The 288,358-nt window shown below is 41.9% G+C and overlaps 4 long non-coding RNA genes and 1 pseudogene across 4 annotated transcripts in view; 4 read left to right on the top strand and 1 right to left on the bottom strand.

The window, feature by feature from the left end:
* LOC129835581 (uncharacterized) overlaps positions 1 to 1,514 on the top strand; it is a 10,834-nt gene extending 9,320 nt beyond the window's left edge. Inside the window, exons 1-3 of the long non-coding RNA XR_008756462.1 lie at positions 1 to 315; positions 597 to 708; positions 803 to 1,514. The exon at positions 1 to 315 is cut by the window's left edge and continues 9,320 nt beyond it. This is a non-coding gene — a long non-coding RNA (uncharacterized LOC129835581). The remainder of the gene's footprint in view (positions 316 to 596; positions 709 to 802) is intronic.
* Positions 1,515 to 4,866: 3,352 nt separating this feature from the next.
* Positions 4,867 to 7,944, top strand: LOC129835580 (uncharacterized). Its single transcript, XR_008756460.1, has 3 exons — positions 4,867 to 6,745; positions 7,027 to 7,138; positions 7,233 to 7,944. It is a non-coding gene; the product is annotated as an uncharacterized LOC129835580 (long non-coding RNA).
* A 3,665-nt stretch (positions 7,945 to 11,609) lies between these two features.
* LOC129835579 (uncharacterized) lies at positions 11,610 to 14,382 on the top strand. The gene is made up of 3 exons (XR_008756459.1): positions 11,610 to 13,183; positions 13,465 to 13,576; positions 13,671 to 14,382. It is a non-coding gene; the product is annotated as an uncharacterized LOC129835579 (long non-coding RNA).
* A 10,085-nt stretch (positions 14,383 to 24,467) lies between these two features.
* LOC129835809 (uncharacterized) lies at positions 24,468 to 27,717 on the bottom strand. The gene is made up of 4 exons (XR_008756539.1): positions 27,275 to 27,717; positions 26,813 to 26,925; positions 25,230 to 25,342; positions 24,468 to 24,741 (listed from the first exon to the last, which is right to left on the bottom strand). It is a non-coding gene; the product is annotated as an uncharacterized LOC129835809 (long non-coding RNA).
* A 27,273-nt stretch (positions 27,718 to 54,990) lies between these two features.
* Positions 54,991 to 247,117, top strand: LOC129835656 (phospholipase D1-like; annotated as a pseudogene).
* The last annotated feature ends 41,241 nt before the right edge of the window (positions 247,118 to 288,358 follow it).

Below are 288,358 nucleotides of genomic sequence, written 5' to 3'. Positions count from 1 at the left end.
CAAACCTCTTCAGATGACAGTCCTATAGCATCATATTACACAATACATATAGAGTTTGTTCGAAAATGTGCATATTTAGCGGCACAAATCGTGGTTATACAATGAGAATAGTAGCCAAGCTGACAACAAAATGTTGGGAGAAATCTTGGGAGGCACCTAATCTAATCATTAACTAATCATAAACTTGACAAAAAAATACAGGTTGGACAGCAAATGAAAGATACATTAGTTCTTAATGCAACCGCTGTGTTACCTTTTTTAAATTAACGTTACTACGACATACAGCGTGAAAAGAGGAGTTCTATAGGATTGCAGGTAAGAGGATCTACAAATTACAGGACAACTGTTAACACATAGTAGGATACTCATTACTTTGTGTGACAGGTTTCCCCAATGTCATTGGTGCAGTGGACTGCACACACATAAGGTTAAAAGCCCCCTCAGGTGCCCATGAGGCCGATTTTGTGAATAGGAAATCCTTTCACAGCATTAATGTTCAGGTGAACATAACTTTTTGATATTGTCCATTGACGAACACTCTGCATTGCCAGTGATGTGCATTGATTGGTGTAATATTCCTCATCTTATGATTTCAGATGGTCTGCAATGCTGACTGTGTGATCAGCAATGTTGTGGCAAAATGGCCTGGCTCAGTCCATGACTCCAGAATCTTTCGGGCCTCTGAAATCTATCAGTGCCTATCACAAGGTAAGCCACACAACCCCTATTTATAACCATCATGGCTGTGTCAAGAATATCACTGTGTTTATGAGGTAGTAATGATGAGATTTTGTGTTGACAGGTGAATTCTCTGGTATGTTGCTGGGAGACAGGGGGTATGGCTGCCAGCCTTTTCTCCTGACAACTTTCACAGACCCCCAGGAAGCACAGCAGGCCTACAACCATGCCCATGCCAGGACCAGGGCCAGAGTTTAAATGACCTTTGGCCTCCTGAAGGCACGCTTTCACTGCCTTCACAAATTAAGGGTCAGCCCTGTTAGGGCATGTGATATTACTGTGGCTTGTGCTGTCCTCCACAATGTGGCCTGCCTGAGGAAGGAGAGGGCCCCCAGAGTGCCACCAGCCATGGACTGGGACAATCCGGCAATCTTCCCTGATGACGACAGTGGTCGGCTGCTGAGGGACCAATATGTGTTGAATTATTTTAGTTAGTATGTGTGCTTTCAATTTTGGTTAAATATGTCCTGCGGTGGCAGAGGAATTTGGTTTTTTTTGGGTTCGTTTTTTTACGAATTTGGCCTCTTATGATGTTTGTGCGGTATACTGTGTGTAATACAAGGCTGCAGGGAGGCTACTGCATCCATTCATTTGTCTGTTCAGTTGATGTGTATGGATTTGTCCTGCATTTATTTTAGTGTGCAGACATGCAGGGTGTGTTATATACAGACCTTTGAATGTGTATGTATCATTTTGTATAATATGCTTGGATTCTGTGCTTTCCATCTTGTAGAGTCACTGTGTCTTCAGTTTCGAAAGGAGCTGATGGTTTACCTGCTTTGTTTTGTCCTTATTCAATAAAGGAACATAATGTTACACATTGTGTTTTTATATTCACATGGAATGTGTATTTGTTTATATGACAGAGTACTAGGGCCACACTGAAGAAAAAGGATAAAGTCATAAATTTATGAGGCTGGTTCTTTCTGCAGAAAAGCTACATATTGTTTTTACAGTTTTGATACTTATGACAATGTGATACTTAATATTCTGGCACATCAGCATGTCTTTGTTTATGAAACCATACTGAAGTACAATTTCACGAAATGCCCCACATCTGTCATTTTAACAAATGTCCTCCTTTAAAACAACTGGTTACAATATTATTACTTGTGTTTTTTTCCCCTCTGTGGCCCTAATATTCTATCATTTTATATATAGCCTTATAGTCTATGGGAAACTGTAAATTATCTAATGTTAGCAACATATAAAAATTATATAGTTATATGTGATAACAATGTATAGTGAGCAGTGAAATAACTATTGGTTTCCATTTGTGGTGACTGCTGACTAACATTAGGGATGAGATTAAATAGATCCTGGAATTTAGCCTGGTCTGGAGCAGGCTAGCTCCACAGAATAAATCTCCATGGTAATTTATACCATAACATATCCTCCTGCCCCCTATCCATCTTTAGTGCAACCGGATTACGGATCAATTGAGCCAGGATCACCAAGATATCCTGGCTTAATCCCTTATCCTAGTTTTGTGCAACAGGCCCCTAGACGACGAACTTACATAACACAAGAAGAACGCACGAATAGGAAACATAGGCTACACAAACCGAACAAACCGTAAACAGTCCCGTATGGTGCAAACATATACACAGACATGGAAGACAATCACCCACAACGAACACTGTGAAAACGCCTACCTAAATATGACTCTTAATTAGAGGAACGCCAAACACCTGCCTCTAATTAAGAGCCATACCAGGCAACCCATAAACCAACATAGAAACAGAAAACATAGAATGCCCACCCAACCTCACGTCCTGACCAACTAACACACATAACAAACTAACAGAAATAGGTCAGGAACGTGACACTTATAAATGAGCTTAGTTCAACTGTCGTACCCATTCAGAACCCATCATATTGGCTTGTTCTACTCCATTGTTTGTAAACAATGTAAATGTAAACAAACACTGTACAGTCTCAAAACATAGCCTAGTTGTAGTCTCTGTTCAGCTATTACATTCCACAATGTGCCAGTCATGTCATTTGCCAAAGAGTTCTTCAAATATTAGCAGTCTATCATTAATGATCTGGAGGAGATCAGAGGATTTGATTCTGACTCAATAACCCTCACCCAATTGGGCAAGGAGGTCAAGTCTATCCTACATTGGTTCAAGAAACAAAATGAATTTAACCAGTGTGCTCCAAGTGGGACAGCTATCATCCAATCAAAATGTTTATGCAAATCAGACTGTTAGGAAAACTAAGTGAATTCATACATTTGATATGAAACATTCTAACATTGGGGAGTCTCATGTAATACATTTTATTATAAAAAGAAAAATATGGCGCTGGAAGAACAGAGGATTCCCGTTCATTTGTATTTTTACCACCAGCCATAGTGATCACATCACACCAGAAAAGCTCTCGCCCTTCAAACGTCCCTGCAAGTTCATTGTGAACACGGCAGTCTATTTTATTTCCAGCAAGCAAGAGCAAGGTGCTTCTTTCCTCGAATATGTCTTTTTTATTATTACTCAAAACAAGTGACCAAGCTATACTGCTACTTCTGGGACACACATAGGGCTAGGCTATTGGTTCAAGAGCTATACGAGGAATGGAGAGAGGCCAGCGAAGATGCTAGTGAAGATGCATGAATTGCGCAAGATTGCACATGAACGGCGTGTATTACATGTAGTGCACGAATTATACAAAGAGGTGTAAATTAGAAGTTCCGTCATAGGCTGAGCTATTAACCCATCATCCGTATAACAGCCTGTATTTTAGGCCTTGCCTACTACAGTGAATTTGGGCAACCACCTGTGCTGTGCAAGCCAGAGACAAAAAACATATTTTGGGTGACGCACATTAACAAATGTGTCAGTTTAATTAAAAGTGCAATAAAAAAGTATAGAGCCTTGGCCTATGTAATGAAACCTTGTCGGCAACAGATCACAAATCAGGGAATCCCCAATTCCCCACTGAGGTCCTTCTTGGAAATGGCAAGTTCACTTTCTCATCAATACATTTATATCAAGTGCAAGTGTGCTATCCAGCAGCTCACATCAACAGGATGGGGGGCCTTTTCATTAGACGTCTAATGTGGATGGCTAAAATACACTGCTCAAAAAAATAAAGGGAACACTTAAACAACACAATGTAACTCCAAGTCAATCACACTTCTGTGAAATCAAACTGTCCACTTAGGAAGCAACACTGATTGACAATACATTTCACATGCTCTTGTGCAAATGGAATAGACAAAAGGTGGAAATTATAGGCAATTAGCAAGACACCCTCAATAAAGGAGTGTTTCTGCAGGTGGTGACCACAGATCACTTCTCAGTTCCTATGCTTCCTGGCTGATGTTTTGGTCACTTTTGAATGCTGGCGGTGCTTTCACTCTAGTGGTAGCATGAGACGGAGTCTACAACCCACACAAGTTGCTCAGGTAGTGCAGCTCATCCAGGATGGCACATCAATGCGAGCTGTGGCAAGAAGGTTTGCTGTGTCTGTCAGCGTAGTGTCCAGAGCATGGAGGCGCTACCAGGAGACAAGCCAGTACATCAGGAGACGTGGAGGAGGCCGTAGGAGGGCAACAACCCAGCAGCAGGACCGCTACCTCCGCCTTTGTGCAAGGAGGAGCACTGCCAGAGCCCTGCAAAATGACCTGCAGCAGGCCACAAATGTGCATGTGTCAGCATATGGTCTCACAAGGGGACAAAAATGTAATGATGATCAGCATTCCGTTCCTTCAGAAAGTCCTTTAGACACACCCCTTTACTTTTTCCTATTCTGTTGTGTTACAAAGAGGGATTCAAATGTATTAAATGGTAATTTGTTGTCATCGATCTACACAAAATATTCTGTAATATCAAAGTTGACAAAAATGTGAATATTTGTACGAATAAATATGAAAAATTAAACACGAAAATATCTTCATTAGAAAAATAATTCACATCACTTGACTTGTTCCATATTTTGTTGTGGTAGTCTCAATTTAAAATTAATTAAACTGATATTTTGTGTCACTGGCCTACACACAATACCTCATGATGTCAAAGTGGAATTATGTTTTTTTTGTTTTTGTTTTTTTTATTAATAAAAAATGAAATGTTAAAATGTATTGTGTTCAAAGAGTATTCAACCCCTTTGCTACGGCATGCCTTCAGGAGTAAACATTTGCTTAACAACTCACATTATAGGTTGCATGGACTTCTGTCTGTGTGCAATAATAGTGTTTAACATGATTGTTGAACGACTACCTCATCTCTATAGCCCACACATATGATTACCTGGAAGGTTCCTCAATCGAGCAGTGAATTTCAAACACAGAATCAACCACAAAGACCAGGGAGATTTTGCAATGCCTCTCAAAGAAGGGAACCATTTAGTAGACTCAAGGTTTAGAATAGTTACGTAATTAAAATATATTACTCTTTAACTTCTACTTCATCCCAATCCCGGATCCGGGAGCACCCCCATCAGTAAAAAAGCTGACTAGCATAGCCTAGCATAGCGTCACAAGTAAATACTAGCATCTAAATATCATTAAATCACAAGTCCAAGACACCAGATGAAAGATACACATCTTGTGAATCCAGCCATCATTTCTGATTTTTAAAATGTTTTACCGGGAAGACACGATATGTATTTCTATTAGCTAACCACGATAGCAAAAGACACAACTTTTTTTCCCACCATTTTTTTTCCTGCATAGGTAGCTATCACAATTTCGACCAAATAAAGATAGAAATAGTCACTAACCAAGAAACAACTTCATCAGATGACAGTCTGATAACATATTTGTTGTATAGCATATGTTTTGTTAGAAAAATGTGCATATTTCAGGTTTAAATCATAGTTTTACATTGCAGCCACCATCACAACTCTCACCAAGGTAACTAGAATAACTACAGAGACCAACGTGAATTACCTAAATACTCATCATAAAACATTTATGAAAAATACACAGCGTACAGCAAATGAAAGACAAAGATCTTGTCACGAATCCCGCTTCCTGAGTCTGTTTTTGCCTGTGTTCTGTCCTGGAATGTTTTTTCCGGTGTCCTGGAACACACCCTGTCTGGTTGCCGGGCGACGTAGCTAGTTGGAGGATCTCTGAGTACCCGCACCTGTATCCCATCAGCTATCTGCACACCTGGTCCTGATCATCACCCCTCCACTTCATAAGCGCTGACCTGACATCCATTCCCTGCCGGATCGTTAGCCACGAACAGTATGTTGTGCCAGCGTATCAGCCTCCAGTTTGATAGAGTTTGTTTTGTTGTTTTGTACGTCTTGCTTGCCTTGAACTCACCTCCGTTTTTTCTGTCTACAGTCATTCACCCGGAACACTCATCCCATCCCTACCTGGTCGTCGGTGACTTCAGTTACTTCCTTGGATCTGCCAATTCAATCCCATCAACTCACCTCCGCGGCCCGTACCGCCACTTGGATTTTTCTATCACTACATTTAAACTTGTAAATAAATACTCACCTTCGTCTTACTCTCCTTGTCCTGGTCTGCTTCTGGGTTCTACTTTGGAAACCCGTGACAGATCTTGTGAATCAAGCCAATATTTCTGATTTTTTAAGTGTTTTACAGCGAAAACACAATATAGCATTATATTAGCTTACTACAATAGCCAACCACACAGCAGCATTGATTCAAGCCAACAATAGCGATAACGAATAAACCAGCAAAAGATATAAATTTTTTCACTAACCTTCTCAAACCTCTTCAGATGACAGTCCTATAGCATCATATTACACAATACATATAGAGTTTGTTCGAAAATGTGCATATTTAGCGGCACAAATCGTGGTTATACAATGAGAATAGTAGCCAAGCTGACAACAAAATGTTGGGAGAAATCTTGGGAGGCACCTAATCTAATCATTAACTAATCATAAACTTGACAAAAAAATACAGGTTGGACAGCAAATGAAAGATACATTAGTTCTTAATGCAACCGCTGTGTTACCTTTTTTAAATTAACGTTACTACGACATACAGCGTGAAAAGAGGAGTTCTATAGGATTGCAGGTAAGAGGATCTACAAATTACAGGACAACTGTTAACACATAGTAGGATACTCATTACTTTGTGTGACAGGTTTCCCCAATGTCATTGGTGCAGTGGACTGCACACACATAAGGTTAAAAGCCCCCTCAGGTGCCCATGAGGCCGATTTTGTGAATAGGAAATCCTTTCACAGCATTAATGTTCAGGTGAACATAACTTTTTGATATTGTCCATTGACGAACACTCTGCATTGCCAGTGATGTGCATTGATTGGTGTAATATTCCTCATCTTATGATTTCAGATGGTCTGCAATGCTGACTGTGTGATCAGCAATGTTGTGGCAAAATGGCCTGGCTCAGTCCATGACTCCAGAATCTTTCGGGCCTCTGAAATCTATCAGTGCCTATCACAAGGTAAGCCACACAACCCCTATTTATAACCATCATGGCTGTGTCAAGAATATCACTGTGTTTATGAGGTAGTAATGATGAGATTTTGTGTTGACAGGTGAATTCTCTGGTATGTTGCTGGGAGACAGGGGGTATGGCTGCCAGCCTTTTCTCCTGACAACTTTCACAGACCCCCAGGAAGCACAGCAGGCCTACAACCATGCCCATGCCAGGACCAGGGCCAGAGTTTAAATGACCTTTGGCCTCCTGAAGGCACGCTTTCACTGCCTTCACAAATTAAGGGTCAGCCCTGTTAGGGCATGTGATATTACTGTGGCTTGTGCTGTCCTCCACAATGTGGCCTGCCTGAGGAAGGAGAGGGCCCCCAGAGTGCCACCAGCCATGGACTGGGACAATCCGGCAATCTTCCCTGATGACGACAGTGGTCGGCTGCTGAGGGACCAATATGTGTTGAATTATTTTAGTTAGTATGTGTGCTTTCAATTTTGGTTAAATATGTCCTGCGGTGGCAGAGGAATTTGGTTTTTTTTGGGTTCGTTTTTTTACGAATTTGGCCTCTTATGATGTTTGTGCGGTATACTGTGTGTAATACAAGGCTGCAGGGAGGCTACTGCATCCATTCATTTGTCTGTTCAGTTGATGTGTATGGATTTGTCCTGCATTTATTTTAGTGTGCAGACATGCAGGGTGTGTTATATACAGACCTTTGAATGTGTATGTATCATTTTGTATAATATGCTTGGATTCTGTGCTTTCCATCTTGTAGAGTCACTGTGTCTTCAGTTTCGAAAGGAGCTGATGGTTTACCTGCTTTGTTTTGTCCTTATTCAATAAAGGAACATAATGTTACACATTGTGTTTTTATATTCACATGGAATGTGTATTTGTTTATATGACAGAGTACTAGGGCCACACTGAAGAAAAAGGATAAAGTCATAAATTTATGAGGCTGGTTCTTTCTGCAGAAAAGCTACATATTGTTTTTACAGTTTTGATACTTATGACAATGTGATACTTAATATTCTGGCACATCAGCATGTCTTTGTTTATGAAACCATACTGAAGTACAATTTCACGAAATGCCCCACATCTGTCATTTTAACAAATGTCCTCCTTTAAAACAACTGGTTACAATATTATTACTTGTGTTTTTTTCCCCTCTGTGGCCCTAATATTCTATCATTTTATATATAGCCTTATAGTCTATGGGAAACTGTAAATTATCTAATGTTAGCAACATATAAAAATTATATAGTTATATGTGATAACAATGTATAGTGAGCAGTGAAATAACTATTGGTTTCCATTTGTGGTGACTGCTGACTAACATTAGGGATGAGATTAAATAGATCCTGGAATTTAGCCTGGTCTGGAGCAGGCTAGCTCCACAGAATAAATCTCCATGGTAATTTATACCATAACATATCCTCCTGCCCCCTATCCATCTTTAGTGCAACCGGATTACGGATCAATTGAGCCAGGATCACCAAGATATCCTGGCTTAATCCCTTATCCTAGTTTTGTGCAACAGGCCCCTAGACGACGAACTTACATAACACAAGAAGAACGCACGAATAGGAAACATAGGCTACACAAACCGAACAAACCGTAAACAGTCCCGTATGGTGCAAACATATACACAGACACGGAAGACAATCACCCACAACGAACACTGTGAAAACGCCTACCTAAATATGACTCTTAATTAGAGGAACGCCAAACACCTGCCTCTAATTAAGAGCCATACCAGGCAACCCATAAACCAACATAGAAACAGAAAACATAGAATGCCCACCCAACCTCACGTCCTGACCAACTAACACACATAACAAACTAACAGAAATAGGTCAGGAACGTGACACTTATAAATGAGCTTAGTTCAACTGTCGTACCCATTCAGAACCCATCATATTGGCTTGTTCTACTCCATTGTTTGTAAACAATGTAAATGTAAACAAACACTGTACAGTCTCAAAACATAGCCTAGTTGTAGTCTCTGTTCAGCTATTACATTCCACAATGTGCCAGTCATGTCATTTGCCAAAGAGTTCTTCAAATATTAGCAGTCTATCATTAATGATCTGGAGGAGATCAGAGGATTTGATTCTGACTCAATAACCCTCACCCAATTGGGCAAGGAGGTCAAGTCTATCCTACATTGGTTCAAGAAACAAAATGAATTTAACCAGTGTGCTCCAAGTGGGACAGCTATCATCCAATCAAAATGTTTATGCAAATCAGACTGTTAGGAAAACTAAGTGAATTCATACATTTGATATGAAACATTCTAACATTGGGGAGTCTCATGTAATACATTTTATTATAAAAAGAAAAATATGGCGCTGGAAGAACAGAGGATTCCCGTTCATTTGTATTTTTACCACCAGCCATAGTGATCACATCACACCAGAAAAGCTCTCGCCCTTCAAACGTCCCTGCAAGTTCATTGTGAACACGGCAGTCTATTTTATTTCCAGCAAGCAAGAGCAAGGTGCTTCTTTCCTCGAATATGTCTTTTTTATTATTACTCAAAACAAGTGACCAAGCTATACTGCTACTTCTGGGACACACATAGGGCTAGGCTATTGGTTCAAGAGCTATACGAGGAATGGAGAGAGGCCAGCGAAGATGCTAGTGAAGATGCATGAATTGCGCAAGATTGCACATGAACGGCGTGTATTACATGTAGTGCACGAATTATACAAAGAGGTGTAAATTAGAAGTTCCGTCATAGGCTGAGCTATTAACCCATCATCCGTATAACAGCCTGTATTTTAGGCCTTGCCTACTACAGTGAATTTGGGCAACCACCTGTGCTGTGCAAGCCAGAGACAAAAAACATATTTTGGGTGACGCACATTAACAAATGTGTCAGTTTAATTAAAAGTGCAATAAAAAAGTATAGAGCCTTGGCCTATGTAATGAAACCTTGTCGGCAACAGATCACAAATCAGGGAATCCCCAATTCCCCACTGAGGTCCTTCTTGGAAATGGCAAGTTCACTTTCTCATCAATACATTTATATCAAGTGCAAGTGTGCTATCCAGCAGCTCACATCAACAGGATGGGGGGCCTTTTCATTAGACGTCTAATGTGGATGGCTAAAATACACTGCTCAAAAAAATAAAGGGAACACTTAAACAACACAATGTAACTCCAAGTCAATCACACTTCTGTGAAATCCAACTGTCCACTTAGGAAGCAACACTGATTGACAATACATTTCACATGCTCTTGTGCAAATGGAATAGACAAAAGGTGGAAATTATAGGCAATTAGCAAGACACCCTCAATAAAGGAGTGTTTCTGCAGGTGGTGACCACAGATCACTTCTCAGTTCCTAGTTCCTATGCTTCCTGGCTGATGTTTTGGTCACTTTTGAATGCTGGCGGTGCTTTCACTCTAGTGGTAGCATGAGACGGAGTCTACAACCCACACAAGTTGCTCAGGTAGTGCAGCTCATCCAGGATGGCACATCAATGCGAGCTGTGGCAAGAAGGTTTGCTGTGTCTGTCAGCGTAGTGTCCAGAGCATGGAGGCGCTACCAGGAGACAGGCCAGTACATCAGGAGACGTGGAGGAGGCCGTAGGAGGGCAACAACCCAGCAGCAGGACCGCTACCTCCGCCTTTGTGCAAGGAGGAGCACTGCCAGAGCCCTGCAAAATGACCTGCAGCAGGCCACAAATGTGCATGTGTCAGTATATGGTCTCACAAGGGGACAAAAATGTAATGATGATCAGCATTCCGTTCCTTCAGAAAGTCCTTTAGACACACCCCTTTACTTTTTCCTATTCTGTTGTGTTACAAAGAGGGATTCAAATGTATTAAATGGTAATTTGTTGTCATCGATCTACACAAAATATTCTGTAATATCAAAGTTGACAAAAATGTGAATATTTGTACGAATAAATATGAAAAATTAAACACGAAAATATCTTCATTAGAAAAATAATTCACATCACTTGACTTGTTCCATATTTTGTTGTGGTAGTCTCAATTTAAAATTAATTAAACTGATATTTTGTGTCACTGGCCTACACACAATACCTCATGATGTCAAAGTGGAATTATGTTTTTTTTGTTTTTGTTTTTTTTTATTAATAAAAAATGAAATGTAAAAATGTATTGTGTTCAAAGAGTATTCAACCCCTTTGCTACGGCATGCCTTCAGGAGTAAACATTTGCTTAACAACTCACATTATAGGTTGCATGGACTTCTGTCTGTGTGCAATAATAGTGTTTAACATGATTGTTGAACGACTACCTCATCTCTATAGCCCACACATATGATTACCTGGAAGGTTCCTCAATCGAGCAGTGAATTTCAAACACAGAATCAACCACAAAGACCAGGGAGATTTTGCAATGCCTCTCAAAGAAGGGAACCATTTAGTAGACTCAAGGTTTAGAATAGTTACGTAATTAAAATATATTACTCTTTAACTTCTACTTCATCCCAATCCCGGATCCGGGAGCACACCCATCAGTAAAAAAGCTGACTAGCATAGCCTAGCATAGCGTCACAAGTAAATACTAGCATCTAAATATCATTAAATCACAAGTCCAAGACACCAGATGAAAGATACACATCTTGTGAATCCAGCCATCATTTCTGATTTTTAAAATGTTTTACCGGGAAGACACGATATGTATTTCTATTAGCTAACCACGATAGCAAAAGACACAACTTTTTTTCCCACCATTTTTTTTCCTGCATAGGTAGCTATCACAATTTCGACCAAATAAAGATATAAATAGTCACTAACCAAGAAACAACTTCATCAGATGACAGTCTGATAACATATTTGTTGTATAGCATATGTTTTGTTAGAAAAATGTGCATATTTCAGGTTTAAATCATAGTTTTACATTGCAGCCACCATCACAACTCTCACCAAGGTAACTAGAATAACTACAGAGACCAACGTGAATTACCTAAATACTCATCATAAAACATTTATGAAAAATACACAGCGTACAGCAAATGAAAGACAAAGATCTTGTCACGAATCCCGCTTCCTGAGTCTGTTTTTGCCTGTGTTCTGTCCTGGAATGTTTTTTCCGGTGTCCTGGAACACACCCTGTCTGGTTGCCGGGCGACGTAGCTAGTTGGAGGATCTCTGAGTACCCGCACCTGTATCCCATCAGCTATCTGCACACCTGGTCCTGATCATCACCCCTCCACTTCATAAGCGCTGACCTGACATCCATTCCCTGCCGGATCGTTAGCCACGAACAGTATGTTGTGCCAGCGTATCAGCCTCCAGTTTGATAGAGTTTGTTTTGTTGTTTTGTACGTCTTGCTTGCCTTGAACTCACCTCCGTTTTTTCTGTCTACAGTCATTCACCCGGAACACTCATCCCATCCCTACCTGGTCGTCGGTGACTTCAGTTACTTCCTTGGATCTGCCAATTCAATCCCATCAACTCACCTCCGCGGCCCGTACCGCCACTTGGATTTTTCTATCACTACATTTAAACTTGTAAATAAATACTCACCTTCGTCTTACTCTCCTTGTCCTGGTCTGCTTCTGGGTTCTACTTTGGAAACCCGTGACAGATCTTGTGAATCAAGCCAATATTTCTGATTTTTTAAGTGTTTTACAGCGAAAACACAATATAGCATTATATTAGCTTACTACAATAGCCAACCACACAGCAGCATTGATTCAAGCCAACAATAGCGATAACGAATAAACCAGCAAAAGATATAAATTTTTTCACTAACCTTCTCAAACCTCTTCAGATGACAGTCCTATAGCATCATATTACACAATACATATAGAGTTTGTTCGAAAATGTGCATATTTAGCGGCACAAATCGTGGTTATACAATGAGAATAGTAGCCAAGCTGACAACAAAATGTTGGGAGAAATCTTGGGAGGCACCTAATCTAATCATTAACTAATCATAAACTTGACAAAAAAATACAGGTTGGACAGCAAATGAAAGATACATTAGTTCTTAATGCAACCGCTGTGTTACCTTTTTTAAATTAACGTTACTACGACATACAGCGTGAAAAGAGGAGTTCTATAGGATTGCAGGTAAGAGGATCTACAAATTACAGGACAACTGTTAACACATAGTAGGATACTCATTACTTTGTGTGACAGGTTTCCCCAATGTCATTGGTGCAGTGGACTGCACACACATAAGGTTAAAAGCCCCCTCAGGTGCCCATGAGGCCGATTTTGTGAATAGGAAATCCTTTCACAGCATTAATGTTCAGGTGAACATAACTTTTTGATATTGTCCATTGACGAACACTCTGCATTGCCAGTGATGTGCATTGATTGGTGTAATATTCCTCATCTTATGATTTCAGATGGTCTGCAATGCTGACTGTGTGATCAGCAATGTTGTGGCAAAATGGCCTGGCTCAGTCCATGACTCCAGAATCTTTCGGGCCTCTGAAATCTATCAGTGCCTATCACAAGGTAAGCCACATAACCCCTATTTATAACCATCATGGCTGTGTCAAGAATATCACTGTGTTTATGAGGTAGTAATGATGAGATTTTGTGTTGACAGGTGAATTCTCTGGTATGTTGCTGGGAGACAGGGGGTATGGCTGCCAGCCTTTTCTCCTGACAACTTTCACAGACCCCCAGGAAGCACAGCAGGCCTACAACCATGCCCATGCCAGGACCAGGGCCAGAGTTTAAATGACCTTTGGCCTCCTGAAGGCACGCTTTCACTGCCTTCACAAATTAAGGGTCAGCCCTGTTAGGGCATGTGATATTACTGTGGCTTGTGCTGTCCTCCACAATGTGGCCTGCCTGAGGAAGGAGAGGGCCCCCAGAGTGCCACCAGCCATGGACTGGGACAATCCGGCAATCTTCCCTGATGACGACAGTGGTCGGCTGCTGAGGGACCAATATGTGTTGAATTATTTTAGTTAGTATGTGTGCTTTCAATTTTGGTTAAATATGTCCTGCGGTGGCAGAGGAATTTGGTTTTTTTTGGGTTCGTTTTTTTACGAATTTGGCCTCTTATGATGTTTGTGCGGTATACTGTGTGTAATACAAGGCTGCAGGGAGGCTACTGCATCCATTCATTTGTCTGTTCAGTTGATGTGTATGGATTTGTCCTGCATTTATTTTAGTGTGCAGACATGCAGGGTGTGTTATATACAGACCTTTGAATGTGTATGTATCATTTTGTATAATATGCTTGGATTCTGTGCTTTCCATCTTGTAGAGTCACTGTGTCTTCAGTTTCGAAAGGAGCTGATGGTTTACCTGCTTTGTTTTGTCCTTATTCAATAAAGGAACATAATGTTACACATTGTGTTTTTATATTCACATGGAATGTGTATTTGTTTATATGACAGAGTACTAGGGCCACACTGAAGAAAAAGGATAAAGTCATAAATTTATGAGGCTGGTTCTTTCTGCAGAAAAGCTACATATTGTTTTTACAGTTTTGATACTTATGACAATGTGATACTTAATATTCTGGCACATCAGCATGTCTTTGTTTATGAAACCATACTGAAGTACAATTTCACGAAATGCCCCACATCTGTCATTTTAACAAATGTCCTCCTTTAAAACAACTGGTTACAATATTATTACTTGTGTTTTTTTCCCCTCTGTGGCCCTAATATTCTATCATTTTATATATAGCCTTATAGTCTATGGGAAACTGTAAATTATCTAATGTTAGCAACATATAAAAATTATATAGTTATATGTGATAACAATGTATAGTGAGCAGTGAAATAACTATTGGTTTCCATTTGTGGTGACTGCTGACTAACATTAGGGATGAGATTAAATAGATCCTGGAATTTAGCCTGGTCTGGAGCAGGCTAGCTCCACAGAATAAATCTCCATGGTAATTTATACCATAACATATCCTCCTGCCCCCTATCCATCTTTAGTGCAACCGGATTACGGATCAATTGAGCCAGGATCACCAAGATATCCTGGCTTAATCCCTTATCCTAGTTTTGTGCAACAGGCCCCTAGACGACGAACTTACATAACACAAGAAGAACGCACGAATAGGAAACATAGGCTACACAAACCGAACAAACCGTAAACAGTCCCGTATGGTGCAAACATATACACAGACACGGAAGACAATCACCCACAACGAACACTGTGAAAACGCCTACCTAAATATGACTCTTAATTAGAGGAACGCCAAACACCTGCCTCTAATTAAGAGCCATACCAGGCAACCCATAAACCAACATAGAAACAGAAAACATAGAATGCCCACCCAACCTCACGTCCTGACCAACTAACACACATAACAAACTAACAGAAATAGGTCAGGAACGTGACACTTATAAATGAGCTTAGTTCAACTGTCGTACCCATTCAGAACCCATCATATTGGCTTGTTCTACTCCATTGTTTGTAAACAATGTAAATGTAAACAAACACTGTACAGTCTCAAAACATAGCCTAGTTGTAGTCTCTGTTCAGCTATTACATTCCACAATGTGCCAGTCATGTCATTTGCCAAAGAGTTCTTCAAATATTAGCAGTCTATCATTAATGATCTGGAGGAGATCAGAGGATTTGATTCTGACTCAATAACCCTCACCCAATTGGGCAAGGAGGTCAAGTCTATCCTACATTGGTTCAAGAAACAAAATGAATTTAACCAGTGTGCTCCAAGTGGGACAGCTATCATCCAATCAAAATGTTTATGCAAATCAGACTGTTAGGAAAACTAAGTGAATTCATACATTTGATATGAAACATTCTAACATTGGGGAGTCTCATGTAATACATTTTATTATAAAAAGAAAAATATGGCGCTGGAAGAACAGAGGATTCCCGTTCATTTGTATTTTTACCACCAGCCATAGTGATCACATCACACCAGAAAAGCTCTCGCCCTTCAAACGTCCCTGCAAGTTCATTGTGAACACGGCAGTCTATTTTATTTCCAGCAAGCAAGAGCAAGGTGCTTCTTTCCTCGAATATGTCTTTTTTATTATTACTCAAAACAAGTGACCAAGCTATACTGCTACTTCTGGGACACACATAGGGCTAGGCTATTGGTTCAAGAGCTATACGAGGAATGGAGAGAGGCCAGCGAAGATGCTAGTGAAGATGCATGAATTGCGCAAGATTGCACATGAACGGCGTGTATTACATGTAGTGCACGAATTATACAAAGAGGTGTAAATTAGAAGTTCCGTCATAGGCTGAGCTATTAACCCATCATCCGTATAACAGCCTGTATTTTAGGCCTTGCCTACTACAGTGAATTTGGGCAACCACCTGTGCTGTGCAAGCCAGAGACAAAAAACATATTTTGGGTGACGCACATTAACAAATGTGTCAGTTTAATTAAAAGTGCAATAAAAAAGTATAGAGCCTTGGCCTATGTAATGAAACCTTGTCGGCAACAGATCACAAATCAGGGAATCCCCAATTCCCCACTGAGGTCCTTCTTGGAAATGGCAAGTTCACTTTCTCATCAATACATTTATATCAAGTGCAAGTGTGCTATCCAGCAGCTCACATCAACAGGATGGGGGGCCTTTTCATTAGACGTCTAATGTGGATGGCTAAAATACACTGCTCAAAAAAATAAAGGGAACACTTAAACAACACAATGTAACTCCAAGTCAATCACACTTCTGTGAAATCAAACTGTCCACTTAGGAAGCAACACTGATTGACAATACATTTCACATGCTCTTGTGCAAATGGAATAGACAAAAGGTGGAAATTATAGGCAATTAGCAAGACACCCTCAATAAAGGAGTGTTTCTGCAGGTGGTGACCACAGATCACTTCTCAGTTCCTATGCTTCCTGGCTGATGTTTTGGTCACTTTTGAATGCTGGCGGTGCTTTCACTCTAGTGGTAGCATGAGACGGAGTCTACAACCCACACAAGTTGCTCAGGTAGTGCAGCTCATCCAGGATGGCACATCAATGCGAGCTGTAGCAAGAAGGTTTGCTGTGTCTGTCAGCGTAGTGTCCAGAGCATGGAGGCGCTACCAGGAGACAAGCCAGTACATCAGGAGACGTGGAGGAGGCCGTAGGAGGGCAACAACCCAGCAGCAGGACCGCTACCTCCGCCTTTGTGCAAGGAGGAGCACTGCCAGAGCCCTGCAAAATGACCTGCAGCAGGCCACAAATGTGCATGTGTCAGCATATGGTCTCACAAGGGGACAAAAATGTAATGATGATCAGCATTCCGTTCCTTCAGAAAGTCCTTTAGACACACCCCTTTACTTTTTCCTATTCTGTTGTGTTACAAAGAGGGATTCAAATGTATTAAATGGTAATTTGTTGTCATCGATCTACACAAAATATTCTGTAATATCAAAGTTGACAAAAATGTGAATATTTGTACGAATAAATATGAAAAATTAAACACGAAAATATCTTCATTAGAAAAATAATTCACATCACTTGACTTGTTCCATATTTTGTTGTGGTAGTCTCAATTTAAAATTAATTAAACTGATATTTTGTGTCACTGGCCTACACACAATACCTCATGATGTCAAAGTGGAATTATGTTTTTTTTGTTTTTGTTTTTTTTATTAATAAAAAATGAAATGTTAAAATGTATTGTGTTCAAAGAGTATTCAACCCCTTTGCTACGGCATGCCTTCAGGAGTAAACATTTGCTTAACAACTCACATTATAGGTTGCATGGACTTCTGTCTGTGTGCAATAATAGTGTTTAACATGATTGTTGAACGACTACCTCATCTCTATAGCCCACACATATGATTACCTGGAAGGTTCCTCAATCGAGCAGTGAATTTCAAATACAGAATCAACCACAAAGACCAGGGAGATTTTGCAATGCCTCTCAAAGGGAACCATTTAGTAGACTCAAGGTTTAGAATAGTTACGTAATTAAAATATATTACTCTTTAACTTCTACTTCATCCCAATCCCGGATCCGGGAGCACCCCCATCAGTAAAAAAGCTGACTAGCATAGCCTAGCATAGCGTCACAAGTAAATACTAGCATCTAAATATCATTAAATCACAAGTCCAAGACACCAGATGAAAGATACACATCTTGTGAATCCAGCCATCATTTCTGATTTTTAAAATGTTTTACAGGGAAGACACGATATGTATTTCTATTAGCTAACCACGATAGCAAAAGACACAACTTTTTTTCCCACCATTTTTTTTCCTGCATAGGTAGCTATCACAATTTCGACCAAATAAAGATATAAATAGTCACTAACCAAGAAACAACTTCATCAGATGACAGTCTGATAACATATTTGTTGTATAGCATATGTTTTGTTAGAAAAATGTGCATATTTCAGGTATAAATCATAGTTTTACATTGCAGCCACCATCACAACTCTCACCAAGGTAACTAGAATAACTACAGAGACCAACGTGAATTACCTAAATACTCATCATAAAACATTTATGAAAAATACACAGCGTACAGCAAATGAAAGACAAAGATCTTGTCACGAATCCCGCTTCCTGAGTCTGTTTTTGCCTGTGTTCTGTCCTGGAGTGTTTTTTCCGGTGTCCTGGAACACACCCTGTCTGGTTGCCGGGCGACGTAGCTAGTTGGAGGATCTCTGAGTACCCGCACCTGTATCCCATCAGCTATCTGCACACCTGGTCCTGATCATCACCCCTCCACTTCATAAGCGCTGACCTGACATCCATTCCCTGCCGGATCGTTAGCCACGAACAGTATGTTGTGCCAGCGTATCAGCCTCCAGTTTGATAGAGTTTGTTTTGTTGTTTTGTACGTCTTGCTTGCCTTGAACTCACCTCTGTTTTTTCTGTCTACAGTCATTCACCCGGAACACTCATCCCATCCCTACCTGGTCGTCGGTGACTTCAGTTACTTCCTTGGATCTGCCAATTCAATCCCATCAACTCACCTCCGCGGCCCGCTCCGCCACTTGGATTTTTCTATCACTACATTTAAACTTGTAAATAAATACTCACCTTCGTCTTACTCTCCTTGTCCTGGTCTGCTTCTGGGTTCTACTTTAGAAACCCGTGACAGATCTTGTGAATCAAGCCAATATTTCAGATTTTTTAAGTGTTTTACAGCGAAAACACAATATAGCATTATATTAGCTTACTACAATAGCCAACCACACAGCAGCATTGATTCAAGCCAACAATAGCGATAACGAATAAACCAGCAAAAGATATAAATTTTTTCACTAACCTTCTCAAACCTCTTCAGATGACAGTCCTATAGCATCATATTACACAATACATATAGAGTTTGTTCGAAAATGTGCATATTTAGCGGCACAAATCGTGGTTATACAATGAGAATAGTAGCCAAGCTGACAACAAAATGTTGGGAGAAATCTTGGGAGGCACCTAATCTAATCATTAACTAATCATAAACTTGACAAAAAAATACAGGTTGGACAGCAAATGAAAGATACATTAGTTCTTAATGCAACCGCTGTGTTACATTTTTTAAATTAACGTTACTACGACATACAGCGTGCGTTAAAGCGACCGCACCGAAATTATTGGCGGAATAGGAGTTTTACATTTTTCAACAGAACAACGAATTAACATCATAAATACTTCTTATTTTTTGATGAGCTCCCATCAGAATCTTGGGCAAGTTGTCCAGAGGAATCGTTGCTCGGTTGTAGATTGTCGCCTTCAACTTTGGAATTAGCAGTAAACATTAGCCATGTGGCGAAGACGTGTCCAACTCACTATAACGCAGCACTAAGAAATATCCGAAAATCGCAATATACTGATATAAACTGATATAACTCGGTTTAAAATAACAACATTATGATGTCTTTAACACCTATATCGAATAAAATCAGCCGGATATATCTAAGGCCTATAACGGGAGCTTTCCAGAACGCAATCCTGAGGTCTGTCTTGCGTCATGGGGAATGTTGAAAAGACTGCACCTCACGTTCCAAGCCCATTTATATGGCCTCAGATCTGCCTAGCAACTCAATTCCAATTCTCACTATTTGCTGACATCTAGGGGAAGGCGTATGCAGTACATCTCGACCAGTAGAAGACATGCAAATTAATAAACTGACCCCAGAACAGCCTGCCTGATTTCAGATTTCTCACTTCCTCACAGGAAAATTGCTCCAACTTGAGTTCTGTTTTACTCACAGATATAATTCAAACTGTTTTAGAAACTAGAGAGTGTTGTCTATCCAATAGTAAGAATTTGGGAACGAAATGTTTACAAAGTGAAAACAGCACCCTCTATTGAGAAAAGGTTAACCTGTTGAGGACAGAGGGCGCTGTTTTCAATTTGGGGGAAAATCGTGCCCAATTTAAACGGCCTCGTACTCAATTCTTGCTCGTACAATATGCATATTATTATTACTGTTGGATAGAAAACACTCTCTAGTTTCTAAAACCGTCTGAATTATATCTGTGAGTAAAACAGAACTCATTTTGCAGCAAACTTCCTGACAGGAAGTGGAAAATCTGAAATCAATGCTCTGTTCTAGGGCCTGCCTATAAATGTCCTTGATATTTATTAGTATACATGCACTTCATACGTCTTCCACTAGATGTCGACAGGCAGTGAGAGAAGAAATGGAGTGTATAACTTGATCTGGGGTCGAATAAAATCTCTTGGCATGACGTCTCACCAGTTTCCTGTTTTCTGGAGCGCGTGCGAGAAGGGATCTGGTTTTGCCTTCTGAAAAGCTGTCGTTATAGACGACTAATATCTCCGGCTTTGATTATATTTGATACATGTGACAATATCATCGTAAAGTATGTTTTTTCAATATAGTTTTATTAGATTATTGACATTTATTTGGGACGTTAGGCGTGTTGCGTTGTGTGCCCTTTGTTCAGAATGGAGAGCTTCGCGCCACTTGGCCAGTGTGCTTGCTAATTCAGGAGGGAAAACCGATGTTCTAAATCCAAACAACGACTGTTCTGGACAAAGGACCCCTTGTCCAACATTCTGATGGAAGATCACCAAAAGTAGGACCCATTTTGTGATACTATTTCATATATCTGTCGAACTGTGTACTAGTAGTTTTGCGCCCAGGTTTTGGCCACTCTCTCGCTATAACATAAGCCTTATGTCGTAATGAAGATATTTTTAGAATTCTAACACTGCGATTGCATTAAGAACAAGTGTATCTATCATTTCCTATACAACATGTATTTTTTTGTAATGTTTATGAATAGCTATTTGGTCAGAATAGGTGAGATTCTAATAGAAAAATCCGCACATTCTGGGAAAAATAAGCTACGTTAGCATAATGGATAAACACTGATTTCAGCTCTAAATATGCACATTTTCGAACAAAACATAAGTGTATGTATAACCTGATGTTATAGGACTGTCATCTGAGGAAGGTTTATGAAGGAAGGTGAAAATTAATATCTTTTGCTGGTTTATTCGCTAACGCTAACGTGCCTATTGCTATCGCTAACGTGCCTTGATGAATGAATGCGGTAGTGTGGTAGTCTATTGTAGTAAGCTAATATAATGCTAAATTGTGTTTTCGCTGAAAAACACTTAAAAAAATCAGAAATATTGGCTGGATTCACAAGATGCTTGTCTTTCATTTGCTGTACACGATGCATTTCTCAGAAATGTTTTATGATGAGTATTTAGGTAATACACGTTGGTCTCTATAATTATTCTGGCTGCTTCGGTGCTATTTTTGACGGTAGCTGTGATGGTAGCTGCAATGTAAAACTGATTTATACCTCAAATATGCAAATTTTTCGAACAAAACATAGATTTATTGTGTAACATGTTATAAGACTGTCATCTGATGAAGTTGTTTGTTGGTTAGTGTGGTTGGTTCTTGGTTAGTTAGGTTGGCTTTGTGCATGCTACCTGTGCTGTGAAAAATGTCTGTCCTTTTTTGTATTTGGTGGTGAGCTAACATAAATGTACGTGCTGTTTTCGCTGTAAAACATTTAAAAAATCGGACATGTTGGCTGGATTCACAAGATGTGTACCTTTCATTTTATGATGAGTATTTAGGTATTTGACGTTGGTGTCTGTAATTACTCTGGCTGCTTCGGTGCTATTTCTGACAGTAGCTGTGATGGTAGCTGCAATGTAAAACTGATTTATACCTCAAATATGCACATTTTTTGAACAAAACATAGATTTATTGTATAACATGTTATAAGACTGTCATCTGATGAAGTTGTTTCTTGGTTAGTTTGGTTGGTTCTTGGTTAGTTAGGTTGGCTTTGTGCATGCTATCTGTGCTGTGAAAAATGTCTGTCCTTTTTTGTATTTGGTGGTGAGCTAACATAAATATATGTGGTGTTTTCGCAGTAAAACATTTAAAAAATCGGACATGTTGACTGGATTCACAAGATGTGTAGCTTTCATTTGCTGTATTGGACTTGTTAATGTGTTAAAGTTAAATATTTCTCAAAAATATTATTTGAATTTCGCGCTCTGCCTTTTCAGTGTAATGTGGGAGGAGTTCCGCTAGCGGAACCCCGGTGCCAGACAGGTTAATGCTCAAAGGGATATTCATGCTCAAAGGGATATTCATTTTCTGTGTTTGTTATTTGCCCTCATCTACGAATAGGTGCTCTTCTTTGCGAAGCATTGAAAAACCTCCCTGGTTTTTGTGGTTAAATCTGTTTTTGAAATTCACTGCTTACAGATAAGACCTTACAGATAATTGTATGTGTGGGGTACAGAGATGAGGTAGTCATTCAAAATTCATGTTAAACACTATTATTGCACACAGAGTGAGTCCATGCAACTTATTATGTGACTTGTTAAGCACATTTTACCTCAGCTTATTTAGGCTTGCAATAACAAAGATGTTGAATACATATTGAGTCAAGACATTTCAGCTTTCATTTGTAATACATTTGGAAAAATTTTGAAAAATATAATTCGACTGTGACATTATGAGGTATTGTGTGTAGTTCAGTGACAAAAAAACAGGATGTAACACATTGAAATGTGGAAAAAGTCAAGAGGTGTGAATACTTTCTGAAGGCACTGTATGTGCGAGGACTGATGGACTGGCACCAGTGTTGCATTTCTTTCCTCTCATTAATGGGATGCAATTGAAGCAAACATAGCTTGTTTGATTCCTGTAGGTTAATATTTTCCATATAATAATTATTTCTCTCTCTCATTAGGCACTAATCTATGCATTTCACATGACTGGCAGTACAGAAAACCAGTCAGTATCTGGTGTGACCACCATTTGCCTCATGCAGCGCGACACATCTCCTTCGCATAGAGTTGATCAGGCTGTTGATTGTGGCCTGTGCTATGTTGTCCCACTCCTCTTCAACGGCTGTGCAAAGTAGCTGGCTTTTGGCGGTAAGTGGAACATGCTGTCGTGCACGTCAATCCAGAACATCCCAAACATGCTCAATGGTGACATGTCTGGTAAGTATGCAGGCCATGGAAGAACAGGGACATTTTCAGCTGACATAAAATATTTTCCATACGCACAAAAAGCTTATTTATCTGAAATGTCCTGAGTGCAGGGCTGAAATTAATTGAATGTTAATTTCTCTACCATAAGCCACCGCCAACATCATTTTAGAGAATTTGGCAGTACGTCCAACCAGCCTCACAACCGCAGACAACGTATAACCACGTCAGACCAGGACCTCCTCATCTGGCTTCTTCATCTGCATGATCGTCTGAGACCAGCCACCCGATGAAACTGTGGGTTTGCACAACCGAAGTGTTTCTGCACAAACTGTCCGAAACCCTCTCAAGGAAGCTCATCTGCGAGCTTGTCGTCTTCACCAGGGTCTTGACCTGACTGCAGTTCGGATTCATAACCAACATCAGTGGGCAAACGCTCATATTTGATGGCCACTGGCACGCTGGAGAAGTGTGCTTATTCCCAGTTTCAACTCTACCGGGCAGATAGTAGACAGTGTATATTGCGTCATGTGGGTGAGTGGTTTGCAGACTCCACCCCATGGTGGAGGTGGGGTATGGTATGAGCAGGCATACGCTATAGACCCGCAATTGAATTTGATCAATGGCAATTTGAATGCACAGTGATATTGTGATGAGATCCTGAAGCTTTTTGTTTTGTTATTCATCTGCCGCCATCACCTCATGTTTCAGCATGATAATGTACAGCCCCATGTCACAAGGATCTATACACAATTCCTGGAAGCTCATGAAACACGGGACCAACACTTTTCATGTTGCTTTTATATTCTTGTTCAGTGTATATTGAGCCAAATTTGCAAGTAGCCCATGTTTCATAACGTTGTCATGGAAAATATGATCGACTGGCACCGAGAGTACTCATAACATAGTTAAAACTGTTCTTTTTATATAATGGATGGTCAGTCCTTGCATTCTTACCGCTGTCTAGGAATTTCTTCATGCCCACCCCTCAGCTTTTTACCAACACCACTGTGATTTTTTTTTTTTTAAACGTTTATTTTGACAGGGATAGCAAAAATTAGACTGGAAGTTTCAAGCATGATTCAAAGATCTGTGTGTGTGTGTGTAGGTGGCATGCAGTCAGTAGTTGAGTGGCACAGGGTGGTTTGGCAATGTAAAGCTGGTCCAGTTTGCATTGCAGCATGTTGTCCTGGGTACCCGGGGCCTCTGGGTCCAGCATCAGAGACAGTCCATAGTGCTTTTTTGCCAGCTCCATCTTACTCCAGTGATGGGACAGCACCGCTGATATGGAGCAGAGAGAGAGGAGAGGTGCAAAGACTTGTTATCGTGAAGCCGAAGACACATATTTTAGCAGGACATGTTGTAGAACACTCAGATAGAAATGTATTATGTAGAACAAACATGCCTTTAACATTAAGAATAATGAATTTCAATTCACGTTAGCCTGTATTCCTTACATTAATATCTACAACGTTCCACCTTATGCACACTTACGGCTAGGAGTTTGGTATATTTTTAGGGTTAGTGATTTGGGGTTAATGTTAGGTTAGATTTAGGGAAAATTGGATTTTGGATGGTAATCAATTCTTTAGTCCCCACAAAAATAGCAATACAAAACGTGTGTGTGTGCACGCATTTTTTTTATACAGTCGGTAAAAAAATGATATCCCATTGACTTCAATGCTGGACATCACACATGCACTTATCTGAAGTTCGGATTGGATAAGAGGTAAATTAATTGTAAGCAATTTCTCACAGTGCTGACTGACCTCATGCTTCTGTAGTTTGCCCAGAACGTTAGCCAATGAGAGCATTATGGTGTGGTCGTTAGGGAGGAGCTTCAGGGCATCTCGGCCAATCACCTCCGCCTTGGACAGGTTGCCTAGACAACAGGAAAGAGAAGGGATAGACATGAGAAGGACAGACTGATAGAGGAAATCCAAGTCATGAGGAGAACGCATTTTAAAACTGACACCCTACACAAGCCTGCTTACAAGTTATCTTTATTGGAAGTCAATGGATTAACAGAGTAGAAATGGCAACTGCTTGTAAGAATGCATGAAGCTTTAAAGCAAATGCATACCTTCATAGCATGGATAAAATTATATAATTATGAATCCTAAATACACTGAGTGCCAAGTGTGTTTGTGTTGTCAGTGGTGTGTAGAGCAGAGTTTTTCCTCGCCACACATGGAAGACTGCTTTAACCTCCTAATTAGGAGTTGAACACAAGGACCACTGGCTTGTGTTCAGTAGCTCTGTTCTGCTTATTGATCTATGTCAGAGACCTGTCTGTCAGTCTGACCAGGGAGGGAAGGTGGGAGGGAGAGAGACCGAGGGGGAGAGAGGGAGGGAGAGAGAGTGTTGGGGGTGAAGAGTGAGGGCCTGAATCATGCTCTGTGCCCCATCATACATGTGTGTGTGTGTGTGTGTGTATGTGTGTGTGTGTGTGTGTGTGTGTGTGTGTGTGTGTATGTGTGTGTGTGTGTGTGTGTGTGTGTGTGTGTGTTAGCTCAGCTTTATCTCTGTGCAATATAAGAGAGAAGAAAGAACCCAGCAGCAAAAAAAACTTACACCCCAGTTAATTTGAGTTTTTTGGTGAGATGTACCCTTGGCAGATTTGGGGAACAAATGATGTGGAGGGGGGGTTAGGAAGGGGGATACTGAATTCTGAGGAGGCACTTCTCTGATTGTGTCTGCTTTGCGTTTGATCATGGCCTCGCTAGCTGGTGATTGGACGGTTCATTGGCCCTCTTGGGAGACTCCGCCCCCTCGGGAGAGGCTTCTGACAAAAAGGGCGCCAGCATCTGGAAATCAGCGCATTCTCCACATTGCAGGGAAGAGTGCCTTTAGAAAACTCCACACACAAAGCTTTAATACATACATTTCAAGCATTGCCGGTTCCTGCTCTTCCGGTCTAATCACATTGAGCGCTGAGAACAAATGTTTCCACCAAAAAATGAAAAGTTGTCTCTGTCTTTACTGCTGTTAACGCTCGGAAACAATCTTTGAAAAATTGTGCATATGGATGAATGTGTAGAAATATGGGGCATTTGTCTAATCAATGGAAATTCATCCATAACTGGATTTTGAATATCCAAAATAGTTTTGGCACAAAACACAACAAGTGATGGGCATTGTCACTTATAATATCTCCCATTAGATATCAACTGTGGTGTGTGTGTGTGTGTGTGTGTGTGTGTGTGTGTGTGTGTGTGTGTGTGTGTGTGTGTGTGTGTGTGTGTGTGTGTGTGTGTGTGTGTGTGTGTGTGTGTGTGTGTGTGTGTGTGTGTGTGTGTGTGTGTAAGTGGTGTGTGTATGTAGGGGTGTGTGCCTGCGTGTGTGTGCTTACCAGTGTTGTCCAGCACTGACCAAATTGTTCCAGGCAAGACTGTGGTCAGACTTCAGTACTGAAGCGTTCCTCCACGCATTCAGAGCATCTAGGTGTCTGTTCAGGTCTACATACTGGAGAGGGTAGGGGAGGAGATTACTTTACGATTCTAGCAAATCACATCACCTTCATCCATTGATGTATTAGTAACGTCACTTGATGTAATGTGAAGCATTCAAGCTATAACCTGGAGTCTGTATTTCAGGCTAACAGCAGACCTGCTACTTAGTTAGAAACATTTCCTTACTTTGTTGAGAAATGTAACCTCTAAAATTCAGACAGACTTATGGACTTGAGATTGTCATGATAGTTTTAGACATGGGGCTATAGAAGTCAATCAGAGGGTATATCCTTTACTAAAATGACCATTGCACATTATGAAATCTTCCAGAATGTGGCTTTAAGCCCAACCTATGTATTCACCAGGAGTCCCAGGTTGTAGTAACTGTCTGGGTATTTCTTCGGGAATCTGATGGCAATCCAGTAGCTCTGTTCTGCACTATTCCCAGATTCATCCATGCTGCTGTAAAGTCTGGCCTGGGACAAACACATGGAATACGTTTTTCAGAAGACCACCACAGTTGCATTTCATGTCAGGGAATGTTTCTTAAGTCTGAAGACAAAAGCCAATAAAGTTTTTGTTCCGTGATTTTTTCTGTTTGTGTGCGCATGCTTATGTTTGTGCGTGTGTGTGTGTGTGTGTGTGTGTGTGTGTGTGTGTGTATTGTAAACTTAAACTGTATCTAAAATTGGAAAAACAATTGAGTAAACTGAAGAAAAAATAATTAAGAAAAACTGTTGAAAAACTAACACTATACCGAAACTATTATCTTTGACTGCAAAGCTAAATTAAATTAAATAAAAAACATACATTCTTGAGTTTTAGGATATTTGTTTTTTTACTTTAGGCAAAACTCTAATGGGGTTTTCAAGTTTTTTCCTAACGGTGATTTGGAGCTTATGAATCGGGCAGGTAAATGATGCCAGTAGATGACAATGTTTCAAATTGGCCTAGCTTGTGCATTACTATCACCTGCTATCAGCAGCTATCACGGATACAAAATCTGAGGGTGAGCACAGAGCGTAGGCTTGAACAATGGTGGCAGCAAACCAAACACCAGCAGTGGTCAGTCGCAAAAGGTAAAGCCCCATATGGGATTATTTAGAGTTACAATGCTGGAAAGGACAAAATAAAATGTATTGTAGTGTCAGAAGATAACAACACGTGTCGAACAGAGATTAAAGGGAAAAACCCAACCATTCTAAAAATGTATCTGAACCTGTGTCATAAAGCATGATCAAATGAATTAGCCAGCGACACATTCATTTGAGAAACATTGTAAAATGTTTCGGTCAAATTAACCAGTTATCTAACTTTGATAAGCAGCTAGCTACCTATAGAACGCTGTTAGCTTGCTAGCTAGTTAGCTCCCATGTCAATTTCAAGCCTATCTAAACGAATATCTGACTAACTCGGAAATATAAAGTTATTTGAGAAGGAAAGTTAACTGGCTAGCGCATAATGCTTTGTGACATTACGTTAGCTAACCCTAGTTTGATCATGTATTTTCACTTATTGCATCTGCATGCTTGTTGCGTTCTCCCTGGTGCACTCATTAGTTCACAAACTGGCTGCTCATTCTAACTAGTATAATCTAATCTGTTCTTAACAGTGGCAGCGTATGCAGCAGTGGTAGTATGGATTTTGACATACATTCCACTTTGTCATTATGGGGTATTGTGTGTAGCTGGGTGAGATTATTATTGTTATTTTTTAATACATTTTAAATTCAGGATGTAACACAAGAAAACGTGGAATAAGTCAAGGGGTACACTACCATTCAAAAGTTTGAGGTCACTTAGAAATGTCCTTGTTTTTGAAAGAAAAGCACATTGTTTTATCCATTAAAAAAACATCAAATGATCAGAAATACAGTGTAGACATTGTTAATGTTGTAAATGACTACTGTAGCTGGAAACGGCTGATATTTTATTGAATATCTACATAGGCGTACAGAGGCCCATTATTAGCTAGCATCACTCCTGTGTTCCAATGGCACGTTGTGTTAGCTAATCCAAGTATTGAGGGTACTATTTAATGAAGCTGCCAGTTGAGGACTTGTGAGGTGTCTGATTCTCAAACTAAACACTCTATGGTACTTGTCATCTTGCTCAGTTGTGCACCGGGGCCTCCCACTCCTCTTTCTATTCCGGTTAGAGACAGTTTGCGCTGTTCTGTGAAGGGAGTAGTACACAGCATTGTACGAGCTCTTCAGTTTCTTGGCAATTTCTCAAATGGAATAGCCTTCACTTCTCAGAACAAGAATAGACTGACAAGTTTCAGAAGAAAGTTCTTTGTTTTTGGCCATTTTGAGCCTGTAATCGAACGCACAAATGCTGATACTCCAGATACTCAACTAGTCTAAAGGAGGCCAGTTGTATTGTATCTTTAATCAGAACAACAGTTTTCTGCTGTGCTAACATGATTTCAAAAGGGTTTTCTAATGATCAATTTGCCTTTTAAAAATGATAAACTTGGATTAGCTAACACAACGTGCCATTTTAACACAGGAGTGATGGTTGCTGATAATGGGCCTCTGTACGCCTACGTAGATATTCCATTAACTTCTCTGCGCTACGGATCCCTTTTACGGGATCATTTTCCTAAACAACCGCTGAATTGCAGGGTGCAAAATATTACAAAAAATATTTATAATCATGCAATCACAAGTGAAAAATACCAAAACACAGCTTAGCATGTTGTTAATCCACCTATCATGTTGTTAATCCACCTATCGTGTCAGATTTTGAAAATATGCTTTACAGCGAAAGAAATCCAAGCTTTTGTGAGTGTATAAATCAATGCTAGAACAGCTAGCCCCAAATTAGCTAGGTCACGAAAGTCAGAAAAGCAATAAAATGAATTGCTTACCTTTGATAATCTTCGGATGTTTGCACTCACGAGACTCCCAGTTACACAACAAATGTTCTTTTCGTTCGATAAATATTACTTTTATAACAAAAATTTGGGATTGCGCGTTATGTTCAGAAAACCAAAGCCTCGTTCCGTTCAACGAAAATTCCAAAATGTATCCGTAATGGTCGTAGAAACATGTCACCCCCCCCCACCCCCACTGAAAAGGCAGAGGCGCGAAATTCAAAAAAAATATTTTTTTTAAATATTTAACTTTCACACATTAAAGTCCAATACAGCTAATGAAAGACACAGATCGTGTGAATCCAGCCAACATGTCCGATTATTTAAATGTTTTACAGGGAAGACACAATATGTAAAGATGTAAATCTATTAGCTAAACACATTAGCATAAGACACCATCTTTTATTTGTCCACCAACACCAGTAGCTATCACCAATTCGGCTAAACTAAGATATTGATAGACACTAACCAAGAAAAAACCTCATCAGATGACAGTCTGATAACATATTTATGGTATAGGATAGGTTTTGTTAGAAAAATGTGCATATTTCAGGTAGATGTCATAGTTCACAATTGCACCCACCGTCACAAATGGACTAGAATAAACACATAGAGCAACGTGTTTACCTAATTACTAATCATCAAACATTTCGTAAAAATACACAGCATACACTAATCGAAAGACACAGATCCTGTGAATACAGACAATATTTCAGATTTTCTAAGTGTCTTACAGCGAAAACACAATAAATCGTTATATTAGCATACCACATATGCAAACGTTACCAGAGCATTGATTCTAGCCAAAGAGAGCGATAACGTAAACATCGCCAAAATATATTAATTTTTTCACTAACCTTCTCAGAATTCTTCAGATGACACTCCTGTAACATCACATTACAACATACATATACAGTTTGTTCGAAAATGTGCATATTTAGCCACCAAAATCATGGTTAGACAATGACAAAAGTTGCCCAGCTGGTCAGACAATGTCGTGCGCCATATTAGACAGTGATCTAGTCGTATACATAAATACTCATAAACGTGACTAAAAAATATAGGGTGGACAGGGATTGATAGACAATTTAATTCTTAATACAATCGCGGATTTACATTTTTTAAATTATCCTTACTTTTCAATACAGTTTGCGCCAAGTGAAGCTACGTCAAACAAAATGGCGTCATAAACGATTAACATTTCTCGACAGAAACACGATTTATCATAATAAATTGTTCCTACTTTGAGCTGTTCTTCCATCAGAATCTTGGGCAAAGAATCCTTTCTTGGGTCTAATCGTCTTTTGGTCGAAAGCTGTCCTCTTGCCATGTAGAAATGCCCATTGCGTTCGGCATGAACTGGAACCGTGCCCAGAGATTCACAGTGTCTCAGAAATAAATGTCCCAAAATCGCACTAAACGGATACAAATTGCTATAAAACGGTTTAAATTAACTACCTTATGATGTTTTTAACTCCTATAACGAGTAGAAAGATGACCGGAGAAATATAACTGGCTACACTAATGCTTGGAAAAAAAGCAGCTCGGTGTCCTCTGCGCGCCTGACGCAGCAGGAAAAGAGTTCCTACCTACACGTGTTTTTGTTTTATAGGGTCTGTGATTGCGCAATCGATACCATTCAAAGCGTCATCACGTAAAGGCATCCAGGGGAAGACGTAAGCAGTGTCTGTATACTCATAGCAATAACAGTGGCCTTTAAACTGACTCCAGATCAGGGGCCAAAATGTGTGAAATCTGAATCCATGTCAGGGAAATTGCTGTAGAATGAGTTCTGTTCCACTCAGAGACAAAATTTCAACGGCTAAAGAAACTAGAGACTGTTTTCTATCCAATAATAATAATAATATGCATATTGTACGATCAAGAATTTAGTAGGAAGCCGTTTAAAAATTACACGATTTCCATAAATAATGACAACAGCACCCCCTAGCCTCAACAGGTTTTTTAACAAACAAAATCGATAATGTTTCAACCGGACCGAAACCTATTCAATAAGAGAGAAAAAGTAAATGGAGAGCTACCTCTCGCGCGCAGGAACTAATCAGAGGACACCTGACTAGTTTTGAAAAATCTCGCAAATTTTTCATAATAAAAGCCTGAAACAATGTCTAAAGCCTGGTCACAGCCTGAGGAAGCCATTGGAAATGAATCTGGTTGATACCCCTTTAAATGGAAGAAAGACGGGCCAGGAAACACAGGAACATTATTTAAAAAATAAATAACAAATCTGACCCGTAGCGTCAAGAGGTTAAAAACCAGCCAATTCCAGCAACAATAGTCATTTACAACATTAACAATGTCTACACTGTATTTTTGATCAATTTGATGTTATTTTAATGGACAGAAAATATGCTCTTCTTTCAAAAACAAGTTCATTTCTCAGTGACCCCAAACTTTTGAATGGTAGTGAATATATAAGGCTCTGCATCTCAGTGCAAGAGGCATCACTACAGTCCCTGGTTTGAGTCCAGGCTGTATCACATCCGGCCGTGATTGAGAGTCCCATAGGGCGGCGCACAATTGGCCAAGCATCATCTGGGTTTTGCTGGGGTAGGCAGTCATTATAAATATGAATTTGTTCTTAACCTGTTAGTGTGTAGGGGGCGCTATTTTCACTTTGGGAAAAAATTGTGCCCAATTTAAACGGCCTCGTACTCTATTCTAGATCGTACAATATGCATATTATTATTACTTTTGGATAGAAAACACTCAAAACAGAACTCATTTTGCAGCAAACTTCCTGACAGGAAGTGAAAAATCTGAAATCGAGGCTCTGTTCCAGGGCCATCCTATTCAATTGCTTGAAATCTATGGATATACATGCACTTTATACGCCATCCACTAGATGTCAACAGGCAGTGGAAGGTGGAATGGGGTGTCTAGCTTGATCTGAGGTCGAACAAGAGCTCTTGGAATGACGTGACCACAATTTCCTTTGCCTGCCAAGGCGCGGGAAGGAACCCCAGATTACCTTCTGAAAAGCTTTCGGTATAGACGGCTAATATCTCCGGCTTTGATTTTATTTGATACATGTGATAATATCATCGTAAAGTATGTTTTTTCAATATAGTTTTATCAGATTATTCAACGTTTATCGGGAGTTTTGGTGAACTAGTGTATCTTTCATTTGCTGTACAACATGTATTTTTTAGTAAAGTTTATGATGAGTTCTTTGATTAGATTAGGTGACTGTCCAAAATATCTCCGGATAATTTTGTGCAGTTTGGCTACGTATTCACATTGTAAAACCACGATTTGTACCGCTAAATATGCACATTCTCTAACAAAACATATATGTATTGTGTAACATGATGTTATAGGACTGTCATCTGATGAAGTTTGTCAAGGTTAGTGAATAATTTAATATCTTTTGCTGGTTTTTGCAATCGCTCCATTTTGCTGCTGATAAATGTGTTTGTGTGGTTGGCTATTGTGGTAAGCTAATATAATGCTATATTGTGTTTTCGTGGTAAAACACTTAAAAATCTGAAATATTGGCTGGATTCACAAGATGTTTATCTTTCATTTGCTGTACACCATGTATTTTTCATAAATGTTTTATGATGAGTGTTTAGGTATTTCACGTTGCTCTCTGTAATTATTCTTGCTGCTTCGATGCTATTTGTGATTGTAGCTGCAATGTAAAACTATGATTTTATACCTCAAATATGCAAATTCTTTGAACAAAACATAAATGTATTGTGTAACATGTTATAAGACTGTCATCTGATGAAGTTGTTTCTTGGTTAGTGACTAATTATATCTATATTTTGTCGTTTTTTTGAAAGCTACCTATGCGGTGGATAAATAGCATTGTGTGTTTAGCTATTGTGGTGAGCTAACATAAATATATATTGTGTTTTCGCTGTAAAACATTAAAAAAATTGGACATGTTGGCTGGATTCACAAGATGTTTATCTTTCATTTGCTGTGTTGGACTTGTTAATGTGTGGAAGTAATATAAGAAGTAAAATATTTTTTGAATTTCGCGCTCTGCGAAGGAAGCGGAATGTTGTGGGTGTTCCGCTAGCGGAACCCCGGGGCGAGAAAGGTTAACTGACTTGAATAGTTTAAAAAAGGTTAAGTAAATTAAAAATATATAATATGTCTTACAAAGCCTTTCCATAAGTTCACTCAAGTTTCTTCAACTGTCTTCTGACTGTGATTAGAGTGATGTTGATGTTGGGCCGTGATGCCAGCAGACTACAGACTGCATTTGCCGATCTTCCATCATCTTCAATCATCAGTGAGTCAATGGCTTGAAAATGTAATGAAAAGCACTATGCAAAGTAAAAGTGTTATTTATTATGGTCTGACATGTCTGCAGAAATGTTGCGATTTTGTAATGTGTTTTGTTTGGTACATTGTTTTGTAAATATAAATTCACATTTGTGCTGCCACTAAATAAACACTGATTTTATTTAATCAATAGTTTCAATGTGAAGAACCCCTAAATAATACTCCAGGAATCTTTTCTTTTTAGAGTGTAGGAGTAAATGTCAGTTGGATTTTCATAGCCAAGCATTCAGAGGTCAAGACAGCAAGTGCGTGAGAGTGAGAGAAAATATTGAAACACACACAGTAACGCGACGCCGGTACACCTATGACAACATCCCCCTACCCCCCCCACACTGATTAGCATCGCTAGCATAGCGTCACAATTAAATAGTAGCATCTAAATATCATTAAATCCCAAGTCCAAGACACCAAATGAAAGATACAGATATTGTGAATAAAGCCACCATTTCAGATTTTTAAAATGTTTTACAGGGAAGACAAAATATGTAAATCTATTAGCTAACCATGTTAGCAAAAGACACCATTTTTCTTTGTCCACCATTTTTTCTCTCCACCAGTAGCTATCACCAATTCGGCTAAACTAAGATATTGATAGCCACTAACCAAGAAAAAACCTCATCAGATGACAGTCTGATAACATATTTATTGTATAGGATAGGTTTTGTTAGAAAAATGTGCATATTTCAGGTATAAATCATAGTTTACAATTGCACCCACCATCACAACTCGACTAGAATAAATACACAGAGCAACGTGTATTACCAATTTACTCATCATAAAACATTTCTTAAAAATACACAGCACATAGCAATGGAAAGACACAGATCTTGTGAATTCAGACAATATTTCAGATGTTCTAAGTGTTTTACAGCGAAAACACAATAAATCGTTATATTAGCATATCACATATGCAAACATTACCCCACCATTGATTCAAGCCAAAGAGAGCGATATCGTTATCATCGCCAAAATATATTCATTTTTTCACTAACCTTCTCAGAATTCTTCCGATGACACTCCTGTAACATCATATTACAACATACATATAGAGTTTGTTCGAAAATGTGCATATTTAGCCACAAAAACCGTGGTTGTACAATGACAATACTAGCAAAACTAGCCTGAAAATGTCGGTCGCCATCTTTCACAGTGATCTTGTCTCATGGATATCTATTCATAAACTTGACTAAAAAAATATAAGTTGGACAGCTATCGAAATACAAATTAGTTCTTAAAACCTGTTGGGGATGGGGGCGCTGTTTAGACTATTTATGCTAATGTGGCTAATTTTTTAAACGGCTTCCCACAAAATCCTTGATCGTACAATATGCATATTATTATTATTATTGGATAGAAAACAGTCTATAGTTTCTATAGGAGTTGAAATTTTGTCTCTAAGTGGAACAGAGCCCATTCTACAGCAATTTCCCTGACATGGAGTCAGATTTGAGAAACGTTGGCCACTTTTCTGAAGTCATTTAAACGGGCACTGTCGTTGCTATGACTATACGGACACTTCTTACGTCTTCCCCTGGATGCCTTTACGTGATGACGATTCCAACGGGCTCGATTGCTCGTTCACAGGCCCTACAAATGAAAAAAACCTTTAGCTAGCAAGTCTTTTCTTGCTGCGTAACGCGCGTGGAAGACACCGACCCTCTCCTGTTCCAAGCGTTAGTTTAGCCTGTTATATTTCTCCGGTCATCTTTTCACTCGTTATAGGAGTTACAAACATCACAAAGTAGTTAATTTAAAGCGTTTTATAGCAATTTATATCCGTTTAGTGCGATTTTGGGACATTTATTTTTGCAACGATGTGAAAAGTTGGGCACGCTTTTCAGTTCATCCCGAACGTAGTTGACATTTCCACATGGCAAGAGGACAGCTTTCCACCAAAAGACGATTTCTCCCAAGAAAGGATCCTTTGCCCAAGATACTGATGGAAGAACAGCTCAAGGTAGGACATTTTTATTATGATAAATCGTGTTTCTGTCGAAACATTTTAGTGGCTTAGGACGCCATGTTTTTTGACGTAGCTTCGCTTGGCGCAAACTGTATTGAAAAGTAAGGATAAATTAAAAAATGTAATAACGCAATTGTATTAAGAATTAACCTGTTGGGGATGGGGGCGCTGTTTAGACTATTTATGCTAATGTGGCTAATTTTTTAAACGGCTTCCCACAAAATCCTTGATCGTACAATATGCATATTATTATTATTATTGGATAGAAAACAGTCTATAGTTTCTATAGGAGTTGAAATTTTGTCTCTAAGTGGAACAGAGCCCATTCTACAGCAATTTCCCTGACATGGAGTCAGATTTGAGAAACGTTGGCCACTTTTCTGAAGTCATTTAAACGGGCACTGTCGTTGCTATGACTATACGGACACTTCTTACGTCTTCCCCTGGATGCCTTTACGTGATGACGATTCCAACGGGCTCGATTGCTCGTTCACAGGCCCTACAAATGAAAAAAACCTTTAGCTAGCAAGTCTTTTCTTGCTGCGTAACGCGCGTGGAAGACACCGACCCTCTCCTGTTCCAAGCGTTAGTTTAGCCTGTTATATTTCTCCGGTCATCTTTTCACTCGTTATAGGAGTTACAAACATCACAAAGTAGTTAATTTAAAGCGTTTTATAGCAATTTATATCCGTTTAGTGCGATTTTGGGACATTTATTTTTGCAACGATGTGAAAAGTTGGGAACGCTTTTCAGTTCATCCCGAACGTAGTTGACATTTCCACATGGCAAGAGGACAGCTTTCCACCAAAAGACGATTTCTCCCAAGAAAGGATCCTTTGCCCAAGATACTGATGGAAGAACAGCTCAAGGTAGGACATTTTTATTATGATAAATCGTGTTTCTGTCGAAACATTTTAGTGGCTTAGGACGCCATGTTTTTTGACGTAGCTTCGCTTGGCGCAAACTGTATTGAAAAGTAAGGATAAATTAAAAAATGTAATAACGCAATTGTATTAAGAATTAAATTGTCTATCAATCCCTGTCCACCCTATATTTTTTAGTCACGTTTATGAGTATTTATGTATAAGAGTAGATCACTGTCTAAGTGGCGCAAGGACAAATTCTGACCAGCTGAGTTACATTTCACATTGTCTAACCATGATTTTGGTGGCTAAATATAAACATTTTCGATCAAACTGTATATGCATGTTGTAATGTGATGTTACAGGAGTGTCATCGGAAGAATTCTGAGAAGGTTAGTGAAAAAATTAATATCTTTTGGCGATGTTGACTTTTATCGCTCACTTTGGCTAGAATCAATGCTGGGCTGCTAATTGCTATGTGCTAAGCTAATATAACGATTTATTGTGTTTTCGCTGTAAGACACTTAGAAAATCTGAAATATTGTCTGTATTCACAGGATCTGTGTCTTTCGATTCGTGTATGCTGTGTATTTTTACGAAATGTTTGATGATTAGTAGTTAGGTAAACACGTTGCTCATTGTAATTATTCTAGTCCATTTGTGATGGTGGGTGCAATTGTAAACTATGCCATATACCTGAAATATGCACTTTTTTCTAACAAAACCTATCCCATACCATAAATATGTTATCAGACTGTCATCTAATGAGTTTTTTTGTTGGTTAGGGGCTATAAATATCTTAGTTTAGCCGAATTGGTGATGGCTACTGGTGTTGGTGGACAAATAAAAGATGGTGGATTATGCTAATGTGTTTTTAGGTAATAGATGTACATCTTTACATATTGTGTCTTCCCTGTAAAACATTTTAAAAATCGGAAATGTTGACTGGATTCATAAGATCTGTGTCTTTCATTAGCTGTATTGGACTTTAATGTGTGAAAGTTAAATATTTTAAAAAAATATTTTTTTTGAATTTCGCGGCACTGGTTTTTCAGTGGGGAGGGGGGGGGTGTGCCGCTAGCGCCACGCTGATCCTAGACAGGTTAAATTGTCTATCAATCCCTGTCCACCCTATATTTTTTAGTCACGTTTATGAGTATTTATGTATAAGAGTAGATCACTGTCTAAGTGGCGCAAGGACGTTTTCTTTACCAGCTTGTCTACATTTCACATTGTCTAACCATGATTTTGGTGGCTAAATATAAACATTTTCGATCAAACTGTATATGCATGTTGTAATGTGATGTTACAGGAGTGTCATCGGAAGAATTCTGAGAAGGTTAGTGAAAAAATTAATATCTTTTGGCGATGTTGACTTTTATCGCTCACTTTGGCTAGAATCAATGCTGGGCTGCTAATTGCTATGTGCTAAGCTAATATAACGATTTATTGTGTTTTCGCTGTAAGACACTTAGAAAATCTGAAATATTGTCTGTATTCACAGGATCTGTGTCTTTCGATTCGTGTATGCTGTGTATTTTTACGAAATGTTTGATGATTAGTAGTTAGGTAAACACGTTGCTCATTGTAATTATTCTAGTCCATTTGTGATGGTGGGTGCAATTGTAAACTATGCCATATACCTGAAATATGCACTTTTTTCTAACAAAACCTATCCCATACCATAAATATGTTATCAGACTGTCATCTAATGAGTTTTTTTGTTGGTTAGGGGCTATAAATATCTTAGTTTAGCCGAATTGGTGATGGCTACTGGTGTTGGTGGACAAATAAAAGATGGTGGATTATGCTAATGTGTTTTTAGGTAATAGATGTACATCTTTACATATTGTGTCTTCCCTGTAAAACATTTTAAAAATCGGAAATGTTGACTGGATTCATAAGATCTGTGTCTTTCATTAGCTGTATTGGACTTTAATGTGTGAAAGTTAAATATTTTAAAAAAATATTTGTTTTGAATTTCGCGGCACTGGTTTTTCAGTGGGGGGGGGGGGGGGGGGGTGTGCCGCTAGCGCCACGCTGATCCTAGACAGGTTAATGCAATCGCTGAATTACATTTCTAAAATTATCCTTACTGTGTAATACAGGGTTCGCCAAGCGAAGCTATACCAAACAAAATGGCGGAATATGCGTTTAAAATTTTTCGACAGAACAACGATTTATCATCTTAAATATTTCTTACTATGATGTGATCTTCCATCAGAATCTTGGGCAATGTATCCTTTCTTGGGTCTAATCTTCTTTTGGTCGAAAGATGCCCTCTTTCCGTCAAAATGCCCACTAACGTTCGACCGGGACCCCGAAACGTGCCCAGCGCTTCAAAGAGTATCACATAGAAATGCCTCAAAATCGCACTAAACGGATATAAATTGCTATAAAACGGTTTAAATTAACTACCTTATGATGCTTTTAACCTGTCTAGGATCAGCGTGGCGCTAGCGGCACACCCCCCCCCCCCCCCCCCCACTGAAAAACCAGTGCCGCGAAATTCAAAAAAAATATTTTTTTTAAATATTTAACTTTCACACATTAAAGTCCAATACAGCTAATGAAAGACACAGATCTTGTGAATCCAGTCAACATTTCCGATTTTTAGAATGTTTTACAGGGAAGACACAATATGTAAAGATGTACATCTATTACCTAAAAACACATTAGCATAATCCACCATCTTTTATTTGTCCACCAACACCAGTAGCCATCACCAATTCGGCTAAACTAAGATATTTATAGCCCCTAACCAACAAAAAAACTCATCAGATGACAGTCTGATAACATATTTATGGTATGGGATAGGTTTTGTTAGAAAAAAGTGCATATTTCAGGTAGATGGCATAGGTTACAATTGCACCCACCGTCACAAATGGAATAGAAAAACTACTTAGAGCAACGTGTTTACCTACTTACTAATCATCAAACATTTCGTAAAAATACACAGCATACACGAATCGAAAGACACAGATCCTGTGAATACAGACAATATTTCAGATTTTCTAAGTGTCTTACAGCGAAAACACAATAAATCGTTATATTAGCGTAGCACATAGCACATAGCAGCCCAGCATTGATTCTAGCCAAAGTGAGCGATAAAAGTCAACATCGCCAAAAGATATTAATCTTTTCACTAACCTTCTCAGAATTCTTCCGATGACACTCCTGTAACATCATATTACACATTCCATATAGAGTTTGATCGCAAATGTGTATATTTAGCCACCAAAATCATGGTTAGACAATGTGAAATGTAGACAAGCTGGTAAAGAAAAAGTCCTTGCGCCACTTAGACAGTGATCTACTCTTATACATAAATACTCATAAACGTGACTAAAAAATATAGGGTGGACAGGGATTGATAGACAATTTAATTCTTAATACAATTGCGTTATTACATTTTTTAATTTATCCTTACTTTTCAATACAGTTTGCGCCAAGCGAAGCTACGTCAAAAAACATGGCGTCCTAAGCCACTAAAATGTTTCGACAGAAACACGATTTATCATAATAAAAATGTCCTACCTTGAGCTGTTCTTCCATCAGTATCTTGGGCAAAGGATCCTTTCTTGGGAGGAATCGTCTTTTGGTGGAAAGCTGTCCTCTTGCCATGTGAAAATGCCAACTGCGTTCGGGATGAACTGAAAGCGTGCCCACCTATTCACAGCGTTAAAGAAATAAATGTCCCAAAATCGCACTAAACGGATATAAATTGCTATAAAACGCTTTAAATTAACTACCTTATGATGTTTTTAACTCCTATAACGAGTGAAAAGATGACCGGAGAAATATAACAGGCTAAACTAACGCTTGGAACAGGAGCGGGTCGGTGTCCAGCACGCGCGTTACGCACCAAGAAAAGACTTGCTAGCTACAGGGTTTTTTGATTTATAGGGCCTGTGAACGCGCAATCGACCCCATTGGAATCGTCATCACGTAAAGGCATCCAGGGGAAGACGTAAGAAGTGTCCGTATAGTCATAGCAAAATCAGTGCCGTTTTAACTGACTTCAGAACAGTGGCCAACATTTCTGAAATCTGAATCCATGTCAGGGAAATTGCTGTAGAATGGGCTCTGTTCCACTTAGAGACAAAATTTCAACTCCTATAGAAACTATAGACTGTTTTCTATCCAATAATAATAATAATATGCATATTGTACGATCAAGGATTTTGTGGGAAGCCGTTTCAAAAATTAGCCAAATTAGCATAAATAGTCTAAACAGCGCCCCCATCCCCAACAGGTTAACACCTATTACGAGTAATAACATGACCGGCGCTATATTACTGGCTAAACCAAGGCTTGGAAAAAGGTCAGTCCGACTTGCGTTGAGCGCAGAGTCCAAAAGAACGCTACTTCCGGTATTTGGTGATTTATAGAGGCCATGATTGCGCAATCGACTCCATTCAAATTGTCACCACTTACTGACATCTAGAAGAAGGCGTGGGCAGTGTTTGTATCCTCATAGGATTTACAGCGGCTTTAAAACTGATCTGGCCAAGATTTCTGAAAACTCACTCACTGGGAGGAAAAGTGCTGTAGAATGAGTTCTGTTTCACTCAGAGACATAATTCAAACGGCTATAGAAACTAGAGAGTGTTTTCTATCCAATAATAAGTATAATATGCATATTGTACGAGCAAGAATTGAGTACGAGGCCGTTTGAAATGGGCACGATTTAACTGGCTACTCAATACGCCCCCTGCAGCCCAAACAGGTTGATTCTCTTGAGAGGAATTTAGCTTTTCACTATCACAATATTAAATACTTTCAAATGCGTTCATGAATGAAATAGTTTTAGCCTACATGTTGCGGTTCATCTGATGAAAAATGTACTCAATCTATAAGCCCAGGACTATAGTAACACGGGAAATAAGATACACTACAAGAAAGGGACCAGATATATAACTTTAGAAAACGGTTGCAGGTCCTAGGGCCATCTAACAAGTGCAGATCTGAGGGCCATCAAGCCAAACAGACCAATGAAGCACGGGTAAACGGCAGGACTATCTATGACTCTCTGAGGACTGGGTAGGGTAGGGAGCCCATGCCCTCCGCTTCTCCCATCCCTCCACATGGGGTTCTGGGCCGGTGAAGACACACAAAACAGAAAACAACTACCCACAAACACAGGTGGGAACAGGCTACCTAAGTATGGTTCTCAATCAGAGACAACGATAGACAGCTGCCACTGATTGAGAACCACACCCGGCCAAACACATAGAAAAGGACAACATAGAACAAAACATAGAATGCCCACCCCAACTCACGCCCTGACCGAACCAAAATAGAGACATAAAAAAGGAACTAAGGTCAGGGCGTGACACACACCTCCAGTGTTGTGTAGCTCTTTAGTCTCCATCCAGTCTCCATCCATCCCCTGCAACCCATGGCTCAGTTAGACAGACTGATATTTAAAGAGCTGAGATCTGTTGGGACTGATGATCAGAGAGGCTGGAGAAGACAGCTGTTCTACCCAGAGAAACTGAGATTTGCTGAACTCTATCTAATAGACAGCGTTTCCTCTTTCACTTGAACATCGATATTCACCTGTCTGATTCAGTCCAACAGGGCTGAGAGAGTAGGAACCTCCAGCCCCACGATTACTGTCATAGCAGCTGTGCAGAGGAATACTGGTTATGGTTCCAAATTTTCAACCCCCCAACTAAGATTCACTGAGTCTACAACATTCGGTTACCATGATGCAGGAGGCACACTTCAGGACAGCTTTGAGAACAGCCTTAGGTTCTTGAGTCAGTCCTGTGTATTTAGATGTGTGCACTCATTAAAAGTAGCATTTAGAGCAGGGCTGCCCAAATCCGGTCCTGGATGGCCGAAATACTTCCATTTTTTGTTTGTACCTGGTAGTAAATTGCACTCACCTGGTGTCCCAGGTTCTGAATTAGTGCCTGATTAGAAGAAGAGGAAAAGACAAGAAAACCAAGACCGGAATTGGGCAGCCATGATATAGAGTGAAGGGTGTGCCATCATGCCCTGCCAGTGAATGTTAGCTCTTCACTCCAGAGTGTGTTATATAGTACAGTAGTTTCCCTAAGTTCCAGTGCGCAGACACAATGATGTGTAGACACACTGAATGAACACCACTTACAAAGTACATAGAGTCATTACTGAGAAAAGTCTAACAGTTGTGTTAATCAATTCTTTAAGACATTTGAGCTGTCTGCTCCAATTCATACCTTCTATTATTATATTGTATGAACAGATCTGCAGTAAACAGGCAGTAAAGAAGAAAGTTTCTATGAACTGATCAAATATTTGATACTACAGTACATTATAACCACTCTTCATAATCAAGAGCATGGCCTTGTAACCAAACGTGTGTGTGTGTCAGCTGTGCACTCTCGCCTACCTCCTCCTCTAGCTGTCCTGTGAGCATAAGGCTTGCAGGAAGCACCAGAGCAGCAGCAGCCAGACCGTCCTCCAAACAGCCAGCAGGGACACAGCAGCAGCCAGGCATTCAGTGAGTAGTAATAATTATAGTTGACTGTCTGCCACTCACACAGAACAGGATGGGGGACAAGGGGAGAGAGCGAGAAGCAAGGAGGGATGGAGAGAGAGAGAGAGAGGGGGAGGCATGGAGAGAGGGCAGAGAGATATGGCAGAAAACGAGGTAGAGGGAGAGGGCAAGAGAGAGGGCAGAGAGAGAAAGTAAAAAAAATAAAAAGCAGTCAATGGATTGATAAGATTAACCTTGGTGCACTAGACTTAAGGGGATACTTCGATGTTAAAACGGTTACGGGTAAGTGCTAAAAATACTTTAGTGTTCTGACACAAAACTCTTCCAACAATGCTTCCAAAAAGATGAGCGAGGTAACAAATTGAATCGTTATCTAGCCTACATACCTTAATATACACTGCTCAAAAAAATAAAGGGAACACTTAAACAACACAATGTAACTCCAAATCAATCACACTTCTGTGAAATTAAACTGTCCACTTAGGAAGCAACACTGATTGACAATAAATTTCACATGCTGTTGTGCAAATGGAATAGACAAAAGGTGGAAATTATAGGCAATTAGCAAGACACCCCCAATAAAGGAGTGATCCTGCAGGTGGTGACACAGACCACTTCTCAGTTCCTATGCTTCCTGGCTGATGTTTTGGTCACTTTTGAATGCTGGCGGTGCTCTCACTCTAGTGGTAGCATGAGACGGAGTCTACAACCCACACAAGTGGCTCAGGTAGTGCAGCTCATGCAGGATGGCACATCAATGCGAGCTGTGGCAAGAAGGTTTGCTGTGTCTGTCAGCATAGTGTCCAGAGCATGGAGGCGCTACCAGGAGACAGGCCAGTACATCAGGAGACGTGGAGGAGGCCGTAGGAGGGCAAAAACCCAGCAGCAGGACCGCTACCTCCGCCTTTGAGCAGGAGGAGCACTGCCAGAGCCTTGCAAAATGACCTCCAGCAGGCCACAAATGTGCATGTGTCTGCTCAAACGGTCAGAAACAGACTCCATGAGGGTGGTATGAGGGCCCGACATCCACAGGTGGGGGTTGTGCTTACAGCCCAACACCGTGCAGGACGTTTGGCATTTGCCAGAGAACACCACGATTGGCAAATTCGCCACTGGCGCCCTGTGCTCTTCACAGATGAAAGCAGGTTCACACTGAGCACATGTGACAGACGTGACAGAGTCTGGAGACGCCGTGGAGAACGTTCTGCTGCCTGCAACATCCTCCAGCATGACCGGTTTGGCGGTGGGTCAGTCATGGTGTGGGGTGGCATTTCTTTGTGGGGCCGCACAGCCCTCCATGTGCTCGCCAGAGGTAGCCTGACTGCCATTAGGTACCGAGATGAGATCCTCAGACCCCTTGTGAGACCATATGCTGACACATGCACATTTGTGGCCTGCTGGAGGTCATTTTGCAGGGCTCTGGCAGTGCTCCTCCTGCTCAAAGGCGGAGGTAGCGGTCCTGCTGCTGGGTTGTTGCCCTCCTACGGCCTCCTCCACGTCTCCTGATGTACTGTCCTGTCTCCTGGTAGCGCCTCCATGCTCTGGACACTACGCTGACAGACACAGCAAACCTTCCTGCCACAGCTCGCATTGATGTGCCATCCTGGATGAGCTGCACTACCTAAGCAACTTGTGTGGGTTGTAGACTCCATCTCATGCTACCACTAGAGTGAGAGCACCGCCAGCATTCAAAGTGACCAAAACATCAGCCAGGAAGCATAGGAACTGAAAAGTGGTCTGTGGTCACCACCTGCAGAATCACTCCTTTTTTGGGGGTGTCTTGCTAATTGCCTATAATTTCCACCTTTTGTGTATTCCATTTGCACAACAGCATGTGAAATTTATTGTCAATCAGTGTTGCTTCCTAAGTGGACAGTTTGATTTCACAGAAGTGTGATTGACTTGGAGTTACATTGTGTTGTTTAAGTGTTCCCTTTATTTTTTTGAGCAGTGTAGTATCTAAGGCTGGGCGATATGGCCAAAATATCATGTTATAATATTCAGCAAATTTTTGAAGGTATAATAGTATTTTATGTTTTTAAATAATAAAACTTCTAAATATGCTAGATGAGTGGTTCATGACCCTAGGGTGGTGATTTCAATTATAAGTAATGGGGCTTTGAATTGGGCTTACTCCATCCAGATTGTTTTATACTGTTCAATCCAACTTCAAACATTTTTGTTTTGAGCATTTCTTGCACTTTTGATATAATTTCCACCCTGTACCACGCAGGGCTGCATGATATGGGCCTAGTTAATATGTAAACTGTTGGAATCATGGAAATAAAATTATTATTCTAATTCTATAGTTGGAATATAGCGGGCAGCACCTTGAATATATTGTTGTTTGACATGACAACGAATGAATAAGCCAGGGAGTAATTATTGACAGGGTAGGAACCAGACAATTCAGTGTTTCCAGTGGACCCATATTATATGGTACATTACATGTTTTCTTACCTCATGTAGCTAACTAGCTAGCGTACATATTCATACTTTGCCTATTCCTCTCATTTAGAAGATACCGTTGCACAAACATGCGTATCTAGACTTAAACCAGGCTGCATTACCTAGCTACGTTTGCTATGATTCTTAGTACATTTAGCAAGCTAGCTAGCCAGCTAACTAGCGATTAGCATTAGCGGCTAATCCAATTTATTTCAGCCACAATTTGCTAAGAAAAGACAAACTAGCAGACAGTAGTTTGCAGAGAGTAAGATACACAAACTAATAGTGTAATTATATAGCTATTGGAAAGAAGCATCGTTGTCACCAACATCTTTTTGCAGCTAGCTACCCCTATTACTAGTCTGTTCAACCTCTCTTTCTTATTGCCCGAGATTCCTAAAGACTGGAAAGCTGTTGCAGTCATTCCCCTCTTCAAAGGGGGAGACACTCTAGACCCAAACTGTTACAGACCTATATCCATCCTGCCCTGCCTTTCTAAAGTTTTCAAAAGCCAAGTTAACAAACAGATCACTCTGTTCTGTTAACAAACAGAACAAACAGATCACACTTCGAATCCCACCGTACCTTCTCCGGTGTGCAATCTGGTTTCCGAGCTGGTGACAGGTGCACCTCAGCCACGCTCAAGGTACTAAACGAAATCAGAACCGCCATCAATGAAAGACAGTACTTTGCAGCCGTCTTCATCGACCTGGCCAAGGCTTTCGACTCTGTCAATCACTGTATTCTTATAAACAGACTCAACAGCCTTGGATTCTCAAATGACTGACTCACCTGGTTCACCAACTACTTCTCAGATAGAGGTCAGTGTGTCAAATCGGAGGGCCTGTTGTCCAGACCTCTGGCAGTCTCTATGGGGGTACCACAGGGTTCGATTCTCGGGCAGACTCTTTTCTCTGTATATATCAATGGTGTCGCTCTTGCTGCGGGTGATTCCTTGATCCACCTCTACGCAGACGACACCATTCTGTATACATCTGGCCCTTCTTTGGACACTGTGTTAGCAAACCTCCAATTGAGCTTCAATGCCATACAACACTCCTTCCGTGGCCTCCAACGGCTCTTAACTTCTCTAGGGTAGGGGGCAGCATTCGGAATTTTGGATGAAATGCATCCCCAAATTAAACTGCCTGCATCTCGGGCCAAGAATATATGATATGCATATAACTGGTAGATTTGGATAAAAAACACTCTAAAGGCCGCCTTTGGCCGCCTTTTCTTCCAGCTCTCTGCTGCCAATGACTGGAACGAATTGCAAAAATTGCTGAAGTTGGAGATTTATATCTCCCTCACTAACTTTAACCTCTACTTCCTCACAAACCCCCATCAGTAAAAAAAGCTGACTAGCATAGGCTAGCATAGCGTCACAAGTAAATAGTAGCATCTAAATATCATTGAATCACAAGTCCAAGACACCAGATGAAAGATACGCATCATTTGAATCCAGCCATCATTTCTGATTTTTAAAATGTTTTACAGGGAAGACACAATATGCAAATCTATTAGCTAACCATGTTAGCAAAAGACAACACTTTTTTTACTCCACCCTTTTCTTACTGCATCAGTAGCTAACACAAATTTGACCAAATAAAGATATAAATAGCCACTAACCAAGAAACACTTTCATCAGATGACAGTCTGATAACATATGCTATACAATAAATATGTTTTGCATATTTCAGGTATAAATCATAGTTTACCATTGCAGCCACATCACAACTCTCACCAAAGCAACTAGAATAACTACAGAGACCATCGTGTATTAGCTAATTACTCATCATAAAACATTTTTAAAAATACACAGCGTACAGCAAATGAAAGACACAGATCTTGTGAATCTAGCCAATATTTCAGATTTTCTAAGTGTTTACAGCGAAAACACAATATAGCGTTATATTAGCTTACCACAATAGCAAACATCACAACAGCATTGATTCAAGTCAAAAATAGCGATAACGTATAAACTACCAAAATATATTAATTTTTTCACTAACCTTCTCAGAATTCTTCAGATGACAGTCCTATAACATCATATTACACAATGCATATAGAGTTTGTTCGAAAATGTGCATATTTAGCGGCACAAATCGTTGTTATACAATGTGATTAGTGTCCAAAACTTCAAGCAATCTGTCCGGCGCCATCTTGGAGAGGCACCTATTCTAATCGAAAACTATTCATAAACTTGACTAAAAAAATACAGGTTTGACAGCAATTGAAAGACAAATTAGTTCTTAAACAACACAATGTAACTCCAAGTCAATCACACTTCTGTGAAATCAAACTGTCCACTTAGGAAGCAACACTGATTGACAATAAATTTCACATGCTGTTGTGCAAATGGAATAGACAAAAGGTGGAAATTATAGGCAATTAGCAAGACACCCCCAAAAAAGGAGTGATTCTGCAGGTGGTGACCACAGACCACTTCTCAGTTCCTATGCTTCCTGGCTGATGTTTTGGTCACTTTTGAATGCTGGCGGTGCTCTCACTCTAGTGGTAGCATGAGACGGAGTCTACAACCCACACAAGTGGCTCAGGTAGTGCAGTTCATCCAGGATGGCACATCAATGCGAGCTGTGGCAAAAAGGTTTGCTTTTGGTCTACAGATTGTACATTTAAGATAAACATTTTTGCTAAAAGTATGGTTGTATTATTGATCGATTGACTATGATTTTTCAAATCACCCTGTAATGCTATCTGCAGCATTAGCTCCAGGTAAGTGTTGCAATTATTCAGCCATTCCTTGACCTGTGACCAAAAACAAGCTACATAATGGGCAGTACCAAAATAAATTATCTAATGACTGTCTCTTCGCAGAAAAATCTGCAGAGCTGGGAAGGTTGTATCCCCCATATACATAGCATTCTATTGGCTGCAATAATTTTGTATAATAATTGAAATGTTAAAATTCAAAGTTTTGAATCTGGTGTTGTTTTACGTATCAGTTCATAAACCATGTGCCATGGAATCGGTACATCGGAAATCTCTTCCCAACTATTTTGCAATCTATATGGCAGAGCTGTCAAATGCTTGGTCCTAAAATGAAACTGCTATATATTTGTATGTTTTCTTTAACCAATTTTGGTTTTTAATGCAGGGTTGGAAGGGTTCCCCCTTCCACCTTCCTCTTCCATTTTTGCGTTAATGCTGCAATTAGTTGGTTGTAATTTTGGGTAGAGCAAACATTTCCATATATGTTTGTTAGTTGCACCCGCTTTGCCAATAGAACAGCCTCAATTTGTCGGGGCATGGACTCTACAAGGTGTCGAAAAGCGTTCTACAGTTGTTGTAAGTTGGCTGGATGTCCTTTGGGTGGTGGACCATTCTTGATACACACGGGAAACTGTTTAGCATGAAAACCCAGCAGCATTGCAGTTCTTGACACACTCAACCCGGTGTGCCCAGCACCCATTCAAAGGCACTTAAATATTTTGTCTTGCCCATTCACCTTCTGAATGGTACACATACACAATCCATGTCTCAATTATCTCAAAGCTTAAAATCATTCTTTAACTTCTTTGGGACTGGGGGACAGTATTGAGTAGCTTGGATGAATAAGGTGCCCATAGTAAACTGCCTGCTACTCAGGCCCAGAAGCTAGAATATGCATATATTAGTAGATTTGGGGGGTAAACCGTCTGAAGTTTCTAAAACTGTTTGAATGATGTCTGTGAATATAACAGAACTCATATGGCAGGCAAAAACCTGAGAAAAAAATCCAACAAGGAAGTGGGAAATCTAAGGTTTGTAGTTTTTCAAATCATTGCCTATCCAATATACAGTTTCTGTGGGGTAAAATTGCACTTCCTAAGGCTTCCACTAGATTTCAACAGTCTTTAACCTTGGATAGGTTAACACATCTTTAACCTTTAACCCTAACCTTGTTTCAGGCTTCTTACTGGGAAGGGGAGAGAATAAGAGCTGTTTGAGTCAGGGGTCTGGCAGAATGCCATGACCTCAGTCAGGCGCGCGGCCGTGAGAGATAGCTGCATTCCTTTTCATTTCTAAAGACAATGGAATTGTCCGGTTGAAACATTATTGAAGATTTATGCTAAAAAAATCCTAAAGATTGATTCTATACATCGTTTGACATGATTCTACGAACTGTAATATCACTTTTTTGACTTTTTGTCTGAACTAAGTGATCGCACATTGAGTATTTGGATTACTGGGCTGAACGCGCGAAAAAAATAAGGTATCTGGACATAAATGATGGACTTTATCGAACAAAACAAACATTTATTGTGGAACTGGGATTCCTGGGAGTGCATTACAATGAAGATCATGAAAAGTAAGTGAATATTTATAACGCTATTTATGAGTTTTGTGACACCTCTCTTTCTTTGGAAAATGGCTGTGTGTTTTTCTGTGACCTGACGCTGACCTAACATAATCGCAAGGTGTGCTTTCGCCGTAAAGCCTTTTTGAAATCTGACACAGCGGTTGCATTAATTCCGTCGATATATATCCAAAATGTCCATTTATTTGGCTTGTTTGATCCAGAAAAACACCGGTTCCAACTCGCTCAACGTGACTACAAAATATCTCAAAAGTTACCTGTAAGCGTTATCCAAACATTTCAAACTACTTTTGTAATACAACTATCGTTTTTTTTAACGTAAATAATTTATACAATTGAAGACGGGATGATCTGTGTTCAATACCGGAGGAAAACAATGTGTAGCATGCTTTCTGGTCACGCGCCTCTAACAAACAGTACACTTCACTGGAGCCTCTTTCTGAACATGGCTACTTCTTCATTTCTCAAAGGAAAAACCTCAACCAATTTCTAAATACTGTTGACATCCAGGGTAAGCGATAGGATCTGCAGGAATTTCCCTTAGAAATCTGGATTCCCAATGAATGCCATTGAAAAGAGAGTGACCTCAATTTTTTTTATGTGAATGGGTTTGTCCTCTGGGTTTTGCACGGCAAATAGGTTATGTTATAGTCACAGACATGATGCAAACAGTTTTAGAAACTTCAGAGTGTTTTCTATCCAATACTAATAATAATATGCATATGTTAACATCTTGGACTGAGTAGGAGGCTGTTTACTCTGGGCATGCTTTTTATCCAAACGTGAACATTCTGCCCCCTATCCTAGAGAAGTTAAGGAGAAGTTTATCTATAATTCCATGCATAACACTTGTATCTTTTATCAATGTTTATTATGAGTATTTCTGTAATTTGATGTGGCTCTCTGCACTTTCACCGGATGTTTGTTTGAGACAATGCATTTCTGAACATAACACACCAATTTCAAATGAGGTTTTTGGACATAAAGATAAACACACATTTATTGTCTAACATGGATTCCTGGGAAAGCCATCCGGTGAAGATCATCAAAGGTTAGTGTCTCATTTTAACGCTATTTCTGAGTTTGTGACACCTCTCCATCTTTGGAAAATGGCTGTATGTTTTTATGTGACTTGGCGCTGACCTAACATAATTGCAAAGTGTGCTTTCGCCGTAAAGCCATTTTTAAATCAGACCCTGTGGCTGGATTAACGAGAAGTTTATCTTTAATATGGTGTAAAATACTTGTATGTTTGAGGAATTTTAATTATGAGATTTCTGTTGTTTTGAATGTGGCGCCCAGCAATTTCACTGGCTGTTGGTTAGGTCCCAGAGACCTGTCTCCTCCCCTTCATCTACACTGATTGAAGTGGATTTAACAAGTGACATCAATAAGTGATCATAGCTCTCCCCTGGATTCACCTGGTCAGTCTATGTCATGGAAAGAGCAGATGTTTCTAATGTTGTGTACACTCAGTGTATATCCGTGAACTATATGAAACTATCTGACCCGCCAATTTAGTTACATGACCCTCTTATTTTTCCTTGCACTGCACAATTCATTGCAAATTGATAAATACAAACACTGACACAGCCATTGGTCTTCTTGGTTGGTAGGTAGTCCCGCATTGCCATACCTCCAAAATCACGATTGTTGTCAAGCCGCCTGGTTCGTGACGAGGCCAGTAGGTAGCTTTAGGCTTATTCTTCCATTGCATGGGGACAGCTGTCTTTCATCCATATTGCAGGCCATACATGTAGGACAATGGTTCTACAACAGGGTAACTGTTATGTCATAGCAAAGTTAATATGTCAAAATATTCTGGATTCTTATTTACATTGATATGCCATAAGCCTACATCCGAATGCCACTGTTAGACATATGCTATTTGATGTAGATTGATTGAAGGCGCTATCAATTGTTCATAAACTCCAAGGCAATGATATTTCAATAAATACTTAATTTGTAAAATATCTATGGCATCGATAAATGTATCTAAGCTCTATCTAAATGCATAAATAGCTACATTTCCACGTTGCCCTTATGTTGTTACAATGTAATGCATTTAATATCACATGACATCCACTTTCTTTCATTATCATCCCAACTGATTCCATGCGCCAGCCAACAAGGAAGTACAGTATGTTGACGTTGGTGTCTATGTCAGACCTTAAGGAATTTTTCAAGGATGAGCATAAGAGCATAAAAATGGGAGAAGACCATTAGAAGTGTGGTCATGTGGAGAAGTGCAGCTATAGTGAGGGGTAACTTAACAGTTTGGTCAGGGCCAGCATGAGGGATAAAGTTTATCCTGTGTCGGTGAGTATGTTACGGCTAGACGTGCCGCTAGCGGGACACCTCGACAACATCCGGTGAAATTGCAGAGCGCGAAATTCAAACTACAGAATTATAAATAATTTACTTTCATAAAACAACAAGTGTAATACATCAAAATAAAGCTTAACTTCGTGTTAATCCATCCCCTGTGTCAGATTTCAAAAAGGCTTTACGGCGAAAGCACACCATGCGATTATTTGATGACAGCGCCCCGCTTACAAAACCATGAAAAACATATTTCAACCAGCAGGTGTGACACGAAAGGCAGAAATAACGATATAATAAATGCCTTACCTTTGATCTTCTTCTGTTGGCACTCCAAAAGGTCCCAGTTACATCACAAATGGTCCTTTTGCTCGATAATGTCCTTCTTTATATCCATAAAAACTCAGTTTAGCTGGCGCGCTTCAGTCAATAATCCACCCAGTTTCCCTCCATCAAAATGCATACAAAATGAATCCCAAACGTTACTAATAAACTTTTCCAAATAGGTCAAACAACATTTATAATCAAACTTTAGGTACCCTAATACGTAAATAAACAATCAAATTTAAGAAGGAGAATCGTTAATGTCTTTACCGGAGAAAAATTCCAAAGAACGCGCTCTCATCCACGCGCTTGGAAACACTACAGCCAAAATGGGAGCCACCTAGAAAAACTACAATTTCTGGCTAATTTTTCCAAAAACCAGCCTGAAACTCTTTCTAAAGACTGTTGACATCTAGTGGAAGCCCTAGGAACTGCGATCTGGGAGGATTTCACCTTATAATAAAAGTGACAGCCATTGAAAACAGTGGTAGGCTGAACATTTTCTTTTTTGGGATGGTTTGTCCTCGGTGTTTCGCCTGCCATATCAGTTCTGTAATACTCACAAACATGTTTTTAACAGTTTTGGAAACTGTAGAGTGTTTTCTATCCAAATCTACAAGTTATATGAATATCATGTCTTCTGGGCCCGAGAAGCAGGCAGTTTAATTTGGGCATGCTTTTCATCCAAAATTCCAAATGCTGCCCCCTACCCTAAGTTAACAAAGATTCCATAACCCGACCGTTCATCACTGTGTGTACCTAGCAGACCGACTATGGTCAGGAGAGTGTTGGCGGTTTTTGGGAAGATTAGGGACTCTGAGCTGCATCATAGTCTTGGTAGTCTTTCTGATACATCCAGATCCACAACCTTCCGATACTAATTATATGACTCCATTGTCATTGATATGAAGTGAAAGACAAACAATATATACTACTGACCATCAAGGACGAGTAACTTACAGAATAGGAGTCAAAGAAGGTCAAGATCTAGGATCTAAGGTAAACATTAAACAACAGGGCTCTAACTCCTCTAGCTCCACAATGAAATAGGGTGCAGGCCAGGCAGCAGGCTGTTAGCCAGCCTGCCAGCTTAGTGGAGTCTGCCACTAGCACAGTCAGTGTAGTCAGCTCAGCTATACCCATTGAGACCGTGTCTGTGCCTCGACCTAGGTTGGGCAAAACTAAACATGGCGGTGTTCGCCTTAGCAATCTCACTAGGATAAAGACCTCCTCCATTCCTGCCATTATTGAAAGAGATCGTGATACCTCACATCTCAAAATAGGGCTACTTAATGTTAGATCCCTCACTTCAAAGGCAGTTATAGTCAATGAACTTATCACTGATCATAATCTTGATGTGATTGGCCTGACTGAAACATGGCTTAAGCCTGATGAATTTACTGTGTCAAATGAGGCCTCACCTCCTGGTTACACTAGTGCCCATATCCCCCGTGCATCCCGCAAAGGTGGAGGTGTTGCTAACATTTACGATAGCAAATTTCAATTTACCCCCCAAAAATGACGTTTTCCTCTTTTTGAGCTTCTAGTCATGAAATCTATGCAGCCTACTCAATCTATTTTTATAGCTACTGTTTACTACTGACCAATTCCCGAGGTTTGTAAGACCCTGGGTTCATTAATAATTAGGCAAAGACTTAGCTTACGCAAAAGGTATGGTCCTTTATTCACGAGAACATTCTAAAAATCATAATAATGCGCACAGCCTTTTCTATAACTCCTACAAGCGCCTACAAGTGCATCTGTTCCTCCCTGGGTGGAGGAACTTAATCTCCTGTCCTTGGTCTCACAGTACCAAAACATGGCGGTTGTCAGTTCCTCTTTATCACACACAAACACAATGTTCCCACTGTCTCACAATATTCTAGTAGTATGTCTAAACACATTGTCTAAGCTTCTGTAACTATTAGGGTGAAATACTTTAGTCATTACTCTTAATGTCATTCATATTCTCTTATTATTACTTTAAACATATAAATTCCCTTATCAACCACTTAACATCCTTCCTCTTGGCAGGTCTCTATAGGTAACTAGGGATTCTCTCTATCACATGTGGATGCCTCCATGGAGCTCATAACTTTAGCCATGCAGCCTTTTTCGGCAGTTCACAACATTGGCCGTATGGATGTGAAATGCAAGTGCAGTCAGTGCAGGACCTCTGTCTCAAGAGCCCACAGAGGAGGATCTTCAGTGGCCAAGTAACCGTCTCCGGGGCAGGTTCAGTGGGATGAGTTGATCAAGCTATTGATTGTGGCCTGTGGAATGTTGTCCCACTCCTCTTCAATGGCTGTGTGAAGTTGCTGGATTTTGGCGGGAACTGGAACCCAATGTCATGCACGTCAATCCAGAGCATCCCAAACATGCTCAATGGATGAGATGTCTGGTGAGTATTCAGGCCATGGAAGAACTGTGAAATGTTCAGCTTCCAGGAATTGTTTACAGATCATTGAGATATTGGACTGTGCCTAACCATGCTGAAACATGAGGTGATGGCGGCGGATGGATGGCACGACAATGGACTTTAGGATCTCGTCACGGTATTTATGTGCATTCAAATTGCCGTTGACAAAATTTAATTGTGTTCGTTGTCTGTAGTTCATGCCTGCCCATACCATAACCCCATCGCCACCATGGGGCACTCTGGTCACACCGTTGACATCAGCAAACCGCTCGCCCACACAACTGAGGTTGTGAGGCCGATTGGCCGTACTGCCAAATTCTTTAAAACTACATTGGAAGCGTCTTTTGGTAGAGAAATTAACATGAAATTCTCTGGCACTAGCTCTGATGGACATTCCTGCAGTCAATGTCGAATTGCACGCTCCCTCAAAACTTGAGACATCTGTGGCATTGTGTTGTGTGACAAAACTGCACATTTTAGAGTGGCTTTTTATTGCCCCCAGCACAAGGTGCACCTGTGTAATGATCATGCTGTTTAATTAGCTCCTCAAATCTGCTCTTGCATTCATCCCTGTCATCAGCAACAGATCATTGCATGTCTGATATCAATGTGCGTGAAATTAGAATTATACTTGATTATGGTAATTCTTTTTTTTTTTTACAAAAAAATACTGTTGACATACTGTTGGCTATGGTGTAATGGAATGTTTTGCCTTGTGTGGTAGGTTATGTGGGTCTTGACACTCTTATGTAAGTGTCATAACCAACCATAAAATAACTACCGTGGTAGTTTTTGTGGCTTTTTACACCTTTTTATGTAGGTGTCATAACCAGCCATAAAATAACTACCGTGGTAGCTATGTGGCTTTTTACACCTTTTTATGTAGATGTCATTACCAGCCAGCGATGTACTGGGCCGTATGCACTACCCTCTGTAGTACCTTGCGATCGGAGACCGAGCAGTTGCAAGGCAGTGATGCAACCCGCCAGGATGCTCTCGATAGTGAAGCTGTAAAACGTTTTGAGGATCTGAGGACCCTTGCCAAATCTTTTCAGTCTCCTGAAGGGGAGCAGGTTTTGTTGTGTCCTCTTCAGGACTGTCCTGGTGTGCTTGGGCCATGTTATTTTGTTGATGATGTGGACACCAAGGAACTTGAAGCTCTCAACCTACTCCACTACAGCTCCGTCGATGAGAATGGGGGCGAGCTCGGTCCTCCTTTTCCTGTAGTCCAAAATCATCTCCTTTGTCTTGATCACGTTGAGGGAGAGGTTGTTGTCCTTGCACCACACGGTCAGGTCTCTGACCTCCTCCCTATGGGCTGTCTCATCGTTGTCGGTGATCACTGTTGTGTCATCTGGAAACTTAATGATGGTGTTGGAGTTGTGCCTGGCCGTGCAGTCATGAGTGAACAGGGAGTACATAAAGTGAAAATATGAGGCCCGCACCTGACCCTAACTCGCAAATATAGAGAATGTGCTGTAGGCTACAGAGACGGCGGAATGATTTGTTGACGGGATGCAGCATATTTTTGGGCCTAATTTAGATATGTCTCTGCTTATAATTTTTGGTAGGCTTGTCTTTAATTAACTACATGCAGCTTCTCTTCTGTCATTATATGTTGCCCTAGAAGACTAAATAAACCCTCTCTCACCAAAATAATATCATCAATTATCAAATGAATGCTTCAATCTAGTTGACATCAATAATGTTCTCTGTTATCTCTGCTTCTTTCACAGAGCAAAGACGTTTTGGGACAGGAGAGAAAGTGCAATAAAAAAGAAAAATCTGTGCTAAATTTCCAAATCAATCAATCAATCAATTTTATTTTATATAGCCCTTCGTACATCATAATATCTCGAAGTGCTGTACAGAAACCCAGCCTAAAACCCCAAACAGCTAGTAATGCAGGTGTAAGGCAGAAGAGTTGAAACTGGAATAGCAGCAAGGCCAGGCGGACTGGGGACAGCAAGGAGTCACCACGGCCGGTAGTCCCGACGTATGGTCCTAGGTCTCAGGTCCTCCGAGAGAAAGAAAGAGAGAAGGAGAAAATTAGAGAGAGCCAAGATTTTCAAAATGTTCATAAATGACAAGCATGGTCAAATAATAATCAGGAATAAATCTCAGTTGGCTTTTCATAGCCGATCATTAAGAGTTGAAAACAGCAGGTCTGGGACAGGTAGGGGTTTCGTAACCGCAGGCAGAACAGTTGAAACTGGAATAGCAGCAAGGCCGGGCGGACTGGGGACAGCAAGGTGTCAGCATGCCCGGTAGTCCTGACGTATGGTCCTAGGGCTCAGGTTCTCAGAGAGAAAGAGAGAACGAGAGAATTAGAGAGAGCATACTTAAATTCACACAGGACACTGGATAAGACAGGAGAAGTACTCCAGGTATAACCAACTGACCCTAGCCCCCCGACACATAAACTACTGCAGCATAAATACTGGAGGCTGAGACAGGAGCGGTCAGGAGACACTGTGGCCCCATTCGAAGAAACCCCCGGACAGGGCCAAACAGGAAGGATATAACCCCACTCACTCTGCCAAAGCACAGCCCCCACACCACTAGAGGGATATCCTCAACCACCAACTGACAATCCTGAGACAAGGCCGAGTATAGCCCACAAAGGTCTCCACCACATCACAACCAAGGGGGGGCGCCAACCCAGACAGGAAGTTCACGTCAGTAACTCAACCCACTCAAGTGACGCACCCCTCCTAGGGACGGCATGAAAGAGCACCAGCAAGCCAGTGACTCAGCCCCAGTAACAGGGTTAGAGGCAGAGAATCCCAGTGGAGAGAGGGGAACCGGCCCGGCAGAGACAGCAAGGGCGGTTCGTTGCTCCAGAGCCTTTCCGTTCACCTTCACACTCCTGGGCCAGACTACACTCAATCATATGACCTACTGAAGAGATAAGTCTTCAGTAAAGACTTAAAGGTTGAGACCGAGTCTGCGTCTCTCACATGGGTAGGCAGACTGTTCCATAAAAATGGAGATCTATAGGAGAAAGCCCTGCCTCTCCTGTTTGCTTAGAAATTTTAGGGACAATTAGAAGGCCTGCGTCTTGTGACCGTAGCGTAAGTATTGGTATGTACGGCAGGACCAACTCGGAAAGATAGGTAGGAGCAAGCCCATGTAACGCTTTATAGGTTAACCTGTTGGGGATGGGGGCGCTGTTTAGACTATTTATGCTAATTTGGCAAATTTTTTAAACGGCTTCCCACAAAATCCTTGATCGTACAATATGCATATTATTATTATTATTGGATAGAAAACAGTCTATAGTTTCTATAGGAGTTGAAATTTTGTCTCTAAGTGGAACAGAGCCCATTCTACAGCAATTTCCCTGACATGGAGTCAGATTTGAGAAATGTTGGCCACTTTTCTGAAGTCAGTTAAAAGGGCACTGTCGTTGCTATGACTATACGGACACTTCTTACGTCTTCCCCTGGATGCCTTTACGTGATGACGATTCCAACGGGGTCGATTGCGCGTTCACAGGCCCTACAAATGAAAAAAACCTTTAGCTAGCAAGTCTTTTCTTGCTGCGTAACGCGCGTGGAAGACACCGACCCTCTCCTGTTCCAAGCGTTAGTTTAGCCTGTTATATTTCTCCGGTCATCTTTTCACTCGTTATAGGAGTTACAAACATCATAAAGTAGTTAATTTAAAGCGTTTTATAGCAATTTATATCCGTTTAGTGCGATTTTGGGACATTTATTTTTGCAACGATGTGAAAAGTTGGGCACGCTTTTCAGTTCATCCCGAACGCAGTTGACATTTCCACATGGCAAGAGGACAGCTTTCCACCAAAAGACGATTTCTCCCAAGAAAGGATCCTTTGCCCAAGATACTGATGGAAGAACAGCTCAAGGTAGGACATTTTTATTATGATAAATCGTGTTTCTGTCGAAACATTTTAGTGGCTTAGGACGCCATGTTTTTTGACGTAGCTTCGCTTGGCGCAAACTGTATTGAAAAGTAAGGATAAATTAAAAAATGTAATAACGCAATTGTATTAAGAATTAAATTGTCTATCAATCCCTGTCCACCCTATATTTTTTAGTCACGTTTATGAGTATTTATGTATAAGAGTAGATCACTGTCTAAGTGGCGCAAGGACAAATTCTGACCAGCTGAGTTACATTTCACATTGTCTAACCATGATTTTGGTGGCTAAATATAAACATTTTCGATCAAACTGTATATACATGTTGTAATGTGATGTTACAGGAGTGTCATCGGAAGAATTCTGAGAAGGTTAGTGAAAAAATTAATATCTTTTGGCGATGTTGACTTTTATCGCTCACTTTGGCTAGAATCAATGCTGGGCTGCTAATTGCTATGTGCTAAGCTAATATAACGATTTATTGTGTTTTCGCTGTAAGACACTTAGAAATCTGAAATATTGTCTGTATTCACAGGATCTGTGTCTTTCGATTCGTGTATGCTGTGTATTTTTACGAAATGTTTGATGATTAGTAGTTAGGTAAACACGTTGCTCATTGTAATTATTCTAGTCCATTTGTGATGGTGGGTGCAATTGTAAACTATGCCATCTACCTGAAATATGCACTTTTTTCTAACAAAACCTATCCCATACCATAAATATGTTATCAGACTGTCATCTAATGAGTTTTTTTGTTGGTTAGGGGCTATAAATATCTTAGTTTAGCCGAATTGGTGATGGCTACTGGTGTTGGTGGACAAATAAAAGATGGTGGATTATGCTAATGTGTTTTTAGGTAATAGATGTACATCTTTACATATTGTGTCTTCCCTGTAAAACATTTAAAAAATCGGAAATGTTGACTGGATTCACAAGATCTGTGTCTTTCATTAGCTGTATTGGACTTTAATGTGTGAAAGTTAAATATTTTAAAAAAATATTTTTTTTGAATTTCGCGGCACTGGTTTTTCAGTGGGGGGGGGGGGGGGGGGGTGCCGCTAGCGCCACGCTGATCCTAGACAGGTTAACAGTAAAACCTTGAAATCAGCCCTTGCCTTAACAGGAAGCCAGTGTAGGGAAGCTAGCACTGGAGTAATATGATCAAATTTCTTGGTTCTAGTCAGGATTCTAGCAGCCGTATTTAGCACTAACTGAAGTTTATTTAGTGCTTTATCCGGGTAGCCGGAAAGTAGAGCATTGCAGTAGTCTAACCTAGAAGTAACAAATGCATGGATTAATTTTTCAGCATCATTTTTGGACAGAAAATGTCTGATTTTTGCAATGTTACGTAGATGGAAAAAAGCTGTCCTTGAAACAGTCTTGATATGTTCGTCAAAAGAGAGATCAGGGTCAAGAGTAACGCCGAGGTCCTTCACAGTTTTATTTGAGACGACTTTACAACCATCAAGATGAATTGTCAGATTTAACAGAAGATCTCTTTGTTTCTTGGGACCTAGAACAAGCATCTCTGTTTTGTCCGAGTTTAAAAGTAGAAAGTTTTCAGCCATCCACTTCCTTATGTCTGAAACACAGGCTTCTAGCGAGGGCAATTTTGGGGCTTCACCATGTTTCATTGAAATGTACAGCTGTGTGTCATCCGCATAGCAGTGAAAGTTAACATTATGTTTTCGAATAACATCCCCAAGAGGTAAAATATATAGTGAAAACAATAGTGGTCCTAAAACGGAACCTTGAGGAACACCGAAATGTACAGTTGATTTGTCAGAGGACAGACCATTCACAGAGACAAACTGATATCTTTCCGACAGGTAAGATCTAAACCAGGCCAGAACTTGTCCGTGTAGACCAATTTGGGTTTCCAGTCTCTCCAAAAGAATGTGGTGATCGATGGTGTCAAAGGCAGCAGTAAGGTCTAGTAGCACGAGGACAGATGCAGAGCCTCGGTCTGACGCCATTATAAGGTCATTTACCACCTTCACAAGTGCAGTCTCAGTGCTATGATGGGGTCTAAAACCAGACTGAAGCATTTCGTATACATTGTTTGTCTTCAGAAAGGCAGTGAGTTGCTGCGCAACAGCTTTTTCTAAAAATTTTGAGAGGAATGGAAGATTCGATATAGGCCGATAGTTTTTTATATTTTCCGGGTCAAGGTTTGGCTTTTTCAAGAGAGGCTTTATCACTGCCACTTTTAGTGAGTTTGGTACACATCCGGTGGATAGAGAGCTGTTTATTATGTTCAACATAGGAGGGCCAAGCACAGGAAGCAGCTCCTTCAGCAGTTTAGTAGGAATAGGATCCAGTATGCAGCTTGAAGGTTTAGAGGCCATGATTATTTTCATCATTGTGTCAAGAGATATAGTACTAAAACACTTAAGTGTCTCTCCCGATCCCAGGCCCTCGCAGAGCTGTGCAGATCCAGGACAGCTAAGCCCTGGAGGAATACGCAGATTCAAAGAGGAGTCCGTAATTGGCTTTCTAATGGTCATGATCTTTTCCTCAAAGAAGTTCATGAATTTATTACTGCTGAAGTGAAAGCCATCCTCTCTTGGGGAATGCTGCTTTTTAGTTAGCTTTGCAACAGTATCAAAAAGAAATTTTGGATTGTTCTTATTTTCCTCGATTAAGTTGGAAAAGTAGGATGATCGAGCAGCAGTGAGGGCTCTTCGGTACTGCACGGTACTGTCTTTCCAAGCTAGTCGGAAGACTTCCAGTTTGGTGTGGCGCCATTTCCGTTCCAATTTCCTGGAAGCTTGCTTCAAAGCTCGGGTATTTTCTGTATACCAGGGAGCTAGTTTCTTATGACAAATGTTTTTCGTTTTTAGGGGTGCAACTGCATCTAGGGTATTGCGCAAGGTTAAATTGAGTTCCTCAGTTAAGTGGTTAACTGATTTTTGTCCTCTGACGTCCTTGGGTAGGCAGAAGGAGTCTGGAAGGGCATCAAGGAATTTTTGTGTTGTCTGAGAATTTATAGCACGACTTTTGATGCTCCTTGGTTGGGGTCTGAGCAGATTATTTGTTGCGATTGCAAACGTAATAAAATGGTGGTCCGATAGTCCAGGATTATGTGGAAAAACATTAAGATCTACAACATTTATTCCATGGGACAAAACTAGGTCCAGAGTATGACTGTGGCAGTGAGTAGGTCCAGAGACATGTTGGACAAAACCCACTGAGTCGATGATGGCTCCGAATTACTTTTGGAGTGGGTCTGTGGACTTCTCCATGTGAATATTAAAATCACCAAAAATTAGAATATGATCTGCTATGACTACAAGGTCTGATAGGAATTCAGGAAACTCAGAGAGGAACGCTGTATATGGCCCAGGAGGCCTGTAAACAGTAGCTGTAAAAAGTGATTGAGTAGGCTGCATAGATTTCATGACTAGAATCTCAAAAGACGAAAACGCAATTTTTGTTTTTGTAAATTGAAATTTGCTATCGTAAATGTTAGCAACACCTCCGCCTTTGCGGGATGCACGGGGGATATGGTCACTAGTGTAACCAGGAGGTGAGGCCTCATTTAACACAGTAAATTCATCAGGCTTAAGCCATGTTTCAGTCAGGCCAATCACATCAAGATTATGATCAGTGATTAGTTCATTGACTATGACTGCCTTTGAAGTGAGGGATCTAACATTAAGTAACCCTATTTTGAGATGTGAGGTATCACGATCTCTTTCAATAATGGCAGGAATGGAGGAGGTCTTTATCCTAATAAGATTGCTAAGGCGAACACCGCCATGTTTAGTTTTGCCCAACCTAGGTCGAGGCAGAGACACAGTCTCAATGGGTATGGCTGAGCTGACTACACTGACTGTGCTATTGGCAGACTCCACTAAGCTGGCAGGTTGGCTAACAGCCTGCTGCCTGGCCTGCACCCTATTTCATTGTGGGGCTAAAGGAGTTAGAGCCCTATCTATGTTGGTAGATAAGATGAGAGCACCCCTCCAGGTAGGATGGAGTCCGTCACTCCTCAGCAGGTCAGGCTTGGTCCTGTTTGTGGGTGAGTCCCAGAAAGAGGGCCAATTATCTACAAATTCTATCTTTTGGGAGGGGCAGAAAACAGTTTTCAACCAGCGATTGAGTGCTGAGACTCTGCTGTAGAGCTCGTCACTCCCCCTAACTGGGAGGGGGCCAGAGACAATTACTCGATGCCGACACATCTTTCTAGCTGATTTACACGCTGAAGCTATGTTGCACTTGGTGACCTCTGACTGTTTCATCCTAACATCGTTGGTGCCGACGTGGATAACAATATCTCTATACTCTCTACACTCGCCAGATTTAGCTTTAGCCAGCACCATCTTTAGATTAGCCTTAACGTCGGTAGCCCTGCCCCCTGGTAAACAGTGTATGATCGCTGGGTGATTCGTTTTAAGTCTAATACTGCGGGTAATGGAGTCGCCAATGACTAGGGTTTTCAATTTGTCAGAGCTAATGTTGGGAGCCTTCGGCGTCTCAGACCCCGTAACGGGAGGAGTAGAGACAAGAGAAGACTCAGACTCAGACTCCGACTCGCTACATAATGGGGAAAACCGGTTGAAAGTTTCTGTCGGCTGAATGAGCGACACCGGTTGAGCATTCCAACAGCATTTCCCTCCAGAAGCCATGAGAAAGTTGTCCGGCTGCGGGGACTGTGCGGGGGGGATTTATACTAACGTTACTATCTGTACTTACTGGTGGCACAGACGCTGTTTCTTCCTTTCCTACACTGAAATTACCCTTGCCTAACGATTGCGTCTGAAGCTGGGCTTGCAGCACAGCTATTTTCGCCGTAAGGCGATCATTCTCCTGTATATTATGAGTACAGCGACTGCAATTAGAAGACATCATGTTAATGTTACTACTTAGCTTCGGCTGTTGAAGGTGTTGACGAACCATGTCCAGATAAAGCGTCCGGAGTGAAAAAGTTGAATGAGGGAAAAAAGTTGCGATGGAAAAACTAAAAATATAAACGATAATTAAAAACAAAAACAAAACAAAAAACGTAAAGTTGTCAGCTAGCAAAGTAAAGTAAAGTTGTCAGCAAAACGCACAGCAACAAAACGCACAGCAACACCTCTGCAGATTCAACAACAAATGACATCAGTTTGACCGGTCTTAAGGAAGGTTAGGTTAGGTTTACACACTAATGCAATGTAGCCCAACATTTTGTAAGAAAGCCTCAACGTAGCCAAAAAAAATGAAAGAAAAGCCTCAATGTAGCCCAAAAAATGAAAGAAAAGCCTCAACGTAGCAACATTTTTTTATGAAAAGCCTCAACGTAGCCCAAAAAATGAAAGAAAAGCCTCAATGTAGCCCAAAAAAATTAAGAAAAGCCTCAACGTAGCCCAAAAAATGAATGAAAAGCCTCAACGTAGCACTAAAAATGAAAGAAAAGCCTCAATGTAGCCCAAAAAATGAAAGAAAAGCATCAACGTAGCCCAAAAAAATTTAAGAAAAGCCTCAATGTAGCCTATACATTTTACAAGAATGATACATTTATGCTTTTTTATGTATTGTTTTCTCTTTATTCAATCCGACACAATATTACATGACCCTAAACCTGCCGGAGGATATAACCTGATTAAACCGTGGACTGCAGGTTATGAGTCAACCTGTATACTCATGTCATATTACAAGTCATACGTAAACACATCAATGTGTGTGTTTCTAAGGGCTCGAACACACCAATAGCGTTTGCCTGCCTAGAGTACTTGCAAACTGAGTGCAAACATATTTTACTTGTATAATCCAGCACAAATGTCAGCAGTCAGATGTCAACAGCACTCTGAACGGTAGAGGAACGTGATTTCCACAATAGTCCCCAGCCATGTGTCACATCTCTTTTTTGATGTGTCTCTCTTCCAGGACCTGAACCCAGCCACCCCCCTCAACAGCATCTGGAGAAATTACTTCTGGGGTAGTAACCTGAGCAGCAACAACAGCCACACAACCTACAGGTCACTCATTGTCCTCACCTTTAGGTAGGATACACATGCATATGACGTATGGTACACACATATACACACGCACACACAAATAAACACACACACTCACACAAGACTGTCTGCATGATTGGGTAGCTCTGTCAGTGTACAGATAGACAGACAGAAAAGTTGGCTCATAACTGCTTCAATTTGTTCTAACAACTGTCAAGAACATAATGCCAAGATGACCTTGGAATGTATTAATGGATAATTGTTGAAAACACAATTTGATTCTCTGTGGGGATTGGTCAGAGGTGGGGCCCAAGTCCTATTCTACTCTGTAGAATCGTAATTGATAGGCGATTAATATGTATATTACTTTGACTTGTTACAGGATCTTAAAATTCCCTTTCATTTTCCCCCTCACATATAAGGGAAAGCAATTAGAGAGATGGGTTGTGTGTCAGTCCTGGTGTGTTTGCAGAATCTATGATAGAACTGTAGGTCCTACTTTAAATTACGTTCAGCTTATAAAGGCTTCAAAAACCCTTCATAATGCCTTCATAAGCACTACATAAATGTGTTAGAAAGCATTAATAACCGTGGCATAACTGTGTGACATAACCCACTATGTTGAATATAATATAAACATGTGTTTTATAAAGGGTGACATGTTGTGCTTAAGGATGGCATACACTCTAAAGTGATGTCATGTTAGTCACATTACACCTAATCTAATTTCCAGACACTTCCGCCCAAATGCGCTGATAGTCTGGTGGACCAACACATTAAACTTGGCCTTCATTAATTAGGGTTAGGTTTCAAATCACATTTTAAGAAGATACATTTTGAAAATGGTTAGTGGCTATCTATAATTATGACTTTTTCACTGTGTTAAGTAGTGATGATGACAAATACTTTACTCTGTAAGGTCCCTCCTATAGAACTATATGGTTACTCCCACTAAGGCCAACTTTGACTGGTTTATATCCCAGGCTTGTATGTGCTGTGTGTGCAAAAGCCTGGGGACGACCTTACACCATGTTCCTTAGCACACTAACAACAAAAACGAGCCTTACTGGGCCCAGTCAGGTCTTTGACACATTCAACCACTCCCCCGCTGAAAGACGAGCCACAAAATGTTGGCACTATTGTAACAGGTTGTAATCAAGCCCTGGTCTCCTGCATTGGAACAGAAGAGGAATACCTGGTGCGGACCTACTCCAAATCATCTTGGTTCTGACACACACACACACACACACACACACACACAAACGCAAGCTTTGCAGGTCCATCAACTTATTTAAATTCCTCTCACACCCTACAGTATCCTGTGGATCATGAGAGAACCTTAATTTCTTGAGAATACATGGGGTGCTGTTTTCGCATTAGCATAATTTCCTCTACAGATTAAACTGCCTCTTATTCAATTATTGCTCTTACTATATGCATATAATTAATACCATTGGATAGAAAATAATCTATAGTTTCTAAAACCGTTTCAATTTTGTCTCTGAGTGAAACAGAAGTCATTTGACATGCACTTTCCCTGACCAAGAAGAAGAATGCAAGATGTGTATGCTCGCTTCAACGCTCTGCCTATATATGGTCACGCCACCTATGACCCGAAACACACTTCATTCGTCTTCCTCTGGGTGTCAAGAGGACGTCAGAGGAGAAATTTTTTGTTTATCTTGTACTGACGTGAAATAAGACCTATTTCTTTGGCGTGACCGACAACTTCCGGTTCTCTGAATCGCGCGATTTGGAGGTGCGATTGTCTACTGTTTTGCTGCCGTTACGGATGAAAACTATCTCCGTCTCGAAGTTTGTTTGATACATGTGACCATATCATCTTAATGTATGTTTTTTCAATATAGTTTAATCAGATTATTTGAATTTTTTCGGGAGTTTTGCCGTGTTCCGTTCTGTGACTTTTTTTACTTTGGCCAGTCGACCAGTACATATGCTAAATGAAGAGGGAAAGTTGCCATTATGAATGGATTGAACGACTCATCAGGACTAAGGACACCTTGATCAACATTCTGATGAAAGATCAGCAATAGTAAGACCCAATTTACGATGTTATTTCATATATCTGTCGTGCATGTGAACTGGTCGTGGGCGCCCAGCTGGTTCTGGCTGGCGTGGCTATGCTAATTTAGCGCTACATTTTGTTTTCGCTATAAAACATTTAATAAATCAGAAATATTGTTTGGATTCACCAGATGTTGGGCTTTCAATATCTGTACGCTGTGTATTTTTTCTGAAATGTTTTAAGATAAGTAATTAGTTATATGACGTTGGTCTCTGTAATTGTTCTGGCTGCGTCGGCACTATTTCAGATTGCAGCTGCAATGTAGAACTGTGATTTATACCTGAAAAATGCACATTTTTCCCAAAAAAACTATCCTATACCATAAATATGTTATCAGACTGTCATCTGATTAGGTTGTTTCTTGGTTAATGGCTATCAATATCTTAGTTTAGCCGAATTGGTGATAGCACCTGATGGAGTAAGGAACTGATGGAGTTAGAAAAGTGATGTCTTTTGCTAACGTGGTTAGCTAATAGATTTCAGTGTGGGGGGAGGGGTGGGGGGTGCTCCCGGACCCGGGGTAGGTGCTCGTTAGAGGTTAATACATCAGCAGAATATTAACCTATTTATTGACACATTATGCAGTGTCCTGTAATACTTAGTTTTAAGTGAGACACATTCGGTCATTCATAACACATCCATAAAGACTCTATCGCATGATGCAAAACTTAATTTCAGTGGCGATTTCAGCATCTTGGTGGTGCAAAACATATATATACATTGGTGATGCATGCCAGCAACGCCACTACACAACATAACATAACACAATACTAAACAATACATTAATTGCACTATAACGGTGACAAGCTGTGCCCACAAACTGTTAGAGCATTACAAATGCTACACCTGGCTATCAGCGAAGCCTTGCCTGGTAGTGAAACAGTTAATTCAGCCTCATTTACTGCCTTTTAAAAAAACATAGCTTTTACCCCTGACTTGCTTAAACAAATGTAGTTTCTACCTGCAATTGAAATGTACAATTTATGGCATAAGGGAACGACAAGTGGATAAGAGGCAATCTGTAATTCCGATTAAGACATTAACCTGTCTAGGATGAGGGTGCCGCTAGCGGCACTCCCCCCCCACCCCCACTGAAAAGGCAGAGCCGCGAAATTCAAAAAAAATATATTTTTTAAATATTTAACTTTCACACATTAAAGTCCAATACAGCTAATGAAAGACACAGATCTTGTGAATCCAGCCAACATGTCCGATTTTTAAAATGTTTTACAGGGAAGACACAATATGTAAAGATGTAAATCTATTACCTAAAAACACATTAGGATAATCCACCATCTTTTATTTGTCCACCAACACCAGTAGCTATCACCAATTCGGCTAAACTAAGATATTTATAGCCCCTAACCAAGAAAAAAACTCATCAGATGACAGTCTGATAACATATTTATGGTATGGGATAGGTTTTGTTAGAAAAATGTGCATATTTCAGGTAGATGGCATAGGTTACAATTGCACCCACCGTCACAAATGGAATAGAAAAACTACATAGAGCAACGTGTTTACCTACTTACTAATCATCAAACATTTCGTAAAAATACACAGCATACACTAATCGAAAGACACAGATCCTGTGAATACAGACAATATTTCAGATTTTCTAAGTGTCTTACAGCGAAAACACAATAAATCGTTATATTAGCATAGCACATAGCACATAGCAGCCCAGCATTGATTCTAGCCAAAGTGAGCGATAACGTCAACATCGCCAAAATATATTATTTTTTTCACTAACCTTCTCAGAATTCTTCAGATGACACTCCTGTAACATCATATTACACAATCCATATAGAGTTTGATCGAAAATGTTTATATTTAGCCACCAAAATCATGGTTAGACAATGTGAAATGTAGCCCAGCTGGTGAGAAAATGTCCGTGCGCCACTTAGACAGTGATCTACTCTTATACATAAATACTCATAAACGTGACTAAAAAATATAGGGTGGACAGGGATTGATAGACAATTTAATTCTTAATACAATCGCGGAATTACATTTTTTAAATTATCCTTACTTTTCAATACAGTTTGCGCCAAGCGAAGCTACGTCAAAAAACATGGCGTCCTAAGCCACTAACATTTTTCGACAGAAACACGATTTATCATAATAAAAATGTCCTACTTTGAGCTGTTCTTCCATCAGTATCTTGGGCAAAGGATCCTTTCTTGGGTCTAATCGTCTTTTGGTGGAAAGCTGTCCTCTTGCCATGTGGAAATGCCAACTGCGTTCGGGATGAACTGGAAGCGTGCCCAGCCATTCACAGCGTTTCAGAAATAAATGTCCCAAAATCGCACTAAACGGATATAAATTGCTATAAAACGCTTTAAATTAACTACTTATGATGTTTTTAACTCCTATAACGAGTAGAAACATGACCAGAGTAATATTACTCCCTCCACTAATGCTTGGAACAGGTGCGGGTCGGTGTCCTCCAGGCGCATGACGCAGCTCCAAAAGAGTGACTAGCCTCAGGGTTTTTTAATTTGTAGTGCCTGTGAACGCGCAATCGACCCCATTCAAATCGTCATCACGTAAAGGCATCCAGGGGAAGACGTAAGCAGTGTCCGTATACTCATAGCAATAACTGTGGCCTTTTAACTGACTCCAGATCAGGGGCCAACATTTCTGAAATCTGACTCCATGTCAGGGAAATTGCTGTAGAATGGGTTCTGTTCCACTTAGAGACAAAATTTCAACTCCTATAGAAACTATAGACTGTTTTCTATCCAATAATAATAATAATATGCATATTGTACGATCAAGAAGTTTGTGGGAAGCCGTTTCAAAAATTACACGATTAGCATAAATAGTGACAACAGCGCCCCCAGCCTCAACAGGTTAATAAGTGAGCTATAACTATTTGTTCAGCACTTTTTAAATGTACAGCAACAGAATTCAGAACATGAGCTGTTCTTACAGTGTTCTCCATATACACCAAGTCAGAACCGTAGGATAAATAAAGGGGTCATATAAGCAGAAAATGAAAGCTCATACAATATTCAATGATTCAATTTCTTAAAAACAGGTTATAGGCTACATGTGCACCACCAAGTCAGAACAGCAGGCAAAATTAAGAGGTAAAAATAGACCAAACGATTAGGGTGAGACACATGGGTTACTTACAGCTTACTACACAACATACACTTAGTATTACTTTCTTTGCTACAATATACATATCTGCCTGGCATATTACATCATTTTTGCAGCAGCATACAATACATTTTTGGACTCTCCTTGTCGTGCTGTGCTCACTTGAACAGGAAGGTGGCGCGGCGGTCCTTCGTGGGCAAACGTTGTCATCAAAGTCTGTCATTCTCTGGATATATGGTGCTTTCAAAACAACTGGGAACTCTGAAAAAAAGGGTTGAATCATGATGAGCATCGATACGTTTTATCTATCATTTCTCTTCAAAGGATTTTCCAGTAGATTGTCGACTTGATTCATGATGACCGCTAGCTAAGATTTTGAAAGTATGATGTTGACATGATCGGACAGTCCAATAAAGTCCAATAAAGCTACTGTAGATATAACGTGATTTAACGTCATTTTATCTGTGGTTAACCTCTACTGCCTCAGAAACCCGGATCCGGGAGCACCCCCCACCCCCCACACACTGTTTAGCATAGCTAGCATAGCTTCACAAGTAGATAGTAGCATCTAAATATCATTAAATCACAAGTCCAAGACACCAGATGAAAGATACAGATCTTGTGAATAAAGCCACCATTTCAGATTTTTAAAATGTTTTACAGGGAAGACACAATATGTAAAGATGTAAATCTATTAGCTAAAAACACATTAGCATAATCCACCATCTTTTATTTGTCCACCAACACCAGTAGCTATCACCAATTCGGCTAAACTAAGATATTTATAGCCCCTAACCAAGAAAAAAACTCATCAGATGACAGTCTGATAACATATTTATGGTATGGGATAGGTTTTGTTAGAAAAATGTGCATATTTCAGGTAGCTGCCATAGGTTACAATTGCACCCACCGTCACAAATGGACTAGAATAATTACAATGAGCAACGTGTTTACCTAACTACTAATCATCAAACATTTCGTAAAAATACACAGCATACACTAATCGAAAGACACAGATCCTGTGAATACAGACAATATTTCAGATTTTCTAAGTGTCTTACAGCGAAAACACAATAAATCGTTATATTAGCATAGCACATAGCACATAGCAGCCCAGCATTGATTCTAGCCAAAGTGAGCGATAAAAGTCAACATCGCCAAAAGATATTAATTTTTTCACTAACCTTCTCAGAATTCTTCCGATGACACTCCTGTAACATCATTTTACAATATACATATACAGTTTGTTCGAAAAGGTGCATATTTAGCCATACAAAACCGTGGTTACACAATGAAAATAGTAGCAAAACAAGCCTGAAAATGTCGGTCGCCATCTTTCAGAGTGATCTAGTTTAATTAATAGCTAATCATATACTTGACTAAAAAATACAGGGTTTACAGGAATCGAAAGACAAATTAGTTCTTAATGCAACCGCTGATTTACATTTTTAAAATTATCCTTACTTTTCAATACAGGGTTCGCCAAGTGAAGCTATACCAAACAAAATGGCGAAATATGCGTTTAAAATATTTCGACAGAAACACGATTTATCATATTAAATATTGCTTACTTTGAGCTGTTCTTCCATCAGATTCTTGGGCAATGTATCCTTTCTATGTTATAAACGTCTTTTGGTCGATAGATGTCCTCTGTCCTTCGAAATGTCCACCACCAACGACCGACACCCCAAAACGTGTCCAAAGTTTCAGAGTGCACAACAAATAAATTCCTCAAAATCGCACTAAACGGATATAAATTGCTATAAAACGGTTCAAATTAACTACATTATGATGTTTTTAACACCTAAAACGAGTAAAAACATGACCGGAGAAATATTGCTGGTTAGAAAACGATTTGGAACGAGGCAGGTCCGATGCCCTTCACGCTTCAGGCGCACGACGAGAAAGGGCGGTCTCTATACATTTTGGTCTTTTATACTGGCTGTGAATATCCCATCGATTCCATTGAAAGCGTGATGACGTACAGACACCCAGAGGAAGACGTAGGCAGTGTCGGTTTCTTCATAGCATTCACTGTCGCCTTAAAAACAGACCCCAGATCAGAGGTAAAAAAAATTGAAATCTGAACCCTGTCATGAAAAGTGCTGTAGAAATTGTTCTGTACCACTCAGAGACAAAATTTCAACTTCTATAGAAACTAGAAGGTGTTTTCTATCCAATAATAACAATAATATGCATATTGTACGATCAAGAATTTAGCACGAGGCAGTTTAATTTGGAGACACAAATATGCTAATGCGGAACAGCACCCCCTATAGTTCCAAGAAGTTAATGACCTTGAGCCTTCTTGGATGGGCACTTCTAATGTAACTCTGTGGCAGCACCCAAGGTACTTGAATTTTCTAGCTCTACCCTTAGATGTGGCATTGACGTCGTGTCCCCACGAGCGACAGAACACTGAGCCAATCACAGCGCAACAAGAGAACATTACCAACCCTTCTTCTCTGTATTTTCTGCTGGCTGCCCCACCTCAATCAATCAATCAAGTTTATTTTATATAGCCCTTCGTACATCAGCTAATATCTCGAAGTGCTGTACAGAAACCCAGCCTAAAACCCCAAACAGCTAGTAATGCAGTTGTAGAAGCACGGTGGCTAGGAAAAACTCCCTAGAAAGGCCAAAACCTAGGAAGAAACCTAGAGAGGAACCAGGCTATGAGGGGTGGCCAGTCCTCTTCTGGCTGTGCCGGGTGGAGATTATAACAGAACTATGCCAAGATGTTCAAAAATTTTCATAAGTGACAAGCATGGTCAAATAATAATCATGAATAATTTTCAGTTGGCTTTTCATAGCCGATCATTAAGAGTTGAAAAACAACAGGTCTGGGACAGGTGGCGGTTCCATAACCGCAGGCAGAACAGCTGAAACTGGAATAGCAGCAAGGCCAGGCGGACTGGGGACAGCAAGGAGTCACCACGCCCGGTAGTCCCGAAGTATGGTCTTAGGGCTCAGGTCCTCCGAGAGAAAGAAAGAGAGAAGGAGAAAATTAGAGAGAGCCAAGATTGTCAAAATGTTCATAAATGACAAGCATGGTCAAATAATAATCAGGAATAAATGTCAGTTGGCTTTTCATAGCCGATCATTAAGAGTTGAAAACAGCAGGTCTGGGACAGGTAGGGGTTCCGTAACCGCAGGCAGAACAGTTGAAACTGGAATAGCAGCAAGGCCAGGCGGACTGGGGACAGCAAGGAGTCATCATGCCCGGTAGTCCTGGCGTATGGTCCTAGGGCTCAGGTTCTCAGAGAGAGAGAAAGAAAGAGAGAACGAGAGAATTAGAGAGAGCATACTTAAATTCACACAGGACACTGGATAAGACAGGAGAAGTACTCCAGGTATAACCAACTGACCCTAGCCCCCCGACACATAAACTACTGCAGCATAAATACTGGAGGCTGAGACAGGAGCGGTCAGGAGACACTGTGGCCCCATCCGAAGATACCCCCGGACAGGGCCAAACAGGAAGGATATAACCCCACCCACTTTGCCAAAGCACAGCCCCCGCACCACTAGAGGGAAATCTTCAACCACCAACTGACAATCCTGAGACAAGGCCGAGCATAGCCCACAAAGATCTCCACCACAGCACAAACTAAGGGGGGGCGCCAACCCAGACAGGAAGATCACGTCAGTAACTCAACCCACTCAAGTGACGCACACCTCCTAGGGACAGCATGAAAGAGCACCAGTAAGTCAGTGACTCAGCCCCTGTAATAGGGTTAGAGGCAGAGAATCCCAGTGGAGAGAGGGGAACCGGCCCGGCAGAGACAGCAAGGGCGGTTCGTTGCTCCAGAGCCTTTCCGTTCACCTTCACACTCCTGGGCCAGACTACACTCAATCATATGACCTACTGAAGAGATAGGTCTTCAGTAAAGACTTAAAGGTTGAGACCGAGTCTGCGTCTCTCACATGGGTAGGCAGACTGTTCCATAAAAATGGAGATCTATAGGAGAAAGCCCTGCCTCTCCTGTTTGCTTAGAAATTCTAGGGACAATTAGGAGGCCTGCGTCTTGTGACCGTAGCGTACGTATAGGTATGTACGGCAGGACCAACTCGGAAAGATAGGTAGGAGCAAGCCCATGTAACGCTTTATAGGTTAACAGTAAAACCTTGAAATCAGCCCTTGCCTTAACAGGAAGCCAGTGTAGGGAAGCTAGCACTGGAGTAATATGATCAAATTTCTTGGTTTTAGTCAGGATTCTAGCAGCCGTATTTAGCACTAACTGAAGTTTATTTAGTGCTTTATCCGGGTAGCCGGAAAGTAGAGCATTGCAGTAGTCTAACCTAGAAGTAACAAATGCATGGATTAATTTTTCTGCATCATTTTTGGACAGAAAATTTCTGATTTTTGCAATGTTACGTAGATGGAAAAAAGCTGTCCTTGATATGTCTTGATATGTTCGTCAAAAGAGAGATCAGGGTCAAGAGTAACGCCGAGGTCCTTCACAGTTTTATTTGAGACGACTTTACAACCATCAAGATGAATTGTCAGATTTAACAGAAGATCTCTTTGTTTCTTGGGACCTAGAACAAGCATCTCTGTTTTGTCCGAGTTTAAAAGTAGAAAGTTTTCAGCCATCCACTTCCTTATGTCTGAAACACAGGCTTCTAGCGAGGGCAATTTTGGGGCTTCACCATGTTTCATTGAAATGTACAGCTGTGTGTTAAAGTTAACATTATGTTTTCGAATAACATCCCCAAGAGGTAAAATATATAGTGAAAACAATAGTGGTCCTAAAACGGAACCTCCACAGAAAGCACAGACGAAGAAATATGGGTGATCAAAATGTAGGCCTATTTCTAGCCAATGTAGTAAACTATTGGCCTATTTAGGAAGTACATTACCTTGGAAAGATATCTGCGCCGTGCTTCTCCGCCCATGTACTGTATACATACTCTATTTAATTGAGACCACACTCACACCTGATCTTGCAGGTATGGCTACTGAACTGGAAGCAGCAAGAATGATGAAAGAATGATGCTACGTTTTGCATTGTCCTACAGGTGTCATGCCCTGACCTTAGAGAGCCTTTTTATTTCTCTATTTGGTAAGGTCAGGGTGTGATTTGGCTTGGCATTCTATGTTTTCTGTTTCTTTGTTTTTGGCCGAGTGTGGTTCCCAATCAGAGGCAGCTGTCTATCGTTGTCTCTGATTGGGTATCATACTTAGGCAGCCCTTTTTCCCACCATTAGGTGTTGGGATCTTGTTTCCTGTTTCGTGTCTGTACCTGACAGAACTGTGCGCTTTCATTTTCACGTTTGTTATTTTGTTTGAGTGTTTTTGAAATAAAGGAATCATGAACACTTACCACACACTTACCACCTTGGTCCACTCTTCATACCACCTGCGAGAGCCGCTACAATAGGATATAGTATAACTTTTAGGGGGACCATTTGCAAGCAGAGACAGATAAATGGGTAATCCATACTTATTGAAAATGAAAAGGCGCAACGCTTGCTTACCATAGTAGCCCAACCTATGTATGCATTGTGACTGCAATTTTTTGATTGCACTTCGACTCACGTTGGTTGAGAGCCCTCCACTTATTTGTATTATCAATATTTATTTACAGACACTGTAGAAAACTACAGTCTAATCATATTTAAGTACATTTCTTATTCAAGTTAACTGCTACGTGATTCTCCGCCCAAGTACACAGCGTACTTTATTTCAATGAGACCACGCATACTAGGCGCACTTGAACTCTCACGCCCAACTACGAGAGGTAGGCTACTGAGTTGAAGCAGCAAATTGTGAGTGTGTGAAAAATGCATACAAAACAGAAAGAGGACCGTTTCAAAAATAATCTGTGGGACAGCAAACATATTTTCATCCCAAAGTCATCTGTCTGACCTCCCGCTCCCGCCTGCAGCATGAAAAATGCTGACCGCTCCGCAATTATCTATGTTGGGACCCGCAGGCACCCGCGGGAATGCAGTCATCTAGTGCACAGTCAGTACACAACACTATGCCCATCATGTCTTAACAGGATCAGATGGTGACAGGTGTCCCAGCAGGGTCAGACAGCCAGGGAAGACCAGTCTACAGAGCTCAGGTGAATTTTTCATTATATTAAAAATATCAGTGAATGATGCAAAGTTCCATCTTGAGTTGATGGGTAGACCTACAGTATAGCAGCTTAAATGTTTTAATATTTTTTATTTGACCTTTGTTTAACTAGGCACGTCAGTTAAGAAATAATTGTTTTTTACAATGACGGCTTACTTATTGAGCTTAAAGCTACAGTCTGGGATCTGGGAATAATGGTCATTTCAATTATTCAATAAAAAAAGAAGATCAAAAGGAAGTTGTGTTGGGGAGAGAGTTGAGTTATTGAATAGACTGGTGGGGTGTAAGCGGCTCGGGTTGACTGGGCAGTCTGGCTGAAATTTGATATTGAAGATGTCTAGGGTACGTGAGATGTTAGCGTCCCACTTCTTCAACAGCCAGTGAAACTGCTGGGCGCCAAATTCAAATACAGAAATACTCATTATAAAAATTCAGAAAACAAAACATATTTTACATAGGTTTAAAGACTAACTTCTTGTGAATCCAACCACGGTGTCAGATTTAAAAAATGCTTTACGGCGAAAGCATACCTTACGATTATTTGAGAACATAGCCCACAAGACAAATCATTACAAACATTAACCAGCCAAGTAGAACAGTTACACAAGTCAGAAATAGAGATACAATTAATCCCTTACATTTGATGATCTTCATATGGTTGCACTCAGCATACATTCATTTACTCAATAAATGTTCCTTTTGTTCGATAAAGTCTCTTTATATCCAAAAACCTCAGTTTTGTTCGCGTGTTTTCTTTAGTCATCCACAGGCTCAAACGCAGTCAAAACAGGAAGACAAAAAAATCCAAATTGTATCCGTAAAGTTCATAGACACATGTCAAACGATGTTTATAGTCCTAAATAATCGATAATATTTCAACCGGACAATAACGTCGTCAATTTAAAAGGTAAACAAGAAACGCACTCTCTCGGTCTCGCGCATGAAAAAGCACTGTGACACGGCAGGGTCCACTAGTTCAGACTGCTCTTACTTCCTAATTTTTCAGAATACAAGCCTGAAACAAGCCTGAAACAATCTAGTGGAAAGCATAGAAACTGCAATTTGAGTCCTAAGTCAATGGATACTGTAAAGGCATTGAATAGAAAACTACAAAACCCCCCCAAAAACTTTTTTCTCAGGTTTTCGCCTGCCAAATCAGTTCTGTTTATACTAATTTTATCAGTTTTGGAAACTTTAGAGTGTTTTCTATCCAAATCTACCAATTATATGCATATCATATCTTCTGGGCCCGAGAGCAGGCAGTTTAATTTGAGCATGCATTTCATCCAGGGATCTAGTTCAGTCTTATCAATCACTTAAACATATTTAATAATCTCTTACCTAGCTTGATGACTGTGGGAATGTTTGCCAACTTTTAGTTGTTCCAAATAGAGATGGCTAGAAACACCATGGGCCATATTAGAATGTGTAGAAATGCAGGACATGTGCTTTAGATTTCCCCAAAATTTGAGGACCCCTAGATCACTGTTAAGTTATGTCCCCCTCTGTAAATAGCACTGCTGGCTGATTTAAACAGTCAAATCGATCAACAATAATAACTTAGCAAAAAGTATAATCTATGAGAATAGAAAGGTTCAGCACATTTGTGAAACAGTACAGTTGAAAAATATATGGCAAACAGAAATCAAAACTGGATGGTGTTCAGAGATAGATGGGAGGGGTTGAGCGGAGCTGAAGGATGGGACTAAAAACAAACAAAATATAACTATTGTAATATATACATGTACATATATATATGTCCGTGAAATGTATATAATATGTATAAGCTGGAAGTAGAAGCCTAAGTGTTGTTGTCCATTAGTTTACTCCAATTAGGGGAGGGATGGTAGGGTTAGGGGAAAATAATAAAGGAAAATATATTTAAAAAATATATACATTACCAGTCAAGAGTTTGGACACACCTGCTGTGACGACCCTCCCACTCTGTCTGCCGGGCGGAGCTGGGAGGGTCATCACTGACATGGGACACACCTGGGCCCGGGTGTGTCCCAGGATAAATGCACCACTTCCCCATTCATTGAGGAGACTCTCTCCATGAGACACTGATAGATTTTGGTTGTGTCACCACCCTAACAACCAAACAATAAACAGGTGAAATCAATTAGTCAAAACCAAACGAAAAGGAAAAAGGGATCGGTGGCAGCTAGTAGACCGGCGACGACGACCGCCTAGCGCCACTCGAACAGGAAGGGAAGCCACCTTCAGTAATACTCGTTACATTTATTTTTTACTATTTTCTACATTGTAGAATAATAGTGAAGCCATCCAAACTAGGAGAGAACAGATATGGAATCATGTAGTAACCAAAAAACTGTTAAACAAATCTAAATATGTTTGAGATTCTTCAAAGCAGCCACCCTTTGCCTTGATGTCAGCTTTGCACATTCTCTCAACCATACTCTCACACACTGACAAAGAGAGAGTGAGAGTGAGAGAGAGAGAGAGATACAAGCCAGGAATGAGAGAGTTTCCTGAGCTGGATGTTAATTGGCTGCTGGCAGTAAGGCGGTTATATATATATAGTTCAGGAGCAGATAGAGAAAAATGGCATGCACTGTTGTGTTATATTTTACCCAGTAGGTTGACTGAGACCCTGTTCTCATTGACAGCAACAACCTGGGAATAGTTACAGGGGAGATGAATGAGCCAATTGGAAGCTGGGGATGATTAGGTGGCCGTGATGGTATGAGGGCCAGATATAAAATCTTGGCAGGACACCGGGTTAACACCCCTACTCTTACAATACGTGCCATGGGATCTTTAGCGACTACAGAGAGTCAGGAGAAACATTTAACTTCCATCCAAAAGACAGCACCCTACACAATCAATGCCGTGAGACATAATTCTTTTAGACCAGAGGAAAGGGTGCCTCCTACTGGCCTTCCAACACCACTTCCTGCAACATATGGTCTGTCATCCAGGGAGTGACCAGGACCAACCCTGCTTAATTTCAGATGCAAGCCAGCAGTGGGGTGCAGAGTGGTATTCTGCTGGTTATGAGCAGTTTGTTAAAAAATGCATTTAGACTATATGTAGCGCTGTTGACTGCCTCAGTTGTCTTCAGCTGATTCTTTCAGAGGTACCACAAGTGTCCAAGGGCAGATTAAAACATTCACTATTTTAGGCTATCTGGTATTATTTGAAAAAGTTAGTCAATCCACAGAGGAAAAAATGACATTTTTTCAATTAGACAAAAGCTGCGAATGGAGAAAATAAGGGAGGGACAGAAAAGTAATGTTTGGAAAATATTTTTTAAGTAGTTTTGAATATATGAAATGGAAAACAAACAATTGTTACAGGAAAATCGTTTTTAAATAAGGTTAATCGGTATTCAGCAAGGTTCTCATCTCTCGTTTCATGACGGGCATGGACACGTGTAGCATACATCATGGAAGGGTGTTTTACGCACGTCCAACACGGGAGCCGCATGGCTAAAATAATGTAGGCCTGCCTAAAATAATTATATTAAAATGGAATGTCAGTTCACTGTTTTGCTCCTCTCAAACGTCATCTTTTAATAAAGCTTTGGTGATTAAGATTGATTTCCAAGCGGTCTCACGCGCCAAACCCTTTATCGACAGACTTGCCTACTTGGCAACTGCATAGGGCAGGAAAAAAAACAAGCCTTCATTGACTATGTTCGGTTTTTAATAAATTAAAACTAAATGGGTAAAAAAATATGTTTTTTTATGTTTCTAAATGCGAAATATACAGGCACCAAAAGCAAATTACTCTTGTTCCATGTGCATATGGGCATTGTGCGTCACGGCTGGATAGGCTGCGTTTCCTCTGTAAAAATTCATGCAATGGCCAACGGCAATACCACTAAAACCAGCTTTTGTTTGTTCTTGAAATTAACACTTTGGATTATGTTTTACAGGACACACTTAAAAAATGTCCACCCCTACCATCTGATTGAAAACGATCTGATATATGACAGGTAAAGTACCAATCCTTGGGCAACAGTTTGAAAATAGCAGAGCTAGTAGTCAAGCCAGTAGTTAACCTGTTTAGGCTGCAGGGGCAGTATTGAGTAGCCAGATAAAAGGTGCCCATTTCAAACGGCCTCGTACTCAATTCTTGCTCGTACAATATGCATATTATTATTACTATTGGATAGAAAACACTCTCTAGTTTCTAAAACCGTTTGAATTATATCTGTGAGTGAAACAGAACTGGACTTAGAGCCATTTTCCTATGTGTATGTGAGAATGCCAAATTTTCCAAGCTGCTCTGAGACCTGTGTATAAATCTGCCTGTCTTCTATTGGTTGAGATGCACTGCATATGCCTTCCCCTGGATGTTAGCGAATAGGGAGACTTGAAATGGAGTCTCTACGTAGATCTCAAAGGTTATAAATCACTTGGCAAAGACTTGTATGTTCTTTTCCCCCTTCGCTCTGACGCACTGAGGACCTTGGCATATTGTACTAGAACCATCGGTTATAGATCTTAGACATTTCCGGCTGTGTTTTTATTCGATATAGGCTTTAAAGACATCATAATCTTGTTATTTTAAACCAAATTATATCAGTTTATGTCAGTATATTGCGATTTTCGGGTATTTATTTTCGTGGCGTTCTAGGAAGTTGGGTTTCCCTGGCTCAAATGCTAATGTTTACTGCTAATTGCAACGTTGAAGAGGACGTTAAACAACCTAGCAACGATTCTTTTGGACAAAGGACACCTATCCCAAGATTCTGATGAGAGTTCATCAAAAAGTAAGAACTATTTATGCTGATAATTCGTTGTTCTGTTGAAAAATGTCAAATGCATAAGACGCCATTAATTGCAGTGCAGCCTCGCTTTATCGCACACTGTATTTTGAAGTAACGTTCATTTTAAAAATGTAACCCAGCGATTGCATTAACCTGTCTAGGATCAGCGTGCCGCTAGCGGCACTCCCCCCCCCCCCCCCACTGAAAAACCAGTGCCGCGAAATTCAAAAAAAATATTTTTTTAAAATATTTAACTTTCACACATTAAAGTCCAATACAGCTAATGAAAGACACAGATCTTATGAATCCAGTCAACATTTCCGATTTTTAAAATGTTTTACAGGGAAGACACAATATGTAAAGATGTACATCTATTACCTAAAAACACATTAGCATATTCCACCATCTTTTATTTGTCCACCAACACCAGTAGCCATCACCAATTCGGCTAAACTAAGATATTTATAGCCTCTAACCAACAAAAAAACTCATTAGATGACAGTCTGATAACATATTTATGGTATGGGATAGGTTTTGTTAGAAAAAAGTGCATATTTCAGGTAGATGGCATAGTTTACAATTGCACCCACCATCACAAATGGACTAGAATAATTACAATGAGCAACGTGTTTACCTAACTACTAATCATCAAACATTTCGTAAAAATACACAGCATACACGAATCGAAAGACACAGATCCTGTGAATACAGACAATATTTCAGATTTTCTAAGTGTCTTACAGCGAAAACACAATAAATCGTTATATTAGCTTAGCACATAGCAATTAGCAGCCCAGCATTGATTCTAGCCAAAGTGAGCGATAAAAGTCAACATCGCCAAAAGATATTAATTTTTTCACTAACCTTCTCAGAATTCTTCCGATGACACTCCTGTAACATCACATTACAACATGCATATACAGTTTGATCGAAAATGTTTATATTTAGCCACCAAAATCATGGTTAGACAATGTGAAATGTAGCTCAGCTGGTCAGAAAATGTCCTTGCGCCACTTAGACAGTGATCTACTCTTATACATAAATACTCATAAACGTGACTAAAAAATATAGGGTGGACAGGGATTGATAGACAATTTAATTCTTAATACAATTGCGTTATTACATTTTTTAATTTATCCTTACTTTTCAATACAGTTTGCGCCAAGCGAAGCTACGTCAAAAAACATGGCGTCCTAAGCCACTAAAATGTTTCGACAGAAACACGATTTATCATAATAAAAATGTCCTACCTTGAGCTGTTCTTCCATCAGTATCTTGGGCAAAGGATCCTTTCTTGGGAGAAATCGTCTTTTGGTGGAAAGCTGTCCTCTTGCCATGTGGAAATGTCAACTACGTTCGGGATGAACTGAAAAGCGTGACCAACTTTTCACATCGTTGCAAAAATAAATGTCCCAAAATCGCACTAAACGGATATAAATTGCTATAAAACGCTTTAAATTAACTACTTTGTGATGTTTGTAACTCCTATAACGAGTGAAAAGATGACCGGAGAAATATAACAGGCTAAACTAACGCTTGGAACAGGAGAGGGTCGGTGTCTTCCACGCGCGTTACGCAGCAAGAAAAGACTTGCTAGCTAAAGGTTTTTTTCATTTGTAGGGCCTGTGAACGAGCAATCGAGCCCGTTGGAATCGTCATCACGTAAAGGCATCCAGGGGAAGACGTAAGAAGTGTCCGTATAGTCATAGCAACGACAGTGCCCGTTTAAATGACTTCAGAAAAGTGGCCAACGTTTCTCAAATCTGACTCCATGTCAGGGAAATTGCTGTAGAATGGGCTCTGTTCCACTTAGAGACAAAATTTCAACTCCTATAGAAACTATAGACTGTTTTCTATCCAATAATAATAATAATATGCATATTGTACGATCAAGGATTTTGTGGGAAGCCGTTTAAAAAATTAGCCACATTAGCATAAATAGTCTAAACAGCGCCCCCATCCCCAACAGGTTAACCTCTCTGGGATAGATGGGACGCTTGCGTCCCAACAGCCATGTCAAAATGTAGAGCGCCAAATTCAAAAAAATTATATAAAATTAAACTTGATTAAATCACACATATAAGATATCAAATTAAAGCTACACTCGTTGTGAATCCAGCCAACATGTCAGATTTCAAAAAGGCTTTTCGGCGAAAGCATAAGATGCTATTATCTGATGATAGCCCAATGTAAACAAGAGAGTGTAGCCTATTTCAACCATGCTAGCGCTACTCAAAACGCTAATATAAAATAGAAAACATGCATTACCTTTGACGAGATTCTTTTGTTGGCACTCCAATATGTCCCATAAACATCACAAATGGTCCTTTTGTTCGATTAATTCCATCCATATATATCCAAATTGTCCATTTATTTGGCGCCGTTGTACCAGGAAAAACAGCGTTCAATTTGAACAAAATCACGACACAATATCTAAAAAAAAATACCTCTAAACTTTGCCAAAACATTTCAAAGTACTTTTGTAATACAGCTTAAGGTATTTGTAAACGTTAATAATCGATCAAATTGAAGACAGGTCAATCTGTTTTCAATACAGGATATCAACAAACTCACGGAACATTTCACGTCTTGCCCAAATCTCAAACATAAACAAACGACGTCCCTCCACTTCCGGGTCAATATCTTGTTCACCTCACTAAGAAAAAACCTTAACCATTTTCCATACAATGGCGACATCCAGTAGAAGCAGTAGAAACTGCGCATTTACTGATTAGAATTCTGGTTTGCCCAAAACAATCCATTGAACATAGAGGAACTTAACAATAAAAAAGTTAGTCCTCAGGGTTTTGACTGCTATATAAGTTCTGTTATACTTACAGATATGATTCAAACAGTTTTAGAAACTTCAGAGTGTTTTCTATCCAAATCTACTAATTATATGCATATCTTATATTCTGGGGATGAGTAGCACGAAGTTGAAATTGCGCACGCTATTTTTCCCTAAGTGAAAATTCTGCACCCTATCATCAAGAAGTTAACCTGTTGAGGATGGGGGCGCTGTTGAGACTATTTATGCTAATTGGGTAATTTTTGAAACGGCTTCCCACCAAATCCTTGATCGTACAATATGCATATTATTATTATTATTGGATAGAAAACAGTCTATAGTTTCTATAGGAGTTGAAATTTTGTCTCTAAGTGGAACAGAGCCCATTCTACAGCAATTTCCCTGACATGGAGTCAGATTTCAGAAATGTTGGCCACTGTTCTGAAGTCAGTTAAAAGGGCACTGTCATTGCTATGACTATACGGACACTTCTTACGTCTTCCCCTGGATGCCTTTACGTGATGACGATTCCAATGGGGTCGATTGCGCGTTCACAGGCACTACAAATGAAAAAACCCTGTAGCTAGCAAGTCTTTTCTTGGTGCGTAACGCGCGTGGAGGACACCGACCGCTCCTGTTCCAAGCGTTAGTTTAGCCTGTTATATTTCTCCGGTCATCTTTTCACTCGTTATAGGAGTTAAAAACATCATAAGGTAGTTAATTTAAAGCGTTTCATAGCAATTTATATCCGTTTAGTGTGATTTTGGGACATTTATTTTTGAAACGATGTGAATAGCTGGGCACGCTTTTCAGTTCATCCCGAACGCAGTTGGCATTTCCACATGGCAAGAGGACAGCTTTCCACCAAAAGACGATTACTCCCAAGAAAGGATCCTTTGCCCAAGATACTGATGGAAGAACAGCTCAAAGTAGGACATTTTTATTATGATAAATCGTGTTTCTGTCGAAACATTTTAGTGGCTTAGGACGCCATGTTTTTTGACGTAGCTTCGCTTGGCGCAAACTGTATTGAAAAGTAAGAATAAATTAAAAAATGTAATTCCGCAATTGTATTAAGAATTAAATTGTCTATCAATCCCTGTCCACCCTATATTTTTTAGTCACGTTTATGAGTATTTATGTATAAGAGTAGATCACTGTCTAAGTGGCGCAAGGACATTTTCTGACCAGCTGAGCTACATTTCACATTGTCTAACCATGATTTTGGTGGCTAAATATAAACCTTTTCGATCAAACTCTATATGGATTGTGTAATATGATGTTACAGGAGTGTCATCGGAAGAATTCTGAGAAGGTTAGTGAAAAAATTAATATATTTTTTGGCGATGTTGACGTTATCGCTCACTTTGGCTAGAATCAATGCTGGGCTGCTATGTGCTATGTGCTATGCTAATATAACGATTTATTGTGTTTTCGCTGTAAGACACTTAGAAAATCTGAAATATTGTCTGTATTCACAGGATCTGTGTCTTTCGATTCGTGTATGCTGTGTATTTTTACGAAATGTTTGATGATTAGTAAGTAGGTAAACACGTTGCTCTAAGTAGTTTTTCTATTCCATTTGTGACGGTGGGTGCAATTGTAACCTATGCCATCTACCTGAAATATGCACTTTTTTCTAACAAAACCTATCCCATACCATAAATATGTTATCAGACTGTCATCTGATGAGTTTTTTTGTTGGTTAGGGGCTATAAATATCTTAGTTTAGCCGAATTGGTGATGGCTACTGGTGTTGGTGGACAAATAAAAGATGGTGGATTATGCTAATGTGTTTTTAGGTAATAGATGTACATCTTTACATATTGTGTCTTCCCTGTAAAACATTTTAAAAATCGGACATGTTGACTGGATTCACAAGATCTGTGTCTTTCATTAGCTGTATTGGACTTTAATGTGTGAAAGTTAAATATTTAAAAAAAATATTTTTTTTGAATTTTGCGGCACTGGTTTTTCAGTGGGGGGGGGGGGGGGGGTGCCGCTAGCGGCACGCTGATCCTAGACAGGTTAACCTGTTGAGGATGGGGGCGCTGTTGTCACTATTTATGGTAATCTTGTAATTTTTTAAACGGCTTCCTACAAAACTCTTGATCGTACAATATGCATATTATTATTATTATTGGATAGAAAACAGTCTATAGTTTCTATAGGAGTTTAAATTTTGTCTCTAAGTGGAACAGAAGTCATTCTACAGCAATTTCCCTGACATGGAGTCAGATTTCAGAAATTTTGGCCCCTGATCTGGAGTCAGTTAAAAGGGCACAGTTATTGCTATGAGTATACGGACACTGCTTACGTCTTCCCCTGGATGCCTTTACGTGATGACGATTTGAATGGTGTCGATTGCGCGTTCACAGGCACTACAAATTAAAAAAACCTGTAGCTAGGAACTCTTTTCTTGCTGCTTAATGCGCCTGGAGGACATCGACCCGCACTTGTTCCAAGCATTAGTGGAGGGAGTAATATTACTCTGGTCATGTTTCTACTCGTTATGGGAGTTAAAAACATCATAAGGTAGTTAATTTAAAGCGTTTTATAGCAATTTATATCCGTTTAGTGCGATTTTGGGACATTTATTTCTGAAACGCTGTGAATTGCTGGGCACGCTTCCAGTTCATCCCGAACGCAGTTGGCATTTCCACATGGCAAGAGGACAGCTTTCCACCAAAAGACGATTACTCCCAAGAAAGGATCCTTTGCCCAAGATACTGATGGAAGAACAGCTCAAAGTAGGACATTTTTATTATGATAAATCGTGTTTCTGTCGAAAAATGTTAGTGGCTTAGGACGCCATGTTTTTTGACGTAGCTTCGCTTGGCGCAAACTGTATTGAAAAGTAAGGATAATTTAAAAAATGTAATTCCGCGATTGTATTAAGAATTAAATTGTCTGTCAATCCCTGTCCACCCTATATTTTTTAGTCACGTTTATGAGTATTTATGTATAAGAGTAGATCACTGTCTAAGTGGCGCACGGACATTTTCTCACCAGCTGGGCTACATTTCACATTGTCTAACCATGATTTTGGTGGCTAAATATAAACATTTTCGATCAAACTCTATATGGATTGTGTAATATGATGTTACAGGAGTGTCATCTGAAGAATTCTGAGAAGGTTAGTGAAAAAATTAATTTATTTTGGCGATGTTGACGTTATCGCTCTCACTTTGGCTAGAATCAATGCTGGGCTGCTATGTGCTATGTGCTATGCTAATATAACGATTTATTGTGTTTTCGCTGTAAGACATTTAGAAAATCTGAAATATTGTCTGTATTCACAGGATCTGTGTCTTTCGATTAGTGTATGCTGTGTATTTTTACGAAATGTTTGATGATTAGTAAGTAGGTAAACACGTTGCTCTATGTAGTTTTTCTAGTCCATTTGTGACGGTGGGTGCAATTGTAACCTATGCCATCTACCTGAAATATGCACTTTTTTCGAACAAAACCTATCCCATACCATAAATATGTTATCAGACTGTCATCTGATGAGTTTTTTTCTTGGTTAGGGGCTATAAATATCTTAGTTTAGCCGAATTGGTGATAGCTACTGGTGTTGGTGGACAAATAAAAGATGGTGGATTATGCTAATGTGTTTTTAGGTAATAGATGTACATCTTTACATATTGTGTCTTCCCTGTAAAACATTTTAAAAATCGGACATGTTGGCTGGATTCACAAGATCTGTGTCTTTCATTAGCTGTATTGGACTTTAAAACTCCTTTTTCAACCACTTCACAAATTTCTTGTTAACAAACTATAGTTTTGGCAAGTCGGATAGGACATCTACTTTGTGCATAACACAAGTAATTTTTCCAACAGTTGTTTACAGACAGATTATTTCACTTATAATTCACTGTATCACAATTCCAGTGGGTCAGAAGTTTACATACACTAAGCTGACTGGGCCTTTAAACAGCTTGGAAAATTCCCGAAAATGATGTCATGGCTTTAGAAGCTTCTGATAGTCTAATTGACATAATTTGAGTCAATTGGAGGTATACCTGTGGATGTATTTCAAGGCCTACCTTCAAACGCAGTGCCTCTTTGCATCATGGGAAAATCAAAAGAAATCAGCCAAGACCTCAGAAAACAATTGTAACCTCCACAAGTCTGGTTCATCCTTGGGAGCAATTCCAAACGCCGGAAGGTACCATGTTCATCTGTACAAACAATAGTACACAAGTATAAACACCATGGGATCAGACAGCCGTCATACCACTCAGGAAGGAGACGTGTTCTTTCTTCTAGAGATGAACGTACTTTGGTGCAAAAAGTGCAAATCAATCTCAGAACAACAGCAAAGGACCTTGTGAAGATGCTGAAGGAAACAGGTACAAAAGTATCTATATCCACAGTAAAACCGGGTTACAGTCCGGAGCATCCGGCGAAGGTCTCCACCCCGGGGTCTCTGGCGATGATCTACAGTCCAGAGCCTTCGGTGATGAGCCACGGTTCAGCTCATCAAAGGCGGAGAGACCAGGGTAAAGATGGGAACCAGAGCCGCGTCTAGAACCAGAGCCGCCACCGAGGGTAGATGCCCACCCGGACCCTCCCCTATAAGTTCAGGTTTGCGATCGGGGGTCCGCACCTTTGGGGGGGGGGGGGTACTGTCACGCCCTGATCTTAGTTATATATGTTTTCTGTATTATTTTGGTCAGGTCAGGGTGTGACGAGGGTGGGTATGTCTGTTTTTTTCTTGTCTAGGGTTTTTGTTTATCTATGGGGATTTTGTATGTCTAGGTAATGTAGGTCTATGGTGGCCTGAATTGGTTCCCAATCAGAGGCAGCTGTTTATCTTTGTCTCTTATTGGGGATCCTATTTAGGTTGTCATTTTCCATTTAGATTTTGTGGGTTATTGTCTATGTGTAGTTGCATGTCAGCACTCGGTTTAAATAGCTTCACGTTCATTTTGTTGTTTTGTTAGTTTAGTGATCTTCGTTAATAAAAGAAGAATGTATTCAAATGACGCTGCGTCTTGGTCTCATCGTTATGACGAACGTGATAGTATACATATACATAGCTACACCCACCGTTGACAATGTGGGTATGTATGTGTATGTACAGTATATATATTTTTATATTGTACATACACATACATATCCACATTGTCAAAGGTGGGTGTAGCTGGTGCATAGAGGTTAGGTGCAGAAGAGCAGAGATGAGTGGACAAAGCACTTTACTGAGGCAATCATTATAACCGAACGCAAAACAAATGCCCAATGAACAAGTGAGGCAGCACAAAGTACCACAACAACGTACAAAGTACCGGCTGCCATAAAGCACGGGTATAAAACAGAACCCAGGCGCAAACCAGCCGGAAGCGTGCCGACCTGACAATTAACAAGTACACACACACAGACATGGGGGGAACAGAGGGTACACGAAAAGTAATGAGGGAAATGTAAACCAGGTGTGTGGGAAAACAAGACAAAACAAAATGGAAAATGAAAGGTGGATCGGCGATGGCTAGAAGACTGGTGACGTCGACCACCGAACGCCGCCCGAACAAGGAGAGGAACCGACTTCGGCGGAAGTCGTGATACACATGTACATAAACTCAGCAAAAAAAGAAACGTCCTCTCACTGTCAACTGCGTTTATTTTCAGCATTTTCAGTTTTGGAGGCAAAACATTACTGAACATAACGTGTCAATGTAAACTAAGATTTTTGGAAATAAATATGAAATTTATCAAACAAAACATACATGTATTGTGTAACAGGAAGTCCTATGAGTGTCATCTGATGAAGATCATCAAAGGTTAGTGATTAATTTTATCTCTATTTCTGCTTTTTGCGACTCCTCTCTTTGGCTGGAAAAATGGCTGTGTTTTTCTGTGACTAGGTACTGACCTAACATAATCGTTTGGTGTGCTTTCGTCGTAAAGCCTTTTTGAAATCGGACACTGTGGTGGGATTAACAACAAGTTTATCTTTAAAATAGTGTAAAATACTTGTATGTTTGAGGAGATTTCTGTTGTTTGAATTTGGCGCCCTGCACTTTCACTGGATGTTGTCATATTGATCCCGTTAGCGGGATTTCAGCCATAAGAAGATACCATGTGTAAATATGTGTATGAACATAAGGTTCAACAACTGAGACGTAAACTTGAACAAGTTCCACAGACATGTGACTAACAGAAATGGAATAATGTGTCCCTGAACAAAGGGTGTGCCAAAATCAAAAGTAACAGTCAGTATCTGGTGTGGCCACCAGCTGCATTAAGTACTGCAGTGCATCTCCTCCTCATGGACTGCACCAGATTTGCTCGTTCTTGCTGTGAGATGTTACTCCACTCTTCCACCAAGGCACTTGCAAGTTCCAGGATATTTCTGGGGGGAATGGCCTTAGCCCTCACCCTCCGATTCAACAGGTCCCAGACGTGCTCAATTGGATTGAGATCACGGACATCATGCACAGAACGAGCAGAAAGGCTGGTGGCATTGTCATGCTGGAGCATCATGTCAGGATGAGCCTGCAGGAAGGGTACCACATGAGGGAGGAGGATGTCTTCCCTGTAATGCACAGTGTTGAGATTGCCTGTAATGACAACAGGCTCAGTCCGATGATGCTGTGACACACTGCCCCAGACCATGACGGAGACTCCACCTCCAAATCGATCCCGCTCCAGAGTACAGGCCTAAGTGTAACGGTCATTCCTTCGACGATAAACAAGAATCCGACCATCACCCCTGCTGAGACAAAACCGAGACTTATCAGTGAAGAGCACTTTTTGCCAGTCCTGTCTGGTCCAGCGACGGTGGGTTTGTGCCCATAGAAACTTTGTTGTTGCTGGTGATGTCTGGTGAGGACATGCCTTACAACAGATCTACAGTCCCTCAGTCCAGCTTCTCTCAGACTATTGCGGACAGTCTGAGCACTGATGGAGGGATTGTGCATTTCTGGTGTAACTTGGTCAGTTGTTGTTGCCATCCTGTACCTGTCCTGCAGGTGTGATGTTCTGATGTACCGATCCTGTGCAGGTGTTGTTACGCGTGGTCTGCCACTGCGAGGATGATCAGATGTCCATCATGTTTCCCTGTAGTGCTGTGTACGGACATTGCAATTAATTGCACTGACCACATCTGCAGTCCTCATGCCTCCTTGCAGCATGCATAAGGCACATTCACGCAGATGAGCAGGGACCCTGGGTTTCTTTCTCTCTGTGTTTTTCAGAGTCAGTAGAAAGTCCTCTTTAGTGTCCTACATTTTCATAACTGTGACTTTAAATGATCGGCTATGAAAAGCCAACTGACCTTATTCTTGAGGTGCTGACCTGTTGCACAATCGACAACTACTGTGATTATTATTTGACCATGCTGGTAATTTATGAACACATGAACATCTTGGCCATGTTCTGTTATAATCTCCGCCCGGCACAGCCAGAAGAGGACTGGCCACCCCTCATAGCCTGGTCCCTCTCTAGGTTTCTTCCTATGTTTTTCTACATTGTAGAAAAATAGTGAAGACATCAAAACTTTCAAATAACAAATATGGAATCATGTAGTAACCAAAAAAGAAGCCACTGCTCCAAAACCACCATAAGAATTCCAGGCTACGGTTTCAACTGCACATGGGGACAAAGATTGAACTTTTTGGAGAAATGTCCTCTGGTCTGATGAAACAAAAAAAAAAATGTTTGGCCATAATGATCATCGTTACGTTTGGAGGAAAAAGGGGGAGACTTGCAAGCTGAAGAACACCATCCCAACCGTGAAGGGGGTGGCAGCGGGGGTGGCAGCATCTAGTTGTGGGGGTGCTTTGCTGCAGGAGGGACTGATGCACTTCACAAAATAGATGGCATCATGAGGGAGGAGAATTTTGTGGATATATTGAAGCAACATCTCAAGACATCAGTCAGGAAGTTAAAGATTGGTCATAAATGGGTCTTCGAATGGACAATGACCCCGAGCATACTTCCAAAGTTGTGGCAAAATGGCTTAATCTCTACCGAGCACCTACCCCGGGTCCGGGAGCACCCCCCACCCCCCCCACACTGATTAGCATCGCTAGCATAGCGTCACAATTAACCTGTCTAGGATCAGCGTGGCGCTAGCGGCACACCCCCCCCCCCCCACTGAAAAACCAGTGCCGCGAAATTCAAAAAAAATATTTTTTTAAAATATTTAACTTTCACACATTAAAGTCCAATACAGCTAATGAAAGACACAGATCTTGTGAATCCAGTCAACATTTCCGATTTTTAAAATGTTTTACAGGGAAGACACAATATGTAAAGATGTACATCTATTACCTAAAAACACATTAGCATAATCCACCATCTTTTATTTGTCCACCAACACCAGTAGCCATCACCAATTCGGCTAAACTAAGATATTTATAGCCCCTAACCAACAAAAAAACTCATTAGATGACAGTCTGATAACATATTTATGGTATGGGATAGGTTTTGTTAGAAAAAAGTGCATATTTCAGGTAGATGGCATAGTTTACAATTGCACCCACCATCACAAATGGACTAGAATAATTACAATGAGCAACGTGTTTACCTAACTACTAATCATCAAACATTTCGTAAAAATACACAGCATACACGAATCGAAAGACACAGATCCTGTGAATACAGACAATATTTCAGATTTTCTAAGTGTCTTACAGCGAAAACACAATAAATCGTTATATTAGCATAGCACATAGCACATAGCAGCCCAGCATTGATTCTAGCCAAAGTGGGCGATAACGTCAACATCGCCAAAAATATATTAATTTTTTCACTAACCTTCTCAGAATTCTTCAGATGACACTCCTGTAACATCATATTACACAATCCATATAGAGTTTGATCGAAAATGTTTATATTTAGCCACCAAAATCATGGTTAGATAATGTGAAATGTAGCTCAGCTGGTCAGAAAATGTCCTTGCGCCACTTAGACAGTGATCTACTCTTATACATAAATACTCATAAACGTGACTAAAAAATATAGGGTGGACAGGGATTGATAGACAATTTAATTCTTAATACAATTGCGTTATTACATTTTTTAATTTATCCTTACTTTTCAATACAGTTTGCGCCAAGCGAAGCTACGTCAAAAAACATGGCGTCCTAAGCCACTAAAATGTTTCGACAGAAACACGATTTATCATAATAAAAATGTCCTACCTTGAGCTGTTCTTCCATCAGTATCTTGGGCAAAGGATCCTTTCTTGGGAGAAATCGTCTTTTGGTGGAAAGCTGTCCTCTTGCCATGTGGAAATGTCAACTGCGTTCGGGATGAACTGAAAAGCGTGCCCAACTTTTCACATCGTTGCAAAAATAAATGTCCCAAAATCGCACTAAACGGATATAAATTGCTATAAAACGCCTTAAATTAACTACCTTATGATGTTTTTAACTCCTAAAACGAGTGAAAATATGACCGGAGAAATATAACAGGCTAAACTAACGCTTGGAACAGGTGCGCGCCGGTGTCCTCTAGGCTCATGACGCAGCTCCCAAAGAATGACTAGCTTCAGGGTTTTTTCATTTGTAGGGCCTGTGAACGCGCAATCGACCCCGTTGGAATCGTCATCACGTAAAGGCATCCAGGGGAAGACGTAAGAAGTGTCCGTATAGTCATAGCAACGACAGTGCCCTTTTAAATGACTTCAGAAGAGTGGCCAACATTTCTCAAATCTGACTCCATGTCAGGGAAATTGCTGTAGAATGGGCTCTGTTCCACTTAGAGACAAAATTTCAACTCCTATAGAAACTATAGACTGTTTTCTATCCAATAATAATAATAATATGCATATTGTACGATCAAGGATTTTGTGGGAAGCCGTTTAAAAAATTAGCCAAATTAGCATAAATAGTCTAAACAGCGCCCCCATCCCCAACAGGTTAAATAGTAGCATCTAAATATCATTAAATCACAAGTCCAAGACACCTAATGAAAGATACAGATCCTGTGAATAAAGCCACCATTTCAGATTTTTATAATGTTTTACAGGGAAGACACAATATGTAAATCTATTAGCTAAACAAGTTAGCAAAAGACACAATTTTTTTACTCCAACAGTTTTTTCCTGCGTCAGTAGCTATCACTAATTCGACAAAAAAAATATATATATAGCTACTAACCAAGAAACAACTTCATACGATGACAGTCTGATAACATATTTATGGTATAGCATAGTTTTTTTTTGAAAAATGTGCATTTTTCAGGTATAAATCACAGTTCTACATTGCAGCTGCAATCTGAAATAGTGCCGACGCAGCCAGAACAATTACAGAGACCAACGTCATATAACTAATTACTTATCTTAAAACATTTCAGAAAAAATACACAGCGTACAGATATTGAAAGCCCAACATCTGGTGAATCCAAACAATATTTCTGATTTATTAAATGTTTTATAGCGAAAACAAAATGTAGCGCTAAATTAGCATAGCCACGCCAGCCAGAACCAGCTGGGCGCCCACGACCAGTTCACATGCACGACAGATATATGAAATAACATCGTAAATTGGGTCTTACTATTGCTGATCTTTCATCAGAATGTTGATCAAGGTGTCCTTAGTCCTGATGAGTCGTTCAATCCATTCATAATGGCAACTTTCCCTCTTCATTTAGCATAGGTACTGGTCGACTGGCACGGATCTGTCCAAAGTAAAAAAACTCACAGAACGGAACACGGCAAAACTCCCGAAAAAATTCAAATAATCTGATTAAACTATATTGAAAAAACATATATTACGATGATATGGTCACATGTATCAAACAAACTTCGAGACGGAGATAGTTTTCATCCGTAACGGCAGCAAAACAGTAGACAATCGCACCTCCAAATCGCGCGATTCAGAGAACCGGAAGTTGTCGGTCACGCCAAAGAAATAGGTCTTATTTCACGTCAGTACAAGACAAACAAAAAATTTCTCCTCTGACGTCCTCTTGACACCCAGAGGAAGACGAATGAAGTGTGTTTCGGGTCATAGGTGGCGTGACCATATATAGGCAGAGCGTTGAAGCGAGCATACACATCTTGCATTCTTCTTCTTGGTCAGGGAAATTGCTGTCAAATGACTTCTGTTTCACCCAGAGACAAAATTGAAACGGTTTTAGAAACTATAGATTGTTTTCTATCCAATGGTATTAATTATATGCATATAATAAGAGCAATAATTGAATAAGAGGCAGTTTAATCTGTAGAGCAAATTATGCTAATGCGAAAACAGCACCCCCTGTATTCTCAAGAAGTTAATGACTCCAACCTTAGTGTATGTAAACTTCCGACTTCAACTGTATATCATTTGTATCTATTATTTTTTATTTGCAAACTTTGCCATGAAATGATCAGCAGCAGTAGGCCTGCATCACTAGACCACCGCATTAGATTGCACATTCCTCACTCGCTAGATGGACAATTGAAGGGCCAGATGCACAATTAAAGGGGAAATACACTCTAAAATCAAAATGTGTTCGTTTTCTTCTTCCAGACTCCCCAAAAAAAAGGTATTCTGATGTGATTTAGCCATTGACATGGACTCAGAACATTCATTTTCTCTGCTTCTCTATGAACAATTGTAATTTTGAGGGTGAAAAACAAGCAAAAACGTAAAACCAGCAAAAATAAAAAAACGTGAAAACGTAATTAGGGAAAATGTAAAACAGAATTTGGGGAAATAAATCACAGATTTTATACAACCCCCACTTAGAGTTGTTTGTTATCCATAATTTTTTAACAGGTATATTGACAGAAAACATACTGCACTACTTTCTCTTGTATACTAAGGACCCGGGGAAGAGTTGCAGGGGACAAGAAAAGAATGTGCCTTTGAAAGCTAGAAAAAAGTATTAGCTCGCGACATGTTTCATTTTTCTTTTGTAGCTCTCATGCTAGAAACGTTCTGACCCTGACTTTGTAACAGAAATGCCATTTAGAGCCCTGCCTTTGACCACACACACACACACACACACACACACACACACACACACACACACACACACACACACACACACACACACACACACACACACACACACACACACACACACACACATTAGTTTTCTATTTCTTTGTTGGCTGGGTATGGTTCCCAATCAGAGGCAGCTGTCTGTCGTTATCTCTGATTGGGAATCATACTTAGGCAGCCTGTTTATTCACCCTAGTTTGTGGGATGTTGTTTTTGCATAGTAGCTGTATAGCCCTGCAGAACTTTACGTTCGTTGATCTTTTGTTGTTTTTGGTGTTCATTTTAAATAAAGAAGATGTACACTTTCAACGCTTCGCTTTGGTCTCATTCCGACGACGGACGTAACAGAACATCCCACCACCAAAGGGCCAAGCAGCGTTGCCAGGAGGAGCAGGGATCCTGGGCTCGGGGGAAAAGGGAGTGGAGGACATCATGGACATGGGAGGAGATTATGGCAGGGGACAAGACCCTGCCATGGAAAGGGGCGGAGGCAGCGAAGGAGGATCAACGACGACTCCGGGAGTCGCAACCACGACAGAGTCCTGAGAGGCAGTCCCAAAAATGTTTTTGGGAGGCACACGGAGTGGTCGGCGGAGCCGAGGGGTGAACCAGAGCCAGTCAGGGAGTCGAGTGAGGAGCTCGATGCACAATTCCAGAGAGAGGTGCTGGCGTTGAGAGAGCTGCAGAGTGGGCGTGCGGAGGAGCGTGACACCAGTCTGGTGTCATGTGCACCTGTTTCACGCATCTGGCCTCCGGTGCGCCTCCTTAGTCCGGTGCGTCCTGTGTCTCCTCTGCGCACTCGCCCTGGGGTGTGTGTCACCGTTCAGGCACAATGTTATGCGGTTCTACGCACCGTGTCTCCAGTGCGCCTTCACAGCCCAGTGGGTCCTGTGCCAGCGCCCCACACTTGCCGGGCTTAAGTGGGCATCCAGCCAAGACGGGTTTTGCCAGCTCTACGGTCCTGACCTCCAGTGCGCCTCCACAGTCCAGTACGTCCCATGCCTCCTCCCCGCACTCGCCCTGAGGTGCGTGTCATCAGCCCGGTGCCACCTGTACCGGTCCCACGCATCAGGCCTCCAGTGCGCCTCCACAGTCCACTACGACCTGTGCCTCCTCCCCGCACATGCCCTGAGGTGCGTGTCATCAGCCCGGTGCCACCTGTACCGGTCCCACGCATCAGGCCTCCAGTGCACCTCCCCAGTCCAGAGCTTTCGGCGACAGTCCCCAGTCCAGAGCCTCCGGCGACAGTCCCCAGTCCAGAGCTTCCGGCGACAGTTCACAGTCCGGAACCTCCAACGACGGTCCACAGTCCAGAACCTCCAACGACGGTCCACGTTCCGGAACCTCCAGAGACGGTCCACGGTCCGGAACCTCCTGAGAAGGTTCACGGTCCGGAACCTCCTGCGACGATCTACAGTCTGGTTCCTTCGGCGGCGATCTACGGTCCGTTTCCTCTGGCAACGATCTACGGTCTTGAGCCTCCGCCTCCGGCGACGATCCACGGTCCGGTTCCACGGAAGCGGAGGGATCAGCAAGCGGAGCGGGTTCTAGGCCCCGAACCGGAGCCGCACCCGAGGCTGGATGCCCACCCGGACCCTCCCTCATATACTCAGGTTTTGCGGCCGGAGTCCGCACCTTTGGGGGGGGTACTGTCACGGCCTGACCTTAGAGAGCCTTTTTATTTCTCTATTTGGTTATATCAGGGTGTGATTTGGGTGGGCATTCTAGTTTTCTATTTCTTTGTTGGCCGGGTATGGTTCCAATCAGAGGCAGCTGTCTGTCGTTATCTCTGATTGGGAATCATTCTTAGGCAGCCTGTTTTTCCACCCTAGTTTGTGGGATGTTGTTTTTGCATAGTAGCTGTATAGCCCTGCAGAACTTTACGTTCGTTGATCTTTTGTTGTTTTTGGTGAAGATGTACACTTTCCACGCTGCGCTTTGGTCTCATTCTGACGATGGACGTAACAATGAGACCATACTCACTCTGATACACCCATCCTTGTCTCTCATCCCTTTTAATCTATTCAGCTTGTAAAGCATGTGAATGGAAGTTTTGAATGGAAGTGTTTTATTGTTTTGATATTCATCGAAGCCACTTTCTTCCCTGAAGACACCAAAACCTGAGAGGTATGACACAGCAGGACTACATGGACACTTTGACGGTGTAGCTCGGCTACCATAGCAACTGCAACTGAGACAGACGGATGAGTGGTGGGTGAATCATATACAGGAAGTTTAGGAGGAGAGAAGTGGTCTTTAATTTTCAGAAGAGCAGGAAAAAGAGGATAGGAGAGCAGAAGGAGGACTGAGCAGGAGTGGGCTGTCTGGTTTCCCCTCTGACCCCTGTAGGTCGTCAAGCGAGGTAAGTGCTCTCTTTGTCCACGAGAATGGCTTACCAAGAAAAACTTCCAAAAGGACTCATTTAAGGTAAAAAGGAGTAGGAGCACTCAACAAAAATGGCAGATTGATTTCTCTGCCTTTTTTGTTGAGTGCTCCTACTCCTTTTTACCTCAAATTAGTCCTTTTGGAAGTTTTCCTTTGTAAGCGATTCTCATGATTTTTGTCATTGTTGAGCACCCTTCCTTTCCATTGTTTGCTGAAGCTCCAAAGCCCACCTGATCTCTCTTTAACCAGTTGACCTACCCAGTGGTGAAGTTTCGGTTTGTTGTTGTGTAATAATTGAGAAATCATTATGTACATGAGGTTGTGGATGTCTCACGTTACACTGTGGTATGATGTACGTTCTCCACGCTGTCACTTTTCATCTTCTACCAATGTTTGAGAGAGTGCTTTCTCTGTATTTAAGAGATTATCAAATATGTAAACCCTTAAGAACTTGTTAGCATATTGTTCATGCCTTTGGAAAGTATTCAGACACTTTCACTCTTTCCACATTTTCTTTCGTTACAGCCTTATTCTAAAATGGATTCAATAAAACAAATCTTCAGTAATCTAAACACAATAACCCATAATGACAAAGCGAAAACAGATTTGTAGATTTTTTTGCAAATGTATTTAAAATAAAAAAACAGATATCATGTTTACATAAGTATTCAGACCCTTTGCTATGAGACTCGAAATTGAGAGCAGGCATCCTGTTTCCATTGATCATCCTTGAGCTGTTTCTACAACTTGATTGGAGTCTACCTTTGGTAAATTCAATTGATTGGACATGATTCGGAAAGTCAAACAACTGTCTATATAAGGTCCCACAGTTGACAGTGCATGTCAGAAAACCAAGCCATGAGTTCGAAGGAATAGTCCATAGAGTTCCGAGACTGGATTTTGTTGAGGGACAGATCTGGGGAAGGGTACCAAAAAATGTCTGCAGCATTGATGGTCCCCAAGAACCACCAAGGCTCTTCCTGACTGAGCAATCGGGGAGAAGGGCCTTAGTCAGGGAGCTCCAGAGTTCCTGTGTGGAGATGGGAGAACCTTCCAGAAGGACAACCATCTCTGCAGCACTCCTCCACCAATCAAGCCTTTATGATAGAGTGACCAGACGGGAGCCACTCCTCAGTAAAAGACAGATGACAGCCCACTTGGCACCTAAAGACTAAAACCATGAAAAACAAGATTCTCTGGTCTGAATGCCAAGCGTCACATCTGGAGGAAACCTGGCACCATCCCTACGGTGAAGCATTGTGGTGGCAGCACTGTGCTGTGGGGATGTTTTTCAGCTGGTGGGGACTGGGAGACTAGTCAGGATCAAGGCAAAGATGAACGGCGCAAAGTACAGAGAGATCCTTGATAAAAACCTGCTCCAGAGCTCTCAGGACCTCAGACTGGGGTGAAGGTTCCCCTTTGAACAGGACAACGACCCTAACCACACAGCTAAGACAACACAGGAGTGGCTTCGGGACAAGTCTCCGAATGTCCTTAAGTTGCCCAGCCAGATCCCGGACTTGAACCAGATCAAACATCTTTGGAGAGACCTTAAAATAGTTGTGCAGCAAAAGTCCCCATCCAACCTGACAAAGCTTGAGAGGATCTGCAGAGTAGAATGGGGAAAAACTCCCCAAATACAGGTGTTCCAAGCTTAGCGTCATACCCAAGAAGACTTGAGGCTGTAATTACTACCAAAGGTGCTTCAAAAAAGTACTGAGTAAAGGGTCTGAATACGTACTTAAAAATGATCAGTTTTTTTTTATTTTTTATAAATTAGCAAAAATTTATAAATACCTGTTTTTACTTTGTCATTATGGGGTATTGTGTGTAGACTGATGAGGGAAAAAATGATGTAATCCATTTTAGAATAAGTCTGTAACCTGACAAAATGTGGAAAAAGTCAAGGGGTTTGAAAACTTTAAGAAGGCACTGTATATTGTAGTACTGTCAATGATGCTAGTGTATATACAGTGGCTTGACACTAGATGTCTTAAAGGTTGGATGTGGAAGCTCAGACTGGTGTTTGCATTACATCATCCCAAACTAATAGATGTCTAGTCATAAAATAGGAAGGATGTTAAATAAAACATGTATTCTAGTCAGGTAACATGGTGACTCTCGTGTGATCCTGAAGTTTGATTGGCCCACATGTTTCATTTCAGGAAATGAATGGTTCATTTAAGGGATTAAGATTCACTTGAATGTTTTACAGGCCAGGCAGAATCAATTGGTAAGCTCATTTATGAAACAAAGCCTTTACAGGTGCTGTCTGCATATGTAATCAATAGTTATGGTTTGTACACTGTAGGTATTTGGACTATTCAACAAATATACACTGCTCAAAAAAATAAAGGGAACACTTAAACAACACAATGTACCTCCAAGTCAATCACACTTCTGTGAAATCAAACTGTCCACTTAGGAAGCAACACTGATTGACAATAAATGTCACATGCTGTTGTGCAAATGGAATAGACAACAGGTGGAAATTATAGGCAATTAGCAAGACACCCCCAATAAAGGAGTGGTTCTGCAGGTGGTGACCACAGACCACTTCTCAGTTCCTATGCTTCCTGGCTGATGTTTTGGTCACTTTTGAATGCTGGCGGTGCTATCACTCTAGTGGTAGCATGAGACGGAGTCTACAACCCACACAAGTGGGTTGTATAATTTTTTTGAGCAATGTATTTCAGCTTTAGGAAGCAGTTTTTTGTTACTTTCACTCTGACCCTAGAAATGACTACTTACTTTTGAAGTGGTGATTTTGGTTCCCCTATTGATTAGGAGGCCTAATATGTTAAATTATTACTATTACTGCTTTCACTCAGGATTTACAGTATTTTGCCTGTATTTTGTTTTATATGACCGCCTTACAAATAGGCAGTAGTGGTGGTAGTGGTAGTAGTGGTGTGCAGATGTGGGTGGGTGTCCATTTGAATAAATCCATTGAAGATATACACCATCAAAAATAAATCCAATATTAATTTGTTTAGGCAGGTCCTAAGAAACATTATAGGATGAATAATAGGTATTTTCAAACAGTAGAATGGCATATTTTGAGTTTACATTACTGGTCAGTGCAGCCTATATGGCTCTGGCATGCACATGAAATCAATAATTATTTTGTTAATAAAACAGACAAGACACACTTAGGCTACTATATTTTATAGTAGGCTAACATGCTGTCCGCATGTGCCATTGGGCGCATGTTGATTTTGTCCTTCCACACCAGGAGCGATCAGGACACGTAGGTTGAAATATCAAAACGAACTCTGAACAAACTATAATCACTTGGGGACAGGTCGATAAACATTAAACATTTATGGCTAGCTAATTTGCTAATTTGTCCTGGAATATAAACACGTCAAGCATCACAAATAGAACCAAGAGGCTGCACAGTATGTGTACATTTATTTTGTAACGCTCACCCATGAGAACCGGGCAATGTGGTCAGCATGTAAGAATATAATGAAATATAACAATAAAATACAAATAATATTTTTCCCATACAACTTGCGTCATGGCGATATGTAAAACCGCTGTCAAATAAAAAAAGTGATATTTTGAAACAGAGCCCAAGGTAAGCGCTTGCTTTTTTGATCCACCTTTCATCTCTTTCCTATCCTCACTCAGCATTGTCAGGGAGCAGATGTAGGTCTGACATTGAGAGTATTTTCATCATGATACGGATAGAGAATATTAGCAATCTATATTTTCAACGCATTTGAGTCTCGTGTTCATATTTCGCAACCTTTGCACGCTTTTGGAGTTGCCTATATGCAATTGAGTGAAATAATAGCCTACACTTGATTTAGGCTACATTATTGCATGCTAAATGCAATAATGATCAGTGATAGATGAGGAAACAAATAGATGAGCTATACCAACTCCACTTATTTGCCCAGCTAGAGTACAGATGGAGATTCAGTGAAACACAATCACATTGATTGATTAAGACAAGTCACTAAGCTTTTGGTCAGGAGTATGCTAGTCTTAGACTACTACGCGACTGCGAGTGAATAGCAAAATAATCCACTTAAACTTGAAAACATACTGGAAACATACTGGAAAATGTTTTTTATTAGTGCTAATAAATTAACCAACTAGACAAGATGATCACTTTTCAGGAGAAGACCCAGGTGCAGACCGTGTCGAAGTAACAAAAGTTTATTACTAGAACAGGGGGCAGGCAAAACGACAGGTCAAGGGCAGCCAGAGTTCAGTAATCTAGATCAGAGTCCATAACATACAGAACGGCAGGCAGTCTCAGGATCAGGGAAGGCAGATTGGTCAAAACCCGGGAAAACTAGAAAACTGGAACTAGAAAAAGACAGGAGCAAGGGGAAAACTGCTGGTAGGCTTGATGAACAAAACAAACTGTTAACAGACAAACAGAGAACATACACAATACACTGGGGATAATGTGGAAGATGGGCAACACCTGGAGGGGGGTTGAGACAAGCACAAAGACAGATGAAACAGATCGAGATGTGACAAAGATGATCATGAGCAGCACTCACCTCAACTTAATAATGATAATAAATTGTTGTGACGTGACTTTTATTAATGTGATGACTGTTATTTCTCAAATCAACTAACTATGTGTAATTGTACCTCAATTAAACGAATAATGTAAATGAACTCATTAGGAATATATGGGGACCATGGAAGAAGTTTATTAAGTGGGATGCATAAATGTTCAATAAAGGCAAATGGCAAGTACAAATGGCAAGTGTAAAGTTGCGGGTAGAAGCTGCTTAGAAGCCTCTTGAACCTAGACTTGGCGCTCTGGTACCGCTTGCCATGCGGTAGCAGAGAGAACAGTCCATGACTAAGGTGGCTGAAGTCTTTGACAATTTTTAGGGCCTTCCTCTGACACGCCTGGTATAGAGGTCCTGGATGGCCGGAAGCTTGGCCCCAGTGTTGTGCTGGGACATACGCACTACCCAATGTAGTGCCTTGTGGTTTGAGGCCGAGCAGTTGCCATACCAGGCAGTGATGCAACCAGTCAGGATGCTCTTGATGGTGCAGCTGTAAAATATTTTGAGGATCTGAGGAGCCATAGCAAATCTTTTCAGTCTCTTGAGGAGCAAAAGGTTTTGTCGTTCCCTCTTCACGACTGTCTTGGTGTGCTTGGGCCATGTTAGTTTGTTGGTGATGTGGATACCAAGGAATTTGAAGCTCTTAACCTGCTCCACTACAGCCCCGTCGATGAGAATGGGGGTGTGCTCGGTCCTCCTTTTCCTGAGGTCCACAATCATCTCCTTGAAGATTGCATCATCGGTGGCTCTGTTGGGGCTAGGGCTTCTGGGATAGTGGTGTTGATGTGAGCCATGACCAGCCTTTCAAAGCACTTCATGGCTACTGATGTGAGTGCTATGGATCGGTAGTCATTTAGGCAGGTTACCTTAGTGTTCTTGGGCACAGGGACTTTGGTAGTCTGCTTGAAACATGTTGGTATTACAGACTCAGGCAGGGAGAGGTTGAAAATGTTAGTGAAGACACTTGCCAGTTGGTCAGCGCATGCTTGGAGTACACATCCTGGTAATCCGTCTGGCCCTGCGGTCTTGTGAACGTTGACCTGTTTAATAACTTCTTGCGGATCAGTGGGACGCTAGCATCCCATTTAGAAAACCTCCGGTGAAATTGCAGAGCGCCAAATTCAAATTAAATACTATAAATATTAAGCTTTCATGAAATCACAAGTGAAATACATCAAAATAAAGCTTAACTTGATGTTAATCCAGCCGCCGTGTCAGATTTCAAAAAGGCTTCATGGTGAAAGCAAATCATGCGATTATCTGAGGACAGCGCCCAGCACACAAATGCTTGACAAATAATTTTCAACCAAAGAGTTGCGGCACGAAAGTCAAAAATAGCGATATAATATATGCCTTACCTTTGAAGATCTTCTTTTGTTGGCACTCCAAAAGGTCCCAGTTACATTACAAATGGTCCTTTTTTTCGATAATGTCCTTCTTTATATCCATAAAAACTCAGTTTAGCTGGCACGCTTCAGTCAATAATCCACTCGGTTTCCCTCCTTCAAAATGCATACAAAACTAATCCCAAACGTTACCAATAAACTTATCCAAACAAGTCAATCAACGTTTGTAATCAAACCTTAGGTACCCTAACATGCAAATAAATGATACAATTTAAGACGGAGAATAGTTATTGTCTTTACCGGAGAAAAATACCAAAGAAAGCGTTCTCATTCACGTGCCTTCGAAACACTACAGCCAAAATGGGAGCCACCTAGAAAAACTACAATTTCTGTCTCATTTTCCCAAAAACCAGCCTGAACCTCTTTCTAAAGACTGTTGACATCTAGTGGAAGCCCTAGGAACTGCAATCGGGCACGATTTCGCCCTATTATAAAAGTGCCAGCAATTGAAATCAGTGGTAGGATTACTTTTTTGGGGGATGATGGTTTGTCCTCGGGGTTTCGCCTGCCATTTTAGTTCTGTTATACTCACAGACATTATTTTAAAGGTCTTACTCACATCGGCTGTGGAGAGTGTGATCACAGAGTCATCTGGAACAGCTGGTGCTCTCGTGCATGTTTCAGTGTTACTTGCCTAGAGGTGAGCATAAAAGTAATTTAGCTCGTCTAGTAGGCTAGTGCCACTGGACAGCTCTCGGCTGTGCTTCCCTTTGTAGTCTGTAATAGTCTGCAAGACCTGCCACATCCAACGAGTGTTGGAGTCGGTGTAGTAAAATTCGATCTTAGTCCTGTTTTGGCGCATTGTCTCTTCGATCGTTCGTCGGAGGGCATAGCGGGATTTCTTATAACCTTCCGGGTTAGAGTCCCCCTCCCTGAAAGCGGCAGCTCTACCCTTTAGCTCAGTGCGGATGTTACCTGTAATCCATGGCTTCTGGTTGGGGTGCGTACGTACAGTCACTGTGTGGACGACGTCATCGATGCACTTATTGATGAAGCCAGTGACTGATGTGGTGTACTCCTCAATGCCATGAGAAGAATTCCGGAACTTATTCCAGTCTGTGCTAGCAAAACAGTCCTGTAGCGTAGCATCTGCTTCATCTGACCACTTTTTAATTGACTGAGTCACTTGTGCTTCCTGCTTTAATTTTTGCTTGTAAGCAGAAATCAGGAGGATATAATTATGGTCAGTTTGCCAAATGGAAGGCAAGGGAGAGCTTTGTACGGGTCTCTGTGTGTGGAGTAAAGGTGGTCTAGAGTTTTTTCCCCTCCGGTTGCACATTTAACATGCTGAAATTAGGTCAAACGGATTTAAGCTTCCCTGCATTAACTTCTTGAGAATACAGGGGGTGCTGTTTTCACATTAGCATAATTGCCTCTACAGATAAAACTGCCTCTTATTCAATTATTGCTGTTACTATATGCATATAACCATATGCCATTGGATAGAAAACAAGCTATGGTTTCTAAAACCGTTCCAATTTTGTCTCTGAGTCAAACACAGGTCATTTCACAGCACTTTCCCTGAGCCAGAAAAAGATTGCAAGATGTGTATGCTCGCTTCAAAGCTCTGCCTATATATGGTCACGCGACCTATGACCCGAAACACACTTCCTTCTTCTTCCTCTGGGTGTCTGGAAGACGTCAGAGGAGAAATTTTTTGTTTATCTTGTACTGACGTGAAATAAGACCTATTTCTTTAGCGTGACCGACAACTTCCGGTTTCCTGAGATGCGCGTTTAGAGAAGCCATTGACTTTTGTTATGCTGACGTTACGGATGAAAACTATCTCCGTGTCAAAGTTTGTTTGATACATGTGACCATATCACCGTAATGTATGTTTTTTCAATATAGTTTAATCAGATTATTAGAATTTTTTCGGGAGTTTTGCCGTGTTCCGTTCTTTGAGTTTTTTAACTTTGGACAGAGCCGTGCTAGTCGACCAGTACCCAGGCTAAATGAAGAGGGGAAGTTGCCATTGTGAATGGATTGAACGACTCATCAGGACTAAGGACACCTTGATCAACATTCTGATGAAAGACCAGCAATAGTAAGACCCAATTTACGATGTTATTTCATATATCTGTCGTGCATGTGAACTGGTCGCGCGCGTCCAGCTGGTTTTGGCTGGCCTGGTTATGCTAATTAGCTAGTTATGCTAATTTCGCTATAAAACATTTAAAAAATCTGAAATATTGTTTGGATTCACCAGATGTTGGGCTTTCAATGTCTGTACGCTGTGTATTTTTTCTGAAATGTTTTAAGACAAGTAATTAGTTATATAACGTTGGTCTCTGTAATTGTTCTAGCTGCATCAGCACTATATCAGATTGCAGCTGCAATGTAGAACTGTGATTTATACCTGAAAAATGCACATTTAAAAAAAAAAAACTATGCTATACCATAAATATGTTATCAGACTGTCATCTTAAGAATTTTTTTGTTGGTTAGTGGCTATCAATATCTTAGTTTAGCCGAATTGGTGATAGCACCTGATGGAGTAAGAAACTGTTGGAGTAAGAAAATGGTGTCATTTTGCTAACGTGTTTAGCTAATAGATTTACATATTGTGTCTTCCCTGTAAAACATTTAAAAAATCTGAAATGGTGGTTTTATTCACAAGATCTGTGTCTTTCATTGGGTGTCTTGGACTTGTGATTTAATGATATTTAGATGCTACTATTTAATTGTGACGCTATGCTAGCGATGCTAATCAGTGTGGGGGGTGTGGGGGGTGCTCCCGGATCCGGGTTAGGTACTCTGTAGAGGTTAAAGTCCCCGGCCACTAGGAGCGCCGCCTCTGGATGAGTGTTTTCTTGTTTGCTTATGGCGGTATACAGCTCATTGAGTGTGGTCAGTGCCAGCATCGGTCTGTGGTGGTATGTAGACAGATACAAAAAATACAGATGAAAACTCTCTAGGTAGTTAGTGTGGTCTACTGCTTATCATGATATACTCTACCTTAGGCGAGCAAAACCTTGAGACTTCCTTAGATATTGTGCACCAGCTGTTGTTAACTTCTTGTCAATATGGGGGCGCTGTTTCCACTTTGTAAAACATCGTGCCCAAATTAAACTGCCTCGTACTCTATTTTAGATCGTACATTATGCATATTATTATTACTATTGGATAGAAAACACTCTCAAGTTTCTAAAACCGTTTGAATTATATCTGTGAGTAAAACAGAACTCATTTTGCAGCAAACTTCCAGACAGGAAGTGAAAAATCTGAAATCGAGGCTCTGTTCCAGGGCCTTCCTATTCAATTGCTTGAAATCTATGGATATACATGCACTTCATACGCCTTCCACTAGATGTCAACAGGCAGTGGGAGGTGGAATGGGGTGTCTAGCTTGATCTGAGGTCGAACAAGAGCTCTTGGAATGACGTGACCACAATTTCCTTTGTCTACCAAGGCGCGGGAAGGACATCAGCATTGGCTTCTGAAAAGCGTTCGGTATAGATGGCTAATATCTCCGGCTTTGATTTTATTTGATACATGTGATAATATCATCGTAAAGTATGTTTTTTCAATATAGTTTTATCAGATTATTCAACGTTTATCGGGAGTTTTGGAGTTTTCCGTTCTCTGCGTTAGGTGAAGATGGACATCTTCACGCCACTTGGCTAGCTAAGGTTGCTAATTCGACAGGAGAAGAGGACATTCTAAAACCAAACAACGATTTATTCTGGACAAAGGACTCCTTGTACAAGATTCTGATGGAAGCTCAGCAAAAGTAAGAACCATTTATGATGTTATTTCGTATTTCTGTAGAAAATGTTTAGTCCTATTTTCCTTCCTTTTTGCGGGCGCTGTCTCGCTATAACGTAAGCTGTTTGTTATGGTAAAGTTATTTTTTTAAATCTAACATGGCGATTGCATTAAGAACTAATGTATCTTTCATTTGCTGTCCAACATGTATTTTTTAGTAAAGTTTATGATGAGTTCTTTGGTCAGATTAGGTGACTGTCCAAAATATCTCCGGATAATTTGGTGAATCGATGCTACATATTCACAACGTATAACCACGGTTTGCAGCTCAAAATATACACATTTTCGAACAAAACATAAGTGTATTGTGTAACATGATGTTATAAGACTGTCATCTGATGAAGTTGGTCAAGGTTAGTGATTCATTTTATATCTTTTGCTGGTTTTTGCGAATGCTATCTATGCGGTGAATAAATGCGAAGACGTATGAAGTGCATGTATATCGATAAATATAAGCCAGTTGAATAGGCTGGCCCTGACACAGAGCCCCATTTTCAGAATTTTCACTTCCTGTCTGGAAGTTTGCTGCCAAATGAGTTCTGTTTTACTCATAGATATAATTCAAACAGTTTTAGAAACTTGGGAGTGTTTTCTATCCAATAGTAATAATAATGTGCATATTGTATGATCTAGAATAGAGTACGAGGCCGTTTAAATTGGGCACGATTTTTTCCAAAGTGAAAACAGTGCCCTATTGACAAGAATGAAATGCCTTCAAGAATTCATTGTTGTTTTTTTTCAGATCTCTCTTAAATATGTATCTTATTGAAATTAGATCAACCTGGATAAAAGACGCAAAATAAAATAGCGAATGAATCTATCTTGAATAATAACTACACTAATTAATACCTGAGGTAAATTGAGCACCCTCAGCCTAGAAATGAACACTAAGGAATATAGAACATTTAATGGGCTAGAACTGTCTGTCTGTCTGTCTGTCTGTCTGTCTGTCTGTCTGTCTGTCTGTCTGTCTGTCTGTCTGTCTGTCTGTCTGTCTGTCTGTGTTTCTCTGCACAAGCAGTGCGTGTGTGTGCCCCTGTACTGTGTGTATCTGTAAGCGTACTGTGAAAGGTAAGTACATGAGAAGTGCTTACATCCAGGTTGGTGGGGGAATCTTCAGAAGTGCCTTGAACTTCAGCAGCTCCTGATGAAGCGCTTGGAAGTGTTTGAAACGCCTTTTGATTTTCAACGTGAAGTCCCCGGGGCTTAGCTCAATCGTGTAGAGGTTGGGATTCAACACCTTTGAGGTGAACGTTTCAAAAGACACAAGTTCAGGTCAACACTTGTCAATACTGCCTTACAAAGCACTTTGTAGAAGATGAGATGAGGAAAAAACAATACTGTGTCTCTTCTACAGAGCAGAGTTTTTTTGAGAGATCGTGACAGTAAGAAATGTTTTGTTTCTTTGATCTGAGTAGTGTGACACTCACACATAGTGAAAATGCTAAAAGTGTTGCAGTTGGATATTGTATGAAGAGGGTTGCTTTAGCTTTTTCACAATTCAGTACAGCACATTACATTTACACTACATCTTGAAAAATATTGCATCAGTATTACATGATAGAAAGGATATGCTGAGGGATAGCTTTCCCATAACTGAATTAAAGCAAATAGGCTAACGAGAATTTGGAGTCTAAATTAGAAACTCTAAATTGTAATGAACAAAAATATAAATGCAAAATGCATTCATTTCAAATGAAATCAATCCATTTAAATAAATGAATTAGGCCATAATCTATGGATTACAAATGACTGGGAAAACAGATATCCAAACTGGATGTAAGCACACTTAAAGAAAAGATAGGGGCTTGGATCTGAAAACCAGTCAGTATCTTGTCTGACCACCATTTGCCTCATTCAGCGTGACACGTCTCCTTCGCATATAGTCGTTCAGGTTGTTGATTGTGGCCTGTGGAATGTTGCCCCAATCCTCTTCAGTGGCTGTGTGGAGATGCTGGATATTGGCAGGAACTGGAATACACTGTCGAACACGTTGATCCAGAGCATCCCAGAACGTGCTCAATGTCTGGTGCACTCAAATTGCCATCAATAAAATGCAATTGTGTTTGTTATCTATTATGCCTGCCTGCCCATACCATAACCCCAACATCACAATGGGGCACTTTGTTCACAGCCTTGACATCAGCAAAGCGCTCCCCCACACAACCCCATACATGTGGTTTGCGGTTGTGAGTCTGGTTGGACCAACATCCAAATTCTCTAAAACAACGTTGGAGGCAATTTACGGTAGAGAAATTAGCATTAAATTATCTGGCAACAGCTCTGGTGGACATTCCTGCAGTCAGCACGCCAATTGCACGCTCCCTCAATACTTGAGACATCTGTGGCATTGTGTTGTATGACAAAACTGCAGATTTTAAAGCAGCCTTTTATTGTCCCCAGCAAAAGGTGCACCTGTGTAATGATCATGCTGTTCAATCAGCTTCTTCATATGCCACAACTGTCAGATGGATGGATTATCTTGGCAAAGGAGAAATGTTCACTAACATAAAACAGGAGAGTTTTCCAGAAACACCACACAATCAAAGGACTTGAACCGAAAAAAGTTGTAAATTGCTTGAATAGGAATGATTATAGTCTCTGAAAAATTAAGAAGGGGATTACAATTGTTACAACAAAACATACTGAATCAAGCTATACTTATATAAACTGGATGATTGTGTGTGTGTGTGTGTGTGTGTGTGTGTGTGTGTGTGTGTGTGTGTGTGTGTGTGTGTGTGTGTGTGTGTGTGTGTGTGTGTGTGTGTGTGTGTGTGTGTGTGTGTGTGTGTGTCTGCATGTGCCTGTAGGTGCTTGCTTGCTTGCTTGCTTGTGTGTGTGTGTGTGTCTGTGCATGCATGTGTGTATGTTTTCCAGGCATCTTGAGGTGACAATTGACCAGTCATTGGCCTGGTAGCTTCCTATTGCAATGGTCACCATGACAACAAAGGACAACTTCCTCGTTGGTGTCGTCCGGCAGATCGTAGCAATCCAGACTCCCAGAGAACCTGCTCATGACTGACTCCAGATGCTCCAGAGCCAGAGATTTTTGCCTGTCTCTCACTGATCCCATGCTGACTCACCCTCACCACACCTGCAAATCTATCTGACAACAGACAGCAGAGTTGGACCTGATTCAGTATGGGTTTGAACAAGTACCTGCAGACCCAGAGGATTACCTGTAGGCATACAAAAAGCATAGAGGCAGTCGAGCAATAATGATCAAATGTAGAAAGTAGAAGCTACACCCCAGTTGATGCAATTTTGCATCGGATGACCAAACTACAGTGGCGTGCGTAAGTATTCACCTCCCTTGGTATTTTTCCTATGTTGTTGCCTTACAACCTGGAAATAAAATTACTTTTTGGGAAGTTTGTATCATTTGATTTACACAACATGCCTACCACTTTGAAAATGCTAAATGCTAAATATTTATTGTGAAACAAACAAGAATCAAGACAAAAAAAATTGAAAACTTTAGCGTGCATAACTATTCACCCTCCCCCAAAGTCAATACTTTGTAGAGCCACGTTTTGCAGCAATTACAGCTGCAAGTATCTTGGGGTATGTCTCTATCAGCTTGGCACATCTAGCCACTGGGATTCTCAATTGGATTGAGGTCTGGGCTTTGACTTGGCCATTCAAAGACATGTAAATGTTTCCCCTTATTAAACTGCTCGAGTGTTGCTTCAGCAGTATGCTTAGGGTCATTGTCCTGCTGAAAGGTGAACTTCTGTCTCAGTTTCAAATCTCTGGAAGACTGAAGCAGGTTTCCCTCAAGAATGTCCCTGTATTTAGCGCCTACCATCATTCCTTCAATTCTGACCAGTTTCCCACTCCCTGCTGATGAAAAACAGCCACCACCATGCTTCCATGCTTCACTGTGGTGATGGGGTTCTCGAGGTGATGAGAGGTGTTGGGTTTGCACCTGACATAGTGTTTTCCTTCGTGGCAAAAAAGCTCAATTTTAGTCTCATCTTAGCTTCTTCCATATGCTTTGGGAGTCTCCCAAATGCATTTTGACAAACACCAAACGTGATTGCTTATTTTTGTCTTTAAACAATGGCTTTTTTCTGGCCACTCTTCTGTAAAGCCCAGCGCTGAGTCTTAAAGTGGTCCTATGGACGGATACTCCAATCTCTGCTGTGGAGCTTTGCAGCTCCTTCAGGGTTATCTTTGGTCTCTTTGTTGCCTCTCTGATTAATGCCATCCTTGCCCGGTAATCAGGACAACAGATTTCAGCTGTGCTAACATAATTGCAAATGGGTTTTCTAATAATCAATTAGCTTTTTAAAATCATAAACTTGGATTAGCTAACACAACGTGCCATTGGAACACAGGAGTAATGGTTGCTGACATTGGGCCTCTGTACGCCTATGTAGATTATTCATAAAAAATCTGCCATTTCCAGCTACAATAGTCATTTACAACATTAACAACGTTTACACTGTATTTATGATCAATTTATTGTTACTTTAACTTCTCTGGGATATGTGGGATGGTAGCGTCCCACTTGGCCAAAAGCCAGAACAAATGTAGCGCGCCAAATTCAAATATATTACTATAAAAATCAATCTTTCATGAAATCACACACGAAAGACACCAAATTAAAGCTACACATGTTGTGAATCCAGCCAACATGTCTGATTTCAAAAAGGATTTATGGCAAAAGCACACCAAACGATTATGTTAGCTCAGTACATAGCCACAGGAAAACACAGCCATTTTCCCAACCAAATATAGTAGTCACAAAAAGCAGAAATAGAGATAAAATGAATCACTAACCTTTGATGATCTTCATCAGATGACACTCATAGGACATCATGTTACACAATACATTTATGTTTTGTTCGATAATGTGCATATTTATATCAACAAATCTCGGTTTACGTTGGCGCCATGTTCAGAAATGCCTCCTAAATATCCGGAGAAATTGCAGAGAGCCACGTCAAATAACAAAAATACTCATCATAAACTTTGATGAAAGATACATGTTTTACATAGAATTAAAGATACACTTGTTCTTAATGCAACCGCTGTGTCAGATTTAAAAAAAACTTTACGGAAAATATCTGACTGTGCTCAGATATAACAACATTAGTCCGCCATGTTGGAGTCAACAGAAATATGAAATTACATCATAAATATTCCCTTACCTTTGATGATCTTCATCAAAATGCACTCCCAGGAATCCTAGTTCCACAATAAATTGTTGTTTTGTTCGATAATGTAAATTACCTATGTCTAAGTAGCTAATTTTGCTAGCATGTTTTGTGCACATGTCCAAACGCTCGTGCAGATGCAGGCGAACTCAGACGAAAACTTCAAAAAGTTATGTAACAGGTCGAATAAACTGCTCAAACTAAGTAGAGAATCAATCTTCAGGATGTTGTTATCATAACTATCCAATAACGTTCCAACCGGAGAATTCCTTTGTGTCTCTAGAAGTTATGGAAAGCAAGACAATATCATTTGGAACGCGCGTGACCAGGAACTGGCATTCTGCCAGACCAATGACTGAAACACCTGCCATCCGACTCAACATCACAGTAGAGGCTTCATTCCACATTCTACAGACTGTTGACATCTAGTGGAAGGCATAGGAAGTGCAAACAGATCCATATCTTACAGGGAATTGAATAAGCGATGAGTTGAACATTGACCAGTCTCAGAATTCTCATTTCCTGTTTGGATTTTTTCTCGGGTTTTTGCCTGCCATATGAGTTCTGTTATACTCACAGACATCATTCAAACAGTTTTAGAAACTTCAGAATGTTTCATATCCAATAGTAATAATAATATGTATATATTAGCATCTGGGACAGAGTAGGAGGCAGTTCACTATGGGTACGCAATTCATCCAAAAGTGAAAATGCTGCCCCCTATCACAAAGAAGTTAATGGACAAAAAATCAGCTTTTCTTTCATTAACAAGGACATTTCAAAGTGACCCCAAACTTTTGAATGGTAGTGTATGTTGAAGAGGGTGGGGTTTAAGCTGCATCACTGTCTCACCTCACTGCCCTTTGGGAAGAAATACATTTGTTTTTTGACAATTTTAATTGCACACTTGTTGTTTGTGTACATGGATTTTATAATGTTGTATGTTTTTACCCCAACACCACTTTCCATCAATTTGTATAGCAGACCCTCATGCCAAATTCAGTCGAAGGCATTTTTTAAATCAGCAAAGCATGAGAAGACTTTGCCTTTGTTTTGGTTTGTTTGTTTGTCAGTTAGGGTGTGCAGGGTGAATATGAGGTCTGTTATATGATAATTTGGTAAAAAGACAATTTGGCATTTGCTCAGTACATTGTTTTCACTCAGGAAATGTATGAGTCTGCTGTTAATGATAATGCAAAGGATTTTCCCAAGGTTGCTGTTGACCCAAATCCCATGGTAGTTATTGGGGTCAAATTTGTCTCCACTTTTGTGGATTGGGGAAGATGCCAGAGCTAAGGATGATTTTAAAATTAAAGAGTTTTAGTATAGCCAATAGGAATTTGTTGTCTGTATATTTTATAATTTCATTGAGGATACCATCAACACCACCGGTCTTTTTGTCCTGTAGTTCATTCAAGGTAATTGGAGATTCTAGTGGGTTCTGGTAATCTTTGTCATTTCTTTACTATGGATTAAATTATATGACATGCTATTTTGTAAAATCAATTCTCTGTGATTAATATTACCTGATTAACCTGTTGGGGATGGGGGCGCTGTTTAGACTATTTATGCTAATGTGGCTAATTTTTTAAACGGCTTCCCACAAAATCCTTGATCGTACAATATGCATATTATTATTATTATTGGATAGAAAACAGTCTATAGTTTCTATAGGAGTTGAAATTTTGTCTCTAAGTGGAACAGAGCCCATTCTACAGCAATTTCCCTGACATGGAGTCAGATTTGAGAAACGTTGGCCACTTTTCTGAAGTCATTTAAACGGGCACTGTCGTTGCTATGACTATACGGACACTTCTTACGTCTTCCCCTGGATGCCTTTACGTGATGACGATTCCAACGGGCTCGATTGCTCGTTCACAGGCCCTACAAATGAAAAAAACCTTTAGCTAGCAAGTCTTTTCTTGCTGCGTAACGCGCGTGGAAGACACCGACCCTCTCCTGTTCCAAGCGTTAGTTTAGCCTGTTATATTTCTCCGGTCATCTTTTCACTCGTTATAGGAGTTACAAACATCACAAAGTAGTTAATTTAAAGCGTTTTATAGCAATTTATATCCGTTTAGTGCGATTTTGGGACATTTATTTTTGCAACGATGTGAAAAGTTGGTCACGCTTTTCAGTTCATCCCGAACGTAGTTGACATTTCCACATGGCAAGAGGACAGCTTTCCACCAAAAGACGATTTCTCCCAAGAAAGGATCCTTTGCCCAAGATACTGATGGAAGAACAGCTCAAGGTAGGACATTTTTATTATGATAAATCGTGTTTCTGTCGAAACATTTTAGTGGCTTAGGACGCCATGTTTTTTGACGTAGCTTCGCTTGGCGCAAACTGTATTGAAAAGTAAGGATAAATTAAAAAATGTAATAACGCAATTGTATTAAGAATTAAATTGTCTATCAATCCCTGTCCACCCTATATTTTTTAGTCACGTTTATGAGTATTTATGTATAAGAGTAGATCACTGTCTAAGTGGCGCAAGGACGTTTTCTTTACCAGCTTGTCTACATTTCACATTGTCTAACCATGATTTTGGTGGCTAAATATAAACATTTTCGATCAAACTGTATATGCATGTTGTAATGTGATGTTACAGGAGTGTCATCGGAAGAATTCTGAGAAGGTTAGTGAAAAAATTAATATCTTTTGGCGATGTTGACTTTTATCGCTCACTTTGGCTAGAATCAATGCTGGGCTGCTAATTGCTATGTGCTAAGCTAATATAACGATTTATTGTGTTTTCGCTGTAAGACACTTAGAAAATCTGAAATATTGTCTGTATTCACAGGATCTGTGTCTTTCGATTCGTGTATGCTGTGTATTTTTACGAAATGTTTGATGATTAGTAGTTAGGTAAACACGTTGCTCATTGTAATTATTCTAGTCCATTTGTGATGGTGGGTGCAATTGTAAACTATGCCATCTACCTGAAATATGCACTTTTTTCTAACAAAACCTATCCCATACCATAAATATGTTATCAGACTGTCATCTAATGAGTTTTTTTGTTGGTTAGAGGCTATAAATATCTTAGTTTAGCCGAATTGGTGATGGCTACTGGTGTTGGTGGACAAATAAAAGATGGTGGAATATGCTAATGTGTTTTTAGGTAATAGATGTACATCTTTACATATTGTGTCTTCCCTGTAAAACATTTTAAAAATCGGAAATGTTGACTGGATTCATAAGATCTGTGTCTTTCATTAGCTGTATTGGACTTTAATGTGTGAAAGTTAAATATTTTAAAAAAATATTTTTTTTGAATTTCGCGGCACTGGTTTTTCAGTGGGGGGGGGGGGGGAGTGCCGCTAGCGGCACGCTGATCCTAGACAGGTTAAACTAATCATGTAAATGTAATTAACTAGGAAGTCGGGGCACCACGGAATAATATTTATGGAGCTGTTGTCTTCTGAAATAAACTCTTAATAAAGACCTGGTAATATTGTATGTCAATAGCAGTCAAATATTAATCGTCACCTTATTCAGTCTCATCTGAACATCATACAATTCTTGGTTATCTTCACAAACCTGGCTAACAAGTTGAATCAGCAATATAACATTTGGTTTAAGCATTTTCTTTGCTAAATACCTAAATAATCACACAGAATTACATATACACAGGATGGATCATACATTGATTACTAATTATGTCATAAAAGAAAACGTCCCTAGCGGACGAAACTGATATGACGGCTGGTTACACAAAGAAAGGGGGTTGGGCTTGAATGAAAGCGCGGGAAGACTGAGGAACAAAAGGATTGGGTCTCTATCAGGCCTTATGAAGATATGCTATCATAAATACAGAATCTTATGCATTCTAAATAACTGCCCATTCAGAAAAGGAAAAATCAAGAAATATATTTACTCTGAGCTGCGCTTCGATAGATTGGTCGAAGATGGAAGACTGGGTTGCCCAGCAGAGATCTCCCTTGTCCTTTGAAGAATATGGTAGAACAGATATGTTGTAGTGTGTTGTCTTGTGATAGAACAGATACGTTGTAGTACCATGTTGTCTGGTGGTAGAACGGATACAATGTAGTACCCTGTCGTTCTGAAGAGATTGTCCGTCTTTTCCGAGGCCAAGCATGTTTACAGCTGCTTCTGATAACTTGACGTCTAGGATGTATCACTTCTTACTGAATAAGAGTTCAAAGTTCATACCAAGTTGCCATACTATAAGCTCATGCTATATTCTGGCTGGTGTAGTCACATTCATCATTCCAGCGTGGCGATCGTCACCTCCACGTTGAAATTCGTCCTTCTAAACGTATGGACAGCAGTCCTCACCTCATCGGGAACACAATGTTAATTTCGCTAGGTTGTAGTCGTTCAACCATTCGCAACCAGAGATCACACTGAGGTTAGCTTAGTTCTGTAGTTGATATTAGCCCTTTTAAATGTATGGACAGCAGTCCTCACGTCATCGGGAACACAAGAGGTTGACTTTCGTCGATGGGCTTTTCTAGTGGGGGAGAGAAGGGTGTGTTTTATAGTTCACAACCAATGCCTGTTCACTTGTCTAAAGGTCTAATGTGCATTGCTCGTCTTTATTGGCCCAAGCAAGTCTCTTCTTCTTATTGGTGTCATTTAGTAGGGGATATCTTTGCATCAATTCAACCATGATGGCCTGATTCTCACAGTCTCCTCTGAACAGTTGATGTTGAGATGTGTCTTTTACTTGAACTCTGTGAAGCATATATTTGGGCTGACATTTCTGAGGCTGGTAACTCAAATGAACTTATCCTCTGCAGCAGAGGTAACTCTGGGTCTTTTTATGTGGCGGTCCTCATGAGAGCCAGTTTCATCATAGCCCTTGATGGTTTTTGTGACTGCACTTGAAGAAACTTTCAAGGTACTTGAAATTTTACGAATTGACTGACCTTCATGTCTTAAAGTAATGATGGGCTGTCATTTCTCTTTGCTTATTTGAGCTGTTCTTGCTATAACATGGACTTGGTATTTTACCAAATAAGGCTATCTTCTGTATGTCACCCTTACTTTGTCACAACACAACTGATTGGCTCAAACACATTAAGAAGGAAATCAATTCCACAAATTAACAAGGCACACCTGTTCATTGAAATGCATTCCAGGTGACTACCTCATGAAGCTGGTTGAGAGAATGCCAAGAGTGTGAAAAACTGTCATCAAGGCAAAGGGTGGCTACTTTGAAGAATCTCAAATATAAAATCTAACACTTTTTTGGTAACTACATGATTTGAGATGTGTTATATCATAGTTTTGATATCTTCACTATTATTCTACAATGTAGAAAATAGTAAAAATAAACACAAACCCTTGAATGAGTAGGTGTGTCCAAACCTTCGAGTGGTACTGTAGAAGCAAGGCAACACAAATGAGCAATCATCCTTAAAGATCTTGATTAATTCATCAAAGGATGGGTGGAAGGAATGTGGAACATACGTACATTATTTTAACTTTCATCTTTTTGGAGAGTGTAGAAAACTTTTGAAGTGTTCCTCCGCAGTTGGAATTGAATATTTATGAAAAAGTGGAGTTGTTGCTTCTGGTTTATCATAGGAATCTTTTAGGCAAATGATTATGGACCGACTGTTGACCAACCTATGTTAGAGATGCAATCTGATTTTGTTACATTACAGAAAGCCCTTGCTAATTGAAAACATGTACTTAAAGTGGGCCAAACTAAATATACAGCATGTTTTTCTCTAATTCAAGGAAAAATGACTCAGATAGGCTACAAATTCTCTCATTGGATGGTTCTGTCATTTGGATTAACATTTAAAAACATACTGATGAGCTAGTTAAAAAACTAGCATTTAAAGTGGGCTTCTTTTCTAGAAATAGATCTTGCCTCTCCATGAACAGCAGGAAGGTGATTGTACAGTCAACTTTCCTGCTAGTTCTTGACTATGGTGACACCATGAACCAGAAGTCAGCAGCCACTAGTCTTAAACCTTTGGATGCTGTCTACCATAACGCATTTTGCTTAATTACTGATGACAGTTTTACAAAGCTCTGCTTCACAAGCTTCCAACATACACTCTATATACAAAAGTATGTGGATTCCGCTATTTCAGCCACACCCATTGGTGACAGGTGTATAAAATCGAGCCATGGAATCTCCATAGACAAACATCGGCAATAGAATGGCCTTACTAAAGAGCTCAGTGACTTTTAATGTGGCACCGTTAAGCTACCTTTCCAACAAGTAAGTTTGTCAAATTTCTGCCCTGCTAGAGCTGCCCTGGTCAAATGTAAGTGCTGTTATTGTGAAGTGGAAATGTCTAGGAGCAACAACGGCTCAGCCATGAAGTGGTAGGCAACACAAGCTCACATAATGGGACTTACGAGTGCTGAAGTGTGTAGCACGTATAAATCGTCTGTCCTCGGTTGCAACGCTAACTACCAAGATCCAAACTGTTCCAAACTGTCTCTGAAAGCAACGTCAGAACAAGAACTGTTCGTCGGGAGCTTCATCAAATAGGTTTGCATTGCCGAGCAGCCACACATAAGCCTAAAATTACCATGCGCAACGCCAAGTGTCGGCTGGAGTGGTGTAAAGCTCGCTGTCATTGGACTCTGGAGCAGTGGAAACGCATTGTCTAAAATTATGAATCACACTTCACCATCTGGCAGTCCAACGGATGAATCTGGGTTTGGCGAATGCCAAGAGAACGCTACCTGCCCCGATGCATTGTGCTAACTGTAAAGTTTGGTGGAGGAGGAATAAAGGTCTGGGGCAGTTTTTTATGGTTCAGGCTCGACCCCTTAGTTCCAGTGAAGGGAAATCTAAATGCTACAGTATGAAATGACATTCTATACAATTCTGTGCTTCCAAGGTTGTGGCAACAGTTTGGGGAAGGCCCATTCCTGTTCCAGCATAACAGTGCCCCCGTGCACAAAGCGAGGTCCATACAGAAACGGTTTGACGAGATCAGTGGAAGAAATTGACTGGTCTGGACAGAGCCCTAACCTCAACCCAATCCAAGACTTTTGGGATGAATTGGAACGCCGACTGTGAGCCAAAACACCCAACATCAGTGCCCGACCTCACTAATGCTCTTGTGGCTGAATGGAAGCAAGTCCCAGCAGCAATGTCCCAACATCGCCCAGCATCGCCCCGTAGCACTCATTTCTGTCATCATGAAGTGCTTTGAGAGACTAGTCAAGGATCATATCACCTCCACCTTACCGGCCACCCTAGACCTACTTCAGTTTGCATACCACCCCAACAGGTCCACAGATAACGCAGATAACGCAAATATATATATATATATATTCTTATTCTACCCCTTTAGATTTGTGTGTATTAGATAGTTGTTGTGGAATTGTTGGATTACTTGTTAGATATTACTGCACTGTCGGTGTAACGGGTTTCCTCCTCTTCGTCTGAGGAGTAGCAAGGATCGGACCAATACGCAGCGTGGTAAGTGTCCATATTGATATTTTTAATAAATAAAACAGAACACTGAACGAAATAACAAAAGAACAAATAAACCCGAAACAGTCCCGTATGGTGAAAACACTAACACAGGAAACAACCACCCACAAAACCCAAAGGAAAACAGGCTACCTAAATATGGCTCCCAATCAGAGACAACGACTGACACCTGCCTCTGATTGGGAACCATACTAGGCCAAACACAGCAATAGACAACCTAGACATACAACATAGAATGCCCACCCACATCACACCCTGACCAAACAAATCATACAAAGCAATCTATGGTCAGGGCGTGACAGTCGGAACTATCAATCAATCAATCAATCAAATGTATTTATAAAGCCCTTCTTACATTAGCTGATGTCACAATGTGCTGTACAGAAACCCAGCCTACATCTCCAAACAGCAAGCAATGCAGTTGCACAAACTAGAAGCACAAGCATTTCGCTACACTCGCATAATATCTGCCAACCATGTGTATGTGACCAATAACATTTGATTTGATTCCTATAGATTTTCACATTTGAAATGTGATACTTAATCAAGCCAATTATGTTATATATATATATATTTTTTTTTTAACTTGTTTGGGCTGCAGGGGCAGTATTGAGTAGCCGGATAAAAGGTGCCCATTTCAAACGGCCTCGTACTCAATTCTTGCTCGTACAATATGCATATTATTATTACTATTGGATAGAAAACACTCTCTAGTTTCTAAAACCGTTTGAATTATATCTGTGAGTAAAACAGAACTCATTTTGCAGCAAACTTCCTGACAGGAAGTGGAAAATCTGAAATCGATGCTCTGTTCTAGGGCCTGCCTATAAATGTCCTTGATATATATCAGTATACATGCACTTCATACGTCTTCCACTAGATGTCGACAGGCAGTGAGAGAAGAAATGAAGTGTATAACTTGATCTGGGATCGAATAAAAGCTCTTTGCACGACGTGTTACCATTTTCCTGTTTTCTGGAGAGCGCGTGAAGGGACCTGGATTTGCCTTCTGATAAGCTGTCGTTATAGACGACTAATATCTCCGGCTTTGATTTTATTGGATACATGTGACAATATCATCGTAAAGTATGTTTTTTCAATATAGTTTTATCAGATTATTTAAATTTATTCGGGACGTTAGGCATGTTGCTTTGTCTGCGTATGTTCAGGAAGGAGAGCTTCGCGACACTTTGCTGGCTTTCCGTGCTAATTGACTGGAGAAGAGGACATTCTAAATCCAAACAACGATTGTTCTGGACAAAGGACCCCTTGTAAAACATTCTGATGGAAGATCAGCAAAAGTAGGACCCATTTTATGATGTTATTTCATATATCTGTCGTACGTGTTTGTCTTTAATTTGCTGTACACCATCGATTTTTCAGAAATGTTTTATGATGAGTATTTAGGTATTTGACGTTGGTGTCTGTAATTACTCTGGCTGCTTCGGTCCTATTTGTGACGGTAGCTGTGATGGTAGCTGCAATGTAAAACTGATTTATACCTCAAATATGCAAATTTTTCAAACAAAACATAGATTTATTGTATAACATGTTATAAGACTGTCATCTGATGAAGTTGTTTCTTGGTTAGTTTGGTTGGTTCTTGGTTATTTAGGTTGGCTTTGTGCATGCTACCTGTGCTGTGAAAAATGTCTGTCCTTTTTTGTATTTGGTGGTGAGCTAACGTAAATATATGTGGTGTTTTCGCTGTAAAACATTTTAAAAATCGGACATGTTGGCTGGATTCACAAGATGTTTATCTTTCATATGCTGTATTGGACTTGTTAATGTGTGAAAGTTAAATATTTCAAAAAAATATATTTTGAATTTCGCGCCCTGCACTTGAAGTGGCTGTTGTCATATTGTGCCCGGCTTCGGGCTTGCAGCCCAAAGAAGTTAATGACCTGTAATCAAAATCTTTTTAAATTTGCACAAACTATATTGCATTTAACATTAAACGTTTGTATGATACAATTCATCATTTTCGGCTACATTCATTGCTAAGATTTAAGGTGGCCATATTTTTTATGAGCTAGTTTTAAAGCTAAGACTTAAGGTGGCCATATTTTTTTTAGAAATAGATATTTCCTCTCCCTAAACAGCAGGAAACAGATTGTGCAGTCAACCTTACTGCCAAAAATGTATGGTGGTGTAGTAATTGTAGTTTTTGAAATGATAAGCTGTAGTTTTTATTTGTTTATCTTTTTTTTTTTTGGAATGTTGGTGCTGAATGTTGATTTGTTGTCCTCAGGGCACTTTTGAAAATGAGACCCTGATCTCAATAAGCTCCCCTGATTAAATAAAAGTTAAATAAAATAAAATGTCAGGTATCAAATACGGTAACAAAGTGAGATCAGCTGGTCTGCAAGCTTATTTTACGTTTTACATTGCAGTTAATACTACGTTAGCACAGAGGTTTTAAGAAAACCAGTACTAACACAACTGTGAGTTAAGTTATGCTTGGTTGTTGCAATTGCCTCCCCGTTTCTACTCAATACGTCTGCCAAATGTATACACTAATTACCTCCCAATGCAAAATGCATAAAGTATGGATTTCATATCTGCCTTTCTGTCTGCTATGTCAGTCAGCCAGCCAGCCAGCCATTAAGTCAGTTAGCCAGCCGATCCGCTTGCCTGCCACCCACCATTCTGTCCTTCCATGATATCAGATAGACAGACAGCCAGCCACAGAGACAGGCAGCCAGCCAGCTACACAAACAGACAGTGAGCCAGTTAGTCAGCCAGCCGATCCGCTCGCCCGCCACATACCCCTCTGTCCCTCTCTCCGTCAGATAGACAAACAGCCAGCCAGCCACACAGACAGGCAGTCAGCCAGAGATTTGCATCACTTACAGGGGGTGCTGGGCAGTGGTGGGGTTGGAGGAGTGATGGGGGGTAATTAGGGTCGGGGATGTGCCTGTATCACCCCGTAGAAGGCCTAGTGGCCCAAATGCGGTGTGACAGGCCATGCCAGAGGAGGACAGGGGGGACCTAATGTCTTGTGATCCCCCAAAGGTAGACCTACATTGATTGAGAGCAGTCTGACGGTACATGTAATGACAACAGAAAGGAAAGGTCAGGCTCAAATGGCGTGAAAGTAAGGAAATGACTGAGTACCACGCAATGTCGCAAAGACATTTCCTTTGTGCCTGATTCCATGTGTTTTTATCAATATGTTCATTTTATGAATTAATATGATAAACTTTTTACCATTAGCCTAATATGGATACAAAGTTGTAGTGTATCATACTACTTACAGTTAGTTGATAAATAAGTTTATATAACTAAACATTATTTTAAATGTATCACCATATTATGATTCTGACAATGAGATATAAGAAAGGTCTGGATATAAGACACTTGAAACAATACAATCATAACCATGTTGTGTCATTCAGGAGTCATATATTTGAAATCAATAGAGAAGGGAAGGTCATTTTGGAATGTGTTGAGAGCAACATCAAACTTTAGCTACTTCTAATCTCAGAGGCCTTTAAAACATCACAAAGTCTCCCAATAGCCTTATCCATTCCATCTCTAATTGATGAATTTGACCATTACAGTATGAATCCTGAACTGGTGTGATTCACTGTGTTTTAAATACTGTCTCTGAACTGCTGGTTAGGATGCTGTGAGGTGTTTTACAGTATACTCCAGGTGAGAGTATGCTTACCTGCTGAATGCGTGTATCTCTCTCTAGTCAAACGTAAGACCCAGTTTAGGGGTGAGAATGTGAGCGGTCACCCACTCCACACTCTCCCTCCCCGTCCACCCCCTCCCTTCCCATCCTCTATAGCCCTTAGCCCCTTGCTATGGCCATTAGGGAGAGTCCTAGTCCACCCCAAGCAATGACAGGTGAAATGGAGCACAAAATCCAACAGTCTGCGAAGGGCCTCTCTCCTCAACCACACTTCAAAGCATCTCTCTCTGTCTCTCTCTCCCTCTCTTTCTATCTATCATTATTTGTATTTTTATCTGTTTGTCGTCTCTCTCTTTTTCTATCTTCCTCTCTCTCAAACACTCTCAAACATACAATGGATACGCCTTCAAAAGCTTGTGAACACCCTTCTATCCTTGACAATAGGGGTGTTTTTCAGCACTGTCCATCTATTGCATACATATCTAACCACAGAAGGCAAGGGCAAGGTCAAAATCCCTTAGGATATAAGTCTATTGAATAAAATACAGTTAACAACATGTCCTTGCTATAGGCCACATTGTCTAGAGCTCAGCCATGCTAACCAGCTGGTGGGTGTACCAAGCAGGTTATATTCCACTTCGGACAATGAGGCACTGCACCTATATGTTACAAACCTCTCCTTACAGATGACATTCACACACACACACACACACACACACACACACACACACACACACACACACACACACACACACACACACACACACACACACACACACACACACACACACACACACACACACACACACACACACACACACACACACACACACACACACACACCATGTTCATAGAGACATGCGTACACGTGATGGAAGATGGCACCTACTGTATATGCACAGGCCTTATGTCCCCTCGCTGTTGGAGAAGCAGTTTTCTGATTCACTAGATAATAATGAGTTTGAGCTTGAGTCTCCTCCCATTCTCTTTCCATCTCTCTGTCTGTCTTACTCTCTTCCTCCCCCTCTCTCCCTCTCTGGCTCCAGAAATTCACATCGTTATGGTAACCAGTCCTGCTAACAGCTTGTTAATTCATTCAAAAAGCCCCCGCAGTCAAAGATAATGAAAATGTATTATTGTTTTTGGGCATAGGGGTATTGGAGCTAGCATTACAGTCACTACCATATGAGACAGCCTATCTGCATTAATTATGATTATCACGTTACATACTTTGGCCGACCATGGCCAGGACTGGGCCCATAATGATATCACTGCTGGTATTAGTGAACTAAGTGTGATATCAGAGATACGTCTATATGTGTCTCAATATATATTTTTCTTACGTTTTGATTTAGGTTTGATTTACTGTAAAAAAAAAAGATCTATGATGGAAATTCATATCCAATCATCGGTGTTCTGTGTTTCTTTAAGTGTCTTGTTCCCGCTGCTTTTGTTCCATTGAAATCAAAGGAAGGATGATATTTGTGATAAGTTCTGTTACAATACGTTCTCATTGGGATAATGAGAGGATTGACATTTGGAGAGAGGTTATTTAATGCCAGAGCACTAAGTGAAGAGGACATGTTTGGAGTCTGTATCAAAAGAAGAAGAACAAAAGGAGGAGTGATTATATTATAGATACAGACAAGCCTATCTGCAGAGGATGGGGGTGAAGATGAAGGGATATCATTCACATGCATTCATGTGCGCACACACACACACAATTTGTGTGGTGTCAGACGGATTACCAGGACGTGTACTCAGAGCATGCGCGGACCAACTGGCAAGTGTCTTCACTGACATTTTCAACCTCTCCCTGGCCGAGTCTGTAACACCAACATGTTTCAAGCAGACCACCGTAGTCTCTGTGCCAAAGGAAGTGAAGGTAACCTGCCTAAATGATTACCACCCCGTAGCACTAAAGTCGGTAGCCATGAAGTGCTTTGAAAGGCTGGTCATGGCTCACATCAACAGGATCCTCACAAATACCCTAGCCCCACTCCAATTTGCATCTCGCCCCAATAGATCCACAGATGTCGTGATCTCAATCGCAGTCCACAAAGCCTTTTCCCACCTGGACAAAAGGAACACCTCAATGCTGTTCATTGACGAAAGCTCAGCGTTCAACACCATAGAGCCCACAAAGCTCATCCCAAACTAAGGACCCAGGGACTAAACACCCTCCCTCTGTAACAGGATCCTGGACAAACTAACGGGCCGCCCCCAGGTGGTAAGGGTAGGCAACAACACGTCTGCCACGCTGATCCTCAACACTGGGGCCCCTCAGGAGTGGTTTTACTTAGTTCCCTCCTGTACTCCCAGTACACCCACGACTGTGTGGCCAAACACGACTCCAACACCATCATTAAGTTTGCTGACAACACAACAGTGGTAGGCCTGATCACCGACAACAATGAGACAGCCTATAGGGGTGAGGTCAGAGAACTGGCAGTGTGGTGCCAGGACAACAACCTCTCCCTCAATGTCAGAAAGACAAAGGAGCTGATCATGGACTACAGGAAAAGGCGGGCCGAACAGGCCCCCGTTGTAGTTGTAGTGAAGCGGGTCGAGAGTTTCAAGTTCCTTGGTGTCCACATCACCAACGAACTATCATGGTCCAAACACACCGAGACAGTCGTGAAGAGGGCACAACAAAACCTTTTCCCCCTCAGGAGACTGAAAAGATTTGGCATTAGTCCCCAGATCCTCAAAAAGGTCTACAGCTGCACCATTGAGAGCATCCTGACCAGTTGCATCACCGCCTGGTATGGCAACTGTTTGGCATCTGACCGTAAGGCGCTACAGAGGGTAGTGCGTACGTCCCAGTACATCACTGGGGCCAAGCTTCCTCCCATCCAGGACCTATATAATAGGTGGTGTCAGAGGAAAGCCCATAAAAGTGTCAGAGACCCCAGTCACCCAAGTCATAGACTGTTTTCTCTGCTACCGCACTGCAAGCATTACCGGAGCGTCAAGTCTAGGACCAAAAGGCCCCTTAACAGCTTCTATCCCTAAGGCATAAGACTGCTGAACAATTAATCGAATGGCCACCAGACTATTTACATTGACCCCCCTCCCCTCCATTTGTTTTGTACACTTCTGCTACTCGCTGTTTATTATCTATGCATTGTTACTTCACCCCTACCTACATGTGTTACTTTTAAAAAAATTATTTTTTTACTTGAGTTTATTTGGTAAATATTTTCTTAACTTTTCTTGAACTGCACTGTTGTCTTGGGGCTTGTAAGTAAGCATTTCACGGTAAGGTCTACACTTGTTGTATTCGGCGCATGTGCCAAATAAAGTTTGATTTGATTTGGAATTTCTGATATGTCTATTTCAAAAATACTAGCCTTTGAACTTTTACATTTGCAGTTTATAAAAGATAGATTTTGGTCAGACTGAACCTCATCATTTCAGTAGTGTGTTAAATCAAGGCCACATTGTCTACAATCACAATACACCTTTCAATCCGATACGTTTTTCCACCAAGTTTAGCATCCCGCCATCTTTTTTTCATTTTTGTATTCCCGGCGACAAAGCCTATACTTTTATATCCGCAAACCGAACTTGTCATGATTGGGGTTAAGTTCTGCCTATGGCTTATTATGAAATGTAGCCGTAATGCCGAGGCTGCATTGGCACGCACTACGCTGTTAAGCTCTTGATGGTTGCTAGGCAGTGCCCATTACTACTATCCTCCTGGAAGTTCTAAACTTTGCGAGGCATGTCACTACACCAATCTCTTCACTATTTTCTTAACCACTAGATGGAGCCATAAAAAAATTACTAAGGGAATAAATATCACTGAATGATGAAAATATTGGAATACAGCAAGCTAATGCAATTGAAGGCATCAACTTGTTGCTGACGGAAACTCCCTATGTCATCCAATTGTTATAATACATTAGATTGAAGCAATATCCTACCCGCGTGTGATCAACTATTTCAGCACTGTTTTGCGCTGCTTTGAAAAAAGCGGGGTGTCTTGATAAATTAATCAATGTTAGATTTTTTTGTTGTATTGAATCTCCATTTGGAAATTGGTTAGGCTACAATTAGGCTGTGGAAATGTTAGCTAACTATAGCCATATATAGTATCATATAGTGGTGGCAGGTAGCCTAGTGGTTAGAACTTGTAACCAAAAGGTTGAAAAATCAAATCCCTGAGCTGACAAGGTAAAAATCTGTCATTCTGCCCCTGAACAAGGCAGTTCACCCACTATTCCTAGGCATTGTCTAGTCATTGAAAATAAGAATTTGTTCTTAACTGACTTGCCTAGTTAAATAAATAAAAAGTATAAATATAGTTGACATGGTGCCTTAGTAGCAAGCCTAAACAGAGAGCTCCTGTAAATGTAACATTACACATAATTATTTGCAAGTGTTTTGAATTTTGTGTTTTTTAAATCAACTGTTTAGTTGTTCATAACATTTCGTTTTCTTGCATATTTCTGGTGGTTTTGACCCACAGATTTGCAGATGGACTGGCTGGTCAACTTTTGGTTTGGCTAGCTAGCTAGCTGTTAGGCTAATTGTTTTTGTTTGAATGATGCACCAAGTGGATGCCATACATTGTGAGGGAGGAAAAGTCCAGGAGCTTCACGACTCAGGCTGGTTCCCAGAGTAGCACCCTAAATGGTCATCAATAGACTCTTCATCAACCATCTTCCTGACCACCTTCCTCTCATCAAGCTACGAACTGTCCTCCATCTTTGGAGGATGCATGCACTCAAGGACTAACTTAGTCTCTATTGGTTGATCTAACTACAGCCAGGTTACTAATTATGATTTATTGCTTGCTTGTTTTATGCTTTTAAAGCGATTTGAGATTGTTAAGAAAAGTGCTATAGACATTTAACAAATTTGTCATGACTCTTCTGGTCGATGATCCAAGGCCTCAGATCAGATTGGTAAATGGATGACGACATGACCAGACCCCTCTCACCCACAGAAGAGGAGGAGGGGGGGGGGGGGGGGTTGGGCTGGTTTTGACATCTTAACACTCTGTCATAAATTAGGCAGGAGGGAGATCTCCCACTCCTGCTCTTCAGTATCAAGATCTCCTGCTCTTCAGTATCAAACAAAGGAATGCCTTTGTCCCCCAGAATATTTTTGCCGCCAAAACTATAACGCCCAAATAGTGAATATTGGAACAATATTTCTAAGAAAGGAATGTTAAGAATGGTCAGTGGGGATCTGAAGAATAATCATGTCGTATTGCTTTTCATTTTGCAATATTATTAAACACTGTATGAATCAAATACTGTAACAAAGGAGGGAAAACCCCTTCGGCTTTCAAGTTTCCATCCAATATGATGTTAATACAATATGAAGAATGATGAATTTGTTTTTGTTAAGATATGAATGTGATTTTAGTTTTCTAACGAAATCACAGTTTTCATGTCCTTTGCACATGAACTAAGCCACACCCCGATTGAGGTCAGAAGAGCGATGGAACTGCCCTTTTTGACCAGAGTGCTTAAAAGGACTCGCTAAGAATTAACATAGCAGAACAGCAGACATGAAGCGTGAGCTAAATGTTTGAAACGGCTGAAAATGGTTAGAACTTTGAATCTCCACATGAGGTGAAGAAGAGAAAGACTAGACCTTAACTTGGATTTGGATAGAAAACACTCTGAAGTTTCTAAAACAGTTTGAATGATGTCTGTGAGTACAACAGAACTCATATAGAAGGCAAAAACCTGAGAACAAATCCATCCAGGAAGTGGGAAATCTGAGGTTGATGGATTTTCAACTCAGCTCCTCATGAAAAGATACAGTAGGATATTGGTAATGTTGCACTTCCTAAGGCTTCCACTAGATGTCAACAGACTTTAGAACCTTGTCTGATGCTTCTACTGTGAAGTGGGGCCGAAGCAGAGAGGAATGAGTCAGAGGTCTGCCAGCAGCCACGAGCTGACCATGCTCTGACCATTTGCGTTCACATGAGAGTTTGTTCCCGTTCCATTTGCTTTTCTGAAGACAAAGGAATTCTCCGGTTGGAACATTATTGAAGAATTATATTAAAAACATCCTAAAGATTGATTCAATACATCGTTTGTCATGTTTCAACTCACTGTTACGGAACTTTTTGACATTTCGTCTGCTTTTATTAAACGCGCTTCGTGACTTTGGATTTGTTTACCAAATGCGCTAACAAAAGTAACTATTTGGACATAAATGAGGGACATTACCGAACAAAACAAACATCTCTTGTGGACGTGGGAGTCCTGGAGTGCATTCCGACGAAGATCAGCAAAGGTAAGTGAAGATTTATAATGCTATTTATGATATTTGTTGACTGCATAATATGGCGGATATATTTGTGTATTGATTGGGCTCTCAGCACCGACTCAGATTATTGCATGGTGTGCTTTTTCAGTAAAGCTTTTTTGAAATCTGACACAGCGGTTGTATTAAGGAGAAGTACATCTAAAATTCCATGCATAACAGTTGTATCTTTTAGCAATGTTTATTATGAGTATTTCTGTAAATTGGTGGCTCTCTGCAAAATCAAAGGATGTTTTGGAACTTCTGAACGTAAGGCGCCAATATAAACTCAGATTTTTGGATATAAATATGAACTTTACCGAACAAAACATACATGTATTATGTAATATGAAGTCCTATGAGTGTCATCTGATGAAGATCATCAAAGGTTAGTGATTCATTTTATCTATATTTCTGCTTTTTGTAAATCCTCTCTTTGGCTGGAAAAATGTCTGTGTTATTCTGTGAATAGGCACTCACCTAACATAATCGTTTGGTTTGCTTTCGTCGTAAAGCCTTTTTGAAATCGGACACTGTGGCTGGATTTACAACAAGTGTATCTTTAAAATGCTGTAAAATACATGTTTGTTTGAGGAATTTTAATGATGGGATTTCTGTTGTTTTGAATTTGGCGCCCTGCAGTTTCACTGGCTGTTGAAGAGGTGGGACGCTAGCGTCTCACGTACCCTAGATTAACATTGCCAGTCTGCAGCTGGGCATGTAAAAGTGGTCCTAGAACTTTGACTAAAGATACAAGGTGGGAAGGAAGAATATCCCATCTCAGACAACCATTGGTGCATCTGAAGATCTGTCCTAGTTGAACACTCCACTACAAGACCAAGACAACTAAGAAGAAGGACATTGTGACCGCTGGTGGATAACCAGAGTCTTACACCTATCGAGCCATTCCCCATAGAAAGATTGATTGGTTTCAACAGAGAGATGACGAAGAAAGACATCTACACGTAAATACATTGTGTTTCTTATCCAAACGTGTGGCGGCTCATGTGCAAGGTATTTGGTTACTGTAAGTGTAGTTTCCAAATGTACGATAAATGTCCCTTTTTCCCTATCTCTCTATTTCCCCCACCCCCTTCTCCATCTCTGTGTAATACGCCATCATATCTTGTCAGTCCACTAGGGACTTTTGTCTCATGTAAGTGTGTATGTCTATTCTTTGTTATTATTTAGTTAGTTAGTAAATAAATAATTACATAAATTTGTGTAGAACTGAATAATCAGAAAAGGCCTGGGTTCTTGCAGATTCAAGAAGTCTGTGATGTTCAGAATGAGACTGATATGAGGTAATTATTAATAAATGACTGTTATCAATATATCTTATATGTATAATCTTGAGTTTAATTCGGGAGATGATAACTCATTAACTTCTCTAGGATAGGGGGCAGCATTTTCACGTTTTGATGAAAAGCGTGCCCAGAGTAAACTGCCTCCTACTCAGTCCCAGATGCTAATATATGCATGTAATTAGTAGTATTGGATGGAAAACACTCTGAAGTTTCTAAAACTGTTTGAATCATGTCTGTGACTATCACAGAACCTATTTGGCAGGCAAAACCCTGAGGACAAACCATTCAGAATGTTTTTTTCGAGGTCACTCTCTTTTCAATGAGTTACATTGGGAATCCAGATTTCTAAAGGACTTTCCTGCAGTTCCTATCGCTTCCACTGGATGTCAACAGTCTTTAGAAATTGGTTGAGGTTTTTCCTTTGAGAAATGAAGAAGTAGCCATGTTCAGAATGAGGCTCCAGTGAAGTGTACTGTTTGTTAGTGGCGCGTGACCAGAAAGCATGCTACACATTGTTTTCCTCCGGTATTGAACACAGATCATCCCGTCTTCAATTTTATCAATTATTTACGTAAACAAATACCTAAAGGTGTATTACAAAAGTAGTTTGAAATGTTTGGACAAAGCTTACAGGTAACTTTTGTAGTCATGTAGAGCGAGTTGGAACCGGTGATTTTCTGGCTCAAACGCGCCAAATAAATTGACATTTTAGATATATATCGATGGAATTAATCGAACAAAAGGACCATTTGTGATGTTTATGGGACATATTGGAGTGCCAACAGAAGAAGCTTGCCAAAGGTACTGCATGAATTATATCTTTATTTCTGCGTTTTGTGTTGCGCCGGGAGGGTTAAAATATGATGGCCTGTGATTGTTAGCTAGGGTGCTATCCTCAGATAATGGCATTGTTTGCTTTCGCCGTAAAGCATTTTTGAAATCTGACAAGTTGGCTGGTTTCACAACAAGTGTAGCTTTAATTTGGTATATTGAATGTGTGATTTGATGAAAGTTAAATTTTTATAGTAATTTATTTGAATTTGGCGCTCTGCATTTTCACTGGATGTCGGCCAGGTGGGTCGCTACCGTCCCACATATCCCAGAGATGTTAAACAACTTCTTCCATGGTGCCCCAAATTCCTAATGAGTTAATTGTTGCATGATGAATTGAATCGAGTAACAATTAAACATAGTTAGTTTACTCGATAAATAACAGTCATCACATTAATGAAAGTCACGTCATGACATATTGGAGCCCCCGTGCAGGGAATCTAAGCAGAAATTAGGCCTTAATGTTGAATTCAGTCTATTTGAATCGTGTAGCTGATTATGTTATACACCATTGGAGCCGTAGAAAGATTTCAATTCAAATCAAAGTTTATTTGTCACATGTGCCGAATACAACAGTGAAATGCTTACTTACAGGCCCTCACCAACAGTGCGATTTTTATTAAGTAAAAAATACATATCAGATGAACAATAGATATTAAAGAAGTAAAAACAACAGTGAAAAATAACAGTAGCGAGGCTATATACAGTGTCGAGGCTATAAATATAGCGAGGCTACATACAGACACCGGTTAGTCAGGCTAATTGAGTTAGTATGTACATGAATGTAAGGTTAAAGTGACTATGCATGTATGATAAACAGCGAGTAGCAGCAGCGTACAATTTGTTGTTGGGTGTGTGTGTTTCCATTTGAACAAGATACTAGAGGTAGCCTCCGGTGTAGGGTGCATTACTGAATGGCTACGAGCCAGGACATATGGGCCGGCTGATTTAGATATTCTGAGAAATAGACTGGTTGGGCCAAAACGTAGTACTATTTCTGTCTCTTGCGCTTCAGGAGTGAGTAGACTCGGTCATTATTCATTTCTAGAGCGAGGACATATGGCCAGCAGATTATAGAAATTTGATTAGAAATATTCGCTTGACCGAAGCGGATTTATCTCTCCATCTCTCGCGTTTCAGTAGCGAAGAGTAGATGATGGTGTATTTCTTGCTAGCGAAGAAAACGGCGATGGGGTTGGAACGTGAGATGTCATTAGTAAACCTGTTCGCATATTATAGGGGCCCCTGTTGTGCTTGGAAGTGAAATTCTTGTACAAATAAGGCTAGCTTTGCATGAGATGCTAAGCTAACAAAGGGAGAGCATTTTTTCCTTTGTTCACCGGGAAATCCTGTGTCTTCGGCGACGGAAGTTCCACCTCCTTGGGACTCGCGTTTGATTAAAACTTTCTGTGATTCTGTGATCAGATCCTGATGGTGAAGAATCACCTGCATATATAATGTTTTAATTTTTTAAAGAACATTTTCAATGTGAGGGCAGAACGTGTACGTTATGATATCCAGGCAATCTCAGCTGATTGGATATTGTTGCCTCATTCAATTTAACAAGGAAGTTAAGTAGCCTAACAAACCTTGTCAGGTTGGAACAAATTCTTATTTCAATGACAGCCTAGGAACAGATAACTGCCTTGTTCAGGGGCAGAACGACAGATTTGTACCTTGTCAGCTCAGCAATGCGAACTTGCAACCTTTTGGTTACTAGTCCAATGCTCTAACCATTAGGCTACCCTGCCGATTATGTCCAAAATTATTTGTTCCAACCAATGAGACATTTTAAACTTTTCTACATTAACCTAGATACAGCAACGCTTTCAGATTAATTAAAGTTTAATTCCCGGATAGCCTAAACAGGTATGATTAATCATTAACATTGATTAATCAATTAAATTGCTTTTGCATATTCATTCACGTCCAACTCCCACATTTTTGATCCAGTATTGATGGTTCATTAATGTCTATAAATAGATGAAAATCGTTTTTGCTGCTTCCATCAACTCAAAACCCAAGCTTAAAAAAAAAAAATATAATAATAATAATGTGCAAGCTATCAGAGGGGCTGGTCCCCATTCCCCTGCTAATTAGTGAACCGTCACCCATAAAAGGATTGATCGCTGACCTCAGCAGCGATATTAACCCTAACTATGCCATTAGCGGAAAAACAGCAGAAATTGCGACAAACGCCCTCCAAAATAAATCATTGTGCGCAGACCTTGTAAAGGTTCTCTCCAGTTTAGCCCTGATGTATCACCATCAGAGATTGGCATCGATCAAGTACCGCAGTGCCCAGCAGAAGCACGAGCAAGAAACGGTTGACATGAAGGGACAGGTAGAGAGAACCAGGACACTAATGACAAAAACAGAAGAGGTAAACATTCTGCTAGCTGAGGAACTACGTCACAAAATAGTAATTGAAAAAACTGATGACGATGAACGAGCACAAACTCTTCAACAAAATAGTTTTCTCCAGGAACAAATTGATTTAACAAAACTGAATAAGATGTAGGCCATGCCAAACTAGGTTCATCTGTTGAGTTATCTACAAACAGGAGCGCGCAATTTGATAACATGCATGCAGTTTTGATGAATGTTTCTCAAAGCTTTACAATGACAGTCTTTTGTGGTAGTTCAGTGTATTACAATGAAAGTCTTTTGATGTAGTGCAGTGTTTTACAATGACAGTCTTTTGTGGTAGTTCAGTGTTTTACAATGACAGTCTTTTGTGGTAGTTCAGTGTTTTACAATGACAGTCTGTGGTAGCTCAGTGTTTTACAATGACAGTCTTTAGTGGTAGTTCAGTGTTTTACAATGACAGTCTTTAGTTGTAGTTCAGTGTTCTACAATGACAATCTGTGGCAGTTCAGTGTTTTACAATGTCAGTCTTTTGTGGTAGTTCAGTGTTTTACAATGGCAGTCTTTTGTGGTAGTTCAGTGTTTTACAATGGCAGTCTGTGGTAGTTCAGTGTTTTACAGTGACAGTCTGTGGTAGTTAAGTGTTTTACAATGACATTATTTTGTGGTAGTTCAGTCTTTTACAATGACAGTGAAAGGTGAGCATTTTTGTTATGTGAGCTCTATGTACATTGATTGATGCAATTCTCTGGCATGCTGTTTTAATGTTTTGTGTATGTATCTAAAGTGAAGGCCTGATCCTGAAGAAGTCAGGAGGAAACATGTTCCCTGTGTGTTACTGGTGTGGCTTCAACAGCGTGTGTTACTACTGGTCAAAGAGGTAAGAGGACTGTAACGGTCCTGACCTGTTTTATGTTGTTTTTGTATGTGTTTATGGTCAGGGCGTGTGTTTTGGGTGGGCAGTCTATGTTTTCTGTTTCTATGTTGGTTTTGGTTGCCTGGTATGGCTCTTAATTAGAGGCAGGTGTTTTGCGTTCTCCTCTAATTAAGAGTCATATTTAGGTAGGGTGTTCTCACTGTTTGTTTGTGGGTGATTGTCTTCCGTGTTCGTATATGTATGTACCATACGGGACTGTTTGGCTGTTCGTTTCGTTTTGATGTAGTCTGTTCCTGTCCGTGAGTTTTACGTTAGTTAAGTAAGTTCAAGTTCAGGTTTTCGTCTACGTCGTTTTCTTGTTTTGTAAATTTGTAAGTTTTGTTTTCGTGTTGCCATCGTTGTAAATAAAGAGATGGCTTATTTCCCAAATGCTGCGTATTGGTCCACTGATCCTTCTCTCCTCTCCTCATCTGAGGAAGAGGAGAGCGACAGCCCTTACAGAATCACCCACCAAACTAGGACCAAGCGGCAAGGGAGTGCTCAACAGAGCAACAAGGACTCCTGGACTTGGGAGGAGATCCTGGACGGTAGAGGAACCTGGGCTCAGCCGGGGGAATATCGCTGTCCCAAGGAGGAGTTGGAAGCAGCGAAGGCTGAGAGGCGCTGGTATGAGGAGGCAGCGTGGCGACGCGGTTGGGAGCCCGTGAGTCAGACCCAAAAATTTCTTGGGGGGGGGGGGCACACGAGGAGTGTGGCAAAGCCGGGTAGGATACCCGAGCCAACTCCCCGTGCTTACCGTGGAGGTAGAAGGCGTCGTACTGGTAAGACACTGTGTTATGCGGTAAAGCGCACGTTGTCCCCAGTACGCGTGCTTAGCCCAGTGCGGGCTATTCCACCTTGCCGCACTGGGAGGGCTAAGTTGGGCATCGAGCTGGATGTCATGAAGCCGGCCCAACGCATCTGGCCACCAGTGCGTCTCCTCGGGCCGGCATACATGGCACCAGCCTTACGAGTGGTGTCCCCGGTTTGCCAGTATAGCCCAGTGCGGGCTATTCCACCTCGCCGCACTGGCAGGGCTACGGGCACCATTCAACCTGGTAAGGTTGGGCAGGCTCGGTGCTCAAGAGCACGTGTCCTCCTTCACGGTCCGGTAGACCCGGTGCCACCTCCATGTACCAGTCCTCCGGTGGCAGCCCCCGTACCAGGCTGTCTCTCCGGGTTCTCTCTCCAGCTGTTTCCTCCTCTCCAGCGCAGCCAGTGCCTATACCACGCACCAGGCTGTCTCTCCTTCTCCTTCCTACAGAGCCGTCCTGCCATGACCAGCCAGAGCCGTCCTGCCATGACCAGCCAGAGCCGTCCTGCCATGACCAGCCAGAGCCGTCCTGCCATGACCAGCCAGAGCCGTCCTGCCATGACCTGCCAGAGCCGTCCTGCCATGACCTGCCAGAGCCGTCCAGCCGGGGCCTGCCAGAGCCGTCCAGCCGGGGCCTGCCAGAGCCGTCCAGCCGGGCCTGCCAGAGCCGTCCAGCCGGGACCTGCCAGAGCCGTCCAGCCGGGACCTGCCAGAGCCGTCCAGCCGGGACCTGCCAGAGCCGTCCAGCCGGGACCTGCCAGAGCCGTCCAGCCGGGACCTGCCAGAGCCGTCCAGCCGGGACCTGCCAGAGCCGTCCAGCCGGGACCTGCCAGAGCCGTCCAGCCGGGACCTGCCAGAGTCCCTCAGCCGGGATCTGCCAGAGTCCCTCAGCCGGGACCTGCCAGAGTCCCTCAGCCGGGACCTGCCAGAGTCCCTCAGCCGGGACCTGCCAGAGTCCCTCCGCCGGGACCTGCCAGAGTCCCTCCGCCGGGACCTGCCAGAGTCCCTCCGCCGGGACCTGCCAGAGTCCCTCCGCCGGGACCTGCCAGAGTCCCTCCGCCGGGACCTGCCAGAGTCCCTCCGCCGGGATCTGCCAGAGTCCCTCCGCCGGGATCTGCCAGAGTCCCTCCGCCGGGATCTGCCAGAGTCCCTCCGCCGGGATCTGCCAGAGTCCCTCCGCCGGGATCTGCCTGAGTATCTCAGCCGGGACCTGCCCCTTGTCCCGGTGCTGCCCCTTGTCCCGGTGCTGCCCCTTGTCCCGGTGCTGCCCCTTGTCCCGGTGCTGCCCCTTATCCCGGTGCTGCCCCTTATCCCGGTGCTGGTCCTTATCCCGGTGCTGCCCCTTATCCCGGTGCTGCCCCTTATCCCGGTGCTGCCCCTTATCCTGGTGCTGCCCCTTGTCCCGGTGCTGCCCCTTCTCCCGGTGCTGGCCGTTCATTTAGGGGATGTTAGTTTTAGGGTGGTCATTGGGAGGGGAAGACAGAAGCGGGGAGTGACTATGGTGGTGTGGGGACAGCGTCCAGAGCCTGAGCCACCACCGTGGTCAACTGCCCACCCAGACCCTCCCCTGGACTTTGTGCTGGTGCGCCCGGCGTTCGCACCTTGAGGGGGGGGGTTCTGTAACGGTCCTGACCTGTTTTATGTTGTTTTTGTATGTGTTTATGGTCAGGGCGTGTGTTTTGGGTGGGCAGTCTATGTTTTCTGTTTCTATGTTGGTTTTGGTTGCCTGGTATGGCTCTTAATTAGAGGCAGGTGTTTTGCGTTCTCCTCTAATTAAGAGTCATATTTAGGTAGGGTGTTCTCACTGTTTGTTTGTGGGTGATTGTCTTCCGTGTTCGTATATGTATGTACCATTCGGGACTGTTTGGCTGTTCGTTTCGTTTTGATGTAGTCTGTTCCTGTCCGTGAGTTTTACGTTAGTTAAGTAAGTTCAAGTTCAGGTTTTCGTCTACGTCGTTTTCTTGTTTTGTAAATTTGTAAGTTTTGTTTTCGTGTTGCCATCGTTGTAAATAAAGAGATGGCTTATTTCCCAAATGCTGCGTATTGGTCCACTGATCCTTCTCTCCTCTCCTCATCTGAGGAAGAGGAGAGCGACAGCCCTTACAAGGACGAATGTACGATTTACTGAACAGACCTTAATAGTATTGTTTTCCTTCAAATTCTTCAGCTGCACATGATTGAGGTTACCTAGTGCAATGCAACTAATGGAAAAGTCTTGTGAGTGTGTGTGTGTTTGTGTGGGCTTGTGTGTTTCCGTGTGTGTGTGTGTGTGTGTGTGTGTGTGTGTGTGTGTACGTGTACCTGCGTGTGCATGCATGTATGTTTTTGTTTGTATGTTTGTGCAAATGCATTATACTACAGATGGCTAGTGGTGAAGGACTCTTTCATCCTCTACATGCGGCCAGAGGATGGCTAAGTAGGAACGGTCATTTTGTGTGACAAGGGCTTCCACATCAAGATAGGCACCCAGGACACAGGTGTCCGACATGTATTCACCATCGAGATACTCTGCAGGCACATTCAAAAGATAAAAAAAAAATCACTCCCTAAGGCTGTGGTCAAAATTAGTGCAATTAATGGTGATTTCGGTGTGATTTGGATTTGACTTTGATATAATGTGCTGTACATCCCTTGAAGTGACTGAGCTGTCATACATTACTGCACATTCTGTCATTGATGTTGCATTTGGCAAATGCCACACGAAAAGTTTACTGATGACAAAAACATTTATACAAATTATATTGATACTATATTTGATACTATGGATGTTCATCAATTGCTGGTGTTCATTTATTAAATACATAAAATGTTTAATATTTTTTCTTTGACTTCTCTTCTTCAGGGCACTCACCATCAAGTGCTCCACATACAGGCAAGCTTGCTGGTGGAGTCACTCCATCAATGAGTTTGCTCAGAAGTATGGGATAGACTTCCTTTGGGATCCTTCGCTCCCATCAGAGAAAACACCAAAACACAATGGTGGAGAACATCCCTGATTTTCTCTCTGTGATGGCCAACTTTTTCTTGAAGGGCTTGCAATGCCTCCTGGTTTGTCAGTGAAATATCAGGCCATTAAAGTTATTTTGACATCAGACGACAGTAATTCAACATGGGCAAGCTATGTTTGTTATGTCCAATATGGTTCATTTTCTGTTTTGTGGCATGTTTATTAGTCTTTGATATTTGAGATCTTGGTATGTCAAATAGCATACCAACTTGTCTATAGTGTAACCTTCAGATGATATTGTAGATCTGCTGTTGATACCACAGAGAGATCTCTCTATCAGCTGATTGGTGCTTGTGTGTTTGACCCCAGGTCTCTTAGCCTGCTGAGATAAAGCCAAGGCATTTCATGGCTCATGCTACATGGCTCTGTAACTCTGTTACATTTGCAGGTCCGTCAACACAGTGGGCTACTTTGATGCCATCGCTGACGCCCTGGAAGGAGCCAAAGAGGAAATCTTCATCACAGCCTGGCGGGAAACAGAAAAGTTTTTTTTAGGATTGCATTTTTTGGGGCACTCAATTACTTCTGTCTGTGAATACCTTTTTTGTTGATATTGTTGATTATTGGAATCACATTCTCTTTCAGGTTTAGTCCTGAAATCTTCTTAAAAAGGCTTGTGGTTGATGGGAACACCTGGAGATTGGATTATGTTCTGAAGCGTAAAGCAGTACGTATTACTAGTGGTGAGAGGAGCATGGATTATCAATGATTTACAGTATGGTCCAAATGACTTAATTCCATTAAATGTTTTCTATTGCGATTGACTGAATTACATAGTTTAGTAAACTACTGTATATGTTTGACATTACATGTAATGTATGCTATGGGAAGCCATCTGTATGCATGGTCATGTATTATGTCCCTACAGGAGCAGAGGGTTAATATCTGTGTGGCAGTTATTCTGGGACTGAACAGAGAGTATACCAAGAGAACCCTCATGGGCCTCCACCCAAACATCCGAGTAAGAGAACCCTCATGGGCCTAGACCAATGTTCCGTCCAAAAAATTAAACACTGATCAAATTGCAGGTCTGCTGAGCGCAGACTTGAATGTTGAGAAATATCTGTGCAACTTCCATGGCATGTTTACTGTGAACACTGAGGCTGTACCTACTTTAAGTTACAGTTTCAGACAGTGATCAAGCAGGCTACCAGAGAGGCCTACCATTAAAAAAATTGAGAAATGCATAACATTTTAACATAGAAATAGCTATTCTATCATTCAGCCTATAGTAGCAGCCAATGTGTGGTGTTCAATGTAGGCCTACATTCCATGGGACTTTTGAAAGAATCATGTTTGGCTTGACATTAACCTGTTTATCCACTTGTCCTTCAGACAAGGAGGTGACTGAACATGTTGCTGTGCTGTTTATCGCAAGAAACCACTTCACAAAATAAAATGCATTATTATTCCGTTATTACAGACAATCTGTCACGTTCTGACCATAGTTCTTGTGTGTTTTACTTGTTTTAGTGTTGGTCAGGACGTGAGCTGGGTGGGCATTCTATGTTGTGTGTCTAGTTTGTCTGTTTCTATGTTTGGCCTAATATGGTTCTCAATCAGAGGCAGGTGTTTTGTGTTGTCTCTGATTGGGAATCATATTTAGGTGGCTTTGTGTTGGGGGTTGTGGGTGGTTGTTTCCTGTCTTTGTGTTCGTTTCACCAGAGAGGACTGTTTCGGTTTGCCACGTTTGTTATTTTGTATTTTGTTAAGTGTTCACAGTTTCGTTTATTAAACATGTTGAGCACTGGCTACGCTGCGTGTTGGTCCGATCCCTGCTACACCTTCTCTTCTCGTGAAGAGGAGAAAGGCTGCCGTTACACAATCAGACAAATTGCTGACTACATCTTTATCTGGGCTAATAACGCAAAACAATATGAATGCAGCTCTTGCTTTTATCTCAAAACAAGCACATCTACTCACAACTGCTCATGCAGTAAACATAGTCCAGTTCAAAGTGAATAGCACAAATCCATGTATGGCAATGGTCTATTTGCATATAGGCCTACTGCAGCTCTGATTGGTTACGCTGCACCGGTCTGTGTAAGAGTACTGGCTGAGTCGTGTGTGTCAATGCAGTAGAATCGTGCTTTGATGCCTTCTGCCTACAACAATATCTCTTGCATAGTTAATTTTGCATACTAAGTCTTGCATAGTTTATTTTGTTTCGGTAGTTGTGTTGAAAGTGGCTAATATTGCATTAATTCGATCACAATTCCCACAGTAAAGGGAAACGTTGACACTCTTAACTAAGGGGGAATTTGCTAGAAAGTTAAATCTCGTGCTTCTCTACATGGGCTGATATATCTTCTTCGTGGCAGTCCTTAGAGGGAACATTGGCCTAGACTACACCCCAACATCAGGTTGAAGGAACCATCATCAAGCTACACTTCACCAAAACATCAGAGTAAGGGACCCGTTATATGCCTACACACAAACATGAGGGTAAGAGATCCATTATAGGGCTATACTACACCCAAACATCATGGACCTAAACCAGGGTTTCCCAAATAACTGGAGTTATTTCTAGATACAATGACACACTGTATATTCAACCCACTGTGAGAACATTGTTGTACTTGATTGTGAATCATAGACACAAACTGTTCAGCTGTTTTATATGTCACACTGATTAAAATAGAAGGTCACTGAAGCAGGAATCAAACAATGATAGAAATATCTCAAATCAAGTTGTATTTGTCACATGTGCCGAATTCAACAGGTGTAGACTTTCCCGTGAAATGTTTACTTACAAGCCCTTAACTTCTTGAGAATACAGGGGGTGCTGTTTCGCATTAGCATAATTGCCTCTACAGATTAAACTGCCTCCTATTCAATTATTGCTGTTACTATATGCATATAACCATATACCAGTGGATAGAAAACAAGCTATGGTTTCTAAAACCGTTCCAATTGAGTCTCTGAGTCAAACACAGGTCATTTCACAGCACTTTCCCTGAGCCAGAAGAAGATTGCAAGATGTGTATGCTCGCTTCAACGCTCTGCCTATATATGGTCACGCCACCTATGACCCGAATCACACTTCCTTCTTCTTCCTCTGGGTGTCTGGAAGACGTCAGAGGAGAAATTTTTTGTTTATCTTGTACTGACGTGAAATAAGACCTATTTCTTTAGCGTGACCGACAACTTCCGGTTTCTGAAATGCGCGTTTTCAGAGGTGGCATTGTCTTTTGTTATGCTGACGTTACGGATGAAAACTATCTCCGTGTCGAAGTTTGTTTGATACATGTGACCATATCACCGTAATGTATGTTTTTTCAATATAGTTTAACCAACAATGCAGTTTTAAGAAATATAGTTCAGTCATTATTTAATAAATAAGCTCAAGTTAAAAAAGTAACACAACAAAATAACAGTAACGAAGCTATTTAGAACAGCAGAGAGAACAGTCTATGACTTGGGTGAATGGAGTCTTTGACAGTTTTTTGGGCCTTCCTCTGATACCGCCTAGTATAGAGGTCCTGGATGGCAGGAAGCTTGGCCCCAGTGATGTACTGGGCCATACGCACTACCTTCTGCAGCGCCTTACAGTCGGATGCCTAGCAGTTCCCATACCAGGTGGTGATGCAACCGGCCAGGATGCTCTTGATGGTGCAGCTGTAGAACTTTTTCAGAACCCATGCCAAATATTTTCAGTTACCTTAAAATCAAATCAAATTTTACTGGTCACATACACATGGTTAGCAGATGTTAATACGAGTGTAGCGAAATGCTTGTGCTTCTAGTTCCGACCATGCAGTAATATCTAACAAGTAATCTAACAATTTCAGAACAACTACCTTTTACACACAAGTGTAAAGGAATGAATAAGAATATGTACATATAAATATATGGATGAGCGATGGCCGAACTGCATAGGCAAGATGCAGTAGATGGTATAGAGTACAGTATATACATATGAGATGAGTAATGTAGGGTATGTAAACATTATATAAAGTGGCATTGTTTAAAGTGACTAGTGATACATTTATTACATCCAATTTTTTATTATTAAAGTGGCTAGAGATTTGAGTCAGTGTGTTGGCAGCAGCCACTAAATGTTAGTGATGGCTGTTTAACAATCTGATTGCCTTAAGATAGAAACTGTTGATCAGTCTCTCGGTCCCAGCTTTGATGCATCTGTACTGAACTCGCCTTCTGGATGATAGCGGGGTGAACAGGCAGTGGCTCGGGTGGTTGTTGTCCTTGATGATCTTTTTGGCCTTCCTGTGACATCGGGTGGTGTAGGTGTCCTGGAGGGCAGGTAGTTTTCCCCCGGTGATGCACTGTGCAGATCTCACTACCCTCTGGAGAGCCTTACGTTTGTGGGCGGAGCAGTTGCCGTACCAGGCGGTGATATAGCCCGACAGGATGCTCTTGATTGTACATCTGTAAAAGTTTCTGAGTGTTTTTGGTGACAAGCCAATTTCTTTAGCCTCCTGAGGTTGAAGAGGCGCTGTTGCGCCTTCTTCACCACGCTGTCTGTGTGGGAGGATCATTTCAGTTTGTCCGTGATGTGTACGCCAAGGAACTTAAAACGTTCCACCTTCTCCACTACTGTCCCGTTGATGTGGATAGGGGGGTGCTCCCTCTGCTGTTTCCCGAGGTCCAAGATCATCTCTTTTGTTTTGTTGACATTGAGTGTGAGGTTATTTTCCTGACACCACACTCTGAGGGCCCTCACCTCTTCCCTGTAGGCCATCTTGTAGTTGTTGGTAATCAAGCCTACCACTGTAGTGTTGTCAACAAACTTGATGATTGAGTTGGAGGCGTGCATGGCCACGCAGTCGTGGGTGAACAGGGAGTACAGGAGAGGGCTGAGAACGCACACTTGTGGGGCCCCAGTGTTGAGGATCAGCGGGGTGGAGATGTTGTTTCCATCTGGGAGCGTCCTGTCAGAAAGTCCAGGACCCAGTTGAACAGGGCGGGGTCGAGACCCAGGGTCTCGAGCTTATTGACGAGTTTGGAGGGTACTATGGAATTAAATGTTGAGCTGTAGTTGATGAACAGCATTCTTACATAGGTTTTCCTCTTGTCCAGATGGGTTAGGGAAATGTGCAGTTTGATTGCGATTGCGTCGTCTGTGGACCTATTGGGGCGGTAAGCAAATTGGAGTGGGTCTAGGGTGTCAGGTAGGGTGGAGGTGATATGATCCTTGACTAGTCTTTCAAAGCACTTCATGATGACGGAAGTGAATGTTACGGGGCAATAGTCATTTGTTCTCCTTAGGGAGAATAGGCGTTGTCGTGCCCTCTTTACCACTGTCTTGTTGTGTTTGGACCATGATAGTTTGTTGGTGATGTGGACACCAAGGATCTTGAAGCTCTCGATCCACTCCAGTACAGCCCTGTCGTTGTGAAAGGGGGCGTGTTCAGCCCTCCTTTTCCTGTAGTTCACGATCAGCTCCTTTGTCTTGCTCACGATGAGGGAGAGTTTGTTGTCCTGGCACCACATTGCCAGGTCGCTGACCTCCTTGCTATAGGCTGTCTCATCTTTGTTGATGATAAGGCCTAGCACCGTTGTGTCGTCAGCAAAGTAAACGAGGGTGTTGGAGTTGTGCTTGGCCACACAGTCGTGGGTGAACAGGGAGTACAAGAGGGGACTAAGAATACACCCCTGAGGGGCCCCCCTGTTGAGGATCAGCATGGCAGATATGTTGCTGCCCTCCCTTACCACCTGGGGGTGACCCATCAGGAAGTCAAGGATCCAGTTGCAGAGGGTGTTTAGTCCCAGGGTCCTTAGCTTAGTGATGAGCTTTGAGAACACTACGATGTTGATTGCTGAGCTGTAGTCAATGAACAGCATTCTCTCATAGGTATTATTTTGTCCAGGTGGGAAAAGCCTGTGTGAAGTGCAATTGAGATTGCATCATCGGTGGTTCTGTTGGGGCACTATGCGATTTGGAGTGGTTCTAGCATTTCCGGGATGATGGAGTTGATGTGAAACATGACCAGCCATTCAAAACACTTCATGGATACCAACATGAGTGCTACAGTCATTTGGTCTGTGCATGCTCTGAGTACACTCCTGGTAATCAATCTGGCCCCATTACCTTTTGAATGTTGACCTGTTTAAAATGTTTTCCTCACATTGGCTACCAAGTGTGATCACACAGTCGTCCGTAACAGCTGGTGCTCTCATGCATGCTTCAGTGTTGCTTTCCTCGAAGTCAACATAAAAGGCTTTTAGCACATCTGGTAGGCTCTGGGCAGCTCACTGGGCAGCTCACGGCTGGGTATTCCCTTTGTAGTCCATAATAGTCCATAATAGTTTCCAAGCCCTGTCACATCCAACAAGCGTCGGAGCCGGTGTAGGAGGATTCAATCTTGTAGGAGGATTCAATTCAGTCCTGTATTGAGGCTTTGCCTGTTTGATGGTTCATCTGAGGGCATAGTGGGATTTCTTATAAGCGTCCGGATTATTGTCCCGCTCCTTGAAAGCGGCAGCTCTAGCCTTTAGCTCGGTCCGAATGTTGCCTGTAATCCATGGCTTCTGGTTGGGATATGTACGTACGGTCACTGTGGGGACAACGTCATTCGATGCACTTATTGATGAAGTCGGTGACTGAGGTGGTATGCTCCTCAATGCCATTGGATGAATCCAGTCTGTGCTAGCAAAATAGTCCTTTAGCGTTGCATTCGCGTCATCTCACCACTTCCTTATTCAGCGAGTCACTGGTGCTTCCTGCTTTAGTTTTTTCTTGTAAGCAGGAATCAGGAGGATATAATTATAGTCAGATTTGCCAAATGGAGGGCGAGGGAGAGCTTTGTACTTGTCTCTGTGTGTGGAGTAAAGGTGGTCTATTTTTTTCCTCCGGTTGCACATCTGACATGCTGGTAGAATTGAGGCTAAACGGATATCAGTTTGCCTGCATTAAAGTCCCCTGCCACTAGGTGCGCCGCTTCTTGATGAGTATTTTCTTGTTTGTGGTGGTAAATAGACAGCTATGAAAAACATAGATGAAAACTAGTGTAGTCCATGGCTTATCATGAGGTAGTCTACCTCAGGCGAGCAAAACCTTGAGACTTCCTTAACATTAGACATCGCACAACAGTTGTTTTTGACAAATGGACACACACCACCACCACATCTGCATATCTTCCCAAGTGTTTTGAGAATCCTGTCCCTGGAGCACACACACACACACACAGAGACAGACACACACACACCATCAGGGTCCAGGAATACCTCTAATTCCCAGCTGGTGTGTGTCGGAGTTCCTTTGTGTGTGTGTGTGTGCGTGTGCGTGTGCGTGTGCGTTTGCCTGTGCGTGTGCGTGTGTGTGTGTGTGATACTTCCCAGCTCTCTGCCAGTGCTGTCATGAGATAATGTGACAGGGTGTCAATCATGCCAGGTCCCGGGGTGCCATGGCGACAAGAGCATTTCTCAGGCGGAATGCTTTCGAGAGCAACACCAGTGTGAAAGAAGCAGCAAGGACCAATAATACTACAATACAAACAAACCCACCACCGCCAGATTTTTTGTCAACCCCTTCCCCTTGAACCCATCCCACAAATTCCATCTGGCCAATACACACGCACCCACATAGCATTCCTTCCACATTCCGAGAGGGATACCTATCCCATTACAAATCCCAGTGGGGGGTCCGAGTCCAAACAAAGTGATCCCCCTCCATGTCCCTAAAAGAGAGCCTTCCGTGGGTATTCGTCTCTTGATGTAATTATCCATCCCCAACCCCTCCCCTCCCTTCCCTCTACCCACAGGCCTGCATGGCAGAACCTGTCAGGGCACAGCCCTCTGCCAGCCTGCGTCATGATGTATTGTGATGTTTCATTCACTCTCTCGGGGGCGTTGGGGCAGGCAGGACTCAGACACCTGTGAAGGAAGAGGATACATTTGATCTGGAGGGACAAGTCATCTCTCGAGTAGTCTATGGAACTGATGCTTTTTGGTAGGGGAGAGGGGGAGGGAGTGCTTGACACTGTGACAGACAATTCTTGGAAAAGAAGTGGAAAGAAGTATATGGGGAAAGAAGTAACAACTCAATGGCCCTGTGGTTAGTATGTCTGTCGTTAGTTTGGAAGGTTGGGGGTTTGATCACCAGTCGAATCATACCAGACTCTTAAGATGGGACCGATTGCCTCCTTGCTTAGCGTTCAGCTTAAAGAAGATGGATTGGGGGAAAGCATCCTGTCAAGGGGACCTTATTTACTTTTTACCCATTTTTCTCCTCAATTTCGTGATATCCAATTGGTAGTTACAGTCTTGTCCCATCGCTACAACTCCCGTATGGACTCGGGAGAGGCGAAGGTCGAGAGCCATGCCGCACTGCTTCTTGACACACTGTTCGCTTAACCCGGAAGCCAGCCGCACCAAAGTGCAACCGGCCCGCCATAGGAGTTGCTAGAGTGCGATGGGACAAGGACATCCCGGCCTGCCATACCCTCCCCTAACCCGGACGAAGCTGAGACAATTGTGCATCACGTCATGGGTCTCCCGGATCTGTAGTGACGCCTCAAGCACTGCAGTACCTTCGACTGCTGCGCCATCTGGGAGGCCCTAAGGGGGCATACTTGTACATCAAGCTGCCTCACGCTACACAAACAGGAGATATGCTTATTCCTTATGGGCCTTTCTGGCTCGGACAAGGCTTTCTTTATGTAAGAAAGGTTGAATATATTCCTCTTTCGAAAGCGCAGTAAATATATATTGATTAGACGATAGACGTTGTGTGCTCAGTCCTCTCCTGTACTTCTTGTTCACCCATGACTGCGTGGTCATGCACGCCTCCAAATTAATCATCAAGTTTGCAGACGACACAACAGTATCGGCAACAATGACGACACGGCCTACAGGGAGAAGGTGAGGACACTCGGAGTGTGGTGTCAGGAAAACAACCTCTCACTCAACGTCAACAAAACAAAGGAGATGATCGTGGACTTCAGGAAACAGCAGAGGGAGCATCCCCTATCGACATCGAAGGGACAGCAGTGAAGAAGGTGGAAAGTTTTAAATTCCTCGGCGTACACATCACAGACATACTGAAATGGTCCACCCACACAGATAGTGTGGTGAAGAAGGTGCAACAGTGCCTAGTCAACCTCAGGAGGCTGAAGAAATTTGGCTTGTCACCCAAAACCATGACAAACTTTTACAGATGCACAATCGAGAGCATCCTGTCGGGCTGTATCACAGCCTGGTACGGCAACTGCACCGCCCTCAACCGTAAGACTCTCCAGAGGGTGGTGCGGTCTGCACAACGCATCACCAGGGTTAAACACCTGCCATCCAGTACACATACAGCACCCGATGTCACAGGAACGGCAAAAAGATCATCAAGGACAACAATCACCCGAGCCACTGCCTGTTCACACCGCTATCATCCAGAAGGCGAGGTCAGTACAGATGCATCAAAGCTGTGACCGAGAGATTAAGAAGCAGCTTCTATCTCAAGGCCATCAGCCTGCTAAACAGTAATCCCTAACTCAGAGAGGCTGCTGCCTACATTGAGACCCAATCACTGGACACTTTAATAAATGGATGCGATAGATGATGGTAATCGTTTTGCCCTCTTGGCTAAAGAAAATTTGACACTGTCACCACCTCACGTAAAGACATCGACGCAGTAGATGCAGTCCAAAAGATACTCTGGCACTTCAGAAATTAGAATTAAATGTTTCTTAATCATTTAACCTGCTGCAACCATAATCAAGGTCAGACCTGGGTTCAAATACCATTTGTCTTCTTTCAAACACTTTTGCCTGCCTGTAGTCCAAGATGGGTGGGGTTTGCACTGTTGGTACTATTCCATTGTGGCATGGAAAGCTCAATCAGGTGTGCCTAGATCTGATTGGGGAACCTTTATTCTCTGTCTCTGTTAGGTGATTGGGCACCCTGACCATGAACCCACTACTGCCCTGTTGTGGGCGCACCACAAAAAGACTGTGGTGATTGATCAATCGCTGGCTTTCCTGGGAGGCATTTATCTGGCCTACGGGTACTGGGATGACTCCCAGCACAGACTCACTGATGTGGGCAGTGTGCGGAGGAGTCCCCAGCCCAGCCCTCTCCCCCAGCTCCACCTGAATATGTGTTACCGTTCTGGTCCTCTGTGTGGCTAGAGACTGTACTAGCCTATTGATGTTCTCAACATCAACTACTTTGTCTTCAGGTATTTGCCAAGGTTACTGCGTCAGAGTAATCCTAGTCTAGCCTAGCCTAGCTCACAGTGGCTTACAGTGGGGCACCAAAGTTTGTCCACACAGGTCTGACCACCATCTGGGGTCTGGGGCTGGAGCAGTGCTGCATGGGTGGCATCTCCACAACAGCTGGGTGTGGGGGATGACCGTCAGACTTTGCCACACGTCAAACCATAAGACACGCCTGACAGCTGACTGATGAAAACACAGTGCCGTAGCCACCAAATTTTTAACAGGGATCTAAGTGGATGGTCGCTTTTGCGAGATCTCCACACAACTCAGACTTTAGCGTAATTCATGCATTGATGTCAATGGGAGATTTGCATGCAGGTTTCATGTATGGCTCTCGAGACGTTCCATTTGTTCTTTACCAGTATATCTATTTGTTTACCGTTATTTCACCTAGTAAATCGATAGATAGTGCAAGTGAGAAGGTGTGCTAATGACTGAGTGACGAGCAGATGCATGTTTCAGTGTCAAAACTAAAACTACTTTGATTATGAATGTACGTACAGTACACTAAAATCATCCTTACACTGGAAAGAGGTTGCTGTAAATTTGACAGTAACCTAAAGGCAAGTCAGTTACTGTATTTCAGATGGCGGTACACCTTGTAATTTCAATGCAGTATCAAAGCAAGTACTATTAAATGACAAACAGTAAGACAATACAGTCAAATTGAATGTATTATACTGTAAAAAGTAAATTCTACTATAATCGTAAATCGTAATGGATGAATGAATGAATGAATTAAATTAATTGATGGGGTTTGTATTTCACAGTATTTTCCATTGGATTGGCAACTATAGTATTTCAATGAATGTTTGCACTTCTAATGCCTTCATAAAGGCTTCCAAACTGGCAGTGACTATAGGGCAAAATAGACCAAAAGAACATGGCAAAATGCTCAACCATTAAAACCTCATCAGGCCCAAGGACCCCAGCAAAAATAAGCGTTTTTTCACTACTTTCATTTATCTGCATGTGAAGTCCTTATATTTAGTATCCCAATTAAGTGTCTTGACATTTTCTTTTCAGGGCAACCAGGGCTACAAGTAGAACAAAAACTATTTGACATAAACAGTTTCATTCACGAGTTTTATTGACAAATGTCAATAAATAAATATGGTCTGCCATGCAAAAACCTGATTAAAAAGAATTTACAAGAATGCTGTCAGGACATAAATAGTTTGCTCAGTGTGAATGTATGTCCAACTAGAAAGTGACAACTGTGTGGAGTTTGGAGTTTGTGACAGCAACTATGTGAGCTTATTACAGTATTATAGACACTATGTCCTGGTATTTCCTGTGAAATTATATCTAGAAGAACCCCTTACAGTATTATAGACACTATGGCCTGGTATTTCCTGTGATCTTCTATGTAGAGTAACTGCCTACAGTATTATAGACACTATGTCCTGGTATTTCCTATGATCGTCTATGTAGAATAACTGCTTACAGAATACTAGACACTATGTCCTGGGATTTCCTATGATCTTCTATGTAGAAGAACCCCTTACAGTATTATATACACTATGTCCTGGTATTTTCTGTGATCTTCTATGTAGAAGAACCCCTTACAGTATTATATACACTATGTCCTGGTATTTTCTGTGATCTTCTATGTAGAAGAACTCCTTAACTTCTAACTACTCTTGTGTGCCTTGTGAATGTCAAAGAGCAAAACAGATTGCATGTACGTGTTTGTGAGAGTCATATTGCTCAAATAATTTGACTCTACGGATGTTTTTGTGAGAATACCCAGCCCCCGAACCCTTCGGGATCCGCCCTCGTCTCACAAAAAATGCTCTAGCTTAGCCCACGTTTATCACAGGGGTTAGAAGTCCAAAACGTGCAGGCGATACGATGGGACTCAAGGAGTTTTAAATGTTTAAGACTTACTGCCACTCCAGTCTGTCCCCTATACATTTTAAAATGATGGGGCACTATTACCACATATGTTAAATTGTTACAGCACTCACTAACGGGTGCAAAAAATACATCCTCTTACAAGGCAAGCCTCAAAATATGTTAATGCACCCGCAACAATAATACCATGCACCCACTAGTGGTCAAATGGTTTTGGGCACTCCAAATATATGGTACGGTACTGTATTCTGTGGGGTAGAATTACAGGACCATTCGAAAACACAGCAATTATTTCCCAGCCTACAACATTTTTCCACAATGTATCATAATTTGCAGTATGCTGCAGTAAAACATTTCACAGTTGCTAATACACACGTTTCTTGTATAATTTACAGTTTTCCGTTACAGTGTCTATTCTTCTGCATATGTGTATATATATATGTCAAAAGTATTTCTGCTGTGATTTGTTAGTGATTTAAATCATTTCTGGAGAGAAGTATTTTTGTTTTCCAGTTACCTAGCCACCGACAGAATCTCAGCAGTTAATTTTCCTATTATGGGGATCAATTTTGGGGCCCGTATATTCAGGTGGGTCGAGGGCTAATGTAAAATGGCAATTAGAGAGCCTCTAGGGTCCGCTTTGAAGGGCAGCTAACTCTCTCCTCTCCCTCATGTTCCCCCCTCCCTCATCTTCCTCCTCTTTCTCCCACCTCAACCCTCTCTTTCCTTGCCTGCATTAAACATAAAGACCCTGCATGGATGAGTGAGTCAACAAATTACCACAGTCACTAAATGGAGAAATTATCTGGCCCTCTATACACCACCCCTTTCTCTCTCTCTTTCTCTCTGTCTCTCTGTATCTCTCTCTCACTCTCTCTCTCTCTCGCTCTCTCTGTCTCTCACTCTCTCTCTCATGGTTGACTGCTTGTATCCATCAACTCGGGGGGCCTCCTTGCCTGTAAAATATTGGCTAATACATATGAAACTGTTACAGCTTTTGGTCTAACCTTTGCGAGTGTCTCCTCCGGATCATAGAAATATTTGCACTTAATAAAATGATGCCGTCCAGGAGAATACGGCGCTGACATTTGCAACTTGTCAAATTGAGGCGACAGTGATGTTTTATGAGCCATTAGCACTCATATGTGAGAGACAATGTCCCCCTTACCCACGTTACTCTCTCATATCAGTCACTCTGCTTATCATAGCATGGTTTATATGGACGTACGAGATCATGTATTATGTATTATATCACAGCATACTGTATATTATAATGTTATTCCACTACTGTATTTATAATGTTGTATTGCTCATACTTCTTGATTTTGCTTGACAAGCTCAGGATACTTCCTCACTAAAACTACAAAAAGTATCCCAATAAATACTATATCAAGAATTGTGTGGGAATTTGTACCCTTTACCTCTCCGTTCTTACACTGTGCTACCCTGTCAACGTTCAAAGCTTTTTAATAAACTTGAAAGATTTTATCAAGGTCTCTTTCTTCGTCTCTCCCAAGCAACCGGCTACTATTGCCAAGGAAGAGGAGGAGGAAGATGAGAGGAAGTATAGCGAGGTGGGGGATATTCTCACTGACCTGAAGAGGAGTCACAGTAGACATAGTCCTTCAGAGCATCGGGGGAGAGGGGGGGCAAGAGCTATAGGAGCCTCACCCCCCAGGGACAGAGTTATGGGAGCCTCACCCTGCCTCTGGTGATGAGTCCTGGGTATGACCACAGCACTGTTGGCAGCCCCAGTTGGCAGCCCCAGAGACCGAGTTACAGAGGCCTTGCCCAGAGAAAGACGCCTATAGATGCACAACAAAGGAATGTGGATGCCAACGCTGGCCACTCTAGTATTGACTACCAAGAGGAGAGCTATGGAAAAGCCCCCTTCCCTAGCAGGGAGCCCCAGAGTGGGTCTTTTGAAAAGGAGTGTCTTGCCCTTCCTGTAGTAACAGTGCCCGGGAATGGTGACAGTAATGTTGCCTTTCAAAGGGAGACCTATGAAAGCGCCCCCCACCCCAGGATCAGAAATCAAGTAGAGAGCAATGGAAGAGATGCCCTGCCCGGCATGAAGGAGAAGTGTGGGTGCTATGGAGGTCTTTGCCCTCGTACAGTGGAAGAGCTAGGGGAGGTCTATGGAAGACAAATCCTGCCCACTACCCACCTCCAACAGGGCAGCCTATGACTGTGTACCTCTCCAAAGCCTCTACCACCACTGCTCCGATTCAAGTGAGAGGAACCTGTATTTTTTTGGTATCTCTTTATGTGTCTCTGTCTGTCCGTCCATCCATCTGTATGTCTGCTCTACCGTTCGTCAATCTGTCTGTCTGTCAGTCAATCAGCCCGTTCACAGTATGTTTTATAAGTATCTCTCTGTGCCTCTGTACTTCTATGTGTCTCTATGTATCCTGAAGAAAAATATAAACTTAACATATAAAAATGTTAAAGGTTTTACTGAGTTACAGTTCATATCAGGAAATCAGTCCTTTAAATAAATTCATTAGGCCATAATCTATGGATTTCACATAACTGGGAATACAGATCTGCATCTGTTGGTCACAGATACCTTAAAACTTCTTAGGGATGCAATCCCGTTAACGGGATCAATATGACAACAGCCAGTGAAAGTGCAGGGCGCCAAATTCAAACAACAGACATCTCATAACTAAAATTCCTCAAGCATACAAGTATTTCACACCATTTTAAAGATACACTTCTTGTTAACCCCACCACAGTGTCCGATTTCAAAAAGGCTTTACAGCGAAAGCACAACAAAAGATTATGTTAGGTCACCGCCAAATCACAGAAAAACACAGCCATTTTTCCAGCCAAAGACAGGAGTCACAAAAAGCAGAAATAGAGATAAAATGAATCACTAACCTTTGATGATCTTCATCAGATGACACTCATATGACTTCATGTTACACAATACATATATGTTTTGTTCGATAAAGTTCATATTTATATCCAAAAACCTCAGTTTACATTGGCGCCATGTTCAGAAATGCCTCCAAAAAATCCGGAGTAATTGCAGAGAGCCATATCAAATAACAGAAATACTCATCATAAACTTTGGTGAAAGATACGTGTTTTACATAGAATTAAAGATAAACTTGTTCTTAATGCAACCACTGTGTCAGATTTCAAAAAAGCTTTACGGCAAAAGCACAATATTCAATAATCTGAGAACAGCGTTCAGCCACAAAAGCCAGCCATACAGTTACCCGCTAAATTGTGGAGCCAACAAAAGTCATAAATAGCATTATAAATCTTCACTTACCTCTGTTGATCTTCATCGGAATGCACTCCCAGGACTCCCACTTCAACAAGAAACGTTTGTTTTGTTCAGTAATGTCCATAATTTATGTCCAAATAGCTACTTTTGTTAGCGCGTTTGGTAAACAAATCCAAAGTCACGAAGCGCGATCACTAAAAGCAGATAAAATGTCAAAAAGTTTCGTAACAGTCAGTAGAAACATGTCAAACAATGTATTGAATCAATCTTTAGGATGTTTTTAACATAAATCTTCAAAAATGTTCCAACTGGAGAATTCTTTTGTCTTCAGAAGTGCGATGGAACAGAACTCGCTCTCACATGAACGCGCATGGTCAGCGCATGTACAGGTCATGATAGACCTTACTCAATCCCCTCTCCTTCGGCCCCACCTCACAGTCGAAGCATCAGACAAGGTTCTAAAGACTGTTGACATCTAGTGGAAGCCGTAGGAAGTGCAACATGACCCATATCCCACTGTGTATTCAATAAACGATGAGTTGAAAACCTACAAACCTCAGATTTCCCACTTCCTGGTTGGATTTTTCTCTCAGGTTATTGCCTGCCATATGAGTTCTGTTATACTCACAGACATCATTCAAACAGTTTTAGAAACGTCAGAGTGTTTTCTATCCAATACTAATAATAATATGCATATATTAGCAACTGGGACTGAGCAGCAGGCAGTTTACTCTGGGCACCTCTGGGCACCTTTTCATCCAAGCTACTCAATACTGCCCCTGCAGCCATAAGAAGTTTAAAAAATGTAGGGGCGTCGATCAGAAAACCAGTTAGTGTCTGGTGTGACCACAATTTGCCTCATGCAACACGACACATCTCCTTCACATAGAGTTGATCAGGCTGTTCATTGTGGTCTGTTGAATGTTGTCCCACTCCTCTTCAATGGCTGTGTGAAGTTGCTGAATACTGGCGGGAACTGGAACATGCTGTAATACGCATCAATCCAAAGCATCCCATACCTGCTCAATGGGTGACATGTCTGGTGAGTATGCATACCATAGAAGAACTGGGACATTTTCACTTTCCAGGGATTGTGTATATATCCTTGCGACATGGGGCCGTGCCTTATCATGCTGAAACATGAGGTGATGGCGGCAGATGAATGGCACGACAATGGGTCTCAGGATCTCATCACGGTGTCTGTGTATTCACATTGCCATCGATAAAATGCAATTGTGTTTCATTGTCCACAGGTTATCCCTGCCCATACGATAACCCCACCACTACCATTGACATCAGCAAACCACTCACCCACACGACGCCATACACGCTGTCTGCCATCTGCCCGGTACCTTTGAAACCGGGATTCATATGTGAAGAGCACACTTCTCCAGCGTGGCGGTGGCCATCGAAAGTGAGCATTTACCCACTGAAGCCGTTAAGACGTCGAACTGCAGTTAGGTCAAGACCCTCGAAGAGCACGCAGATGAGCTTCTGTGAGATGGTTTCTGACAGTTTGTGCAGATATTCTTCTGTTGTACAAACCCACAGTTTCATCAGCTGTCCGGATGATTGGTCTCAAACGATCCTGCAGGTGAAGAAGTGGTCTGCGGTTGTGAGGCATCCCGCACACGCTCTGTCGGGTGGATGTTGTGCCTCACGCACCAACACAGCAGCTCCCTCTTTTCACACTCCTCCAAACTCCTCAATAAATCCTTAACAGTTTCTGTATCCTTCCCACACCCTGGAATCCTGGGGCGTGGTGCCGGAACTGGTGGTACCGGGCTGGGGCGGGAAGGTGTTACAGGAGGTGTAGAACTAGGAATGCACACAGGAGGCCTGGTTCGTGGGACTGTCATTCCCAGACGGTTAGCACGCAACTCAGGACGAGCATGAAGAGCTGACTCAGGTAACATCACATCCCGCACACGCTCTGTCGGGTGGATGTTGCCTCACGCACCAACATGGCACCAACACAGCAGCTCCCTCTTTTCACTCTCCTCCAAACTCCTCAATAAATCCTTAACAGTCTCTGTATCCTTCCCATTGCTCACCTCCAGTATCTGCACAACGGGCTCTGGCTCCCTCCTTTCACGCTGCTTGGTCCTGAGTGTTCGGGTCATTCTGTCACGATCGACCATGGGAGAGAGAGAGGACCAAGGCGCAGCATGTAAAAAATACATCTTCTCTTTATTTAGGAGAAAACTAACGAAGCAAAACAACAAATAGACGACCGTGAAGCTATCACCGAACAAAATGCAAACATGCAACCTAGACCTAGACACAGACACAGACCTAGACACAGACCTAGACCTAGACACAGACACAGACCTAGACAATGACCCGACAAAAACCTGATGCCTATGGCAGCCTAAAATATGGCTCCCAATCAGAGACAAATGAAAGACATCTGTCTCTAATTGAGAACCCCTCAGGCAGCCATAGACATACCTAGAACATTCACTCAACCATAGACATACCTAGAAACACTCACTCAACACAAACCCATACTCTAAACCCAACACCCCCCTTTTCCATATAACCACCCAAAACGAGACAAAACACAAACATTTCCCATGTCACACCCTGACCTAACTAAAATAATAAAGAAAACAAAGAATACAAAGGCCAGGACGTGACATAACCCCCCCCTTAAGGTGCGAACTCCGGGCGCACCAGCACACAGTCTAGGGGAGGGTCTGGGTGAGCTTCCTTCCACAGTTTCGGCTCCGGCACTGGTCGGGGTCCCCACCCCACCATAGTCACTACCCGCCTCCGTAGCCTCCTCCCAATGGCCATCCTCCACCTTAACCCCACTGGATTAAGGGGCAGCACCGGACTAAGGGGCAGCCCCGGACTAAGGGGCAGCACCGGACTAAGGGACAGCACCGGACTAAGGGGCAGCACCGGACTAAGGGGCAGCAGCGGACTAAAGGGCAGCACCAGGATAAGGGGCAGTACCAGGATAAGGGGCAGCACCAGGACAAGGGGAAGCTCCGGACTGAGGGACGGCAGCTCCGGACTGAGGGACGGCAGCTCCGGACTGAGGGACGGCAGCTCCGGACTGAGGGACGGATCCTGGCTGGATGACTCATGGTTGGCTGGCGGATCTGACTGCTCATGGCTGACTGACGGATCCGGCTGGTCATGGCTGGCGGACGGATCCGGCTGGTCATGGCTGGCGGACGGCTCCGGCTGGTCATGGCTGGCGGACGGCTCCGGCTGGTCATGGCTGGCGGACGGCTCCGGCTGCTCATGGCTGGCTGACGGAATCGGCTGCTCATGGCTGGCTGACGGATCTGGCTGATCCGGTCTGGCGGAAGGCTCTGGCTGATCCGGGCTGGCGGAAGGCTCTGGCTGATCCGGGCTGGCGGAAGGCTCTGGCTGATCCGGGCTGGCGGAAGGCTCTGGCTGCTCATGGCTGGCGGAAGGCTCTGGCTGGTCATGGCTGGCGGACGGCTCTGGCTGGTCATGGCTGGCGGAAGGCTCTGGCTGGTCATGGCTGGCGGAAGACTCTGGCTGCTCATGGTTGGCGGGCGACTCTGGCTGCTCATGGTTGGCTGGCGACTCTGGCTGCTCATGGCTGGCGGGCGACTCTGGCTGCTCATGGCTGGCGGGCGACTCTGGCTGCTCATGGCTGGCGGGCGACTCTGGCTGGTCATGGCTGGCGGACGGCTCTGGCTGGTCATGGCTGGCGGAAGGCTCTGGCTGGTCATGGCTGGCGGACGGCTCTGGCTGGTCATGGCTGGCGGAAGGCTCTGGCTGGTCATGGCTGGCGGAAGGCTCTGGCTTATCCGGTCTGGCGGAAGACTCTGGCTGCTCCTGGTTGGCGGGCGACTCTGGCTGCTCATGGTTGGCGGGCGACTCTGGCTGCTCATGGCTGGCGGGCGACTCTGGCTGGTCATGGCTGGCGGACGGCTCTGGCTGGTCATGGCTGGCGGAAGGCTCTGGCTGGTCATGGCTGGCGGAAGGCTCTGGCTGATCCGGTCTGGCGGAAGGCTCTGGCCGATCCGGTCTGGCGGAAGGCTCTGGTTGCTCATGGCTGGCGGAAGGCTCTGGCTGCTCATGGCTGGCGGAAGGCTCTGGCTGCTCATGGCTGGCTGACGGCTCGGGCTGGTCATGGCTGGCTGACGGCTCGGGCTGGTCATGGCTGGCTGACGGCTCGGGCTGGTTATGGCTGGCTGACGGCTCGGGCTGGTCATGGCTGGCTGACGGCTCGGGCTGGTCATGGCTGGCTGACAGCTCAGATGGCGCTGGGTAGATGGATGACTCAGATGGCACTGGGTAGACGGATGACTCAGATGGCACTGGGTAGACGGATGACTCACATGGCACTGGGTAGACGGATGACTCAGATGGCACTGGGTAGACGGATGACTCAGATGGCACTGGGTAGACGGATGACTCAGATGGCACTGGGTAGACGGATGACTCAGATGGCACTGGGTAGACGGATGACTCAGATGGCACTGGGTAGACGGATGACTCAGATGGCACTGGGTAGACGGATGACTCAGATGGCACTGGGTAGACGGATGACGCAGATGGCACTGGGTAGACGGATGACTCAGATGGCAATGGGTAGACGGATGACTCAGATGGCACTGGGTAGACGGATGACTCAGATGGCACTGGGTAGACGGATGACTCAGATGGCACTGGGTAGACGGATGACTCAGATGGCACTGGGTAGACGGGCAGCTCTGGCCGGCTGAGGCGCACTATAGGCCTGGTGCGTGGTGCCGGAACTGGTGGTTCCGGGCTGGGGACACGCACCTGAAGGCTAGTGCGGGGATAAGGAACAGGGCATACTGGACCCTGGATATGCACATTAGGCTTCGTGCGTGGTGCCTGAACTGGTGGTACCGGGCTTGGGACACACATCTCAGGGCTAGTGCGGGGAGCAGCAACAGGACACACTGGGCTCTCAAAGCGCACTATAGGCCTAGTGCGTGGTACCGGCACAGGTGGTACCGGGATGAGGGCACGCACCTCAGGGCGAGTGCGGGGAGAAGGAACAATGCGAACAGGGCTCTGGAGACACCCTGGAATCCTGGGGCGTGGTGCCGGAACTGGTGGTACCGGGCTGGGACGGGAAGGTGTTACAGGAGGTGTAGGACTAGGAATGCACACAGGAGGCCTGGTTCGTGGAACTGTCATTCCCAGACGGTTAGCACGCAACTCAGGACGAGCCTGAAGAGCTGACTCAGGTAACATCACATCCCGCACACGCTCTGTCGGGTGGATGTTGTGCCTCACGCACCAACACAGCAGCTCCCTCTTTTCACACTCCTCCAAACTCCTCAATAAATCCTTAACAGTTTCTGTATCCTTCCCACACCCTGGAATCCTGGGGCGTGGTGCCGGAACTGGTGGTACCGGGCTGGGGCGGGAAGGTGTTACAGGAGGTGTAGAACTAGGAATGCACACAGGAGGCCTGGTTCGTGGGACTGTCATTCCCAGACGGTTAGCACGCAACTCAGGACGAGCATGAAGAGCTGACTCAGGTAACATCACATCCCGCACACGCTCTGTCGGGTGGATGTTGCCTCACGCACCAACATGGCACCAACACAGCAGCTCCCTCTTTTCACTCTCCTCCAAACTCCTCAATAAATCCTTAACAGTCTCTGTATCCTTCCCATTGCTCACCTCCAGTATCTGCACAACGGGCTCTGGCTCCCTCCTTTCACGCTGCTTGGTCCTGAGTGTTCGGGTCATTCTGTCACGATCGACCATGGGAGAGAGAGAGGACCAAGGCGCAGCATGTAAAAAATACATCTTCTCTTTATTTAGGAGAAAACTAACGAAGCAAAACAACAAATAGACGACCGTGAAGCTATCACCGAACAAAATGCAAACATGCAACCTAGACCTAGACACAGACACAGACCTAGACACAGACCTAGACCTAGACACAGACACAGACCTAGACAATGACCCGACAAAAACCTGATGCCTATGGCAGCCTAAAATATGGCTCCCAATCAGAGACAAATGAAAGACATCTGTCTCTAATTGAGAACCCCTCAGGCAGCCATAGACATACCTAGAACATTCACTCAACCATAGACATACCTAGAAACACTCACTCAACACAAACCCATACTCTAAACCCAACACCCCCCTTTTCCATATAACCACCCAAAACGAGACAAAACACAAACATTTCCCATGTCACACCCTGACCTAACTAAAATAATAAAGAAAACAAAGAATACAAAGGCCAGGACGTGACATAACCCCCCCCTTAAGGTGCGAACTCCGGGCGCACCAGCACACAGTCTAGGGGAGGGTCTGGGTGAGCTTCCTTCCACAGTTTCGGCTCCGGCACTGGTCGGGGTCCCCACCCCACCATAGTCACTACCCGCCTCCGTAGCCTCCTCCCAATGGCCATCCTCCACCTTAACCCCACTGGATTAAGGGGCAGCACCGGACTAAGGGGCAGCCCCGGACTAAGGGGCAGCACCGGACTAAGGGACAGCACCGGACTAAGGGGCAGCACCGGACTAAGGGGCAGCAGCGGACTAAAGGGCAGCACCAGGATAAGGGGCAGTACCAGGATAAGGGGCAGCACCAGGACAAGGGGAAGCTCCGGACTGAGGGACGGCAGCTCCGGACTGAGGGACGGCAGCTCCGGACTGAGGGACGGCAGCTCCGGACTGAGGGACGGATCCTGGCTGGATGACTCATGGTTGGCTGGCGGATCTGACTGCTCATGGCTGACTGACGGATCCGGCTGGTCATGGCTGGCGGACGGATCCGGCTGGTCATGGCTGGCGGACGGCTCCGGCTGGTCATGGCTGGCGGACGGCTCCGGCTGGTCATGGCTGGCGGACGGCTCCGGCTGCTCATGGCTGGCTGACGGAATCGGCTGCTCATGGCTGGCTGACGGATCTGGCTGATCCGGTCTGGCGGAAGGCTCTGGCTGATCCGGGCTGGCGGAAGGCTCTGGCTGATCCGGGCTGGCGGAAGGCTCTGGCTGATCCGGGCTGGCGGAAGGCTCTGGCTGCTCATGGCTGGCGGAAGGCTCTGGCTGGTCATGGCTGGCGGACGGCTCTGGCTGGTCATGGCTGGCGGAAGGCTCTGGCTGGTCATGGCTGGCGGAAGACTCTGGCTGCTCATGGTTGGCGGGCGACTCTGGCTGCTCATGGTTGGCTGGCGACTCTGGCTGCTCATGGCTGGCGGGCGACTCTGGCTGCTCATGGCTGGCGGGCGACTCTGGCTGCTCATGGCTGGCGGGCGACTCTGGCTGCTCATGGCTGGCGGGCGACTCTGGCTGGTCATGGCTGGCGGACGGCTCTGGCTGGTCATGGCTGGCGGAAGGCTCTGGCTGGTCATGGCTGGCGGACGGCTCTGGCTGGTCATGGCTGGCGGAAGGCTCTGGCTTATCCGGTCTGGCGGAAGACTCTGGCTGCTCCTGGTTGGCGGGCGACTCTGGCTGCTCATGGTTGGCGGGCGACTCTGGCTGCTCATGGCTGGCGGGCGACTCTGGCTGGTCATGGCTGGCGGACGGCTCTGGCTGGTCATGGCTGGCGGAAGGCTCTGGCTGGTCATGGCTGGCGGAAGGCTCTGGCTGATCCGGTCTGGCGGAAGGCTCTGGCCGATCCGGTCTGGCGGAAGGCTCTGGTTGCTCATGGCTGGCGGAAGGCTCTGGCTGCTCATGGCTGGCGGAAGGCTCTGGCTGCTCATGGCTGGCTGACGGCTCGGGCTGGTCATGGCTGGCTGACGGCTCGGGCTGGTCATGGCTGGCTGACGGCTCGGGCTGGTTATGGCTGGCTGACGGCTCGGGCTGGTCATGGCTGGCTGACGGCTCGGGCTGGTCATGGCTGGCTGACAGCTCAGATGGCGCTGGGTAGACGGATGACTCAGATGGCACTGGGTAGACGGATGACTCAGATGGCACTGGGTAGACGGATGACTCAGATGGCACTGGGTAGACGGATGACTCAGATGGCACTGGGTAGACGGATGACTCAGATGGCACTGGGTAGACGGATGACTCAGATGGCACTGGGTAGACGGTTGACTCAGATGGCACTGGGTAGACGGATGACTCAGATGGCACTGGGTAGACGGATGACTCAGATGGCACTGGGTAGACGGATGACTCAGATGGCACTGGGTAGACGGATGACTCAGATGGCACTGGGTAGACGGATGACGCAGATGGCACTGGGTAGACGGATGACTCAGATGGCAATGGGTAGACGGATGACTCAGATGGCACTGGGTAGACGGATGACTCAGATGGCACTGGGTAGACGGATGACTCAGATGGCACTGGGTAGACGGATGACTCAGATGGCACTGGGTAGACGGGCAGCTCTGGCCGGCTGAGGCGCACTATAGGCCTGGTGCGTGGTGCCGGAACTGGTGGTTCCGGGCTGGGGACACGCACCTGAAGGCTAGTGCGGGGATAAGGAACAGGGCATACTGGACCCTGGATATGCACATTAGGCTTCGTGCGTGGTGCCTGAACTGGTGGTACCGGGCTTGGGACACACATCTCAGGGCTAGTGCGGGGAGCAGCAACAGGACACACTGGGCTCTCAAAGCGCACTATAGGCCTAGTGCGTGGTACCGGCACAGGTGGTACCGGGATGAGGGCACGCACCTCAGGGCGAGTGCGGGGAGAAGGAACAATGCGAACAGGGCTCTGGAGACACCCTGGAATCCTGGGGCGTGGTGCCGGAACTGGTGGTACCGGGCTGGGGCGGGAAGGTGTTACAGGAGGTGTAGAACTAGGAATGCACACAGGAGGCCTGGTTCGTGGGACTGTCATTCCCAGACGGTTAGCACGCAACTCAGGACGAGCATGAAGAGCTGACTCAGGTACCAACACAGCAGCTCCCTCTTTTCACTCTCCTCCAAACTCCTCAATAAATCCTTAACAGTCTCTGTATCCTTCCCATTGCTCACCTCCAGTATCTGCACAACGGGCTCTGGCTCCCTCCTTTCACGCTGCTTGGTCCTGAGTGTTCGGGTCATTCTGTCACGATCGACCATGGGAGAGAGAGAGGACCAAGGCGCAGCATGTAAAAAATACATCTTCTCTTTATTTAGGAGAAAACTAACAAAGCAAAACAACAAATAGACGACCGTGAAGCTATCACCGAACAAAATGCAAACATGCAACCTAGACCTAGACACAGACACAGACCTAGACACAGACCTAGACCTAGACACAGACACAGACCTAGACAATGACCCGACAAAAACCTGATGCCTATGGCCGCCTAAAATATGGCTCCCAATCAGAGACAAATGAAAGACATCTGTCTCTAATTGAGAACCACTCAGGCAGCCATAGACATACCTAGAAACACTCACTCAACACAAACCCATACTCTAAACCCAACACCCCCCTTTTCCATATAACCACCCAAAACGAGACAAAACACAAACATTTCCCATGTCACACCCTGACCTAACTAAAATAATAAAGAAAACAAAGAATACAAAGGCCAGGGCGTGACATAACCCCCCCCTTAAGGTGCGAACTCCGGGCGCACCAGCACACAGTCTAGGGGAGGGTCTGGGTGAGCTTCCTTCCACGGTGGCGGCTCCGGCACTGGTCGGGGTCCCCACCCCACCATAGTCACTACCCGCCTCCGTAGCCTCCTCCCAATGGCCATCCTCCACCTTAACCCCACTGAATTAAGGGGCAGCACCGGACTAAGGGGCAGCCCCGGACTAAGGGGCAGCACCGGACTAAGGGACAGCACCGGACTAAGGGACAGCACCGGACTAAGGGGCAGCAGCGGACTAAAGAGCAGCACCAGGATAAGGGGCAGTACCAGGATAAGGGGCAGCACCAGGACAAGGGGCAGCTCCGGACTGAGGGACGGCAGCTCTGGACTGAGGGACGGATCCTGGCTGGATGACTCATGGTTGGCTGACGGATCTGACTGCTCATGGCTGACTGACGGATCCGGCTGGTCATGGCTGGCGGACGGATCCGGCTGGTCATGGCTGGCGGACGGCTCCGGCTGGTCATGGCTGGCGGACGGCTCCGGCTGGTCATGGCTGGCGGACGGCTCCGGCTGCTCATGGCTGGCTGACGGATCCGGCTGCTCATGGCTGGCTGACGGATCTGGCTGATCCGGTCTGGCGGAAGGGTCTGGCTGATCCGGGCTGGCGGAAGGCTCTGGCTGATCCGGTCTGGCGGAAGGCTCTGGCTGATCCGGTCTGGCGGAAGGATCTGGCCGATCCGGTCTGGCGGAAGGCTCTGGCCGATCCGGTCTGGCGGAAGGCTCTGGCCGATCCGGTCTGGCGGAAGGCTCTGGTTGCTCATGGCTGGCGGAAGGCTCTGGCTGCTCATGGCTGGCGGAAGGCTCTGGCTGCTCATGGCTGGCTGACGGCTCGGGCTGGTCATGGCTGGCTGACGGCTCGGGCTGGTCATGGCTGGCTGACGGCTCGGGCTGGTCATGGCTGGCTGACGGCTCGGGCTGGTCATGGCTGGCTGACGGCTCGGGCTGGTCATGGCTGGCTGACGGCTCAGATGGCGCTGGGTAGACGGATTACTCAGATGGCACTGGGTAGACGGATGACTCAGATGGCACTGGGTAGACGGATGACTCAGATGGCACTGGGTAGACGGATGACTCAGATGGCACTGGGTAGACGGATGACTCAGATGGCACTGGGTAGACGGATGACTCAGATGGCACTGGGTAGACGGATGACTCAGATGGCACTCGGTAGACGGATGACGCAGATGGCACTGGGTAGACGGATGACTCAGATGGCACTGGGTAGACGGATGACTCAGATGGCACTGGGTAGACGGATGACTCAGATGGCACTGGGTAGACGGATGACTCAGATGGCACTGGGTAGACGGATGACACAGATGGCACTCGGTAGACGGATGACGCAGATGGCACTGGGTAGACGGATGACTCAGATGGTACTGGGTAGACGGATGACTCAGATGGCACTGGGTAGACGGATGACTCAGATGGCACTGGGTAGACGGATGACTCAGATGGCACTGGGTAGACGGATGACTCAGATGGCACTGGGTAGACGGATGACTCAGATGGCACTGGGTAGACGGATGACTCAGATGGCACTGGGTAGACGGGCAGCTCTGGCCGGCTGAGGCGCACTATAGGCCTGGTGCGTGGTGCCGGAAATGGTGGTACCGGGCTGGGGACACGCACCTGAAGGCTAGTGCGGGGATAAGGAACAGGGCATACTGGACCCTGGATACGCACATTAGGCTTCGTGCGTGGTGCCGGAACTGGTGGTACCGGGCTGGGGACACACATCTCAGGGCTAGTGCGGGGAGCAGCAATAGGACACACTGGGCTCTCAAAGCGCACTATAGGCCTAGTGCGTGGTACCGGGATGAGGGCACGCACCTCAGGGCGAATGCGGGGAGAAGCAACAATGCGAACAGGGCTCTGGAGACACCCTGGAATCCTGGGGCGTGGTGCCGGAACTGGTGGTACCAGGCTGGGGCGGGAAGGTGTTACAGGAGGTGTAGAACTAGGAATGCACACAGGAGGCCTGGTTCGTGGGACTGTCATTCCCAGACGGTTAGCACGCAACTCAGGACGAGCATGAAGAGCTGACTCAGGTAACATCACATCCCGCACACGCTCTGTCGGGTGGATGTTGTGCCTCACGCACCAACACAGCAGCTCCCTCTTTTCACTCTCCTCCAAACTCCTCAATAAATCCTTAACAGTTTCTGTATCCTTCCCACACCCTGTAATCCTGGGGCGTGGTGCCGGAACTGGTGGTACCGGGCTGGGGCAGGAAGGTGTTACAGGAGGTGTAGAACTAGGAATGCACATAGGAGGCCTGGTTCGTGGGACTGTCATTCCCAGACGGTTAGCACGCAACTCAGGACGAGCATGAAGAGCTGACTCAGGTACCAACACAGCAGCTCCCTCTTTTCACTCTCATCCAAACTCCTCAATAAATCCTTAACAGTCTCTGTATCCTTCCCATTGCTCACCTCCAGTATCTGCACAACGGGCTCTGGCTCCCTCCTTTCACGCTGCTTGGTCCTGAGTGTTCGGGTCATTCTGTCACGATCGACCATGGGAGAGAGAGAGGACCAAGGCGCAGCATGTAAAAAATACATCTTCTCTTTATTTAGGAGAAAACTAACAAAGCAAAACAACAAATAGACGACCGTGAAGCTATCACCGAACAAAATGCAAACATGCAACCTAGACCTAGACACAGACACAGACCTAGACACAGACCTAGACCTAGACACAGACACAGACCTAGACAATGACCCGACAAAAACCTGATGCCTATGGCCGCCTAAAATATGGCTCCCAATCAGAGACAAATGAAAGACATCTGTCTCTAATTGAGAACCACTCAGGCAGCCATAGACATACCTAGAAACACTCACTCAACACAAACCCATACTCTAAACCCAACACCCCCCTTTTCCATATAACCACCCAAAACGAGACAAAACACAAACATTTCCCATGTCACACCCTGACCTAACTAAAATAATAAAGAAAACAAAGAATACAAAGGCCAGGGCGTGACATAACCCCCCCCCTTAAGGTGCGAACTCCGGGCGCACCAGCACACAGTCTAGGGGAGGGTCTGGGTGAGCTTCCTTCCACGGTGGCGGCTCCGGCACTGGTCGGGGTCCCCACCCCACCATAGTCACTACCCGCCTCCGTAGCCTCCTCCCAATGGCCATCCTCCACCTTAACCCCACTGAATTAAGGGGCAGCACCGGACTAAGGGGCAGCCCCGGACTAAGGGGCAGCACCGGACTAAGGGACAGCACCGGACTAAGGGACAGCACCGGACTAAGGGGCAGCAGCGGACTAAAGGGCAGCACCAGGATAAGGGGCAGTACCAGGATAAGGGGCAGCACCAGGACAAGGGGCAGCTCCGGACTGAGGGACGGCAGCTCCGGACTGAGGGACGGATCCTGGCTGGATGACTCATGGTTGGCTGACGGATCTGACTGCTCATGGCTGACTGACAGATCCGGCTGGTCATGGCTGGCGGACGGATCGGGCTGGTCATGGCTGGCGGACGGCTCCGGCTGGTCATGGCTGGCGGACGGCTCCGGCTGGTCATGGCTGGCGGACGGCTCCGGCTGCTCATGGCTGGCTGACGGATCCGGCTGCTCATGGCTGGCTGACGGATCTGGCTGATCCGGTCTGGCGGAAGGCTCTGGCTGATCCGGGCTGGCGGAAGGCTCTGGCTGATCCGGGCTGGCGGAAGGCTCTGGCTGATCCGGGCTGGCGGAAGGCTCTGGCTGCTCATGGCTGGCGGAAGGCTCTGGCTGCTCATGGCTGGCGGGCGACTCTGGCTGGTCATGGCTGGCGGACGGCTCTGGCTGGTCATGGCTGGCGGAAGGCTCTGGCTGGTCATGGCTGGCGGAAGGCTCTGGCTGATCCGGTCTGGCGGAAGACTCTGGCTGCTCATGGCTGGCAGAAGGCTCTGGCTGCTCATGGTTGGCGGGCGACTCTGGCTGCTCATGGCTGGCGGGCGACTCTGGCTGCTCATGGCTGGCGGACGGCTCTGGCTGGTCATGGCTGGCGGAAGGCTCTGGCTGATCCGGTCTGGCGGAAGGCTCTGGCCGATCCGGTCTGGCGGAAGGCTCTGGCCGATCCGGTCTGGCGGAAGGCTCTGGCCGATCCGGTCTGGCGGAAGGCTCTGGCCGATCCGGTCTGGCGGAAGGCTCTGGTTGCTCATGGCTGGCGGAAGGCTCTGGCTGCTCATGGCTGGCGGAAGGCTCTGGCTGCTCATGGCTGGCTGACGGTTCGGGCTGGTCATGGCTGGCTGACGGCTCGGGCTGGTCATGGCTGGCTGACGGCTCGGGCTGGTCATGGCAGGCTGACGGCTCGGGCTGGTCATGGCTGGCTGACTGCTCGGGCTGGTCATGGCTGGCTGACGGCTCAGATGGCGCTGGGTAGACGGATGACTCAGATGGCACTGGGTAGACGGATGACTCAGATGGCACTGGGTAGACGGATGACTCAGATGGCACTGGGTAGACGGATGACTCAGATGGCACTGGGTAGACGGATGACTCAGATGGCACTGGGTAGACGGATGACTCAGATGGCACTGGGTAGACGGATGACTCAGATGGCACTGGGTAGACGGATGACTCAGATGGCACTGGGTAGACGGATGACTCAGATGGCACTGGGTAGACGGATGACTCAGATGGCACTCGGTAGACGGATGACGCAGATGGCACTGGGTAGACGGATGACTCAGATGGCACTGGGTAGACGGATGACTCAGATGGCACTGGGTAGACGGATGACTCAGATGGCACTGGGTAGACGGATGACTCAGATGGCACTGGGTAGACGGATGACTCAGATGGCACTCGGTAGACGGATGACGCAGATGGCACTGGGTAGACGGATGACTCAGATGGCACTGGGTAGACGGATGACTCAGATGGCACTGGGTAGACGGATGACTCAGATGGCACTGGGTAGACGGATGACTCAGATGGCACTGGGTAGACGGATGACTCAGATGGCACTGGGTAGACGGATGACTCAGATGGCAATGGGTAGACGGATGACTCAGATGGCACTGGGTAGACGGGCAGCTCTGGCCAGCTGAGGCGCACTATAGGCCTGGTGCGTGGTGCCGGAACTGGTGGTACCGGGCTGGGGACACGCACCTGAAGGCTAGTGCGGGGATAAGGAACAGGGCATACTGGACCCTGGATACGCACATTAGGCTTCGTGCGTGGTGCCGGAACTGGTGGTACCGGGCTGGGGACACACATCTCAGGGCTAGTGCGGGGAGCAGCAACAGGACACACTGGGCTCTCAAAGCGCACTATAGGCCTAGTGCGTGGTACCGGCACAGGTGGTACCGGGATGAGGGCACGCACCTCAGGGCGAGTGCGGGGAGAAGCAACAATGCGAACAGGGCTCTGGAGACACCCTGGAATCCTGGGGCGTGGTCCCGGAACTGGTGGTACCAGGCTGGGGCGGGAAGGTGTTACAGGAGGTGTAGAACTAGGAATGCACACAGGAGGCCTGGTTCGTGGGACTGTCATTCCCAGACGGTTAGCACGCAACTCAGGACGAGCATGAAGAGCTGACTCAGGTAACATCACATCCCGCACACGCTCTGTCGGGTGGATGTTGTGCCTCACGCACCAACACAGCAGCTCCCTCTTTTCACTCTCCTCCAAACTCCTCAATAAATCCTTAACAGTCTCTGTATCCTTCCCATTGCTCACCTCCAGTATCTGCACAACGGGCTCTGGCTCCCTCCTTTCACGCTGCTTGGTCCTGAGTGTTCGGGTCATTCTGTCACGATCGACCATGGGAGAGAGAGAGGACCAAGGCGCAGCATGTAAAAAATACATCTTCTCTTTATTTAGGAGAAAACTAACGAAGCAAAACAACAAATAGACGACCGTGAAGCTATCACCGAACAAAATGCAAACATGCAACCTAGACCTAGACACAGACACAGACCTAGACACAGACACAGACACAGACCTAGACACAGACACAGACCTAGACAATGACCCGACAAAAACCTGATGCCTATGGCCGCCTAAAATATGGCTCCCAATCAGAGACAAATGAAAGACATCTGTCTCTAATTGAGAACCACTCAGGCAGCCATAGACATACCTAGAACATTCACTCAACCATAGACATACCTAGAAACACTCACTCAACACAAACCCATACACTAAACCCAACACCCCCCTTTTCCATATAACCACCCAAAACGAGACAAAACACAAACATTTCCCATGTCACACCCTGACCTAACTAAAATAATAAAGAAAACAAAGAATACAAAGGCCAGGGCGTGACATCTGGTGGATATCCCTGCAGTCAGCATGCCAATTGTGCGCTCCCTCAAAACTTAAGAAATCTGTGGCATTGTGTTGTGTGACAAAACTGCACATTTTAGATGTCCCCAGCATAACTCGGAGCAATTATGTAATGATCATGCTGTTTAATCAGCTCCTTGGTATGCCACACCTGTAAGGTGAATGGATTATCTTTGCAAAGGCAAAATGCTCACTAGCAGGGATGTAAACGCATTTTTGCAAAACATCTGAAAGAAATAAGCTTTTTTGTGTGTATGGAACATTTCTGGGATCTTTTATTTCAGCTCATGAATCATGGGACCAACACTTTACCTGTTGCATTTCTATTTTTGTCCAGTACACAGTATGTGCCTCTTTGAGCCTCTGTCTATTTCTATGTATCTCCAGAAATGTATTTCTATCTCTGTATCTTCTCCATCTCAGAGAACTGCAGTAGCAATGCCAGCCTCAGCTTGAGGATGCTGTTTTATAGAGAATGGCACAACAAGTCTTTCACTGCACTCCAGTGAGTCTGACTCTCTATGTATTCACTACTCCCTGCCCTTGCCTTATGGTGAGTGATACAATTACATTAGGGGAGAGTGGGGTAAGTTGAGCCAAAGGAGTAGGTTAACCTCTACTTCCTCACAAACCCGGGTCCGGGAGCACCCCCATCAGTAAAAAAAGCTGACTAGCATAGCCTAGCATAGCGTCACAAGTAAATACTAGCGTCTAAATATCATTAAATCACAAGTCCAAGACACCAGATGCAAGATACACATCTTGTGAATCCAGCCATAATTTCTGTTTGCCTTGGGGTAAGTTGAGCTACTGGCCATGGGGTAAATTGAGCCAATGGTTGAGCCAATGGCAAGTTGAGCCAAGAGACCAATTTTTTGAGTGTGGTTTTTATGCTTTTTTGTCTAAGTGGGTTTTCAAGCTTCTGAACATGGAGTGTCACATTGAGATTGACTTTGGAATTTATAGGTAGACTCAGCAACATGACGTTGCCATGAGCATCACCACTGATATTGGTCGTGTTTGAGTGGTAAGGCTAAAGCCTCCAACTGTAGATGAAAGTCGAAGAGTGAAGTCGGGGGAGGTGCATCTGTGTCAGCCGAAAGTCGGACACTAATGTCGTTTTCCAACAGCAATGCTCATATCAAAATGGTAGTGTTGCCAATGTTTATAAAATGTTTGTTGAAATGAACATGTACAGTGTCTAACCCCCATATTACACACTCACAAATGAAATCATAATATAATATTATGTGTGTACAATCAATAAGTGAGAGAGAGGCTCAAATATCACATTTATTTGTATATATCCACATGAATCTCAGCAAATTGGTTCCTGCTTCAGTCATGCCTTTGGTCAAGTTTGCATGGGTCATACAAAACACGTACTGATTGAATGACAATAGAGCCTCTCACATTGCAGGCGATGGCTGCAGGATAAAGTTGGTGAAGATCAACTGCAGAAACTAGCTGTTGACTACAGTCAAAACTTGGAGACCAACACTTTGAGATATTCCTGACCACCTCCGGAGGGAGTCAGGCACACATTGTGTCTGGATGTCTTACAAGTGTAGACTCGCTTCGAGGCAAGCTACACTGAGGCATGCATGAGAGCATCAGCTGTTCTGGACGACTGTGTGATCACGCTCTTCGTAGCCGACGTGAGTAAGACCTTTAAACAGGTCAACATACACAAGGCTGCGGGGCCAGACAGATTACCAGGACGTGTGCTCCGGGCATGTGCTGACCAACTGGCAAGTGTCTTCACTGACATTTTCAACATGTCCCTGATTGAGTCTGTAATACCAACATGTTTTAACCTGTCTAGGATCAGCGTGGCGCTAGCGGCACCCCCCCCCCCCCCCCCCACTGAAAAACCAGTGCCGCGAAATTCAAAAAAAATATTTTTTTAAAATATTTAACTTTCACACATTAAAGTCCAATACAGCTAATGAAAGACACAGATCTTGTGAATCCAGTCAACATTTCCGATTTTTAAAATGTTTTACAGGGAAGACACAATATGTAAAGATGTACATCTATTACCTAAAAACACATTAGCATAATCCACCATCTTTTATTTGTCCACCAACACCAGTAGCCATCACCAATTCGGCTAAACTAAGATATTTATAGCCCCTAACCAACAAAAAAACTCATTAGATGACAGTCTGATAACATATTTATGGTATGGGATAGGTTTTGTTAGAAAAAAGTGCATATTTCAGGTATATGGCATAGTTTACAATTGCACCCACCATCACAAATGGACTAGAATAATTACAATGAGCAACGTGTTTACCTAACTACTAATCATCAAACATTTCGTAAAAATACACAGCATACACGAATCGAAAGACACAGATCCTGTGAATACAGACAATATTTCAGATTTTCTAAGTGTCTTACAGCGAAAACACAATAAATCGTTATATTAGCATAGCACATAGCACATAGCAGCCCAGCATTGATTCTAGCCAAAGTGGGCGATAACGTCAACATCGCCAAAAATATATTAATTTTTTCACTAACCTTCTCAGAATTCTTCAGATGACACTCCTGTAACATCATATTACACAATCCATATAGAGTTTGATCGAAAATGTTTATATTTAGCCACCAAAATCATGGTTAGACAATGTGAAATTTAGCTCAGCTGGTCAGAAAATGTCCTTGCGCCACTTAGACAGTGATCTACTCTTATACATAAATACTCATAAACGTGACTAAAAAATATAGGGTGGACAGGGATTGATAGACAATTTAATTCTTAATACAATTGCGTTATTACATTTTTTAATTTATCCTTACTTTTCAATACAGTTTGCGCCAAGCGAAGCTACGTCAAAAAACATGGCGTCCTAAGCCACTAAAATGTTTCGACAGAAACACGATTTATCATAATAAAAATGTCCTACCTTGAGCTGTTCTTCCATCAGTATCTTGGGCAAAGGATCCTTTCTTGGGAGAAATCGTCTTTTGGTGGAAAGCTGTCCTCTTGCCATGTGGAAAAGTCAACTGCGTTCGGGATGAACTGAAAAGCGTGCCCAACTTTTCACATCGTTGCAAAAATAAATGTCCCAAAATCGCACTAAACGGATATAAATTGCTATAAAACGCTTTAAATTAACTACCTTATGATGTTTTTAACTCCTATAACGAGTGAAAAGATGACCGGAGAAATATAACAGGCTAAACTAACGCTTGGAACAGGTGCGCGCCGGTGTCCACTTTGCTCATGACGCAGCTCCCAAAGAATGACTAGCTTCAGGGTTTTTTCATTTGTAGGGCCTGTGAACGTGCAATCGACCCCGTTGGAATCGTCATCACGTAAAGGCATCCAGGGGAAGACGTAAGAAGTGTCCGTATAGTCATAGCAACGACAGTGCCCTTTTAAATGACTTCAGAAGAGTGGCCAACATTTCTCAAATCTGACTCCATGTCAGGGAAATTGCTGTAGAATGGGCTCTGTTCCACTTAGAGACAAAATTTCAACTCCTATAGAAACTATAGACTGTTTTCTATCCAATAATAATAATAATATGCATATTGTACGATCAAGGATTTTGTGGGAAGCCGTTTAAAAAATTAGCCACATTAGCATAAGTAGTCTAAACAGCGCCCCCATCCCCAACAGGTTAAGCAGACCACCATAGTCCCTGTGCCCAAGACCACAAAGGCAACCTGCCTAAATGACTACAGACCCGTAGCACTCACGTCCGTAGCCATGAAGTGCTTTGAAAGGCTGGTAATGGCTCACATCAATACCATTATCCCAGAAACCCTAGACCCACTCCAATTTGCATACCGCCCAAACAGATCCACAGATGATGCAATCTCTATTGCACTCCACACTGCCCTTTCCCACCTGAACAAAAGGAACACCTATGTGAGAATGCTATTCATTGACTACAGCTCAGCGTTCAACACCATAGTACCCTCAAAGCTCATCAATAAGCTAAGAAACCTGGGACTAAACACCTCCCTCTGCAACTGGATCCTGGACTTCCTGACGGGCCGCCCCCCAGGTGGTGAGGGTAGGTAGCAACACATCTGCCACGCTGATCCTCAACACTGGAGCTCCCCAGGGGTGCGTGCTCAGTCCCCTCCTGTACACCCTGTTCACCCACAACTGCATGGCCAGGCACGACTCCAACACCATCATTAAGTTTGCAGGCGACACAACAGTGGTAGGCCTGATCACCGACAACGACGAGACAGCCTATAGGGGTGAGGTCAAAGACCTGGCCAGGTGGTGCCAGAATAACAACCTATCCCTCAACGTAACCAAAACTAAGGAGATGATTGTGGACTACAGGAAAAGGAGCACCGAGCACGCCCCCATTCTCATCAACGGGGCTGTAGTGGAGCAAGTTGAGAGCTTCAAGTTCCTTGGTGTCCACATCAACAACAAACTAGAATGGTCCAACAAACCAAGACAATCGTGGAGGTCACAACAAAACCTATGGTTAAAGTCCAAACGGACTATTTGCAATGTGTGCCCCCCCCCCCCCAACCCCTCTTTTACGCTGCTGCTACTCTCTGTTTATCATCTATGCATAGTCACTTTAACTATACATTCATGTACATACTACCTCAATTAGCCCGACCAACCAGTGCTCCCGCACATTGGCTAAACGGGCTATCTGCATTGTGTCCCGCCACCCGCCACCCACCACCCGCCAACCCCTCTTTTTACGCTACTGCTACTCTCTGTTCATCATATATGCATAGTCACTTTAACCATACCTACATGTACATACTACCTCAATAAGCCTGACTAAACGGTGTCTGTATATAGTCCTGCTACTGTTATTTTCAAATGTCTTTTTACTGTTGTTTTATTTCTTTACTTATCTACACACACACACACACACACACACACACACACACACACACACACACACACACACACACACACACACACACACACACACACACACACACACACACACACACACACACACACATACATTTTTTCGCATTATTGGTTAGCAACTGTAAGTAAGCATTTCACTGTAAGGTCTACCTACACCTGTTGTATTCGGCGCACGTGACAAATAAACTTTGATTTTAATTGATTACTGTTATAATACCACTACTACTACTACCACTACTACTAGTACTACTACCACTACAACATCACTACTCCTGACCCTTACCCTATTGTACGTCATACACTACTAATACACAACTACTGATATTACACTACTGTTACTACTACTGGTACTATTCTAATACTATGATTACCACTACTATTGCTATTCTAATACTACTGCTAATACTACTACTATTATAATACCACTACTACTACCAGTACTACTACTACTGATACTACTTATACTGTACTACTATTATTATAATACTACTGCTACTATTCTAATACTACTATTACCACTACTACTGCTATTCTAATACTACTGCTAATACTACTACTATTATAATACCACTACTACTACTACTACTACTACTACTACTACCAGTACTACTACTACTGATACTACTTATACTGTACTACTATTATTATAATACTACTACTACTACTACTATTCTAATACTACTATTACCACTACTACTGCTACTATTCTAATACTACTATTACCACTACTACTGCTATTATTATACTACTACTACTATTATAATACCACTACTACTACCAGTACAACTACTACTGATACTACTTATACTGTACTACTATTATTATAATACTACTGCTACTATTCTAATACTACTATTACCACTACTACTGCTATTATTATACTACTACTACTACTACTACTACTATTATAATACCACTACTACTACCAGTACTACTACTACTGATAATACTTATATTGTACTACTATTATTCTAATACTACTACTACTACTACTATTCTATTAACACTGCTACCACCTCCACTACTACTACTGCTACTACTATTCTATTAACACTGCTACCACCACCACCACTACTACTACTACTACTACTACTACTACTACTACTACTACTACTACATTCTAATACCACTACTATTACTACTACTACTACTACTACTACTACTACTACTACTACTACTACTACTACTACTACTATTCTAATACCACTACTACTGCTACTATTGTAATACCACTACCACTACTACTACTGCTACTAGTCTAATACCACCACCACTACTACTACTACTACATTCTAATACCACTACTACTACTGCTACTACTACTGTTTCTATTCTAATACCACTATTAGTTATCAAGTATCTGCACTTACCTTATGGTGAGTCGACATCTCTACTCCTACACTACTCCTGTGCTAGTAAATACTTAATGTGTTGAGTGTTGGTCCTTTAGCCCTGTGATCCTGACCCTGTGTTAGTGTGTGATATGTGCGTGTGTGTGTTTCAGAGACAGGCTTCCTAAGGAGTCACATCAGTAACAATGAGTAGTGTGGAGAAACCAGGTTCTGGCATGGCAAAGACTACTGTAGCTTCATTTTCAAAGAATTGGTCAAGCTCAACAAGCCTTTTGACAGTACTACACCTATACTCTGCTTCAATTTAGGAAAAGGGGAAAGGGTCATTTTAGAGGTAGTAAACCTGTAGTACTAGTATGAGTGACTATAACACTAATGAGCATCAGAACATCTACAAATACTTTTTTATTTTCTTATTTACCTGAACCCTGGTGTCCATTATTTTGTTCAGTCCTGGACTGTTCGACATTCCTCCATTTCAGTTGCGGCCCGTATTCTGATATACACAGTTTGACATTCCAAATATCAAAATGTTGTTTTCTAACCTCATCCAAAAACACTGCATAGTGCTGTGCCTAGTCAAGCATAGACTAACCTGGAACATGCCACAAACCATGAAGGACATTGAGTTAGTTTTGATTTAATTTGTGTGTGTCTGTGTGTGTGTTTTTTTTTTTTACAATTGCTGAAACAGCAAAAGGTCACATTTTTAAAAAACGAACTATACGACAACTGGATTCTCTTTCATACGCTCAATCCCAAATCATCAAATGGCCCAAAGAAACAAGCAACAAAAATAACCCCTCACAAACAAAAGAAGAAACAAACCATAAAAACAAAAAATCGAAGTTGTCAGTTTGCACCTGAGTTCTCCCAAACTATCCCATTCTGCAGCCAGTGGGGGTTGCTGTCAGTTCTCTCTCCACTGCTCGCAACATGTGCATTCCAAATGGCACCCTATTCCCTATATAGTGCACTACTTTTGACCAGAGCCCTGTAGGCCCTGGTCAAAATGTGTGCACTGTATAGGGAATAGGCTGCCATTTGAGACAAAGCATACCTCTCCGTTCCCCCAGCCCTGGCATCTGTGCTTTTATAAAGCTGTGGGTCTAGGGCTCACACAGTAATAACTAGGTAAGACACAGCAGGGGGAGGGGACTGTTGGCAGATACATACATTAAAATGTTCTGCCATTTCCAGACGAAGGAAAGGGGAAACATGGGCAGGCAGGGAATGACTGAGATTAAAGCCAATCTTTGATCACCCCCCCCCCCCCCCCCCCCACATAGGACGAGGGGCCATGTTTTGTTCCTTATTGAGTTGGGGTGGGTGGTGGGGAAGGAGTGGTAGTTTTCTTCTTTTGTGTGAATGCACAATCACAATGCACCCAGGCTCAATTGTGTCTGTGTGTGTCAAATCAAAATCAGATAAAAGTTTATTGGTCGCATACACAGATTAGCAGATGTTAAAGCGGGTGCAGTGAAATGCTTATTTTACTAGCTCCTAACAATGCAGATGTAGGCATATTCCTGGTAGGCTTAACAAAGTTATGTTTTGATTTGTTCTTGTTTGTTTGTTTGTTTGCTTTTGTTGAAGACTTTATCGACAGGTTCAAAACACCCTCAAATGCCGTGGCATGATATTGGGGTGGCGGTGCAGGGCAGAGGTGCCCGAGATATCGCTAGGCATTTCATTCCGAGACGGAATTTTACAAAGGTAAGACAAAAGAACATTGTTTCTTTACATAATGTTTGTTTTTGCTTGTCATATCTTACTCTTCGCAATATCTTATGATATGGAAGTCTTGAAGTCGAAGGCAATTAAAATAAATATATATAATAATAATAACATAATATAAAACATTTATTTCATGTACAGGAAACTATCATTTCTTATGTTGTTTACAACTTTCCAAAAGCTTAAGACAATGCATTATATATGATATTAGCTCTGCAAATGCCTCATCAATTCTCATTTTCACACTTTGCACTCTCATATGCAAACACCATTTAATCCCTACAGTTTTGAAATAATAGCACGGAAATTCCACTTGAAGCATAGTCGAAAAACGTGAAATTATGAACTAAATATACCTTAAGTGCTGCAGTCGGGGACAAACATGCTATCTAAATGACCTATACGGTTGTTGATTTGTTTCCCACTTCTCTGAGTGCTCCAGTCCTTCTCCAGTCCTTCTTCAATAGAGGGATATATTTATTAGCTTGAGCTTAGCACCCCCTGCAGTTAGTCTTTGTGCCCTGCTCTCCATACCAGACTCGCTCACCCATACAACCACCACCACCATCTCTACCTCGCTCCCATTTCAGGGCAATTTGAGGCCCTTTCTACTTTGATTGTCAGGTAATTGAATTGGTTTGAGCCTGTATGGTTTCCTTTAGAATAACGCCAGTCATATTTCAGGCTTGGCTGGGGATCAGAGGAGTAGAGTTTTTTCTCGAGTAATTAAAGAAAGGGAGAAGCTAGGTGCGAATGGGAGAAAGAGAGAGAAAGAGGAGAATACAGGGGCACCACAGCCAGATGAATGGCCCTGATTATGTGTTTGATTGAAAATGAGAAATTTCTGGCTCAAAGACAAAGTGCAATTGCATTGGGTTGCCCCGGGTAGTCAATTGGGGTGGCAATTGCCTACTGCTGATCAGGGAACAAGGCCCGAAGTCATTTTCTCCATTCATTGGTCTCACAAAGAAAGCACAGTTTCAAAATGAAAATAATTTAATCAGAGATATGAAGATGAAGCCGTATCAGATGTACTGTACAGTAAATTTGTGTATAAACTGTAGGCCCTCAGTATCAGTTACTATAAAGACTTCTAGTATTTTCCCGACTGTATAATCCTCCGTTTGTGTCTCCTGGTTTGTGTCTGTTACTATAGATTAGTTGATGCCCAAAACATAATTAATGCACAATAACCATACCACTAAAAGAAACACATGTTACGCATGTTACGGTTTCTACATAAAAGATAACTTGCCATGAATCCAAATAACAGTGCTCAATAGAACAGTAGAATGATCTGAAACAACATCCAGTTTTGTTGAATTCAGGTTATCGACTAATGTGAATTCAACATTAAATAAGTGAGACGTTGATGCTTGTCGTTTCATTTTGGTTTGAAATAGGGGGATTCACCATGTGCTTAAAAAAACACATGCAACCTAATCAACCCAAAGACCCAGTTTGTTTATTGTGTTAAACTCTTCATCCCTCTCTATTGTCTCTCCATAAAACCAACTAGACCAACACTTGACTGACCTCGATAAACAAAGACTGAATTAACACAGTATCTGAAATGGTTATTTTTGTCTTTGGTAAGTCTACCTTTGTCTCTCTCTGCATCAAGGTCACCGTAGTTTGAGTAGCTGGCTCTCGGATGTGTGCCAGCAACAGTCTAGGAGGAGAAGGAGAGCGTTTCTCTCTTCATTGAGACTGAATGGATATTTAATCAACACATTATGCCAGTTGTTAATTGCCTGAGACGCCTGCTGCTAAAATAATTTGCTACTTTTTATTGTACTAGTAACCATCTGTTTAAAAACACAGGGCTGGGATTAGCCTTGGTCCTGTGGTGAATGTTGACATGAGATACAGACGGCTAATTTGCACCCCCACCACCTTACTTATCAGCCACAAATTTTTGGAGGGAGAAAAAATAAGAGATTAAATGAATGTTTTGAAAATGACGGAAGATGAGAATGCAGCTTCTGATAATGAAAGTGAAATGTTGATAAGGAAATAAGGAAACTTGGATAAAGCTGAAATCCAAGCATTGTCACTTTAAAAGGCTAGTTTAACCTCTTATAAATTCAACAATTCAACAAAGAATAGCACATACAGTACATTACATTTTGTCGTTCCTTTCTTAAAAGCAGAATTTGAGAGATGTGGCGGTTGTTTTACCAAGTAAATCTGCTTTGCACCAAACAATGCTAATCGCTCAGCCGGGCACCCAGACTAGCAGTTAGTTGCCCCCTGAAGAACAATACTGTTCTTATGAGAACACCATTTTACTGACCTCATTCATTCTCCCTTGATTTGGTCAAGCTCATCAAGAGACACCAGACACAGTAGTTAAAGAGTTGTGTCTGGTGTGGACAATAGAGATTCTAGAACATTAAGAGCACAGTTAGTGGATGAGTTTACCCTCGTACACCCAGCATTCACTGCAATCAGACCCACTGTTAAAGTAGACAGAGAAGGCCAGTGACTTCTGAACACCACACACTGATCCTCTGTCTAAGTGGATGTAAGGGCAGCATATTGGAGTCAAAGGGAACTGTGACATCACATAGCTATTCTCCTGTGTAATTAGTAGCCTTTTTCTGGGGATGATTTTCACAGTCAACGCAATGCTCTGATGTCTGGTCTTAATCAACTCTCTTTTTGTCTCTTTGTGTGTGTGTGTGTGTGTGTGTGTGTGTGTGTGTGTGTGTGTGTGTGTGTGTGTGTGTGTGTGTGTGTGTGTGTGTGTGTGTGTGTGTGTGTGTGTGTGTGTGTGTGTGTGTTTGCTTACCTGGGTGTGTGTGTGTGTGTGTGTGTGCGCTTGTAGTTGATGAGGAAGCACTCTGAATAACGTTTTAACCCTGTCTGATGCCCAAGTTTCTCTCTGCCCCCATGGAGCTGCCGCCACTCCTGGGAAAACATACACAGGGCAATGTACATGTAGGGAGAACACACACACAAAACTATACGAATATACTGTACTATCAGCATGTGTTATGAAACTGTGTGTGTGTTTTTAAGGTATGAAAAATGTATTTCTCTGCATTTAGGTATTGAGGTTGATAGGCCAGTGGTCTATAGGATCTAACATCCACAAGGAGTCTATATACATGGCCTACATCTCTGCCATCCAGAACAGCAAACACTTAATCTACATACTGTAGAGGTGACCGTCATACTTTAGCTATAAGACTGCTTACCTAGGTCAAATGAGGTTGTATGAAAACTTACTTGTCTTAAGCTGGGATTCAAACAAGTTACACTGCGCCAACATCACACTGCACTTGACTTTTAAAGGTAATTTATCCTTGAGCTGATGTCGGTGCAATGCGATGTCAAGTGCAGTGCGATGTCGGTGTGGTCTCACAATAAGAAATGTTTTGGCCCTTCATCAGTCAACCACTTTTGGTACATAACCAAAGCTTCTCTTCCAGAACCAGTTTTTCATCAGCTGTGCAGACAGAACCATTCACAACAGCATAGGAGATGCACTGACACAGAGGATCCTACGAGCGTACAGGTGTGTGTGTGTGTGTTTGCATTTGCATTTGTGTTTTTATGAGGTGTGTTTTCACATGTGGGTTTACAATGTGTGCTTATGTGTCTGTGTCCACACATGTGTTTGTAATTGGTTGTACTGTCCTTGTGAGGACCAGAAGTCCTCAAAGGATAGTAAAACAAGGAGTATTTAATTTTGCCGGTCCCCACAAGAAAAAAGGCTATTTTAGGCTTTGGTTTTGGTTTACAATTAGGGTTAGAGTTAGGAGTTAAGGGTTTCAGTTTAGGGTTAACTTCTTTGGGGTATAGAGCAGTATTTTCATGTCCGGATGAAAAGCATGTCAAGAGTAAACTGCCTGCTACTCAGACCCAGATCCTAGGATATGCATATTATTTGTATATTTGGATAGAAAACACTCTGAAACTGTTTCTAAAACTGTTTGAATGATGTCTGTGAGTATAACAGAACTCATATGGCAGGCTAAAACCTGAGGAAAAATCCAACCAGGTAGTGGGAAATCTGAGGTTTGTAGGTTTTCAACTCTTTGCTTATTCAAGATACAGTAGAAATGGGGTCATGTTGCACTTCCTAAGGCTTACACTAGATGTCAACAGTCTTTAGAACCTTGTTTGATGCTTCTACTGTGAAGTGGGGGCAAATGAGAGGGGAATGAGTAAGGTCTCTCCCAGAGTGCCACGAGCTGACCATGCGCTGACCATGCGCATTCATGTGAGAGTTAGCTGCGTTCCAAAGGAATTCTTCGGTTGGAACATTATTGAAGATTTATGTTAAAAACATCCCAAAGATTGATTCTATACATCGTTTGACATGTTTCTACGGACTGTAACGGAACTTTTTGGACTTTTCATCCATACTTTCCGCTGGAATTGCACACGTGTCGTGAGTTTAGATTGTGTACTGAACGCGCGAACAACAAGGAGGAATTTTGACATAAATGATGGACATTATCGAACAAAACAAACATTTATTGTGGAACTGGGATTCCCTGGAGTGCATTCTGATGAAGATCATCAAAGGTAAGTGAATGTTTATAATGTTATTCTGACTTCTGTTGACTGCACAACATGGCGGATATCTCTTCAGTTTATTTGTCGTCTGAGCGCCGTACTCAGATTATTGCATGGTTTTCTTTTTCCGTAAAGTTTTTTAAAAATCTGACACAGCGGTTGCATTAAGGAGAAGTGTATCTAAAATTCCATGCATAACAGTTGTATCTTTTAGTAATGTATATTATGAGTATTTCTGTAAATTGATGTGGCTCTCTGCAAAATCACCGGATGTTTTGGAACTACTGAACATAACGAGCCAATGTAAACTCAGATTTTTGGATATTAAAACTTCTTATGGCTGCAAGGCAAAGTGTTGAGTAGCCAGTGAAATCGTGCCCATTTCAAACGGCCTCCTACTCAAATCTTGCTCGTACAATATGGATATTATTATTATTTTTGGATAGAAAACACTTTCTAGTTTCTAAAACAGTTGGAATTATTTCTCTGAGTGAAACAGAAGTCCTTCTGCAGCACTTTTCCTAACCAGGAAGTGAAATGTCAGAAATCGATGCTCTTTTCAACTTGATGCCTATACATGGTCTTGACACTTAGGAGTCTACTTACACTCTATACGCCTTCCTATTGGTGTAAAGAGGGTGTGAGAGAAGAAATTTTTGTGCTCCTCTTGGTCTGTGGTGGAAAAAAAACTATTTCTTTGACGTGACCGTCCACTTGCGGTACTCTGAAGGAAGTGGGATTGACTTCTGTTTTGCTGCCGTAACGAAGGGCTAACATCTCCGGCTCGATTTTTTTTTGATACATGTGACCATATCATCGTAATGTATGTTTTTTCAATATAGTTTAATCAGATTATTGAAACTTTTTTTTGGGAGTTTTGCCGTGTTCCGTCCTCTGACTGTGTTTACGTTGGAGAAATTTGTGCCACTCGGCTAGTTCCAATGCTAATTGAAGAGGGAAATTTGCCATTCTGAATCCAAACAACGACTCATCTGGACAGAGGACACCTTCTTCAACATTCTGATGAAAGATCAGCAAAAGTAAGACCCATTTTATGATGTTATTTCATATATCTGTCGTGCATGTGAACTGGCCGTGGGCGCCCAATTATTTCTGTTTATTGTAGCTACGCTAATATAGCAATACATTTTGTTTTCGCTGTAAAACATTTAATAAATCGGAAATATTGTTTGGAATCACAAGATGCCTGTCTTTCAATTGCTGCAGACTATGTATTTTTCAGAAATGTTTTATGATGAGTAATTAGCTATTTGACGTTGGTGTCTGTAAATATTATGGCTGCTTTCGGTGCAATTTCTGATGGTGGCTGCAATGTAAACTATGGTTTATACATGAAATATGCAAATTTTTCAAACAAAACATATGCTATACAATAAATATGTTATCAGACTGTCATCTGATGAATTTGTTTCTTGGTTAGTGGCTATTTAAAATCTTTATTTGGTCGAATTTGTGAGAGCACCTGATGGAGTAAGAAACTGATGGAGTTAGAAAAGTTGTGTCTTTTGCTAACATGGTTAGCTAATAGATTTACATATTTTGTCTTCCCTGTAAAACATTTTAAAAATCGGACATGTTGGCTTGATTCTGTCACGGTTCATGAATCCACTGCCTCCCTCTCTCTCTCACTTTCTCTTTCTCGCTTTTTTTCTCTCGCTCTCTCTCTCTCTCTCTCTCTCTCTCTCTCTCTCTCTCTCTCTCTCTCTCTCTCTCTCTCTCTCTCTCTCTCTCTCTCTCTCTCTCTCTCTCTCTCTCTCTCTCTCTCTCTCTCTCTCTCTCGCTCCCGTGTTTGTGTGGGCGTGGTTCCCAATCTCGGCCTGATTGTCTGCGCCAGCTGGAATCACTTATCTTCCTTTTATATGTTCTGTAACCAGTGTTTCTTGTTGTCAGATCATTGTTACTTCCCTGAGGTTGTGTCGTGTGTCTGGGCTCTTTCTCTCGGCGCCCTTGTGTGGATTATCTTCTGGGCTCCTTCCTACCCATCCGGACACATTCCCCTGGATTTCTCAGCACGCTATCATCGGTATATGCGCCATAGTCCCTGGGTCGGATTCCGTCTGAGTACAGTCTGTCTGTCCTGTTGCTGCTGTAAACTGTATTTCATTAAACCATCGTTGCTTGCATCTTGCATCCGCCTCTGTGTTGTCACAGAATGATCTGACCCGACCATGGATGCAGCGAGTTCAACGAGTCTGACCGAATTCATTTCCCGCAGTATCACGAGAATGGATCAACAAGAGGAGAACATCTCCAGCACAGGTCGGGCAGTACAAGCCCTTGTGACGCAGGTATCCCAGCTGACCCAACAATTACAACATCTGAGGGGTCTCGCTGCGCCACCTACACCGGCAGTTCAACCCGCCCCGCCAGAGCCGGATTCCCAGCTAGAGCCACGGCTACCGACACCAGAGGGTTATTCAGGTGATCCTGACTATTGCAGAGCTTTTCTTACGAGATGTTCCATGCATTTCTCGTTGCAGCCACGGACCTTCAACCGTGAACAGTCTAAGGTAGCATTCGTACTCACACTGCTATCAGGCAAAGCGGCTCTTTGGGGAACGGCGGTGTGGGCGAACCAGGACCCATGCTGCACCTCTTTCCAGACACTCTCCGAGGAGATGAGAAGGGTCTTCGATCGGGCCGTGGCGGGTAGGGAGGCGGCCAGACTACTCGCTGACCTTCGCCAAGGAGACCGTTCAGTATCGGAATACTCCATCCAATTCCGCACTCTGGCCGCAGAGTGTCAGTGGAACGAGGAGGCGCAGTGGGACATGTTCCTGCATGGGCTGGGGGACCGGATCCAGAAGGAGATCTATGTTCTGGACCTTCCCAGGAGTTTAAATGGACTAGTGGAACTAGCCTTGAGGGTCGACGCTCGTCTGAGTCGTATTGGCCGCCGAGCATGCCCTAACAGACCGTATAACGACACGGAGGGCTGGCATGCCAGCGGCGGGAACACGGCCAGTTCAGCCTCCGCTCACGAACCCATGCAGCTGGGGAGAGCTCGCCTCTCCCGGGAAGAGAGGGAGAGGCGGAGATCCCAAGGACTCTGTCTCTACTGTGGTAGAGCGGGCCACTTTATCCACTCCTGCCCGGTAAAAGATCAGGCCCGGTAGTAAGTATGAGGCTACTATCGGGTGGTGTCACCACAGAGAAGACCTCATCATCTACTCTCCTCCCGGTAAGACTAAGATGGGCCACCCACACGCACGACACCCAAGCCTTACTGGACTCAGGAGCAGAGGGTAATTTTATGGACTTCAAGCTCGCTCACAAACTCCAGATTCCTATCACCTCACTCACGCACAAGATATCCGTCAACGCTCTCAATGGTCAAGAACTCCCCAACATTTCTCATACCACTGAACCTATCACACTCATCACTTCTGGCAATCACACTGAGACACTATCATTTCTACTCATGGACTCACCCCTTGCACCATTAGTTCTCGGCCACCCTTGGCTCACCCAACACAACCCCAGAGTTGACTGGGGTCATAACTCTATATCCATGTGGAGTAACAAGTGTCTTGAGTCCTGTTTAGTGTCTGCTTGTTCATCTGTGTCTGATTCTGTGTTTCTAGAGGAGGCAGTGGATTTGTCTAACGTGCCCGTTGAATACCTCGACCTGAAGGAGGTGTTCAGCAAGTCCCGTGCTGCTTCTCTTCCTCCGCATCGTCCCTATGACTGTGCAATAGAATTATTGCCAGGTGAGTCTCCGCCTAAAGGCAAGTTATATTCACTCTCTGTTCCTGAGAGGGAGGCTATGGAGAGATACATCTCTGATTCTCTGGCCTCTGGATTCATTCGTCCTTCCTCTTCTCCAGCGGGGGCGGGGTTCTTCTTTGTGGGGAAGAAGGACGGATCTCTGCGTCCTTGCATTGATTACCGTGGGTTGAATAACATCACAGTGAAGAATACCTATCCCTTACCGTTGATGTCCTCAGCCTTTGAAAGGTTACAGGGAGCATCCGTGTTCACTAAGTTGGATTTACGTAATGCATATCATTTGGTTCGCATAAGGAGGGGGGATGAATGGAAGACCGCGTTTAACACCCCCAAAGGGCACTTCGAATATTTGGTCATGCCTTTTGGGCTATCCAACTCCCCAGCGGTTTTCCAGGCACTCGTCAATGACGTGCTGAGAGATATGATTGATCAGTTCATATATGTTTACCTGGATGACATACTGATTTTTTCTTCTTCTCTCCAGGAACACGTTCAGCACGTCAGACGAGTGCTTCAGAGGTTGTTGGAGAATGGACTTTTTGTCAAGGCGGAGAAATGCTTTTTTCATGCACAATCCGTTCCATTCCTAGGTTACATCGTCTCGACTGAAGGTATTCACATGGATCCTGACAAGGTTAAGGCTGTGGTGGATTGGCCAAGCCCAGATTCCCGTAAGGCCCTACAGAGGTTTCTGGGATTCGCCAATTTCTACCGGCGTTTCGTTCGCAACTTTAGCCAGATAGTCGCTTCTCTTACCGCCTTAACCTCCCCCAGAGTGACGTTCAGGTGGTCCGATACAGCCGAGGCTGCATTCGCCAAACTCAAGAGCCGCTTTGTTTCGGCGCCCATCCTCATAGCTCCCGATCCCTCGCGTCAGTTCGTGGTGGAGGTGGACGCTTCAGAGGTGGGGGTAGGTGCGGTACTTTCCCAACGTTCCTCTTCTGACGACAAGATGCACCCTTGCGCGTTCCTGTCCCATCGGTTATCACCTGCGGAACGTAACTACGACATTGGCAACAGAGAGTTGTTGGCAGTGAAGTTAGCACTGGAGGAGTGGCGCCATTGGTTAGAGGGTTCGGGGGTACCTTTTATAGTTTGGACCGATCACAAGAATTTGGAATATATCAGAACCGCCAAGCGACTCAACTCCAGGCAGGCGCGGTGGGCACTCTTTTTCGGACGTTTTGACTTCTCTCTCTCGTATCGCCCGGGTTCCAAGAATGTCAAACCCGATTCCCTTTCTCGCATTTTTGACCATTCCGAACGCCCATCCACTCCCGAGTGCATCCTACCCGGGACCCTAGTGGTATCCACACTCACATGGGAGGTTGAATCGAGGGTCAAAACGGCCTTAGAAGGGGTAAAGCCTCCGCCCGGTTGCCCGCCTAATCGGTTGTTTGTGCCGGAGGGGTGTCGGTCCGATGTTATTCGGTGGGGGCATTGCTCCAACGTAGCGTGTCATCCAGGAGTCAGCCGCACTAGCTTTTTGGTTAAGCAACGCTTTTGGTGGCCACTGATGGCTCGTGACATTCACAGTTTTGTCTTGGCTTGCTCGGTTTGTGCCACTGGGAAGACTTCTAATCGACCTCCAGATGGGTTACTCCAACCGCTGTCGGTCCCTTCGAGACCCTGGTCCCACATCGCGCTAGATTTTGTTACCGCCCTCCCGCCCTCCCAGGGCAAGACGGTTGTTTTGACCGTGGTGGACCGGTTCTCGAAGGCGGCTCATTTTATTCCCTTGCCTAAATTACCATCTGCCAAGGAGACAGCGGTAACTGTCGTGGATCACGTCTTTCGCTTACATGGCCTGCCGATGGATGTAGTTTCTGACAGGGGGCCCCAATTTGTGTCCAAGTTTTGGCAAGAGTTTTGTAGGTTACTGGGAGCGAGTGTCAGTCTGTCTTCAGGGTTTCATCCCCAGAGCAACGGTCAAACGGAGAGGGCCAACCAAGATTTGGAGAGAGTGTTGCGATGTTTGGTTTCTAAGAATCCCTCTTCCTGCAGTCAACAACTCTCTATGGTTGAGTACGCTCACAATTCGTTGCCAGTGGCAGCCACGGGTCTCTCTCCGTTTGAGTGTAGTTTAGGTTACCAGCCACCTATCTTTCCCAGTACGGAGTTCGAGGTCACTGTGCCCTCCGCTCACGCTTTCATCCAGAGGTGCCGTCACGCATGGAGCAGAGCCCGGGAGACTCTTCTCCGGGTGGGGGCGCGCACCAAGGCTAAGGCCGATCGCAGCCGGTCGAAGCCTCCGGTATATGTCGTTGGCCAAGGAGTGTGGCTTTCTACTAAGAACATTCCACTCCGATCCGTTTCGAACAAGCTTGCCCCCAAATTTATCGGCCCATTCAAAGTCACCAGGATCATTAGTCCGGTGGCGGTCCGGCTCAAGCTTCCTCCGGCGTATAGGAGAATTCATCCTACCTTTCATGTGTCTAAAATAAAACCTGTGTTTCAGGCACGCATTAACCCGCCGGTCCCGGTTCCCCCGCCGCCACGACTTGTTGATGGGGAACCCACCTTTTCTGTCAATCGTATTTTGGACTCTAGAAGGAGGGGACGCGGAATCCAGTACCTGGTGGACTGGGAGGGTTACGGTCCAGAGGAGAGAAGTTGGGTACCTGCTAGGGACATTCTGGATCACTCCCTTATCGATGATTTCAATCGACAGGTAAATTCGCCTGCGAACACCAAGAGGCGTTCCTAGGGGGGGGTATTGTCACGGTTCATGAATCCACTGCCTCCCTCTCTCTCTCTATTTCTCTTTCTCTTTTTCTCTCTCTCTCTCTCTCTCTCTCTCTCTCTCTCTCTCTCCCGTGTTTGTGTGGGCGTGGTTCCCAATCTCGGCCTGATTGTCTGCGCCAGCTGGAATCACTTATCTTCCCTTTATATGTTCTGTAACCAGTGTTTCTTGTTGTCAGATCATTGTTACTTCCCTGAGGTTGTGTCGTGTGTCTGGGCTCTTTCTCTCGGCGCCCTTGTGTGGATTATCTTCTGGGCTCCTTCCTACCCATCCGGACACATTCCCCTGGATTTCTCAGCACGCTATCATCGGTATATGCGCCATAGTCCCTGGGTCGGATTCCGTCTGAGTACAGTCTGTCTGTCCTGTTGCTGCTGTAAACTGTATTTCATTAAACCATCGTTGCTTGCATCTTGCATCCGCCTCTGTGTTGTCACAGATTCACAAGATGTGCACCTTTCATCTGGTGTCTTGGACTTGTTAATGTGTGAAAGTTAAATATTTAAAAAATTATATATTTTGAATTTCACGCCCTGCACTTTGAGCTGGATGTTGTCATAAGTGTACCGGTGTCGGGCTGCCCCCCAAACAGGTTAATATGAACTTTACCGAACAAAACATACATGTATTGTGTAACATGAAGTCCTATGAGTGTCATCTGATGAAGATCATCAAAGATTAATGATTAATTTATCCATATTTCTGCTTTTTGTGACTCCTCTCTTTGGCTGGAAAAATGGCTGTTTTTCTGTGACTTGGCTCTGACCTAACATAATAATTTGGTTTGCTTTCGTCGTAAAGCCTTTTTGAAATCGGACACTGTGGCTGGATTTACAACAAGTGTATCTTTAAAATGGTGTAAAATACATGTATGTTTGATGAATTTTAATTATGGGATTTCTGTTGTTTTGAATTTGGCGCCCTGCAGTTTCACTGGCTGTTGACGAGGTGAGACGCTACCATCCCACATACCCTAGAGAGGTTAAGAGTTAGGGTTAGGGGTTTCATCTCAACTATAGTATTGCACGACTGCAAGGAGGAGGGAAGGTGCTCATTCACAGAGACTGCTGGCTCGAAATCATGAAAAGAATGGTCAATCAGGTTTGCTGATGGAATGTGTCAAGATATCGTAATATCTCCTTGGATACGATTCTGCACCAAGAGGTTTCGAAACTTATTTTTATGAAGAGATGCTGTTGACAGTTACCCCTCGTGGATGACTGCGTTGCAGCTGGCTTTAGGAGGAGACAGTGTGGTTAGTGGAGACGGCACTGGGACCAGTGACCATACTTGGTTGGTTATCCAATCCACCAGTGGGAGTAAAACGATGCACCAAGTCTGCTCCAAGTAGCAGGGGTTCAAATTCGAGGCTAGTAACATACACAGGGTGAACAAGCAATATGTCCTGGTAGTGTAGTTTCAACATGAGTCTCAATGTGAGAGGCGAGGTAGTCTGAGTGAAACCGCAAAGTGTATTGTTGCATCATTCCTTTTTTATCAATGTTTAGTTGGCTTCATATCCCTTTTGAGATCATTGAACAGCGTTTGAGAGAAGAGTGATATTGTCAAACACGAATCAATTAGCGCATGACAGGTTAAGCAGTCCTCCAGGACTGTTTTCAGGTATGTTCTCTTTGAAATGCGTGTAGCGGACATATTCCCCACAAAGTAGAGGGGTTGTTTTCAACAAAGTGATATGTCATTTCTGTTCATGGTGAAAACAGATTGACTTATCGGATTTTGAGTCCGTTTTTATCTTTTTCTTCGCAACCTTTGTATCAGAGTCTATAGACAAAGCCTGTGGGCTTGTTTCTTGGTTGAGCGGGCCCTGGATAGGGTCTCGATTGAGAGCAGGAGTAATTTGATTACTAACGTCCAATTCCGGCGGACCTGTTCCAATTCCACGTCTAGTCCTAGTCCGTCAATTCCACGTCTAGTCCTAGTGACTTTTCTAACTTTAGTTCTCCATGTAGTAGAACTTTTATATTGGTCTACGTTTTGATCATCCATGAACCCTTTGTTGCCCTTGTGCTCTGACACTTTGTGTGGGTTGGGTTCAGGAACGTAGCGATCAGGTCAATTGTAATGGTAGTTGTTTCGATGGCGACGTACTTTACAGTTATTTTGACTGCGGTGGGTATTGGTATCATGGTTTCTTGGTAGAAACCGTTGTTGTGCTTCATCTCTCAACGCTCCAATACCTGATGATGCACCCTCTAACTGGAGTGAGTGCTCTTGGTCAGTCTTTGAAACTGAGATGTCAGGGCTCTTAGCGTTGCATACTTTGATGCCTCAAAAGCTGTGCTCGCAAGCTCTCTGAGCTGTAAAATAGGCAAGCCAACGTGGGCTGTAGGGCCCAAGTAGGTAATGAAGGTGGGATACATGTTCGACAGAAACATTTGTTTGATGGGTAACAGCTCTTCCATTCCTGTTTCAGGAAAGTAAGTAAGCTGAACAAAGCCTATGATAGTAAGCTGGTGGGTGTTCATTCCGAGCTTGTTTGACGTAGTCGTTTTGTACGTGTTGCTGTTGTAGATGAACGAACCTGAAGAGAGAAGAAAAAGAGGAGAAGCCAAGCTTCGGCTTTGTTTGCGAAGAGGCACCATAATACTCTGTGCCGAATGGCCAAGAGGAGAAGACTGAGAGACACGAGGGAGGCAAAGTCTGAAACCTTCTATCATCTTACATTTACATTTACATTTAAGTCATTTAGCAGACGCTCTTATCCAGAGCGACTTACAAATTGGTGCATTCACCTTATGATATCCAGTGGAACAACCACTTTACAATAGTGCATCTAACTCTTTTAAGGGGGGGGGGAGGTTAGAAGGATTACTTTATCCTATCCTAGGTATTCCTTAAAGAGGTGGGGTTTCAGGTGTCTCCGGAAGGTGGTGATTGACTCCGCTGACCTGGCGTCGTGAGGGTGTTTGTTCCACCATTGGGGTGCCAGAGCAGCGAACAGTTTTGACTGGGCTGAGCGGGAACTGTACTTCCTCAGAGGTAGGGAGGCGAGCAGGCCAGAGGTGGATGAACGCAGTGCCCTTGTTTGGGTGTAGGGCCTGATCAGAGCCTGAAGGTACGGAGGTGCCGTTCCCCTCACAGCTCCGTAGGCAAGCACCATGGTCTTGTAGCGGATGCGAGCTTCAACTGGAAGCCAGTGGAGAGAGCGGAGGAGCGGGGTGACGTGAGAGAACTTGGGAAAGTTGAACACCAGACGGGCTGCGGCGTTCTGGATGAGTTGTAGGGGTTTAATGGCACAGGCAGGGGGCCCAGCCAACAGCGAGTTGCAGTAATCCTGACGGGAGATGACAAGTGCCTGGATTAGGACCTGCGCCGCTTCCTGCGTGAGGCAGGGTCGTACTCTGCGAATGTTGTAGAGCATGAACCTACAGGAACGGGTCACCGCCTTGATGTTAGTTGAGAACGACAGGGTGTTGTCCAGGATCACGCCAAGGTTCTTAGCACTCTGGGAGGAGGACACAATGGAGTTGTCAACCGTGATGGCGAGATCTTCACTCCTTTGAGTACCGAGCTCCGGTTGCTTGACTGGGTAGTGCTTCTACACCTGCATTACTAGCTGTTTGGGGTTTTAGGCTGGGTTTCTGTACAGCACTTCGAGATATTAGCTGATGTACGAAGGGCTATATAAAATAAAATTGATTGATTGATTGATTGATAGTCACGCTGTAGCGCATGAACGTTCTGGAATTCCTCTAGATTGTAAACTAAGGATTGTATTCTACTGCATCGCAGAGTCCATTTGGGCGCTTAGAGTACTGATTTTAGACACACGAGTGTCGCACTTGCTCCGTTCGGCCTCATACTTATCTAGAGATTCAGTGATGATATTTCCTCCGCTTACTTAGATATCAATAATTTCATCTTCAACACCTGAGTTCTCTCATCATTCATTGGGTCAGTGACTTCAATGAATTCTGCTGATTTGTCATCCAACTTAGACATTGTGTTCATTAACCTCTCTGGGATATGTGGGATGGTAGCATCCCACCTGGCCAACATCCAGTGAAAATGCAGAGCGCCAAATTCAAATAAATTACTATAAAAATTCAACTTTCATGAAATCACACATTCAATATACCAAATTAAAGCTACACTTGTTGTGATTCCAGTCAACGTGTCAGATTTCAAAAAAGCTTTACGGCGAAAGCAAGCAATGCAATTATCTGAGGATAGCACCCCAACTAACAATCACGGACCATCATATTTCAACCTTCCAGGCGCGACACAAAACGCAGAAATAAAGATATAATTCATGCCTTACCTTTGACGAGCTTCTTCTGTTGGCACTCTAATATGTCCCATAAAAATCACAAATTGTCCTTTTGTTCGAGTAATTCCGTCAACATATATCCAAAATGTCCATTTATTTGGCGCGTTTGATCCAGAAAAACACCGGTTCCAACTTGTACAACGTGACTACAAAATATCTCAAAAGTTACCTGTAAGCGTTGTCCAAACATTTCAAACTACTTTTCTAATAAAACTTTAGGTATTTTTTAACGTAAATAATCGATAAAATTGAAGACGGGATGATCTGTGTTCAATCCCGGAGGAAAATAATGTGTAGCATGCTTTCTGGTCACGCCCCTCTAACAAACAGTACACTTCACTGGAGCCTCATTCTGAACATGGCTACTTCTTCATTTCTCAAAGGAAAAACCTCAACCAATTTCTAAAGACTGTTGACATCCAGTGGAAGCGATAGGAACTGCAGAAAAGTCCCTTAGAAATCTGGATTCCCAATGAAATCGCATTGAAAAGAGAGTGACCTAAAAAAAAATAATCTGAATGGTTTGTCCTCGGGGTTTTGCCTGACAAATACGTTATGTTATAGTCACAGACATGATTCAAACAGTTTTAGAAACTTCAGAGTGTTTTCTATCCAATACTAATAATAATATGCATATATTAGCATATGGGACTGAGTAGGAGGCAGTTTACTCTGGGCACGCTTTTCATCCAAACGTGAAAATGCTGACCCCTATCCTAGAGAGGTTAACTAATCGTCTTTGGTCTGCAGCATTTAGACTAGAATATTATTGCTTAGAGTAACATTCATCAAAACTGTATGCAGGTTATCAAATTGCACACTCCTGTTTGTAGATAACTCAACAGATTCATCTAGTTTGGCATGGCCTACACTTATTTAGTTTTGTTAAATCAATTTGTTACTGTAGAAAACTATTTTGTTGAAGAGTTTGTGCTCGTACATCGTCATCATTTTTTTCAATTACTATTAAATGACGTTTTTCCTCAGCAAGCAGGATGTTTACCTCTTCTGTTTTTGTCATTGGTGTCCTGGTTCTCTCCACCTGTCTCTTCATGTCAACCGTTTCTTGCTCGTGCTTCTGCACTGCGGTACTAGACCGATGTCAATCTCTGATGGCGATACAGCAGGGCTAAACTGGCGTGAACCTTTACAATGCCTACGCCCAATGGTTGATTTTGGAGAGCGTTTTTCGCAATTTCTGCTGTTTTTCCGCAGATGGCATAGTTAAGGTTTGTATCGCTGCTGAGATCAATCCTTTTATATGTGAGGGTTTACTAATTAGCGGGGGACTGGGAACCACCCCCTCTGATTGCTTGCACATTATTGCTAAAAAGTTTTTTTTTTCAAAGTTTGGGTTTTGAGTTGTTGGAAACTGAGAAAACGTTTTAAAATCTATTTATAGACATTAATGAACCATCCAATACATTAATAATTAATCACTGTTAAGGATCAATCATACCTGTATAGGCTACCTGAGAAATAAACTTCAATTAATCTTAAAGCATTGCTCCATCTAGGTTAATGTGAAAAAGTTTTAAATATCTCATAATTTAAATGAGACACCGATATTCAATCAATTTAGATTGGATGGCTATCCTAAGTGTAACCCCTTGTTACAAATGTGAGCGTACGGTTGCTGTCACATGTAATATATATATATGTATATATACTGTATATTTTTTTCATTACTCACGATTCTTTACCACCAGGGGTCACTTATCCCACATGGGATTCACGCGAAGGTGGGACTTCCGTCAATACTGGATTAGTACTGTGGGAGATGAGCTTGCAAAAGCAAATTTAATTGAATAATCAATTGTAATGTGCTACGTGCTACCTGTCCCAGACCTGCTGTTTTCAACTCTCTAGAGACCGCAGGAGCGGTAGAGATACTCTTAATGATCGGCTATGAAAAGGCAACAGACATTTACTCCTGATTATTATTTGACCATGCTGGTCATTTATGAACATTTGAACATCTTGGCCATGTTCTGTTATAATCTCCACCCGCCCGGCACAGCCAGAAGAGGACTGGCCACCCCTCATAGCCTGGTTTCTCTCTAGGTTTCTTCCTAGGTTTTGGCCTTTCTAGGGAGTTTTCCGTGCTTCTACACCTGCATTGCTTGCTGTTTTGGGTTTTAGGCTGGTTTTCTGTACAGCACTTTGAGATATCAGCTGATGTACGAAGGGCTATATAAATAAATACATTTTTGATTTGATTTGATGGTGAAGGGAATAGACATGGATCTGGTGGCCAGCGATGGATTCAACGTTGTCGTCACCATGGATCACTCAGCTAAGGTAAGAATGATGACCTAGTAGTTTGTGTTTGTATCTGTGTTTGTTTGTCAATCCTTCTTGCCCCCTGCCTTCTTGCCCCCTGCCGGACATTTTTTTTTTTTTTTTTTTTACCGTTATTTTACCAGGTAAGTTGACTGAGAACATGTTCTCATTTGCAGCAACGACCTGGGGAATAGTTACAGGGGAGAGGAGGGGGATGAATGAGCCAATTGTAAACATTCAACAACACCAGGTCACAGTCAACACACAATACTACCCAGTCACTTTATTGGCTTTGCACACTAGTACTCTACTCATTTACTTGCTCCTCTACAGTTATTTATGTTTGGTGTGATTGTCTTGTAGTGTTGTGAAGATTGTATTGTTTTTACTTTTCCTGTATAACAAACTAATATAATCGTATCTCTCAGCAGATGAGATTGTTCTTCCTGGCCATGGAGAAGTCGGCCACTCGTTCCAAACTCAGCAAAAAAGAAACATCCTCTCACTGTCAACTGTGTTTATTTTCAGCAAACTTAACATGTGTAAATATTTGTGTACCCGCTAACTAGCTAGCCATTTCACATCCGTTACATGAACATAACAAGATTCAACAACTGAGACATAAACTGAACAAGTTCCACTGGCCATGGCAGATCTCAGTGGGCTCTTTGCTGGCCATGGCAGAACACTGACATTCCTGTCTTGCAGGAAATCACGCACAGAACAAGCAGTATGGCTTGTGGCATTGTCATGCTGGAGGGTCATGTCAGGATGAGCCTGCAGGAAGGGTACCACATGAGGGAGGAAGATGTCTTCCTTGCAACGCACAGAGGTGAGATTGCCTGCAATGACACCAAGCTCAGTCCGATGATGCTGTGACACACCACCCCAGACCATGACGAACCCTCCACCTCCAAATCTATCCCGCTCCAGAGTACAGGCCTTTGTTTAACGCTCATTCCTTCGACGATAAACGCGAATCCGCCCATCACCCCTGTTGAGACAAAACCGCGACTCGTCAGTGAAGAGCCCTTTTTGCCAGTCCTGTCTGGTCCAGCGACGGTAGGTTTGTTGCCGGTGATGTCTGGTGAGGACCTGCCTTACAACAGGCCTACAAGCCCTCAGTCCAGCCTCTCTCAGCCTATTGCGGACAGTCTGAGCACTGATGGAGGGATTGTGCGTTCCTCGTGTAACTTGGGCAGTTGCTGTTGCCATCCTGTACCTGTCCCGCAGGTGTGATGTTCGGATGTACCGATCCTGTGCAGGTGTTGTTACACGTGGTCTGCCACTGCAAGGGCAATCAGCTGTCCGTCCTGTCTCCCTGTAGCGCTGTCTTAGGCGTCTCACAGTACGGACATTTCAATTAATTGCCCTGGCCACATCTGCAGTCCTCATGCTTCCTTGCAGCATGCTTAAGGCACGTTCACGCATATGAGCAGGGACCCTAGGCATCTTTCTTTTGGTGTTTTTCAGAGTCAGTAGAAAGGCCTCTTTAGTGTCTTAAGTTATCATAACTGTGACCTTCATTGCCTACCATCTGTAAGCTGCTAATGCTTAACGACCGTTCCACAGGTACATGTTCATTAATTGTTTATGGTAGGAAACAGTGTTTAAACCCTTTACAATGAAGATCTGTGAAGTTATTTGGATTTTAATGAATTAACTTTGAAAGACAGTGTCCTGAAAAGGGGACGTTTCTTTTTTTGCTGAGTTTAGTACCCATTCCTGCAAGCTGAATTTAAATTATTATCATTATTTTTGCAGTCTTTCATGCCATCCAGTGTTGTACAGTATATAGTCAAGTGAAACACATTTTTTAAATGTTTTTCTTTTTAACGATTTGCTGTTGACAGTTCGTGTTCACGCTGAAATTTACATTATTTTGGCTCCAGTTAAACATACTGTATGTATCAATTATTGTACAGTATAATAATTTGTTCTAGTAATGATTATTTAATACAAACAATACCCGCAGTTGCTGTTTTAAAAATAATAAATATAGTGACAATATAGTGACAAAAAACCAAGCAGAGGTTCTAGCTAGTGTATCCCACTGTCCTTGGACTCTTGTCGGATGAAGTTGTTCGGTTTATCAAGTCCCAGGCTCCCATGACTGTTATGACCATTTATTTACAAGTTAATTGCAATTGGCTTTTTGCTTTAGTGCCGTCTGTACCTGATAGAGCAGATCAAGTCTCACATGCAGAAGTAAGCCATCTGGCGCGAGAGACTCATTGGGAGGAGGAGACTAGAGCACACCCAGAATTTCAGACTGAGCGGACGCACATTTGATCATCCCCAGGATGGTCCATTTACTTTGTGCTGTTATAATTTATGCTATTAAATCCTGTGATTTCATTGGGGCATTTCCCCCTCAGAGCAAATAGCTGGCAAAACAATCGAGGTGGAGCTAGCAGTCACTGAGGGACAGGGTAGTAAGTAACTGAACAGCTTGTTTTGAACAATATATTTTTCAAACAGGAAAATGTACAAATTTACTGCACTTATATGATAATCTAAAACGTTATCCATGAATTATATAATATATATATGTAATTCATATATATTATTTTTAACACAATTATTTTATTTTATTGGCCGGGCCGCCACTATAAATGAGTAGCCCTTTGGATATGGGGATTGTAAATATACATTTTTAAAAATGTAGATCTATTTTACCTTATGATTGCTGGAGAGAAATGTGAAACCAGTCATATGCCAGCAAACTGAAGCATAACAACATATGATCTTTTCCACATTGAAGGTTCTGAAATGCTGACATTATAACTTGTCATGAAAATTGGAGACCCAAGTGATATGCTTTGGTAGCCATGTACAAATGACAGTATAGCGCCAATCCCACCCAGTTGATTTATGATTTCTACAATGTTTTAATTAAATGTCCAGTCTGTTCACTGTTTTTTACAACTTGTGTCATGTTAAATATTAGCCACTATCAGTTGGCACCGTCAGTTATACCCACATCCATTTATAACTGTCACTGACTTTAGTGTCAGTTTCCTTACATTTAGCTCCATTCCATTCCATTGTTAGTTTACCTTTATTTCCTCTGTCACATTCGTGTTGTTGTTCCTGAGGATCACATTAGGCTAGCTTATTACAAGTTGTGCAATAATTTGTGACATGTAGGATATTTGAATCATTATGGAACACAGACCATAGGTAGCAGTTTAACCCTGGAGCCTGGTGCACAGTTCACGACGACTGGACCGTTGTAATAACAGTTCCATGATTAGTGAGGATTATTAGGGTAGATTTATAGGACTACTCTTGTATCTTACTACAGTATGTATCTTGCTTGTGTGTGTGTTCAGGGAGAAAAGGCGGTTCCGGGTGTACATAGTGATGCCTCTGCTACCCAGCTACGAAGGCGACATCTCCTCAGAAGGGGGCCAAGCCATCAAAGCCATCATGTACTTTAATTACAGGTAATCACTGCTCACACAATCTCACACCCTCTCACACACTCCTTCCCTAATTGCCTCAATTAAGCTCTAAATAAGCACTGGACACGCGCCTTTGCCTTAGAGACAGGCAAATTACAATGGCCATGCTAAAAACAACAGTTACCTCATCTCACGCTTAAAAGGCGATTAAGGAACACACAAAAACATCACGTCTCCCACGCAGTGCGAAAATGAGAAAAGAGAGAAAAGAAAGCTTTGATAAGCCAGTTCTGAGCTAAGTGGACAAAGAAGAAGGGATGGCCAGAGAGGAGAGAAATGGGAAAAGAAAAGAGTGATGCAAGTGGAGATGAAAAGAAAGACAAGAGGAGTGATGTTTGTTTCTTCTCTTCCCTACAGGACCATGTGCTGGGGAGATCACATCGAGAGACTGAAATGTGTGAGTAACTAGACGTCCCATTGGCTGCCAATTCATTTCACGGCCCCCTGAACACGGCCCCTCTCTCACTGCCCCCTGAACATTCATTATCGACAGTGCACACAACCTGCATATGTATAGCGTCAACTGAGCAGCACTGGCCCTTTTGTAAATAGAAATAAAGATCCCATGCCTTAAATGGGCTAATTCTCTGACTAACAACGCTCTGCATTAAGGGCTTTCATACACCTCGCTGCAGCCAGCAGTATTAATAGAACCCTAGTCAATTAGCTGAAATCGAACCCCCAAGTGTTGCCGTGTGAGGGGGTCTAGATGTTGGATGCTTTGACAGGAGAGAGCAAATAGTACAACCTGTGTGTGCATCTGTGTGTGTGTACAGTGGAAGCCTGCTGGATCAACTACATCTTGTTCTGTGGGCTGAGGACTCATGCTGACCTGGACAACAGACTAGTACCTGAGCTGATCTATGTCCACAGCAAACTGCTCATAGTGAACAATCGCACCATCATCATCGGTCAGTAAGATAATATACTGTAACAACAATACTATACAACACAACATAAAATAACATAACCACATCAAACTGCTCATAGTGAACAATCGCACCATCATCATCGGTCAGTAAAATAATATACTGTAACAACAATACTATACAACACAACATAAAATAACATAACCACAACAAACTGGTCATAGTGAACAATCGCACCATCATCATCGGTCAGTAAGATAATATAAAATCAAATCAAAACAACACAAGACAACGTGGGCATAGTGAATAGCGATATGATCATCATCATTACATTTACATTTACATTTAAGTCATTTAGCAGACGCTCTTATCCAGAGCGACTTACAAGTACATACATTTATACTTTTTTTTTTTTTGTACTGGTAAGTACAAAGTACATCAGTAAGCTGGACTGCATCTAACCCTATACACTACAAAACATCACATGACAAATAACTTCACAACACTCTCAGGAAGACAAACAAAGTACTGGTGCTGTGCAACCGTTTTTAGACTTTTGTTTGCTGTTGAAAAAGATAGAAGTACACCATTTGCCCAGTAGATGGCAGTGTCACCCAGGAAAATAGCAGAGAGCATGTTCCAGCTGCAGGCTATGCTGCAGTGTTTGGCTGCAAATGTGTTCTGGAAGCCATTAAAATAACATCTTTCACCCAGAACATCTGTCCCGTAGTTAACTAATTTCCTCATAAAAAGACACTTACCATACAGATACATGAAAAGAGATGAGGTGTACCCGTAATATGAGATGAAAGTCATTTTCTTCAACATCCAGATACCTAGTGAAAGGCACCCTAAATCCCAAATCAACACCTAGCCCCCAGAGATGTTTAAAAACTTTTCCTGTTGAAAGCGATATCCGAAGTATAAGTAGAGTAAATTTCACACATTAAAGGATACGTTTTGAGAACATTTTAGATTTTTAGATACAACTGCAAACTTCAAGGAGTAGGGTTTACCCTCCGCTTGTGCTATGTCATGACATACCTGGACCACCTATTGATAGGTAAGCAAATCAGGTGTTAAATGAGGTGCTAAGGAGACTAAAGTGGCACTCCAAGCACAATGTATAAGTTCATCCTGTGTGTCTGCTGGCAGGCTCAGCCAACATCAACGACAGAAGCATGCTGGGTAAGCGGGACAGTGAGATGGAGGTGGTGGTGGAGGACGCGGACATGGTAATGGCCGTGATGGACAGAGAGAGCTACCAGTTTGGGAGTTTTGCCCTGTCACTCAGAGAAGAGTGTTTCAGGTCATTCAAATTAATAAGAAAGAGTGGGGTAAGTTGAGTTGTTTTAACATTCAGCATCACTCCTTCAAAGGAAATATCATTTTCTTTCTAACAAAGACATATACATATTTCATGATGTTGTGTATCCCAGGAAATAATCAGAATTCATGGGAACATTACAGATTTGAAAACATAGCTTTTGAAAACAAAGTGGTCTCTTGGCACAACTAACCCCGGGTATGGAGTAAGTTGTGTTACGGGACAGGGTAAATTAAGCCGCCTACACATTTCTGCACTGAATTAAATATGTGACCGACCGGCTCGATTCGGTCTTATGTAGCAAAATTTGAAATGGATAACAGTAAAGAGTCAGAGCTAGAAAATGGTATATATTACACCGCAGTTGAGGAACAATGGGAAAGTAATTCAGATATGAAAAGTGATAAACTTGTAAACTCACTTTTGAGAAAATGGCCTTTGAATATTTTGGTACACCTACTAGAGAGCTTGTTTTGTCTACACCCATTCAGCATCGTTCACACCCTCTTAAGCCCAAGCCCCACCCATCCCTTTAAAACTTCTTAACCTGTTGGGGATGGGGGCGCTGTTTAGACTATTTATGCTAATGTGGCTAATTTTTTAAACGGCTTCCCACAAAATCCTTGATCGTACAATATGCATATTATTATTATTATTGGATAGAAAACAGTCTATAGTTTCTATAGGAGTTGAAATTTTGTCTCTAAGTGGAACAGAGCCCATTCTACAGCAATTTCCCTGACATGGAGTCAGATTTGAGAAACGTTGGCCACTTTTCTGAAGTCATTTAAACGGGCACTGTCGTTGCTATGACTATACGGACACTTCTTACGTCTTCCCCTGGATGCCTTTACGTGATGACGATTCCAACGGGCTCGATTGCTCGTTCACAGGCCCTACAAATGAAAAAAACCTTTAGCTAGCAAGTCTTTTCTTGCTGCGTAACGCGCGTGGAAGACACCGACCCTCTCCTGTTCCAAGCGTTAGTTTAGCCTGTTATATTTCTCCGGTCATCTTTTCACTCGTTATAGGAGTTACAAACATCACAAAGTAGTTAATTTAAAGCGTTTTATAGCAATTTATATCCGTTTAGTGCGATTTTGGGACATTTATTTTTGCAACGATGTGAAAAGTTGGGAACGCTTTTCAGTTCATCCCGAACGTAGTTGACATTTCCACATGGCAAGAGGACAGCTTTCCACCAAAAGACGATTTCTCCCAAGAAAGGATCCTTTGCCCAAGATACTGATGGAAGAACAGCTCAAGGTAGGACATTTTTATTATGATAAATCGTGTTTCTGTCGAAACATTTTAGTGGCTTAGGACGCCATGTTTTTTGACGTAGCTTCGCTTGGCGCAAACTGTATTGAAAAGTAAGGATAAATTAAAAAATGTAATAACGCAATTGTATTAAGAATTAAATTGTCTATCAATCCCTGTCCACCCTATATTTTTTAGTCACGTTTATGAGTATTTATGTATAAGAGTAGATCACTGTCTAAGTGGCGCAAGGACGTTTTCTTTACCAGCTTGTCTACATTTCACATTGTCTAACCATGATTTTGGTGGCTAAATATAAACATTTTCGATCAAACTGTATATGCATGTTGTAATGTGATGTTACAGGAGTGTCATCGGAAGAATTCTGAGAAGGTTAGTGAAAAAATTAATATCTTTTGGCGATGTTGACTTTTATCGCTCACTTTGGCTAGAATCAATGCTGGGCTGCTAATTGCTATGTGCTAAGCTAATATAACGATTTATTGTGTTTTCGCTGTAAGACACTTAGAAAATCTGAAATATTGTCTGTATTCACAGGATCTGTGTCTTTCGATTCGTGTATGCTGTGTATTTTTACGAAATGTTTGATGATTAGTAGTTAGGTAAACACGTTGCTCATTGTAATTATTCTAGTCCATTTGTGATGGTGGGTGCAATTGTAAACTATGCCATCTACCTGAAATATGCACTTTTTTCTAACAAAACCTATCCCATACCATAAATATGTTATCAGACTGTCATCTAATGAGTTTTTTTGTTGGTTAGAGGCTATAAATATCTTAGTTTAGCCGAATTGGTGATGGCTACTGGTGTTGGTGGACAAATAAAAGATGGTGGAATATGCTAATGTGTTTTTAGGTAATAGATGTACATCTTTACATATTGTGTCTTCCCTGTAAAACATTTTAAAAATCGGAAATGTTGACTGGATTCATAAGATCTGTGTCTTTCATTAGCTGTATTGGACTTTAATGTGTGAAAGTTAAATATTTTAAAAAAATATTTTTTTTGAATTTCGCGGCACTGGTTTTTCAGTGGGGGGGGGGGGGGAGTGCCGCTAGCGGCACGCTGATCCTAGACAGGTTAAGGCTAGTTGGGACGCTAGCGCCCCATCTCAACAACATCTGGTGAAATTGCAGAGAGTGAAATTCAAAATACAAAAATCGTAATATTGAACATTCATGAAAATACAAGTGTCATACATCATTTAAAAGCTTAACTTCTTGTTAATCCAGCCGCTTTCTCAAATTTCAAACTGGCTTTACGGCGAAAGCATACCATGCAATTATCTGAGGACAGCGCCCCGCATACAACAGCATTAAAAATATTTTCCAAACCAGCAGAAGCATCACAAAAGTCAGAAATAGCACTAAAATAAATCACTTACCTTTGAAGATCTTCCTCTGTTGTCAATCCCAAGGGTCCCAGCTACACAACAAATGGTTGTTTTGATCGCTAAAGTCCTTCTTTATATCCCAAAAAAGTCTGTTTATTTGGCGCGCTTGATTCAGTAATCCACCCGTTCCAGTCGTTCAACATGCAGACAAAGCAACCCCAAAAGTTACCAATAAACTTCATCCAAACAAGTCAAACAGCGTTTCTAACCCATCCTCAGGTACACTAATAGGTAAATAAATTATACAATTTAAGATGGAGATTAGTATGTTCAACACCGGAGAAAATTAACGAAGTGTGCGCCCTCATCCAAACGCGCCACAAGACTACAGTCCAAATGAGAGCCACCTTGAAAAACTACAAATTCTAGCAAATTTTTCCAAAAACAGGCCGTAAACCCTTTCTAAAGACTGTTGACATCTAGTGGAAGCCATAGGAACTGCAATCTGGGAGGATTTCCTTTGAATATCCCATAGACAACCATTTGAATGGGTGGTGACCTCAAAATTCCGGAAGGATTCTCCTCAGGTTTTCACCTGCCATATCAGTTCTGTTATACTCAAATACATTATTTTAACGGTTTTAGAAATTTCATAGTCTTCTATCCAATCGTACCAATTATATGCATATACTAGCTTCTATCCTAGCCTGAGTAACAGGCAGTTTACTTTGGGCACGTCAGTCATCCGAACTTCTGAATACTGCCCCCTAGCCCTAAGAAGTTGATTCACATGAGGCCATGTACTAAACAACCACAGATTTCAAGACTAAAGGCTGGTTTATACTACGGGTGTGTTTGCAAATTCAATCTGGATTGTCAGAGTGCGGTCAAAGTGCCCTCTGGGTATTCGTAAACTCACTAAGTATTGTCAGATTGTCCATTCAAAATTCAGTGTTTGATTTTGGCAAAAAAAAAATGCATATCTGTTTTGACTTTGTGATTATGGGTATTCAGTGTAGATTGATGTTTAATTGTTTAAATAATAGTGTAAAAGGTTTTATTTCATCCATTGTAGAATAAGGCTGTAACGTAACAATGTGTAAGAATGGAAGGGGTCTGAATTCTTTCCGAATGCACTGTACTACCAGTAGAAAGAGCCATTGGAGTATGATGGTGCGTGGAATAGGACTCACTAAAGTTCAAAATATCCATTCAGGACTAACCACTTACCAGAAGTGGCATTCTTTCTATGGTGAGCTTTGTTTACGACCCGCTCAGTATTCTTGCACTCCTCATTCCTTGCAAGACAGATTTTGCAAGAGCTGTGCAGGATAAAACTTGGATGGGACGATAGCATCCCTGAAGTTCTGGGTCTAAGATGGTGTAACTGGTTGATGGATCTGAACCAGCTGTCAGACTGCGAATTCAGAAGATGCATCAATCCCAGTGATTTTGGAGAACCAGTTTCAGCTCATCTCCATCACTTTGCTGATGCCAGTGAGAATGGTTATGATATTGTCACTTACCTGTTGTTGAAGAACAGAAAGAGTGAAGTTCGCTGTGATTTCATCATGGGTAAGGCCAGGGTCGCACCATTAAAACCAGTCACCGTACCACGTATGGGGCTCACAGCCACCACATTTGCTGTATGTGTAGACAAGATGATGAGAACAGAGTTACCACTCGAAGCATCAGTGTTTTGGACTGAGAGCACATCTGTGTTAAAATGTCAGAAATTAACTTCTACTTCCTCCCAAACCCGGATCCGGGAGCACCCCCATCAGTAAAAAAGCTGACTAGCATAGCCTAGCATAGCGTCACAAGTAAATACTAGCATCTAAATATCATTAAATCACAAGTCCAAGACACCAGATGAAAGATACACATCTTGTGAATCCAGCCATCATTTCTGATTTTTTAAATGTTTTACAGGGAAGACACAATATGTAAATCTATTAGCTAATCACGTTAGCAAAAGACACCACTTTTTTTACTCCACCATTTTTTTCCTGCATAGGTAGCTATCACAAATTCGACCAAATAAAGATATAAATAGCCACTAACCAAGAAACAACTTCATCAGATGACAGTCTGATAACATATTTATTGTATAGCATATGTTTTTGTCACGACTTCTTCCGAAGTCGTTGCCTCTCCTTGTTCGGGCGGTGTTCGGCGGTCGACGTCACCGGTCTTCTAGCCATCATCGATCCATTTTTCATTTTCCATTGGTTTTGTCTTGTCTTCCCACACACCTGTTTTCAATCCCATCCATTACCTATTGTGTATTTAACCCTCTGTTTTCCCTCATGTCTTTGTCAGGGCTAAACACCCTTTTCTCATCTGGACTGACCACCGCAATCTGGAGTACATCCGGCAGGCGAAGAGAATGAATCCTCGCCAGGCAAGGTGGGCCATGTTTTTCACTTGTTTTGTGTTTACTCTTACTTACAGACCAGGCTCCCAGAACGTCAAGGCAGACGCATTGTCTCGGCTGTATGACACAGAGGAGCGGTCCATGGATCGCACTCCCATACTCTCAGCTTCGTGTTTGGTGGCGCCAGTAGTGTGGGAGCTGGACGCGGACATTGAGCGGGCGTCACGTGCAGTCCTCTCCTCCTGAGTGTCCAGCTGGTCGTCTGTACGTTCCGTCTGCTGTCCGCGACCGATTGATCTATTGGGCTCACACGTCACCCTCCTCTGGTCATCCTGGGATAGGTCGGACGATGCGCTGTCTTGATGGGAGGAACTGGTGGCCCACTTTAGCTAAGGACGTGAGGATTTATGTTTCCTCCTGCTCGGTGTGCGCCCAGTGCAAGGCTCCTAGACACCTGCCTAGAGGTAAGCTTCAACCTTTACCTGTTCCTCAACGACCGTGGTCGCACCTGTCGGTGGATTTTTTGACTGATCTTCCACCTTCACAGGGTTACACCACGATCTTGGTCGTTGTGGATCGGTTTTCGAAGTCCTGTCATCTCCTCCCTTTGCCCGGTCTCCCTACGGCCTTACAAACTGCAGAGGCCCTGTTTACACACGTTTTCCGGCACGATGGGGTGCCTGAGGATATAGTGTCTGATCGGGGTCCCCAGTTCACATCAAGGGTGTGGAAGGCATTCATGGAACGTCTGGGGATCTCGGTTAGTCTTACCTCAGGTTTTCACCCCGAGAGTAATGGGCAGGTGGAGAGAGTTAACCAGGATGTGGGCAGGTTTCTGCGGTCCTATTGCCAGGACCGGCCGGGGGAGTGGGCGAAGTTCGTGCCCTGGGCAGAGATGGCCCAGAACTCGCTACGTCACTCCTCCACTAACCTTACTCCTTTTCAATGTGTATTAGGGTATCAGCCGGTTCTGGCTCCTTGGCATCAGAGTCAGACCGAGGCTCCTGCGGTGGACAATTGGTTTCGGCACACTGAGGAAACCTGGGAGGCAGCCTACGTCCACCTTCAGCGTGCCATAAGGCGCCAGAAAATTGGCGCAGACCATCGCCGCAGTGAGGCCCCGGTGTTCGAACCAGGGGACAGGGTCTGGCTCTCGACCTGAAACCTGCCCCTCCGCCTGCTCTGCCGGAAGCTGGGTCCGCGGTTTGTGGGGCCGTTTAAAGTCCTGAGGAGAGTGAACGAGGTATGTTATAGGTTACAACTGCCCACTAATTACCGTATTAACCCCTCGTTCCATGTGTCTCTCCTCAGGCCGGTGGTGGCTGGCCCGCTCCAGGAGGCTGAAGTGCGTGAAGTTCCTCCACCTCCTCTAGACATCGAGGGGGTCCCGGCGTATTCTGTTCGATCCATTTTGGATTCAAGACGTCGGGCGAGGGGCCTTCAGTACCTCGTGGACTGGGAGGGGTACGGGCCGGAGGAGAGATGCTGGGTTCCGGTGGAGGACGTTTTAGATCCTTCCATGTTAAAAGAATTCCACCGCCTCCATCCGGATCGCCCTGCACCTCACCCTCCGGGTCGTCCCCGAGGCCGGTGTCGACGCGCTGCTGGAGCCGCGCGTCAGGGGGGGGTAATGTCACGACTTCTGCCGAAGTCGTTGCCTCTCCTTGTTCGGGCGGTGTTCGGCGGTCGACGTCACCGGTCTTCTAGCCATCATCGATCCATTTTTCATTTTCCATTGGTTTTGTCTTGTCTTCCCACACACCTGTTTTCAATCCCATCCATTACCTATTGTGTATTTAACCCTCTGTTTCCCCTCATGTCTTTGTCAGAGATTGTTATTTGTCAAGTGTTATGTTTATTGTGTATAGGTGTATAAATCATAGTTTACCAGTGCAGCCACCATCACAACTCTCACCAAAGCGACTAGAATAACTACAGAGAGCAACGTGAATTACCTAAATACTCATCATAAAACATTTCTGAAAAATACACAGCGTACAGCAAATGAAATACAAAGATCTTGTGAATCCAGCCAATATTTCAGATTTTTTAAGTGTTTTACAGCGAAAACACAATATAGCATTATATTAGCTTACCACAATAGCCAGAAACACAAGCCATTTACCAGCAGTAAAGGTTAGCGATCGTAACAAACAAGCAAAATATATATAATTTTTGACTAACCTTCATAAACTTCTTCAGATGACTGTCCCGTGTGGCTCAGTTGGTAGAGCATGGCGCTTGCAACGCCAGGGTTGTGGCTTCGATTCCCACGGGGGACCAGTACAAAAAAAAAGTATGAATGTATGTACTTGTAAGTCGCTCTGGATAAGAGCGTCTGATAAATGACTTTAATGTAAAATGTAATGACAGTCCTGTAACATCATATTACACAATGCATATAGGGTTTGTTCGAAAATGTGCATATGTAGCGGCACAAATCGTGGTTATACAATGTGATTAGTAGCCAAACTTCAAGCAATCTGTCCGGCGCAATCTTGGAGAGGCACCTAGTCTAATCGATAACTAATCATAAACTTGACTAAAAAATACAAGTTGGACAGCAAATGAAAGATACATTAGTTCTTAATGCAACCGCTGTGTTAGATTTTTTAAATTAACGTTACTACTACATACAGCGTGCGCTAAAGCGAGACCGCACCGAAATTCATGGCGGAATTATTGTTTAACATTTTTCAACATAAATACGAATTAAGAGCATAAAGACTTCTTACTATTTGATGAGCTTCCATCAGAATCTTGGGCAAGGTGTCCTTTCTCCAGAACAATCGTCTTTTGGTTGAAAGATGTTCTCTTCTCCTGTAGAATTAGCAGCTAACGCTAGCCATGTGCCGGAGAGGTGTCCAACTCGCGATAGCGCGTGACAAAGAAATTCCAGAAAATCGCAATAAACTGATATAAACTGCTATAAGTTGGTTTAAATTAACTACCTTATGAAGTTTTTAAGACAAAAATCAAATTAAATCAGAGCCGGAGATAAAGAACTGCTAAAACGAAAGCTTTTCAGGACGCCATGGTGATGTCCCTCCTGCGTCAGGCCCCCCGTTGAAAAGGTCGGACCTTCCGTTCCAAGAGCTTTTATAGTGCCCCAGATGGTGCAATCCACTTCATTCGAATTCTCACCGCTTACTGACATCTAGGGGAAGGCGTATGCAGTGCATGTAGCCCCATAGCTTACATGGGAATTTGTAAACTGACACTAGAATAGAGACCTCGATTTCAGAAATCTCACTTCCTGACAGGAAGTGTGCTGCAGAATGAGTTCTGTTTCACTCAGAGATATAATTCAAACGGTTTTAGAAACTAGAGAGTGTTTTCTATCCAATAGTAATAATAATATGCATATAGTACGAGCAAGAATTGAGTACGAGGCAGTTTAATTTGGGAACTCATTTTTACAAAGTCGAAATGGCGCCCCCATAGGCTCAAGAGGTTAACAGCATAAAGACTTCTTACTTTTGATGAGCTTCCATCAGAATCTTGGACAAGGTGTCCTTTCTCCAGAACAATCGTCTTTTGGTTGAAAGATGTCCTTTTCTCCTGTAGAATTAGCAGCTAACGCTAGCCATGTGCCGGAGAGGTGTCCAACTCGCGATAGCGCGTGACAAAGAAATTCCAGAAAATCGCAATAAACTGATATAAACTGCTATAAGTCGGTTTAAATTAACTACCTTATGAAGTTTTTAACCTCTACCGAGTACCTAACCCGGATTCGGGAGCACCCCCCACCCCCCCCCCACACTCATTAGCATCGCTAGCATAGCGTCACAATTAAATAGTAGCATCTAAATATCATTAAATCACAAGTCCAAGACACCCAATGAAAGACACAGATCTTGTGAATAAAGCCACCATTTCAGATTTTTAAAATGTTTTACAGGGAAGACACAATATGTAAATCAATTTTTTTACTCCAACAGTTTTTTCCTGCGTCAGTAGCTATCACTAATTCGACTAAATGAAAATATATATAGCCACTAACCAACAAACAAATTCATAAGATGACAGTCTGATAACATATTTATGGTATAGCATAGTTTTTTTTTTTTAAATGTGCATTTTTCAGGTATAAATCACAGTTCTACATTGCAGCTGCAATCTGATATAGTGCTGATGCAGCCAGAACAATTACAGAGACCAACGTCATATAACTAATTACTTGTCTTAAAACATTTCAGAAAAAATACACAGCGTACAGATATTGAAAGCCCAACATCTGGTGAATCCAAACAATATTTCAGATTTATTAAATGTTTTATAGCGAAAACAAAATGTAGCGCTAAATTAGCATAGCCACGCCAGCCAGAACCAGCTGGGCGCGCCCGACCAGTTCACATGCACGACAGATATATGAAATAACATAGTAAATTGGGTCTTACTATTGCTGATCTTTCATCAGAATGTTGATAAAGGTGTCCTTAGTCCTGATGAGTCGTTCAATCCATTCACAATGGCAACTTTCCCTCTTCATTTGGCATAGGTACTGGTCGACTAGCACGGTTCTGTCCAAAGTTAAAAAACTCACAGAACGGAACACGGCAAAACTCCCGAAAAAATTCAAATAATCTGATTAAACTATATTGAAAAAACATACATTAAGATGATATGGTCACATGTATCAAACAAACTTCGAGACGGAGATAGTTTTCATCCGTAACTGCAGCATAACAAAAGACAATTGCACCTCTAAAACGCGCGTTTCAGAAAACCGGAAGTTGTCGGTCACGCTAAAGAAATAGGTCTTATTTCACGTCAGTACAAGATAAACAAAAAATTTCTCCTCTGACGTCTTCCTGACACCCAGAGGAAGACGAATGAAGTGTGTTTCGGGTCATAGGTGGCGTGACCATATATAGGCAGAGCGTTGAAGCGAGCATACACATCTTGCAATCTTCTTCTTGCTCAGGGAAAGTGCTGTCAAATGACTTGTGTTTCACTCAGAGACAAAATTGAAACGGTTTTAGAAACCATAGCTTGTTTTCTATCCAATGGTATATGGTTATATGCATATAGTAACAGCAATAATTGAATAAGAGGCAGTTTAATCTGTAGAGGCAATTATGCTAATGCGAAAACAGCACCCCCTGTATTCTCAAGAAGTTAAGAAACATTCCCTGACATGAAATGCAACTGTGGTGGTCTTCTGAAAAACGTATTCCATGTGTTTGTCCCAGGCCAGACTTTACAGCAGCATGGATGAATCTGGGAATAGTGCAGAACAGAGCTACTGGATTGCCATCAGATTCCCGAAGAAATACCCAGACAGTTACTACAACCTGGGACTCCTGGTGAATACATAGGTTGGGCTTAAAGCCACATTCTGGAAGATTTCATAATGTGCAATGGTCATTTTAGTAAAGGATATACCCTCTGATTGACTTCTATAGCCCCATGTCTAAAACTATCATGACAATCTCAAGTCCATAAGTCTGTCTGAATTTTAGAGGTTACATTTCTCAACAAAGTAAGGAAATGTTTCTAACTAAGTAGCAGGTCTGCTGTTAGCCTGAAATACAGACTCCAGGTTATAGCTTGAATGCTTCACATTACATCAAGTGACGTTACTAATACATCAATGGATGAAGGTGATGTGATTTGCTAGAATCGTAAAGTAATCTCCTCCCCTACCCTCTCCAGTATGTAGACCTGAACAGACACCTAGATGCTCTGAATGCGTGGAGGAACGCTTCAGTACTGAAGTCTGACCACAGTCTTCCCTGGAACAATTTGGTCAGTGCTGGACAACACTGGTAAGCACACACACGCAGGCACACACCCCTACATACACACACCACTTACACACACACACACACACACACACACACACACACACACACACACACACACTGTCACGTTCCTGACCTATTTATGTTAGTTGTTATGTGTGTTAGTTGGTCAGGACGTGAGGTTGGGTGGGCATTCTATGTTTTCTGTTTCTGTGTTGGTTTTGGGTTACCTGGTATGGCTCTTAATTAGAGGCAGGTGTTTGGCGTTCCTCTAATTAAGAGTCATATTTAGGTAGGCGTTGTCACAGTGTTCGTTGTGGGTGATTGTCTCCTGTGTTTGTGTATGTCGTTGCGCCACACGGGACTGGTTTCGGTTTGTTTGTTAAGTATCATTTATGTGTAGGCTTTTTCCCTGTTCGTGCGTTCTCGTGTGTTATGTGAGTCCGTCGTTCAGATCTGTTCTACACCGTTTATTTGTTTTGTTAGTGTATAGTCAAGTTCGTGTTTTTTCGTCTTGTCAATAAATTCATTATGTATTCAAACTCCACTGCGCCTTGGTTCAATCCCTGCTCCTCTTCGGGAGATGAAGAAGAGGAGGACAGCCGTTACAGAATCACCCACCACTCCAGAGCCAAGCAGCGGAGTCGACGGAGAAAGGGACGGGAAAACAAGGATTTCTGGACTTGGGAGCAGATAATGAATGGAGAAGGTCCCTGGGCTAAGGCAGGAGAAAATCGCCGTTCTCAGGAAGAGAGGGAGGCAGCTAAAGCCCAGGAGCGGTGGTTTGAGGAGGCAGCAAGGAGACGTGGCTGGAAGCCCGAAAAGCCATGGGAGCAGCTGGAGGCACTGGGGAGTGCAGAGGCTACCGGAGAGAGGAACCGGAGCTATGAGGGAACGCGTCTGGCACGGAAGCCCGAAAAGCCCGTAAGTAATTCCCAAAAATTTCTTGGGGGGGGCTAAGAGGTAGTGGGCCAAGGGCAGGTAGGAGACCTGCGCCCACTTCCCAGGCTTACCGTGGAGAGCGGGAGTACGGGCAGGCGCCGTGTTACGCAGTAGAGCGCACGGTGTCTCCTGTACGAGTGCATAGCCCAGTGCGGGTTATTCCACCTCCCCGCACTGGTAGGGCTAGATTGAGTATTGAGCCAGGTGTCATGAGGCCGGCTCAACGCGTCTGGTCTCCAGTGCGTCTCCTCGGGCCGGCATACATGGCACCGGCCTTACGCATGGTTTCCCCGGTTCGCCTACATAGGCCGGTGCGGGTTATTCCACCTCCCCGCACTGGTCGGGCGACCGGGAGCATTCAACCAGGTAAGGTTGGGCGGGTTCAATGCTCAAGAGTGCCAGTACGCCTCCACGGTCCGGTATTTCCGGCACCACCTCCCCGCCCCAGCCTAGTACCTACAGTGTCTACACTACGCACTAGGCTACCAGTGCGTATCCTGAGCCCTGTTCCTCCTCCACGCACTCTCCCTGTAGTGCGTGTATCTAGCCCGGTGCCTCCAGTTCCGGCCCCACGCACTAAGCTACCAGTGCGTCTCCAGAGCCCTGTACAAACTGTATCTTCTCCCCCTACTAATCCTGATGTGCTTGTCCTCAGCCCGGCGTCACCAGTGCCGGTACCACGCATCAGTTATATAGTGGGCTTTGAGAATACAGTGTGCCCTGTCCCTGCTCCCCGCACTAGTAGGAAGGTGCTTATCCTTAGCCCGGTGCCTCCAGTTCCGGCACCACGCACCAGGTCTACAGTGCACCGTATCCGGCCAGAGCCATCCGTCTCCCCAGCGCCATCTGAGCCATCCGTCTCCCCAGCGCCATCTGAGCCATCCGTCTCCCCAGCGCCATCTGAGCCATCCGTCTCCCCAGCGCCATCTGAGCCATCCGTCTCTCCAGCGCCGTCTGAGCCATCCGTCTGCCAGGAGCCTGCAAAGCCGCCCGTCTGCCATGAGCCTGCAAAGCCGCCCGTCTGCCATGAGCCTACAGAGCCGTCAGCCAGACAGGAGCCGCTAGAGCCGTCAGCCAGACAGGAGCCGCTAGAGCCGTCAGCCAGACAGGAGCCGCTAGAGCCGTCAGCCAGACAGGATCTGCCAGAGCCGCCAACCAGACAGGATCTGCCAGAGCCGCCAACCAGACAGGATCTGCCAGAGCCGCCAACCAGACAGGATCTGCCAGAGCCGCCAACCAGACAGGATCTGCCAGAGCCGCCAACCAGACAGGATCTGCCAGAGCCGCCAGCGAGCCATGAGCAGCCAGAGCCGTCAGAGAGCCATGAGCAGCCAGAGCCGTCAGAGAGCCATGAGCAGCCAGAGCCGTCAGAGAGCCATGAGCAGCCAGAGCCGTCAGAGCGCCATGAGCAGCCAGAGCCGTCAGAGCGCCATGAGCGGCCAGAGCCGTCAGAGCGCCATGAGCAGCCTGAGCCGTCAGAGCGCCATGAGCGTCGAGAGCCGTCAGCCTGCCATGAGCGTCGAGAGCCGTCAGCCTGCCATGAGCGTCGAGAGCCGTCAGCCTGCCATGAGCGTCGAGAGCCGTCAGCCTGCCATGAGCGTCGAGAGCCGTCAGCCTGCCATGAGCATCGAGAGCCGTCAGCCTGCCATGAGCGTCGAGAGCCGCCAGCCTGCCATGAGCGTCGAGAGCCGTCAGCCTGCCATGAGCGTCGAGAGCCGTCAGCCAGCCATGAGCGTCGAGATTCGTCAGTCAGCCATGAGCTGCCCTTCAGCCAGAAACGGCTATATACCCAGAACTGCCCCTCAGTCCAGAGCTATCTCTCTGTCCGGAGCTGCCTTTCAGTCCGGAGTTGCCCCTCTATCCTGATCTCCCTCTCTATCCTGAGCTACCTCTATATTCTGATCTATCCCTCTGTCTTGTGCTATCCCTCTGTCTTGATCTATCTCTCTGTCCCGGTGCTGTCCCTGTCATTGATGTTACTAAGAGGATTTTTTGGGGGTAAAATGAGGGTGGACATTCTTCGGGTTATGGTGGGGTGGGGACCTCGCCCGGAGCCTGAGCCACCACCTGGTCAGATGCCCACCCAGACCCTCCCCTAGACTTTGTGCTGGTGCGCCCGGAGTTCGCACCTTATGGGGGGGGTTTATGTCACGTTCCTGACCTATTTCTGTTAGTTTGTTATGTGTGTTAGTTGGTCAGGACGTGAGGTTGAGTGGGCATTCTATGTTTTCTGTTTCTATGTTGGTTTATGGGTTGCCTGGTATGGCTCTTAATTAGAGGCAGGTGTTTGGCGTTCCTCTAATTAAGAGTCATATTTAGGTAGGCGTTTTCACAGTGTTCGCTGTGGGTGATTGTCTTCCGTGTCTGTGTATATGTTTGCACCATACGGGACTGTTTACGGTTTGTTCGGTTTGTGTAGCCTATGTTTCCTATTCGTGCGTTCTTCTTGTGTTATGTAAGTTCGTCGTCTAGGTCTGTCTACACCGTTTGTTGTTTTGTTAGTTTAGTCAAGTTCGTGTTTTCTTTAATAAATTATGTCATTTCACTACGCTGCGCCTTGGTTCCCTCAATACTCCTCCTCTTCAGATGAAGAGGAGGAGGACTGCCGTTACAATAAGTTATGTTCTTCAATAATCAATGGGTATATATCATTAATTTAAAAGTCTAAGAATGGATTTAGCAACTAAGGATTTAAGCTTTAATGTTTATTGGATAGGATAAAAAGAGAGCGATTGTGTTAACTCCTTAACCATTGCTAGTACCCTGGTATACATTCAAGCTCCACAGATTTGATCCCATATGGCTTTGCTTAAACATCTTGTAAGAAGCTGGTGCTCTAGAAGCAAACACTAGTCACATGTCTATCTACGATTCTGTATTCCATCTGTGTGGCCTGGTTCCCGGGGCCATGTGGAACCCATCCTCTGTGAACCCTCTCCTCTTTCATCTCTGACCCCCATGTTATCTCAGCTGTGAGGAGCACCGTGCATTTGTGTATCTAGAACAGGCATTGTAAAACTGTGTTTAACTTGGCTAGCCCCCGGGAGCAGACCTGTGTTCAAAAAGTATTTAAAAACCTTTATAGAATATACATTTATTTCCCCTTGGGGTTCCCTTGAGGATCAATAAAGTTATGTTATTCTCAAATACTATTTGAGCCCAGCTCCGCTAGGGAGTGCTTTCGGTTGCCATACTGGAAGTCTACTGGTTATTGCATTCTTGCACAATACGCTGCATTATTTTACTCTGGGGGTGTATTTCAAGCACTGTTTACTGTCTGTGAGGTGCATCGGCAGATGGGGTTTGGCCATTCAAACGGTTTGTGTTGCTGTGTTTATTTTGACTGACATGTCTCTGTTCTCTTCCTAACTGGGGTGGGGTCAGGACCCTTCACCTCTCATCCATCCCTATCGTTCTTCCCTCCTCTCCTCCCATCCTCTGCAGTTTTAATATAAGAAGACTGTTTGACCACAGAACCTTTTTCATCTTACGATTTTCCCTCCAAAAAGAGGAAACCAATGTTTCAATTGAAAAGTTGCACATAATTTTATCATCCGCTTATCAACTTTTCCTCTTTTGTTATAAATATTTTTTGACACTTTCTTACATGGACAAAAATAATCACTAACCGTTACATTGTGTTTCCTTACAGAAATGTGCATATTGTGTGAGACATCAGCATTCTGCCCCCTTCTCCCAGCCTTTAATGTGAGAAAGGTGTTTGGCCAGGGAAGTTTTTCTGAAGTGTCCGCCGAGACGACGAAGGATATGCCGAGACAGGAAGTCAGTGTCGGCGGCCATCGCTGTATAAAAACAGCTCACTATTATAGCATAGAGGCTTCAAAGAGACAGAGGCAAGATGAGCTCCCCTCGCAGCTACACACACACGCAGTATCACGCATACACATTCTCATTCACTCACATACACATGCTCTGGCACACACACAGAAACACACTATCACACACACGCAGTATCACACAAACACAGTCTCTTTTTATCTCTCTCTCACACACACACACACACACGCACACGCACACGCACACACACACACACACACTTTGGCTTCTCTGAAAGGATACCATTGAAGGAAGCGTTGACCCCAACACGGAACTTGGGTTCAAAGTTCAATGCACTTTCTATTTTTTCACCTGCTTCCCTCGGCTCGTAGGAAACTTCTGAAGTGCTAGTGTGTCTCTCCTTTAAGGCCAGCAACATTTGTTTACACATACAGTACAATACACCAGTTGTGCCTGAACGCAGCCCTTTTGATGCTTTGATGATGTTACTGATACACTCGCCGGGGTGGGGAGGAGGGTGGGGGGTTTGAAAAGACAACAAATAACTTACACACACCAATGGCGTCCCATTGAAGATCAAACCCGGGTTCATCATTGGATAACATGCTAAGGTCACTGAGTTCAGTATGACCCTCTATGGATAGCCTGAAGCTAAAACGAGATGAAAAACTGGATCAGTCGGTGGTTTCATAAACCTAAAGATTTTGGAGGGCACTGAGTTTCCAATAGAGCCCCCAGAGCTGAATGGAACTAAATGAAACTGTCTGCTGTGTATAGTCTACGACTTCCTGTTCTCTCTTCGGACATAATCTGTCTCATCCTTTTTTATATCTCATCCTAGGTCTGAAGGTGGATGTTAATCCATATTGTTCTGGCTGGCAGAATATCACATACACCACACTCATTAGTAAGGAGCAAACATTCTGATTATACTGTAATCTCCTTACGTTCCAAAGACGGGTTACCTACCGGTGCTTTATGAAGACTTATTTTTTGTACCGTGGGGTTTTCACTTCACTCTTATCTGCTAAATCACCCTGACACAATGAATTCAATACTGCTATATTAACGCAACATTTAACTCGATTAGACTTGATTCAACTCAATTCATTAAAAAAGTCAATGTATTAGTCTAGAATTCTGTAGGGCTACAGTTGAAGTCGGAAGTTTACATACACCTTAGCCAAGTACATTTAAGACAAAAATCAAATTAAATCAGAGCCGGAGATAAAGAACTGCTAAAACGAAAGCTTTTCAGGACGCCATGGTGATGTCCCTCCTGCGTCAGGCCCCCCGTTGAAAAGGTCGGACCTTCCGTTCCAAGAGGTTTTATAGTGCCCCAGATGGTGCAATCCACTCCATTCGAATTCTCACCGCTTACTGACATCTAGGGGAAGGCGTATGCAGTGCATGTAGCCCCATAGCTTACATGGGAATTTATAAACTGACCCTAGAACAGAGACCTCGATTTCAGAAATCTCACTTCCTGACAGGAAGTGTGCTGCAGAATGAGTTCTGTTTCACTCAGAGATATAATTCAAACGGTTTTAGAAACTAGAGAGTGTTTTCTATCCAATAGTAATAATAATATGCATATTGTACGAGCAAGAATTGAGTACGAGGCAGTTTAATTTGGGAACGAAATTATTACAAAGTCCAAACAGCACCCCCTGTTGAGAAGAAGTTCTGCAAGATTTCACAGATGGCAAATCAAAGTCTAGCCGTTGATGATCCGGAGGTGAAAAGAGACACAGTGGTGAATGTTGTATCTGTTGAACAGAATGTCGGTGTCATCTCTCACTACTCGGTGTGGCACCGCTTCAGAAAAGCAGTTGCATGGATCCTAAAGGTTCAAAGTGCACAAACGGAAGTTAACTTTTTTTTTTACTAGGCAAGTCAGTTAAGAACAAACTCTTATTTACAATGACGGCCTACCACGGCCAATTATGCACCACCCTATGGGACTCCCAATCACAGCCAGTTGTGAAACAGCCTGGAATTGAACCTGGGTCTTTAGTGACACCTCCAGCATTGACATGCGGTGCTTTAGACTGGGAGCCTCTCGGGAGCTCTCCCAACTGTGGGAAAAAATAAATAATCTAAGGTTGGGATAAAATGATGAGGAAAACAAGAATCTGATGGAGAAACAGTTGAAGGGGTCCAAAAAAACACTGATCAGATGATCACTCTTTGTGGATGAGCTGATGGATGCAGAAGTGCAAATTGTTTGTTTTTGTCAGAAGATAATGTTTCCAGATGAAATGGTAGTTCTGAAGAAAGGCTCAGTGGTAAAATGGAACAGCCATCTTCACAAACTGTCTCCAGTGTTCCAAGATGGTGTTATGAGAGTAGGTGGCAAATGGAGCAGGTCAGCTATGCCAGCACAATCTAAGCACCAAGCTATCATGCCCAAGAGCCATCATGTGACACAACTCATCATCAGACATGTCCATGAAGATGTTGGACACAGTGGACGAAATTACACACTCTCTCGCCTCAGACAGAGATACTGGATTCCTAGTTCTATCTCAGCAAGGTAATCTCCAAATGTGTTGTTTGCAGAAAGCTGAGTGGAAGTCTGTTTCTTTATTTAAAACAAACCTGGTCTGTTTTAAATAAAGCGTGGCAAAGGAACTGTCAAGCGGTATGGAGTCATCTTTACATGCCTGAATATAAGAGCTGTACATATAGAAGTGGCACATTCACTGGACACTAACTCTTCCATAAATGCTATCAGAAGGTTTGTTGCCAGGAGAGGACAAGTGAAGGTTATAGGCTCGGATAATCGTACCAACCTTGTCAGAGCAGAACATGAGCTAAAGGAGGCCATTCAGGGCCTGGATGACGCTCATACACAGGACACCCTGCACTAAAACCCTAATGATTTGGAGCCTCTCACCCCCAACCATTTTCTTCTTCGAAACAACAAACCATCTATTCCTCCAGGAGTGTTTAAGCCAGAGGATTGTTATGACAGAAGGAGATGGCGACAGGTGCAATATATGTCAGACATGTTCTGGAAGAGGTGGACTAAAGATTATCTTCCTAATAAAGATTATCTTCCTAAATTGCAGGAGCGACAAAAATGGACAAGAAAATTAATACAATTTGTCCCTTGGGACATAGTTCTTATCGTGGATGACTCAGCCCCACGTAACTTGTGTATCATGTGGCAAGTCACACAAACCAACCCAGACTCCAGAGGGCTGGTTAGGCAAGTGCAGGTGTGGTAGCCTAGCAGTTAGGAGGGCCAGTCACTGAAAGGTTGCTGGTTTGAATCCACGAACTGACTAGGTGAAACATCTGGCTGTGTCCTTGAGCAAGACACTTAGCCCTAATTGCTCCTATAAGTAGCTCTGAATAAGAGCGTCTGCTAAAATGTAATTGTAAACCCAGACCACCACACTTTGTAGGCCCATCATCAAGCTATGTCTGCTGCTGGAAGCCCCCACTGCCCTTTCCCACCTGGACGAGAGGAACATCTATGTGAGAATGTTGATCATTGACTACAGCGCAGACTTCAACACCATTGTTCCCTCCAAGCTCATCACTAAGCTAAGGACCCTGGGACTGAACACTTCCCTCTGCAACTGGATCCTGGACTTCCTGACGTGCCAAACCCAGGTGCTGAGGGTAGGCAACAACACATCCGCCACGCTGACCCTTAACACAGGGGCCCCACAGGGGTGCTTGCTTAGTCCCCTCATTTACTCCTTGTTCACCCACGGCACAACTCCAACACCATCATTAAGTTGCCAACACCACATATTTACATTACATTTAAGTCATTTAGCAGACGCTCTTATCCAGAGCGACTTACAAATTGGTGCATTCACCTTATGATATCCAGTGGAACAACCACTTTACAATAGTGCATCTAACTCTTTTAAGGGGGGGGGGGGGTTAGAAGGATTACTTTATCCTATCCTAGGTATTCCTTAAAGAGGTGGGGTTTCAGGTGTCTCCGGAAGGTGGTGATTGACTCCGCTGACCTGGCGTCGTGAGGGAGTTTGTTCCACCATTGGGGTGCCAGAGCAGCGAACAGTTTTGACTGGGCTGAGCGGGAACTATACTTCCTCAGAGGTAGGGAGGCGAGCAGGCCAGAGGTGGATGAACGCAGTGCCCTTGTTTGGGTGTAGGGCCTGATCAGTGTGGTGCCAGGACAACAACCACTCCTTCAATGTCAGCAAGACAAACAAGTTGACCGTGGACTCAAGGTTTCCATTAGCTGACAATTGCCAACATTTGGACGATTAAAAAATATATACGAAAGCCGATAAATAAAACCGTTGACCACAAATCCCATTGCAAAATTAAGGCTTTTTATTCATTGATGGAAATACTAGTCAATGGAAATACATTTCACCATCATGCTAATCAGTATATACAGTGGCAAGAAAAAGTATGTGAAGACTTTGGAAATACCTGGATTTCTGCATAAATTGGTCATAAAATTTGATGTGAGCTTCATCGAGGTCACAACAATAGACAAACAAAGTCTGCTTAACTTCTTTGGGCTGCAAGCCCGAAGCCGGCCACAATATGACAACAGCCACTTCAAGGGCAGGGCGCGAAATTCAAAATATATTTTTTAGAAATATTTAACTTTCACACATTAAGGTAGGTGTTTTCACACTGTTTGTTGTGGGTGGTTGTCTCCTGTGTCTGTGTATGTCGTTGCGCCACACGGGACTGTTTTCGGTTTGTTTGTATGTTCGTTCTTTTATGTAGTCAGTTTCCCTGTTCATGCTTTCTTCGTGTTTCATGTAAGTTCGTCGTCCAGGTCTGTCTACGTCGTTTATTGTTTTGTAGTTTGTTAAAGTGTTGTCGTGTTTTCCGTTTTGTAAATAAATATTGTCGAATTCGAACGCTGCATTTTGGTTGACTCACTACTCCTCCCTTTCGGATGAAGAGGAGGAGGAACGCCGTTACAGTCACGTTCTTACCATAGTTCTTTTGTGTTTTCTTTGTTTTAGTGTTGGTCAGGACGTGAGCTGAGTGGGCATTCTATGTTGTGTGTCTAGTTTTCACGTTTCTATGTTTGTCCTGATATGGTTCTCAATCAGAGGCAGGTGTTAGTCATTGTCTCTGATTGGGAACCATATTTAGGTAGCCTGTTTTGTGTTGGGGTTTGTGGGTGGTTGTCTTCTGTCTTTGTGTCTATGCACCAGATAGGACTGTTTCGGTTTTTCACATTTGTTGTTTTTGTATTTTGTAGTGTTCACGTTTTTTGTCATTATTAAACATGATGAACACTAACCACTCTGCGCTTTGGAGGAGGAAAGGAAAGAGGAGGAAATCTGCCGTTACACTACTTTTGTAATACAACTTTAGCTATTTTCTAAAGTAAATAATCAATAAATTTGAAGACGGGATGATCTGTGTTCAATACAGGATTAAAACAAACTGTAGCTAGCCTTCTGGTCATGCACCTCTAAAAACAGGACACAACAAGTGACCCTGATTCAAAATGGCCGTACTTCTTAATTTCTCAAAGGAAAAACCCTCAAACAATTTCTAAAGACTGTTGACATCCAGTGGAAGTGGTAGGAACTGCAAAAAGGTCAATTAGAATCTGTATTCCCAATGAAAATCTATTGAAAAGAGAGTGACCTCAAAAAAAAAAAATCTGAATGGTTTGTCCTGGGGGTTTCGCCTGCTAAATAAGTTATGTTATACTCACAGACATGATTCAAACCGTTTTAGAAACTTCAGGGTGTTCTCTATCCAAATCTACTAACAATATGCATATCTTATCTTCTGGGGATGAGTGGCTGGCAGTTGAATTTGGGTATGCTTTTCATCCAAACGTGAAAATGCTGACCCCTATCCTAGAGAAGTTAACTCATTAGTAACTTGGGGCACCACAGGAAAACATATTTAACGAGTGGCTATCTCCCGAATTAAACTCTTATAAGATATATTCATATCTATAGATAGCAGTCACTTATTCATGTATCACACCTCATCAGTCTCATTCTGAACGTTGTTGACCTCATAAATCTGCACGAACCCTAGCCTAAATGATGATTCAGAGCAACACAAATTGGATTAATTATTTATTTACTAACTAACTAAATAATCACACAGAAACACATAAAAACACACACAGTATAGGTCATATTGATTACTAACATAATGCAATGAATGTCGCTAGTGGACTAACCCAATAGGACGGCTTGTTACACAATGAAAGTGGTGGGGAACGAGAAAGCGGGAGAGACAAAGAGAGTGGACTTATCGTACAGATATTTGGAAAATACGCTCATCGTAAATATAGATATTTAGCACCCTAACAACTGTTCATTCGGATTTAGAAATGCAACATATATTTTACGCTTAGATGTCTTTCTCTGTCGTCTCTTTGTTGAACTCGATGGTTCAATGTGGTGGTTCAATGTAAGTTTCTGGTGGTCCACCAGAGGCCACAATGTCCTTCGTAGTTGTAGGCTTCTTTTATTCTGGAGTGTTTGTTAGAATGGATACATTAGCTGTACCACACGCGGTGGGCTTTGGTCGAGTTTACTATAGTACCAGTAATTAACAGCTGCAGACTGAATGTTCGGTGTAGTCTATCTTTTTCACTCGAGAGTTTCAGGTGGTCTTACCATTTTCTGGTGCAATTTTTAACCATTTCAAACTGTGGACTTGCCCTCACGTTCTCTGGTCTCAATGGATGATTATTCAGTGTACAACTAGGACCACTTTACACATTGGCAGCAACCCAGTGTCACACTCGTCATGAAGATTGGACCAAGGCGCAATGTGATATGTTTCCATCCTTTTATTTGGAATAGAAAACTCAAAGGGGAAAAACAATAAAACGAACAAACAAAACGTGAAGCTCAAAATAGTGCTCACAGGCAACTATACCTAGACAAGATCCCATAAAGCACAAGGGGGAAATGGGCTGTAAAAATAGTTCTGTTCCACTTAGAGAAATAATTCAAACGTTTTTAGAAACTAGAGACTGTTGTCTATCCAATAGTAGTAATACTATGCATATTGTAAGAGCAAAAATTGATTAAGAGGCCGTTTGAAAATGGGCACATATTTTCCAGTTTTTCAATACAGCAGCCATAAGAAGTAAATTTTTCTGCATCATTTTTGGACAGAAAATTTCAGATTTTTGCAATGTTACGTAGATGGAAAAAAGCTGTCCTTGAAACAGTCTTGATATGTTCGTCAAAAGAGAGATCAGGGTCAAGAGTAACGCCGAGGTCCTTCACAGTTTTATTTGAGACGACTTTACAACCATCAAGATTAATTGTCAGATTTAACAGAAGATCTCTTTGTTTCTTGGGACCTAGAACAAGCATCTCTGTTTTGTCCGAGTTTAAAAGTAGAAAGTTTTCAGCCATTCACTTCCTTATGTCTGAAACACAGGCTTCTAGCGAGGGCAATTTTGGGGCTTCACCATGTTTCGTTTTTAGGGGTGCAACTGCATCTAGGGTATTGCGCAAGGTTAATGATTTTTGTCCTCCGACGTCCTTGGGTAGGCAGAAGGAGTCTGGAAGGGCATAAAGGAATTTTTGTGTTGTCTGAGAATTTATAGCACGACTTTTGATGCTCCTTGGTTGGGGTCTGAGCAGATTATTTGTTGCGATTGCAAACGTAATAAAATGGTGGTCCGATAGTCCAGGATTATGTGGAAAAACATTAAGATCTACAACATTTATTCCATGGGACAAAACTAGGTCCAGAGTATGACTGTGGCAGTGAGTAGGTCCAGAGACATGTTGGACAAAACCCACTGAGTCGATGATGGCTCCGAAAGACTTTGAGTGGGTCTGTGGACTTCTCCATATGAATATTAAAATCACCAAAAATTAGAATATGATCTGCTATGACTACAAGGTCTGATAGGAATTCAGGGAACTCAGAGAGGAACGCTATATATGGCCCAGGAGGCCTGTAAACAGTAGCTATAAAAAGTGATTGAGTAGGCTGCATAGATTTCATGACTAGAAGCTCAAAAGACGAAAACGTCATTTTTTTTTTTGTAAATTGAAATTTGCTATCGTAAATGTTAGCAACACCTCCGCCTTTGCGGGATGCACGGGGGATATGGTCACTAGTGTAACCAGGAGGTGAGGCCTCATTTAACATAGTAAATTCATCAGGCTTAAGCCATGTTTCAGTCAGGCCAATCACATCAAGATTATGATCAGTGATTAGTTCATTGACTATGACTGCCTTTGAAGTGAGGGATCTAACATTAAGTAACCCTATTTTGAGATGTGAGGTATCATGATCTCTTCCAATAATGGCAGGAATGGATGAGGTCTTTATCCTAATAAGATTGCTAAGGCGAACACCGCCATGTTTAGTTTTGCCCAACCTTGGTCGAGGCACAGACACAGTCTCAATGGGTATGGCTGAGCTGACTACACTGACTGTGCTATTGGCAGACTCCACTAAGCTGGCAGGTTGGCTAACAGCCTGCTGCCTGGCCTGCACCCTATTTCATTGTGGGGCTAAAGGAGTTAGAGCCCTATCTATGTTGGTAGATAAGATGAGAGCACCCCTCCAGCTAGGATGGAGTCCGTCACTCCTCAGCAGGTCAGGCTTGGTCCTGTTTGTGGGTGAGTCCCAGAAAGAGGGCCAATTATCTACAAATTCTATCTTTTGGGAGGGGTTGAAAACAGTTTTCAACCAGCAATTGAGTGCTGAGACTCTGCTGTAGAGCTCGTCACTCCCCCTAACTGGGAGGGGGCCAGAGACAATTACTCGATGCCGACACATCTTTCTAGCTAATTTACACGCTGAAGCTATGTTGCACTTGGTGACCTCTGACTGTTTCATCCTAACATCGTTGGTGCCGACGTGGATAACAATATCTCTATACTCTCTACACTCGCCAGATTTAGCTTTAGCCAGCACCATCTTTAGATTAGTCTTAACGTCGGTAGCCCTGCCCCCTGGTAAACAGTGTATGATCGCTGGGTGATTCGTTTTAAGTCTAATACTGCGGGTAATGGAGTCGCCAATGACTAGGGTTTTCAATTTGTCAGAGCTAATGGTTGGAGCCTTCGGCGTCTCAGACCCCGTAGCGGGAGGAGTAGAGACAAGAGAAGACTCAGACTCAGACTCCGACTCGCTACATAATGGGGAAAAAACTAATCAGAGGACACCTGAATAGTTTTGAAAAATCTCGCTCATTTTTCAAAATAAAAGCCTGAAACTATGTCTAAAGACTGGTCACAGCCTGAGGAAGCCATTGTAAAAGGAATCTGGTTGATACCCCTTTAAATGGAAGAAAGATGGGCCAGGATACACAGATAAAAAAATAAAATCACTTCCGGGTTAGATTTTCTCAGGATTTCGCCTTCGTTTTGTAATACTCACAGACAATATTTTGACCGTTTTTGAAACTTTGGAGTGTTTTCTATCCTAATCTGTAAATTGTATGCATATTCTACGATCTGGACCTGAGAAATAGTCCGTTTACCTTGGGAACGTTATTAAAAAATATATATATCTGACCCCTAGCGTCAAGAACAAATTCTTATTTTCAATGAGAGCCTAGGAACAGTGGGTTAACTGCCTTGTTCAGGTGCAGAACAACAGATTTGTCCCTTGTCAGCTCAGGGATTAGAACTTGCATCCTTTCGGTTACTAGCCCAGCGCTCTAACCACTAGGCTACCCTGCCCTTTAAGTATGTCTTACTTTACTTCAAAGTAGCCTATGGGCACAATCCAAAATGTGGAGGCAAATCTTTTTTAACCTCTTTGGGCTGCAGGGGCAGTATTGAGTAGCCTCGATAAAAGGTGCCCATTTCAAACGGCCTCGTACTCAATTCTTGCTCGTACAATATGCATATTATTATTACTATTGGATAGAAAACACTCTCTAGTTTCTAAAACCGTTTGAATTACATCTGTGAGTAAAACAGAACTCATTTTGCAGCAAACTTCCTAACAGGAAGTGGAAAATCAGAAATTGATGCTCTGTTCTAGGGCCTGCCTATAAATGTGCTTGATATGTATTAGTATACATGCACTTCATACGCCTTCCACTAGATGTCAACAGGCAGTGAGAGAAGAAATGGAGTGTATAACATGATCTGAGGTCGAATAAAAGCTCTTGGCATGACGTGACACCAATTTCCTGTTTTCTGGAACGTGCGAGAAGGGACCTGGTATTGCCTTCTGAAAAGCTGTCGTTATAGACAACTAATATCTCCGGCTTTGATTTGATTTGATAAATGTGACAATATCATCATAAAGTATGTTTTTTCAATATAGTTTTATTAGATGATTAAAAAAATTTCGGGACGTTAGGCGTGTTGCTTTGTCTGCGTTTGTTCACGAAGGAGAGCTTTGCGCCACTTTGCTAGCTTTCCGTGCTAATTGACTGGAGAAGAGGACATTCTAAAACCAAACAACGATTGTTCCCGACAAAGGACCCCTTGTACAACATTCTGATGGAAGATCAACAAAAGTAGGACCCATTTTATGATGTTATTTCATATATCTGTCGAACACGTGTACTATTAGTTTGCGCCCAGATTTTGGGCACTCTCTCGCTATAACTAACCTGGATGTCGTAATGAAGTTATTTTTAGAATTCTAACATGGCGATTGCATTAAGAACTAGTGTATCTATAATTTCCTATACAACATGTATTTTTTAGTAACGTTTATGAATAGTTATTTGGTAAGAATAGTTGAGTGTCATAAAAATATCCTTACATTCTGGGAAAAAGATGCTACGTTAGCACAATGTATAACAACTGATTTCAGCTCTAAATATGCACATTTTCGAACAAAACATAAGTGTATGTATAACCTGATGTTATAGGACTGTCATCTGATGAAGCTTATCAAGGTTAGTCAAAAATGATATATCTTTTGCTGGTTTGTTACGATCGCTAACTTTTGCTGCTGGTAAATGGCTTGTGTTTCTGGCTATTGTGGTAAGCTAATATAATGCTATATTGTGTTTTCGCTGTAAAACACTTAAGAAATCGGAAATATTGGCTGGATTCACAAGATGCTTGTCTTTCATTTGCTGTACACCATGTATTTTTCAGAAATGTTTTATGATGAGTATTTAGGTATTTCACGTTGGTGTCTGTAATTACTCTGGCTGCTTCGGTGCTATTTGTGACGGTAGCTGTGATGGTAGCTGCAATGTAAAAATGATTTATACCTCAAATGTGCACATTTTTCGAACAAAACATAGATTTATTGTATAACATGTTATAAGACTGTCATCTGATGAAGTTGTTTCTTGGTTAGTTTGGTTGGTTCTTGGTTAGTTAGGTTGGCTTTGTGCATGCTACCTGTGCTGTGAAAAATGTCTGTCCTTTTTTGTATTTGGTGGTGAGCTAACATAAATATACGTTGTGTTTTCGCTATAAAACATTTAAAAAATCGGACATGTTGGCTGGATTCACAAGATGTTTATCTTTCATTTGCTGTATTGGACTTGTTAATGTGTGAAAGTTAAATATTTCTAAAAAATATCTTTTGAATTTCGCGCCCTGCACTTGAAGTGACTGTTGTCATATTGTGCCCGGCTTCGGGCTTGCAGCCCAAAGAAGTTAACCTGTCTAGGATGAGGGTGCCGCAAGCGGCACTCCCCCCCCACCCCCACTGAAAAACCAGTGCCGCGAAATTCAAAAAAAATATTTTTTTAAAATATTTAACTTTCACACATTAAAGTCCAATACAGCTAATGAAAGACACAGATCTTGTGAATCCAGCCAACATGTCCGATTTTTAAAATGTTTTACAGGGAAGACACAATATGTAAAGATGTACATCTATTACCTAAAAACACATTAGCATAATCCACCATCTTTTATTTGTCCACCAAGACCAGTAGCTATCACCAATTCGGCTAAACTAAGATATTTATAGCCCCTAACCAAGAAAGAAACTCATCAGATGATAGTCTGATAACATATTTATGGTATGTGTTAACGCTGTCGCTCTCCTCATCCTCGGACGAGGTGAGGAGAGAAGGATCTTCAGACCAAAATGCAGTTTGCGGGAAATAAGCCATCTTTTTATTTATAAACAACGATGAAGATGGCAACACGAAAACAAACACTTTAACAAACTTACAAAATAACAAAACGACGTAGAACGAAACCTGAACATAAACTCACATCACTAAACGTAAACTCACGGACAGGAACGTTACATCAAAACACACGAACAGCCAAACAGTCCCGTATGTGAAAATACATCGACAACGACGAAGACATCACAGGAGACAATCACCCACAAACAAACAGTGAGAATGCCCTACCTAAATATGACTCTTAATTAGAGGAAAACGCAAACCACCTGCCTCTAATCAAGAGCCATACCAGGCAACCCAAAACCAACATAGAAACAGATAACATTTACATTTACATTTAAGTCATTTAGCAGACGCTCTTATCCAGAGCGACTTACAAATTGGTGCATTCACCTAATGACATCCAGTGGAACAGCCACTTTACAATAGTGCATCTACATCTTTTAAGGGGGGGGGGGGGGGCAGAAGGATTGCTTTATCCTATCCTAGGTATTCCTTGAAGAGGTGGGGTTTCAGGTGTCTCCGGAAGGTGGTGATTGACTCCGCTGTCCTGGCGTCGTGAGGGAGTTTGTTCCACCATTGGGGTGCCAGAGCAGCGAACAGTTTTGATTGGGCTGAGCGGGAACTGTACTTCCTCAGTGGTAGGGAGGCGAGCAGGCCAGAGGTGGATGAACGCAGTGCCCTTGTTTGGGTGTAGGGCCTGATCAGAGCCTGAAGGTACTGAGGTGCCGTTCCCCTCACAGCTCCGTAGGCAAGCACCATGGTCTTGTAGCGGATGCGAGCTTCAACTGGAAGCCAGTGGAGAGAGCGGAGGAGCGGGGTGACGTGAGAGAACTTGGGAAGGTTGAACACCAGACGGGCTGCGGCGTTCTGGATGAGTTGTAGGGGTTTGATGGCACAGGCAGGGAGCCCAGCCAACAGCGAGTTGCAGTAATCCAGACGGGAGATGACAAGTGCCTGGATTAGGACCTGCGCCGCTTCCTGTGTGAGGCAGGGTCGTACTCTGCGGATGTTGTAGAGCATGAACCTACAGGAACGGGCCACCGCCTTGATGTTAGTTGAGAACGACAGGGTGTTGTCCAGGATCACGCCAAGGTTCTTAGCGCTCTGGGAGGAGGACACAATGGAGTTGTCAACCGTGATGGCGAGATCATGGAACGGGCAGTCCTTCCCCGGGAGGAAGAGCAGCTCCGTCTTGCCGAGGTTCAGCTTGAGGTGGTGATCCGTCATCCACACTGATATGTCTGCCAGACATGCAGAGATGCGATTCGCCACCTGGTCATCAGAAGGGGGAAAGGAGAAGATTAGTTGTGTGTCGTCTGCATAGCAATGATAGGAGAGACCATGTGAGGTTATGACAGAGCCAAGTGACTTGGTGTATAGCGAGAATAGGAGAGGGCCTAGAACAGAGCCCTGGGGGACACCAGTGGTGAGAGCGCGTGGTGAGGAGACAGATTCTCGCCACGCCACCTGGTAGGAGCGACCTGTCAGGTAGGACGCAATCCAAGCGTGGGCCGCGCCGGAGATGCCCAACTCGGAGAGGGTGGAGAGGAGGATCTGATGGTTCACAGTATCGAAGGCAGCCGATAGGTCTAGAAGGATGAGAGCAGAGGAAAGAGAGTTAGCTTTAGCAGTGCGGAGCGCCTCCGTGATACAGAGAAGAGCAGTCTCAGTTGAGTGACTAGTCTTGAAACCTGACTGATTTGGATCAAGAAGGTCATTCTGAGAGAGATAGCAGGAGAGCTGGCCAAGGACGGCACGTTCAAGAGTTTTGGAGAGAAAAGAAAGAAGGGATACTGGTCTGTAGTTGTTGACATCGGAGGGATCGAGTGTAGGTTTTTTCAGAAGGGGTGCAACTCTCGCTCTCTTGAAGACGGAAGGGACGTAGCCAGCGGTCAGGGATGAGTTGATGAGCGAGGTGAGGTAAGGGAGAAGGTCTCCGGAAATGGTCTGGAGAAGAGAGGAGGGGATAGGGTCAAGCGGGCAGGTTGTTGGGCGGCCGGCCGTCACAAGACGCGAGATTTCATCTGGAGAGAGGGGAGAGAAAGAGGTCAAAGCACAGGGTAGGGCAGTGTGAGCAGAACCAGCGGTGTCGTTTGACTTAGCAAACGAGGATCGGATGTCGTCGACCTTCTTTTCAAAATGGTTGACGAAGTCGTCTGCAGAGAGGGAGGAGGGGGGGGGGAGGGGGAGGAGGATTCAGGAGGGAGGAGAAGGTGGCAAAGAGCTTCCTAGGGTTAGAGGCAGATGCTTGGAATTTAGAGTGGTAGAAAGTGGCTTTAGCAGCAGAGACAGAAGAGGAAAATGTAGAGAGGAGGGAGTGAAAGGATGCCAGGTCCGCAGGGAGGCGAGTTTTCCTCCATTTCCGCTCGGCTGCCCGGAGCCCTGTTCTGTGAGCTCGCAATGAGTCGTCGAGCCACGGAGCGGGAGGGGAGGACCGAGCCGGCCTGGAGGATAGGGGACATAGAGAGTCAAAGGATGCAGAAAGGGAGGAGAGGAGGGTTGAGGAGGCAGAATCAGGAGATAGGTTGGAGAAGGTTTGGGCAGAGGGAAGAGATGATAGGATGGAAGAGGAGAGAGTAGCGGGGGAGAGAGAGCGAAGGTTGGGACGGCGCGATACCATCCGAGTAGGGGCAGTGTGGGAAGTGTTGGACGAGAGCGAGAGGGAAAAGGATACAAGGTAGTGGTCGGAGACTTGGAGGGGAGTTGCAATGAGGTTAGTGGAAGAACAGCATCTAGTAAAGATGAGGTCAAGCGTATTGCCTGCCTTGTGAGTAGGGGGGGAGGGTGAGAGGGTGAGGTCAAAAGAGGAGAGGAGTGGAAAGAAGGAGGCAGAGAGGAATGAGTCAAAGGTAGACATGGGGAGGTTAAAGTCACCCAGAACTGTGAGAGGTGAGCCGTCCTCAGGAAAGGAGCTTATCAAGGCATCAAGCTCATTGATGAACTCTCCAAGGGAACCTGGAGGGCGATAAATGATAAGGATGTTAAGCTTGAAAGGGCTGGTAACTGTGACAGCATGGAATTCAAAGGAGGCGATAGACAGATGGGTAAGGGGAGAAAGAGAGAATGACCACTTGGGAGAGATGAGGATCCCGGTGCCACCACCCCGCTGACCAGAAGCTCTCGGGGTGTGCGAGAACACGTGGGCAGACGAAGAGAGAGCAGTAGGAGTAGCAGTGTTATCTGTGGTGAGCCATGTTTCCGTCAGTGCCAAGAAGTCGAGGGACTGGAGGGAGGCATAGGCTGAGATGAGCTCTGCCTTGTTGGCCGCGGATCGGCAGTTCCAGAGGCTACCGGAGACCTGGAACTCCACGTGGGTCGTGCGGGCTGGGACCACCAGGTTAGGGTGGGCGCGGCCACGCGGTGTGAGGCGTTTGTATGGTCTGTGCAGAGAGGAGAGAACAGGGATAGACAGACACATATTTGACAGGCTACAGAAGAGGCTACGCTAAAGCAAAGGAGATTAGAATGACAAGTGGGCTACACGTCTCGAATGTTCAGAAAGTTAAGCTTACGTAGCAAAAAATCAATAAAATTACAAATCTTATTGACTAAAATGATATAGTACTGCTGGCTGGTGAAGTAGCCTGGCTAGCAGTAGCTGCGTTGTTGAAAGTGAAGCTGGCTAGGTGACCTCGACAGTTTCTCTAAATTTCTCTACACTACACAATTATCATGGATACAAGGACAGCAAAGACAACTAGCTAACACTACGCTAATCAAGTCGTTCCGTTGTAATGTAAGTTTCTACAGTGCTGCTATTCGGTAGAAGTTGGCTAGCTAGCAGTGTTAGCTAGCAGTGTTGGCTAGGTAGGAGGACAGCAGCGCGGCAGGCGAAACTAGCTGGCTAGCTAACCGATAATTACTCAAAGTTACACAATTATCTTAGATACAAAGCTAGCAAAGAAAACTATGTAGCTAGCTAACACTACACAAAACAAGTCGTTCCGTTGTATTGTAATCGTTTCTACAATGCTCTTCGGTGGCAAGCTGGCTAGCTAGCAGTGATGGCTACGTTGCGTTAATTTCGAACGAAAATAGCTCGCTAGCGAACCTCAATAACGACGCAATTATGTTTGATAAAAGACGGCTATGTAGCTAGCTAAGATCAAACAAATCAAACCGTTGTACTGTAATGAAAATGAAAATCAGACCGTTGTACTATAATGAAATGTAATGAAAAGTTATACTACTATTCGGTAGACGGTGGACGTTAGCTAGCTGCTGGGCAGATAGCAGTGGACAACGAGACGACGAAATACGATAATTACGCAGTTATCTTTGATACACAGACGGCTATGTAGCTAGTTAAGAAGAAATTGCTAAGGTTGGACAAATTAAATCGTTGTACTATAATGAAATGTAATGAAAAGTTATAAAAGTTATACTACCTGCAGAGCGAATGCAGAGCGAATGCAAATGCGACCGCTCGCCCCAAACCGGATGTCAATCTGCCTGGCAGATAACATAGACTGCCCACCCAAAACTAACGCCCTGACCAATTACACATACAAAACAACATAAAACTGGTCAGGACCGTTACATAACCCCCCCCTCAGGGTGCGAACTCCGGGCGCACCAGCACAAAGTCCAGGGGAGGGTCTGGGTGGGCAGGTGACCACGGTGGTGGCTCCGGCTCTGGACGCTGTCCCCACACCACCATAGTCACTCCCCGTTTTTGTCTTCCCCTCCCAATGCCCACCCTAAAACTCACATCCCCTAAATCCAACACCAGGAGAAGGGGCAGCACCGGGACAAAGGGCAGCACCGGGACAAGGGGCAGCACCGGAACAAGGGACAGCACCGGGACAAGGGGCAGCACCGGGACAATGGGCAGTACCGGGACAAGGGGCAGCACCGGGACAAGGGGCAGCACCAGGATAAGGGGCAGCACCAGGATAAGGGGCAGCACCGGGACAAGGGGCAGCACCGGGACAAGGGGCAACACCGGGACAAGGGGCAGGTCCCGGCTGATAAACTCTGGCAGATCCTGGCTGAGGAACTCTGGCAGGTCTATGCAGGCTGACGGCTCTCGACGCTCATGGCAGGCTGACGGCTCTCGACGCTCATGGCAGGCTGACGGCTCTCGACGCTCATGGCAGGCTGACGGCTCTCGACGCTCATGGCAGGCTGACGGCTCTCGACGCTCATGGCACTCTGACGGCTCTGGCTGCTCATGGCTCGCTGGCGGCTCTGGCAGATCCTGTCTGGTTGGCGGCTCTGGCAGATCCTGTCTGGTTGGCGGCTCTGGCAGATCCTGTCTGGTTGGCGGCTCTGGCAGATCCTGTCTGGTTGGCGGCTCTGGCAGATCCTGTCTGGCTGACGGCTCTAGCGGCTCCTGTCTGGCGGACGGCTCTAGCGGCTCCTGTCTGGCGGACGGCTCTGTAGGCTCATGGCAGACGGGCGGCTTTGCAGGCTCATGGCAGACGGGCGGCTTTGCAGGCTCATGGCAGACGGATGGCTCAGACGGCGCTGGGGAGACGGATGGCTCAGATGGCGCTGGGGAGACGGATGGCTCAGATGGCGCTGGGGAGACGGATGGCTCAGATGGCGCTGGGGAGACGGATGGCTCAGGCCGGATACGGCGCACTGTAGACCTGGTGCGTGGTGCCGGAACTGGAGGCACCGGGCTAAGGATAAGCACCTTCCTACTAGTGCGGGGAGCAGGAACAGGGCACACTGTATTCTCAAAGCCCACTCTATAACTGATGCGTGGTACCGGCACTGGTGACGCCGGGCTGAGGACAAGCACATCAGGATTAGTAGGGGGAGAAGATACAGTTTGTACAGGGCTCTGGAGACGCACTGGTAGCTTAGTGCGTGGGGCCGGAACTGGAGGCACCGGGCTAGATACACGCACTACAGGGAGAGTGCGTGGAGGAGGAACAGGGCTCAGGATACGCACTGGTAGCCTAGTGCGTAGTGTAGACACCGTAGGTACTAGGCTGGGGCGGGGAGGTGGTGCCGGAAATACCGGACCGTGGAGACGTACTGGCACTCTTGAGCATTGAGCCTGCCCAACCTTACCTGGTTGAATGCTCCCGGTTGCCCGACCAGTGCGGGGAGGTGGAATAACCCGCACCGGCCTATGTAGGCGAACCGGGGAAACCATGCGTAAGGCAGGTGCCATGTATGCCGGCCCGAGGAGACGCACTGGAGACCAGACGCGTTGAGCCGGCCTCATGACACCTGGCTCAATACTCAATCTAGCCCTACCAGTGCGGGGAGGTGGAATAACCCGCACTGGGCTATGCACTCGTACAGGAGACACCGTGCGCTCTACTGCGTAACACGGCGCCTGCCCGTACTCCCGCTCTCCACGGTAAGCCTGGGAAGTGGGCGCAGGTCTCCTACCTGCCCTTGGCCCACTACCTCCTAGCCCCCCCCAAGAAATTTTTGGGAATTACTTACGGGCTTTTTTGGCTTCCGTGCCAGACGCGTTCCCTCATAGCTCCGGTTCCTCTCCCCGGTAGCCTCTGCTCTCCTCAGTGCCTCCACCTGTTCCCATGGGAGGCGATCCCTACCAGCCAGGATCTCCTCCCAAGTGTAGCAACCCTTTCCGTCCAATACATCGTCCCATGTCCATTGCTCCTTTCTCTCCTGTCCCTTACTCCGTTTAGTTTTCCCTTGCCGCTTGGTCTTAGCGTGGTGGGTGATTCTGTTAACGCTGTCGCTCTCCTCATCCTCGGACGAGGTGAGGAGAGAAGGATCTTCAGACCAAAATGCAGTTTGCGGGAAATAAGCCATCTTTTTATTTATAAACAACGATGAAGATGGCAACACGAAAACAAACACTTTAACAAACTTACAAAATAACAAAACGACGTAGAACGAAACCTGAACATAAACTCACATCACTAAACGTAAACTCACGGACAGGAACGTTACATCAAAACACACGAACAGCCAAACAGTCCCGTATGTGAAAATACATCGACAACGACGAAGACATCACAGGAGACAATCACCCACAAACAAACAGTGAGAATGCCCTACCTAAATATGACTCTTAATTAGAGGAAAACGCAAACCACCTGCCTCTAATCAAGAGCCATACCAGGCAACCCAAAACCAACATAGAAACAGATAACATAGACTGCCCACCCAAAACTAACGCCCTGACCAATTACACATACAAAACAACATAAAACTGGTCAGGACCGTTACAGTATGGGATAGGTTTTGTTAGAAAAAAGTGCATATTTCAGGTAGATGGCATAGGTTACAATTGCACCCACCGTCACAAATGGACTAGAAAAACTACATAGAGCAACGTGTTTACCTACTTACTAATCATCAAACATTTCGTAAAAATACACAGCATACACTAATCGAATGACACAGATCCTGTGAATACAGACAATATTTCAGATTTTCTAAGTGTCTTACAGCGAAAACACAATAAATCGTTATATTAGCATAGCACATAGCACATAGCAGCCCAGCATTGATTCTAGCCAAAGTGAGCGATAACGTCAACATCGCCAAAATATATTAATTTTTTCACTAACCTTCTCAGAATTCTTCAGATGACACTCCTGTAACATCATATTACAAAATCCATATAGAGTTTGATCGAAAATGTTTATATTTAGCCACCAAAATCATGGTTAGACAATGTGAAATGTAGCCCAGCTGGTGAGAAAATGTCCGTGCGCCATATTAGACAGTGATCTGCTCTTATACATAAATACTCATAAACGTGACTAAAAAATATAGGGTGAACAGGGATTGATAGACAATTTAATTCTTAATACAATCGCGGAATTACATTTTTTAAATTATCCTTACTTTTCAATACAGTTTGCGCCAAGCGAAGCTACGTCAAAAAACATGGCGTCCTAAGCCACTAACATTTTTCGACAGAAACACGATTTATCATAATAAAAATGTCCTACTTTGAGCTGTTCTTCCATCAGTATCTTGGGCAAAGGATCCTTTGTTGGGTCTAATCGTCTTTTGGTGGAAAGCTGTCCTCTTGCCATGTGGAAATGCCAACTGCGTTCGGGATGAACTGGAAGCGTGCCCAGCAATTCACAGCGTTTCAGAAATAAATGTCCCAAAATCGCACTAAACGGATATAAATTGCTATAAAACGCTTTAAATTAACTACCTTATGATGTTTTTAACTCCCATAACGAGTAGAAACATGACCAGAGTAATATTACTCCCTCCACTAATGCTTGGAACAAGTGCGGGTCGATGTCCTCCAGGCGCATTACGCAGCAAGAAAAGAGTTCCTAGCTACAGGGTTTTTTAATTTGTAGTGCCTGTGAACGCGCAATCGACCCCATTCAAATCGTCATCACGTAAAGGCATCCAGGGGAAGACGTAAGCAGTGTCCGTATACTCATAGCAATAACTGCGTCCTTTTAACTGACTCCAGATCAGGGGCCAAAATTTCTGAAATCTGACTCCATGTCAGGGAAATTGCTGTAGAATGACTTCTGTTCCACTTAGAGACAAAATTTCAACTCCTATAGAAACTATAGACTGTTTTCTATCCAATAATAATAATAATATGCATATTGTACGATCAAGAATTTTGTGGGAAGCCGTTTAAAAAATTACACGATTAGCATAAATAGTGACAACAGCGCCCCCATCCTCAACAGGTTAAAGAATTCATAGGCGGCTCGTTAGTTTCAAGTTTGGGGAACCATACAATTTATACTCCCATTTCTACCATTCTCTATGCCAGTTATGATTTTCATATGCACATTTTTGTGGAAAAGTTTCCTTTAAATAATAATGTTTTTGTTTCTCAAAATCATTGTCACATGGTTAGACATAAAAATCTGAAAAAATTGTACTCAACTAATGCGAGACTACCAGCCTCAGCCAAGTGGACACATTGATACACTGTGATCCATTGGCAGCTAAAGAAATGAGCACATGGAACTCATGGTTGAGGCCAATGTAGCAGTATGCCTAGTATGCCCAGTATTGCTCTTTCACACCGAGGATTGGTGATTATCGAGGGGGAGATTTTGGTCAAGATTTTTCAAATAGATTACTGTGAGAAGCTACAGTTTTAATATATTATCATTAGCAATGAAAATCACTTTCCAACATTTCTACACAGCAGGCAAGATACTCCTATGTGTTCTCAGGACTGCACACTCAACATTCTCAGGACAGAGAAACCAGACACATGCTCATATGGAGCGTTCCAACAAAATTTACAAATATCATACATTATGGTTATGAAAAAAATGTTTCTCACAGGTGTAGCAGCTTGTGAACTCTGCAAACAACATTTCCACTCTAAAAATGATAATTAATACATCCATTAACAGAAATTAATGTACCCAAGTGACAGGGATTAATGGTTAATTTACTACTGGTGATATAGGTAATGGAGAATTGATCAAAAAATAAATAAATCAAAGGGCAAACAATACACACAATGAAACAATGAATGCACAAGAATTGCAAGAGACAGCTGAGCAATTCTGAAAGAGATCTTCACCACAAAACCCTCCCCTTCTTTTTGTCTTAACGTTTTAAATTATTCTCAAGACACATTATCTTCACATATATTTTTTATGATTTTCACTGACAGCCGCAAGTCAATAATCAGCTAGGCATAGGCCTACGAGCTTGTGATTTGAAACAGTCCACAGCTATTTTTTAAAAGAAGCTAACGATCCTCGATTCCTCTGTGGCTAAAATCATTAAAGTATTTTGAATATTTTATTTATTTATGGTATAGACAGGAGTAATTATATCATTTAGGGAAATGCATTTCCATTTCCATTTACTTCCCTATTGGACCCAGCACTATGCCATTTCTCTCCTGTTCTATTAGTTTTCGTATCAACTTTCTATCATTGTCCAGAAGCCAAATGCACAATCCTAGTCATATTAGCAACCCATCCTAGGTGTTGCATCTGTAGATTCCTCCTATTTCTATGTTTCTAACAGAGATTTTAATCTCTGTCATATATGGGACCGCTATCAGGTATGCTGTTTACAATGGTGTAATTGTAAACAACAAAATAGCATTTTGTCAAATGTTTGAAAATTACATTTTATTGGATGCTTCGTTAAATGAGTTGAATGTTCTGCATTACCATAATCTAAATATGATGTCTGTCATTGGGTGTACGCCCTAATGGTTTATGCACCAAATGCATATGGGTCCGGTAAATTTCTCAAATGGCCGGTAAATTTAAAATCTTCCCGATCACGTTGTCCAGCGCCACATTTTCCGAATGGAAACACTGCGTGGACTACAGGAGACAGAGGGCCGAGCATGCCACCATTCACATCGATGGGGCTGTAGTGGAGCTCCAAGTTCCTCGATGTCCACATCAATAAGTATCACTGTCCACACACACCAACATAGTCATGAAGAGGGCACTAAAACACCTCTTCCCCCTCAGGAGGCTGAAAAGATTTAGCATGGGCCCTCAGATCCTCCAAAGTTATACAGCTGCACCATTGAGAGCATCTTGACTGGTTGCATCACCACTTGGTATGGTAACTGCTTAGCATCCGACCAAAAGGAGTTAGTGCGTTCGGCCTTGTAAATTACTGGTGCCAAGCTTCCTGCCATCCTTGACCTTGATACCAGATGGTGTCAGAGGAAGGCCCTAAAAATTGTCAAAGCCTCCAGAAACCCAAGTCATAGACTGTTCTCTCCGTTCCCGAATGGCAACCGGTACCGATGCTCTGGAACCAACAGGACCCTGAACAGCTTCTACCCCCAAGTCATAAGACTGCTAAATAGTTAGTCCAGGAAGCTATTTGGTTTACTATTTAACTATCTGCATCGACCCTTGTATATAGCCCATTTATTTATGGTATAGACAGGAGTAATTAGTCATTATGGAGACAGGAGTATCGTTAGTCATTATGTATTTATTATTACGTGTTTTACTTTCTATTATTTCTCTCATTTCTTTCTCTCTGCATTGTTGGGAAGGGCCCGTTATGTAAACATTTCACTGTTAGTCTAAACCAGGGTTCCCCAACTTGCGGCCCGTGGGACAGTTTTATATTCCCTCCCCAAGTTTTCTGAGCAAAACACATTTAAAGAATGTTTATTATTATTTTCATTGTTGGACATAATTGACCTGTAAATACACCAGGAAATCAGCTCCAATTGATTTTTATTTAAGAAATCTTGTGCCAAGTATTCCTACACATAATTGAGAGACACATGGTTGTATCGAAATGTAAGGAAGGTTTAAAATGATTATGTTTTAGTCGGTTTGGGCTTCTTGCAGTCCATTTGCAGTCTACAAATTATTTTAATTATGTTCCGGCCCCCGGACCATCTGCTTAAGAAAAAATAGGCCGCCACTGAATCTAGTTGATGATCCCTGGTGTACAGCTGTTGTTTACAAAGCATGTAACAAATACAATTTGATTTGATGTGACAATGGTCTTGTTAGAAAAGTCTATAGAAGGTGCTAAACAAAATGTTCCCTACTGCCCCCATCATATTTATTCTGCAGAACAAAATATACAGCAATACTTACTCTTGGACATGATTCCTATTCCCACACCTTAACAGCAAACACACGTTAATACAGTCTTCATACAGAGAGGAGTGGAAATCTGTCATAAAGTAAGCATATTAAGTGTATCAAATACTATTAACACTACCTTTTAAAGCCATGTCTATCTTTATTTCCCAAAAACATTTCAACAATATCACATTATCTGTTTTGTATTTTAATCATTTTAAACACCTAACAAACACTTTGTACTTTTTTAAACACTTTTAACATAGGCCAGGCTCTGTTGTTACATCATATTCCAGCGTTAATGTCTTGAATTCCACCTTAGGAAGATCAATTTGCTCAACTTGTCATTGGCTCAACCATTGGCTGCATTTACCCCAAGGCAAACATGTTGACTAGATTAGCCTACACACAGCTACAAGGATTAACTTTTATGCTGGGTCTAGGACCTCATATTGAAGCTGATGGAGACCCCAACTGATGTATAGAAGAAACTTAATTTGCTGTACACCATCGATTTTTCAGAAATGTTTTATGATGAGTATTTAGGTATTTGACGTTGGTGTCTGTAATTATTCTGGCTGCTTTCGGTGCAATTTCTGATTGTAGCTGCAATGTAAACTATAATTTATACCTAAAATATGCACATTTCTCGAACAAAACATAGATTTATTGAATAACATGTTATAAGACTGTCATCTGATGAAGTTGTTTGTTGGTTAGTTTGGTTGGTTCTTGGTTAGTTAGGTTGGCTTTGTGCATGCTACCTGTGCTGTGAAAAATGTTAGTGCTTTTTTGTATTTGGTGGTGAGCTAACATAAATATACGTGCTGTTTTTGCAGTAAAACATTTAAAAAATCGGACATGTTGGCTGGATTCACAAGATGTTTACCTTTCATTTGCTGTATTGGACTTGTTAATATGACTCTCAATCAGAGGAAATGAAAACCACCTGCCTCAAATTGAGAGCCATATCAGGTCACCCTTTAAACCAACATAGAAACAGAAAACATAGACTGCCCATCCAAACTCACGTCCTGACCAACTAACACATACAAAAACTAACAGAAAACAGGTCAGGAACGTGACATAACCCCCCTTAAGGTGCGAACTCCGGGCGCACCAGCACAAAGTTTAGGGGAGGGTCTGGGTGGGCACCTGACCACGGTGGTGGCTCAGGCTCTGGGCGAGGTCCCCACCCCACCATAGTCAATCCCAGCTTACGTTTCCCCCTACGACTGACCACCCTCCTATTCCACCCACTTAATTTTTTGGGTAACATCGAGACAAGGGGCAGCACCGGGACAAGGGACAGCACCGGGATAGAGAGATAGCTCGAAACAAAGAGGTAGGTCAGGATAGAGAGGTAGCTCAGGATAGAGGGGCAACTCCGGACTGAAGGGCAGCTCCGGACAGAGAGACAGCTCTGGACTGAGGGGCAGTTCTGGATAAATAGCCGCTCTGGGCTGAGGGACAGCTCATGACTGGCTGACGGCTCTGGACGCTCATGGCTGGCTGACGGCTCTGGACGCTCATGGCTGGCTGACGGCTCTGGACGCTCATGGCTGGCTGACGGCTCTGGACGCTCATGGCTGGCTGACGGCTCTGGACGCTCATGGCTGGCTGGCGGCTCTGGACGCTCATGGCTGGCTGGCGGCTCTGGACGCTCATGGCTGACTGGCGGCTCTGGCAGATCCTGTCTGGTTGGCGGCTCTGGCAGATCCTGTCTGGTTGGCGGCTCTGGCAGATCCTGTCTGGTTGGCGGCTCTGGCAGATCCTGTCTGGTTGGCGGCTCTGGCAGATCCTGTCTGGTTGGCGGCTCAGGCAGATCCTGTCTGGTTGGCGACTCTGGCAGATCCTGACTGACGAATGGCTCTAGCGGCTCCTGACTGACTAACGGCTCTGACGGCTCGGGACAGACGGGCGGCTCTAATGGCTCGGGACAGACGGATGGCTCAGACGGCACTGGGCAGACGGATGGCTCAGACGGCACTAGGCAGACGGATGGCTCAGACGGCACTTGGCAGACGGATAGCTCAGACGGCGCTGGTGAGACGGATGGCTCTGGCCGGATGAGACGCACTGTAGGCCTGGTGCGTGGTACCGGAACTGGAGGTACCGGGCTAAGGACACACACCTTCAGGCTAGTGCGGGGAACAACAACAGGGCACACTGGACTCTCAATGCGCACTATAGGCCTGGTGCGTGGTACCAGAACTGGAGGTACCGGGCTGAGGGCACACACATCAGGGCGAGTGCGGGGAGAAGGAACAGTGAGTACAGGGCTCTGGAGACGCACAGGTGGCTTAGTGCGTGGTGCCGGAACTGGAGGCACTGGGCTGGAGACACGCACCATAGGGAGAGTGCGTGGAGGAGGAACAGGGCTCTGGAAACGCACTGGAAGCCTGGTGCGTGGTGTAGGCACTGGTGGTACTGGGCTGGGGCGGGAAGATGGCGCCGGAAATACCGGACCGTGCAGGCGTATTGGCTCCCTTGAGCACTGAGCCTGCCCAACCTTACCTGGCTGAATGCTCCCCGTCGCCCGACCAGTGCGGGGAGGTGGAATAACCCGCACCGGGCTATGTAGGCGAACCGGGGACACCATGCGTAAGGCTGGTGCCATGTAAGCCGGCCCAAGGAGACGTTCTGGCCAGATATGTAGAGCCGGCTTCATGGCACTTGGCTCAATGCTCAATCTAGCACTACCAGTGCGGGGAGGTGGAATAACCCGCACCGGGCTATGCACACGTACAGGAGACACCGTGCGCTCTACTGCGTAACACGGTGTCTGCCCGTACTCCCGCTCTCCACGGTTAGCCTGGGAAGTGGGCGCAGGTCTCCTACCTGCCCTTGGCCCACTACCTCTTAGCCCCCCCCCAATACGTTTTTGGGGTTTCTTATCGGGCTTCCTCGCTAGCTGCATACCTTCATATCTCCGGTTCCCTTTTCCGGTTGCCTCTGCTCTCCTCAGTGCCTCCAGCAGTTCACATGGGAGGCGATCCCTTCCAGCCAGGATCTCCTCCCATGTGTAGCAACCCTTGCCGTTTAATACGTCCTCCCATTTCCATTCCTGTTTCGTGTTCCACTGCTCGAACTTATGCTGCTTGGTTCTGGATTGGTGGGTGGTTCTGTAACGGCGTTCCTCCTCCTCTTCATCCGAAAGGGAGGAGTAGTGAGTCGACCAAAATGCAGCGTTCGAATTCGACATAATATTTATTTACAAAACGGAAAACACGACAACACTTTAACAAACTACAAAACAATAAACGACGTAGACAGACCTGGACGACGAACTTACATGAAAAACGAAGAACGCATGAACAGGGAAACTGACTACATGAAAGAACGAACATACAAACAAACCGAAAACAGTCCTGTGTGGCGCAACGACATACACAAACACAGGAGACAACCATCCACAACAAACAGTGTGAAAACACCTACCTTAATATGACTCTCAATCAGAGGAAATGAAAACCACCTGCCTCTAATTGAGAGCCATATCAGGTCACCCTTTAAACCAACATAGAAACAGAAAACATAGACTGCCCACCCAAACTCACGTCCTGACCAACTAACACATACAAAAACTAACAGAAAACAGGTCAGGAACGTGACAGTGACAAGAGGTTTGAAATGTTTTGGCAAAGTTTACAGGTAACTTTTGAGATATTTTGTAGTCAAGTTTCACAAGTTGGAACCAGTGTTTTTCTCTATCAAACGTGCCAAATAAATGGACATTTTGGAAATATATCGACGGCATTAATCGAACAAAAGGACCATTTGTGATGTTTATTAGACATATTGGAGTGCCAACAACAGAAGCTCGTCAAAGGTAAGGCAATAATTATATTTTTATTTCTGCGTTTTGTGTCGCGTCTGCAGGGTTGAAATATGCTTCTCTTTCTTTGTTTACTATGATACTAACTCAGATAATAGCATAGTTTGCTTTCGCCGAAAAGCCTATTTGAATTCTGACATGTTGGCTGGATTCACAACCAGTGTAGCTTTAATTTGGTATCTTTCATGTGTGATTTAATGAAAGTTTGATTTTTATAGCAATTTATTTGAATATGGCGCTCTGCATTTTCTCTGGCTTTTGGCCTTGTGAGACAGTAGCGTCCCGCCTAAACTCAGATTGTTGGTTATAGAATTGAACTTTACCGAACAAAACATACATGTATTGAGTAACATGAAGTCCTATGAGTGTCATCTGATGAAGATCATCAAAGGTTAGTGATTAATGTTATCTCTTTCTGCTTTTTGTTACTCCTCTCTTTGGTTGGAAAAATGGCTGTGTTTTTCTGTGGCTATGTACTGACCTAACATAATCTTTTGGTGTGCTTTCGCCGTAAATCCTTTTTGAAATCAAACATGTTGGCTGGATTCACAACAAGTGTAGCTTTAATTTGGTGTCTTTCATGTGTGATTTCATGAAAGTTAGATTTTTATAGTAATTTTTTTGAATTTGGCGCTCTGCATTTTTACTGCCTTTTGGCCAGGTGGGACGCTACCGTCCCACATATCCCAGAGAAGTTAATTGTTAATCACATAATAATTAAATATAGTTAATTGATTTCATTGAACAGTCATCACATTAATGATAGTCACATCACGATAACCCCAAATAAAGCTTTTTGGGGCCGCGACCCCATGTCGCCTGATATGAAAATAGGGTCGCGGGAGAATTTCACAAAAATAAAAAATAATATGAAAATGTACATATTGTCTTTGGCTCTCAAAGTCATTGTAATGTGGTTAACCTTAAAGATCTAAATTAAAATTATTGAAATCCAACAGATACAATTCAACCAGAGTGCCCTTAGATCATGGGAAAAGGCTGCATTTCACTGTTGCGTTTGAATCGGAATGATTGAAGTGCAACAGTCAAGTGCCCTCTTTCAAGCTGTCATGTGACCAAATGCTGCAGACAAAGCATTCACGGGTCATTACAGAGGAGTTTTGGTTCCTGACTCAAGGGAATAAACTGCCCTCTCCCTCAGAGCATTAAAACTCATGGTACCCTTCTTCAGCTCATATCTGTGTGAAGCTGGATTCAGCAGTGCTCTCGTCTGCATTAAAACCAAATATCGATCCACGTTGGATTTACATTTACATTTTAGCCATTTAGCAGACGCTCTTATCCAGAGCGACTTACAGTAGAGTGCATACATTTTATTACATTTTACATACAGAGACAAGGATATCCCTACCGGCCAAACCCTCCCTAACCCGGACGACACTATGCCAATTGTGCGTCGCCCCACAGACCTCCCGGCTGCGGCCAGCTGCGAAAGAGCCTGGGCGCGAACCCAGCCCAGCCTGGGCGCGAACCCAGAGACTCTGGTGGCGCAGCTAGCACTGCGATGCAGTGCCCTAGACCACTGCGCCACCCGGGAGGTCATAACATAATTGGATGTGATAACAGAGATGAGGTGAGTACTGTTGACCACTCCCCATGAGTTTCAGAAGCTCCGAAGCACACCCATCTCATCAGTGGTGGTGAGATAAGAGTTATTATGTCAGACTAATTTGCAATTGACTGTCATAGCCCCACATTAAAAGTATGCGATCGTGAGTTATTAAGAAGACAATCAGGAATACTGTTAGAATGTTTTGCAAAACGACTGCATAGCCCAAAATAATAAAGTAAACATTGTCTGTCAATTACATAATTATTTTCAAATGGTTGGGTCGAGAGAAGTTTCAGATATCAAAATGGGGTGGTGGACGAAAAAAGTTTGGGAACCCCAGGTTCACAGGTCCAAGTGTGTGTGTGTGTGTGTGTATTATCTTTTCATCTGGGTGTATATTTTGTTATTCCCTGTGAAGGTGTCCAGGTATGTATTGTGTGATTACCTGTATAAGTATTTTCTATTTCTCTGTGCAGGTGTTCAGGTGTTCAGGTGTGTGCCCACAGATGCAGTGTTGAACTACAAAATCCTGAGGGACTACATGTCCCTCCCCTATCCGGCCCAAGAAGACACCTCATTGTTAACTACTTCTTTGTATTTAGTTTATTACAAGATTGCAGACACTGTGCTTGTTGCAAATAAAAAAATTAAGCTTACTCTAGATTAATAAATGTATGTTTTTAAATACCTGTATGTATTTGTGATTTTATTGACTGATATCAATATTTATTTGTTTTTTTTACCTTGAGTACACAAAGTTTCCACTATCCCTTTTGGCTGAACCAACAGTCTTTAAAAAAACTACCTGTATTAAATTTTGCAATACTGTACAAACAACCCAACATTTATATACTGTAGTTTATTAAATATAGCTGATATTTTACTCAACACATGAATACAATTCAACACATGAATACATTTTAACTAAAAGAACTTTCACAATCATCTACCAACATATTTCCTTTCACAGTTTATAAATATCTTAATTTTGCTTGTTCCACTATGGAACAAGAAACCTGGATTTGCAAATAATTAAGTGATTATAAGCAAATTGACAGTTTAAGTATACAATGAAACACTGGAGACTGGGAGAGACATTGGCACAATAAACAAAGACAACAGCAGAATCCCACTGACATATGGCTATAAAGTTCAAGCACTTCAATCATCATATTTCATTATAAAAGTTGATGCAACATATTTTAATAAATATGTATCAATTGTTTTGTATTGTATTGTTATATTGTAATTAAAGCAGCCAGGTTGTCGTCGAAATTGGACATCTATCCATGTCCTGAGAATGCCTTAAAAACAGGCCACTAGGGGCAATAGTGAGCGCTATTTCCATCAAGTAGGCTTGGGTTTTGCTAGGGTGTTGTGGACGGCAATGGTGTATGAACGTAGTCCGATGAATGGATCAGAAGGTTGAATTGAGTGTTCGATCACAGTCATGGACACAGATTTTTTTTATATTTGGTTTTAACCCTATCCCAAACCTTAACCCTTGCCTTAACCATATGGAATGAGTGCCTAATATTAATGCTTTAACCATATGTGACCCGATTCAGGAAACTAGGCGTATGTCGCAAGTCATGACTTCACAGGAGAGCTGTTTGAAGGAGAGCTATTTTTTTTATCAAAATATGTTTTTGGCAGAAATGCCTTTTCGAACATGTGAACTTTCATGTGCCTTATATCAAACGTGTATGCCATCTGTAAATACAAAAGAATGTAAAGTTACGAGCCCAGTTGGTTTAGCCACAGAAAAAGCGAGCAACATTCCCACTAGCCATGATTGGCTGAGATAATGAGTGGGCTGGACATGCCGAGCGATGAGTTTGAAATGGTCTGCCATATAACATGCGTCTGGCTATTGGAGCTGGTCAGTATGTCTAGGTAATCGTGTCAAATGCAGCTTTTTAAAAAAAATGTATCATCTAGTAAAACTGCATAAAGCTAATGTCAAGTTAAAGTGTACTGTTAGCTAGCTAACATTAGCTGCCATTGTTTAACGTTATGTGTATGCTCTCCACTTTGTGGAGGACTGAGTTTTGATATCAGTGGAATTCGAGTACGATAGCTAAGGAGATGGAGAAAACACCAGTCTGGAATACATCGCCAAACTAAGGGCAACCATGCATGGCATCAGACTGTTGATGCTTCCAACCATGATGTATACTAGTAAGATAATCTAGCTAAATACATTTTCAGATATTACACGTTTCTAATTTTGACAGAAAGGGGTTTAATTTAAATTGTACTGTTAGCTAGCTAATGTTAGCTGGCTGGGTTGCTAACTAATGTTATGGTCATGATCTTGTTCTTTGTATCTTAGACACATTTGATTGACTAGTTATAGCCATAGAACGTGGTTGGTTAGGTACCTGCAGATTCATGCAGAGTAGTACCGTCATGAATTGTGATTTTGGCCCATTGTTTAGCTAGCTAGCTAACTACATGTCTAAAAACCTCTTATGGCTGCAAGCCCTATATCGGGATCAATATGACAAAAGCCAGTCCAAGTGCAGGGCGCCAAATTCAAAAACCATAAATCTCATAATTAAAATTCCTCAAACATACATGTGTCTTATATCATTTTAAAGGTAATCTTGTTGTTAATCCCACCAAAGTGTCCGATTTCAAATAGGCTTTTCAGCGAAAGCACTACAAACGATTATGTTAGGGTACCACAAAACTAAAAATAATCATAGCCATTTTTCCCAGCTAATGATAGCATCACAAAAACCAGAATAGAGATAATATGAATCACTAACCTTCGATTATTTTCATCAGATGACACTCATAGGACTTCATGTTACACAATACATGCGTGTTTTGTTTGATTCAATTCATATTTATATCAAAACATCTGAGTTTACATTGAGGCTACAAGAATCACTAAATGCAAAAACATCAAGTGACTTTGCATAGCCCATCGTTTCAACATGAATACTCATCATAAATATAGATGATAATACAAGTTATACACATTGAATTATAGATATACCTCTCCTTAATGCAACCGCTATGTCAGATTTAAAAAAGACTTTAAGGAAAAATAACTGCACGCTATAATCTGAGACGGCGCTCAAATTAGCATGTCACAGCTGCAAAGATAGAGTCACTATAAACAACAAAATATATTATAAATATTTCATTACCTTTGTTGGTTTCGATCAGAAAGCACAGCAGAAACTCCAGGTCCACAATAAATGTTTGTTTTGTTCGAAGAAATCTGTTATTTATGTCCAATTGTTAGCGCGTTTGGTAAACATATCCAAACGCTAATTCTGGTCAGCTTCATATCGGACAAAAACTTCAAAATGTGATATTACCGGTCGAAGAAACATTTCAAACTAAGTACTGAATCAATCATTAGGATGTTTTTAACATATAGCTTCAATAAAGTTCCAACCGGAGTATTCTTTGTTCTCTTCGTGAGCAATGGAACGTCAGTGGCTTGCATGAGGAAGTGGCATGTTACGCGAGTGGCTGCTTGATGGACACCTGACTGATTCTGCTCTCATTCTCTCCCACAACACCATAGAAATCTCATTGGAATTTCTATTGATAGCTGACATCTAGTGGAACCCCTAGGCAGTGCAACCCCATTCCTATGTCATTTGGACTTCTTTAGGGACTCTGTTGAATACAGACAATCTCAGATTTCTGACTTCCGGTTTTGATTTCAACTCAGGATTTTGCCTGCCATTATGAGTTCTATTAATCTCAGAGAAATAATTCAAACAGTTTTAGAAACTTTGGAGTGTTTTCTATCCAATATTAATAATAATATGCAAATATTAGGAACTATGACTAAGGAGCAGGCCGTTTGAAATGGGCACCTTTCATCCAAGCTACTCAATACTGCCCCTGCAGCCATTAAACAAAAGACTCCACTCTAATTTTGACAAAGTATTTTCATTTCAAGTTAGTGTACTGCTTGATAGCTAGCTAATGTCAGCTGGTTGGCTCGCTAACTAACGTTATGTCATGCATTGGGATTCATTGTTTACCTATCTAGCTACAGTTGAAGTCGGAACTTTACATACACTTAGGTTGGAGTCATTATAACCTGTTTGGGCTAGCGTGCAGCATTTTCACATCCGGATGAAAAGCGTGCCCAGAGTAAACTGTAAAATGTAGGGAAAGGGGTCAAAACGGCAGTTTTTCTGAAAGTTGTTTTGAATTTAATGAATCTGCTGACATTTTTTACCGAAGCCAGAAAAACAGGCGAAGGGTTACAAAAATAGCTCTAGTTACAGATTGGTAGACCCGATTTGAAATCCGACTTGTTGCTTGAAAAGCTGAAGATTAGGGGTAGATTTTATATAGAAAACATTGTTTTCTGTAAAATGTTGGGAAAGGGGTCAAAACGGCAGTTTTTGTGAAAGTTGTTTTGAATTTAATGAATCTGCTGACATTTTTTACCGAAGCCATAAAATCAGGCGAAGGGTTACAAAAATAGCTCTAGTTACACATTGGTAGACTCGATTTGAAATCCGACTTGTTGCTTGAAAAGCTGAAGATTAGGGGTAGATTTTATATAGAAAACATTGTTTTCTGTAAAATGTTGGGAAAGGGGTCAAAACGGCAGTTTTTGTGAAAGTTGTTTTGAATTTAATGAATCTGCTGACATTTTTTACCGAAGCCATAAAATCAGGCGAAGGGTTACAAAAATAGCTCTAGTTACACATTGGTAGACTCGATTTGAAATCCGACTTGTTGCTTGAAAAGCTGAAGATTAGGGGTAGATTTTATATAGAAAACATTGTTTTCTGTAAAATGTTGGGAAAGGGGTCAAAACGGCAGTTTTTGTGAAAGTTGTTTCGAATTTAATGAATCTGCTAACTTCTGACATTTTTTACCGAAGCCAGAAAAACAGGCGAAGGGTTACAAAAATAGCTCTAGTTACAGATTGGTAGACCCGATTTGAAATCCGACTTGTTGCTTGAAAAGCTGAAGATTAGGGGTAGATTTTATATAGAAAACATTGTTTTCTGTAAAATGTTGGGAAAGGGGTCAAAACGGCAGTTTTTCTGAAAGTTGTTTTGAATTTAATGAATCTGCTGACATTTTTTACCGAAGCCAGAAAAACAGGCGAAGGGTTACAAAAATAGCTCTAGTTACAGATTGGTAGACCCGATTTGAAATCCGACTTGTTGCTTGAAAAGCTGAAGATTAGGGGTAGATTTTATATAGAAAACATTGTTTTCTGTAAAATGTTGGTAAAGGGGTCAAAACGGCAGTTTTTCTGAAAGTTGTTTTGAATTTAATGAATCTGCTGACATTTTTTACCGAAGCCAGAAAAACGGGCGAAGGGTTACAAAAATAGCTCTAGTTACAGATTGGTAGACCCGATTTGAAATCCGACTTGTTGCTTGAAAAGCTGAAGATTAGGGGTAGATTTTATATAGAAAACATTGCTTTCTGTAAAATGTTGGGAAAGGGGTCAAAACGGCAGTTTTTGTCAAAGTCTTTGGTTTAGTGGTCAAAATGATAGTTGTTTTGAATTTAATGAATCTGCTAACTTCTGACATTTTTTACCGAAGCCATAAAATCAGGCGAAGGGTTACAAAAATAGCTCTAGCTACAGATTGGTAGACCCAATTTGAAATCCGACTTGTTGCTTGAAAAGCAGAAGATTAGGGATAGATTTTATATAGAAAACATTGTTTTCTGTAAAATGTTGGGAAAGGGGTCAAAATGGCAGTTTTTGTGAAAGTTGTTTTGAATTTAATGAATCTGCTGACATTTTTTACCGAAGCCAGAAAAAAAGGCGAAGGATTACAAAAATAGCTCTAGTTACAGATTGGTAGACCCGATTTGAAATCCGACTTGTTGCTTGAAAAGCTGAAGATTAGGGGTAGATTTTTTATAGAAAACATTGTTTTCTGTAAAATGTTGGGAAAGGGGTCAAAACGGCAGTTTTTGTGAAAGTTGTTTTGAATTTAATGAATCTGCTGACATTTTTTACCGAAGCCAGAAAAACAGGCGAAGGGTTACAAAAATAGCTCTAGTTACAGATTGGTAGACCCGATTTGAAATCCAACTTGTTGCTTGAAAAGCTGAAGATTAGGGGTAGATTTTATATAGAAAACATTGTTTTCTGTAAAATGTTGGGAAAGGGGTCAAAACGGCAGTTGTTTGTGAAAGTTTAAAAAACACATGGTATTGCATTTAGTAAAACTGCTGTAACGTAAATTCCATACTGAATAAACCCTCTCCACATTTGACAAGCAGAGAAGTAGAGGGAAGTTTTAATCTAATATATTTTTGTCAAAGTCTTTGGTTTAGTGGTCAAAATGATAGTTGTTTTGAATTTAATGAACCTGCAAACTTCTGACATTTTTTACCGAAGCCATAAAATCAGGCGAAGGGTTAAAAAAATAGCTCTAGCTACAGATTGGTAGACCCGATTTGAAATCCGACTTGTTGCTTGAAAAGCAGAAGATTAGGGGTAGATTTTATATAGAAAACATTGCTTTCTGTAAAATGTTGGGAAAGGGGTCAAAACGGCAGTTTTTGTCAAAGTCTTTGGTTTAGTGGTCAAAATGATAGTTGTTTTGAATTTAATGAATCTGCTAACTTCTGACATTTTTTACCGAAGCCATAAAATCAGGCGAAGGGTTACAAAAATAGCTCTAGCTACAGATTGGTAGACCCGATTTGAAATCCGACTTGTTGCTTGAAAAGCTGAAGATTAGGGGTAGATTTTATATAGAAAACATTGTTTTCTGTAAAATGTTGGGAAAGGGGTCAAAATGGCAGTTTTTGTGAAAGTTGTTTTGAAATTAATGAATCTGCTGACATTTTTTACCAAAGCCAGAAAAAAAGGCGAAGGGTTACAAAAATAGCTCTAGTTACAGATTGGTAGACCCGATTTGAAATCCGACTTGTTGCTTGAAAAGCTGAAGATTAGGGGTAGATTTTTTATAGAAAACATTGTTTTCTGTAAAATGTTGGGAAAGGGGTCAAAACGGCAGTTTTTGTGAAAGTTGTTTTGAATTTAATGAATCTGCTGACATTTTTTACCGAAGCCAGAAAAACAGGCGAAGGGTTACAAAAATAGCTCTAGTTACAGATTGGTAGACCCGATTTGAAATCCAACTTGTTGCTTGAAAAGCTGAAGATTAGGGGTAGATTTTATATAGAAAACATTGTTTTCTGTAAAATGTTGGGAAAGGGGTCAAAACGGCAGTTTTTGTGAAAGTTGTTTTGAATTTAATGAATCTGCTGACATTTTTTACCGAAGCCAGAAAAACAGGCGAAGGTTTACAAAAATAGCTCTAGTTACAGATTGGTAGACCCGATTTGAAATCCAACTTGTTGCTTGAAAAGCTGAAGATTAGGGGTAGATTTTATATAGAAAACATTGTTTTCTGTAAAATGTTGGGAAAGGGGTCAAAACGGCAGTTGTTTGTGAAAGTTTAAAAAACACATGGTATTGCATTTAGTAAAACTGCTGTAACGTAAATTCCATACTGAATAAACCCTCTCCACATTTGACAAGCAGAGAAGTAGAGGGAAGTTTTAATCTAATATATTTTTGTCAAAGTCTTTGGTTTAGTGGTCAAAATGATAGTTGTTTTGAATTTAATGAACCTGCTAACTTCTGACATTTTTTACCGAAGCCATAAAATCAGGCGAAGGGTTAAAAAAATAGCTCTAGCTACAGATTGGTAGACCCGATTTGAAATCCGACTTGTTGCTTGAAAAGCAGAAGATTAGGGGTAGATTTTATATAGAAAACATTGCTTTAATTAAAATGTTGGGAAAGGGGTCAAAACGGCAGTTTTTGTCAAAGTCTTTGGTTTAGTGGTCAAAATGATAGTTGTTTTGAATTTAATGAATCTGCTAACTTCTGACATTTTTTACCGAAGCCATAAAATCAGGCGAAGGGTTACAAAAATAGCTCTAGCTACAGATTGGTAGACCCAATTTGAAATCCGACTTGTTGCTTGAAAAGCAGAAGATTAGGGATAGATTTTATATAGAAAACATTGTTTTCTGTAAAATGTTGGGAAAGGGGTCAAAACAGCAGTTTTTGTGAAAGTTGTTTTGAATTTAATGAATCTGCTGACATTTTTTACCGAAGCCAGAAAAACAGGCGAAGGGTTACAAAAATAGCTCTAGTTACAGATTGGTAGACCCGATTTGAAATCCGACTTGTTGCTTGAAAATCTGAAGATTAGGGGTAGATTTTATATAGATGTTTTCTGTAAAATGTTGCGAAAGGGGTCAAAACGGCAGTTGTTTGTGAAAGTTTAAAAAACACATGGTATTGCATTTAGTAAAACTGCTGTAACGTAAATTCCATACTGAATAAACCCTCTCCGCATTTGACAAGCAGAGAAGTAGAGGGAAGTTTTAATCTAATATATTTTTGTCAAAGTCTTTGGTTTAGTGGTCAAAATGATAGTTGTTTTGAATTTAATGAACCTGCTAACTTCTGACATTTTTTACCGAAGCCATAAAATCAGGCGAAGGGTTACAAAAATAGCTCTAGCTACAGATTGGTAGACCCGATTTGAAATCCGACTTGTTGCTTGAAAAGCAGAAGATTAGGGGTAGATTTTATATAGAAAACATTGCTTTCTGTAAAATGTTGGGAAAGGGGTCAAAACGGCAGTTTTTGTCAAAGTCTTTGGTTTAGTGGTCAAAATGATAGTTGTTTTGAATTTAATGAATCTGCTAACTTCTGACATTTTTTACCGAAGCCATAAAATCAGGCGAAGGGTTACAAAAATAGCTCTAGCTACAGATTGGTAGACCCAATTTGAAATCCGACTTGTTGCTTGAAAAGCAGAAGATTAGGGATAGATTTTATATAGAAAACATTGTTTTCTGTAAAATGTTGGGAAAGGGGTCAAAACAGCAGTTTTTGTGAAAGTTGTTTTGAATTTAATGAATCTGCTGACATTTTTTACCGAAGCCAGAAAAACAGGCGAAGGGTTACAAAAATAGCTCTAGTTACAGATTGGTAGACCCGATTTGAAATCCGACTTGTTGCTTGAAAAGCAGAAGATTAGGGGTAGATTTTATATAGAAAACATTGCTTTAATTAAAATGTTGGGAAAGGGGTCAAAACGGCAGTTTTTGTCAAAGTCTTTGGTTTAGTGGTCAAAATGATAGTTGTTTTGAATTTAATGAATCTGCTAACTTCTGACATTTTTTACCGAAGCCATAAAATCAGGCGAAGGGTTACAAAAATAGCTCTAGCTACAGATTGGTAGACCCAATTTGAAATCCGACTTGTTGCTTGAAAAGCAGAAGATTAGGGATAGATTTTATATAGAAAACATTGTTTTCTGTAAAATGTTGGGAAAGGGGTCAAAACAGCAGTTTTTGTGAAAGTTGTTTTGAATTTAATGAATCTGCTGACATTTTTTACCGAAGCCAGAAAAACAGGCGAAGGGTTACAAAAATAGCTCTAGTTACAGATTGGTAGACCCGATTTGAAATCCGACTTGTTGCTTGAAAATCTGAAGATTAGGGGTAGATTTTATATAGATGTTTTCTGTAAAATGTTGCGAAAGGGGTCAAAACGGCAGTTGTTTGTGAAAGTTTAAAAAACACATGGTATTGCATTTAGTAAAACTGCTGTAACGTAAATTCCATACTGAATAAACCCTCTCCGCATTTGACAAGCAGAGAAGTAGAGGGAAGTTTTAATCTAATATATTTTTGTCAAAGTCTTTGGTTTAGTGGTCAAAATGATAGTTGTTTTGAATTTAATGAACCTGCTAACTTCTGACATTTTTTACCGAAGCCATAAAATCAGGCGAAGGGTTACAAAAATAGCTCTAGCTACAGATTGGTAGACCCGATTTGAAATCCGACTTGTTGCTTGAAAAGCAGAAGATTAGGGGTAGATTTTATATAGAAAACATTGCTTTCTGTAAAATGTTGGGAAAGGGGTCAAAACGGCAGTTTTTGTCAAAGTCTTTGGTTTAGTGGTCAAAATGATAGTTGTTTTGAATTTAATGAATCTGCTAACTTCTGACATTTTTTACCGAAGCCATAAAATCAGGCGAAGGGTTACAAAAATAGCTCTAGCTACAGATTGGTAGACCCAATTTGAAATCCGACTTGTTGCTTGAAAAGCAGAAGATTAGGGATAGATTTTATATAGAAAACATTGTTTTCTGTAAAATGTTGGGAAAGGGGTCAAAACAGCAGTTTTTGTGAAAGTTGTTTTGAATTTAATGAATCTGCTGACATTTTTTACCGAAGCCAGAAAAACAGGCGAAGGGTTACAAAAATAGCTCTAGTTACAGATTGGTAGACCCGATTTGAAATCCGACTTGTTGCTTGAAAATCTGAAGATTAGGGGTAGATTTTATATAGATGTTTTCTGTAAAATGTTGCGAAAGGGGTCAAAACGGCAGTTGTTTGTGAAAGTTTAAAAAACACATGGTATTGCATTTAGTAAAACTGCTGTAACGTCAATTCCATACTGAATAAACCCTCTCCGCATTTGACAAGCAGAGAAGTAGAGGGAAGTTTTAATCTAATATATTTTTGTCAAAGTCTTTGGTTTAGTGGTCAAAATGATAGTTGTTTTGAATTTAATGAACCTGCTAACTTCTGACATTTTTTACCGAAGCCATAAAATCAGGCGAAGGGTTACAAAAATAGCTCTAGCTACAGATTGGTAGACCCGATTTGAAATCCGACTTGTTGCTTGAAAAGCAGAAGATTAGGGGTAGATTTTATATAGAAAACATTGCTTTCTGTAAAATGTTGGGAAAGGGGTCAAAACGGCAGTTCTTGTGAAAGTTGTTTTGAATTTAATGAATTTGCTAACTTCTGACATTTTTTACCGAAGCCAGAAAAACAGGCGAAGGGTTACAAAAATAGCTCTAGTTACAGATTGGTAGACCCGATTTGAAATCCGACTTGTTGCTTGAAAAGCTGAAGATTAGGGGTAGATTTTATATAGAAAACATTGTTTTCTGTAAAATGTTGGGAAAGGGGTCAAAACGGCAGTTTTTGTGAAAGTTGTTTTGAATTTAATGAATCTGCTGACATTTTTTACCGAAGCCAGAAAAACAGGCGAAGGGTTACAAAAATAGCTCTAAATACAGATTGGTAGACCCGATTTGAAATCCGACTTGTTGCTTGAAAAGCTGAAGATTAGGGGTAGATTTTATATAGAAAACATTGTTTTCTGTAAAATGTTGGGAAAGGGGTCAAAACGGCAGTTTTTGTGAAAGTTGTTTTGAATTTAATGAATCTGCTGACATTTTTTACCGAAGCCAGAAAAACAGGCGAAGGGTTACAAAAATAGCTCTAAATACAGATTGGTAGACCCGATTTGAAATCCGACTTGTTGCTTGAAAAGCTGAAGATTAGGGGTAGATTTTATATAGAAAACATTGTTTTCTGTAAAATGTTGGGAAAGGGGTCAAAACGGCAGTTTTTGTGAATGTTGTTTTGAATTTAATGAATCTGCTAACTTCTGACATTTTTTACCGAAGCCAGAAAAACAGGCGAAGGGTTACAAAAATAGCTCTAGTTACAGATTGGTAGACCCGATTTGAAATCCGACTTGTTGCTTGAAAAGCTGAAGATTAGGGGTAGATTTTATATAGAAAACATTGTTTTCTGTAAAATGTTGGGAAAGGGGTCAAAACGGCAGTTTTTGTGAAAGTTGTTTTGAATTTAATGAATCTGCTGACATTTTTTACCGAAGCCAGAAAAACAGGCGAAGGGTTACAAAAATAGCTCTAGTTACAGATTGGTAGACCCGATTTGAAATCCGACTTGTTGCTTGAAAAGCTGAAGATTAGGGGTAGATTTTATATAGAAAACATTGTTTTCTGTAAAATGTTGGGAAAGGGGTCAAAACGGCAGTTTTTGTGAATGTTGTTTTGAATTTAATGAATCTGCTAACTTCTGACATTTTTTACCGAAGCCATAAAATCAGGCGAAGGGTTACAAAAATAGCTCTAGCTACAGATTGGTAGACCCAATTTGAAATCCGACTTGTTGCTTGAAAAGCAGAAGATTAGGGGTAGATTTTATATAGAAAACATTGTTTTCTGTAAAATGTTGGGAAAGGGGTCAAAACGGCAGTTTTTGTGAAAGTTGTTTTGAATTTAATGAATCTGCTAACTTCTGACATTTTTTACCGAAGCCAGAAAAACAGGCGAAGGGTTACAAAAATAGCTCTAGTTACAGATTGGTAGACCCGATTTGAAATCCGACTTGTTGCTTGAAAAGCTGAAGATTAGGGGTAGATTTTATATAGAAAACATTGTTTTCTGTAAAATGTTGGGAAAGGGGTCAAAACGGCAGTTTTTGTGAATGTTGTTTTGAATTTAATGAATCTGCTAACTTCTGACATTTTTTACCGAAGCCATAAAATCAGGCGAAGGGTTACAAAAATAGCTCTAGCTACAGATTGGTAGACCCAATTTGAAATCCGACTTGTTGCTTGAAAAGCAGAAGATTAGGGGTAGATTTTATATAGAAAACATTGTTTTCTGTAAAATGTTGGGAAAGGGGTCAAAACGGCAGTTTTTGTGAAAGTTGTTTTGAATTTAATGAAACTGCTAACTTCTGACATTTTTTACCGAAGCCAGAAAAACAGGCGAAGGGTTACAAAAATAGCTCTAGTTACAGATTGGTAGACCCGATTTGAAATCCGACTTGTTGCTTGAAAAGCTGAAGATTAGGGGTAGATTTTATATAGAAAACATTGTTTTCTGTAAAATGTTGCGAAAGGGGTCAAAACGGCAGTTGTTTGTGAAAGTTTAAAAAACACATGGTATTGCATTTAGTAAAACTGCTGTAACGTAAATTCCATACTGAATAAACCCTCTCCGCATTTGACAAGCAGAGAAGTAGAGGGAAGTTTTAATCTAATATATTTTTGTCAAAGTCTTTGGTTTAGTGGTCAAAATGATAGTTGTTTTGAATTTAATGAACCTGCTAACTTCTGACATTTTTTACCGAAGCCATAAAATCAGGCGAAGGGTTACAAAAATAGCTCTAGCTACAGATTGGTAGACCCGATTTGAAATCCGACTTGTTGCTTGAAAAGCAGAAGATTAGGGGTAGATTTTATATAGAAAACATTGCTTTCTGTAAAATGTTGGGAAAGGGGTCAAAACGGCAGTTCTTGTGAAAGTTGTTTTGGATTTAATGAATCTGCTAACTTCTGACATTTTTTACCGAAGCCAGAAAAACAGGCGAAGGGTTACAAAAATAGCTCTAGTTACAGATTGGTAGACCCGATTTGAAATCCGACTTGTTGCTTGAAAAGCTGAAGATTAGGGGTAGATTTTATATAGAAAACATTGTTTTCTGTAAAATGTTGGGAAAGGGGTCAAAACGGCAGTTTTTGTGAAAGTTGTTTTGAATTTAATGAATCTGCTGACATTTTTTACCGAAGCCAGAAAAACAGGCGAAGGGTTACAAAAATAGCTCTAAATACAGATTGGTAGACCCGATTTGAAATCCGACTTGTTGCTTGAAAAGCTGAAGATTAGGGGTAGATTTTATATAGAAAACATTGTTTTCTGTAAAATGTTGGGAAAGGGGTCAAAACGGCAGTTTTTGTGAATGTTGCTTTGAATTTAACCTGTCTAGGATCAGCGTGGCGCTAGCGGCACCCCCCCCCCCCCCCCACTGAAAAACCAGTGCCGCGAAATTCAAAAAAAATATTTTTTTAAAATATTTAACTTTCACACATTAAAGTCCAATACAGCTAATGAAAGACACAGATCTTATGAATCCAGTCAACATTTCCGATTTTTAAAATGTTTTACAGGGAAGACACAATATGTAAAGATGTACATCTATTACCTAAAAACACATTAGCATATTCCACCATCTTTTATTTGTCCACCAACACCAGTAGCCATCACCAATTCGGCTAAACTAAGATATTTATAGCCCCTAACCAACAAAAAAACTCATTAGATGACAGTCTGATAACATATTTATGGTATGGGATAGGTTTTGTTAGAAAAAAGTGCATATTTCAGGTATATGGCATAGTTTACAATTGCACCCACCATCACAAATGGACTAGAATAATTACAATGAGCAACGTGTTTACCTAACTACTAATCATCAAACATTTCGTAAAAATACACAGCATACACGAATCGAAAGACACAGATCCTGTGAATACAGACAATATTTCAGATTTTCTAAGTGTCTTACAGCGAAAACACAATAAATCGTTATATTAGCTTAGCACATAGCAATTAGCAGCCCAGCATTGATTCTAGCCAAAGTGAGCGATAAAAGTCAACATCGCCAAAAGATATTAATTTTTTCACTAACCTTCTCAGAATTCTTCCGATGACACTCCTGTAACATCACATTACAACATGCATATACAGTTTGATCGAAAATGTTTATATTTAGCCACCAAAATCATGGTTAGACAATGTGAAATGTAGACAAGCTGGTAAAGAAAACGTCCTTGCGCCACTTAGACAGTGATCTACTCTTATACATAAATACTCATAAACGTGACTAAAAAATATAGGGTGGACAGGGATTGATAGACAATTTAATTCTTAATACAATTGCGTTATTACATTTTTTAATTTATCCTTACTTTTCAATACAGTTTGCGCCAAGCGAAGCTACGTCAAAAAACATGGCGTCCTAAGCCACTAAAATGTTTCGACAGAAACACGATTTATCATAATAAAAATGTCCTACCTTGAGCTGTTCTTCCATCAGTATCTTGGGCAAAGGATCCTTTCTTGGGAGCAATCGTCTTTTGGTGGAAAGCTGTCCTCTTGCCATGTGGAAATGTCAACTACGTTCGGGATGAACTGAAAAGCGTTTCCAACTTTTCACATCGTTGCAAAAATAAATGTCCCAAAATCGCACTAAACGGATATAAATTGCTATAAAACGCTTTAAATTAACTACTTTGTGATGTTTGTAACTCCTATAACGAGTGAAAAGATGACCGGAGAAATATAACAGGCTAAACTAACGCTTGGAACAGGAGAGGGTCGGTGTCTTCCACGCGCGTTACGCAGCAAGAAAAGACTTGCTAGCTAAAGGTTTTTTTCATTTGTAGGGCCTGTGAACGAGCAATCGAGCCCGTTGGAATCGTCATCACGTAAAGGCATCCAGGGGAAGACGTAAGAAGTGTCCGTATAGTCATAGCAACGACAGAGCCCTTTTAAATGACTTCAGAAAAGTGGCCAACGTTTCTCAAATCTGACTCCATGTCAGGGAAATTGCTGTAGAATGGGCTCTGTTCCACTTAGAGACAAAATTTCAACTCCTATAGAAACTATAGACTGTTTTCTATCCAATAATAATAATAATATGCATATTGTACGATCAAGGATTTTGTGGGAAGCCGTTTAAAAAATTAGCCACATTAGCATAAATAGTCTAAACAGCGCCCCCATCCCCAACAGGTTAATGAATCTGCTGACATTTTTTACCGAAGCCAGAAAAACAGGCGAAGGGTTACAAAAATAGCTATAAATACAGATTGGTAGACCCGATTTGAAATCCGACTTGTTGCTTGAAAAGCTGAAGATTAGGGGTAGATTTTATATAGAAAACATTGTTTTCTGTAAAATGTTGGGAAAGGGGTCAAAACGGCAGTTTTTGTGAATGTTGCTTTGAATTTAATGAATCTGCTGACATTTTTTACCGAAGCCAGAAAAACAGGCGAAGGGTTACAAAAATAGCTCTAGTTACAGATTGGTAGACCCGATTTGAAATCCAACTTGTTGCTTGAAAAGCTGAAGATTAGGGGTAGATTTTATATAGAAAACATTGTTTTCTGTAAAATGTTGGGAAAGGGGTCAAAACGGCAGTTGTTTGTGAAAGTTTAAAAAACACATGGTATTGCATTTAGTAAAACTGCTGTAACGTAAATTCCATACTGAATAAACCCTCTCCACATTTGACAAGCAGAGAAGTAGAGGGAAGTTTTAATCTAATATATTTTTGTCAAAGTCTTTGGTTTAGTGGTCAAAATGATAGTTGTTTTGAATTTAATGAACCTGCTAACTTCTGACATTTTTTACCGAAGCCATAAAATCAGGCGAAGGGTTAAAAAAATAGCTCTAGCTACAGATTGGTAGACCCGATTTGAAATCCGACTTGTTGCTTGAAAAGCAGAAGATTAGGGGTAGATTTTATATAGAAAACATTGCTTTCTGTAAAATGTTGGGAAAGGGGTCAAAACGGCAGTTTTTGTCAAAGTCTTTGGTTTAGTGGTCAAAATGATAGTTGTTTTGAATTTAATGAATCTGCTAACTTCTGACATTTTTTACCGAAACCATAAAATCAGGCGAAGGGTTAAAAAAATAGCTCTAGCTACAGATTGGTAGACCCGATTTGAAATCCGACTTGTTGCTTGAAAAGCAGAAGATTAGGGGTAGATTTTATATAGAAAACATTGCTGTCTGTAAAATGTTGGAAAAGGGGTCAAAACGGCAGTTTTTGTCAAAGTCTTTGGTTTAGTGGTCAAAATGATAGTTGTTTTGAATTTAATGAATCTGCTAACTTCTGACATTTTTTACCGAAGCCAGAAAAACAGGCGAAGGGTTACAAAAATAGCTCTAGTTACAGATTGGTAGACCCGATTTGAAATCCGACTTGTTGCTTGAAAAGCTGAAGATTAGGGGTAGATTTTATATAGAAAACATTGTTTTCTGTAAAATGTTGGGAAAGGGGTCAAAACGGCAGTTTTTGTGAAAGTTGTTTTGAATTTAATGAATCTGCTGACATTTTTTACCGAAGCCAGAAAAACAGGCGAAGGGTTACAAAAATAGCTCTAAATACAGATTGGTAGACCCGATTTGAAATCCGACTTGTTGCTTGAAAAGCTGAAGATTAGGGGTAGATTTTATATAGAAAACATTGTTTTCTGTAAAATGTTGGGAAAGGGGTCAAAACGGCAGTTTTTGTGAATGTTGCTTTGAATTTAATGAATCTGCTGACATTTTTTACCGAAGCCAGAAAAACAGGCGAAGGGTTACAAAAATAGCTATAAATACAGATTGGTAGACCCGATTTGAAATCCGACTTGTTGCTTGAAAAGCTGAAGATTAGGGGTAGATTTTATATAGAAAACATTGTTTTCTGTAAAATGTTGGGAAAGGGGTCAAAACGGCAGTTTTTGTGAATGTTGCTTTGAATTTAATGAATCTGCTGACATTTTTTACCGAAGCCAGAAAAACAGGCGAAGGGTTACAAAAATAGCTCTAGTTACAGATTGGTAGACCCGATTTGAAATCCAACTTGTTGCTTGAAAAGCTGAAGATTAGGGGTAGATTTTATATAGAAAACATTGTTTTCTGTAAAATGTTGGGAAAGGGGTCAAAACGGCAGTTGTTTGTGAAAGTTTAAAAAACACATGGTATTGCATTTAGTAAAACTGCTGTAACGTAAATTCCATACTGAATAAACCCTCTCCACATTTGACAAGCAGAGAAGTAGAGGGAAGTTTTAATCTAATATATTTTTGTCAAAGTCTTTGGTTTAGTGGTCAAAATGATAGTTGTTTTGAATTTAATGAACCTGCTAACTTCTGACATTTTTTACCGAAGCCATAAAATCAGGCGAAGGGTTAAAAAAATAGCTCTAGCTACAGATTGGTAGACCCGATTTGAAATCCGACTTGTTGCTTGAAAAGCAGAAGATTAGGGGTAGATTTTATATAGAAAACATTGCTTTCTGTAAAATGTTGGAAAAGGGGTCAAAACGGCAGTTTTTGTCAAAGTCTTTGGTTTAGTGGTCAAAATGATAGTTGTTTTGAATTTAATGAATCTGCTAACTTCTGACATTTTTTACCGAAGCCATAAAATCAGGCGAAGGGTTAAAAAAATAGCTCTAGCTACAGATTGGTAGACCCAATTTGAAATCCGACTTGTTGCTTGAAAAGCAGAAGATTAGGGATAGATTTTATATAGAAAACATTGTTTTCTGTAAAATGTTGGGAAAGGGGTCAAAACGGCAGTTTTTGTGAAAGTTGTTTTGAATTTAATGAATCTGCTAACTTCTGACATTTTTTACCGAAGCCAGAAAAACAGGCGAAGGGTTACAAAAATAGCTCTAGTTACAGATTGGTAGACCCGATTTGAAATCCGACTTGTTGCTTGAAAAGCTGAAGATTAGGGGTAGATTTTATATAGATGTTTTCTGTAAAATGTTGCGAAAGGGGTCAAAACGGCAGTTGTTTGTGAAAGTTTAAAAAACACATGGTATTGCATTTAGTAAAACTGCTGTAACGTAAATTCCATACTGAATAAACCCTCTCCGCATTTGACAAGCAGAGAAGTAGAGGGAAGTTTTAATCTAATATATTTTTGTCAAAGTCTTTGGTTTAGTGGTCAAAATGATAGTTGTTTTGAATTTAATGAACCTGCTAACTTCTGACATTTTTTACCGAAGCCATAAAATCAGGCGAAGGGTTACAAAAATAGCTCTAGCTACAGATTGGTAGACCCGATTTGAAATCCGACTTGTTGCTTGAAAAGCTGAAGATTAGGGGTAGATTTTATATAGAAAACATTGTTTTCTGTAAAATGTTGGGAAAGGGGTCAAAACGGCAGTTTTTGTGAATGTTGCTTTGAATTTAATGAATCTGCTGACATTTTTTACCGAAGCCAGAAAAACAGGCGAAGGGTTACAAAAATAGCTCTAGTTACAGATTGGTAGACCCGATTTGAAATCCAACTTGTTGCTTGAAAAGCTGAAGATTAGGGGTAGATTTTATATAGAAAACATTGTTTTCTGTAAAATGTTGGGAAAGGGGTCAAAACGGCAGTTGTTTGTGAAAGTTTAAAAAACACATGGTATTGCATTTAGTAAAACTGCTGTAACGTAAATTCCATACTGAATAAACCCTCTCCACATTTGACAAGCAGAGAAGTAGAGGGAAGTTTTAATCTAATATATTTTTGTCAAAGTCTTTGGTTTAGTGGTCAAAATGATAGTTGTTTTGAATTTAATGAACCTGCTAACTTCTGACATTTTTTACCGAAGCCATAAAATCAGGCGAAGGGTTAAAAAAATAGCTCTAGCTACAGATTGGTAGACCCGATTTGAAATCCGACTTGTTGCTTGAAAAGCAGAAGATTAGGGGTAGATTTTATATAGAAAACATTGCTTTCTGTAAAATGTTGGAAAAGGGGTCAAAACGGCAGTTTTTGTCAAAGTCTTTGGTTTAGTGGTCAAAATGATAGTTGTTTTGAATTTAATGAATCTGCTAACTTCTGACATTTTTTACCGAAGCCATAAAATCAGGCGAAGGGTTAAAAAAATAGCTCTAGCTACAGATTGGTAGACCCAATTTGAAATCCGACTTGTTGCTTGAAAAGCAGAAGATTAGGGATAGATTTTATATAGAAAACATTGTTTTCTGTAAAATGTTGGGAAAGGGGTCAAAACGGCAGTTTTTGTGAAAGTTGTTTTGAATTTAATGAATCTGCTAACTTCTGACATTTTTTACCGAAGCCAGAAAAACAGGCGAAGGGTTACAAAAATAGCTCTAGTTACAGATTGGTAGACCCGATTTGAAATCCGACTTGTTGCTTGAAAAGCTGAAGATTAGGGGTAGATTTTATATAGATGTTTTCTGTAAAATGTTGCGAAAGGGGTCAAAACGGCAGTTGTTTGTGAAAGTTTAAAAAACACATGGTATTGCATTTAGTAAAACTGCTGTAACGTAAATTCCATACTGAATAAACCCTCTCCGCATTTGACAAGCAGAGAAGTAGAGGGAAGTTTTAATCTAATATATTTTTGTCAAAGTCTTTGGTTTAGTGGTCAAAATGATAGTTGTTTTGAATTTAATGAACCTGCTAACTTCTGACATTTTTTACCGAAGCCATAAAATCAGGCGAAGGGTTACAAAAATAGCTCTAGCTACAGATTGGTAGACCCGATTTGAAATCCGACTTGTTGCTTGAAAAGCAGAAGATTAGGGGTAGATTTTATATAGAAAACATTGCTTTCTGTAAAATGTTGGGAAAGGGGTCAAAACGGCAGTTCTTGTGAAAGTTGTTTTGAATTTAATGAATTTGCTAACTTCTGACATTTTTTACCGAAGCCAGAAAAACAGGCGAAGGGTTACAAAAATAGCTCTAGTTACAGATTGGTAGACCCGATTTGAAATCCGACTTGTTGCTTGAAAAGCTGAAGATTAGGGGTAGATTTTATATAGAAAACATTGTTTTCTGTAAAATGTTGGGAAAGGGGTCAAAACGGCAGTTTTTGTGAAAGTTGTTTTGAATTTAATGAATCTGCTGACATTTTTTACCGAAGCCAGAAAAACAGGCGAAGGGTTACAAAAATAGCTCTAAATACAGATTGGTAGACCCGATTTGAAATCCGACTTGTTGCTTGAAAAGCTGAAGATTAGGGGTAGATTTTATATAGAAAACATTGTTTTCTGTAAAATGTTGGGAAAGGGGTCAAAACGGCAGTTTTTGTGAATGTTGTTTTGAATTTAATGAATCTGCTAACTTCTGACATTTTTTACCGAAGCCATAAAATCAGGCGAAGGGTTACAAAAATAGCTCTAGCTACAGATTGGTAGACCCAATTTGAAATCCGACTTGTTGCTTGAAAAGCAGAAGATTAGGGGTAGATTTTATATAGAAAACATTGTTTTCTGTAAAATGTTGGGAAAGGGGTCAAAACGGCAGTTTTTGTGAAAGTTGTTTTGAATTTAATGAATCTGCTAACTTCTGACATTTTTTACCGAAGCCAGAAAAACAGGCGAAGGGTTACAAAAATAGCTCTAGTTACAGATTGGTAGACCCGATTTGAAATCCGACTTGTTGCTTGAAAAGCTGAAAATTAGGGGTAGATTTTATATAGAAAACATTGCTGTCTGTAAAATGTTGGGAAAGGGGTCAAAACGGCAGTTTTTGTGAAAGTTGTTTTGAATTTAATGAATCTGCTGACATTTTTTACCGAAGCCAGAAAAACAGGCGAAGGGTTACAAAAATAGCTCTAGTTACAGATTGGTAGACCCGATTTGAAATCCGACTTGTTGCTTGAAAAGCTGAAGATTAGGGGTAGATTTTATATAGAAAACATTGTTTTCTGTAAAATGTTGGGAAAGGGGTCAAAACGGCAGTTTTTGTGAATGTTGTTTTGAATTTAATGAATCTGCTAACTTCTGACATTTTTTACCGAAGCCATAAAATCAGGCGAAGGGTTACAAAAATAGCTCTAGCTACAGATTGGTAGACCCAATTTGAAATCCGACTTGTTGCTTGAAAAGCAGAAGATTAGGGGTAGATTTTATATAGAAAACATTGTTTTCTGTAAAATGTTGGGAAAGGGGTCAAAACGGCAGTTTTTGTGAAAGTTGTTTTGAATTTAATGAATCTGCTAACTTCTGACATTTTTTACCGAAGCCAGAAAAACAGGCGAAGGGTTACAAAAATAGCTCTAGTTACAGATTGGTAGACCCGATTTGAAATCCGACTTGTTGCTTGAAAAGCTGAAAATTAGGGGTAGATTTTATATAGAAAACATTGTTTTCTGTAAAATGTTGGGAAAGGGGTCAAAACGGCAGTTTTTGTGAAAGTTGTTTTGAATTTAATGAATCTGCTGACATTTTTTACCGAAGCCAGAAAAACAGGCGAAGGGTTACAAAAATAGCTCTAGTTACAGATTGGTAGACCCGATTTGAAATCCGACTTGTTGCTTGAAAAGCTGAAGATTAGGGGTAGATTTTATATAGAAAACATTGTTTTCTGTAAAATGTTGGGAAAGGGGTCAAAACGGCAGTTTTTGTGAATGTTGTTTTGAATTTAATGAATCTGCTAACTTCTGACATTTTTTACCGAAGCCAGAAAAACAGGCGAAGGGTTACAAAAATAGCTCTAGTTACAGATTGGTAGACCCGATTTGAAATCCGACTTGTTGCTTGAAAAGCTGAAAATTAGGGGTAGATTTTATATAGAAAACATTGTTTTCTGTAAAATGTTGGGAAAGGGGTCAAAACGGCAGTTTTTGTGAAAGTTGTTTTGAATTTAATGAATCTGCTGACATTTTTTACCGAAGCCAGAAAAACAGGCGAAGGGTTACAAAAATAGCTCTAGTTACAGATTGGTAGACCCGATTTGAAATCCGACTTGTTGCTTGAAAAGCTGAAGATTAGGGGTAGATTTTATATAGAAAACATTGTTTTCTGTAAAATGTTGGGAAAGGGGTCAAAACGGCAGTTGTTTGTGAAAGTTTAAAAAACACATGGTATTGCATTTAGTAAAACTGCTGTAACGTAAATTCCATACTGAATAAACCCTCTCCACATTTGACAAGCAGAGAAGTAGAGGGAAGTTTTAATCTAATATATTTTTGTCAAAGTCTTTGGTTTAGTGGTCAAAATGATAGTTGTTTTGAATTTAATGAACCTGCTAACTTCTGACATTTTTTACCGAAGCCATAAAATCAGGCGAAGGGTTAAAAAAATAGCTCTAGCTACAGATTGGTAGACCCGATTTGAAATCCGACTTGTTGCTTGAAAAGCAGAAGATTAGGGGTAGATTTTATATAGAAAACATTGCTTTCTGTAAAATGTTGGAAAAGGGGTCAAAACGGCAGTTTTTGTCAAAGTCTTTGGTTTAGTGGTCAAAATGATAGTTGTTTTGAATTTAATGAATCTGCTAACTTCTGACATTTTTTACCGAAGCCATAAAATCAGGCGAAGGGTTAAAAAAATAGCTCTAGCTACAGATTGGTAGACCCAATTTGAAATCCGACTTGTTGCTTGAAAAGCAGAAGATTAGGGATAGATTTTATATAGAAAACATTGTTTTCTGTAAAATGTTGGGAAAGGGGTCAAAACGGCAGTTTTTGTGAAAGTTGTTTTGAATTTAATGAATCTGCTAACTTCTGACATTTTTTACCGAAGCCAGAAAAACAGGCGAAGGGTTACAAAAATAGCTCTAGTTACAGATTGGTAGACCCGATTTGAAATCCGACTTGTTGCTTGAAAAGCTGAAGATTAGGGGTAGATTTTATATAGATGTTTTCTGTAAAATGTTGCGAAAGGGGTCAAAACGGCAGTTGTTTGTGAAAGTTTAAAAAACACATGGTATTGCATTTAGTAAAACTGCTGTAACGTAAATTCCATACTGAATAAACCCTCTCCGCATTTGACAAGCAGAGAAGTAGAGGGAAGTTTTAATCTAATATATTTTTGTCAAAGTCTTTGGTTTAGTGGTCAAAATGATAGTTGTTTTGAATTTAATGAACCTGCTAACTTCTGACATTTTTTACCGAAGCCATAAAATCAGGCGAAGGGTTACAAAAATAGCTCTAGCTACAGATTGGTAGACCCGATTTGAAATCCGACTTGTTGCTTGAAAAGCTGAAGATTAGGGGTAGATTTTATATAGAAAACATTGTTTTCTGTAAAATGTTGGGAAAGGGGTCAAAACGGCAGTTTTTGTGAATGTTGCTTTGAATTTAATGAATCTGCTGACATTTTTTACCGAAGCCAGAAAAACAGGCGAAGGGTTACAAAAATAGCTCTAGTTACAGATTGGTAGACCCGATTTGAAATCCAACTTGTTGCTTGAAAAGCTGAAGATTAGGGGTAGATTTTATATAGAAAACATTGTTTTCTGTAAAATGTTGGGAAAGGGGTCAAAACGGCAGTTGTTTGTGAAAGTTTAAAAAACACATGGTATTGCATTTAGTAAAACTGCTGTAACGTAAATTCCATACTGAATAAACCCTCTCCACATTTGACAAGCAGAGAAGTAGAGGGAAGTTTTAATCTAATATATTTTTGTCAAAGTCTTTGGTTTAGTGGTCAAAATGATAGTTGTTTTGAATTTAATGAACCTGCTAACTTCTGACATTTTTTACCGAAGCCATAAAATCAGGCGAAGGGTTAAAAAAATAGCTCTAGCTACAGATTGGTAGACCCGATTTGAAATCCGACTTGTTGCTTGAAAAGCAGAAGATTAGGGGTAGATTTTATATAGAAAACATTGCTTTCTGTAAAATGTTGGAAAAGGGGTCAAAACGGCAGTTTTTGTCAAAGTCTTTGGTTTAGTGGTCAAAATGATAGTTGTTTTGAATTTAATGAATCTGCTAACTTCTGACATTTTTTACCGAAGCCATAAAATCAGGCGAAGGGTTAAAAAAATAGCTCTAGCTACAGATTGGTAGACCCAATTTGAAATCCGACTTGTTGCTTGAAAAGCAGAAGATTAGGGATAGATTTTATATAGAAAACATTGTTTTCTGTAAAATGTTGGGAAAGGGGTCAAAACGGCAGTTTTTGTGAAAGTTGTTTTGAATTTAATGAATCTGCTAACTTCTGACATTTTTTACCGAAGCCAGAAAAACAGGCGAAGGGTTACAAAAATAGCTCTAGTTACAGATTGGTAGACCCGATTTGAAATCCGACTTGTTGCTTGAAAAGCTGAAGATTAGGGGTAGATTTTATATAGATGTTTTCTGTAAAATGTTGCGAAAGGGGTCAAAACGGCAGTTGTTTGTGAAAGTTTAAAAAACACATGGTATTGCATTTAGTAAAACTGCTGTAACGTAAATTCCATACTGAATAAACCCTCTCCGCATTTGACAAGCAGAGAAGTAGAGGGAAGTTTTAATCTAATATATTTTTGTCAAAGTCTTTGGTTTAGTGGTCAAAATGATAGTTGTTTTGAATTTAATGAACCTGCTAACTTCTGACATTTTTTACCGAAGCCATAAAATCAGGCGAAGGGTTACAAAAATAGCTCTAGCTACAGATTGGTAGACCCGATTTGAAATCCGACTTGTTGCTTGAAAAGCAGAAGATTAGGGGTAGATTTTATATAGAAAACATTGCTTTCTGTAAAATGTTGGGAAAGGGGTCAAAACGGCAGTTCTTGTGAAAGTTGTTTTGAATTTAATGAATTTGCTAACTTCTGACATTTTTTACCGAAGCCAGAAAAACAGGCGAAGGGTTACAAAAATAGCTCTAGTTACAGATTGGTAGACCCGATTTGAAATCCGACTTGTTGCTTGAAAAGCTGAAGATTAGGGGTAGATTTTATATAGAAAACATTGTTTTCTGTAAAATGTTGGGAAAGGGGTCAAAACGGCAGTTTTTGTGAAAGTTGTTTTGAATTTAATGAATCTGCTGACATTTTTTACCGAAGCCAGAAAAACAGGCGAAGGGTTACAAAAATAGCTCTAAATACAGATTGGTAGACCCGATTTGAAATCCGACTTGTTGCTTGAAAAGCTGAAGATTAGGGGTAGATTTTATATAGAAAACATTGTTTTCTGTAAAATGTTGGGAAAGGGGTCAAAACGGCAGTTTTTGTGAATGTTGTTTTGAATTTAATGAATCTGCTAACTTCTGACATTTTTTACCGAAGCCATAAAATCAGGCGAAGGGTTACAAAAATAGCTCTAGCTACAGATTGGTAGACCCAATTTGAAATCCGACTTGTTGCTTGAAAAGCAGAAGATTAGGGGTAGATTTTATATAGAAAACATTGTTTTCTGTAAAATGTTGGGAAAGGGGTCAAAACGGCAGTTTTTGTGAAAGTTGTTTTGAATTTAATGAATCTGCTAACTTCTGACATTTTTTACCGAAGCCAGAAAAACAGGCGAAGGGTTACAAAAATAGCTCTAGTTACAGATTGGTAGACCCGATTTGAAATCCGACTTGTTGCTTGAAAAGCTGAAAATTAGGGGTAGATTTTATATAGAAAACATTGCTGTCTGTAAAATGTTGGGAAAGGGGTCAAAACGGCAGTTTTTGTGAAAGTTGTTTTGAATTTAATGAATCTGCTGACATTTTTTACCGAAGCCAGAAAAACAGGCGAAGGGTTACAAAAATAGCTCTAGTTACAGATTGGTAGACCCGATTTGAAATCCGACTTGTTGCTTGAAAAGCTGAAGATTAGGGGTAGATTTTATATAGAAAACATTGTTTTCTGTAAAATGTTGGGAAAGGGGTCAAAACGGCAGTTTTTGTGAATGTTGTTTTGAATTTAATGAATCTGCTAACTTCTGACATTTTTTACCGAAGCCATAAAATCAGGCGAAGGGTTACAAAAATAGCTCTAGCTACAGATTGGTAGACCCAATTTGAAATCCGACTTGTTGCTTGAAAAGCAGAAGATTAGGGGTAGATTTTATATAGAAAACATTGTTTTCTGTAAAATGTTGGGAAAGGGGTCAAAACGGCAGTTTTTGTGAAAGTTGTTTTGAATTTAATGAATCTGCTAACTTCTGACATTTTTTACCGAAGCCAGAAAAACAGGCGAAGGGTTACAAAAATAGCTCTAGTTACAGATTGGTAGACCCGATTTGAAATCCGACTTGTTGCTTGAAAAGCTGAAAATTAGGGGTAGATTTTATATAGAAAACATTGTTTTCTGTAAAATGTTGGGAAAGGGGTCAAAACGGCAGTTTTTGTGAAAGTTGTTTTGAATTTAATGAATCTGCTGACATTTTTTACCGAAGCCAGAAAAACAGGCGAAGGGTTACAAAAATAGCTCTAGTTACAGATTGGTAGACCCGATTTGAAATCCGACTTGTTGCTTGAAAAGCTGAAGATTAGGGGTAGATTTTATATAGAAAACATTGTTTTCTGTAAAATGTTGGGAAAGGGGTCAAAACGGCAGTTTTTGTGAATGTTGTTTTGAATTTAATGAATCTGCTAACTTCTGACATTTTTTACCGAAGCCATAAAATCAGGCGAAGGGTTACAAAAATAGCTCTAGCTACAGATTGGTAGACCCAATTTGAAATCCGACTTGTTGCTTGAAAAGCAGAAGATTAGGGGTAGATTTTATATAGAAAACATTGTTTTCTGTAAAATGTTGGGAAAGGGGTCAAAACGGCAGTTTTTGTCAAAGTCTTTGGTTTAGTGGTCAAAATGATAGTTGTTTTGAATTTAATGAATCTGCTAACTTCTGACATTTTTTACCGAAGCCATAAAATCAGGCGAAGGGTTAAAAAAATAGCTCTAGCTACAGATTGGTAGACCCGATTTGAAATCCGACTTGTTGCTTGAAAAGCAGAAGATTAGGGGTAGATTTTATATAGAAAACATTGCTGTCTGTAAAATGTTGGAAAAGGGGTCAAAACGGCAGTTTTTGTCAAAGTCTTTGGTTTAGTGGTCAAAATGATAGTTGTTTTGAATTTAATGAATCTGCTAACTTCTGACATTTTTTACCGAAGCCAGAAAAACAGGCGAAGGGTTACAAAAATAGCTCTAGTTACAGATTGGTAGACCCGATTTGAAATCCGACTTGTTGCTTGAAAAGCTGAAGATTAGGGGTAGATTTTATATGGAAAACATTGTTTTCTGTAAAATGTTGGGAAAGGGGTCAAAACGGCAGTTTTTGTGAAAGTTGTTTTGAATTTAATGAATCTGCTGACATTTTTTACCGAAGCCAGAAAAACAGGCGAAGGGTTACAAAAATAGCTCTAAATACAGATTGGTAGACCCGATTTGAAATCCGACTTGTTGCTTGAAAAGCTGAAGATTAGGGGTAGATTTTATATAGAAAACATTGTTTTCTGTAAAATGTTGGGAAAGGGGTCAAAACGGCAGTTTTTGTGAATGTTGCTTTGAATTTAATGAATCTGCTGACATTTTTTACCGAAGCCAGAAAAACAGGCGAAGGGTTACAAAAATAGCTATAAATACAGATTGGTAGACCCGATTTGAAATCCGACTTGTTGCTTGAAAAGCTGAAGATTAGGGGTAGATTTTATATAGAAAACATTGTTTTCTGTAAAATGTTGGGAAAGGGGTCAAAACGGCAGTTTTTGTGAATGTTGCTTTGAATTTAATGAATCTGCTGACATTTTTTACCGAAGCCAGAAAAACAGGCGAAGGGTTACAAAAATAGCTCTAGTTACAGATTGGTAGACCCGATTTGAAATCCAACTTGTTGCTTGAAAAGCTGAAGATTAGGGGTAGATTTTATATAGAAAACATTGTTTTCTGTAAAATGTTGGGAAAGGGGTCAAAACGGCAGTTGTTTGTGAAAGTTTAAAAAACACATGGTATTGCATTTAGTAAAACTGCTGTAACGTAAATTCCATACTGAATAAACCCTCTCCACATTTGACAAGCAGAGAAGTAGAGGGAAGTTTTAATCTAATATATTTTTGTCAAAGTCTTTGGTTTAGTGGTCAAAATGATAGTTGTTTTGAATTTAATGAACCTGCTAACTTCTGACATTTTTTACCGAAGCCATAAAATCAGGCGAAGGGTTAAAAAAATAGCTCTAGCTACAGATTGGTAGACCCGATTTGAAATCCGACTTGTTGCTTGAAAAGCAGAAGATTAGGGGTAGATTTTATATAGAAAACATTGCTTTCTGTAAAATGTTGGAAAAGGGGTCAAAACGGCAGTTTTTGTCAAAGTCTTTGGTTTAGTGGTCAAAATGATAGTTGTTTTGAATTTAATGAATCTGCTAACTTCTGACATTTTTTACCGAAGCCATAAAATCAGGCGAAGGGTTAAAAAAATAGCTCTAGCTACAGATTGGTAGACCCAATTTGAAATCCGACTTGTTGCTTGAAAAGCAGAAGATTAGGGATAGATTTTATATAGAAAACATTGTTTTCTGTAAAATGTTGGGAAAGGGGTCAAAACGGCAGTTTTTGTGAAAGTTGTTTTGAATTTAATGAATCTGCTAACTTCTGACATTTTTTACCGAAGCCAGAAAAACAGGCGAAGGGTTACAAAAATAGCTCTAGTTACAGATTGGTAGACCCGATTTGAAATCCAACTTGTTGCTTGAAAAGCTGAAGATTAGGGGTAGATTTTATATAGAAAACATTGTTTTCTGTAAAATGTTGGGAAAGGGGTCAAAACGGCAGTTGTTTGTGAAAGTTTAAAAAACACATGGTATTGCATTTAGTAAAACTGCTGTAACGTAAATTCCATACTGAATAAACCCTCTCCACATTTGACAAGCAGAGAAGTAGAGGGAAGTTTTAATCTAATATATTTTTGTCAAAGTCTTTGGTTTAGTGGTCAAAATGATAGTTGTTTTGAATTTAATGAACCTGCTAACTTCTGACATTTTTTACCGAAGCCATAAAATCAGGCGAAGGGTTAAAAAAATAGCTCTAGCTACAGATTGGTAGACCCGATTTGAAATCCGACTTGTTGCTTGAAAAGCAGAAGATTAGGGGTAGATTTTATATAGAAAACATTGCTTTCTGTAAAATGTTGGAAAAGGGGTCAAAACGGCAGTTTTTGTCAAAGTCTTTGGTTTAGTGGTCAAAATGATAGTTGTTTTGAATTTAATGAATCTGCTAACTTCTGACATTTTTTACCGAAGCCATAAAATCAGGCGAAGGGTTAAAAAAATAGCTCTAGCTACAGATTGGTAGACCCAATTTGAAATCCGACTTGTTGCTTGAAAAGCAGAAGATTAGGGATAGATTTTATATAGAAAACATTGTTTTCTGTAAAATGTTGGGAAAGGGGTCAAAACGGCAGTTTTTGTGAAAGTTGTTTTGAATTTAATGAATCTGCTAACTTCTGACATTTTTTACCGAAGCCAGAAAAACAGGCGAAGGGTTACAAAAATAGCTCTAGTTACAGATTGGTAGACCCGATTTGAAATCCGACTTGTTGCTTGAAAAGCTGAAGATTAGGGGTAGATTTTATATAGATGTTTTCTGTAAAATGTTGCGAAAGGGGTCAAAACGGCAGTTGTTTGTGAAAGTTTAAAAAACACATGGTATTGCATTTAGTAAAACTGCTGTAACGTAAATTCCATACTGAATAAACCCTCTCCGCATTTGACAAGCAGAGAAGTAGAGGGAAGTTTTAATCTAATATATTTTTGTCAAAGTCTTTGGTTTAGTGGTCAAAATGATAGTTGTTTTGAATTTAATGAACCTGCTAACTTCTGACATTTTTTACCGAAGCCATAAAATCAGGCGAAGGGTTACAAAAATAGCTCTAGCTACAGATTGGTAGACCCGATTTGAAATCCGACTTGTTGCTTGAAAAGCAGAAGATTAGGGGTAGATTTTATATAGAAAACATTGCTTTCTGTAAAATGTTGGGAAAGGGGTCAAAACGGCAGTTCTTGTGAAAGTTGTTTTGAATTTAATGAATTTGCTAACTTCTGACATTTTTTACCGAAGCCAGAAAAACAGGCGAAGGGTTACAAAAATAGCTCTAGTTACAGATTGGTAGACCCGATTTGAAATCCGACTTGTTGCTTGAAAAGCTGAAGATTAGGGGTAGATTTTATATAGAAAACATTGTTTTCTGTAAAATGTTGGGAAAGGGGTCAAAACGGCAGTTTTTGTGAAAGTTGTTTTGAATTTAATGAATCTGCTGACATTTTTTACCGAAGCCAGAAAAACAGGCGAAGGGTTACAAAAATAGCTCTAAATACAGATTGGTAGACCCGATTTGAAATCCGACTTGTTGCTTGAAAAGCTGAAGATTAGGGGTAGATTTTATATAGAAAACATTGTTTTCTGTAAAATGTTGGGAAAGGGGTCAAAACGGCAGTTTTTGTGAATGTTGTTTTGAATTTAATGAATCTGCTAACTTCTGACATTTTTTACCGAAGCCATAAAATCAGGCGAAGGGTTACAAAAATAGCTCTAGCTACAGATTGGTAGACCCAATTTGAAATCCGACTTGTTGCTTGAAAAGCAGAAGATTAGGGGTAGATTTTATATAGAAAACATTGTTTTCTGTAAAATGTTGGGAAAGGGGTCAAAACGGCAGTTTTTGTGAAAGTTGTTTTGAATTTAATGAATCTGCTAACTTCTGACATTTTTTACCGAAGCCAGAAAAACAGGCGAAGGGTTACAAAAATAGCTCTAGTTACAGATTGGTAGACCCGATTTGAAATCCGACTTGTTGCTTGAAAAGCTGAAAATTAGGGGTAGATTTTATATAGAAAACATTGTTTTCTGTAAAATGTTGGGAAAGGGGTCAAAACGGCAGTTTTTGTGAAAGTTGTTTTGAATTTAATGAATCTGCTGACATTTTTTACCGAAGCCAGAAAAACAGGCGAAGGGTTACAAAAATAGCTCTAGTTACAGATTGGTAGACCCGATTTGAAATCCGACTTGTTGCTTGAAAAGCTGAAGATTAGGGGTAGATTTTATATAGAAAACATTGTTTTCTGTAAAATGTTGGGAAAGGGGTCAAAACGGCAGTTTTTGTGAATGTTGTTTTGAATTTAATGAATCTGCTAACTTCTGACATTTTTTACCGAAGCCATAAAATCAGGCGAAGGGTTACAAAAATAGCTCTAGCTACAGATTGGTAGACCCAATTTGAAATCCGACTTGTTGCTTGAAAAGCAGAAGATTAGGGGTAGATTTTATATAGAAAACATTGTTTTCTGTAAAATGTTGGGAAAGGGGTCAAAACGGCAGTTTTTGTGAAAGTTGTTTTGAATTTAATGAATCTGCTAACTTCTGACATTTTTTACCGAAGCCAGAAAAACAGGCGAAGGGTTACAAAAATAGCTCTAGTTACAGATTGGTAGACCCGATTTGAAATCCGACTTGTTGCTTGAAAAGCTGAAGATTAGGGGTAGATTTTATATAGAAAACAATGTTTTCTGTAAAATGTTAAGAAAGGGGTCAAAACGGCAGTTTTTGTGAAAGTTGTTTTGAATTTAATGAATCTGCTGACATTTTTTACCGAAGCCAGAAAAACAGGCGAAGGGTTACAAAAATAGCTCTAGTTACAGATTGGTAGACCCAATTTGAAATCCAACTTGTTGCTTGAAAAGCTGAAGATTAGGGGTAGATTTTATATAGAAAACATTGTTTTCTGTAAAATGTTGCGAAAGGGGTCAAAACGGCAGTTGTTTGTGAAAGTTTAAAAAACACATGGTATTGCATTTAGTAAAACTGCTGTAACGTAAATTCCATACTGAATAAACCCTCTCCGCATTTGACAAGCAGAGAAGTACAGGGAAGTTTTAATCTAATATATTTTTGTCAAAGTCTTTGGTTTAGTGGTCAAAATGATAGTTGTTTTGAATTTAATGAACCTGCTAACTTCTGACATTTTTTACCGAAGCCATAAAATCAGGCGAAGGGTTACAAAAATAGCTCTAGCTACAGATTGGTAGACCCGATTTGAAATCCGACTTGTTGCTTGAAAAGCAGAAGATTAGGGGTAGATTTTATATAGAAAACATTGCTTTCTGTAAAATGTTGGGAAAGGGGTCAAAACGGCAGTTCTTGTGAAAGTTGTTTTGAATTTAATGAATCTGCTAACTTCTGACATTTTTTACCGAAGCCAGAAAAACAGGCGAAGGGTTACAAAAATAGCTCTAGTTACAGATTGGTAGACCCGATTTGAAATCCGACTTGTTGCTTGAAAAGCTGAAGATTAGGGGTAGATTTTATATAAAAAACATTGTTTTCTGTAAAATGTTGGGAAAGGGGTCAAAACGGCAGTTTTTGTGAAAGTTGTTTTGAATTTAATGAATCTGCTGACATTTTTTACCGAAGCCAGAAAAACAGGCGAAGGGTTACAAAAATAGCTCTAAATACAGATTGGTAGACCCGATTTGAAATCCGACTTGTTGCTTGAAAAGCTGAAGATTAGGGGTAGATTTTATATAGAAAACATTGTTTTCTGTAAAATGTTGGGAAAGGGGTCAAAACGGCAGTTTTTGTGAATGTTGCTTTGAATTTAATGAATCTGCTAACTTCTGACATTTTTTACCGAAGCCATAAAATCAGGCGAAGGGTTACAAAAATAGCTCTAGCTACAGATTGGTAGACCCAATTTGAAATCCGACTTGTTGCTTGAAAAGCAGAAGATTAGGGGTAGATTTTATATAGAAAACATTGTTTTCTGTAAAATGTTGGGAAAGGGGTCAAAACGGCAGTTTTTGTGAAAGTTGTTTTGAATTTAATGAATCTGCTAACTTCTGACATTTTTTACCGAAGCCAGAAAAACAGGCGAAGGGTTACAAAAATAGCTCTAGTTACAGATTGGTAGACCCGATTTGAAATCCGACTTGTTGCTTGAAAAGCTGAAGATTAGGGGTAGATTTTATATAGAAAACATTGTTTTCTGTAAAATGTTGGGAAAGGGGTCAAAACGGCAGTTTTTGTGAAAGTTGTTTTGAATTTAATGAATCTGCTGACATTTTTTACCGAAGCCAGAAAAACAGGCGAAGGGTTACAAAAATAGCTCTAGTTACAGATTGGTAGACCCGATTTGAAATCCGACTTGTTGCTTGAAAAGCTGAAGATTAGGGGTAGATTTTATATAGAAAACATTGTTTTCTGTAAAATGTTGGGAAAGGGGTCAAAACGGCAGTTTTTGTGAATGTTGTTTTGAATTTAATGAATCTGCTAACTTCTGACATTTTTTACCGAAGCCATAAAATCAGGCGAAGGGTTACAAAAATAGCTCTAGCTACAGATTGGTAGACCCAATTTGAAATCCGACTTGTTGCTTGAAAAGCAGAAGATTAGGGGTAGATTTTATATAGAAAACATTGTTTTCTGTAAAATGTTGGGAAAGGGGTCAAAACGGCAGTTTTTGTGAAAGTTGTTTTGAATTTAATGAATCTGCTAACTTCTGACATTTTTTACCGAAGCCAGAAAAACAGGCGAAGGGTTACAAAAATAGCTCTAGTTACAGATTGGTAGACCCGATTTGAAATCCGACTTGTTGCTTGAAAAGCTGAAGATTAGGGGTAGATTTTATATAGAAAACATTGTTTTCTGTAAAATGTTAAGAAAGGGGTCAAAACGGCAGTTTTTGTGAAAGTTGTTTTGAATTTAATGAATCTGCTGACATTTTTTACCGAAGCCAGAAAAACAGGCGAAGGGTTACAAAAATAGCTCTAGTTACAGATTGGTAGACCCAATTTGAAATCCAACTTGTTGCTTGAAAAGCTGAAGATTAGGGGTAGATTTTATATAGAAAACATTGTTTTCTGTAAAATGTTGCGAAAGGGGTCAAAACGGCAGTTGTTTGTGAAAGTTTAAAAAACACATGGTATTGCATTTAGTAAAACTGCTGTAACGTAAATTCCATACTGAATAAACCCTCTCCGCATTTGACAAGCAGAGAAGTACAGGGAAGTTTTAATCTAATATATTTTTGTCAAAGTCTTTGGTTTAGTGGTCAAAATGATAGTTGTTTTGAATTTAATGAACCTGCTAACTTCTGACATTTTTTACCGAAGCCATAAAATCAGGCGAAGGGTTACAAAAATAGCTCTAGCTACAGATTGGTAGACCCAATTTGAAATCCGACTTGTTGCTTGAAAAGCAGAAGATTAGGGGTAGATTTTATATAGAAAACATTGTTTTCTGTAAAATGTTGGGAAAGGGGTCAAAACGGCAGTTTTTGTGAAAGTTGTTTTGAATTTAATGAATCTGCTAACTTCTGACATTTTTTACCGAAGCCAGAAAAACAGGCGAAGGGTTACAAAAATAGCTCTAGTTACAGATTGGTAGACCCGATTTGAAATCCGACTTGTTGCTTGAAAAGCTGAAGATTAGGGGTAGATTTTATATAGAAAACATTGTTTTCTGTAAAATGTTGGGAAAGGGGTCAAAACGGCAGTTTTTGTGAAAGTTGTTTTGAATTTAATGAATCTGCTGACATTTTTTACCGAAGCCAGAAAAACAGGCGAAGGGTTACAAAAATAGCTCTAGTTACAGATTGGTAGACCCGATTTGAAATCCGACTTGTTGCTTGAAAAGCTGAAGATTAGGGGTAGATTTTATATAGAAAACATTGTTTTCTGTAAAATGTTGGGAAAGGGGTCAAAACGGCAGTTTTTGTGAATGTTGTTTTGAATTTAATGAATCTGCTAACTTCTGACATTTTTTACCGAAGCCATAAAATCAGGCGAAGTGTTACAAAAATAGCTCTAGCTACAGATTGGTAGACCCAATTTGAAATCCGACTTGTTGCTTGAAAAGCAGAAGATTAGGGGTAGATTTTATATAGAAAACATTGTTTTCTGTAAAATGTTGGGAAAGGGGTCAAAACGGCAGTTTTTGTGAAAGTTGTTTTGAATTTAATGAATCTGCTAACTTCTGACATTTTTTACCGAAGCCAGAAAAACAGGCGAAGGGTTACAAAAATAGCTCTAGTTACAGATTGGTAGACCCGATTTGAAATCCGACTTGTTGCTTGAAAAGCTGAAGATTAGGGGTAGATTTTATAAAGAAAACATTGTTTTCTGTAAAATGTTAAGAAAGGGGTCAAAACGGCAGTTTTTGTGAAAGTTGTTTTGAATTTAATGAATCTGCTGACATTTTTTACCGAAGCCAGAAAAACAGGCGAAGGGTTACAAAAATAGCTCTAGTTACAGATTGGTAGACCCAATTTGAAATCCAACTTGTTGCTTGAAAAGCTGAAGATTAGGGGTAGATTTTATATAGAAAACATTGTTTTCTGTAAAATGTTGCGAAAGGGGTCAAAACGGCAGTTGTTTGTGAAAGTTTAAAAAACACATGGTATTGCATTTAGTAAAACTGCTGTAACGTAAATTCCATACTGAATAAACCCTCTCCGCATTTGACAAGCAGAGAAGTAGAGGGAAGTTTTAATCTAATATATTTTTGTCAAAGTCTTTGGTTTAGTGGTCAAAATGATAGTTATTTTGAATTTAATGAACCTGCTAACTTCTGACATTTTTTACCGAAGCCATAAAATCAGGCGAAGGGTTACAAAAATAGCTCTAGCTACAGATTGGTAGACCCGATTTGAAATCCGACTTGTTGCTTGAAAAGCTGAAGATTAGGGGTAGATTTTATATAGAAAACATTGCTTTCTGTAAAATGTTGGGAAAGGGGTCAAAACGGCAGTTTTTGTGAAAGTTGTTTTGAATTTAATGAATCTGCAAACTTCTGACATTTTTTACCGAAGCCAGAAAAACAGGCGAAGGGTTACAAAAATAGCTCTAGTTACAGATTGGTAGACCCGATTTGAAATCCGACTTGTTGCTTGAAAAGCTGAAGATTAGGGGTAGATTTTATATAGAAAACATTGTTTTCTGTAAAATGTTGGGAAAGGGGTCAAAACGGCAGTTTTTGTGAAAGTTGTTTTGAATTTAATGAATCTGCTGACATTTTTTACCGAAGCCAGAAAAACAGGCGAAGGGTTACAAAAATAGCTCTAGCTACAGATTGGTAGACCCGATTTGAAATCCGACTTGTTGCTTGAAAAGCTGAAGATTAGGGGTAGATTTTATATAGAAAACATTGCTTTCTGTAAAATGTTGGGAAAGGGGTCAAAACGGCAGTTTTTGTGAAAGTTGTTTTGAATTTAATGAATCTGCAAACTTCTGACATTTTTTACCGAAGCCAGAAAAACAGGCGAAGGGTTACAAAAATAGCTCTAGTTACAGATTGGTAGACCCGATTTGAAATCCGACTTGTTGCTTGAAAAGCTGAAGATTAGGGGTAGATTTTATATAGAAAACATTGTTTTCTGTAAAATGTTGGGAAAGGGGTCAAAACGGCAGTTTTTGTGAAAGTTGTTTTGAATTTAATGAATCTGCTGACATTTTTTACCGAAGCCAGAAAAACAGGCGAAGGGTTACAAAAATAGCTCTAGTTACAGATTGGTAGACCCGATTTGAAATCCGACTTGTTGCTTGAAAAGCTGAAGATTAGGGGTAGATTTTATATAGAAAACATTGTTTTCTGTAAAATGTTGGGAAAGGGGTCAAAACGGCAGTTTTTGTGAATGTTGTTTTGAATTTAATGAATCTGCTAACTTCTGACATTTTTTACCGAAGCCATAAAATCAGGCGAAGGGTTACAAAAATAGCTCTAGCTACAGATTGGTAGACCCAATTTGAAATCCGACTTGTTGCTTGAAAAGCAGAAGATTAGGGGTAGATTTTATATAGAAAACATTGTTTTCTGTAAAATGTTGGGAAAGGGGTCAAAACGGCAGTTTTTGTGAAAGTTGTTTTGAATTTAATGAATCTGCTAACTTCTGACATTTTTTACCGAAGCCAGAAAAACAGGCGAAGGGTTACAAAAATAGCTCTAGTTACAGATTGGTAGACCCGATTTGAAATCCGACTTGTTGCTTGAAAAGCTGAAGATTAGGGGTAGATTTTATATAGAAAACATTGTTTTCTGTAAAATGTTGGGAAAGGGGTCAAAACGGCAGTTTTTGTGAAAGTTGTTTTGAATTTAATGAATCTGCTGACATTTTTTACCGAAGCCAGAAAAACAGGCGAAGGGTTACAAAAATAGCTCTAGTTACAGATTGGTAGACCCGATTTGAAATCCAACTTGTTGCTTGAAAAGCTGAAGATTAGGGGTAGATTTTATATAGAAAACATTGTTTTCTGTAAAATGTTGGGAAAGGGGTCAAAACGGCAGTTGTTTGTGAAAGTTTAAAAAACACATGGTATTGCATTTAGTAAAACTGCTGTAACGTAAATTCCATACTGAATAAACCCTCTCCGCATCTGACAAGCAGAGAAGTAGAGGGAAGTTTTCATCTAATATATTTTTGTCAAAGTCTTTGGTTTAGTGGTCAAAATGATAGTTGTTTTGAATTTAATGAACCTGCTAATTTCTGACATTTTTTACCGAAGCCATAAAATCAGGCGAAGGGTTACAAAAATAGCTCTAGCTACAGATTGGTAGACCCGATTTGAAATCCGACTTGTTGCTTGAAAAGCAGAAGATTAGGGGTAGATTTTATATAGAAAACATTGCTTTCTGTAAAATGTTGGGAAAGGGGTCAAAACGGCAGTTTTTGTGAAAGTTGTTTTGAATTTAATGAATCTGCTGACATTTTTTACCGAAGCCAGAAAAACAGGCGAAGGGTTACAAAAATAGCTCTAGTTACAGATTGGTAGACCCGATTTGAAATCCGACTTGTTGCTTGAAAAGCAGAAGATTAGGGGTAGATTTTATATAGAAAACATTGCTTTCTGTAAAATGTTGGGAAAGGGGTCAAAACGGCAGTTTTTGTGAAAGTTGTTTTGAATTTAATGAATCTGCTAACTTCTGACATTTTTTACCGAAGCCAGAAAAACAGGCGAAGAGTTACAAAAATAGCTCTAGTTACAGATTGGTAGACCCGATTTGAAATCCGACTTGTTGCTTGAAAAGCTGAAGATTAGGGGTAGATTTTATATAGAAAACATTGTTTTCTGTAAAATGTTGGGAAAGGGGTCAAAACGGCAGTTTTTGTGAAAGTTGTTTTGAATTTAATTAATCTGCTGACATTTTTTACCGAAGCCAGAAAAACAGGCGAAGGGTTACAAAAATAGCTCTAGTTACAGATTGGTAGACCCGATTTGAAATCCGACTTGTTGCTTGAAAAGCTGAAGATTAGGGGTAGATTTTATATAGAAAACATTGTTTTCTGTAAAATGTTGGGAAAGGGGTCAAAACGGCAGTTTTTGTGAAAGTTGTTTTGAATTTAATGAATCTGCTGACTATTTTTACCGAAGCCAGAAAAACAGGCGAAGGGTTACAAAAATAGCTCTAGTTACAGATTGGTAGACCCGATTTGAAATCCGACTTGTTGCTTGAAAAGCTGAAGATTAGGGGTAGATTTTATATAGAAAAGATTGTTTTCTGTAAAATGTTGGGAAAGGGGTCAAAACGGCAGTTTTTGTGAAAGTTGTTTTGAATTTAATGAATCTGCTAACTTCTGACATTTTTTACCGAAGCCATAAAATCAGGCGAAGGGTTACAAAAATAGCTCTAGCTACAGATTGGTAGACCCAATTTGAAATCCGACTTGTTGCTTGAAAAGCAGAAGATTAGGGGTAGATTTTATATAGAAAACATTGTTTTCTGTAAAATGTTGGGAAAGGGGTCAAAACGGCAGTTTTTGTGAAAGTTGTTTTGAATTTAATGAATGTGCTAACTTCTGACATTTTTTACCGAAGCCAGAAAAGCAGGCGAAGGGTTACAAAAATAGCTTTAGTTACAGATTGGTAGACCCGATTTGAAATATGACTTGTTGCTTGAAAAGCTGAAGATTAGGGGTAGATTTTATATAGAAAACATTGTTTTCTGTAAAATGTTGGGAAAGGGGTCAAAACGGCAGTTTTTGTGAAAGTTGTTTTGAATTTAATGAATCTGCTGACATTTTTTACCGAAGCCAGAAAAACAGGCGAAGGGTTACAAAAATAGCTCTAGTTACAGATTGGTAGACCCGATATGAAATCCAACTTGTTGCTTGAAAAGTTGAAGATTAGGGGTTGATTTTATATAGAAAACATTGTTTTCTGTAAAATGTTGCGAAAGGGGTCAAAACGGCAGTTGTTTGTGAAAGTTTAAAAAACACATGGTATTGCATTTAGTAAAACTGCTGTAACGTAAATTCCATACTGAATAAACCCTCTCCGCATTTGACAAGCAGAGAAGTAGAGGGAAGTTTTAATCTAATATATTTTTGTCAAAGTCTTTGGTTTAGTGGTCAAAATGATAGTTGTTTTGAATTTAATGAACCTGCTAACTTCTGACATTTTTTACCGAAGCCATAAAATCAGGCGAAGGGTTACAAAAATAGCTCTAGCTACAGATTGGTAGACCCGATTTGAAATCCGACTTGTTGCTTGAAAAGCAGAAGATTAGGGGTAGATTTTATATAGAAAACATTGTTTTCTGTAAAATGTTGGGAAAGGGGTCAAAACGGCAGTTTTTGTGAATGTTGTTTTGAATTTAATGAATCTGCTAACTTCTGACATTTTTTACCGAAGCCATAAAATCAGGCGAAGGGTTACAAAAATAGCTCTAGCTACAGATTGGTAGACCCAATTTGAAATCCGACTTGTTGCTTGAAAAGCAGAAGATTAGGGGTAGATTTTATATAGAAAACATTGTTTTCTGTAAAATGTTGGGAAAGGGGTCAAAACGGCAGTTTTTGTGAAAGTTGTTTTGAATTTAATGAATGTGCTAACTTCTGACATTTTTTACCGAAGCCAGAAAAACAGGCGAAGGGTTAAAAAATAGCTTTAGTTACAGATTGGTAGACCCGATTTGAAATCCGACTTGTTGCTTGAAAAGCTGAAGATTAGGGGTAGATTTTATATAGAAAACATTGTTTTCTGTAAAATGTTGGGAAAGGGGTCAAAACGGCAGTTTTTGTGAAAGTTGTTTTGAATTTAATGAATCTGCTGACATTTTTTACCGAAGCCAGAAAAACAGGCGAAGGGTTACAAAAATAGCTCTAGTTACAGATTGGTAGACCCGATTTGAAATCCAACTTGTTGCTTGAAAAGGTGAAGATTAGGGGTAGATTTTATATAGAAAACATTGTTTTCTGTAAAATGTTGCGAAAGGGGTCAAAACGGCAGTTTGTGAAAGTTTAAAAAACACATGGTATTGCATTTAGTAAAACTGCTGTAACGTAAATTCCATACTGAATAAACCCTCTCCGCATCTGACAAGCAGAGAAGTAGAGGGAAGTTTTCATCTAATATATTTTTGTCAAAGTCTTTGGTTTAGTGGTCAAAATGATAGTTGTTTTGAATTTAATGAACCTGCTAATTTCTGACATTTTTTACCGAAGCCATAAAATCAGGCGAAGGGTTACAAAAATAGCTCTAGCTACAGATTGGTAGACCCGATTTGAAATCCGACTTGTTGCTTGAAAAGCAGAAGATTAGGGGTAGATTTTATATAGAAAACATTGCTTTCTGTAAAATGTTGGGAAAGGGGTCAAAACGGCAGTTTTTGTGAAAGTTGTTTTGAATTTAATGAATCTGCTGACATTTTTTACCGAAGCCAGAAAAACAGGCGAAGGGTTACAAAAATAGCTCTAGTTACAGATTGGTAGACCCGATTTGAAATCCGACTTGTTGCTTGAAAAGCAGAAGATTAGGGGTAGATTTTATATAGAAAACATTGCTTTCTGTAAAATGTTGGGAAAGGGGTCAAAACGGCAGTTTTTGTGAAAGTTGTTTTGAATTTAATGAATCTGCTAACTTCTGACATTTTTTACCGAAGCCAGAAAAACAGGCGAAGAGTTACAAAAATAGCTCTAGTTACAGATTGGTAGACCCGATTTGAAATCCGACTTGTTGCTTGAAAAGCTGAAGATTAGGGGTAGATTTTATATAGAAAACATTGTTTTCTGTAAAATGTTGGGAAAGGGGTCAAAACGGCAGTTTTTGTGAAAGTTGTTTTGAATTTAATTAATCTGCTGACATTTTTTACCGAAGCCAGAAAAACAGGCGAAGGGTTACAAAAATAGCTCTAGTTACAGATTGGTAGACCCGATTTGAAATCCAACTTGTTGCTTGAAAAGCTGAAGATTAGGGGTTGATTTTATATAGAAAACATTGTTTTCTGTAAAATGTTGCGAAAGGGGTCAAAACGGCAGTTGTTTGTGAAAGTTTAAAAAACACATGGTATTGCATTTAGTAAAACTGCTGTAACGTAAATTCCATACTGAATAAACCCTCTCCGCATTTGACAAGCAGAGAAGTAGAGGGAAGTTTTAATCTAATATATTTTTGTCAAAGTCTTTGGTTTAGTGGTCAAAATGATAGTTGTTTTGAATTTAATGAACCTGCTAACTTCTGACATTTTTTACCGAAGCCATAAAATCAGGCGAAGGGTTACAAAAATAGCTCTAGCTACAGATTGGTAGACCCGATTTGAAATCTGACTTGTTGCTTGAAAAGCAGAAGATTAGGGGTAGATTTTATATAGAAAACATTGTTTTCTGTAAAATGTTGGGAAAGGGGTCAAAACGGCAGTTTTTGTGAAAGTTGTTTTGAATTTAATGAATCTGCTGACTATTTTTACCGAAGCCAGAAAAACAGGCGAAGGGTTACAAAAATAGCTCTAGTTACAGATTGGTAGACCCGATTTGAAATCCGACTTGTTGCTTGAAAAGCTGAAGATTAGGGGTAGATTTTATATAGAAAAGATTGTTTTCTGTAAAATGTTGGGAAAGGGGTCAAAACGGCAGTTTTTGTGAATGTTGTTTTGAATTTAATGAATCTGCTAACTTCTGA

The sequence above is a fragment of the Salvelinus fontinalis genome, chromosome 36 (assembly GCF_029448725.1).
Source record: "Salvelinus fontinalis isolate EN_2023a chromosome 36, ASM2944872v1, whole genome shotgun sequence".
NCBI lineage: Eukaryota > Metazoa > Chordata > Actinopteri > Salmoniformes > Salmonidae > Salvelinus > Salvelinus fontinalis.
The sequence above is the reverse complement of the archived record's forward strand: the minus strand, read 5'-3'. Positions and strand labels throughout refer to the sequence as shown.